Source organism: Manis pentadactyla, chromosome 3 (assembly GCF_030020395.1).
Source record: "Manis pentadactyla isolate mManPen7 chromosome 3, mManPen7.hap1, whole genome shotgun sequence".
Classification (NCBI taxonomy): Eukaryota; Metazoa; Chordata; class Mammalia; order Pholidota; family Manidae; genus Manis; species Manis pentadactyla.
This window is the reverse complement of record NC_080021.1, coordinates 113355207-113627089: the sequence shown is the minus strand read 5'-3', so window position 1 is coordinate 113627089 and position 271883 is coordinate 113355207. Positions and strand designations below refer to the sequence as shown.

At 38.6% G+C, this 271883-nt stretch overlaps 2 protein-coding genes across 16 annotated transcripts; one reads left to right on the top strand and one right to left on the bottom strand.

Moving 5' to 3' along the window:
* Positions 1 to 59683: 59683 nt before the first annotated feature.
* On the top strand, positions 59684 to 109862 carry PDSS1 (decaprenyl diphosphate synthase subunit 1). Of its 6 annotated transcripts, XM_036920260.2 has the most exons (11): positions 59685 to 59907; positions 68000 to 68064; positions 68549 to 68669; positions 71005 to 71135; positions 82895 to 83036; positions 85713 to 85824; positions 85921 to 86030; positions 94449 to 94529; positions 94631 to 94744; positions 106591 to 106671; positions 109446 to 109862. In XM_036920260.2, exons 1-11 carry the CDS (start codon positions 59779 to 59781, stop codon positions 109584 to 109586), a joined length of 1227 nt encoding a protein of 408 aa, XP_036776155.2. In that variant the 5' UTR covers positions 59685 to 59778; the 3' UTR covers positions 109587 to 109862. The 6 variants fall into 6 exon arrangements, with proteins under 6 accessions (XP_036776158.2, XP_036776159.2, XP_036776155.2 ...); XM_036920263.2 differs by lacking the exon at positions 106591 to 106671 and having other exon boundaries at positions 59684 to 59907; XM_036920264.2 differs by lacking the exons at positions 106591 to 106671; positions 109446 to 109862 and adding an exon at positions 95100 to 102308 and having other exon boundaries at positions 59684 to 59907.
* Positions 109863 to 109881: 19 nt separating this feature from the next.
* On the bottom strand, positions 109882 to 261812 carry ABI1 (abl interactor 1). 10 transcript variants are annotated; one of them, XM_057498311.1, is made up of 12 exons: positions 261557 to 261812; positions 180877 to 181044; positions 145729 to 145905; positions 140367 to 140381; positions 139544 to 139644; positions 138147 to 138287; positions 135588 to 135688; positions 134579 to 134656; positions 121230 to 121406; positions 118162 to 118248; positions 114428 to 114613; positions 109882 to 111796 (listed from the first exon to the last, which is right to left on the bottom strand). In XM_057498311.1, the coding sequence occupies exons 1-12, from the start codon at positions 261671 to 261673 to the stop codon at positions 111621 to 111623; spliced, it is 1524 nt and encodes a 507-aa protein (XP_057354294.1). In that variant the 5' UTR covers positions 261674 to 261812; the 3' UTR covers positions 109882 to 111620. The 10 variants fall into 10 exon arrangements, with proteins under 10 accessions (XP_057354294.1, XP_057354287.1, XP_057354295.1 ...); XM_057498304.1 differs by lacking the exon at positions 134579 to 134656 and having other exon boundaries at positions 121230 to 121403; XM_057498312.1 differs by lacking the exon at positions 118162 to 118248 and having other exon boundaries at positions 261557 to 261811.
* Between the last annotated feature and the right edge of the window lie 10071 nt (positions 261813 to 271883).

Sequence of the window (271883 nt, the reverse complement as noted above, 5' to 3'; positions counted from 1 at the left end):
CATTTCCCTGCAGGTCCATGGCTCCTTTATCATATATTAATTGACCATATATGTTTGGATTAATGTCTGGAGTCTCTATTCTGTTCCACTGGTCTGTGGGTCTGTTCGTGTGCCAGTACCAAATTGTCTTGATTACTGTGGCTTTGTAGTAGAGCTTGAAGTTGGGGAGTGATATCCCCCCAACTTTATTCTTCCTTCTCAAGATTACTTTGGCTATTTGGGGTCTTTGGTGTTTCCATATGAATTTTTGAACTATTTTTTCCAGTTCATTGAAGAATGTTGCTGGTAATTTGATAGGGATTGCATCAAATCTGTATATTGCTTTGGGCAGGACGACCATTTTGACGATATTAATTCTTCCTAGCCAGGGCATGGGACGAGTTTCCATTTGTTAGTGTCCTCTTTAATTTCTCTTAAGAGTGTCTTGTAGTTTTCAGGGTGTAGGTCTTTCACTTCCTTGGTTAGGTTTATTCCTAGGTATTTCATTCTTCTTGATGCAATTGTGTATGGAATTGTTTTCCTGATTTCTCTTTCTATTGGTTTATTATTAGGGTATAGGAAAGCCACAGATTTCTGTGTGTTAATTTTGTATCCTGCAACTTTGCTGTATTCCGATATCAGTTCTAGTAGTTTTGGGGTGGAGTCTTTAGGGTTTTTTTATGTACAATATCATGTCATCTGCAAATAGTGAAGGTTTAACTTGCTCTTTACTAATTTGGATTCCTTGTATTTCTTTGTTTTGTCTAATTACCATGGCTAGGACCTCCAGTACTATGTTGAATGACAGTGGGGAGAGTGGGCATCCCTGTGTTGTTCCCGAACTCAAAGGAAAAGCTTTCAGCTTCTCGCTGTTCAGTATGATGTTGGCAGTGGTTTTATTATATATGGCCTTCATTATGTTGAGGTACTTGCCCTCTATACCCATTTTGCTGAGAGTTTTTAACCATGAATGGATGTTGAATTTTGTCGAATGCTTTTTCAGCATCTATGGAGATGATCATGTGGTTTTTGCCCTTCTTTTTGTTTATGTGGTGGATTATGTTGATGGATTTTCAGATGTTGTACCATCCTTGCATCCCTGGGATGAATCCCACTTGGTCATGGTGTATGATCCTTTTGATATATTTTTGAATTCGGTTTGCTAATATTTTGTTGAGTATTTTTTTTTAAATAAAACGTTCTTTAATATGCGTATTACCTCCCGCAGAGAAAAATACAGTTTCCACCATCTCATTGAAACTGTGAAAGAAAGTGACCCAAAAAGTGCAGAGAAAATAAAGAACAGCAAACAAATTAATTCCATTCATATGTTTTCAACTTGCTTAGAATGTATTTGAGAATATATGGGAATATTTGAGATATATGTATAAAATCATATTTATTACCATAACTGTGGACATATGTACACATACATAGTATATTTCCAGAATCAACAGTGGCTACTTTTGGAGAATGAGAATGTTATATTGAAGTAGGAGACAGGAGATCTGTTACTTGCCATTTTGTAATTCTCTGGTGAGTTTGAAGCAACACTTTACTTTTTTAATATTAAAAATGCTGCAATATGCATAGATTGAAATAATACTCTATATTCTTCCTAGAATTAATTTTATCCACCATCTTTGCATATTTAGTTGCCTGCTTTCCTAGTTTCTTTTAGAAAATCCACTATACTGTTTTGCTAAAAACAATTTAACAATGCGTTAAACTAGTAAGAATAACAAAAAAAAACTACATCAAATCAAACCAAGAAAGATACACAATTAACATTAGATGCACACATATCTGCGACATATTTTTATGTATATTTGTGGGCAAATGATGGAAACATTGTATGTATGTATGTATGGGTTGGTAAATACATGGGTAGAGATAGATGTAGGCAGATAGGTTTCATTCTTTACCCTAAGATCATAGTTTAGTTAATATCTTAGTTTAATAGAGGAATCAAACTGAAGTTTTACTTTTAGAGGGAACTATTGGCCTCAAGTAAATGTTTTGTTTTTCTCTCCAGAGATGTTTTTTCTTAAAAGACCCATCTAAGGCTCAAACAAAATTAACTTAATGAAAAACATTACAGTGGGTTCATTTTTATCTTTTTTTCTTTACTTTTTTAACCTACAAAGCTCAGTTGACTCCCTGTTATGAGAGTGGTTCTGTATCATTTCATTCAGTTACTCTGCCATTTTGCCTTTGAATTCTTATTTTAATGAACTCATGTTCTCTTATTAAATGCTAGTGGAAGAAGCAATTTTGAGTACAGTTGTCAGATAAAAATGTGCCTATTCAATTTGCATTTCAGGTACAGTGAACATTTTACTTTAGTATAAACACTACTCATGTAATAGGACATTTTCATGCTAAAAGTTATACTTGTTGATATGAAATTCACATTTAACTGGGTGTCCCATATTTTTGTATTTTTATTTGCTGGATCTGTGTTTCTTTATACCCCACTTCCTTCCCTCCCTTGCTTTCTTCTCCATGCTGGTGGGTTGGCCTAGTTGGGAAGGAGTTTCTTTTCTTGCTCATTCCTGTGTGCCTCTGTGAAGACATCCTGTGAGCCCTGATTGCTGGGTGGCCTTTTGTCTCTCTTCCCTTCATATCGTTTGTTTCATTCATTCAGTATTCAGTTTGAGAACTGAATTTTCTTTCATGGGCCATCTATGTTCATGTACTCTAAGGAATGTTGGGTGAAGAAAGGGGAGAGCTCATTTGAGATACTCTGTGCTTGTTTTTTGTTTTTTTTTGTGAGGGCATCTCTCATATTTATTGATCAAATGGTTGTTAACGACAATAAAATTCTGTATAGGGGAGTCAATGCTCAATGCACAATCATTAATCCACCCCAAGCCTAATTTTCGTCAGTCTCCAATCTTCTGAGGCATAACAAACAAGTTCTTACATGTAGAACAAATTCTTACATAATGAATAAGTTACATAGTGAACAGTACAAGGGCAGTCATCACAGAAACTTTCGGTTTTGCTCATGCATTATGAACTATAAACAGTCAGTTCAAATATGAATACTCATTTGGTTTTTATACTTGATTTATATGTGGATACCACATTTCTCTCTTTATTATTATTATTTTTAATAAAATGCTGAAGTGGTAGGTACATACAAGATAAAGGTAGAAAACATAGTTTAGTGTTGTAAGAGAGCAAATGTAGATGATCAGGTGTGTGCCTGTAGACTATGTGTTAATCAAGCTAGACCAGGGCAATAAAACATCCACGTATGCAGAAGATTTCTCTCAGAACAGGGGGAGTGAGGTTCTAAGCCTCAACTCTGTTGATCCCCAATTTCTCACCTGATGGCCCCCCTGCGACTGTGCCTGTCTTAGGTTGTTCCTCCCTTGAGGAATCTTACCCGTCTCTGGCTAACCAGTCATCTTCTGGGGCCATACAGGGAAATGTGAAGTTGGTGAGAGGGAAGCCTTATTGTTTGAAAAGGTTAGCTTTTTACTTCTTTGCATATTTATGCCCTGTGGCTTCTATGCCCAGCATTTGTCTTGAGGTATCTTTACCACTTGGAGGAGTTATGATACTCGGTAAATTTGATATGAGGCACGAATTCTATTTAAGGGTTGTAATTAGGAAGGAAGAAGAAAAGCTATAGAAGTAGCAGGTGGAAGAAAACATGGGAAGATTGATTATTTCTTTGACATATCTTCTTGTAGAGTTACTTCAGCATATATAGGTTTTAAGCTACTACTTAAATTGCGCACACACATTAACATAATAGGAGTATAGTTACATAACCAAAGCATATCTGTAATTACCAGCCATCTCCAGTGAAACCAAGAAAACCATTAAGGCACCTTAGGCATTTGTGAAAACTTATCTATGATATGGTGGATATTGTCCAACTGAACTTGAACAGTCTGAGAGAAAGCAGACAAATTAAAACAACCCATTCCTGGGGACTGTTCACATGCCATATGTTCTTTTAACAGTAAATAGTCTGTAGTTGTAAGAGTTTGGAGCGCTACAATTTGCACTTCTCCAAATTCTTGGTTGAGTTCCAACAGTATAGATCCAGTCAAATTTGTTGTTTTACTGTATGCACAGGCCAGCTTAGATATCTCCTTCCTCATTCCCATGGCAAGTCCAGGAACTGGTGGGATGAGTGCATCTACAGCTGTAGCAGTGCGTGGATCTTTGTTGGGGTTTTTTGATGATCATCTTCTGGCATGAGTCTTCCAGAGAGTGCAGATGTTGGAAGTTCTTTTTCATATCGTATCTTAGTTCATTTTCGGGGTAGCCCAATTAGGCTTTGATCCTCTGTATAAACACAAACAGACCCTTTGCCTACACTTTTATATGCCCTTTATACCCTTGTGTAGAACTCGTTGGAGGTTACCACACAGGAACTGCCCTTTTTTTTTTTTTTTGCTTTGTTTTTGGTATCACTAATCTACACTTACATGACGAATATTATGTTTACTAGGCTCTCCCCTATACCAGGTCTCCCCTATAAACCCCTTTACAGTCACTGTCCATCAGCATAGCAAAATGTTGTAGAATCACTACTTGCCTTCTCTGTGTTGTACAGCCCTCCCTTTTCTCCTACCCCCCCATGCATGTTAATCTTAATACCCCCCTACTTCTCCCCCCCTTATCCCTCCCTACCCACCCATCCTCCCCAGTCCCTTTCCCTTTGGTACCTGTTAGTCCATTCTTGAGTTCTGTGATTCTGCTGTTTTGTTCCTTCAGTTTTTCCTTTGTTCTTATATTCCACAGATAAGTGAAATCATTTGGTATTTCTCTTTCTCCGCTTGGCTTGTTTCACTGAGCATAATACCCTCCAGCTCCATCCATGTTGCTGCAAATGATTGGATTTGCCCTTTTCTTATGGCTGAGTAGTATTCCATTGTGTATATGTACCACATCTTCTTTATCCATTCATCTATTGATGGACATTTAGGTTGCTTCCAATTCTTGGCTATTGTAAATAGTGCTGCAATAAACATAGGGGTGCATCTGTCTTTCTCAAACTTGATTGCTGCGTTCTTAGGGTAAATTCCTAGGAGTGCAATTCCTGGGTCAAATGGTAAGTCTGTTTTGAGCATTTTGATATACCTCCATACTGCTTTCCACAATGGTTGAACTAGTTTACATTCCCACCAGCAGTGTAGGAGGGTTCCCCTTTCTCCACAGCCTCGCCAACATTTGTTGTTGTTTGTCTTTTGGATGGCAGCCATCCTTACTGGTGTGAGGTGATACCTCATTGTAGTTTTAATTTGCATTTCTCTGATAATTAGCGATGTGGAGCATCTTTTCATGTGTCTGTTGGCCATCTGTATTTCTTTTTTGGAGAACTGTCTGTTCAGTTCCTCTGCCCATTTTTTAATTGGGTTATTTGTTTTTTGTTTGTTGAGGCGTGTGAGCTCCTTATATATTCTGGACGTCAAGCCTTTATCGGATGTGTCATTTTCAAATATATTCTCCCATACTGTAGGGATCCTTCTTGTTCTATTGATGGTGTCTTTTGCTGTACAGAAGCTTTTCAGCTTAATATAGTCCCACTTACTCATTTTTGCTGTTGTTTTCCTTGCCCGGGGAGATATGTTCAAGAAGAGGTCATTCATGTTTATGTCTAAGAGGTTTTCACCTATGTTTTCTTCCAAGAGTTTAATGGTTTCATGGCTTACATTCAGGTCTTTGATCCATTTTGAGTTTACTTTTGTATATGGGGTTAGACAATGGTCCAGTTTCATTCTCCTACATGTAGCTGTCCAGTTTTGCCAGCACCACCTGTTGAAGAGACTGTCATTTCGCCATTGTATGTCCATGGCTCCTTTATCAAATATTAATTGACCATATATGTCTGGGTTAATGTCTGGATTCTCTAGTCTGTTCCATTGGTCTGTGGCTCTGCTCTTGTGCCAGTACCAAGTTGTCTTGATTACTATGGCTTTATAGTAGAGCTTGAAGTTGGGGAGTGAGATCCCCCCTACTTTATTCTTCTTTCTCAGGATTGCTTTGGCTATTCGGGGTCTTTTGTGTTTCCATATGAATTTTTGAATTATTTGTTCCAGTTCATTGAAGAATGTTGCTGGTAGTTTCATAGGGATTGCATCAAATCTGTATATTGCTTTGGGCAGGATGGCCATTTTGACGATATTAATTCTTCCTAGCCACGAGCATGTAATGAGTTTCCATCTGTTAGTGTCCCCTTTAATTTCTCTTAAGAGTGACTTGTAGTTTTCAGAGTATAAGTCTTTCACTTCTTTGGTTAGGTTTATTCCTAGGTATTTTTTTTTTTGATGCAATTGTGAATGGAGTTGTTTTCCTGATTTCTCTTTCTGTTGGTTCATTGTTAGTATATAGGAAAGCCACAGATTTCTGTGTGTTGATTTTGTATCCTGCAACTTTGCTGTATTCCGAAATCAGTTCTAGTAGTTTTGGGGTGGAGTCTTTAGGGTTTTTTATGTACAGTATCATGTCATCTGCAAATACTGACAGTTTAACTTCTTCTTTACCAATCTGGATTCCTTGTATTTCTTTATTTTGTCTGATTGCCGTGGCTAGGACCTCCAGTACTATGTTAAATAACAGTGGAGAGAGTGGGCATCCCTGTCTAGTTCCCGATCTCAGCGGAAATGCTTTCAGCTTCTCGCTGTTCAATGTAATGTTCGCTGTGGGTTTATCATAGATGGCCTTTATTATGTTGAGGTACTTGCCCTCTATTCCCATTTTGCTGAGAGTTTTTAACATGAATGGATGTTGAACTTTGTCAAATGCTTTTTCAGCATCTATGGAGATGATCATGTGGTTTTTGTCTTTCTTTTTGTTGATGTGGTGGATGATGTTGATGGACTTTCGAATGTTGTACCATCCTTGCATCCCTGGGATGAATCCCACTTGGTCATGGTGTATGATCCTTTTGATGTATTTTTGAATTCGGTTTGCTAATATTTTGTTGAGTATTTTTGCATCTACGTTCATCAGGGATATTGGTCTGTAGTTTTCTTTTTTGGTGGGGTCTTTGCCTGGTTTTGGTATTAGGGTGATGTTAGCTTCATAGAATGAGTTTGGGAGTATCCCCTCCTCCTCTATTTTTTGGAAAACTTTAAGGAGAATGGGTATTATGTCTTCCCTGTATGTCTGATAAAATTCCGAGGTAAATCCATCTGGCCCGGGGGTTTTGTTCTTTGGTAGTTTTTGGATTACCGCTTCAATTTCGTTGCTGGTAATTGGTCTGTTTAGATTTTCTGTTTCTTCCTAGGTCAATCTTGGAAGGTTATATTTTTCTAGGAAGTTGTCCATTTCTCCTAGGTTTCCCAGCTTGTTAGCATATAGGTTTTCATAGTATTCTCCAATAATTCTTTGCATTTCCGTGGGGTCCGTCGTGATTTTTCCTTTCTCGTTTCTGATACTGTTGATTTGTGTTGACTCTCTTTTCTTCTTAATAAGTCTGGCTAGAGGCTTATCTATTTTGTTTATTTTCTCGAAGAACCAGCTCTTGGTTTCATTGATTTTTGCTATTGTTTTATTCTTCTCAATTTTATTTATTTCTTCTCTGATCTTTATTATGTCCCTCCTTCTGCTGACCTTAGGCCTCATCTGTTCTTCTTTTTCCAATTTCGATAATTGTAACATTAGACCATTCATTTGGGATTGCTCTTCCTTTTTTAAATATGCTTGGATTGCTATATGCTTTCCTCTTAAGACTGCTTTTGCTGTGTCCCACAGAAGTTGGGGCTTAGTGTTGTTGTTGTCATTTGTTTCCATATATTGCTGGATCTCCATTTTGATTTGGTCATTGATCCATTGATTATTTAGGAGCGTGTTGTTAAGCCTCCATGTGTTTGTGAGCCTCTTTGCTTTCTTTGTACAGTTTATTTCTAGTTTTATGCCTTTGTGGTCTGAAAAGTTGGTTGGTAGGATTTCAATCTTTTGGAATTTTCTGAGGCTCTTTTTGTGGCCTAGTATGTGGTCTATTCTGGAGAATGTTCCATGTGCACTTGAGAAGAATGTATATCCCGCTGCTTTTGGATGTAGAGTTCTATAGATGTCTATTAGGTCCATCTGCTCTACTGTGTTGTTCAGTGCTTCCGTGTCCTTACTTATTTTCTGCCCAGTGAATCTATCCTTTGGGGTGAGTGGTGTGTTGAAGTCTCCTAGAATGAATGCATTGCAGTCTATATCCCCCTTTAGTTCTGTTAGTATTTGTTTCACATATGCTGGTGCTCCTGTGTTGGGTGCATATATATTTAGAATATTTATATCCTCTTGTTTGACTGAGCCCTTTATCATTATGTAGTGTCCTTCTTTATCTCTTGTTACTTTCTTTGTTTTGAAGTCTATTTTGTCTGATATTAGTACTGCAACCCCTGCTTTCTTCTCACTGTTGTTTGCTTGAAATATGTTTTTCCATCACTTGACTTTTAGTCTGTACAAGTCTTTGGGTTTGAGGTGAGTTTCTTGTAAGCAGCATATAGATGGGTCTTGCTTTTTTATCCATTCTGTTACTCTGTGTCTTTTGATTGGTGCATTCAACCCATTAACATTTAGGGTGACTATTGAAAGATATGTACTTATTGCCATTGCAGACTTTAAATTCGTGGTTACCAAAGGTTCAAGGTTAGCCTCTTTAGTATCTTACTGCCTAACTTAGCTCGCTTATTGAGCTGTTATATACATTATCTGGAGATTCTTTTCTTCTCTCCCTTCTTGTTCCTCCTCCTCGATTCTTCATATGTTGGGTGTTTTGTGCTGTGCTCTTTCTAGGAGTGCTCCCATCTACAGCAGTCCCTGTAAGATGTTCTGTAGAGGTGGTTTGTGGAAAGCAAATTCCCTCAGCTTTTGTTTGTCTGGGAATTGTTTCATCCCACCGTCATATTTGAATGATAGTCGTGCTGGATACAGTATCCTTGGTTCAAGGCCCTTCTGTTTCATTGTATTAAATATATCATGCCATTCTCTTCTGGCCTGTAGGGTTTCTGTTGAGAAATCTGACGTTAGCCTGATGGGTTTCCCTTTATAGGTGACCTTTTTCTCTCTAGCTGCCTTTAACACTCTTTCCTTGTCCTTGATCTTTGCCATTTTAATTATTATGTGTCTTGGTGTTGCCCTTCTTGGATCCTTTCTGTTGGGGGTTCTGTGTATTTCCGTGGTCTGTTCGATTACTTCCTCCCCTAGTGTGGGGAAGTTTTCAGCAATTATTTCTTCTAAGATACTTTCCATCTCTTTTCCTCTCTCTTCTTCTTCTGGGACCCCTATAATACGGATATTGTTCCTTTTGGATTGGTCACACAGTTCTCTTAATATTGTTTCATTCCTGGAGATCCTTTTGTCTCTCTCTATGTCAGCTTCTATGCGTTCCTGTTCTCTGATTTCAATTCCATCAATGGCCTCTTGCATTCTATCCATTCTGCTTATAAACCCTTCCAGAGTTTGTTTCATTTCTGCGATCTCCTTTCTGGCATCTGTGATCTCCTTCCGGACTTCATCCCATTTCTGTTGTGTATTTCTCTGCATCTCTGTCAGCATGTTTATGATTCTTATTTTGAATTCTTTTTCAGGGAGACTGGTTAGGTCTGTCTCCTTCTCTGGTGTTGTCTCTGTGATCTTTGTCTGCCTGTAGCTTTGCCTTTTCATGGTGATAGGAATAGTCTGCAGAACTGGGACCAGTGACGGCTTGAAGGACTTCCTTTCTTGTTGGTTTGAGGCCCTCCTCTCCTGGGAGAACAGCGACCTCTAGTGGCTTGTGCTGCGCAGCTGCGCGCAGACAGGGTTTCTGCTTCCTGCCCGGCTGCTATGGAGTTAATCTCCGCTGTTGCTGTGGGCGTGGCCTGGCTCAGGCAGCTACTCCAAAATGGTGGAGTCCCGTTGGAGCAGGAGTGGCTGGGAGGCTATTTATCTCCGTAAGGGGCCTCCCTGCTCCCTGCAGCCCAGGGGTTAGGGTGCCCAGAGATCCCGGATTCCCTACCTCTGGATTAAGTGACCCGCCCTGCCCCTTTAAGACTTCCAAAAAGCACCCGCCAAAACAAAACAACGCCCACCAAAAAAAAAAGGAAAAAAAAATTTTTTTTAATTAAAAAAAAAAAAAAGTTTTTAATTAAAAAAAAAAAAAAAAAGGTGGTCGTTATTTTTTCTTTATTCTGCGGTGCCAGCCTCAGGCCTCTGCTCACCGGTCTACTGCCCTGTTTCCCTAGTATTGGGGTCCCTATCCCTTTAAGACTTCCAAAAAGCGCTCGCCAAAACAAAACAGCAAAAAGCAAAAAAAAAAATGGTCGCGTGCTTTTCTTATGCCCTCTGTCGCCCAGCCTCCAGTGCCTGCTCACTGTTCTTGCTGCCCTGTTTTCCTAGTATCGAGCGCCCTGCACTCTGGCTCGGATGGCTGGGGCTGGGTGTTCGGCAGTCCTGGGCTCCGTCTCCCTCCCGCTCTGCCTGCTCTTCTCCCTCCGGGAGCTGGGGGGAAGGGGCACTCGGCTCCCGCGGGGCCGGGGCTTGTATCTTACCCCCTTCGCGAGGCGCTGGGTTCTCTCAGGTGCGGATGTGGTCTGGATATTGTCTTGTGTCCTCTGGTCTTTATTCTAGGAAGGGTTGTCTTTGTTATATTTTCATAGATAAATGTTGTTTGGGGAGGAGATTTCCGCTGCTCTACTCACGCCGCCATCTTCTGCCCCTCCCCTGTTGAGTATTTTTGCACCTATGTTCATCAGGGATATTGGTCTGTAATTTTCTTTTTTAGTGGGTTTTTGCCTGGTTTTGGTATTAGGGTGATGTTGGCTTCATAGAATGAGTTTGGGAGTATTCCCTCCTCTTGTATTTTTTGGAAAACTTTAAGGAGAATGGGTAGTATGTCTTCTCTGTATGTCTGATAAAATTCCGAAGTAAATCCATCTGGCCTGGGGGTTTTGTTCTTGGGTAGTTTTTTGATTACTGCTTCAATTTCTTTGCTCATAATTGGTTTGTTTAGATTTCGTGTTTCTTCCTTGATCAGTGTTGGAAGGTTGTATTTTTCTAGGAAGCTGTACATTTCTTCTAGGTTTCCCAGCTTGTTAGCATATATGTTTTCATAGTATTCTCTAATAATTATTTGTATTTCTGTGGGGTCCATTATGATGTTTCCTTTCTCGTTTCTGATTCTGTTGATCTGTGTTGATTCTCTTTTCCTCTTAATAAGTCTGGCTAGAGGCTTATCTGTTTTGTTTATTTTCTCAAAGAACCAGCTCTTGGTTTCACTGATTTTTTTTTTGAGAGGGCATCTCTCATATTTATTGATCAAATGGTTGTTAACAACAAGAAAATTCTGTATAGGGGATGCAATGCACAGTCATTAATCAACCCCAAGCCTTTATCTCAACAGTCTCCAATCTTCTGAAGCATAACAAACAAGTTCTTACATGGTGAACAAGTTCTTACATAGTGAATAAGTTCTTACATGGTGAACAGTGCAAGGGCCATCATATCACAGAAACTTTCGGTTTTGATCACGCATCATGAACTATAAACAATCAAATCAGATATGATTATTTGTTTGATTTTTATGCTTGATTTATATGTGAATCCCACATTTCTCCCTTATTTTTATTATTATTATTTTAATAAAATGATGAAGTGGTAGGTAGATGCAAAATAAAGGTAGAAAACATAGTTTAGTGCTGTAAGAGAGCAAATGTAGATGATCAGGTGTGTGCCTGTAGACTATGTGTTAATCCAAGCTAGACAAGGGCAACAAAACATCCACGGATGCAGAAGATTTCTCTCAAAACAGGGGGGGTGAGGTTCTAAGCCTCCCCTCTGTTGATCCCCAATTTCTCACCTGATGGCCCCCCTGCAACTGTGCCTGTCTTAGGTTGTTCCTCCCTTGAGGAATCTTACCCGTCTCTGGCTAACCAGTCATCTTCCGGGGCCATACAGGGAAATGTAAAGTTGGTAAGTGACAGAGAAGCAATATTGTTTGAAAAGGTTAGCTTTTTACTTCTTTGCAGATTTATGCCCTGTGGCTTCTATGCCCAGCATTTGTCTTGAGGTATCTTTACCACTTGGAAGAATTATGATACTTGGTAATTTTCGATATGAGGCACGAATTCTACTAAAGGGTTGTAATTAGGAAGGAAGAAGAAAAGCTATAGAAGTAGCAGACGGAAGAAAACATGGGAAGATTGATTATTTCTTTGACATATCTTCTTGTAGAGTAACTTCAGCATGTATAGGTTTTAAACTACTAATTAAATTGCGCACATACATTAACATAATAGGAATACAGCTACATAACAATAGCAGAACTACAATTACCAGCCATATCCAGTGATTGGTTTCACTGATTTTTCTATTGTTTTATTCTTCTCAATTTTATTTATTTCTTCTCTGATCTTTATTATGTCCCTCCTTCTGCTGACCTTAGGCCTCATTTGTTCTTCTTTTTCCAATTATGATAATTTTTTTTTTGGTATCATTAATCTACAATTACATGGGGAACATTATGTTTACTAGGCTCCCCCCTTCACCAAGTACCCCCACATACTCCTTCACAGTCACTGTCCATCTGCGTAGTAAGATGCTGGAAAATCACTCCTTGTCTTCTCTGTGTTGGACAGCCCTCCCCATGCCCCCCACGTACTATATGTGCTAATCGTAATGCCCTCTTTCTTTTTCCCTGCCCTTATACCTCCCTTCCCACCCATCCTCCCCAGTCCCTTTCCCTTTGGTAACTGTTAGTCCATTCTTGGGTTCTGTGATTCTGCTGCTGTTTTGTTCCTCCAGTTTTCCTTTGTTCTTATACTCCACATATGAGTGAAATCATTTCTTCTTTCTCTGCCTGGCTTATTTCACTGAGCATAATACCCTCTAGCTCCATCCATGTTATTGCGAATGGTAGGATCTGTTTTTTCCTTATGGCTGAGTGATATTCCATTGTGTATATGTACCACATCTTCTTTATCCATTCACCTACTGATGGACATTTAGGTTGCTTCCATAACTTGGTTATTGTAAATAGTGCAACAATAAACATAGGGGTGCATCTGTCTTTTTCAAACTGGAGCGCAGCATTCTTAGGGTAAATTCCTAGAAGCGGAATTCCTGGGTCAAATGGTATTTCTATTTTGAGCATTTTGAGTAACCTCCATACTGCTTTCCACAATGGTTGAACTAATTTACATTCCTACCAGCAGTGTAGGAGGGTTCCCCTTTCTCCACAATCTCGCCAACATTTGTTGTTGTCTTTCTTTTCGATGATGGCAATCTTTACTGGTGTGAGGTGATATCTCATTGTGGTTTTAATTTGCATTTCTCTGATGATTAGCGATGTGAAGCATCTTTTCATGTGTCTGTTGGCCATCTGGATTTCTTCTTTAGAGAACTGTCTATTCAGCTCCTCTGCCCATTTTTTAATTGGATTATTTGCTTTTTGTTTGTTGAGGTGTGTGAGCTCTTTATATATTTTGGATGTCAATCCTTTATTGGATCTGTCATTTATGAATACATTCTCCCATACTGTAGGGTACCTTTTTGTTCTATTGATGGTGTCCTTTGCTGTACAGAAGCTTTTAGCTTGATATAGTCCCACTTGTTCATTTTTGCCTTTGTTTCCCTTGTCCAAGGAGAAATGTTCATGAAGAAGTCACTCATGTTTATGTTCATGAGATTTTTGCCTATGTTTTTTTCTAAGAGTTTTATGGTTTCATGACTTACATTCAGGTCTTTGATCCATTTAGAATTTACTTTTGTGTATGGGGTTAGACAGTGATTCAGTTTCATTCTCTTACATGTAGCTGTCCAGTTTTGTCAGCATGATCTGTTGAAGAGACTGTCATTTCCCCATTGCATGTCCATGGCACCTTTATCATATATTAATTTACCATATATGTTTGGGTTAATGTCTGGAGTCTGTATTCTGTTCCACTAGTCTGTGGCTCTGTTCCTTGTGCCAGTACCAAATTGTCTTGATTACTGTGGCTTTGTAGTAGAGCTTGAAGTTGGGGAGTGAGTTACCCCCCACTTTATTCATCCTTCTCAGGATTGCTTTGGCTATTGGGGGTCTTTGGTGTTTCCATATGAATTTTTGAACTATTTGTTCCAGTTCATTGAAGAATGCTGTTGGTAACTTGATAGGGATTGCATCAAATCTGTATATTGCTTTGGGCAGGAGGATCATTTTGATGATATTAATTCTTCCTACCCAAGAGCATGGGATGAGTTTCCATTTGTTAGTGTCCTCTTTAATTTCTCTTAAGAGTGTCTTGTAGTTTTCAGGGTATAGGTCTTTCACTTCCTTGGTTAGGTTTATTTCTAGGTATTTTATTCTTTTTGATGCTATTGTGAATGGAATTGTTTTCCTGATTTCTCTTTATATTAGTTCATTGTTAGTGTATAGGAAAGTCACAGATTTCTGTGTGTTAATTTTGTATCCTGCAACTTTGCTGAATTCCAATATTAGTTCTAGTAGTTTTGCAGTGGAGTTTTTAGGGTTTTTTATGTACAATATCATGTCATCTGCAAATAGTGACAGTTTGACTTCTTCTTTACCAATCTGGAATCCTTGTGTTTCTTTGTTTTGTCTGATTGCCATGGCTAGGACCTCCAGTACTATGTTGCATAACAGTGGGGAGAGCGCACATCCCTGTCTTGTTCCCGATCTCAGAGGAAAAGTTTTCGGCCTCTCGCTGTTCAGTATGATGTTAGCCGTGGGTTTATCATATATGGCCTTTATTATGTTGAGGTATTTGCCCTCTATGCCCATTTTATTGAGAGTTTTTATCATGAATGGATGTTGAATTTTGTTGAATGCTTTTTTAGCATCTATGGAGATGATCATGTGGTTTTTGTCCTTCTTTTTGTTTATGTGGTGGATGATGTTGATGGATTTTCGAATGTTGTACCATCTTTGCATCCCTGGGATGAATCCCACGTGGTCATGTTATATGATCCTTTTGATGTATTTTTGAAATCGGTTTGCTAATATTTTGTTGATTATTTTTGCATCTACGTTCATCAGGGATATTGGTCTGTAGTTTTCTTTTTTGTTGGGTTCTTTCTCTGGTTTTGGTATTAGGGTGATGTTGGCTTCATAGAATGAGTTTGGGAGTATTCCCTCCTCTTCTATTTTTCGGAAAACTTTAAGGAGAATGGGTAGTATGTCTTCTCTGTATGTCAGATAAAATTCCGAGGTAAATCCATCTGGCCCAGAGGTTTTGTTCTTGGGTAGTTTCTTGATTACTGATTCAATTTTGTCGCTGGTAATTGATCTGTTAAGATTTTCTGTTTCCTTCTGGGTCAGTCTTGGAAGGTTGTATTTTTCTAGGAAGTTGTCCATTTCTCCTAGGTTTTCCAGATTGTTAGCATATAGGTTTTCACAGTATTCTTTAATAATTCTTTGTATTTCTGTGGGGTCCGTCGTGATTTTTCCTTTCTCGTTTCTGATTCTGTTGATATGTGTTGATTCTCTTTTTCTCTTAATAAGTCTGGCTAGAGGCTTATCTATTTCATTTATTTTTTCAAAGAACCAGCTCTTGGTTTCATTGATTTTTTTCTATTGTTTTATTCTTCTCAATTTTATTTATTTCTCCTCTGATCTTTATTATGTCTTTCTGTCTACTGACCTTAGGCCTTATTTGTTCTTCTTTTTCCAATTTTGATAATTGTGACATTAGACTATTCATTTGGGATTGTTCTTCCTTCTTTAAATATGCCTGGATTGCTATGTACATTCCTCTTAAGACTGCTTTTGCTGCATCCCACAGAAGGTGGGGCTTTGTGTTGTTGTTGTCATTTGTTTCCATATATTGCTGGATCTCCATTTTAATTTCTTCATTGATCCATTGATTATTTAGGCTCATGTTGTTAAGCCTCCATGTGTTTGTGAGCCTTTTTGCTTTCTTGGTAAAATTTATTTCTAGTTTTATACCTTTGTGGTCTAAAAAGTTGGTTGGTAGGATTTCAATCTTTTGGAATTTACTGACGCTCTTTTTGTGGCCTAGTATGTGGTCTCTTCTGGAGAATGTTCCATGTGCACTTGAGAAAAATGTGTATCCTGTTGCTTTTGGATGTAGAGCTCTATAGATGTCTATTAGGTCCATCTGTTCTAGTGTGTTGTTCAGTGTTTCTGTGTCCTTACTTATTTTCTGTCTGGTGGATCTGTGCTTTGGAGTGAGTGGTGTGTTGAAGTCTCCTAAAATGAATGCATTGCATTCTATTTCCCCCTTTAATTCTCTTAGTATTTGTTTCACATATGATGGTGCTCCTGTATTGGGTGCACATATATTTATAATGGTCATATCCTCTTGTTGGACTGAGCCCTTTATCATTATGTAATGTCCTTCTTTATCTCTTGTTACTTTCTTTGTTTTGAAGTCTATTTTGTCTGATACTAGTACTGCAACACCTGCTTTTTTCTCCCTGTTGTTTGCATGAAATATCTTTTTCCATCCCTTGACTTTTAGTCTGTGCATGTCTTTGGGTTTGAGGTGTGTCTCTTGTAAGCAGCATATAGATGGGTCATGCTTTTTCATCCATTCTATTACTCTGTGTCTTTTGATTGGTGCATTCAGTCCATTTACATTTATGGTGATTTTTGAAAGACATTTCCTTATTGCCATTGCAGGCTTTAAATTCGTGGTTACCAAAGGTTCAAGGTTAGCTTCTTTACTATCTTACTGTCAAACTTAACTTGCTTATTCAACTATTATAAACACTGTGTGATATTTCTTTATTTCTCTCCCTTTTTATTCCTCCTCCTCCATTCTTTATATGTTATATGTTTTATTCTGTACTCTTTTGTGTTTCCTTTGACTGCTTTTGTGAGTAGTTGATTTTATTTTTTGCCTTTAGTTAATATTTGGTTGATCTGCTTTCTTTGCTGTGATTTTATTTTCTCTGTTGTCATCTATTTAGCCTTAGGGGTGCTCTCATTTAGAGCAGTCTCTCTAAAATACCCTGTAGAGGTGGTTTGTGGGAGGCAAATTCCCTTAACTTTTGCTTGTCTGGGAATTGTTTAATCCCTCCTTCATATTTAAATTATAATCGTGCTGGATACAGTATCCTTGGTTCAAGGCCATTTTGTTTCATTGTGTTAAATATATCATGCCATTCTCTTCTGGCCTGTAAGGTTTCTGTTGAGAAGTCTGATGATAGCCTGATGGGTTTTCCTTTGTAGGTGACCTTTTTCCTCTCTCTAGCTGCCTTTAATACTCTGTCCTTGACGTTGATCTTTGCCATTTTAATTATTATGTGTCTTGGTGTTGTCCTCCTTGGGTCCCTTCTGTTGGGAGTTCTGGATGCTTCCATGGTCTGAGCGACTCTTTCCTCCTCCAGTTTGGGGAAGTTTTCAGGAATTATTTCTTCACGTACACTTTCTATCCCTTTTTCTCTCTCTTCTTCTGGTACCCCTATAATGTGGATATTGTTCCTTTTGGATTGGTCACACAGTTCTCTTAATATTATTTCATTTCTGGAGATCCTTTTATCTGTCTGTGTCAGCTTCTATGCATTCCTGTTCTCTGGTTTCTATTCCATTAATGGCCTCTTGTATCTCGTCCATTCTGCTTTTAAGTCCTTCCAGAGATTGTTTTATTTATGTAGTCTCCCTCCCTACTTTGTTGGTTAGCTCTTGCATTTTTCTCTGCAGCTCCATCAGCATGGTTATGACCTTTATTTTGAATTCTTTTTCAGGAAGTTTGGTTAGGTCTATCTCCCCAGATTCCCTCTCAGAGGAGGATGTCTGTGTGATTCTGGTCTGGACAAATTCTTCTGCCTTTTCATGGTGATAGAGGTAGTTGTGGGGAGTTGGCACATGTGTCAGCTGGGAGAACATACCTTCTTGCTAGTTTGTGGCCTTCCTTTCCTGGGAGAATGGCGACCCCTAGCAGCTTGTGCTGGGCATCTGCACACAGACGGGATCTCTGATTCTTGCCTGGCCGCTGTGGAGTAAGCTCCGCGCGTGGTTGCTGTGGGTGTGGCCAGCCTCAGGCTGCTGCTCTGCTATAGCAGTGCCATGCCGTGCCAGAGGTGAATGGGTGGGGGGCTGTTTATTGCTGTGAGGGGTCTCCAAGCTGCACTGCTGCCCAGGAAGCTAGGGTGCCTGGAGTTCCCCAGGATTCCCAGCTGCTGGGCTGTGTGCACCGGGATGCTTCCAACCAGCTGTGATGCCTCTGTCCCTTTAAGACTTTCAAAAAGCACTCACTTTTCTTTTGTCCCAGGGTCGTCAGCTGTGGGAACCTGCTCGCAGGTTTTACTGTCCCGTTTCCCTAGTTTCCAGCACACCATGCACTGTATGTCTGTCTGTGCTCCTGGTGTGGATGACTAGGGCTGGGTATTTAGCAGTCCTGGGTTCCCTCTCCCTCCCTGCTCCGACTCCTCTCCTCCCACCTGGAGCTGGGGTGAGGGGCACTCGGGTCTCGCTGGGCCGCGGCTTGTATCTTACCCCCTTTGCGAGGCACTGGTTTGTCGCAGATGATGTAGATGTAGTCTGGTTGTTGTCCTGTGTCTTCTGGTATCTCTTTTAGGAATAGTTGTATTTGTTGTATTTTCAAAATATATATGGTTTTGGGAGGAGATTTCTGCTGCTCTACTCATGCTGCCATCTTGTCTCCTCCTCTCCACAATTCACTTTTGAAGCTGAAGAGTTTTTCTATTTCAAAGTCAGGTTTTCAAAATTAGGGCAGAAGCACTTTTCTAGAGATTAATTTGTTACTTTCCATAGCTACTTCTAAGAACTTTTCCCCCCTCTTTACTCTTTTGTTCTATAGTCATTATAAAAAACTTCTTTTATCTGGAAATAGAGGTAAATGTCTTGACAGGTCTTCATTAAGATTTTAGCCCTTATACTCTAAACATTAACGTTGTTCTCTGAGATGTACTATGTGCATTGCCAGCCTGGTTCAGCAGAGCATTTTAGACATTACTTAACCTTCTTCTTGGTGATTTTGGATCAGGCCTCAAATCTACAAGCATATAGTAAATCACTCATCTTTGAAATGTAATTTTAACTCTCATTCTATTAGTTTTTCTAAGACCTTATTTTAGAAGTTTGTTGCATTTCCATCTTTTCTTACCTTTAAAAAACCATAGGGTATCTCTGAAGTATCTGGGGTCGGCTGAGACATTTTGCCTTTGCTGTTGAATCCACGGTGCCACCAGGTGGGATATTTACAAATTGTAGGTTTCTTCCAAGAAGGATTGACACACATTCCCAGGCAGGTGAAGTCGTGGTGAATTGCCAGGTCTGCTCCCATGAAGCAGAAGTCTGCTATCTCCGCTGGAACTCAGCAGAGGGTGGTGGACTAATGCTTGGCCTGCAGCAGCTGCTGCTTCTACCTAGTCTCAATAATCAAGGAAATAAATGAAAATTAAACAGCAAAATATTTCCTCCCATGAAGTTGATAAAATTAACAATATTAATATTCAAATTGCAGCAGGGATAGGTAAGATAAATGGGCACTCTCATGCACAGAAGCTTGGAATATAAACTGGCACAGCCAAATTGGGGAACAGTTTAGCAAAATCTATACCAGTGTAAAATGGAATATCTACACATTTAACAATCTGTCCCACAGAAATATTTGCTCATCTGCAAATTTTTCATATGTAGTATTTTTTGCAGTGGCAAAATATTGAAATAACCTCCAGTCACCTATAGTAGCATGGTAAAATAAATCATTACACCTATACAGCAGAGGACTATGCAACCATAAAATGAATATCACATATCCATTCATAGGTCCTGACATAGAAAGATCCCAAGATATGGTGTTAAGAAAAAGAACAAGCTCATGGACAACATTTATAGTAAAATCTTCATATTTTAAAAATTGTATATGTATATGTGTATCCATATGTGGGTATGTCTACACATATGTAGGTGTTTACCCAAAAACATTTGGAAGAATACCCCAAACATAACAACATTAACAATGTTACCTCTGGAGAAAAGAGGAGTTACAAGGTTAGAGGTGATGAAGGAAGATTGCTATTTTATTATGTGTATATATACACACACACATTGTTTTTAAAATTATGAAAATGTTTTATTTTTCCAATTAAAACAATTAAAGCTTTGAAAATCCAATAGAAAATAACTTAAAAGGAAAAAGTAGATAACCACATAGAAAGGAATAATTGTGCACTGAGGTGTAGCAACTTTTGCTTTGCTCTTTAATCACTAATTAGGTGAAGAATTATAGAATGTGATGGTGGAAAAAAGAGTAACAGATCAATTCTATAATTGAAGTGTAACCAAATATCAGATTAGAGGTTGCAGTCCTCACAGCCCATGTTACACATGGAGGAGAGGTTTCTGTTTCCATAGCAACACCACCAGCACTAAAGGGAGAGCCTGAAGGGAACCTTTTTCTTTCTTTCAGGAAGAAGTACATGAAATGTGGGCTAATTTACTGAGCATCAATTTTACTTCTTAATGTTCAGCCTTAGAAAGCCTTTTTATTTTCATGTCCAATCATGAAATCCATCATGGACTTAAGAGTGCCCAAGGCCAAAATGGAATTTCTGAGTAGGTAGTCAAACACCTTGTCGTAGCTGCATCAGTCATGGTGTTTCAAGGTCACTCAGTCGGCTCTGACCTGGGAGACCGTGTTGAGGTACTAGAACAATGTCATCTTTCGCTCCATCTCTGGGCCTGTTGCAGGCTGTTTTGCTTTGCCTGTCCTCTTTTACTCTTAATATGCAGGCTTGGCTTGTGGAAAACTATCCATGGCAGATGCTGTAGTAGGTTACTTAACATTCGGTATTTTTTCTACTAAAATGTAACCCGTAGTCCTTAGTTGTACCATCAAAAACAACATTGAAAAATTACTGCCAATTCAATTGAGGTTACTTTTTTTTCCTTCTCTTTCAGACATCTCGCAATCTGGCATGTTTTATATAGTTTGAAAATGTCAACTTTTACAAAGGGATTCAGTATAAAATGAAATATAAAGCCCTCACTGACTACTGCTTGTTTTAAAGGTATGTCATAAGACGTCCTTGATTTAATTCATAAGCCACTTGAGTTAATACTCCCTTTTAAGGAAAAAATGTTAAATATTATACAGTTAATTGTTAAGTATACAACATAATAAAAATCTTTATTTTAAACCAAAACAGGAAAGGGGAAAACATTTCTACTAGTTTGGATCACTTTCCCGAAGGCCTGTTATCTGAGTCTAAAACTTCACTGAGAATCTGGGCTTCTTCATCACTTTTGAAAATGAAAGCTTTACATTTTGAAAGAATTTGGTTTACAATTTTACCTGTAAAACTGAGGACATTTTTTCAATGTACTCTTTATTTAATGGACTCTTATCCTGTAACAAGTTTTTAGAAATTAAGGATATGATAAGATTTCCTAGAATAGAGAAAATTAAAAAATTTTTTCCATAGTAGTATTACTGGGTCTTGAAACTTTTTAAGGTGTGTCTTATCAAAAGGCAGTATGGACGCTCAGGTGTATGGCAAGGTTTTCAGTAACACCATGTATCGGAAGGCTGGGCAGAAGTAACTTGCATCTGCCACATGTAACAACTGACTCCTAGAAATGGATTCAAGAAACTTACGCAGCTCTCCTGGCCGTGTGCCACTGCCTCAGACACCTCACATCCCTTGCCCTTCTCAGCCCCTCAAGCACATCTCGCCCCAGAGAGAGCAGATTATCTAGTTTCACATGGCGTGGTGCAAGGCTGCATGCAGAAATCCTTTCTGAGAGTCAGGGTTCCTCGTTTTCCATTGAGGATGGAAGTTTGTGGAGCAGGTGTTAAGGAGACCAGGTGTCTGGCAGGTTCCTTTGTAGGACAGCTGCCCACACCCTCCAGGAAGATCCCTGCCACAGTCTTTCCAAAGGCCTATGCTGCTGGACTCGGGTGTGTGTGCTCCTAAGCAAAGCCCTTTCTCCTGAGGAGGTGGTTCAAAGTCTATGCTATAGGTTTACATTATTTTCACAAGTAAAGGGAAACACTCACATTCATGTGTGTAGCAAACATTTTTTGTCAAGGACTGCATAATTGGAGATGGTCGTGAGCCCACTGTGTCATTTCAGAGACACCCACATTTGTCACACACCTGTTAGTCCAGGAGCTGAGCATTGCAGTGCCCTCCATCTGAAGCATTGCCCACATCTGTAAGTAGGGAGAAGGTTTTGGACCAGGGTTCTGAAATGCTGATCAGTGACCTGGCTGAATCAGAATCAGGTGAGACTTGCTAGAAATACAGGTTCCAGACTCCACTGAATGAAAATGTTTAAAGATGGTGTCTTGCCAATGGGTTTCAGCCCCAGACAAGTTCACTATAGATTCAGTGAGACCAAGAAATGACAATGGAACGTTCCTGGGGTGAAAGGCTTTATTACCCGGCTTGTCCTCCTGGTGATAGGTCAAGCCCTAGAACTACATCTGCATCCAACAGGCTGGAGGTCTGTAATTCTCCTCCATCTCTGCTTCTGGCCAAAGCACTGGGCAGAGCTCTTTATATAGTGACTCAGTCAAAAATAGCTAATTGCCTATGGGTGTGGAAGCAGTAGCCTAGCAGCAGGCCAGTTACATCATCAAGTAGTTTAGGGTCAGGCAAGAATCCTGGCCATAGGAAACTTCACTTTCCCCACACTCTACCCCTCCAGGATTCTTGCCTCACAATCTACATGCTCTCAGTCTTCCACAATGGTCCCTGTGTGAGAAAGCTGGAACATTGTAACCAGATTGCACAACAGCAACAGAGGATAACAATAGCACAGAGATAACAACAAAAATTAAGATATAACAAGATTTTGATACAGGTAACGAAAACTATAATAATCCTCAAGCCTGAGGAGGTTACTTCAGTTATACTCAAAATCAGTTATACTCAGATGAGTTCATGACTCACACTTAGCAGTGGTACAGATAGGGAGCTCCATGCACCCCAACGAGTAGCACTTTTTTTGCTAGGGTGTGTGCTCAATCCACAAAGACCTTAGGGGTGATAAGACACATGTTTTAATGACACCAATGTAGGCAAACCTTGTCCATCAGGGAGGATGCATGTAAGAGAGTGGTCCTGTGATAAGACTGTAGCAGGAAGGAGGTCCCATCCAGGTCTAGTATACCATACCTTTACACCTCTCTGTGTAGAGGTTACTGAGGGATCTATATAGAGGGCTACTATATATGCACACACTGGCCATAATGATAAAACAAAACTCCCCGGTAAGATTCTCCTACTTTCTGGCTATTACGATATACTACTCTGATCTTTGGGGGTCACTCTCCTGTTACTCCAGGAATACACAGGAGGCCAGCTTCCAGGCCTTGTCCCTAAGGTGCCAGGAAAGCAAGCCATCATTGGTCCATATGTCAAAAGATCCCACTCAATGGAGTCTCCAGGGTTCAGTGCAGTTCGTGCTGGCAGCAAGATAGTATTCTGGTGGTCGAACCTCAGCTTCAATGATTCTTCCTTGGTTTGTACTTGCAGTTGTATAGGGGAGGCAGCCATATGTGTTAACATGTCCACAGGGCTCAGGGCTCCCTTTCGGGGTCTCTCATTCAAACGCTGTAGCACGGTCCATAAACGGACTGACCATCCCCGCAGACTATTGGTATCTGACTTTAGTCCGGATTTTAACAAACCATTGTACCTCTCTATCATGCCTGCTGCGGTAGGATTGTATGGCACATGAAACTTCCATTTGATTCCCAGCTGTTGCACCCATTTTTGCAGTATATTTCCAGTAAAATGGGTGCCCTGATCACTCTCAATTAACTGTGGTTGGCCATAGGTAGCAAAAAGATGCCCCAGGCCTCTTTTGGTCATCTGCTGGTCTCCACAATGGGTAGGAAAAGCAACCAGAAGTCGGTAGCTGTGTCCACACAAATCATGGTATACAGATATCCTTCTGACACAGGTAGAGACCCAGTGTAGTCTACTGCCACCTGACAAGGGGTATAGGCCCCTTAGCTATTGTCCCATGTTGCTGTGGAACTCATTGTAAGTCCCTTGTAGAGCATATGAAGCACTCCTCCTAGGCTCTGCTGACTTCATCAAAAGTTAACAGCAAGCCCCACTGATGGGCTACAGCCCACATTGCCTTTTGCCCCGCATGCAACAAACACTGATGTAACCATTAGGCTACATCAGAGGCAGGCTCTCCTAGCCAACGTATCTGGGCTGATTTATCTGCTTCATCATTTCCTGGGGATGCCAGTGGCAAATGACCTGTCACATGGTGTACTGTAATTATATTGGCCTGACCACAGGCCCACAAGTCTTGCCCCCAAAGGGGTCATTGACCAGTCAGTGAGTTGGCATGATACCAGGCTGGTAGCCACAGGGTCAAGACCTGATAGACCAGCTGTCTGTGCAGATAACTATAAGGGAGGGCTCCTGGCTGATCGCAAGCCACATGGCCCACAACTCTGCCCATTGGCTGCTCTGCCCCTCACTATCTTCCATCTATATTGTCTCAGTCTTAGGATGGAAAGCTATGGCCCTCCATTTTGGGGGCTGCCAATGACTGGAGCCATCCGTGTACCATGCATCTTCGGGTATAGGGGCTCTTCCCTCCTGATAGGGACTCTCTGTTACTAATGGTTCAAAAGCAAGTTCTTCCTGCTTTTCACTAGTATATGTCACCAGCCCCAATAAGCATTGGAGTTCTTCACTCAAGGAGCTACTAGAGAGGGCACTACACTGCTGTAGGTAAGCACCCCACTTGGCCAGTGTGGGCATTTGTGCCACACCACTCCTTGGCTTTTGGGTCCAGTCTCGTACCCACCCCAAGATGGGATAGGTGGTTATTACCTTTATCGGGGCCATTCCAGTGATGGGTTCTGTAGCCAGCAAGGCATGATACACGGCAGCCAGTTGTTTTTCTATCAAAGCATGTCGTACCTCTGCCCCTTTCCAGAGTTGTGACCAGAATCCAATAGGTAGGTGAGTTCATTCAAGCCTCTGCCAGAGACCCCAGCGATAACCATCTTCAGTCACATGAACATCCAGATCACAGGGCCTTGATGGGTCTATCACACTCAAGGCCTGCATGGCCTTGACTGCCTGTTTTGCTGTAGTAAAAGCAGATGCCCATATCTCATCCCAGTCCCACCAGATGCCCTTTCATACCAACCAGTAAAGGGCTTCAGAATTTGTGCCAAGTGTAGGATAAACACTCTCCAGTAGCCTAGAAGACCCAGAAACTGCCTTAGGAATACTACGGTTGTAGGGATAGGAAAGGCCTGGACCTTGTCTATAACTGCTTCTGGTATAATTTTGGTCTTACCCAACCAGATGACCCCCAAGAATTTGACAGACAAACCAGGTCCCTGAACCTTGGTACTGTTCACAGCCCATTCTTTCTCCTGTAGATGTTACAGCAGTCCAAGTGGTGCATCTTCTAGATCTGAAAGAGAAATGGATGTGAGCATGACATTGTCAATATAATGGTATAGCCACACCATTGGCAGTTTCTCCTGTGTAGCCAAGTCCTGGGCTACAAGTCCATGACAGATGGTGGCCTGTGCAGGAATCCCTGTGGAAGGACATTGAAAGTCCATTGGTGTCCTTCCCATGTGAAGGCAAACTGTTCCTGACTTTCCTGCTCAATGTCAATGGAAAAGAAAGCATTAGCAAAGTCTACCACATAATGGTATGTTCCTAGCTCATGACTGAGAGTATCCATCAAGCCTGCAATAGAGGGGCCAGCAGCATGCATAAGGGGTATGACTTTATTCAGTTCTCTGCAATTCACAGTCATACACCAGGAGCCATTCAGCTTTTTTACTGGCCACACTGGGCAATTGAAAGGACTATGGATGGGCTTCATAATACCCACCTTTTCCAGCTCCTGGAGAGTTTCTCCAATCTCTTTATGCCCTCCAGGAAGTTTGTGTGGTTTGGTGTTAGTCACCCGCTGAGGCACAGGCAAAGCTATGGGCGGTGCCTAGCATGTCCCCTCAGAACTGCCTTCACCACCCGTACTCTCAGTCTGAACTCACCTGCAGTGGTCTGCAACCATAGACCCTGCAGGATATCAATCCCCAAAATATACTCAGGAATAGGGCATATATACACAGTATATATGCCCTATTCCCAAAGGGATTTGGGCTTTTTTCACCCTGATAGCCTTATGCCCATATCCATCTATGATACTTGGGGTCCTGGGGAACCTCTCAGGGTTACCATAAATCAGTGAGCATTCAGCCCCTGTGTCCACCAGATCCAGGACACGTTGTATGTTCCCTGGGGACCAATGGATAGCTCTTTCAACATGTGGCCTGCGGTCCACCCCTGGTCTCTCAGGGCAGATACCTTGACCTTCCCCTCAGTCAAACCGTGTTCCCCAATCACCTTCCTGTGTGGGCTCCAGTGAGGTTGGCTCACTTTCCAGCAGGAAGTCTTGCAAACACACAGGCCAGACTCATGGCTCTGTCTCTGACCTCTGCCTCTTCGGTCTTAATGGCTGGAACTGCTGCTCTGGTTTCAGCTGTTGCCATAGCTCTAGTATGATCCTATTTGACTCCCCATCTAATTTCCTTCCATCTGCTCCTGCCCGTATTTAATCAACCCACATCTGGGTCTTCGTAACCTTCATGGGGCCCTTTAAATTCTTCTTGTGAGTAGCATACCTTATTTATTTCCAGGTTCTCATTGCTTCAGCCTCTCCTAAGTCTGCTACTGTACCTGTCACCTTGCTTATGAAATGCCCTAATTGAGGGGAAAGAATGGCCACTAGAGACCCAAAGCAGGATGTGGGAGTCATTTGAAGCACAATATTTTTCATTCCAGTAGTGAAAATCTCTTCATCTAGGCCATAATTCTCTGAACTATAAATGACATTTCTTATGCCTAGCTCTCATAATACCTGTTGGAGCTCAGCATACATCTGCCATCTAACAGGAGAGGATGGTAGATCACCCTGATTGGGCCACACAGCATGAAGTGCAGCCATAAGCCAATTGAGGAGGGAGTGACTCCCTGGGGTCTGAGGTGCATTTTGTAATAACTGCCTCGATGAGGGCTGCACTGTCAGGGAAGCCAGCTTTCCCATCTCTGATCCTGGCAGAACAATTCCATCCACCCCTAAGTCCCACAGACTCATGGGGATGGGAGGTCACATGTTGAAATAGCTCTCCATTGGTCCCCAGTGAACATACAATATGTCTGGCTCTGGTGGACACAGCAGCTGAACGTTCACTATTCATGGTAACGCTGAGTGGTTTCCTGGGATCCCCGCTATTATAGATGGATACGGGGGAAGGCTATCAGAGTGAAACAAGCCAAAATCCCTTTGAGAGTAGGGCGTCTACCCACAAAGGAGCACACTGGGTATATCTCTCCCATCCCCGAGTATATTTTGGGGGTTGATATCCTGCAGGGTCTATGATTGCAGACCACTGAAGGTGAGTTCAGACTGAGAGTACGTGTGGTGAAGCAAGTTCTGAGGGGACATACTAGGCACCCGCCCGTAACTTTGCCTGTGCCTCGGTGGGTGACTAATACCAAACAATGCAAGCTGGCTGGAGGGCATAAAGAAATTGGAGAAACCTTCCAGGAACTGGAAAAAGTGGATACTATAAAACTCACCCACAGTCCTTTCAATTCCTTAGCATGGCCAGTAAAAAGCTGAATGGCTCCTGGCATATGACTGTGGATTGAAGAGAACCAAAATCATACCTCCCATGCATGCTGCTGTCCCCTCTATTGCAAACCTGATGGATACCCTCAGTCATGAACTAGGAACATACCATTATGTGGTAGACCTTGCTAATGCCTTCTTTTCCATTGACATTAAGCAGGAAAGTCAGGAACAGTTTGCCTTCACATGGGAAGGACACCAATGGATTTTCAGTGTCCTTCCACAGGGATACCTCCACAGCCCCACCATCTGTCTTGGACTTGTAGCCCAGGACTTGGCTACACAGGAGAAACTGCCAATGGTGTGGCTGTTCCATTATATTGACAATGTCATGCTCACATCCATTTCTCTTTCAGATCTAGAAGATGCACCACTTGGACTGCTGTAACATCTACAGGAGAAAGAATGGGCTGTGAACAGTACCAAGGTTCAGGGACCTGGTTTGTCTGTCAAATTCTTGGGGGTCATCTGGTTGGGTAAGACCAAAATTATACCAGAAGCAGTTATAGACAAGGTCCAGGCCTTTCCTATCCCTACAACCGTAGTATTCCTAAGGCAGTTTCTGGGTCTTCTAGGCTACTGGAGAGTGTTTATCCTACACTTGGCACAAATTCTGAAGCCCTTTACTGGTTGGTATGAAAGGGCATCTGGTGGGACTGGGATGAGATATGGGCATCTGCTTTTACTACAGCAAAACAGGCAGTCAAGGCCATGCAGGCCTTGAGTGTGATAGACCCATCAAGGCCCTGTGATCTGGATGTTCATGTGACTGAAGATGGTTATCGCTGGGGTCTCTGGCAGAGGCTTGAATGAACTCACCTACCTATTGGATTCTGGTCACAACTCTGGAAAGGGGCAGAGGTACGACATGCTTTGATAGAAAAACAACTGGCTGCCGTGTATCATGCCTTGCTGGCTACAGAACCCATCACTGGAATGGCCCCGATAAAGGTAATAACCACCTATCCCATCTTGGGGTGGGTACGAGACTGGACCCAAAAGCCAAGGAGTGGTGTGGCACAAATGCCCACACTGGCCAAGTGGGGTGCTTACCTACAGCAGTGTAGTGCCCTCTCTAGTAGCTCCTTGAGTGAAGAACTCCAATGCTTATTGGGGCTGGTGACATATACTAGTGAAAAGCAGGAAGAACTTGCTTTTGAACCATTAGTAACAGAGAGTCCCTATCAGGAGGGAAGAGCCCCTATACCCGAAGATGCATGGTACACGGATGGCTCCAGTCATTGGCAGCCCCCAAAATGGAGGGCCATAGCTTTCCATCCTAAGACTGAGACAATATAGATGGAAGATAGTGAGGGGCAGAGCAGCCAATGGGCAGAGTTGTGGGCCATGTGGCTTGCGATCAGCCAGGAGCCCTCCCTTATAGTTATCTGCACAGACAGCTGGTCTATCAGGTCTTGACCCTGTGGCTACCAGCCTGGTATCATGCCAACTCACTGACTGGTCAATGACCCCTTTGGGGGCAAGACTTGTGGGCCTGTGGTCAGGCCAATATAATTACAGTACACCATGTGACAGGTCATTTGCCACTGGCATCCCCAGGAAATGATGAAGCAGATAAATCAGCCCAGATACGTTGGCTAGGAGAGCCTGCCTCTGATGTAGCCTAATGGTTACATCAGTGTTTGTTGCATGCGGGGCAAAAGGCAATGTGGGCTGTAGCCCATCAGTGGGGCTTGCTGTTAACTTTTGATGAAGTCAGCAGAGCCTAGGAGGAGTGCTTCATATGCTCTACAAGGGACTTACAATGAGTTCCACAGCAACATGGGACAATAGCTAAGGGGCCTATACCCCTTGTCAGGTGGCAGTAGACTACACTGGGTCTCTACCTGTGTCAGAAGGATATCTGTATACCATGATTTGTGTGGACACAGCTACCGACTTCTGGTTGCTTTTCCTACCCATTGTGGAGACCAGCAGATGACCAAAAGAGGCCTGGGGCATCTTTTTGCTACCTATGGCCAACCACAGTTAATTGAGAGTGATCAGGGCACCCATTTTACTGGACATATACTGCAAAAATGGGTGCAACAGCTGGGAATCAAATGGAAGTTTCATGTGCCATACAATCCTACCGCAGCAGGCATGATAGAGAGGCACAATGACTTGTTAAAATCTGGACTAAAGTCAGATACCAATAGTCTGCGGGGATGTTCAGTCTGCTTATGGACCGTGCTACAGCGTGTGAATGAGACACCCCGAAAAGTAGTCCTGAGCCCTGTAGACATGTTAACACATATGTCTGCCTCCCCAATACAACTGCAGGTTGAAACCAAGGAATAATCAATGAAGCCGAGGTTTGGCCACCAGAATAACATCTTGCTGCCAGCACGAACTGCACTGAACCCCGGAGACTCCATTGAGTGGATGTGGCCTTGGACCTTTCAACACATGGACCAATGATGGTTGGCTCTCCTGGCACCTTGGGGACAAGGCCTGGAAGCTGGCTTTCTGTGTATTCCTGGAATAACCGCAGAGTGGCCCCCAAAGTTCACAGTAGTATTTCCTGAACAGCCAGAAGGTAGGAGCATCTTACCGGGGAGTTTTGTTTTATCATTATGGCCAGGGCATGGACCTCCAGTAGCACTATATATAGAACCTTCAGTAAACCCCACAGGGAAAGGAGTAAAGGTATGGTATACTAGACCTGGAAGGGACCCCCCTTCTGCTATAGTCCTATCACAGGACCACTCTCTTACATGCATCCTCCCTGATGGACAAGATTTGTCTATGTTAGCATCATTAAAACATGTGTCATATCACCCCTAAAGTCTTTGTAGATTGGGAACTTCCTCTAGCTTGTGGATTATTATAAATTTTGTTATTAGGAACCTCCTCTGGCTTGAGGATTATTATAATTTTTGTTACCTGTATCAAAATCTTGTTGTATCTTAATTTTCATTATTATCTCTAAGTTGTTGTTATCCTCTGTTGCTATTGTGGAATCTGGTTACAGTTCTCCAGCTTCAGGGACCATAGTGGAAGATTGAAAGCATGTAGATTGTAAGGCGAGAATCCTGGAGGGGTGGAGTGTGGGGAAGTTGGGGTTCCTATGGCCAGGATCCTCACTGAACTTAAACCACCTGATGATGTAACTGGCCTGTCACTAGGCTATTGCTTCCACACCTTTAGGTAATAAGCTATTATAGCACTATATAGAGAGCTCGGCCCAGTGCTCTGGGCGGAGGCAGAGACACTAGTGCTCGACCTACCCCTGAGAGAACAAGCCGGGTAATAAACCCTTTTATCCCATAGAACGTTTTGCTGTCAATTGCTTTGGTCACATTGAATCCATAGTGAACTTGCCCTGGGCTGAAACCCATTGGCAAGACACTCAGATTAGGACCAGAGACCAGAGCAGGAATGTCTGGCAAGAAAAAGTCAAGATCTCAGACCTAGAAGTTTCCAGGATAAGGATTTAGACACGTGAGCACATTGAGCACATCTGGAAGTCAGTTTCTCATGCTGACTCACAAGTCTGGAATCAGGTCCTAGAATTTTAAGTTACTTGACCTGGGACACTGGTTATCCTGGGCTGCACTGGATGGCAGTGCTGAGACCCATGGTATGGAATCAAACTTCTATAACTCTCTTACCCAAGGCTTGAGTCTTCAGGAGAGGGTTGGGGGCCCCCCAGTGGGCTCAGGTGGAGAAGAAAGCAGGCCTAATGGAGGAACTAACAAGGGTCAGGAGCAACCTTAGTGGAGCACTTGGCCCTTTTTCTCAGAATGTGATCACCCTGCTTTCCCTGTGGTGCTCTCTGCCTCTGCTTCCTCATCTGCAGCACGTCATTAGCTCATTGTAGAGCATCTGTAAGACCCCTGTGAACAGTAACATTCTGCAGTTGCTGTGTGACCTACAAGAGCATCTCTTCTTTTACTGTCAGGAACAATCATACCAATTGCAGGGGAGTCTGGCTAGGAACACCAAACTAGCACTTTTCTTTAAACCCCTTTGCAATTAGGTTTTCTCAGTTGAACACCCATCGATGAGGTCCCAAGACAGGACTGGAGAATAAACATGGTGACTTGCCCTGTGACATCCTGGGAGCCTAGAAGATTTCTGCATTAACAAGGGAGCCAGAAAGAACCCTTGTGCCCATCAGGTAGCTACCTGAGAACCCTAAAATGTGAGGATTGCAGCAGACCATTGAGGTCATCAGACGCTTGCTCCTCCTTTATGCATTCATAGTGGTATTAGGAAGCTGGTGAGACTCACCCCACTGATTTTGGAGGGAATGAACCAAGGTCTGTACATCTAACTCATCATCATAGAGGAGCCTTGTTCAAACTCAAGGTCAAGAATTCTTGCCTCTGCTTTATGCTCAGGAACCATTATGTTTAAGGAAATGACCCCATTGTACTCTATTTGGATGAATAACATACTTAAGAAACTGTGTATCTCTGTGTTAAAGTGGATGCCTCTGTGTAGACAGTTGCTTTGTGCATTTCACTGTGAGCAGAGTGTGATTTCTAGTCTGCTCCTGGGAACCTGGCTCTCACATGATATGCATTAAAAAGCAAACCAAAAAAAATTGTAATATACCAAGCCCAAGGTAACAATGTCAACATCTTAAATTCTCAGGAAAAGAAAAAAAATCAGTTGCTTTCTAGGAACAGTTACAGATGACATTTCTGGGGAGACCCATGTTTGCCACTCTTGCACGACAGTGAGGACGGGAGAGCTGTTGACATTTAGGGAGCTCTGTTTCTGGCTCTGAGAGACAAGGACTTCAGTTTGGCCTGTGAATTACATTGATGGGAGGCAGTGCTGTAGGAATTAAGGAATGTCACATCCCATCCAGGGAATAAGTCCTCAGCTTAGTGTACTTTTCTCCAGTATGACCTTCCAGTGATTAATGTAAAAATCATTTTTTGCTCTTGAGCCACATTATCTGAGCTGATAGTTTCCATCTTAAGGACCTCCAATGAGGATGCTTATTGGGATGACATTGCAAAAATAAAATCCAGCATTCAGAATTCAGGAGGAAGCATTGAATCCGCAAAGACAGGGCCATGGTGCAGCAACAATTCAGAAGTGTCTGCTGCCATCTGCCTGCCAAAGTGAGAAACTACAGACAACGTTCAGGAGCCTGAGGTTCCTGTCACCTTTGGGAGAGGGGAACTTGCGGTCCTTCCTGAAAAGGAACTGACTTCATGTGATGCGGACTTAAGTTCTGAGAGTTGGGGGACCTAAATAAAGGGGATGGTCTATATAAGATAAAAGTATAAAAGTAGACCTTCCTCAATCTGCTCAAAGGCCAAAAGAAGGAATTCTTTATAATTTCTGCCTCCTCCTGGAATTTTGGCTTTGTGTGTGTGAGTATTTATTTATTTATATGTTAACATTTATATATGTAATATAAATACAGATATTCTAGGTAGTGTGACGAGAGCCCAAGCTTCCAGTGGACCACGGGGTAAAATGGGTAGAAATCTCAGCCTCAGCTCTCTCATTTGTAAAGTCAAAAATTATTCACTTCTCATCAAGCTCTTGGAGGCTGCAGGGGTCTTGTCTTTGCCACAAAGACAGTAAGACCACCCGCTCTTGCTGGCTGGGTCATTAGAAAGACCAGCAGGGTGATGAGTCCAGATGCTGCTTCCCAGATTCAAACTGAAGGTCAAAGACACAATGCCCTCGGCCTACATCAACTTTGCAAATAGCCATTAACAGAAGGTCCATGATTCAGCTGAAAGCAGAAGTGAGGTGGGCAGTCTGTACGGCACCCTAAGAGGAATGGACAGCCTCGCTCCTTTCCTGCCCCACGGAAGACGGCTCCCTGCTCTCCGGGCTTCCCTTCCACTTTCAGCACTGCCGCCCATCCGTGCCCATCCTAGCGGGACTACTGAACTCCTCTGAGCAATGGAGGGAGAAGAAGAGGTCTCACACACTTGCGCGTGCACACACACACACAGTGGTTATGGTTGGTAATTATTTTTCTATGTCATCAGGCTCTTTAAAAAATTGCAAGGACCCATGAAAATTCGCGCGGCACTGGCACACAACTTAGAACCTAGATTTGGTTGCCTGTCCCTCACCTTATGGCCACAAGATTTCTGGCTGGAAAGGAAATCTTGCATTTGTTTATTTCCTTCAACCACTATTTCCATCTCTGGACTGGAATACTGACCATGCCCCGGCCATGGGCTAAGCGCTCGAGGGCCTCAGCAGTGAGTGGCAGATGTGCTTCCCACCCTCACAGAGCACAGAGTCCATCAGAGAAATGGACATAAAACAGAAATTTCAAGGGCAATGGAGATTCAGAAAGAGGACAGCATGGTGATCTGTATGATCAGGGCCCTGTGTGTCTCTTTCCCCTCCATGCCTGCCCATTTCGCTCTTCTCTTGGACTGTGAGCTCCTGGAAGGCCTGATGGCCCTTAGTGCAGCACCTCAAGCCATCGCCACTTGAGAATAGACAGAAATATTCCTTCATGGACCATGATCCAGGAACCAGAATTGCCCATTGGGTATGTTGGATATTAAGACAGCAGTTAAAGAGAAAGCTCTGAATTCCTGGTAGCAGAAAAAACCCTAGGATTGACTGGGAATCACAAAAGCATTAATACTGTGACCTTAAGAATTACATCAGGAATGTTCTCTTATCTGGAAAATGGAGAAATGACTCACATATTTTGTGGGGATGGAGACAGGATAGATGGAAAGGCTTTCAAAAGTAAAAAAAGCAGAAATGGAAATACAATATAGTATGAAATGCTTATGACATATTATGTCACAGACTTCTTAATTCCTTTCAAACTCTGGCCCACTTTTTTTATTAAGGTATTATTGATATACACTTTTATGAAGGTTTCACATGAAAAAACAATGTGGTTACTACATTTATCCATATTATAAAGTCCCCACCCATACCCCACTGCAGTCACTGTCCATCAGTGTAGTAAGATGCCACAGATTCACTATTTGAAAATTTGGCCCATTTAAAAATAGGCTTTTTAAAATACCCCTTTTCCTTAAAATTGCTGACAGTAACTTTTGCCACTGTCTCAGGAAATGGCATATGTTGTTGGGGTTTTCCAAATGTTTTGAAGGTACCAATTAGTGAAGGGTTTATAAATGGTCTTCAAATGATTTTTTTTCTAGCATCCCCAAATCCAGGAGTCACAGTATATCAAATATCTGCGCTGTGATAATGCAAGAACACTAAACCAGTGGGTCACTGGAATATGGTGAGAGAGCGTGGGGACCCACCCCTTACTGACTTTGCTAACTTGCTTCTGACCATGCTGCAGCCTCTGTGCTGCTGTGGAACAGCTAACCGCCTCCTAATGGATCAATGCCATTAAAGGGTCAGTGCCACTTTTTTTTTTTTTTGCCCTTTGGATTTTTTAAATAGGAAGAGTGGTAGAAACTTGAGCTTCTCCAGTGACTACTCTCGCATGCGACTTCTCAGGTATTTACTCATGGAGAGCTTCGCAAGTGTAGCATGTAATGAAGAAACACGAGGTGTCATCTTTGGTAGAATTGTATAAAGACTTACATGATGAGAAATCTATGGCTAAAGCTCTCCTCTAACATCTAGGTAAAAATTAACTGCCCCTGGAAAATTCTTTTCACATGAAAAACAATTTGTGTATTTTTCATTGAAATACTTACACTAAAAAAAGGGCTCCAGAAAGGAGTAAAAAGAGTGTTTAAGAGGTGCTTTTATCCCCCTCCCCAATGTGTATACTACAATTGAGTACAGAACTTGGGATAAATGGATTCCTGGGCTGCTGCTTCTGTGTTCCCTCCTCAGTATGGAAAGACTCTCTATGATAACTATCAGCGGGCTGTGGCCAGGGCTGGCCTTGCCTCCCGGTGGACAAACCTGGGCACTGTCAACACAGGTCCCCCAGCGCCACCTCCTACAGGTACTGTGACCAGAAATTCTGACACCTGTTTAAAGCTCATGTACAAACCTGTCCAACACACCGTGTAAAAACAGAACTTTGTAGACACTGTACAGAATATATTTCCCTTCTGATGGTCGGGCTCCAGACTCCCCCATATACACCTGTATCTGCTTCTTTATAAGCCAGTTTTAGCAAAGTGTTGACCCTTTTTTGTGGAATTCTGGTGGATAAGATGGTGAACTCCAGTTTCGGGTGAGCTGATAAGGAGCTGTCCCTCAGAGAACAATGTTCATTTGTCCAGAGCTCATCTGCACCCAGCAGACTGCCGGCAGCAAGGACAAGGTCACTACCAGGGCATTTTGCCTTGGTGACATCATGGCTAGAGCCTTCTGCCCAATTGTGGACCCCACGGGCTCATGTGACAGAGACACTCCGATGACTTGGGAGACACCAAGGGATTCAGGAGTTCTGGCCCAGGGACCCAGGACAAAGACCAGTCAGATGCTTGCTTTTTTCTTCCCTAATTATTTCTTTATAGACAGATGCTTTATTACACCATTCTCTTCTATCCTTTTTCTTTTCCCCAGTTCTTCAAAGCCTGAGCACCAGTCTTCCTCAGGGACTTCACAGGTGCTGCTCCCCTAGTTTGTGATGTTCACGCAGCTGATTCTTACCTGTCTTCAGGCCTCAAAGGAACTGTCTTTTGTAGGCCAGTCATACTTAATAATCTGTGTGATTATTAGCTTAGCATCTGTTCCCTCCTGAGTAAATCATGAGGTCCGGGACTATTTTTATGTGTCATGACTTCCCTAGCATGGAGCACAATACCTGGCAGCAATAGGTGTTTGGCTTTGAATTTGAGGACAGTTGGGACACAAATGAAAAAATGAATTAATACCTTGTAGGGTGTCTGAGAATGAAATAAAATAATGAATGAGAACACCCTTAATACTAAATGCTCAATAAATATAGTTCCATTTCTCTTCAATGATCTACTTAAAAGCAACTTTTTACAAACACCATTGCTGCAGTCAGATGAGATTTACATTGATTAAAAGGGGGATCTTGATAGAAACAGAAGATGGTAGCATGAGTAGTTCAGTGGAAATCTCCTCCCCAAAACATATATATGTTTATGAAAATACAATAAATACAACTATTCCTAAAAGAGACACCAGTGGATACAGTTCAACAGCCAGGATACATCTACATCTGCGAGAACTCAACATCACACGAAGGGGGTAAGATACAAGCCACGGCCAGACGGGAGCTGAATGCTCCCCAATCCCAGAACCCGGCAGGAAGAAAGGAGTCAGAATGGGGAGGGAGTGAAAGCCCAGGACTGCTAAACAACCAGCTCTAGAAATCTGCACCCAGAGCGCAGACACAAGGTGCACGGGGTGCTGGATATTAGAAAAATGGAAAAGCAAAACCTGTGGGCAGTCCCCACAACCGGCACCCCTGAGACAAAAGAAAAGCGAGTGCTTTTTGCAAGTCTTAAAGAGACAAGAACCCAACAGCTGGGCGAAGTCGTCCAGGCACACTTGGCCAGCAGCTGGGAATCCCGGGGAACTTTAGGTGCCCTAACCCCATGGGTGGCAGTGCAGCTCTGAAGCCCCTCATGGCACTAAGCAGCCTGCCAGTTGTTTCCCCAACTGGCGCAGACCCCAACACACCGGACCAGTAGTGGAAGAGTGGCAGCATGCACTGGGGGTGGCTGCGCCGGAGGGAACCAGGAGCGACTCGTGTGCACTGGTGGCGCCCGAGGGAACCAGGAGTGGCTCGTGCGAGCCCGCCACAGCGACGACCGAGCAGCCTGGGACCAGCCCACATGCGCCGGCGGCATTGGCACCAGAGGAGCCAGGGAGAGGTCCACACAAGCACGCAGTGGCAGCAACCAAGCAGCCTGGGAGTGGCCTGTGTGTGCCAGCAGAGGCAGCGCCAGAGGGGCAAAGGGGAGGCCTGTGTGCACTTGTAGTGGTCCCACAGTGAGCTGCCATGCTCTCAGCAGCCGACCAGAATCCCAGGCCAATGCACAGACGCCCGGGCGAGAACCAAAGGCCACTGCTGGTACACAGCTACCCGGCAGGGGTGCCGCTATCATGGAGGAGCACACCTGGCATGCCTGCCACTCCCCACAGGGCTCTGTGCTGCTCTGATGGAGACTCCGACCACAGCAGCTTAGGGGATTAACCTGGTGGCTGCTCCAGGAGTGCAGGTAACTGACACAGGCAGTGGAGAAGGGCAAGGTATCCAGCAAGCAGGAAAGGACTTTCTTCTCCCAGCTGACACACCCGCAACCTGCCTACAGGCACCACTATCAATATGAAAAGGCAAAAATATTTAGTCCAGTCCAAAATACTATAGACAATGCCTGAGAGAGGATCTTCAGAGACAGACCTAACCAGTCTCCCTGAAGAAGAATTCAAAATAAAAATCATAAACATGCTGACAGAGCTGCAGAGAAATAAACAAGAGGTAAGGAATAATGTCCGGAGGGAGATTACAGAAATGAAACAATCCCTGGAAGGATGTATAAGCAGAATGGATAAGATGCAAGAGGCCATTGATGGAATAGAAACCAGAGAACAGGAACACATGGTAGCTGATGCAGAGAGAGATAAAAGGATCTCCAGGAATGAAACAATATTAAGAGAACTCTGTGACCAATCCAAAAGAAACAATATCCGCATTATAGGGGTACCAGAAGAAGAAGAGGGAGAAAAAGGGATAGAAAGTGTCTTTGAAGAAATAATTGCTGAGAAGATCCCCAAACTGGGGGAGGAAATAGCCTCTCAGACCATGGAAGCACACAGAACTCCCAACAGAAGGGACCCAAAGAGGACAACACCAAGACACATAATAATTAAAATGGCAAAGATCAACGTCAAGGACAGAGTATTAAAGGCAGCCAGAGAGAGAAAAAAGGTCACCTACAAAGGAAAACTCATCAGGCTATCATCAGACTTCTCAACAGAAACCTTACAGGAACAGAAGAGAATGGCATGATATATTTAATGCAATGAAACGGAAGGGCCTTGAACCAAGGATACTGTATCCAGCATGCTTATCATTTAAATATGAAGGAGGGATTAAACAATTCCCAGACAAGCAAAAGTTGAGGGAATTTGCTTCCCACAAACCACCTCTACAGGGTATTTTATAGGGACTGCTCTAGATGGGAGCACTCCTAAAAAGAGCACAGAACAAAACACCCAACATATGAAGAATGGAGGGGGAGGAATAAGAAGGAAGAGAAATAAAGAATCATCAGACTGTGTTTATAATAGTTCAATAAGTGAGTTAAGTTAGACAGTAAGGGAGTAAAGAAGCTAACTTTGAACCTTTGGTAACAACGAATCTAAAGCCTGCAATGGCAATAGTTATATATCTCTCAATAATCACCCTAAATGTAAATGGACTGAATGCACCAATCAAAAGACACAGAGTAACAGAATGGAAAAGAAAGCAAGACCCATCTATATGCTGCTTACAAGAGACTCACCCCAAACCCAAAGACATGCAAAGAATAAAAGTCAAGGGATCGAAAAGATATTTCATGCAAACAACAGGGAGAAAAAAGCAGGTGTTGTAATACTAGTATCAGACAAAATAGACTTCAAAACAAAGAAAGTAACAAGAGATAAAGTAGGACACTACATAATGATAAAGGGCTCAGTCCAACAAGAGGATATAACCATTATAAACATATACACACCCAATAAAGGAGCACCAATATATGTGAAACAAATACTAACAGAATTAAAGGAGGAAATAGAGTGCAGTGCATTCATTTTGGGAGACTTTAACACATCACTCACTCCAAAGCACAGATCCACCAGACAGAAAATAAGTAAGGACACAGAGGCACTGAACAACACACTAGAACAGATAGACCTAATAGACATCTATAGAACCCTACATCCAAAAGCAACAGGATACACATTCTTCTCAAGTGCACATGGAACATTCTCCAGAATAGAACACAAATAGTAGGCCACAAAAAGAGCCTCAGTAAATTCCAAAAGATTGAAATCCTACCAACCAACGTTTCAGACCATAAAGGTATAAAACTAGAAATAAATTGTACAAAGAAAGCAAAAAGGCTCACAAACACATGGAGGCTTAACGCCATGCTCCTAAATAATCAATGTATCAACGAACAAATTAAAATGGAGATCCAACAATATATGGAAACAAATGACAACAACAAAACAGAGCCCCAACTTCTGTGGGATGCAGCAAAAGCAGTCTTAAGAGGAAAGTATATAGCAATCCAGGCATATTTAAAGAAGGAAGAACAATCCCAAATGAATAGTCTAATGTCACAATTATCAAAATTGGAAAAAGAAGAACAAATGAGGCCTAAGGTCAGCAGAAGGAGGGACATAATAATGATGACAGAAGAAATAAATATAATTGAGAAGAATAAAACAATAGAAAACATCAATGAAACCAAGAGCTGGTTCTTCAAGAAAATAAACAAAATAGATAAGCCTCTAGCCAGACTTATTAAGAGAAAAAGAGAATCAACACACATCAACAGAATCAGAAAAGAGAGAGGAAAAATCACGACAGACCCCCACAGGAATACAAAGAATTATTAGAGAATACTCTGAAAACCTATATGATAACAAGCTGGAAAACCTAGGAGAAATGGACAGCTCCCTAGAAAAATACAACCTTCCAAGACTGACCCAGAAAGAAACAGAAAATCTAAACAGACCAATTACCAGCAATGAAATTGAAGAGATAATCAAAAAACAACCCAAGAACAAAACCCCAGGCCAGATGGATTCACCTCGGAATTTTATCAGACATATAGAGAAGACATAATACCCATTCTAAAGTTTTCCAAAAAATAGAAGAGGAGGGAATACTCCCAAACTCATTCTATGAAGCTAACATCACCCTAATACCAAAACCAGGCAAAGACCCCACCAAAAAAGAAAATTACAGACCAATATCCCTGATGAACAGAGATGCAAAAATACTCAACAAAATATTAGCAAACCGATTTCAAAAATACATCAAAAGGATCATACACCATGACCAAGTGGGATTCATCCCAGGGATGCAAGGATGGTACAACATTTGAAAATCCATCAACATCATCCACCACATCAACAAAAAGAACAAAAACCACATGATCATCTCCATAGATGCTGAAAAAGCATTTGACAAAATTCAACATCCATTCATGGTAAAAACTCTCAACAAAATGGGCATAGAGGGCAAGTACCTCAACATAATAAAGGCCATATATGATAAACCCACAGCTAGCATCATAGTGAACAGCGAGAGGCTGAAAGCTTTTCCTCTGAGATCGGGAACAAGACAGGGATGCCCACTATCCCCACTGTTATTCAACATAGTGCTGGAGGTCCTAGCCATGGCAATTAGACAGAACAAAGAAATACAAGGAATCCAGATTGGTAAAGAAGAAGTCAAACTGTCACTATTTGCAGATAACATGATATTGTACATAAAAAACCCTAAAGACTCTGCTTCAAAACTACTAGAACTGATACCGGAATTCAACAAAGTTGCAGGATACAAAATTAACACACAGAAATCTGTGACTTTCCTATACACTAACAATGAACTAATATAAAGAGAAATCAGGAAAACAGTTCCATTCACAATAGCATCAAAAAGAATAAGATACCTAGGAATAAATCTAGCCAAGGAAGTGAAAGACCTATACCCTGAAAACCAAGACACTCTCAAAAGAAATTAAAGAGGACACTAACAAATGGAAACTCATCCCATGCTCCTGGCTAGGAAGAATTAATATAACCAAAATGGCCATCCTGCCCAAATCAATATACAGATTTGATGCAATCCCTATCAAATTACCAACAGCATTCTTCAATGAACTGGAACAAATAGTTCAAGAATTCATATGGAAACACCAAAGACCCCGAATAGCCAAAGCAATCCTGAGAAGGAAGAATAAAGTGGGGGGTAAGTCACTCCCCAACTTCAAACTCTACTACAAAGCCACAGTAATCAAGAAAATTTGGTACTGGCACAAGAACAGAGCCACAGACCAGTGGAACAGAATACAGACTCCAAACATTAACCCAAACATATATGGCCAATTGATATACGATAAAGGAGCCATGGACAAACAATGCGGAAATGACAGTCTCTTCAACAGATGGTGCTGGCAAAACTGGACAGCTACATGTAAGAGAATGAAACTGGATCACTGTCTAACCCCATACACAAAAGTAAATTCTAAATGGATCAAAGACCTGAATGTAAGTCATGAAACCATAAAACTCTTAGAAAAAAACATAGGCAAAAATCTCATGGAAATAAACATGAGTGACTTCTTCATGAACATATCACCTGGGCAAGGGAAACAAAAGGATAAATGCACAAGTGGGATTATATAAAGCTAAAAACCTTCTGTACAGCAAAGGACACCATCAGTAGAAGAAAAAGACATCCTACAGTATGGGAGAATATATTCATAAATGATATATCCAATAAATGATTGACATTCAAATTATATAAAGAGCTCACGCACCACAACAAACAGAAAGCATATAAGCCAATTAAAAAATGTGCAGAGGAGCTGAACAGACAGTTCTCCAAAGAAGAAATTCAGATGGCCAACAGACACATGAAAAGATGCTCCACATCGCTAGTCATCAGAGAAATGCAAATTAAAACCACAATGAGATATCACCTCACACCAGTAAGGATAGTAAGGATGGCCACCATCCAAAAGACAAACAACAACAAATGTTGGCAAGGATGTGGAGAAAGGGGAACCCTCCTACACTGCTGGTGGGAATGTAAATTAGTTCCACCATTCTGGAAAGCAGTATGGAGGTTCCTCAAAAAGCTCTAAATAGAAATACCATTTGACCCAGGAATTCTACTTCTAGGAATTTACCCTAAGAATGCAGCATTCCAGTTTGAAAAAGATGCACCCCTATGTTTATCGCTGCACTATTTACAATAGCCAAGGTAGGGAAGCAACCTAAATGTCCATCAGTAGATCAATGGATAAAGAAGATGTGGTACATATACACAATGGAATATTATTCAGCCATAAGAAAAAAACAGATCCTACCACTTGCAACAACATGGATGGAGCTAGAGGGTATTATGCTCAGTGAAATAAGCCAGGCGGAGAAAGAGAAGTACCAAATGATTTCACTCATATGTGGAGTATAAGAACAAAGGCAAACTGAAGGAACAAAACAGCAGCAGAATCACAGAACCCAAGAATGGAGTAACAGTTACCAAAGGGAAAGGGACTGGGGAGGATGGGTGGGAAGGGAGGGATAAGGGCGGGGAAAAAGAAAGGGGGCATTACAATTAGCATGTATAGTGTGTGTGGGGGCACGGGGAGGGCTGTGCAACACAGAAATTACAAGTATTGATTTTACAGCATGTTACTACACTGATGGACAGTGACTGTGAAGGGGTATGTGGGGGGGACTTGGTGAAGAGGAGAGCCTAGTAAACATAATGTTCTTCATATAATTGTAGATTAATGATACCAAAATAAAAAAAAAAGAGCATAGAAACATACCTTATGAAAAAAAAGGGGGGTGGGGGGATCTTGCCCACAGTGGAACATCCCTTAGCAGATGATAAATTAACCCATTTTGGTGCAAGTGTAGTCTTATTTGTCAAAAATTGTTAGGTTCTATCACAAACATCAGCTCTTCAAAGAACAAAGGTGCAGAGATTTTAAAATAAACACACCCTCACCTCCTTTTTGAAAGTGGCTTCACCTCCTTCTAAGCTCATCTTCAGATACTACCATGCTACTCATTATTGGAGCTCTGTAGAGCTGAAAATCCCACACAACACGTCCCCACGGCAGTAAATTCTAAAGCATAAACTGGAAGAAAGTGTAAGTTGAGGATTTTTTCCCCCTTTAGTTGCTCACTGAGGCATTTAATTTTTTAAGGTATTATTGATATACACTCTTATGAAGGTTTCACATGAAAAAACAATTTGGTTAATACATTTACCCATATTATAAAGTCCCCACCCATGCCCAAATGCAGTCACTGTCCATCACTGTAGTAAAATGCCACAGATTCACTATTTGCCTTCTCTGTGCTACACTGTTTTCCCCGTGATCCCCCACACCATGTTTACTAAACATAATACCCCTCAATCCCCTTCTCCCTCCCTCCCCACCTGCCCTCCCATACCCCTCCACTTTGGTAACCAGTAGTTCATTTCTGGACTCTCTGAGTCTGCTGCTATTTTGTTCCTTCAGTTTTGCTTCATTGTTATACTCCATAAATGAGGGAAATCATTTGGCACTTGTCTTTCCCCACCTGTCTTATTTCACTGAGCATATCCTCCAGCTCCATCCATGTTGTTGCACATGGTAGGATTTGTTTCTTTCTTATGGCTGAATAGTATTCTATATGTATATGTACCACATCTTCTTTATCCATTCATCTACTAATGGACACTTAGGTTGCTTCCATATCGTGGCTATAGTAAAAAGTGCTGTAATAAACATATGGGTGCATATGTTTCTTTGAACCTGAGAAGTTGTATTCTTTGGGTAAATTCCAAGGAGTAGGATTCCTGGGTCAAATGATATTTCTATGTTTAGTTTTTTGAGGAAGCTCTATACTGCTTTCCACAGTGTTTGAACTAGCTTACATTCCCACCAGCAGTGTCGGAGGGTACCCCTATCTCTGCATCCTCACCAGCATTTGTTGTTCTTAGTCTTTTCAATGCTGGCCAACCTTACTGGTGTGAGGTGATATCTCATTGTGGTTTTAATTTGCATTTTCCTGATGATTAGTGATGTGGAGCATCTTTTCATGTGTCTGTTGGCCATCTGAAATTCTTCTTCAGAGAACTGTCTCTTCATATCCTCTGGCCATTTCTAATCAGGTTATTTGGTTTTTGGCTGTTAAGGCATGTGAGTTCTTTATATACTTTGGAAGTTAACCCCTTCTTGGATATGTCATTTACAAATATATTGCCCCATATTGTAGGATGCCTTTTTGTTTTATTGATGGTGTCCTTTGCAGTACAGAAACATTTTAGTTTCATATAGTCCCATGAATTCATTTTTGCTTTTGTTTCCTTGCTCAAGGAGATGTGTTCAGGAAGAAGTTGCTCATGCTTATATTCAGGAGATGTTTGCCTATGTTGTCTTCTAAGAGTTTTATGGTTTCATGACTTACATTCAGGTCTTTGATCCATTTCGAGTTTACTTTTGTGTATGGGGTTAAACAGTAATCCAGCTTCATTCTCTTGCATGTAGCTGTCCAGTTTTGCCAACACCAGCTGTTGAAGAGGCTGTCATTTCCCCATTGTATGTTGATGGCTCCTTTATATTAATTGACCATATATGATTGGGTTTATATCTGTGCTCTCTAGTCTCTTCCATTGGTCTATGGGTCTGTTCTTGTGCCTGTACCAAATTGTCTTGATTACTGTGGCTTGGTAGTAGAGCTTGAAGTTGGGGAGCATAATCCTCCCAGCTTTATTCTTCCTTCTCAGGATTGCCTTGGCTATTTGGGGTCTTTTGTGGTTTCATATGAATTTTAGAACTATTTGCTCTAGTTCATTGAAGAATACTCTTGGTATTTTGAAAGGAATTGCATTGAATATGTAAATTGCTTTAGGCAGGATGGCTATTTTGACAACATTAATTCCTCCTATCCATGAGCAAGGGATGTGTTTCCATTTATTGGTATCTTCTTTAATTTTTCTCATAAGTGTCTTGTAGTTTTCAGAGTATAGGTCTTTCACTTCATTGGTTAGGTTTATTGCTAGGTATTTTATTCTGTTTGATGCTACTGTGAATGGAATTGTTTTCCTGAATTATCTCTCTGCTAGCTCATTTTTGGTGTATAGGAATAACACAGATTTCTGCATATTAATTTTGCATCCTGCAACTTTTTCAGATATTAGTACTAGTAGTTTTGGAGTGGATTCATAAGGATTTTTATGTACAACATCATGTCATTGGAAAACAGGGAGAGTTTAACTTCTTCCTTGCCAATCTATATTCCTTTTATTTCTTTGTGTTGTCCGATTGCCATGGCTAGGACCTGCAGCACTATGTTGAATAAAAGTGGGGAGGGGGAGGAGCCAAGATGGTGGCATGAGTAGGGCAGTGGAAATCTCCCCCTGAAACCATATATATTTCTGAAAATATGAGAAATACAACTATTCCTAAAAGAGAGACCAGAAGATACAGTACAACAGCCAGGCTACATCTACATTTGTGAGAATTCAGCACCTCATGAAGTGGGAAAGATACAAGCTGTGGCACGGTGGGACCTGAGTGCACCCCCCACACCAGCTCCCCAGCAGGAGGAAAGGAGTCAGAGCGGGGAGGGAGAGGGAGCCAAGGACTGCTAAATAAGCAACCCTAGTCATCCACACCAGGAGCACAGACACACAGTGCATGGTGTGCTGGATAATAGGGAAATGGAACAATAAAACCTGCAAGCAGGTCCCTTCAGCCAGCGCCCCTGGGACAAAAGAAAAGCAAGTGCTTTTTGAAAGTCTTAAAGGGACAGGGGCTTCACAGCTGGATGGCAGTGTCCTGGCACACAGCCCAGCAGCTGGGAATCCCGGGGAACTCCGGGAGCCCTAATCCTCTGGGAGGCAGCACAGGTCTGAGGCCCCTCATGGCAATAAACAGCCTCCCTTCCATTCCTCCTCTGGTACAGCCCCAGCATAGCAGGGGAGCAACCTGAGAGCAGCCGCACACACAGCAACTGCCCAGAGCCTCCTCTGCAGCCACCCAGGCAGGACTCAGAGGCTCCATCAGCATGCAGCTGCCCAGCACAAGCCACAAGGGGTCACTGTTCTCACAGGAGAGGTAGGTGACCAGCAAGCAAGAAGGGACTTTGTTCTCCCAGCTGACACATGTACCAAATACCCATGACTACCTCCATCACCATGAAAAGGCAGAAGAATTTGATACAGACAAGAATAACTCAGACAACCCATGAGAAGGAGCCTGAAGAGATAGATTTAACCAAACTTCCTGAAAAAGAATTCAAAATAATGGTCATAACCATGGTGATGGAGCTGCAGAAAAATATGCAAGAGCTAACAGATAAAGTTGGGAGGGAGAATACAGAAATAAAACAATCTCTGGAAGGACTTAAGATCAGACTGGATGAGATGCAAGAGGCCATTGATGGAACAGAACTCAGAGAACAGGAACACAGAGAAGCTGAGGTAGAGAGAGATAAAAGGATCTCCAGGAATGAAAGAATATTAAGGGAATTGTGTGACAAATCCAAACAGAATAATATCCACATTATAGGGGTACCAGAAGAAGAAGAGACAAAAAAAGGGATAGAAAGTGTCTTTGAAGAAATAACTGCTGAAAACTTCCACAAACTGGGGGAGGAAATAGCCTCTCAGACCACGGAAGCACACACAACTCTCAACAGAAGGGACCCAAGGAGGACAACACCAAGACACATAATAATTAAAATGGCAAATATCAAAGACAAGGACAGAGTATTAAAGGCAGCCAGAGAGAGAAAAAAAGGTCATCTACAAAGGAAAAACCATCAGACTATCATCAGACTTCTCAACAGAAACCTTACAGGCCAGAAGAGAATGGCATGATATATTTAATGCAATGAAACAGAAGGGCCTTGAACCAAGGATACTGAATCCAGCACTATTATCATTTAAATATGAAGGAGAGATTAAACAATTCCCAGACAAGCAAAAGTTAAGGGAATTTGCCTCCCACAAACCACCTCTACAGGGTATTTTATAGGGACTGCTCTAGATGGGAGCACTCCTAAGGCTAAACAGATGTCACCAGAGAAAATAAAATCACAGCAAAGAAAGCAAACCAACCAACTACTAACTGAAGGCAAAAAATAAAATCAACTACACCCAAAAGCAATCAAAGGAAACACAAAAGAGCACAGAATAAAACACCTAACATATAAAGAATGGAGGAGGAGGAATAAGAAGGGAGAGAAATAAAGAATCATCAGACTGTGTTTATAATAGCAAAATAAGTGAGTTAAGATAGACAGTTAGACAGTAAAGAAGCCAATCTTTAACCTTTGGTAACCATGAATCTAAAGCAATGGCAATAAGTACATATCCTTCAATAATCACCATAAATGTAAATGGACTGAATGCACCAATCAAAAGACACAGAGTAATAGAATGGATAAAAAAGCAAGACCCATCTATATGATGCTTACAGGAGACGCACCTCAAACCCAAAGACATAGACAGACTAAAAGTCAAGGGATGGAAAAAGATATTTCATGCAAACAACAGGGAGAAAAAAGCAGGTGTTGCAGTCCTAGCATCAGAGAAAATGGACTTCAAAACAAAGAAAGTAACAAGAGATAAAGAAAGACATTACATAATGATAAAGGGGTCAGTCCAACAAGAGGATATAACCATTATAAATATATATGCACCCAATACAGGAGACCAACAAATGTGAAAGAAATACTAACAGAATTAAAGGAGGAAATAGAATGCAATGCATTTATTTTAGGAGACTTCAACACACCATTCACTCCAAAGGACAGTTCCACCAGACTGAAAATAAGTAAGGACACAGAGGCACTGAACAACACATTAGAACAGATGGACCTAACGGTCATCTACAGAACACTCCATCCAAAAGCAATAGGATACAATTCTTCTCAAGTACACATGCAACATTTTCAAGAATAGATCATATACTAGGACACAAAAAGAACTTCAGTAAATTCAAAAAGATTGAAATTGTACCAACTAGCTTCTCAGATCACAAAGGTATCAAACTAGAAATAAATGACACAGAGAAAATGAAAAAGCCCACAAACACATGGAGGCTTAATAATATGCTCCTAAATAATCAATGGATAAATGACCAAATAAAAACAGACATCAAGAAATATATGGAGGCAAATGACAACAATAATTCAACACTGCAAAATCTGTGGGATGCAGCGAAGTCCATGCTAAGAGCGAAGTATATTGCAATATAGGCCTACCTCAGGAAAGAAGAACAATCCCAAATGAACAGTCTAAACTCACAATTAATGAAACTAGAAAAAGAAGAACAAATGAGGCCTGAAGTCAGAAGAAGGAGGGACATAAAGAAGATGAGAGAAGAAATAAATAAAATTGAGAAGAATAAAACAATAGAAAAAATCAATGAAACCAAGAGCTGGTTCTTTGAGAAAATAAACAAAATAGATAAGCCTCCAGCCAGACTTATTAAGAGAAAAAGAGAATAAACACCCATCAACAGAATAAGGAATGAGAAAGGAAAAATCACGACAGACCCCACAGGAATACAAAGAATTATTAGAGAATACTATGAAAACGTATATGCTCTATGCTGATGGACAGTGACTGTAAAGGCGTTTATAGGGGGGATCTGGTATAGGGGAGAGCCTAGTAAACATAATATTCGTCATGTAAGTGTAGATTAATGATAACAAAAAAAAAAAAAAGCAGTTCCTGTGTGGTGACCTCCAATGAGTTCTACACAATGGTACAAAGGGCATATAAAAGTGTAGGCAAAGGGTCTGTTTGTGTTTATACAGAGGATCAAAGCCTAACTTGGCTACCCCGAAAATGAACTAAGATACGATATGAAGAAGAACTTCCAACATCAGCACTCTCTGGAAGACTCATACCAGAAGATGATCATCAAAAAACCCCAACAAAGATCCACGCGCTGCTACAGCTGTAGATGCACTCATCCCACCGGTTCCTGGACTTGCCATGGGAATGAAGAAGGAGATATCTAAGCTGGCCTGTGCATACAGTAAAACAACAAATTTGACTGGATCTATACTGTTGGAACTCAACCAAGAATTAGGAGAAGTGCAAATTGTAGCGCTCCAAAATCTTACAACTACAGACTACCTACTGTTAAAAGAACATAAGGGATGTGAACATTCCCCAGGAATGGGTTGTTTTAATTTGTCTGATTTCTCTCAGACTGTTCAAGTTCAGTTGGACAATATCCACCATATCATAGATAAGTTTTCACAAATGCCTAAGGTGCCTAACTGGTTTTCTTGGTTTCACTGGAGATGGCTGGTAATTACAGGTATGCTTTGGTTATGTAACTGTACTCCTATTATGTTAATGTGTGTGTGCAATTTAAGTAGTAGCTTAAAACCTATACATGCTGAAGTTACTCTACAAGAAGATATGTCAAAGAAATAATCAATCTTCCCATGTTTTCTTCCACCTGCTACTTCTATAGCTTTTCTTCTTCCTTCCTAATTACAACCCTTAAATAGAATTTGTGCCTCATATCGAATTTACCGAGTATCATAATTCTTCCAAGTGGTAAAGATACCTCAAGACAAATGCTGGGCATAGAAGCCACAGGGCATAAATATGCAAAGAAGTAAAAAGCTAACCTTTTCAAACAATAAGGCTTCTCTCTCACTTACCAACTTTACATTTCCCTGTATGGCTCCGGAAGATGACTGGTTAGCCAGAGACGGGTAAGATTCCTCAAGGGAGGAACAACCTAAGACAGGCACAGTAGCAGGGGGGCCATCAGGTGAGAAACTGGGGATCAACAGAGGTGAGGCTTAGAACCTCACTCCCCCTGTTCTGAGAGAAATCTTCTGCATCCGTGGATGTTTTATTGCCCTTGTCTAGCTTGGATTAACACATAGTCTACAGGCACACACCTGATCATCTATATTTGCTCTCTTACAACACTAAACTATGTTTTCTACCTTTATTTTGCATCTACCTACCACTTCAGCATTTTATTAAAAATAATAATAATAAAGAGAGAAATGTGGTATCCACATATAAATCAAGTATAAAAATCAAACGAATATTCATATCTGAACTGATTGTTTACAGTTCATAATGCATGAGCAAAACCGAAAGTTTCTGTGATGACTGCCCTTGTACTGTTCATCATGTAACTTATTCATTATGTAAGAATTTGTTCTCCATGTAAGAACTTGTTTGTTATGCTTCAGAAGATTGGAGACTGACGAAAATTAGGCTTGGGGTGGATTAATGATTGTGCATTGAGCATTGACTCCCCTATACAGAATTTTATTGTTGTTAACAACCATTTGATCAATAAATATGAGAGATGCCCTCTCAAAAAAAAAAAGTACACACTTCCAATTGTGAAATAAATAAGTAACCGGGATGTAATGTATAGCATAAGGAATATAGTCAAAATATTGTAACAACTTTGTATGGTGATAGCTGGTAGCTAGAAGTATCATGTATATAAATGTTGAATCACTGTGTTGTACACCTGAAACTAATGTAATACTGTGTGTCAACTACCCTTCAATAAAAAATAATTATCTACAAAAAAAACATATATGCTAACAAGCTGGAAAACCTAGAAGAAATGGACAACTTCCTAGAAAAATACAACCTTCCAAGACTGACCAAGGAAGAAACACAAAATCTAAACAGACCAATTACCAGCAACGAAATTGAAGTGGTAATCATAAACTACCCAAGAACAAACCCCCCGAGCCAGATGGGTTTACTGCAGAATTTTATCAGACATACAGAGAAGACATAATACCCATTCTCCTTAAAGTTTTCCAAAAAATCGAAGAGGAGGGAATACTCCCAAACTCATTCTACAAAGCCAACATCACCCTAATACCAAAACCAGGGAAAGACCCCACCAAAAAAGAAAATTACAGACCAATATCCCTGATGAACATAGATGCAAAAATACTCAACAAAATATTAGCAAACAGAATTCAAAAATACATTAAAAAGATCATCCATCATTATGAAGTGGGATTCATCCCAGGGATGCAAGGATGGTAAAACATTCGAAAATCCATCAATATCATCCACTACATCAACAAAAAGGAGAAAAATCACATGATCATCTCCATAGATGCCGAAAAAGCAATCAGCAAAATTCAACATCCATTCATGATAAAAACTCTCAACAAAGTGGGTATAGAGGGCAAGTACCTCAACATAATAAAGGCCGTATATGAAAAACTCACAGCCAACATTATACTTAAAAGTGAGAAGCTTGAATATTTTCCTTTAAGATCAGGAACAATACAGGGAGGCTCACTCTCCTCACTTTTATTCAACATAGTTCTGGAGGTCCTAGCCACGGCAATCAGACAACACAAAGAAATACAACGCATCCAGACTGGCAAGGAAGAACTTAAACTCTCCATGTTTTCATATGACATGATATTGTACATAAAAAACCCTAAAGAATCCACTCCAAAACTACTAGGTCTAATATCTGAATTCAGCAAAGTTGCAGGATACAAAATTAATACACAGAAATCTGTGGCTTTCCTATACACAAAAAATGACCTAAAAGAAAGAGAAATCAGGAAAACAATTCCACTCACAATTGCATCAAAAAGAATAAAATACCTAGGAATAAACCTAACCAAGGAAGTGAAAGACCTATACCCTGAAAACTACAAGACACTCTTTAGAGAAATTAAAGAGGACACTAACAAATGGAAATTCATCCCATGCTCTTGGGTAGGAATAATTAACATTGTCAAAATGCCATCCTGCCTAAAGCAATCTACATATTCAATGCAATCCCTGTCAAAATACCAACAGCATTCTTCAACAAACTGGAAGAAATAGTCCTAAAATTCATATGGAACTACAAAAGATCCCGAATAGCCAAAGCAATTGTGAGAAAGAAGAATAAAGCAGGGGGGAATTACACTCCCTGACTTCAAGCTCTACTACGAGGCCACAGTAATCAAGACAATTTGGTACAGGCACAAGAACAGACCCAGGGACCATTGGAACAGGATAGAGAGCCCAGATACAAACCGAAGCATATATGGTTAATTAATATATGAGAAAGGAGTCATGGATATACAATGGGGAAATGACAGCCTCTTCAACAGCTGATGTTGGTAAAACTGGACAGCTATATGTAAGAGAATGAAACTGGATCATTGTCTAACCCCACACACAAAAGTAAACTCAAAATGGATCAAAGACCTGAATGTAAGTCATGAAACCATAAAACTCTTAGAAAAAAACATAGGCAAAAATCTCTTGGACATAAACATGAGCGACTTCTTCATGAACATATATCCCCGGGCAAGGGAAACAAAAGCATAAATGAACAAGTGGGACTACATCAAACTAAAAAGCCTCTGTACATAAAGGACACCATCAGGAGAACAAAAAGACATCCTACAGTATGGGAGAATATATTCATAAATGACATATCTGATAAGGTGTTGACATCCAAAATATATAAAGAGCTCATGCACCTAAACAAACAAAAAGCAAGTAAGGCAATTAAAAAATGGGCAGAGTAGCTGAACAGACACTCTTTCAAAGAATAAATTCAGATGGCCAACAAGCACATGAAAAATGCTCCACATCATTAATCATCAGACAAATGTAAATTAAAACCACAGTGAGATATCACTTCACACCAGTTAGGATGGCCAACATCCAGAAGACAAACAACAGGAAATGTTGGCGAGGATGTGGAGAAAGAGGAACCTTCCTACACTGCTGGTGGGAATGTAAATTAGTTCAACCATTGTGGAAAGCAGTATGGAAGTTCCTCAAAAAACTAAAATTAGAAATACCATTTGACCCAGGAATTCCACTCCTAGGAATTTACCCTAAGAATGCAACAGCCCAGTTTGAAAAAGACACATGCACCCCTATGTTTATCGCAGCACTATTTACAATAGCCAAGAAATGGAAGCAACCTAAGTGTCCATCAGTAGATAAATGGATAAAGAAGATGTGGTACATATACACAATGGAATATTATTCAGGCGTAAGAAGAAAGCAAATCCTACCATTTGCAACAACATGGATGGAGCTAGAGGGTATTATGCTCAGTGAAATAAGCCAGGTGGAGAAAGACAAGTACCAAATGATTTCACTTATATGTGGAGTATAAGAACAGAGAAAAAACTGAAGAAGCAAAACAGCAGCAGACTCACAGAACCCAAGAATGGACTAACAGTTACCAAAGGGAAAGGGACTGGGGAGGATGGTTGGGAAGGGAGGGAGAAGGGAAAAAGAGGCATTACGATTAGCAGACAAAATGTAGTGGAGGGAGGGACACGGGAAAGGCAATATACACACAGAAGACAAGTAAGATTCTGTAGCATCTTACTACGCTGATGGACAGTGACTATAATTGTGTATGTGGTAGGGACTTGATAATGGGGGGAGTCTAGTAACCATAATGTTGTTTCAGTAATTGTATATTAATGATACCAAAATAAAAAAATAAGAATAAAAATAAAAATAAATGAGAAAAGGGAGTTCCAACTAAGAAATCACTAGAATTTCATTTAGATAATTGCATTATGATTTTTTTTCTCAACGTTACTTAGGCTAGAAGGGAAAGTTAAACCCAGCTATTATTATACTGTTTCAGGTAAGTGTAAGAACTTTTTTTCAATGCTAAGGATTGGTAAATATTTAATTTAGCTACATTTACTTTGCCTAAAGTGATTTTCTCCATATAGTCAAGTGGTTTAGCACTCTCTGAAAATGGCACTAGTTTTAAGCCTTTGGGGTTTTTACGTATTTTTTTCTGAATAAATTAGAGCAACCAGTTAGTCAGAGCCCAAAAGTAAATGCTAAGTGGAGCCAAAACCAGACTAGCAGACTACCAACAAGGTTCTATTTAATGTTACCTGGATGATAGAGATGAAAACACATTTTAACATAATAGCCAAATTGATATAACAACATGTTTTTTTAAAGAGATTAATGATGATTCATTTAAGCTAATCTAAAAATTGTAGCTAAAAGTTGTAATTTAGTTACTAATCCAGTTGGTAACATTTCAACTGACTATACAAATTCCCTTGATTATTTCCCATGTGTGATACAAAATAATCATAAATATTTGTAACTTCAGTAATTTTTCACTTCATTTCCCCCTCCTTCATTTAGTCCATCAGCCAGTGGTAGAAACAATTAAATATTTTATTTATTAAACTTCAAAAATTTTTAACTGTTGTGTCTCTAATCCTCTTTTTAGGTTCTCAAGTCTGATAATCTTACCATGCAGTGTACTTCTAGCTATTATTTTCATGGTTTTTATAATACCATCTGAAAGGAAACATTTTTAAATGCTGAAAGGAATAAAAGGATCCCAGAATAGAAATCATTTAACCATGTATAAACACCAATTCCCAAATCACCTGCTCAGAAATGTTTTTTAAAATACATCACCAGTTAATTTAGTTTATTATGCTAAACAAATAAACTAAGTAAAACAAAAAATCATAAGACACTTCGTTAGGGAAAAAAGTTTCTAAATTTAATTTTCAGTGGTAAGAGGTTATTAAAGAAAGAAAGAAAATGAAAGCCTGATAAAATGTAAATTGCAATGATAGTTACCCTAAAACAGGGATTCAGTTTTCACTTCAGCTGCCTGAAATTCCTGGAGAGGCTGCATTACATAATATATTATTATCTATTTCACTGTTGGCAAAAGACTGTGCCTCTGTTAGCCTTTAGCCAAGTCTGGTGTTCTGGTGTCTACCAAATAGCACATGCATTCTGATTTTACTTTTCAGAATCCACTTGCACAGTTATCTCATTTGATCTCATCATAACCTTGAGACATAAAACAGGGCTTATGATATTTGTTTTATAGCTGATTAGCCAGCCAACTTTCTCAGTTAAGAAAAGCTAAATCTAAGACTACAGACCAGGTGTTCAGATTTCTGGTCCACCCACCACCTCCCTAGCAGCTGTTACACCAGAGGAATCAGAGCGTATAATTGGCTCCTCCCTGGTAGCCCACTGTCCTGGGAAAAGGCACGTTTGTTCTCAGCACGCAAGCAAGTTAACACTGACACAAGAGCAGGCAGATCAGTTCTTTGCCGAGAGAGATGCACAAAGGTTACCTGTAGCCCAGAGAGAACTGTTTCCATCTTCTTTGTCCCTTCCATCTTTTTCCTGCTAATCAAAGTAGGACATTTAATTTAAGATCTGGGGAAGGCTTTGGGAAGCTCCTTGACCGCCGCTCTGCCACTGGAGGTGTGGTATGGGAGCAAAATAATTTTACACCCATCTGCTCCTGACAAGTGAGCTTCACAACCAGCTGAACTCAGAAAAATATCATGGCTGAATATGCTCACGACCCTGGCGGCTTTGTAAGGTTTTAGGTTAGGAAAGAAAATAGAGGAGGCGTGGCTTGACAACAACACAGGCTTATTGGAGATAAATCTGCAGAGGCGACCTCCAGCAAAGAGCTGAGGCCCCCACCTGCAGAGCGAGGGGTCACTTTGGGAGGCGGGAAATTTTGCGGTTACTCTTTGCTAGGGGTTGCTAGGGAAGTAGCTTTTGTGGTTGGGCTGATAGGGGCCAAACAGGGCATTCTCATGGCTTGAGCTCAGGCGGGAAATTTCCATTCTTCTCAAAACGGAGACGGTGTTAAGACAGCGGATCTCACGCTAACAGCCTTCGCTTGGGAACCAAGGTGTTGAGTGGCAATTGCAGGAGAGCCATTTTACTTCCATTGTGAGTTGCCTTAGGATGACTGTAGGGTAAATAAAGACGGACGTGACTCGATAAGCAGCTAAATCAATCCCACGAAAGACATCAGTAACTCTGGTGTAAGGCCCTTTGGGAGGGGATACGTGTATAATCTATACATATAATAGCTATCTCCTCGAATAGGGCAGAGTCTTTCATTTATGGAGGAAGATATGTGGATAGTGCCAGGTAATAATGTTAACTAATAGTAGGAGCATTGGTAATAACGGTAAAGGCCACGCGGAGTCATTCTCCTATCCCAGAGCAGAGATGAGCTAGCTGGTCTCCCTAAAGTTTCCGGGACTGAGGGATGGAGGCTCCCCGGGGGGCAGACGCTGCCCCCACCGTCAGCTGTCACCTGTCAATGGAAATGCCATCTCCATGGTGGCCGTGTTATCAAGAGTAATACGGTTATTGCTTTGTTTAAGGACAAGAAGCCAGCCCCTGGCACCCACGACCCAGGAGCGCCCCAGGGCCATCACCTTCAAGTCCAGCCTGCCGCCATCACCCCCCGTGCGCCGGTCTTCGGACCCAGCGGCAGCCCTGTGACCCCCGCCAAAGCCAAGCCCCCCTGCGGCTTCTCGGCCCCGCCCGACGCCCTCCGGCCGCCCCCTCCGCCGCCGCCTCTGGGGCACGACCAGCTCCCTCCGCCGTCCCCCGATTTTATCGAGGCGCTGCTGGAACTCGTGCCCCCGCCTCCGCCGTCGTTTGCGGGGGATCCAGACTCCGCGTTACCGTCGCCGCCCCCTGCCCTTGCCCCGAAGCCGCGAGGTCCCCATTGCCGCCGGGAGGCCTCCGGTTCCCCCAAAGAGGCAGGAGAACATGGGACCACCCTGTGTGGGAGGGAGCGGGGAGCAGGATTTCACGTCAGATCTCATGAACGCTCTGCAGAAGAGAGGCAACTCGTCCTAAGGGAAACCTGTAAACATCTCTGTGTGATCGGTGTAATCATGTCTGACTTCAAGTGCATTTCTGCTACTTTATTTTCTTGATACCTTGTTCATTTTAGATAAAATATTTAAGAATTCAGACCAGAAGTGATGTAAACCGCCTCACTGTAGCTCAGGTACATTCATAATCATTAACCGAACACAGAATTTAGAATATCCGCCTAAATGTGCATATCTTTCCTGTGTGTTTCCACTTAAGTGGAAATTCTCTTACTTTCAAAGTTAACTAAAACATTTTATGTTCACTTATTTTGTTTGGAAGCATCAAATTAACAAAACATTTTTTTAAAGAAAGTTCCCAAAGATGGTATTTTTAGAAAGATCAGTGTCAAGATATCATTGTCACCAAATTATTTAATAAACATAATGGAAGTCCAATCAAAATTCTGGTGAGAATTTTTTTTGAAGAAACAATCTGGGAAAATAAAAAAATTTTTAAAGAAGAAAAGTGGGATTCTTTATATTAAAAATTACAAGACTACAATAAATTTTATAATAACTAGAAATTGTTATTCCAAAATAGATGCAAAAATCAATGGGACTCAATAAAATGCACAGAAACAGCCAAAGTAATGGGAGAATTCTCTACATAATGCAAGTGATCTTTTGAATCAGTGGAGAAGGTACTATCAGGGCAATTTATTTGTTCAAGTGTTTGGGATAACTCCTATTTATGCCACCCAAGCCCAGGTGAACTGTCAGAGTAAGAGCAATCTTATATCTTCCCCATTTGAGTATAAAAAAGGCAAATGTGAGCCAGAGTTAACCCTTTACACTTTCCCCTAAGTACATAGTGAATAAGGCAACATCATGGGGGAAAACATGGGTTGTCAACCCCCCAACAGGTGGTTTCAGTGTCACCACAGAACCCTGACAATTACCTTAACATCTCAGAGAAATCAGTCCTTCCAAAATTAAATTCTCTAGAATTCAATTTTGCCTAAGAATATGAAATCCACAAAACTGATATCTATTCAGTGCAACTGTTTGAACCTCTTCTCTCAATAAATGTTCATAGTTACCTTGTTAATTCATTGATTATTCATCTAGTAGTATCAGATAAAGAGGTTTTCATGTTCTAGGAACCAAAACATGGTTAATATGTATATATTATGTACGTGCCTTATGTATATAATATCTCCATTTCTGTAAACCAGCTCCTACTATAGATGTTTCAGATAGTATCATCATTATGGAACGAAACGTTTTAAAATGTAGCCAACTCTAAAACATCGAAATAACAACTTCGAAAATGCTTTCAATTACACACTTATTCCATTGTTACCAGTCAATACTGGTCACTTCTTTTGCATAAGCAGCAGTCAAAAACCCAAAGTCCTTTCCTAACACTGCACGAAAAGAGTCTGTTCTTCCTCAGTTCCTTGCACAGCTCAGTGTTTTTAGCTTCCTAGACTCATGCTTGACCTGTTGGTCCTTCATGAGTCTCATCTGCTTTCACTACTTAGCCTTGCCATTTTACATCTTTTTAAGATACAGATGTTTTGTTTTAACCCAGGGAAACAATTTCTAAATGAAAATGGCCAGATAGAATTGTGCAGAGGGCTCTGTCTGCCAGTGACGTGAATTTGGGAAAGAGGCTCAATTCCTTTATATTGGTTTCCTTATCAGCAAAAAAGGGCAAATGGTAAGGGGACATCTAGGTCATAGGATTGTTCCAAGTACAATGCAAATGTTTATTGCTACACTCTATTCTTGGCAAATTCTATGTATCAGTTATTCCTCACTATGTAAACTTCTATCAAGATAAGCCACTTTATTAATAACCTTTATTTGTAAAACACTTGAGGGTTTTTAAACATATTTCTCAAGGTTGGGAAAAAATCATAAAATTGGCTTACTCTAATAAACTTTTTTGTTCTATGATTTTATTTGGTTAGAAAAAACTTTTGAAGATAAATACAAAAATAATGTGCTCAGCTTCAACTTTTCAGTGCAACAAGCATGGTTCAGAATAAGAAAAAATATCAGAATGGCAGCTGCCTATTTACTCAGAAGCGTGAGGTTTCTGAGGACTAGGTTTCTTCTATTTCTGTATCCCTTACGCTGCACCTTTCCTCACTGGCTCTGTGTTGGACGATTAATTGTTACACGGATTTCTGTCGCAAATACGCTCCCTATCATGTGAAGCAGAACGCTGGCTATAACATTAAGTCAAGGTCCTTCTAACTCGTATCGGGTACATTCTCATGTGCCCTGGGCTGGCTACAGGTAAGTGCCACATCACCAAACACTTAAGAATTTCACACAGCTCAGTACACCCACGAGTGGGCCTCACATATCCAGATGTGAGCAAGGCTGCCCACTATGCCACATTAAGCCTACAAGATTTCAGAGGAGAAAATCCAAAAGTGCAAAGAAGAGGTTAATCTAGCCTCTGCCCTACAACAGCCCTGCTCGCGGCGTGACCTGCCACTGGAAAGCTGCAGAAGGTTGGCCCTCCTTCCAGACCGGGCCGCCATAAGCAGCAGCCGGTGCGGCCGGTCACACCCCAAGACGCAGCCGCGAAAACCGTAACCTCCGGGATCGGCAACAACCCGTTTTAGAGTCATACTACCGCTCAAATGCTCAGAACCACATAAGAGCTCGTGCCTGGAAGACGGGCGCACGGTAGCATTTCCTGCTAACAGCCAGGCCCCCAGGAGGGGTCGTGGGGCATTTCCCCCGGGCCCAGGAGCAGCCTGGCTTCCGCCGCGCCCTCTGGGCAAGGCGCCGCCCGAGCTTGGGCCCCGCAGGCCCCGCGCCGGCGGCGCAGCCCCGGAGAGGAGCGAGAGGACGCAGCCCGGGCGGGACAGAAGCTCTTCCTGTGCCAGGTTTCCGGCTCCGGGTCCCGGAGGAGGGTCCCCAGATCGCAGGGAAGCTGCAGCCCGGCCCGCCGCGTTTTTCAGACTCGGACCATGGCCTCGAGCTGGTGGCGCTGGCGGTGCTGCGGCTCCTGGAGGCCGGCGGCGCCGAGTCCTGGGCAGGGCTTCCCCCGCCGCGCCGAACCGCCCGGGCCGCGCGCCGTTACCGCCGCCCGCGCGCAGGTGAGGCCCCGAGGCTCGCCGCCCGGCGCAGAGGTCGCGGCGCCTATGACAGCGACGCGGCAGAATGAATGGAGCGAGCGGCACGTGCGCCGGCGCGCGGGGCGGAAACCCGGGCCAGCGGGGTGCGGGGGTCGCCGAGGGCTGGGTGCGGGCGGCTGCCTGAAGCAGGGGCGCCCCGCCCACCGCTGAGGAACGGCGTCCTGGGGGTCGGGGAGCTTTAGGGGCTTGGAGGGCATTGAGGGCTTGGGAAGCATTTGCAGCTTGGGGGGCTGGGAGGAACTGCGGGCCGGGGGAAATGTTGACGAGTGGTCAGACTGCTTCGGGGGGTGTGGACAAAGTACCACAAATGCTCCTTAAGCCCCCAATATCCATCCCTCCGTCCCCAGGACACTGCTCGCTGTCCCGTGCGGGGCGCCCCAGCTTCCGGCCAACCGTCCGCAGCTGTTTCAAGTTACAGCCAGGGCTTCGGGCGCGGGAGTCTGACGGAGCTGTTAGAGCAGGAGGTGCTCAGAGCGCTCAGATACGGAGGCTCTGGTGGCCTCGGAATGGGCGGAAACACTGTGGTGGAGCGTGTAGGGCGATGCTAAGGGCGCAGCGGGCTACAGCGGGCAGTGGCTGCTCGCTTGGGAGGGAGAGCGCGCCTGGTCGCGGTGGAAGGGCCCGGGAAGGAGAAAAGGCCCGAAATGTCAAAAGGTGAGACACCTTGAGTTTTAATTTGTCCGGTTACTTTTTTTTTACACAAAAGAACATTTTATTAGAACAGTAAGGTAATCACAACACATGTAACCTCTGGAAAACCTCATGGTACTCATATGAGCAAATGAGAGTGAAAATGGGAAAGAATGTACTACCATTATATGGAATAGAGTTAAACTTTCATATCTCATGAACGGATCAAAGAAGCCCAGGTATCCCCGTCCCACATTTTAAGAACTATTCCCTGCCATAATTGTTGCATATGTCTCTCCTCTGCTCAATGACTCTTGTTTCCATGCAGCATGTATTATTTAACTTTGTTTCCAGACCCCACTAAAATCACGGTTAAAATTTGGTAACTGTTAGTCCATTCTTGGGATCTGTGAATATACTGCTGTTTTGTTCCTTCAGTTTTTCTTTGTTCTTATACTCCACATATGAGTGAAATCATTTGATACTTGTCTTTCTCCACCTGGCTTATTTCACTGAGCATAATACCCTCTACCTCAATCCATGTTGTTGCAAATGGTATTCATGGTTAATGCTTGGTCAATATTTGTTCAATGAATAGAGATATTATCCATGTTAGTGTATCACATGATCATTCCACAGTTACGTCTTAGAATCATTATACATTTAGCTAAATATCCTTAATATTTTCATAGGTATGTAAGTATGTATATAGTTTTACACTACATACTAAATAATATATATGTGTAGTATATAACATATGTACATATACACATACATATACACGCATGTACACACATATGTATTTATAGTGCCCATGGAATTTAGGATTGTGTCTAAGTTTGGATGGTTATAGAGATCCCTGATTACCATTGTCTCAACAGACAGAGCTTCTTTATGTATAGTATCACTGCTGTTTCTCTGCAATGCCAGGGGAACAGTATTGTTAATGACGTTTTGATCCCTGTTCCTTGAACCTTGCTTCCATTGGCTTATCTCCCAGTAATGTCCTCTAAACACTGCCCTTTTCACAAGAACATGAAGAAAGGCAAAGCTATGCAGTCTCTTCTTCTGCTTTAACCCATGTGTTAATTGCCCATTTCTTCTCTCTCTGATTTTCTTCAGTACCTTCTTCAGTGTAAGCTGTTCTCAGACATTATCTTCAAAACTGAAAAGAAAAACAGTTGATCTGTGAGATGTAAACATGTTCTGTGTTATATCACTGTGATCTCTCAACATAAAACATATCTGACAAATTTAATAAAGGCTGTAAAGTTTCCTCTTCGGAAATATTTACCAACCTTTACTTTCTTACAATCCTGAGATCGACTATGAAATAAAACTGTAGTTGTCACTTTATTTAAATTTTTTTTTTATCACTGGCTTAATACATCACATTTTAATAAGTGAGCAATAGGATTGTGTACAACATTCCTACTAGATCTTTTTTTTTGGTGTCATTAATGTACAATTACATGAGCAACATTATGCTTACTAGACTCCCCCCATTATTAAGTCCCCCCCACATACCCAATTATAGTCACTGACCATCAGTGTAAGATGCTATAGAATCACTACTTGTCTTCTCTGTGTTGTACTATCTTCCCCATGCCCCCCTCTGCTACATTATGTGTGCTAATCGTAATACCCCTTTGTTCCCCTTACCCCTCCCTTCCCAACCATCCTCCCCAGTCCCTTTCCCTTTGGTAACTGTTAGTCCATTCTTGGGATCTGAGATTGTACTGCTGTTTTGTTCCTTCAGTTTTTCTTTGTCCTTTTACTCCACATATGAGTGAAATCATTTGGCACTTGTCTTTCTCCACCTGGCTTATTTCACTGAGCATAATACCCTCTAGCTCCATCCATGTTGTTGCAAATGGTAGGATTTGTTTTCTTATGGCTGAATAATATTCCATTGTGTATATGTACCACATCTTCTTTATCTGTTCATCTACTGATGGACACTGAGGTTGCTTCCATTTCTTGGGTATTGTAAATAGTGCTGCGATAAACATAGGGGTGCATATGTCTTTTTCAAACTGGGCCCCTCCATTCTTAGGGTAAATTCCTAGGAGTGGAATTCCTGGGTCAAATGGTATTTCTTTTGAGTTTTTTGAGGAACATCCATACTGCTTTCCACAATCATTGAACTAATTTACATTCCCACCAGCAGTGCAGGAGGGTTCCCCTTTCTCCACATCCTTGCCAACATTTGTTGTTTGTCTTTTGGATGTTGGCCATCCTTACTGGTGTGAGGTGATATCTCATTGTGGTTTTTAATTTGCATTTCCCTGATGATTAGCGATGTGAAGCATCTTCTCATGTCCCTGTTGGCCATCTGAATTTCTTCTTTGGAGAAGTGTCTGTTGAGCTCCTCTGCCCATTTTTTAATTGGATTATTTGCTTTTTGTTTGTTCAGGTACATGAGCTCTTTATATATTTTGGATGTCCTGATCGGATATGTCATTTATGAATATATTCTCCTATACTGTAGGACCTTTTTTTTGTTCTCCTGATGCTTTCCTTTGCTGTACAGAAGCTTTTTATTTTGATATAGTCCCACTTGTTCATTTTTGCTTTTGTTTCCCTTGCCTGGGGAGATATGTTCATGAAGAAGTTGCTCATGTTTATGTCCAAGAGATTTTTGCCTATGTTTTTTTCTAAGAGTTTTATGGTTTCATGACTTACATTCAGGTCTTTGATCCATTTTGAGTTTACTTTTGTGTGTGGGGTTAGACAATGATCCAGTTTCATTCCCTTACATGTAGCTGTCCAGTTTTACCAACATCAGCTGTTGAAGAGGCTGTCATTTCCCCATTGTATATCGATGGCCCCTTTTTCATATATTAATTGACCATATATGCTTGAGTTAATATCTGGGCTCTCTAGTCTGACCCACTGGGCTATGGGTCTGTTCTTGTGCCAGTACTAAATTGTCTTGATTACTGTGGCTTTGTAGTAGACCTTGAAGTTGGGAAGCGAGATCCCCCTGCTTTATTATTCTTTCTCAGGATTGCTTCGGCTATTTGAGGTCTTTTGTGGTTCCATATGAATTTTTAGAACAATTTGTTCCAGTTTGTTGAAGAATGCTATTCGTATTTTGATAGGGATTGCATGGAATCTGTAGATTGCTTTGGGCAGGATGGCTATTTTGACAATATTAATTCTTCCTACCCAAGAGCATGGGATGAATTTCCATTTATTTGTGTCCTCTTTAATTTCTCTTAAGAGTGTCTTATAGTTTTCAGGGTATAGGTCTTTCAACTTCCTATGGTTAGGTTTATTCCTAGGTATTTTATTCTTTTTGATGCAGTTGTGAATGGAATTGTTTTCCTGATTTCTCTTTCTGCTAGTTCATCGTTAGTGTATAGGAAAGCCACAGATTTCTGTGTATTAATTTTGTATCCTGCAACTTTGCTGAATTCAAACATTAGTTCTAGTAGTTTTGGGGTGGATTCTTTAGGGTTTATATACAGTATCATGTCTCTCCAAACAGTGACAGTTTGGCTTCTTCCTTACCAATCTGGATTCCTTGTATTTCTTTGTGTTGTCTGATTGCCATGGCTAGGACCTCCAGTTCTATGTTGAATAGAGGTGGGGAGAGTGGGCATCCTTGTCTTGTACCCGATCTTAGAGGAAAAGCTTTCAGCTTCTTGCTGTTAAGTATGATGTTGGCTGTGGGTTTGTCATATATGGCCTTTATTATGTTGAGGTACTTGCTCTCTATACCCATTTTGTTGAGAGTTTTTATCATGAACGGATGTTGAGTTTTGTTGAATGCTTTTTCAGCATCTATGGAGATGATCATGTGGTTTTTGTCCTTCTCGTTGTTGATGTGGTGGATGATGTTGATGATTTTCAAATGTTGTACCATCCTTGCATCCCTGAGATGAATCTCACTTGATCATGGTGTATGATGCTCTTGATGTACTTCTTGAATTTGGTTTGCTAATATTTTGTTGAGTATTTTTGCATCTATGTTCATCAGGGATATTGGTCTGTAATTTTCTTTTTTTGTGGTGTCTTTACCTGTTTTTGGCATAGGAGTGATGCTGGCTTCATAGAATGAGTTTGGGAGTATTCCCTCCTCTTCTATTTTTTGGAAAACTGTAAGGAGAATGGGTATTATGTCTTCTCTGTATGTCTGATAAAATTCCGTGGTAAATCCATCTGGCCCAGGGGTTTTGCTATTGGGTAGCTTTTGATTACCACTTCAATTTCATTGCTGCTAATTGGTCTCTTTAGATTTTCTGTTTCTTCCTTGGTCAGTCTTGGAACGTTGTATTTTTGTAGAAAGTTGTCCTTTTCTTCTCGGTTATCCAGTTTGTTAGCATATAGATTTTCGTAGTATTCTCTAATAATTCTTTGTATTTCTGTGGTGTCTGTTGTGATTTTTCCTTTCTCATTTCTGATTCTGTTTATGTCCAGTTAGTTTTGAAAGTAGAGTTAGAGTTTCAGCACTAACCTTGAGTCCCTGATGTTGCCCCATGCTGCCTTTAGATCCAATCTCCTTTCTCTCCCTTTTGGGCATTTTAGCCCCTGTAAGTTGCTGTGTTTCTGTTCCTCCTTTCTGCATATTGCAATGTTTAGTTTACACATGCCTAGGGAAGGCCATGCCATTTAGCATAATGTTTAATGTTCACATTAAATTTACTGCCTTTGTTGGGCCCATGGACTCACTGAGCCCTTTGTAGAGATTTCTGTGGTCACATAGTATTTGGGTGTGTTCACCTCTTCTCCGCAAGGCTCCTCTTCTAAAAGTGTATTTAAATTTAGTACTCTTCTGTTTCTGTCAGAGTTGGTACACTTCATATTCCTATGTACCAAGAGGAAATGTGTAGCATTTATAAAAGTCTGCCTTCTACCGGAGTGGATACATGTCACAATTTATACAAAGTTGACATTTGGAGACAGAATGGCAGCCGGGTTAGCAGACAGACTAGACGGTAAAGAGAGAATAGGGGAACAGTGCCGGGGCTTTGCCGGATCCGTCTCAGAACCATCCTACCAGGTCCAACTCTGTCTAGTGTCACAGATGAGGACATTTTTTGGAGAGACGATGTACCATGTCCGACGTGGCTGGGTGCTTCTTTGATGCACCCTTTTTGATTCCATGCCCACCAAGCAGTTTCCTCAGGCATGGGAAAGGTACTTTCCTGGAGAGGGTATGCTCAGTGACCACAAGGGGGGACTGCAGGGTGGGGCCATGCCAGCTGTTTCTGATTTGTGTCCATGGTATGGTTCACTATCGATCAGTTCATTAGTCTTCTGGTGTCTGCCTGGGACATATGTATTTTGGTTAGTTCAACTCTCTCTGGGTCTGACAGTCCTTGGGGACAAAGAGCAGCAATAATAAAACCACAACTGGCTCTCTGACACAGCTCTGCTACTTTCTGATGTACGTATATTCTCCTGATTTCTCCTTTGGTAGTGTTAACAAATCTTGTAATAGAACAAAAACCAGTGTGTTTTACCCAAAAACCAGAGGGCCAAATTACTTGTCAGTATGTCTTTGATTCTTGTTCAGCATTTTCTCTTTTATTTAACAATTAAATTCATGGAAGGCAAGGTTGGTTTTAGGGAGAAGACTTGATGGGAAGGAAGTGAACTCAATCAGAATCAGAAATCGGTTGCTGGTACTGGTGGTGGTGGCACGGCTCTTGGGTCGGCAAGTCCCTGGGAATGCTTTGCTGCCCTTCTGGGGGCCTGTAGCCTCGCTTTGGAGAACATCGCCTCAAGGTGCTCTTAAAGCAGAAAATCACTTGATTGAATAGATGCTGTATTGAATGTGCACAAGGTTTTAGGCTCTGAGCTAAGAGCTTTGCATATACTCTCTAAATTAATCTCAGCATCTCTCCATGAGTGAGTATTATCAAAAACATGTCACAGGGTAACAGCCAGGAAATGGCATTTGAACCAAGGCTTATCTTCCAAAGACCATGTTAACTTTTACACCACCTGGTAGTGAAGAGCATTCTGTATTAGCTGTGTGAGTTTAAGTATTCACCCCAGGTTAGAAGTTAGGTCTCAAACTGCCCAAGTATTATAATAAAACACTTAATTCATATGAATTAATTACCCATGAAGGTGGAAAGCAGGAGGTTTAAGTGTCGTACAATGGTAAAATCGAAAGGGGTTATCGCATGTTTTTTGTGACGTTGTAATTGCCTGGAACATCATAAATGTTTTTACTGGTTTAATGAATATAATGCAGTGGTGGAAAGAACAGAACTCAGACCATCTTCCTTGGCCACTGCCTGCCGGACAGAGTTGACCTTTATTATCATTTTAATACATCTAAAGCAATTTGGTCTCACTAAAGAAAGATCAGAAAATATAAACAAAAAAACTCTAGCAATCCTATTTATCCCAAAGTAACTGTTTTTAATACTCTGGTTTATATGGTTCCAAACCCTACTTCTGTGGGGGTGTGTGTGTGTGTGTGCAAAATTTTAGTGGAATCACATAATATTCACGGTTATGTAGGTGCTATTTTCTTTTAATATATCATAAACAGCTATATATCAATTTTTCAGACTTGACTCTCCTGAACTTCAAGTTCCCCAGCTGTATAAAATATAAAAGCAAGTGTGAGAGTTGACTAGTGTAAAAGCTTATAAGACATTATTACTAATGGAGTGCATTAATTTTATTGTTCTTGTGCTGAGCTCGTCCTTTTCGTCAAAATCCTTTCTTCAAATACTCTAAAAGAGCCCATGCCACATTAGATTAGTAAATTTATAATTTTTGAACCGTCAGTGTCCCTGAATTCTTCAAGATTGGCAGTCTGTATCTTTGGCTCCCCAGTGCCTGTCACAATTTCTGGTCCGTAGGAGTGCTCAGTAATTGTGGGAACTCTTATTTATTGTCACCACCTCTGAATCTTTTGGTCTTCTGTTGTTCTTTATCTCTGATTAGGTTAATGTTACCAAAATATGCTCCTGTTTGTTTTTTAACATTACTTTTCAAGAAGCCCCACTTCCAAGTATGTTTAGCATCAGTAACTTGAAATAGGCAGTGTTTGTAAAAATGTGGTCTTCCCTTAACATTGAAATCTTTTTTCCTTTTCACTATCTGGGATGAGGCTTTGGGATCTTGCATAGTCTTTGTTTTAAACTGACTTAAGGATTTAAAAATAAAGAATGTAAAAAATAAATACATAAAATAAAAACAAAAAAAGAATGTAAATAACACGTATCTTTATTAGTCTCTGACCAACCTATTTTATTTTCCATAATCACAAATACTGTCTTTATAAGAAAGAAACTTTAAGGTTATTTTTTCTAAAAGTTTGTGATATACCTGTAAGGGGACAGCTAAAAGATAAAGATTATATTTATTATGAATTATGGGAGTTTTTATATAATGTTATAAAAAAGCTCTACATGAATATAATTACAACTTTCTTAATACTTTTATTTTATAGATATCCTATTTTAATCGTGTGAAGAGTTTAATGTCTGCCTTTCCAAATATGTATAGTATATCACGGTAAGTTTACAATGCGTATTGTGACTACTAAAATGATTGGCCATATTGTCAGTAAATTTCTAGTGTAAATTATGGTGGGCTAGACTCAAATTGAATGTTGTTTGACTAAGTGCCACAATATCTGCTTGTGTGATCTCTGCCTTTTCCAAAAACAGGAATATAATAAAATTTAGACTCAACTCAAAACACAGTGAACATAGTTTAGTCTTTCTTTGATTTTTTCTTTGATTTTATAACCAGGACCTCAAGGACCAAATGAACTATGTATGATCTAGCAAGAATGGAATTCTGTATGTTTTTCTAAATTATAATGCCCTTTTTGGATTTATGCTCAATTTCCAACAAGTAGCTTAAATTTTCCATCATCTGACTCTACTGCATATATGTATATGCATATGTGTATATAATTCTTACTTAAAAATGAAACAATCTCACTTAACAAAACAGCACTGTCTTAACACTGCATGCGTTGTGCTGATCCCAGGTTCCCTCATGTGACATCGGCAGCGTGCTGTTGTAGTAGAACACGGAGTGGTAACAAATACATCGATCCTTTCAAACTTGGTTGGAGAGACCTGAAAGGTCTGTATGAGGACATTAGAAAGGTAAGGTATTTTTGATGATGCTGAGGCATAACATGGAATTCTTAAAATAATGAACAAACAGTGCAGGCACTCAGGTGTGTGCAATGCTATTGCACACTTGATTCCCCAGTGTCAAGTTTCAAATATTTCCTGAGCAACAACTGTGGGGCAATGTGGAGGATGCAATACACGTTACCATCCAGAAAGAGGTTATTGCCAAAGTGGGAGCTTGGAAACGTGGGGCAGGCTGCAGACTTGCCAGCAAGTTCCCCAGCCTTTCCTCTCTGACTCCTTCACCTGCTCCAGGCCAGCGGAAATACACATCAAGGCCAGACTCCACCAGGGAGGGCTTCTGTCATTCAATACTCCCAACCTCACGTAGATTCTGAAGTACTCCCCAGACATGGTCACCTGCCTCTCTTTGGCCTCCTTTCCTCCCGCTTCTGTGAAGTGAACGTCCCCCTGACTTTGCAGAGTCCCTGTCCCTCTAGCCAAGTCCCAGCCCCCAGCACCACCTCAGAGCTTTGGGAAGCCCCCCAAGTGGCCTGCTCTGCTCCTTTATTTTCGGCCACCGCCCATCCTGGCTGTGCACAGTCATGCTACCTCACCATGGGCCTCCTCTTCCAGCCTCTCTGGAGTAGTCACCAATAGCTTCCTCTCCTAAATCCAGCAGACGTGTTGGGTTTTATCTGCCTTGACCCTTGAATGTTGGACCCTTGAATGTCATCTCCTCACCCCATGAAGCTCTTCGCTGGTCTCTACGCTTCCCTTGCTCTCCTGGTCCGCAGGCCGCCCTTTAGTTTGCTCGCTGGCTTCCTCTCCACCTCCCCCCACCCCGCCCCCTTTACCTTTGCCCTTCACTGGGGTTCTGTCCCTTCCTCCGTGTCCTTGGTTTATCCATTTACAAGGATTCCAAAATAAGAAGTCTGTTCCAAATTGAGTTGTGTCTCCCATACCCACACGCCTTCCTACCCCCAACCCGGGCAGTTCCACAGAGTGTCCATGACCATCTCAAACTTAATTGTGACTCTGCTTCCCCCTACTACATGTTTTTTCTCCTGTTTTTCCTGCTCATTGGAGGCACCACCCAGGAACCCGGGAAGGCTCCTGGAATCACCCCCTGTCCTTCCCCTCCACCCCCCTGGGGCCGGCTCTGCCTGCAGTCCCCACAGCCTTCAGTCAGGCCACTCCGTTCCCATGATCCCGATGTCCTTGCGCCCTACACCCTCTCTTAGCCTGAGGCTTTGTGCTCCCAGAGTGACGGAGCTCATCTCAGGTGCCCCCTGCACATTGCAATTACTGTCTGACTTCTGCTCATCGAGACTGTGCTCCCTTGGGCAAGGGCTGTCTTGTTTCTCTTTGTGACTCTGCTTTTACCATGCTTGACACTGAGTTGGTATCTTACTGAATTAATGACCTCGCACTGTATTGTGTTCACCTGAGCCCAGCTGAGGGGTCTCTGGGCCCATTCTTGGCTCCTGCGGCTGCTGGGGGATCCGCCCTGAGCCATTCCAGTGAGTGCCTGAGCAGCAGATACATCAAAAAATTTACCTTCCTCTTCATGGCTCAGAATCCTACTAATCCTTTAATCCCAGGGCAAAGCTTGCCTCCTCCGTGAAATGTTTGTTTTTTCTAGCACACATGATCTCTGCCTTCTCTGAAATTTTAAAGCACTTTATATATGGCATAGTTTAGGTTACCACTGTACCACTGTACGATTCATACATTTAAAAAAAATTGTAACTCAATTGTAAGCTCCTCCCAGCCAGGCAAACGATGTCTCACACTTACTCTGTGAACCTTTGACTCATCTGTGGCTAAATGATGTCTGAGTCAGAATTGCTGACCTCTGTCTCTCCCCAGCTGCTGTCTTACCTTCCTGCCCCTGGGGCATAGCTTTGCACACCCCCACCCCGCCGACCTCCTGCTTCATTGGCTCTGGTAGCCAGTGTCTCTCACACTCCCTGTCTTTGACCTCTCCCCTCCTTGTCCCAAGCTGCTACCTACCCCTGTTCCTTTCTCTGTCCAGCTGTCACTGGCCCAGTGCCCCTAGGCCACCTAGTGCTTTCCTCCTCCTTGGAGTCTCTTGGAGGCACTGGAGGCAGGCGGCAGTGCCCACTCTACCACCTAGGCTCCCCAGGGCAAGCCACGCATGGCATGTCACCCAGCTGCAGGGCAGCCTGGGATGTGGCCACACTATGTTGGAACCTTTTGCAACTGAGTGTCGGAGTTCTCAGTTGAAATGAACGCACTGAAGTCAAAGTTTTGTAAAAGAAATCCTATTGACTTTCTGTGCAAGTATGATAGCATATTGACACAGAGAAATTTCAGGCTTATTTATGATACTTTATTTCAGGAACTACTCATATCCACAACAGAACTTAAGGAAATGTCTGAATACTACTTTGATGGAAAAGGAAAAGCCTTCCGACCGATTATTGTGGTGCTAATGGCCCGAGCCTGTAATACCCATCATAATAACTCCCGGTGAGTTATTTATTAACTGTCACTGCTGTGTCATTTTTAATATTTGGCATATCTTCCTTCCCAAGGTTACCATTTAATTTCCTGTTTGAGAAGCAGTGTGTATTCTAAGATGCCCTTCGTGATGAGTGGTTTCTGGCTCTAAGTTGCCACAGTCACTCTGGAATCTGGTCACTCTGGAAAGCACGGCAGCTGCCAGTAAAGATTTTAGAATGAATTTTAAAAGCCAAATTAAGTTTTCTGATTCAAAGTAAGGAACGCCCGGGCATGTGCTTACATGTGATCATTATGCACACAGGGCAGTTAGTGCAAAGGTTGTAAGGTCATGAGCTATGTGGGGATTCTGGGCACCACACCCCGTGCAGTGCCTGCCCTCCTGGGATCTTAGGAAACGTGCCAAAGAAAAATCTTAAAAGAAGGCTTTTTGACTGTCAGTCCTCAACTTCTGTGTAGTGAATATATAAACAATCTTAAAATATTGAAACACCTGCAGTGTTTGTATATGAAGGGAAATCTTAGAGGAAAAGGACTTGGCCAGGACCTCACGCCATCTGCCATTCCCCCTTCACCTTTTTCTCTTCCCTCCCCTCTTGCCTTCAGTCATGCAACGTGGATCCAATCTTGTGCTCTACTTGGTGTACTTAACATTGTTTTGTAACTCTTCACCGTATTGCTGGAGCTGTTCATCCTTGTTTTTTGTAAGTCATGTAACATATTGATGGAAATTCCAGAAGACCATAATGTACTTATACATTCCCTAGTGTGGTGTATTCATATTTTATTCCCTTTTCTCAATAGATAGTACAGCTGACCCTTGAACAACACAGTTTTGAACTGCATGGGTCTACTGATAACACAGATTTTTTTCAGTACACAGATTGGAAAACTTTTTAGGAGATTGGTGACAGTTTAAAAAAAATTCACAGATGAACTGCATAGCCTAGAAAAAAAAGTTTCAAAAGATATGTCATCATGCATAAAATATATGTTGATACTAGTCTGTTTTATCATTTCCTGCCATGAAGTCAGCAGTAGGCTATTAGTAATTAAGTTTTGGGGGAGTCAGAAGTTATTTGCTGTTTTGTACTGTGCTGGGCAGGGGGTGGTCAGTGCCCCTTAGCCCTGAGCCCATCCAGGGTCAGCCGGTCTCCTGTGGTCTAGAGCCAGGTTCCTCAGCCTTGACCCCACTGACATTTTGAACCAGCTGAGTGTTTGTTGGGGGGCTGCCCTGCTGTCCTGCCCTACTGGCTTCTACCCAGCAGATACCAGTATCCCCTAGCTCTTCCAGGTTGATGACAACCAAAAATGTTGCCAGTCACTGCCAAATGTCCCCTGGAGAGTATAGACATCCCTGGTTGAGAACCACTGGTCTCAAGAGAGTGTGTTTATATTTTTGATTTCTCAGATTAATACATACAGTCCATTGCCCTCAGAGCTAACATGGGGGAGGAAGCTCCTCTTCATTGCTTTAAACCCAATCAGCTGTCATCCCCAGAGGTGAAAGTGTTACCAGTTTGCCTTACTGAAACTGTATAAACTGCCGGTTGCAGACAACATGGGAGAGTATAACACAGAAAAGGCATTGCCAGGTTGGAAAGTAGGTTCCATCCTGTCCTCTCCAGGGGCATTTTTGCAGTGTCCCCATCCTCCCTGTCGGCGATGGGGGCAGGGCTTACTAAAGGCGCAGTGCAGAGGCAGTGGCATTCGGGCAAGTCGTGCCTGTGGCGTGCATTTGGGTAGCACAGGGTTCTGGTACAGGTACTACCCCCAAGCCCCAGCTTCCTGAGGACCCTTCTGGATCAGGCTCTTGATTGGCTAAATATCTAGCAGTTACTTCCATGCCTTGTAAAGCAAGAAGGGGACTGGAGACAGAACTTCCGGAGCCCTGGGCTATTGGTGATTTCAGTTGCTGAGGAGGACTTGAACAATGTGGGAAAAAGTGTTATGGACTTGAGGTCAGGGTCATACCCAGACTCCAAGTCTAGCAATGCCACAGAGCCATCCTCCAGCCCAGTGGCACCAGGACCCATTCCAGGATGTCACCTGCTGGCCGGTTGGTGATGGCGGAATGAGAGACCCGATCTATCATTTGACAACCAAAGCTTAACGGCACCTATGAGGCCCATCGGACATCATCTTCTTGCTTGTGGCATGTGTATCAAATAGGTGAACAGTAATCCTGTGGGGTATTATATAAAACAGAATAGAACAGATGCCTTAAATAGCGAGGGGGATTCAGCAAACTCAGTACCTTTTGATGTTTCTCATTCCCCTTTACCAAGCTTTTCAGTTGTCCACTGACCAATGTTCCATGGTAGGTCCCTTTACTGGGACTTCTTAACCTGAGGTCTGTGGGAGTCTGGGGCTCTGTGAGCCTCTTAGAATTGTATACAAAATTATGTGTATTTGCATTTTTCTGGGGAAGGGTACACATAGCTTTTACTACATTCTGAAAGGGTAATGTGACCCTGCAGAGGTTAAGACCCACTCTTTATTCTTCCTTTCTGTATCCTGGTAAGCATAGAACCTGGGCCATAAGTGGAGGGATACACACAGTCGATGACCCAGACTTGCAAGGACCAGAACACAAGAGTTGTGAATTCTGAACCACATCATCCAAATCCCCCTGCAGGGAAGGACTCTTGTGTCCACTGCTGTGCCAGCCACCGTTGCTGGAGAGCCTTCAGTTCTCAGCCTCTTCCAAGTTGCCTTGGCTGCAGAAAACCCTCTCACCTGAGGCCAAGCCCTTCTTGCACGAGGCACATCCGGGGGCTGATAGGTAAAGGACCAGGCTGGCTGCGGAGTGCCCAGCAGGTGGCTGTGGCTGTGGATGGGCCTGCATTGCAGGAGGTTCTTCTTCTACCCAGTCCTGTTTCCCCCCCTCCCTCCCTCATGGGTTGATCCCAAGGGCACTCCTGAGCGGACCCCTGTACTTGAAACTTCAGTGTCTGCCTCCCAGAGAACCCATGCTGCAGCAGAGTCCAGCAAAACTAAACGAACCGTAAGTCCAGACTTACTCTATTCAAGAATCCAGATAAAAAATGAGCTTTATAATACATGGATTGCTGTAATATCCTATGAATGCACTCATTGCACGCAGCACAGCTGTAGTGTCTAATCTTTCTCAAACAAGCCAAATCTGCCTTGGCCAGCAGCCTCGTTGAAGGGCCTGCTCTAATCATTGGTCTTGGTACCATCATGTCCATGGGGACACGCATGTCACTGCTGATGGCTGGGACATCAGGACTACTCAGGTTATATTGGGCAGAGATGTGTTAATCTGGATTGTGCAAATAGTCAAGTGGTGGTGAATCCCACTAATCCAGTTTACACAGCCAGATGTTTGAGTAGATAATACAGATTATAGGATGCAGGTTTCACATTACTTAGTAGGTGAAGAGTCCAAGTGTGATAAAAATCCCATGTTCAGGAGGTAACTTTTTTTTTTTTTTGGTATCATTAATCTACAATTACATGAGGAACATTATGTTTACTAGACTCCCCCTTTTACCAAGTCCCCCCCATATACTCCATTAGTCACTGTCCATCAGCATAGTAAGATGCTGTGAAATCACGACTTGTCTTCTCTGTGTTGCACAGCCCTCCCCGTGCCGCCTCCACACTATACATGCTAATTGTAAGGCCCTCTTTCTTCTGCCCCCCCTTCTCCCTCCCTTCCCACCCATCCTCCCCAGTCCCTTTCCCTTTGGTAACTGTAAGTCCTTTCTTGAGTTCTGTGATTCTGCTGCTGTTCTGTTCCTTCAGTTTTTCCTTTGTTCTTATACTCCACAGATGAGTGAAATCATTTGGTACTTGTCTTTCTCCACCTGGCTTATTTCACTGAGCATAATACCCTCTAGCTCCATCCATGTTGTTACAAATGGTAGGATTTGTTTTCTTCTTATGGCTGAATAATATTCCATTGTGTATATGTACCACATCTTTATCCATTCATCTGCTGATGGACACTTAAGTCGCTTCTGTATCTTGGCTATTGTAAATAGTGCTGCGATAAACATAGGGGTGCATTTGTCTTTTTCAAATTGGGCTGCTGCATTCTTAGAGTAAATTCCTAGAAGTGGAATTCCTGGGTCTGCTTTCCACAATGGTTGAACTAATTTACATTCCCACCAGCAGTGTAGGAGGGCTCCCCTTTCTCCACAACCTCGCCAACATTTGTTGTTGTTTGTCTTTTCGATGGTGGCAATCCTTACTGGTGTGAGGTGATATCTCATTGTGGTTTTAATTTGCATTTCTCTGATGACTAGCGATGTGGAGCATCTTTTCATATGTCTGTTGGCCATCTGAATTTCTTTGGAGAACTGTCTGTTCAGCTCCTCTGCCCATTTTTTAATTGGATTGTTCACTTTTTGTTTGTTGAGGTATGTAAGCTCTTTATATATTTTGGATGTCAAGCCTTAATCAGATCTATCATTTATGAATATATTCTCCCATATTGTATGATACCTTTTTGTTCTATTGATGGTGTCCTTTGCTGTACAGAAGCTTTTCAGCTTGATATAGTCCCACTCGATCGTTTTTGCTTTTGTTTCTCTTGCCTGGGGAGATATGTTCATGAAGAAGTCGCTCATGTTTATGTCCTAGAGATTTTTGCCTATGTTTTTTTCTAAGAGTTTTATGGTTTCATGGCTTACATTCAGATATTTGATCCATTTGGAGTTTACTTCTGTGTGTGGGGTTAGACAATGATCCAGTTTCATTCTCTTATATGTAGCTGTCCAGTTTTACCAACACCAACTGTTGAAGAGGCTGTCATTTGCCCATTGCATGTCCATGGCTCCTTTATCATATATTAATTGACCATATATGTTTGGGTTAATGTCTGGAGTCTCTAATCTGTTCCACTGGTCTGTGGCTCTGTTCTTGTGCCAGTACCAAATTGTCTTGATTACTGTGGCTTTGTAGTAGAGCTTGAAGTTGGGGAGAGAGATCCCCCCGCACTTTATTCTTCCTTCTCAGGATTGCTTTGGCTACTCGGGGTCTTTTGTGGCTCCATATGAAATTTTGAACTATTTTTTCCAGTTTGTTGAAGAATGCTGTTGGTAATCTGATAGGGATTGCATCCAATCTGTAGATTGCTTTGGGCAGGATGGCCATTTTGATTATATTAATTCTTCCTAGCCAAGAGCATGGGATGAGTTTCCATTTGTTAGTGTCCTCTTTAATTTCTGTTAAGAGTGTCTTGTAGTTTTCAAGGTATAGGTCTTTCACTTCCTTGGTTAGGTTTATTCCTAGGTATTTTATTCTTTTTGATGCAGTTGTGAATGGAATTGTGTTCCTGGTTTCTCTTTCTATTAGTTCATTGTTAGTGTATAGGGAAGCCTCAGATTTCTGTGTATTAATTTTGTATCCTGCAACTTTGCTGTATTCCGATATCAGTTCTAGTAGTTTTGGAGTGGAGTCTTAAGGGTTTTTTATGTACAATATCATGTCATCTGCAAATAGTGACAGTTAGACTTCTTCTTTACCAATCTGGATTCCTTGTATTTCTTTGTTCTAATTGCTGTGGCTAGGACCTCCAGTACTATGTTGAATAACAGTGGGGAGTGTGGGCAGCCCTGTCTTGTTCCCGATCTCAGAGGAAAAGCTTTCAGCTTCTCGCTGTTCAGTAAGATGTTGGCTGTGGGTTTATCATATATGGCCTTTATTATATTGAGGTACTTGCCCTCTATACCCATTTTGCTGAGAGTTTTTATCATGAATGGGTGTTAAATTTTGTTGAATGCTTTTTCAGCGTCTCTGGAGATGATCATGTGATTTTTGTCCTTTTTGTTTATGTGGTGGATAATGTTGATGGATTTTCGAATTTGTACCATCCTTGCATCCCTGGGATGAATCCCACTTGATCATGGTGTATGATGCACTTGATGTACTTTTGAATTTGGTTTGCTAATATTTTGTTGAGTATTTTTGCATCTATGTTTTTCAGGGATATTGGTCTGTAATTTTCTTTTTTGGTGGGATCTTTCCCTAGTTTTGGTATTAGGGTGATGCTGGCTTTATAGAATGTATTGGGAGTATTCCCTCTTCTTCTGTTTTTTGGAAAACTTTAAGGAGAATGGGTATTATGTATTCTTTGTATGTCTGATAAAATTCCGAGGTAAATCCATCTGGTCCAGGAGTTTTGTTCTTGGGTAGTTTTTCGATTACCGCTTCGATTTCTTTGCTCATAATTCATTTGTTCAATTTTTGTGTTTCTTCCTTGGTCAGCCTAGGAGGGTTGTATTTTTCTAGGAAGTTGTCCATTTCTTCTCGGTTTTCCAGCTTGTTAGCATATGGTTTTTTGTAGTATTCCTTTGTATTTCTGTGGGGTCCATCGAGATTTTTCCTTTCTCGTTTCTGATTCTGTTGATGTGTGTAGATTTTATTTTTCTTTTTATAAGTCTGGCTTGGGGCTTATCTATTTTGTTTATTTTCTCAAAGAACCAGCTCTTGGTTTCATTGATTTTTTTCCATTGTTTTATTGTTCTCAATTTTATTTATTTATTCTCTGATCTTTATTATGTCCCTCCTTCTGCTGACTTTAGGCCTCATTTGTTCTTCTTTTTCCAATGTCAGTAATTGTGTCTTTAGACTATTCATTTGGGATTGTTCTTCCTTCTTTAAATATGCCTGGATTGCTATATGCTTTCCTCTTAAGACTGCTTTCAGTGCATCCCCCAGAAGTTGGGGCTCTGTGTTGTTGTTGTCATTTGTTTCCATATATTGCTTGATCTGTATTTTGATTTGGTCGTTGATCCATTGATTATTTAGGAGTATGCTGTTAAACCTCCATGTGTTTGTGAGCTTTTTTGCTTTCTTTGTACAATTTATTTCTAGTTTTATACCTTTGTGGTCGAGAAGTTGGTTGGTAGAATTTCAATCTTTTTGAATTTATTGAGACTCTTTCTGTGGCTTAGTATGTGGTGTATTTTGGAGAATGTTCCATTTGCACTTGAGAAGAATGTGTATCCTGTTGCTTTTGGGTGTAGAATTCTGTAGATGTCTATTTGGTCTGTCTGTCCTAGTGTGTTGTTCAGTGATTCTGTGTCCTTACTTACTTTCTGTCTGGTGGATCTGTTCTTTGGAGTTAGTGGTGTGTTGAAGTCTCCTAAAATGAATGCATTGTATTCTATTTCCTCCTTTAATTTTGTTAGTATTTCTTTCACACGTTGGTGCTCCTGTATTGGGTGCATATATATTTGTAATGGTCATATCCTCTTGTTGGATTGACCCCTTTATCATTATGTAATATCCTTCTTTATCTCTTGTTACTTTCTTTGTTTTGAAGTCTATTTTGTCTGATACTAGTACTGCAACACCTTTTTTCTCCCTGCTGTTCGCATGACATCTTTTTCCATCCCTTGACTTTTAGTCTGTGCATGTCTTTGGGTTCGAGGTGAGTCTCTTGTAAGCAGCATATAGATGGGTCTTGCTTTTTTATCCATTCTGTTACTCTGCATCTTTTGATTGGTGCATTCAGTCCATTTACATTTACGGTGATTATTGAAAGATATGTAATTATTGCCATTGCATGCTTTAGGTTCGTGGTTACCAAAGGTTCAAGGTTAGCTTCTTTACTATCTTACTGTCTAATTTAACTCGCTTATTGAGCTATGATAAACACAGTCTGATGATTCTTTATTTCTCTCCTTTCTTATTCTTCCTCCTCCATTCTTTATATGGTAGGTGTTTTATTCTGTGTTCTTTTGTGTTTCCTTTGACTGCTTTTGTGAGTAGTTGATTTTATTTTTTGCCTTTAGTTAATATTTGGTTGGTCTGCTTTGTTTGGTGAGATTTTATTTTCTCTGGTGACATCTATTTAGCCCTAGGAGTGCTTCTGTCTGGAGCAGTCCCTCTAAAATACCCTGTAGAGGTGATTTGTGGGAGGCAAATTCCCTCAACTTTTGCTTATCTGGGAATTGTTTAATCCCTCCATATTTAAATGATAATCGTGCTGGATACAGTATCCTTGGTTCAAGGCCCTTCTCTTTCATTGCATTAAATATATCATGCCATTCTCTTCTGGCCTGTAAGGTTTCTGTTGAGAAGTTTGATGATAGCCTGATGAGTTTTCCTTTGTAGGTGACCTTTTTTCTCTCTCTGCCTGCTTTTAATACTCTGTCCTTGTCCTTGATCTTTGCCATTTTAATTATTATGTGTCTTGGTGTTGTCCTCCTTGGGTCCCTTCTGTTGGGAGTTCTGTCGGCTTCTGTGGTCTGAGACACTATTTCCTCCCCCAGTTTGGGAAAGTTTTCAGCAATTGTTTCTTCAAATACACTTTCTATCCCTTTTTCTCTGTCTCTTCTTCTGGTACCCCTATAATGCGGGTATTGTTCCGTTTGGATTGGTCGCACAGTTCTCTTTATATTCTTTTATTCCTGGAGATCCTTTTATCTCTCTCTGCGTCAGCTTCTCTGTGTTCCCGTTCTCTGATTTCTATTCCATTAACGGTGTCTTGCACCTCATCCAGTCTGCTCTTAAGTCCTTCCAGAGATTGTTTTATTTCTGTATTCTCCATCCCCGCTTAATATGTTAGCTGTTGCATATTTGTCTGCAGCTCCATCAGCATGGTTATGACCATTATTTTGAATTCTTTTTCAGGAAGATTGGTTAAATCTATCTCCCCAGGCTCCTTCTCAAGGGTTGTCTGGATCAAATTCTTCTGCCTTTTCATGGCAATAGACGTAGTCGTGGGCAGTTGGCGCATGTGTCAGCTGGGAGAACAAAGTCCCTTCTTGCTTTCTGGTAGCCTTCCTCTCCTGCGAGTACGGTGATCCCTAGTGGCTTGTGTTCGGCAGCTGCGTGCCGATGGGGGCCTCTAAGTCTCGCTTGGGCAGCTGCAGAGGAGGCTCTGGGCGGCTGCTCTCAGGCTGATCCCGTGCCATGTTGGGGCAGCACTGAAGTGGGAATGGACGGGAGGCTGTTTATTGCTGTGAGGTGCCTCAGAGCTGTGCTGCCTCCCAAGGGGTTAGGATGCCTGGAGTTCCCCAAGATTCCCCGTTGCCAAGCTGTGTGTGCTGGGACGCTTCCATCCAGCTGTGAGGCTCCTGTCCCTTTAAGACTGTCAAAAAGCACTCGCTTTTCTTTTGTCCCAGGGGAGCTGGCTGTGGGGACCCGCTCGCAGTTTACTGTTCCGTTTCCGTAATATTCAACACACCATGCAATGTGTGTCTGTGCTCCGGTGCGAATGGCTGGGGCTGGCTGTTTAGCAGTCCTGGGCTCCCTCTCCCTCCCCGCTCTGACTCCTCTCCTCCCACCAGGGAGCTGGGGTGAGGGGTGCTCGGGTCCTGCCAGGCCACGGCTTGTATCTTACTCCCTTCACAAGGTGCTGGGTTCTCGCAGATGTAGATGTAGCCTGGCTGTTGTCCTGTATCTTCTGGTCTCTCTTTTAGGAATAGTTGTATTTGTTGTATTTTCAAAAATATATATAGTTTTGGGAGGAGATTTCCGCTGCCCTGCTCATGCCGCCATCTTAGCTCCTCCCTCTCCACGTTTACTTTTAAAATGTATCTGCTTTCCTCATTTGTTGCAAACCAAGACAATCCATTGACAAAGTGTGATTTTCTTTTCAGAGACAATTTTCCAACAGGGGTTTACTTCTAATTTGTTTTAAGACCTCGTTATGTATTTCTATGAATAGGGGGGAAAGTATTTTACTTAAACTGCACATAAGCTGAGTTAAGAGTACATGGTGTAAGTGTTGGGGGGAGGGGATCATCATATTACTCCATCTGTTTTTCTCTCTGTTTGAAATTGTTTGTGATAAAAATTTTCTTTTAAGTCTAATGATGGGGGGAAGAAAAACCCAGTATATGGAGGGGCTTGCTGAATCATGAATCCTCTTGCAGGTCTGAGGTACAGAGGACACAGCCAGCTTTCTAGACTAGGACCTCCTTCCCTCCTGCTGTCTTGCCGGCTGGCTTTCCTCAGCGCCTCTTCCAGAAGCTGGGACACTGCAGCAGCCATTTCAGAGCAGAAAGTAGAAATGGTGCACAGCTTTTTGAAGGCATGACTCAGTCTGGCACTTGGGAGATTTCATCTGAAATACAGTGTGAGATTTTTCTGTAATCTCTACATTTCGGTTCCAAACCAATACACTCTGCTTTGGACAAACAGTGGCAATATCTTCCAGATAGAAGCTGACACACATTATATAATAAGTCTAATTACAGAGGAAAAGTTTATCAGGTAAACTTTGAAAGTGTCCAAATGCAGCATTTATCTGATGGAAGGAATGTCACAGTCTTCTAAACAAGAATTCTGATTTTATCAGTCAAAAATTTATCCATGCAATTTGGCATTTTTATATAATACACAGGCTGTGAAATACTTAAGAGATCTTTGTCTTTAATATTTCTAAATAATAAAAAAATTCCCATGCCTCAGTGAGTGTTGCCATTTTACTGCCACTTCCCAGCAGGAAACCTTTGTCTGCTGACTAATTCATGATATCGAAAGTGGGAAAAAAATGCATGGGAAAGGCTAGCAGCTTGAAAAGCTGTGCCAAGGTGAGGTGTACTACTGACCAGTAGGAAGTGTGCTACATTTTATTAGACCAAAATTCAGCTGAGAAACTATTCTAAAAAAATCACCTCTATGTTAAAAACTTTTAAAACTGTACATCTTTTCCTGTGCATTCAACTCGAACAAAATACAGTCCAATTAGTCTACCTGAAAATACAGTAGGAAGTCCATACTTCCTACTGTAGGGGGCTGGGCACATCTCACTGGGGAATTGTGAACAAGCTTTTAGAGGTCATCTGCACCTCCATTCTAAAATTATATTTAAAGAAGATCAGAAGATGTTCTTCATGCTGATTTAGTGTTGGTAGTTAAATTAGCACATTTTTGATGTAGTTAGGCTTCATTTTTCATTGCTTTCTGCTAAATCTGAGGAATAAGAATGAGCAGATGTTCAGATTAGAGTTTTAAAGAAAAAGCCCAATTTCAGTATCCTTCTCACTTTTCTCCCCTCTGAGTGATAATGTGAAGATACGTGTAGAGTAAGCTGTTGGAATATGTGAACCATTTGATTAGCACATGTGTAAGTCAGGTGTATGTTTTTAGTTCAGAAAATTCAGCTGATTATTTCCCTAGTTTGGTTTTCTTGAAATTCAGTTTTTTAAAATTCCCATAGGTGATGATGGAGATAATGTCAATGAATGAGAAGAAATTGGGGAACATTCTGTTTTAAGTATCAAATTCAATTCTGTGTTACATCTGGGAAATATAAGTTTAAATTTCTAACGCAAACATTAAATGCAAATTGGAAGAGAGTTTTTACAAAAATCCTATCTTGGATATTGCGATCTTACTGAATTTTATTTAAGCACTGATAAAAGCATCAAATGTAGAAACCATTGGTTCTTTAGTAACTTTTTTACAATGCTTCTCATCTCTCTTCCCTTCTACCCCTGAAATCTAATTGTAACCTAACTTTAAACTTGATCCAACTGACCAAGACTGCTGTTATAAAGATGATTCTTTAGCCTGATGGCCACACTTCTGAGATGTTTATCCTTTTTTCATTCTACTTAATATGGTGTGCATAGAGCATAATCTTGGCAGGGCATCTCATGTGTTTTGAAAATGTTCTCTAAATGGTAGAAATGGCTCTGTAGGGAAGCCAAGGTTTTTACACAGTTTCTCTTAGAGAAATAAAATTCTTTATCCTAGATCTGATGTCCAGTTTTCACAAGATGATTGCTGAGAAGGTTATAGACGGCATCTCTTAAAAAGCATTGCTTTCTGTTAACTAGAGATGTGCAAGCAAGCCAGCGCTCCATAGCCTTAATTGCAGAGATGATCCACACTGCTAGTCTGGTACACGACGACGTTATTGATGATGCCTGTTCTCGGAGAGGAAAACACACAGTTAATAAGATCTGGGGTGAACAGAAGGTAAGGTCTCTGTTTTTTTTCTTAATCCTTCCAACCACATCACACACTCTGTGGATTGCATTTATTTTTCAGATTTGTCTCACTAAAAAGCAACATATGCTTCCTCAAATGTGGTCTTCCAACTTTTGAAATAGGATTTATGTCCTCTCTGGTTACAGATATTTGATAAGACGTGACACCATAGAAAAATAAACTTAGTGTTTCTGGTTATTCATGGTTTTATATAGAATTCCTTGTGGTTATAAGGAAAGGGAGTTTGGTAGTTACACAAAAAGCATTTTTCTTGAGGCATCATACACTTCACTTTTGGCCTCAGATTAATCAAATGCTGCTTACTTGCTGAACCGTTGATTGACTGCCACATGCAAGAGTGTCAAGGCAAGTCAAACATAAAACTAGAATCTGTCTGTCTCTCAGAGGAACACTGTTCTACCACAAAAATTTTACCTTTTGAAAATACCTTTATAATTTTAAAGTATATTTCCATATTGTTTTATTAGAATATCCTGTAGGGGCGTATGTAAAATGGGGAGTTTTGGTTGAGGGAGCTTAAGTCATGGGTTGAATAAGGGGAATGATAAATAACTGAGGAGAAATGGCTTGGGAGCAGCCACTTATTGAGAGTACCTGTTCCCACCTGTTTTCTGATTGCCTTTATTAAAAGGAGAAATATATGCTACTTGTTGCTTTCACATGCTACTTCTTGCTTCAGCACACATGACCTTGTATAATCAAGTCCTGCAAGCTGTGTAAGCCTCCTATTTCACATTGTAGATTTAAAAGGTTTTATGTCTGACTGACAGAATTCCACGCATCAGAATGTCAGTAACAAAATAGTGGAGTTTGGTTTTGGAGCAGTGGCAGGTAGCTTTATGGCCTGTTCCCGTAGTCACGCATGGCTGCTGTCAGGCTGTCCCAGAGTTCCCAAGGCATTGCCGGAGTCCCGGGAAGGGAAGAGGAGCCTGAGGGCAGACTCAGACTCGCAGACTGGTCCCCTGTGTGTCGCCTCTGCCGTTGGCCTTTATCAGTGCGGGTGAAGGAGTGTGTTGACTGCTCTCATCTGCCTCTAACAGCTCAAGGCCTGTCTGCCCAAACCCACCTGCCGGTCTCCTCCCCTCTTTTGCCTCGCAACCAAAACTACTCTGTTACCCATCAAACACCAGTCCCTCGGCTCCTCCACCCCAAGCTTGTTACCCAGCCCGGGTACCACCTTTCTTTCCCCAGCCAGCCCTATTCTGGTAGCTTCGGAGCAGATGCTGGCACCTTCTGGCCTCTGGGATCCCTGGGGCCAGAGGAGGAAAGATGAGAAAACCTAAAGGTCCAGAGCCCTCATCTGCGAGTGACAGATCTGTGCATTTCTGTAGGCAGCAGAATGAGCACAGTGAGCTTATCGATGTATATTGATATCAAGACATCTTACACCATTTTGTTACACAAAATGATGATCAATTGGTAAACATACTGAAGAACATCATAGAGTTTAGACACTAGAGAACTGACACAATAAAAACTGAAAATGTGCCTATGTTGAAAATCCTATGCATTAAAATTTCTGTGAACTGTAGCATTTATAACGAATTCCTCTATAACATACCAGTCATACATCTTTTTTTAAAATTAAGGTATTATTGATATACACTCTTATGAAGGTTTCACATAAAAACGTGGTTACTACATTCACCCATATTATCGAGTCCCCCTAATACCCCATTGCAGTCACTGTCCATCAGTGTAGTAAGATGCCACAGAGTCACTATTTGCCTTCTCTGTGCTAGTCTTCCCCATGATCTCCCCCACAACATGTATCAGTCATACATATCTTTAAACATGCAAATTAGTGTGTTTCATTGCAGCATCTATTTCAATTACGTGTGATTTATAATTAGTTGCAAATGCAGCATGGACATCTACTCACAATCTGAAGAAGATTGGGAAATAGCGATTAGATTATCTGGTGTTCAGCAGAAGGAGTATTTTGTCTAGGAATGAGGGGCAGTGTGATACAGTGGAAAGAGCACTGAGCTTGGAGCCCCAGATCCCTTGGTTTAGTTTTCAAGAAAACTAAGCCAAGGAGAAAAGCATGTATCATGCCAGGCGCATAGGCACTAGGTGTGCTATGTGCTGAGATAATGCCCAGCCCGCGCTGCCAAGGAGGTGGGGGAAAAAGCAAATCACTGATGGAAGAAGTGTGTAGATGCACAGGCAGGCTGTGCTCTCATAGAAGAGCTGTGTGATCAGGCAGGGATTGGAGTGGACTTCCTGGTGCTGCTGGAGCTGATCATGCAAACCAGTCCACTAACTGAAGAAGCAACAGTAAGTGCAAAGGCACCAACAGCGTGGTTTGAGGGGAGAGTATGTGGTCTGAAGGCAGCTGCTCCCTGGTGGGCCTGCGGCATGCAGGTAGAGGGTAAGCTACCTTATGTTGCCAGGCATTCATCGCCACACTTCTGAACTGGAGAAAGAGACAGGTCACCAGTGGAAGCCAGTCCATTCTAATGATGTCCTGTGTTCATAACTGATCATAACATAATCCTGTGGAGAAAGGAAGGGAAAAACTACATCCAAGATGACCCCTCCTTCCCATTTCCCTGTGTATCCTTGAGAAGCCCACCTCACTGTTGGCTCCATTGTACTGATACTTGTCTCTGAAAGTTGTTTTTTTTTCTTCTTCTCTAGGCTGTTCTGGCTGGAGATTTAATTCTTTCTGCAGCATCTATAGCTCTGGCACGAATAGGAAATACAGCTGTTATATCTATTTTAACCCAGGTTATTGAAGATTTGGTGCGTGGTAGGTGAAGTCTAATTTTTCTTCTTTTTTTGTTTGATCTGGTATTTAGCCAGGTAATCCAACCATATCTCAAGTGACCCCTGTCCGTCTTTCTAGGTGAATTTCTTCAGCTAGGGTCAAAGGAAAATGAGAATGAAAGATTCGCCCACTACCTTGAAAAGACCTTCAAGAAGACTGCAAGTCTGATAGCCAACAGTTGTAAAGCAGTATGTACGTTCTGTCGTTTTTCAAGTTTAAAAAAAAAGCATTTCTCTTTCTTGGGAGCTAATTCTCCTAGAAAAATTTTCACTGGAGAACCTTAAAATAGCAGCCCAGATCCCAAGAGGTCACTGAGAAAAGAATGACATGTCCAAATAGCAGAGAGCTTCTGCTGTGGTTTTCTTTTCGTTTTCTGCCCTTAAGACATTAACTTTTTATCTTTCTTCCCAAGAATTGAATCAAAATAAGCTTTATTCATTCACCCAATCTCATCTCCAAACTATGTAACCTTTGTAACAACTCACTATAATTTCTCTGATTCTTGTCACACACACTATTTCTGACATTTTACCTATAAAACGTTAATAAAGTGCTATGTTCTTAAACATATTTATACAGCAGAACATATCTGTTAGATGGCACTAGACTTCTTTATCTTTTTTTGTAAGAAATAGATCCTCCCAGCATTTTTACATGAAATAAAAACAAGCCATTTTTCTACAAGGTATAAATTGTGAACCACAGCTTTTTCTTTCCCCTGCTTTCTCCCTGGCCTTCCTCCATTCTCCACATAGTTTTCTTTTTTAAAGAAAATCAGTTCATAATATCCTTAATCTGAGAATGAAAATGTGGTTTTCCGTGCTAGCCCAGGAACAAGAGACAGTTCTCTCCACAGAATCATTCATCTGAGCATGTCTCAGCCTAATAGATGTAATAGAGATGAAACCTGGGCAAGTCATAATCCCTTGTAATTAAAGCAATAAGGAAGGAAAGCCTGTATGGGGCAAATGTAAGTTGCTGCCCTGGTACACTCTCAACATGATTACAGTTAAAGAGAGCTTTTCTCAAGCCTCTCAGGTGAAAAGTCCCTTGCCCATAGTGTCTGTGTTTTGACATGTCAAGATATGTATAATTGTGAGCCTGAAAAGAAAGAGGTCCACATTTTGTTCCTAAAAAGATCTAATTGAAGCCCTAAGGAATTATGTAGAGTGTGTTGGCCACCATCTCCACCATTTTTTCCTTCTTGGAAGGGCTATTATTTTTTTAATTTCCAAGGAATTGCAAGTGAGCAACAGATGAAAATTTGAGAGACAGTTGAATGCTAAATGTTAAGAGTCAGTGACTTGAGATGTGTGCCATAAAGCTGTTAATGTTAATCCTTCATTGATGTCATACCCTTGCTGGCCAAACCTCCAGGAAGGCTGAGGGCCCCCTCGGAAGGCACAGTGGTGTGCTAAGGGAAGCCTGCTGGTGGTGTACCTCGCTTGAGGCTGCAGCTAGAAGCACTAGCAGGTAGTGGGGCATTTGGAACTGGACACAGTGAGTCACTGTCTGCACAGACTGGGTGTCCCATAGGCACAGGGTTCTAGTTACTCAGCGATCAAATCCTACAAAGGGCCCAGGAGGTGGACCCATGTCACCAGGGAAAGACTGAACTGCGGTCCTGCCCTGTGCTTAGGAAGCCAGAGACATTACAGCACATGTATGCATGTGTAAAGAGCACCTTTTTCTTCACAGATCAGCAAGTAAACAAACGATGTGTGTGTGAATGTGGCTCGACCCTTATTAAAAATGAAATGTTTTATGCCCTCCACTAGAAGGCATGCTGACATCATCCCAGAATGATCTGATTTTCATGTGATTTATTCCTAGACTCCAGAGCTGTTAGAATAGTAAAGCAGAATCACAGTGTGAACTAAATAAAGTTTCTCTGTTTAAAATACTAGGGGTAGAAGTATTACATATTCAAATATTGCTATTTTTATGTGCTCCTGTATTTATCATGCAAAGACATGTGGACTCCAAAAACTGCATGTAAGGCAAATTAGAGATGCCAAAAAAGAAGGGATGAGGAACATTTAAACATCAGAATTATTACAGAGGAACTAATGGAATTCCAAGATGTTATGGGAATTTGAAGGCAATTCATTAACTTATAATTCATTCTACCGAAGACACTGTTTCTCCCCACCCTCTGTCCACCTTTTTAGCCACTCATTTTATTTTTATGCAATGGAAGTAGGATTATAATCCAAGACAGGAGTGTCTAGATAGTTTTGTGACACTGATTGATATTAAAATAGAAATATTTTTGAAAATGATTAGCTATTTATTTACATAGAAGTCGTGCAGAATACATTCTGCAGCTTACCAACAGAGGCTCTGACTTGTTCTCCAGAAAATCTGATGGGAATGAGACCCAGGTTTGGTGGCCCACCCAGTGTTATTCAGTCAGACTGGCTGAGCTTGGATTTGAACCCAGAACTGGGTGTAGTAAACCTGCATCCATTTGTTGTTCTCTTGGTTTTTGTCTGCATTTCTGTTCTCTCCAGAGCTGCATATGGCCTGAAGTCTATGAGCTGTCTCCTATTACCTAATTTCAAAGCTACAGAGTGCCACCACAGAATTTGTTTCATGGGTCCTATTTCCAGAACACTCTATCAGTTATGATGTTCTTATCTAGTCTACAAATAGACCTTCTTCAGATTTTTCCAGTTACCATAATATTGTTACAATAAAGGGGAAAACAGTTTTTTTCTGGTCCAGGATCCAGGCTAGGATCGTGGTCCCACTGTTGTGAATCTTTAGTCTCTTTTCATCTAGAACATTTCCTGTCTTTGTTCTTAACATCACCTTGGCATTTTGAAGAGTGCAGGCCTGTTATGTCATTCAGTCTCTCAGGCTGGGTTTGTCTGATATTTCTCAGGATTAGACACAGGTTGTGAATTCCTGGCAGGGATACAGCAGAGGTGGTGTGTGAGGCCTCTTCATCCTATTACTGGTGATGTTCACTTTGATCTCCTGACTAGAGTGGTGTCGGCCAGGTTTCTGCATTTCCAAGTTACTATTTTTTCCTGTTTGGGGTAAGTATTTTGAGATCATGTAAATAATTGTGTTTCTTACCCAAACTCTAACTCTGGTTTTTGCATCCGTTTAGGATTTTCTCCTGAGAAAGTTCACTTATTACCATAATGGTGGCCAGATGACAGTGTTGTTAATTCCCTCATTCCACTTAGTCAAGCTTCTACAACCAAGCTGACACTCTATTTTAAGGATGATCTTTACTCTGTGGACTCTTGCATTATTTTATTCTGTGGGTTATAAGCCTTTGTTATTACTTATTTTAATGCTTGATTGTCACATTATTTGGCCAGTGGAAAGGACCCTGCAACCTGGCTCCTGTGTTTTTGATCAACCCCTATCACTCACTCAGCACTTTCTTAGTTTCTGGCAGGAGATATTCCAGGCTGACTTTGCCCTTCCCAGCACTGGGATCTGTCTTTTCTCCAAGGAGTCTTGGTTGTTTTTGGTGGAGAATGTTATTTACAAATCACGATCTGGGCACGAGGTGTCATTGCTTCTGGGCCCTCCCAGTGGACAGGGCTAGGGAGTTCGTGTATATATCATATCTGTATGTGGACATTCATATATCTGTCTGTGTCCACCAGTGTTTATTCTGCAGTATTCCTGATTTATTCCCATACTCTTTCCATATTTGTAACTCCCTTCCTCAACAGCAAGAAACTTGGCCCCCATTCTCCACAATATAGTTATTTGCTCAAACATAGGATATACCCTAGGATGTTTAAAAATTGGTAACTCATATCTATGTGAAAAACCTTGTAGTTTAGTATTTGTTTACAGTTCCTTCTGTCTTTAGCCTCAGGATAAAACAGTTGACCCTTGAACAACATGGGTGTTAGGGTGCTGAGCCCTCCCACCATGCAGTCAAAAATCCACATATAACTGTTGACACTCTGCCTCCACCCCACCCGCCAAAAAAACCCACCATGACTACTAATAGCCTAGTGTTGACTGGAAACCTTACCCATATCATAAAGTCAGTTAATACATATTTCACATGTTGTATTCTTACAACAATATAAGCTAGAGAAACCAAAGTGTTTTTCAAATTGTCCCAGACCTCCAAAAAATTTTCCCATATATTGAAAAAAGTCCATGTATAATATGGACCCATGCCATTCAAACCTGGGTTACTGAAGATCAACTGTACAAAATTCTGTATTCAAAAGTTACTTTACTTCCTGTTTCAGTGTGGTTACATTATAATCTGAAATTAATTGGGTTCTTTTAAATTCCACTTGAGTGGTTCCCTCCCATTCTTGCTGAATGTGGTTTTTGGTTTTGAAGTGATTGTTTTGTGTGTGAAGTGTTAGCACAGCTCAAGTAGGAACTGTGCAGAAGTACATCATGGAAATCCTCTCATGCTGATTTGTAGAATCTCCCTTAATTTTTCTTTTATTTTGGTATTATTAATCTACAGTTACATGAGGAACATTATGTTTACTAGACTCCCCCATCACCAAGTTCCCCCCATATACCCCATTACAGTCACTGTCCATCAGCATAGTAAGATGTTATAGAATCACTACTTGTCTTCCCTGTGTTGTACAGCCCTCCCTGTACCCCCTCCCACATTATACATGTTAATCATAATGCCCCTTTCTTCCCCCCCCTTATCCTTCCCTTCCTACCCCTCCTCCCCAGTCCCTTTCCCTTTGGTAACTGTTAGTCCATTCTTGGGTTCTGTGAAGTTCTGTGAATCTTCTGCTGTTGTGCTCCTTCAGTTTTTTTTTTTTTTTTTGGTATCACTAATCTACAATTACCTGAGGAACATTACGTTTACTAGACTCCCCCCTTCACAAAGTCCCCCCCAACAAACCCCATTACAGTCACTGTCCATTAGTGTAGTAAGATGCTGTAGAGTCACTGCTTGTCTTCTCTGTGTTGCACAGCCCTCCCCGTGCCTCCCCCAGTAACATGCTAATCTTAATGCTCCCTTTCTTTCACCCCCCCTTATCCCTCCCCACCCATCCTCTCCATTCCCTTTCCCTTTGGTACCTGTTAGTTCATTCTTGAGTTCTGTGATTCTGATGCTGTTTTGTTCCTTCAGTTTTTTGTTTGTTCTTATACTCCACATATGAGTGAAATCATTTGGTACTTGTCTTTCTCTGCCTGGCTTATTTCACTGAGCATAATAGCCTCTAGCTCCATCCATGTTGTTGCAAATGGTAGGATTTGTTTTCTTGTTATGGCTGAATAATATTCCATTGTGTATATGTACCACATCTTCTTTATCCATTCATCTACTGATGGACACTTAGGTTGCTTCCATTTCTTGGCTATTGTAAATATTGCTGTGATAAACATAGGGGTGAATATGTCTTTTTCAAACTGGGCTGCTGCATTCTTAGGGTAAATTCCTAGAAGTGGAATTCCTGGATCAAATGGTATTTCTATTTTGAGCTTTTTGAGGAACCTCCATACTGCTTTCCACAATGGTTGAACTAATTTACATTCCCACCAGCAGTGTAGGAGGGTTCCCCTTTCTCCACAACCTCGCCAACATTTGTTGTTGTTTGTCTTTTGGATGGTGGTGATCCTTACTGGTGTGAGGTGATATCTCATTGTGGTTTTAATTTGCATTTCTAATCTCCCTTATTTTTTAAATAGCTTCATTGTGTCCCACTGTGGGGAACATCATAGTTTACTCAGCCACTCCTCTTTACAGGCATTTGGGTTTCCAAGAGTGTTCATTTACAGGAGTACTGCAGTAACTAAGCTTATGTTTTTGTATTGTTGGAGGGGTTCCCTCATGGCCTATTTCAAGGTAACTATATGCGCTGGTTAGATAACTACCAAATTTCCCTCCGTAAGGATGTATGTGTTTCCACCGGCAGTTTATGCAAGTATCTTGCCTGTGTCATTCAGACACTAACTGAATGTGTCATAAGACTTAAATTTTTGCCAATCTGATAGATGAGAAATGACATCACAGTGGAGTTTTACTTTGCATCTCTCCTTTCTGAATGGAGTGGAACCTTTTCAGATGCTAAAGGGCCATTTTTGTATCTTTGGTTTTTATGAATTATCTGTGTATGTCTTTTGCCCATTTTTCTTGCAAGTGGGTTTTGCCTCTGTTTTAAAGAACCATTGATATATTAAGAATATTAGCTCTTTATCTGTGATGTGTTGCATGTTTTCTCCCAATATTTTCATTTGGTTTTTGACAACCCATTTTGATACTTTTTATGGAATGATGGAATTCCAGTAATCACCACATTTTAATAAATAAGACCATAGGATATGCATGTATCTAGCAGAAAATCTTTTTAACTCATAGTGGTGCAAACACCACTTCAAAGATAAAGATGCCTGGTAAGTCTCAAGTGCTATGCTCCTGCTAATGCAGACAGTGCTTCCTGATCTTTTTGAGACAAGGCACGTAAGAATACTATGAGGGGTATGGGCCTCCCCCCGAAAAGATGCACATGTGCACAGCATGACCTGGCTGGGGACCTACTTCTAACAGAACAGTCTGAAGATAGGAGGCCTCTCTCCTCGATGTGAAACCAAGAAGTGTTCATCTCATGTCAGCATTTCTCCTTTCTGGTTTTTGCATTGCATTGTTCTCATTTTCCAAGTTGTGGTAAGACAGATTATGCCAGTTCCTAGCCCTTAATGGCTGGTACCCTCGGTGCCTCAGGTCCTACCTCGTAAGTGAGCAAACGTGAGATCTTAGAATAGGGGCACATAGTGAGGGCTCAGTAATTGTTAGCTCTTATCATCGACAACCACAGAAGAAATACTATGGGTTATTGTGAGGTTGAAGACAAAGGGCTTATAATGTGAAGGGCTCATCACATCTACTCCATAAATTTTAATTTAATGAGTTTAGAAATAGAAAGGAGTTTTTAAAATTCAGGAAGAAAGGTTGTATCTACTGCCTTGTGTTGAGGAAGCGATTGCTTTCTGAGTTATTTCTCCTTGGAAAAGGGGGTTACAGAGTTCTGGGCTTGGCATGGCTGAGGCTGCCCACATCTTGCCACACTCATTTTCAGCCAAGTTGATGGATATCCTGACTTCTTTCAAAGTTCCTGAACTGTCTCTCCCTTGGTCTCCTAGATTCTTCTGTTGAGTTGAAAAGGAGTCCCTCCCTAGAGCCCATGGGTCAGTACCTGCTAGGGGAAGGTCTTTGCTGTTGACAACAGTTGTGAGTTTATTATTCCCTCAAGTAAGTGGCCACCTGACTTTTATGATGTGTCCCATTTTATCAAGGACGTGTGGCCAGACATTACACAGATTTCATCAAGGTGTCAAAAATATCATCAGGACTGAGCAAGTTCTGTAACCTGGCTTTAGTGAGCAGAGCCGCATGGACACTCCCAGGCTATCTCTCTGCATCTAGTGGCTAAGGGGGGATTCTGAACACTAATAGCAAACCCCCTGAATTATAACCAGCTGCCAGGCACTGCACTGAGGGCTTAAGGACATCATATGTACTCTTCCCAGACACCCTGTGGGGTAAAGTGCTTTGGCTCCTACATTTTACGGGTGACGAAACTGAAAAGCACAGAAAGGTGAGGTGACCGTCCTGTGTTGATTGTCCAGGGCATGGCTACACTGCTCACTGGCAGCACCATTCTGATGCCTGAGCAAAGCAGCATCACGACCAGAGGACAGAGGTGGGGGCTGAAGCCAGGGGACAAGGCTCTGAGTTCCCACCAACCCATCACAGAAGGCCCGGAGTTCCAGATGGCTTGGCTGTCAGTGTAGACATTTTCTCTCCAGTGGAGTTGGTTTCCCCTTCCCCCTTTTGGTTTTACCTGGTCTATGCTGTATACATGGCTGGGTCTGCTTAGCATATGTAGCGGAGCTGCAGGAAATGCACACAGGTGGCCAGTCCAGCTAGGCTGTTTCTTGGTTTTGAGTTTTTAAAAAAGACTTAGAAATCCTATTTCTCCACCACTGAAAGGGGGAAAAAGTCTTTGTACAGTTATATTACTTGTTGTGAGAGAACTATAGAGATAGTGAGGCCAGTGAAAATCCTTGAATAATAAAAGAATAATTGCTATGTGTGAAGCATGGGTCTTGAAGCTATTACAGGCACATCAAGAAAACTGTATTTCAGAAATAGTTGAAATCACCAAAATTATTTAAGGACAGGACTACAAAATGGGGAAATATATATATGGCAATATCATGTGTACAATTCGATCAGATTAGACAGCCCTGCCCTAAGGGGTGAATGAGTAGAAAACTAAATACAGCCAACAACTGGGCTGGGCTACTGAGTGCTGGGAGCCAGCATATTGTAGTTTGTTTCTTCTGTGTGTCAAAAAGTTATGCCAGCAGAACTGGTTTAGTTGCAGCTCTGTTTTTCCTATGCAGTGGGAAAGATCAGGTGTTCTTAGAAACTAAGGTAACAGTCTGAAGCTGAAATCCTACCATTAGAAATGCTGTTGTTTTAAAGTTCGTTCTCCCAATGGCAGTATCTACTGATCGTATGTAATGTGGCCTTGGGCCCCTACTAGTGGGAAGAGATGGATGGCTCCTTCCACGCAGGGTGGTTGCCTTGTTTCTGCCTGCCAGCAACTTATCTGGGAATTCTCCTTCCGCTTCAGGTCTCTGTGCTAGGATGCCCTGACCCAGTGGTCCATGAGATTGCCTATCAATATGGAAAAAATGTGGGAATAGCTTTTCAGGTTGGTCTTCTTCTTTATCAGCATGGGCCTGTTGGTATGGTGGGGAGGGCAGCAGTGACACTAGGATGGTGACATTCTTACTCCTTTCCTCCTGTCACTAGCTCATCGATGATGTGCTGGACTTCACCGCGTGTTCTGACCAGATGGGTAAACCAACATCAGCAGACCTGAGGCTCGGGTTAGCCACTGGCCCTGTCCTGTTTGCTTGTCAGCAGGTAGGTTTTACAAACCCACTCTGACACACTGCTGTGTGGCTCTACGTCCCAGGCACAGCTGATGGGAAAGTTTAGGAATAGATGGGAGAGCATTCAGATAAGAGAACACAGATCTGAATCTGATCCTGGCTCTAGGCCTGGGAATGTTGAAGCCTGTCACTTCACTTCTAAGCTGCATCTGTTTACTGATCTGTAAAATTGAGATGATTACAACCTTCCACCCACGGTTGTTGTGAGGCTTAACTGAAATAATATTCATGGAGATATTTTAAGTGCTGTATGCATTTAAGGTAGCACTGTATTTCGGTATATTTTGGGCACTGACTAGAGTGCAGTTTCTCCATCTCGACTATAGAACTGGACTTTGGGTGTGCCTTGGAGCCCCTGCCTGCAAGCATAAGAAATTCTGAAAAATGCTCCAGGAAATGCTTAGGAAGCTCCAGCAGCGATGCAGCAGCGTGCAAGGCAGGCGTTCCCACAGCCTGCTCGGGAACCCGGCCACATCGCTTTTGGCTGGGCCAAATGTTACTTGAAATAACTGGGATGTTGGCTGATATTTGGGCATATTTTTAACAGATTTTCATCTCAGCAATATTTAATTCATTATTTTAGCAAAGCAATATGATGTTCATCACCATGCCATGAAATTAAGAATTAGCTCTTTGGTCTAAAATTTTAGTAACTTTGTCCTTCAGAGATTTTGCCTCTCTTTCTCAAAATTTACAAAGATAAATCATGTCTTCTATAGACCTCAATGATTCCATTTGATATTACAGAAACCACTGACCTTGCTTTTGATCAGTTTCTGATCCAAGAAAGGAGAAATCATCTTTTATCCACTATCTAGCTGAGGCATAACCAGGGTAATTCTTCCCCCAAGAGGCTTGGGAGGGGCTTAGGAGGGGTTGAGCGAGGTTACCCTGGCCAACACACTAGTGGCTAGCAGTCAGTGGAGGAATGAAGGCTGTGGACAGAGACACTGGAACACGTTATGGAAATATCTGTCCATATTACTAGGCTCCATCCTGTCAAAGGATGGAGGCAGAGGTAAGAAGTGAAAGGGTAACTGACTCATCAGCCCAAAACTCAGAAAAATATTAATACATGTGCCAACAAAAAAATGTGTAAAATCCACTGTATACATTAAAGCATGACTGAGGAATATTTGCTTTTTCACTGTTAAGCCACAAAAAAGCAAAGGATTCATGAGCCACATAAATATCAAGGCAAGCCCGAGATTAGAAAGAGCAGGCACTGGCTACCGTTTATACCACTACAAACATCAGTCTGCTCCACAGAGGCTGGTTAGTGAATGTGAATAAACAAGATGGGATTCTGCCAGCTTGGGGAAGATTCCTTTAGCTAGGCCCCAAGGTTATCAAGATTATTAAGGAACCTTTCCCTAAAGAAGTTGTCCACTCAAAAGCTTTGGGAGCTCTATTTTTAGAAAGATTAACAATTATAAATAATTGTCATGAGTCTCATGATACTAATTAACAGCTGAGTCCTACTTAAACCGTAAGATAACTGAGAATGGGGCCCTGTCTCATTGTTCTACTATGAATCTCATTTCAAAAGAAACTCGTCCTGAGGAGGCAAAAATATGGCAGAGTAGGAAGGTAAGGTGAAATCTCCTCCCACACATGCTCCAAGGAAGCAACTACAGCAAATACATCTAAGCCTGAAAATGACCTGAGGACTGCAGAGCAGACCACCTGCACCTAGGAAAGAGAAGACCACACAGAGAAGAGTAAAGTGGCAGAGCTGTGAATAAGCAGGACCCAAGCCCTTCCCCCATCCCAGCCCTCAGGTGGGAGGAAGAACAGAGTGGGGAGAGAGCAGGCACCCAGAACTCTGCACACCTGGCCCCGGAGATCTGCTCTGAGAGCATAAGTCCACATTGCATTGGGTTCTGGTGATTAACAAGGCTGGACACCAGGAAGAGTTGGAGCAGTCTGGGAGGCTGAGACTCCAGCCACTTGTGGAGGATGGGCACACTCCCAAGTCCTGCTGACACCTGACAGAGGCAACAGTTTGAAAGATTTGCCAGAAGCAGCAGGAGGAGTGCCAGAGGGGCAAGGGTTGGATGGAACTCTCCCCAGAGAAAGGGTAGGTGGGCAACACTTCTGCAGCCCTCCCTTAGCCCAACAGGTCAGGTAACTCTCAGGAGCCACACATGCTCCACTGCCCTCACTGGTGGCTCAGCCCCAAGGCACTACTCCCCTGTGTGCAGCTGGCACCCCACCCACTTGGCCCAGCAATGTCAGATTTTGCTGCCTGGCAGGCAGAGGGAGGCTTTCCCAGCTGTCTCAATCCTGTCTCAGCTCATTAGGCACCTTCAGGTGCCAGCTTCAAGCACTCCTTTGTGGGCAGCTAAGCCCAGGGTCTTGCCACCACCCCGTGCCCTCCCTTGCACCCTGCCACCATGCTACTTGCCACCACCATGCGTCCTGCCACTGCTTCACTTGCCTTGCTGGGTGCCTGACCCAGAGCGACATGACTTCCCTGCCCACCCCAATAACTCTGCAGCTCTGCCATTGCTGCAGGGCAGGCAGAAGGCAGCCCTACCCATAATGATCCCAGCAGAGACAAACTGCCAACCTCAGCAGACTGAGATAGACTACTGCCAGCAGACGGAGCGGTAGCCCTACCCACTGCCCATCAACAGCAACTGGGGCTCCACTGCAAAGGAGAACCAGACATTGGAGAGTAAAGAGTCTTGAGCTGGGCACCACAGGATGCTTTCTTCATAAAATCATTACCAGGTAGCAAAGCAGATTCATCTAATGAAAAGAGAAACCCTAACAAATGAGGAGGCAGAGGAGTAGCTTCCAAACAAAGCTACAGGATAAGACATCTGAAAGAGGGCTAAATGAAAGGAGATTACCAACCTTCTTGATAAAGATTTCAAAGTAACAGTCATAAATATGTTCATTGATCTGTGGAAAAGTATTGAAGATTTCAGGAAGGACTTCAACAAAGAGATGGAAAAGCTAAAGAGCTCCTCAGAGCTGAAGAATACAGCAACTGAAATGAAATATACAGTGGAGGGAATAAATATTTCTGCAGTAGAGGAGACAATCAGTGAGACTGTTGGATATTAGAGAACAGGAATGCAATGAACCTGAGAAACAGAGAAAAAAGAATTTCTGGTAATGAAAGAATGCTAAGAGCTGTGTAACAACTCCAAATAAAACAACATTCACATAATAGGATACCAGAAGGAGAAGAGAGAGACAAAGAGATAGAAAGTCTCTTTGAGGAAATAACTGTTGAAAACTTCCCCAGTCTAGGGAAGGAAGTAGACACTTAGGTCTTAGAAGCACAGAGCCCCTAACAAAAGGAACCCCAGGAAGACAACACCAAAACATATAATAATTAAAATGACAAAGACAAGGATAAGGGGAGGGTATTGGAAACAGCCAGAGAGAGAAAAAGGGTTATTGATAAGGGAAACCCAATAGGACTATTAGCAGACTCTCAGCAAAAATTTTACAGGCCAGAAGGGAGGGGCATAAAATAATGTATTGAAACAGAAGTACTTTTAACCCAGAATCCTCTACCCAGAAAGATTATCATTCAAATTTGAAGGAGATAAAACACTTCTCAGGGAAATGAAGGCTGAAGGAATTTACAATCACTAAACTGGCATTACAGGATATGTTAAAGGAACTTCTGTAGACAGAAATGTTCCTGAGCCTAAATAGTTTTCAGAAACAAAAATAAACCCAAATGAAGATAGTAGACCATGTACTTACCAAGTAAGGATGAAATTAAAACAAAAGTAGTAAAACCAACTATACACAAAATCAGTCAAGGGATACACAAAAAGTGAAGATTATGACATCTAATACATAAAGTGTGGAGGAGGAAGAGGATAAAAAGTACTTTCAGATTGTGTTTGAAATAGAGCAATCATCAACTTAATGTAGACTGTTAGTTAGGACACTATCACTGAACCTTTTGGTAACCACAAACCTAAAAACCTATAATAGATACACAAAAAAATTTAAAAATCCAAACACAACACTAAAGAAAACCATCAATTAACAAGAGAAGAATATGAGAGAGGAAGAAACAAAGAGAGGAACTAGAAAAACAACCAGAAAACAATTAATAAAATGGCAGTAAGTACATGCCTATCAATAATTACCTTAAATGTAAATGAACTGAATGCACCAATCAAGACACAGAATGTCAGAATGGAGAAAGAAACAAGACCCATCTGTAATACTGCCTAAAAGAGACTCATTTCAGAGCCAAAGATGCACACAGACTGAACGTGAAGGGATGGAAAAAGGTATTTCATGCAAATAATAGGGAGAAAAAAGAAGGAATAGCAGGTACTTGTATCAGACAAAACAGACTTCAAAACAGAGAAAGATATAAAGAAGGACATTACATAATGTTAAAGGGTCAGTCCAACAAGAGGCTATAATCATAAATATGTATGCACCCAACACAGGAGTACCTGAATATGTAAAACAAATACAGAATTAAAGGGGAAATAGATTGCAACTCATTCATTTTAGGAGACTTTAGAACACCATTCACATCAGTAGATAGAGCAACCAGACAGAAAATAAGGAAACCGAGGCACTGAACAGTACATCCTATCAGATGGACTTAACAGATATCTACAGAACATTCACCCAAAACCAGCAGGATACACATTTTTCTCAAGTGTACATGGAATGTTCTCCAGAACAGATCACATACTAGGGCACAAAAAGAGCCTCAGTAAATTCAAAAAGGTTGAAATTGTATCAAGCAGCTTCTCAGACCACAATGGTGTGAAACTGGAAATAAATTACATGAAGAAAACAAAAACAAAAACCCACAAACACATGAAGGCTAAACAATGTTCTAAATAATCAATGGATTGATGAGCAAATTAAAACAAAAATCAAGCACTATGTGGAGACGAATGAAAATAAAAATTCAACTGTCCAAAATTTGTGGGACACTGCAAAAGTTGTTCTAAGAGGGAAGTATACAGCAATCCAATCCTCCCTCAAGAAACAAGAACAATCCCAAATAAACAATCTAAACTAAATCTAAACTCATAATTAAAGAAACTAGAAAAAGAAGAACAAATGAAACCCAAAGTTAGTAGAAGGATGGATATAATAAAGATCAGAGCACAAAAAGAGAAGAAGAAAACATTAGAAAAAAACAATGAAACCAGTATCTGGTTCTTTGAGGAAATAAACAAAATAGACAAACCCCTAGCCAGGCTTATCAAGAAAAAAAGGAGAGTACATACATAAGCAAAATCATAAACAAAGACAGAATAGTCACAACAGATACCAGAGAAATATAAACAATTATTAGAGAATACTATGAAAATTACATGTCAATAAATTGGACAACCTAGAAGAAATGTCCAAATTCCTAGAAAAATACAACCTTCCAAGACTGACCAAGAAAGAAACAAAATCTGAGCAGACTAATTACCAAGAATGAAATTGAACTAGTAGTAAAAAAACTCCCAATAAACAAAAGTCCAGAACAAGATGCCTTCACAGTTGAATGTACCAAACATTTAAAGAAGAGCTAATACCCGTCCTTATTAAAGTTTTACAAAAAGTAGAAGAGGCAATACTTCCAAACACATTCTATGAGACCAGCATCACTCTAATACCAAACCCAGACAAGGACACTACAAAAAGAAAATTATAGACCAATATCCCTGATGAACATAGATGCAAAAATATTCAACAGTAATTAGCAAACCAAACTCAAAAGTACATCAAAAGATTATCCATCATGACCAAGTGGGATTTACTCCAGGGATACAGGAATGGTATAATACTCATATCCTGCAACACATTAACAAAAAGAGGGATAAAAACCACATGATCATCCAATAGATGCTGAAAAGCATTTGAAAAAATTCAACATCCATTCATAATTCTCAAGAAAATGGGTATAGAGGGTACATATCTCAGCATAATAAAGGCCATATACAACAAACCCATAGCCAGTGAGAGAGAAAAGCTGAAAGCTTTTCCTCTTAAGATGGGGAATAAGACAAGGATGCCCATTCTACCCACTTTTATTCAACATATTACTGGAGGGCTTAGCCATGGTAATCAGACAAGACAGATAAAAAGCATCCAAATTGGTAAGGAAGAAGTTTAACTGTTTCTGTTTGCAGATGACATGATACTGTACGTAGAAAACCCTAAAGAATCCACCAAAAAACTACTAGAACTAATAAGTGAATTCAGCAAAGTTGCAGGATGCAAAATTAACACACAGAAATCTGTTGCACTAATGATGAACTAGCAGAAAGAAGAGAAATCAGGAAAACAATTCCATTCACAATTGCATCAAAAAAAATAAAATACCTAGGAATAAACCTAACCAAGGAGGTGAAAGACCTATACCCTGAAAACTACACAACACTCATGAGAGAAATTAAAGAAGATACCAATAAATGGAAATACATCCTGTGCTCATGGATGGGAAGAATTAATACTGTCAAAATGGCCATACTGCCCAAAGCAATTTACAGATTCAATGCAATCCCTATCAAAATTCCAACAGCATTTTTCAGTGAACTAGAAGAGTTCTAAAATTCATATGGAAATACAAAAGACCCCAAACAGGCAAAGAAATCCTGAAAAAGAACAAAGCTGGGGGGGATTATGCTCCCTGACTTCAAACTGTACTACAAAGCCTCAGTAATCAAAACAGTATGGTACTAGCACAAGAATAGACCCATATATCAATGAAACAGAATAGAGACCCCAAATATAAAACCACACATATATGGTCAATTAATATGCAATAAAGGAGCCATGAATATACAATGGAGAAAATACTACCTCTTCAGTAACTGGTGTTGGGAAAACTGGACAGCTCTACCTGCAAGAGAATGAAACTGGATTACTGTCTTAACTCCATACATAAAAGTAAACTCAAAATGGATGGAAGACCTGAATTAAGACATGAAACCATAAAACTCTTAGAAGAAAACATAGGTAAAATCTCTTGAACATAAGTATAAGCAATTTTTTCCTGGACACATCTCCTCAGGCAAGGGAAACAAAATTAAAAAATTAACACATGGGACCACATCAAACTAAAAAGCTTCTGTACAGCAAAGGACACTCTCAGAACAAAAAGGCAACTTACAATATGGGAGAATATATTCACAAATTATTTATCTGATAAGGGGTTAACATCCAAAATATATAAAGAACTCACATGACTCAACACCAAAAAAACATTAACTCGATTAAAAAAACGGGAAGAGGACCTGAATAGACACTTTTCCAAGGAAGAAGTGCAGTTGGCCAATAGGCACATGAAAAGATCCTCCACATTGTTAATCATTAGGGAAATGCAAATAAAATTCACAATGAGATAGCACCTCACACTGATTAGAATGGCCACTATCCAAAAAACAAGAAATAGTAAGTATGGCAAGGATGTGGAGAAATGTGAACCCTCCTACACTGTTCATGGGAATGTAAACTGGTGTAGTTGCTATAGAAAGCAGTATGGAGGTTCCTAAAAAAAAAAAAAAATACTATTTGACCCAGTAATTCCACTTCTAGGTATTTACCCAAAGAAAAAATCCCAGAGTTGAAAAGATACATGCATCCCTGTTTATTGCTGCATTATATATAATGGCCAAGATATGGAAGCAATCTAAGTGTCCATCAATAGATTAATGGTTAAAGATGTGGTGTATATATACACACAATGGAATAGTATTCAGCAATAAAAAAGGAATCCTGCCATTTGCAACAACATGGTTGGAGCTAGGCTGAGAAATAGCCAGGCTGAGAAAGACAAAAACCTATGATTTCACTTATTTGTGGAAAACAAAGCAAAACATGAATTAGCAGTAGACCCATAAACACTGAGAAGTGACTAGTGGTTACCACAGAGAGGGGTTGGGATGGCTGGGTGGGAAAACTGAGGGGGATAAAGGAGCATAAAAATTTCAATCATAAGTTGGTCATGGGGATAGTACAGCATGGAGAATATAGCCAATGATTCTGTAACATCTTCCTACGTTGACAGATAGTTACTTCAGTAGTGGCGGTGAGGATTTAATAATATAGTTAACTGTTGAACCACAGTGTGCTGTATATTTGAAACCAATGTAAGATTGTGTATCAATGATACTTCAATTAAAAAAAAACACTCCTAAAAATAGAAAGCAAATAAAAAAATCCTCATTGGCTTTCCTCTACATGAAGGAGTAATGAATAATTCTACCTTCAAATTTAGTGGGACAAAGTCAGGGGAAAAAAGGACCACTCCTGCATATTCATTTGTCAGTTATCTACAAAAGATTGGACAATTACAAAAAAAGAAAAAAACACAGAAAAGGAACAAGTTTCCAGTGCCTCACACCACAGTTGTGTATTTCACTGGGAAACTCCAGTGTCACAAGGCACACACACACCCTCACCGGGCAGCACTTTTCCCATCTGCACATAAGGCAGCAGGAAAAGGAGCTACAGAGGCACACTGCAGCCCCAGAAAAGGGAACACTGAATGAGGCTGAGCAGGAAGTGACGCTGGTCAGGACTTGTTTCCTAAGTCAGACTGATTATTCTGTCTTGTGGCACAGAGGCCAAAAGTTAGTTAAATTTTTATAAGTTGTTTTCAAATAAAACATCAAGTTTATGTTAGACTCTACTACAAAGTAAAACTGTTTAAAAAGTGATTCTTTGCCAGAAATCTCTCAAAGATTTATGGGGCTAAAACTGACTTTGTGTAGAACAAGTTCCAGAAATAACAGAGCAGTATCTCCTTCTAATGCAAGAGGCATTGTTTTTATAGTCTGCAAAGGATTTTCTTATGCATTATCTCTAATCTGACAACAACTCTGTAGTAGGGATTGTGTCCATCTACAAATAAGAAAGTGATGCTCAAACCTGACCAAAATTAAACGTCTGGTAAACAGCATAAGAGGCAGTTAAATGCTCTAAGTCTTTCAAGACCAGAATTCATCTTTCTACACAGTATTGTGTGATTTGATTCCCAGTGCTAATGTTAAGCACTGGTACCCAGTGATCTTGCCTGAACCGCAGTAGATCTTCACACAGAACACACTGGTGTGCCCCGGCACTGAACATGCACCGTGGACACTCAGTCTGTGTCGGCTTTCATCATTTGTAATTAACCTACCCACTGAATGGAGCTGTAAGATGTTTATCGTCTTTTTCCTTAGGTGGGTGAATTTTGTTTGCAGATTAGATTAGTCTTTGAACTTTTCCATTTGGGAAATGGGAACACTGGCTGAGTCTCACTGGACCGATACAAGCAACCTTGGGAAACTGCTTTTCCAACATTGCACAGTGGGTTGCCTTGAAATTGGAATTTGGTGGACCCAGCAACTTGACAGAAACTCCCTCTTTTGGGAATTCACTATTTTTGACATATTTCTGAAGGGTTTTCTTGATAACATTTGGTATAGGGATTTAAGCAAAGTTTCAGGATTTCTAGAGAGGTCCTGGTGATGGCAGTGTCCTTCCATGTATATATATGTGTGTACATGTTTTCTGTAAGAACAAAAACTTCATGTTAAATCTTTAAAGAGTATATAGGTTGGATTTTAAAGTCTTCAGAAACAAAATGGGAGATATCTTTTTCTTTCTTTGTGTGAAATTATATTAGTTCTCAAATATCCTTTAAAAGATCTTTTCCTTTCCTCTGCTTCTCTTTCTTATTTTTATTTGTAAGTCACCAGACCCTACATGTCAGCCTGTAGCTGTGCTATTGCTGTGACTAGCTGATGCACAGTCACCCGAGTTCTGTCTCCATAAGCTCACTACAGTTTATTGGTCACCTTTGTACGTTAGCTTATAGACAGATTTCATAGGATTTCATTCATTCACAAGTGGTTTTCCTAGTATTAAAAAAAGCCCCTGGGCAAACAAAAATTTTTTTATTTCTCACTAAATCTGCCAGCAGGCAACTCTTCTGTTGTTTCTCATTTCTTCTCCACATAAGGGGACATGGCCCTAATTTGATAAGTCACATTAAGGGGACATGTGCCTAGGGGAAGAGTTTGATACTTGCATATTAAAACTGCATACACTACATGTTTCAAAGGAAGGATGTAGTCACACTGAAGGGCAAATTTTTTTTTTTCAAACTTTGCTTCTCAATGCTTTTTATAGTAAAAGGAATCAGAGAAACCACCCTATCAGCACATTTTACCACACTTGGTGTTGTAGAAAAAGCTCCTATACCATAAATAAGGTAATTTTACCAGATATCCAGGGCCCGAATCCATCAGCTTTGAGGATACAGCCTTTCAGAAGTCCAATTTTGGAATGTGGTGTTAAGAAACTTAAATTCCTACTTGATTTGACTTTTCATCTCTAAAATTGATTCCTTTGAGCTTTTCTAATTTATTTCCTATAAAACTTCAATTATTTTATTCTTAAAAGACTGAAACAAATGACTGCTTTTAAGAACTAACCAGTTGCTGGCTCTTCAGATCTTAATAAGCATGTTAGCAACCTCAACATGTGTAGGACTTTGTTCTGACACATATTTTTCCCTGAAAAGAACATTGATAATTCCTCATCTGCTGTCATCTGGTTGAGGTCGTTCTATGTGTGCCCTGTTTCTCCTTTTGGGGTGACTAATACTGTGACGGTGGGTACAGGACAACTTCAGGCTCCCTGCCAGGGAAAAACTGGCGACTGCTGTAGATGCTGACATGTCAAAGACCAAACATACCATCCTACCTCTTATTGCATGGAACCATGGCCTGTTAGAGCTCATGGATTCACTTCATGTAGTCCAGCTCCCTCAAGATAATGATGAGGTGGCTAGGACCCAAGGGGTTAAGGGACTCACTCAGCAGCAGCAGCACCAGACTAGAGATCGGGTCTAGAAAATGAAGTAATTTGGTGTCCTAGCTTCCTCGGTCTGTTAACAGAGACAGTTCTCCTCAGTTGTAGCTAAGTATTGTATAGATTGTTATCTTCAGTGCATTTTGTATCTGTTTTCTTCTAAGCCCCCAGCTTAACTCTGATCTTTTTTCATTTACTCCAGTAGCCTGACTGGTATCTCTATCTCTTGTTTCCTCTAATTCACTAGTTCTCAACCTTGGCTGCATATTAAAAGCATCTGGAGAGCTTTTAAAATGCTGATGCCCAGGCCAAACCCCAAGATAATATAATCAGTCTTTGGGCACAGATCCAGGCAGCTGTTCAGTGAGCCTTTCCTAGTGATGCCAGTATTCAGTAACCATTGGGTACCACTGCTCTATCCGCCCTACCAGCTGCTGAGGCAGCACTCTGCTCCTAGTGCTCTCTGCTTGGAAACCGCAGTAGCTTTCCAATGTCACTCAATGTAGTACTAAAAGGAGAATGCCTAATTCCCATGCTCATCCTAGGCCAGTGACTCTTGGAAGTGTGGGCAGAGACCAGCAGATTCAGTATCACCAGGGGCCCTGTTAGATATGCAAACTCAGGCCCCACCCCTACTGAATTAGCAGCTTTGGGAGAGGTCCAACAGGCCTCTGGTGGTTCTGCTGCAATTTGAGAAGATTGAGAGCTGAAAAGCCAATGAGGGTTTTTAAAGAGGTGTACTCTGTTCCTTTCCTCTTTCTTAGTCAGTGCTGGACCAACGATAAAAACAAAACATCAGAATGGATAAGGATCAACAGCTGCCTCTCCTGTGTACCAGCTCAGTCCCTGGCATGGAAACTGGGCATCTCTTAGCTCTGCTTCTCTAACTGCTACAATTTACTGTTCCCCCACATCATCTAAACATTTAATAACCTTTTTGCTTTTCCCTATTGTTATAAATTAGTGTTAAAATATTTGATTCTCCCAAGAGCAATAAACAGATTTTGTTAGTTTCCAGAAATGAATGCTATGATAATGAGACGGTTCAGTCTGCCAGGAGATGTGGACAGAGCTCGACAATATGTATTACAGGTAAGATTATTTTAAAAAGAAAAAGGGCAACAGCAGGTACAGTGTGGAAAAATTCTTCACACAAATAATGTGACATTAAGTTTTAGATACAAGACCAAGTTTGGTCAATTCTAGATTTGAAAAAACAGAAAAAAAATTTCATTTTTCTTCTACAATTCTTCCCAGGGATTCTAATTTAAAAGGTCTTGGGTAGAGCTTGGACATTAATATTTTTTTGAAAACCACCCAAGTGATCCTAATGTGTAGTCAGGGCCGAGACCCATGGGTTTGGAACCAGTCTTCTCCACACCCATCAGTAACATCATTGTTCTCCCAGGCACCCAGCCTTGCCTCCTCATCCTGGCCACAGCTCGACTATTAGAATAGCCTACTCAAAATTGGTCTTTCCTAGTCCATATATAACTGCTATGTGACTAAAGAAAAGGTAACTTAAAAAACTTTTAAACCAACATAGGCCTACTAAACTGTTTTACCTTCAGAGGCTATGCACCTATATTCAGCTATATTGCCATGTATCCTCACTTTTCTTTTGAAGCCAGATCTTTTTGTGTTTTTCCAGTTTTCATGACTATTGAGAATAACCTGTTCCCAAGATCCAAATCCAAAGTCATTTGGAGCCAACAGACCTAATGAATGAGATGCAGCGAGCAATTTTTAGTATGCAAATGTTCAAACTTCAAAGAATCCTAAATAATTATCTTCCAGATTTCCAAAAAGCAAAACCCCTTCAAAGGAAGTATTTTATCCCATGCTCTATGCTATTAGTCAGTAATCTGATATGGGGTACCACCTTTTTGGAGAGTAGTTTGGCAGTACTATTAAAAGCTCAGTCTGAGAGAGGACTGTAGCTGGTAAAGAAGCTGGTATGCCTGGGAGAAGTTCTGGTGTCAGAAATGTTACTACTGAAGGCTCCAGTGGGACTGAAAAGAGAGAAATTGTCGCTTTTACACAAAACAGTGAGGTTCCATCAGGTCTAGACGGAAATGCACTTAGGAAAAACATGCACAGGAATGTTTTCTAAACAAATTTTCCAAAGATGTGAACGTTCTGGCCTCCCCTTCACCCACAGAGTTCCTAATCCCTAATCCCTCATTAAACAGAAATATGGACAGCTAGGATTTACTTACTTAGTAGGATTACTAAATATATGATTAAACGTGCTGAATGAAAAAGAGTAAGACCAAAATAAACAAATAGGAAAGATACAAATAGGATTAAAAAATAGTGCATTCATAAAACAAGAACAGGAAGGACAGTATTTTTTTTTAAACAGTAAGAATGAAAATTAAGAAATTTTAAACAATTGTGAAAAACTAACTCCAAAAGAAGGACTGGAATGTGAAATTGAGGAAATATTGTAAAATGTAAACAGCAAGGGAAGAAAAAAGCTCATAAGAGGATCAGTATAATCATGTAACAAATATCTGAGAAAGAGAATCAAAAAACAAAATCAAAGGAAAAAACCGGTCACCTAGAGAAGGAAGAGATAAAAACTGGCTCACTGTAAACACTGGATGCTAGAAGGCAGTAAGCACAGACTTCAAAATGATAAGGATATATTTTAAATCTAAAATTCCATATCTAATCAAACCACCCATTAAATATGAAGGCAAAGGTCATTATCACACTTAAGAACTAAAAAATTAATTTTTAAACACATTTTCTGGGTAAGGTTTGGATGTTTGGCAAAAATGTGGAAACACCAAGAAAGAGAAAGATGTAGGTACTAAAACCAGTGGAAAGGACCAAAGAGTTGACTGAGAAATCACGCCGGGACTGCAGTCATACATTAGAGCTAGAAAGCAGTGAGTCTGTACCGAATAACGATTACGGCACTGGACTGTCAGGAAATAGAAGCTCCTTTCCCAAAGAGGAGGAGAAGCAGTTACATTCAGAAGAGGGCTCCTATACAATAAGGCATAACAAACAAAAGTGTGTCATATTTTGTGTCAATTGCTAAAGTATAGAAAGTCAGCAGCCTTTCAACCTATTAGGAATATTGAGACAAAGGGATCATTAACTTGAACCATGGAGAAGGCTATCAAATTACACTATATGACTTGATTCTGCTATAAATATTTTTACATCATGGAAATAGTATTAGCGTTCAGCTTTTACAAAGAGCCAACATAAAAACATGGGTACAGAATAGGATGCAAATCTCTACAGTGCAAAGGTAGAGTGAGAGGGAAGAACAGAAGCACTGTTATCCTCTACACATACCAGATAAACTCAGAAGTTGGTGCTACATCATGACAGAGGTCATCATCAACAGAAGAACAAATATGATAATCAAATTAGGAAGCATTAAGTGGACCAAATCCTCATCTTTCTTAGCAAAAAAGCAATAGATAGTAACTAAAATCGATACAGTAAAACCAACAAAAATAGCTGGTGCCTTTGGAGGAAGGAAACATCATTATAACCTCGTCTGTACCTTCATTATGTATATGTTGTTTTTAAGCTTTCACTTCAGATTTTTCACTTATGAATTTTTATATATATATAAACTTAAAAAAAAAACTAAAAGGGAAATTAGCACTTGATACTGAGTTAGGTGCTTTGTATGCTAACAGAATAAAAATTTGCTTCCGTCTGAGAAAAGGACCTCAAAAGAAGTGGGCCACAGAAGCCAGAACTATGAGTTGGAGCGAGAACATCAGAAACACAGTTTGGCCATTTACTAACCTGATCTAGAAGTATGTTCTAATTCATCACAGTAGGAATTTCAGAGCTGATCCAGCAGGTGACGTGCATCTGTTCTGTACCCACAGAGTGATGGTGTGCAGCAAACAGCCTACCTCGCCCAGCGGCACTGCCACGAAGCAGTGAGAGAGATCAGCAAGCTTCGACCATCCCCAGAAAGAGATGCCCTCATTCAACTTTCAGAAATTGTGCTCACAAGAGATAAATGACAATTCTTTCTCTTGTTTCTGGCAGCTATTTTACCAGACTGTGCCTAAAGTATTTTGCGGAATATACTATGCTTCATGTGCAGATAACCAAAAATTTTAAAAAATCATTTCAACCTTACTGGTGGGCAAATTTTTTTTTTTATTGGCAAAGTTTTTCAGAAAACTTTTTAAATGTAATTAAAGCATCTGTATCTGTCATTCTAGTTCTGTAAATTCTAGTTGAGGTATCTTGATGGTTTTATGTGGTATTGTTTACACTGTTAATATCCACATGTAAAGCCATTACAGAAATAAATAATGTTAAAATTCAAATGGTTTATCTTGTTTCACCATAGGAGTAAAGGTCACAAAACCGTGAAGTCTACATTTTAGTCCACATTAGGTTTTAACAGTATCCAAAATTTCATATAGGAGAATGGTTTATTATAAAAGACTATACATAAAATTTAGACAACAGGTTATATACACAAAACTAAGAGAACATTCCACTTGGAAAAATGAAAGTTGCTAACTGGTCACTGGTGGTACTGAAATCATGTTTAAAATTAACAGGGAGAATGCATATGCAACAGTCACATTGAGTTGGTAGCAATAATGGTCTTTAATTTTCAGAAATAAATGTTTTGCACTAGTCTTACCATTTACTATGCTGTTTAAAGTCTAACGGCCAATACATAACTGATGTGAAATCCAAACAAATCTTCAATACACAAAAACCCACATTCGAGTGCTCTATAATATTCTAGGCAATATAGAACTATACACAAGAGAACAATATCCCTCAAACCCTCAGATTAAAAGGAGACAAAGTGCATGTATTGCATTTCAATTATGTCAAAAGATAATACAAATCTATTGTCAGATATATCCCTGCTCACCAATTACTATATGACCCATCTTTTTTCCCAATTTTGTAATTTTTAAAATCCTTTTATGTTGTTAGTGCCAGGTAATGGGTTAAATAGTGCCTATTCAAAAATCAGCTGCACCCACTTCTACAAAAAAAATATGTAAAAGATAATTTCCTTTCATTGAACCAGTATACAACAGTCCACTGGAAAACAGACTCAGCAATCCTTGGGAATTTTACTTACAGAATGTGCACACTCTGGACACATTTTCTCAGCATTGAAAAGTTACTTTAGAAAAGGATTTAGTCTACTGACTTGTAAATGACCATCTCAGGTCTTAAATCTGCAAAAATCAGCCATTGCTGTTGGGACAGGTTGAGATAAGGCTAAAATTTTTTCCCAGGATAATATATTGAGAAAACAGAACCAAATTAGCAATAAATCAGTGTCTTTTATTTATTTTTTAAAGCAAACAAGTGAAGGAAAGGACAAAAACCTTTTGTTCACTTATTTATGAATGGAAAAAATTTATAATGCAAATTCACTCATTAAAAAACCTAGGTACAAATAACCCACATTACAGATAACCCCTTTTTTGTTAGTTTTGTTTCACAAAGAGACCCTCAGAGACTCAATTCATTTCAACAGATTTAAGTATGAGTACTCCAAGTAAATATTACACAAACTGGAAGCATCTTGGATTTTTAAAGTATATTTCAATACATAAATTTGTATGCATGCTTTAAACAAATAGTATATTTCAAGAATGAGAGTCTAAAAAGCATGACCAGCACCAGCATTTAAGTTTTCTGATTTTAATATTAGTCTGACATAGCATTAGTAACCATGCTGCACTGAAACATGTAATGGCACAATTGGAATCATTTGTTAAATATTATACCCTACACCCCCACAATATTTAGGCTGGTCATAAAGTTAACAATGTAAGTAAGTATATAAAGCATAATCAGTTGTGGACAGCCTCTTGTATAAATTGCTGTTTAGCAATACACAAACTGCCTCAAAGATGTATGCTTATAGGTAGACATTCAATTATACTAATAAAAGAGCATGTCCTAAAAATATGGGAACATTTGAAGACAATTTTGTTAACCGTAATAGTCCCACAGTATGACTGAGTAATAATAACCTACTTTAAAAGCAAAAAAAAAAAAAAAAAAAATTAATCAGTATAGTGCATGATTGATTCAACATAGTTCCCAGGGAACAGACCAGTCACTCGATTGCAGACTCCTTCATACCAGCCATCATCATTCTTCTTTATTACGTAAATGATTGCACCCTCCATAAACGATAGCTCATCATCCTTGTCTTTTGTATAATCATATATTGCCACAACTATGGAGAAAAGAGTTGAAGTATCACGTGAGTGCACTATATCCAACATTTTAAGTTTTTAAATGTAATGTCAATTAAAATCTATAGTATAACAAACCAACTATTTCTATGAATATTTTAAATTCTTACACTGATAAACATAGGTAGGGCAGTGGCCAACCATGTGCCTAAATCATTGCTTGGTCTTAGGGCTAACTTGACAATCTGATTAGACTAGATAAGTCAGTAGAGTCTACCAATCTATTTAAGAAGGATCTCTGAATTTTAGGATTTACTAGATGTTTCATTTGTTCAAATATCAACTAAGTAGTAACCATATGAAAAACAACATTTTTGAAAATGACTATTGGGCTAAGCTACACAGCCAGTCAGTAAACCAAAAAACAACACAAGATACCTAATATGAAAATACACTTAATACTGCTGGTTAATATATTCAACTGAAATCCTATTAAACCAGGTTTTATTCATCATGTGATTCATAAAGAAGATTATTAAAAGCTTTTAACATAATCCTAAATCTCAACTCACTGATTTAGACTAAGTGGTCAGCAAACAATGGCCCATGGCCAAATCTAAAACATTACCTGTTTTGTAAATAAAGTTTTATTGGAACCTGGTCACATCCACTCATTTGTGTATTGTCTATGGCTGCTTTTCAACTACAATAGTTGTGACAAGAGACTGTATGGCCAGCGAAGTTAACACTGTACACCTGAAACTAATGTTAGGTCAATTATACCTCAATTTTATAAAGGTTAAAAATACTTAATCTGGCCAAAGACAAATACCAAATGATTTCACTCATTTGTGGAGTATAACAACAAAGCAAAACTGAAGGAACAAAACAGCAACAGACTCACAGACTCCAAGAAGGGACTAGCAGTTACCAAAGGGAAGGGGGTGGGGATGGCGGGTGGGGAGGGAGGGAGTAGGGGATTAAGGAGCATTATAATTAGCACACATAATGTAGGGGGATCACAGGGAAGGCAGTATAGCACAGAGAAGACAAGTAGTGACTGTAGCATATTACTATACTGATGGACAGTGATTGTGATATGGTGTGTGGGGGGGACTTGATAATATGGTGAATGTTGAAACCACAATGTTGCTCATGTGAAACCTTCATAAGATTGTGTATCAATGGTACCTTAATTAAAAAAAAAAAAAAACTTAAGCTGGTCTTTCACAAAAAAATATGTGATGACCCCAGGTTTAAGACTCATTATTTCAACTTGTGAAGATAAATTTCTTAATCCTGCCTTGTTGCCAAGTGTATATAAAGCTAGTAGAAAGTCTCACTGTATCATTCCCAAATTTGTCAACTTATATATAAATAGTCCCACTTCACTAGTTACTTAAATTTGCTTTTTCAAGCCAGAAAATACAGGGAAAAGCAATTCAAGAAGTCTCAAGTTTATCACGCTTATAATAATTACAACATACCTCTATCTGAAGGTACATGAGAATCTAAATGTAAAATATTCAAGACTTTCTGAACAATATGTCTAATATTTACTGCTTAAAACATGAAAAAGGAAAGTAGTCAATTTACTTGTAGCCATGTATTCAACACAAAGGCAGGAGAATATGCCACACATCTCAAGAGCTATAGCTACTTGCTTAAAATCCATTAATCCAATAAAGCCAACTGAAGGGAGTACATTTCAAAGGCAATCAAATGTGACCAAACAGATTACAAGCATTTTTCAGAATGCCACACAAATACAGATTTTAAAATAGCACAGAATTGGAGGGGAAAAAGCAAATTAACTCTAAAAACAGGATTTGTTTCTTTCCCACCATTTCTTAATAGATAATTATAGTAAATGTCAGGCAATTTAGGTAAATTTGTACGTTGGAGTTATACATAATTTTATGAAATGAAATCATGTGATTATCTTTTCTTTTACAAGATCATGTACATCAAAAACCTTAATCAAGCTTTTTCTCATGATGTCCCAATACATTTTTTTTACTTATTTTTATTAAGGTATGATTGATATACACTCTTATGAAGGTTTCACATGAAAAACAATGTGGTTACTACATTTACCCATATTATCAAGTCCCCACCCATACCCCAATGCAGTCACTGTTCATCAGTGTAGTAAGATGCCACAGATCCACTATGTGCCTTCTCTGTGCTACACTGTTCTCCGTGTGATCCCCTACACCACGTGTACTAAACATAATACCCCTCAATCCCCTTCTCCCTCCCTCCCCACCCCAATACATTTTTAAACATTTAAATATGAAAGGTTTCTAATTTTATTGTAAGAGCTTAGAAATTTTGTTTTAAATCTTTACTAATTATGTGACATCAGTAAGTCATCTGACTTCTTTCTGTGCCTTAGTTGTTTCATCTACAAAATGCAGACAGACAAGTAAATCTCCTACAGGAAGCGTATCATTTGAAAACAGCTCATCTAACATTATAATATACTTTTAATTAAAAAAATAAAGAATCCTCTCTTTATATTGGGAACATATAGGGATTAATGCTTAACTAAATCATCTTAGCTGGTAAAGCTATTCAAAAGGTTCAGAAACGGGACTAGATTTTTTTATTGCTCTAAAATTCTATAATTAGGTTATCTGACTTACACCAATTCAATGACTGTATCTTACCTTTCTCAATGTAATTCTTGGGGGCCCAAGCAGGATCTCCATCTGCATATGGATCATTATACTGAACTACTGCAGCCTCCTCATCTTCATAATCCACTGGAGGTGGTGGAGGTGGAGGTGGAGAGTCATCAAACATGGGAATGTCATCTGGTGGAGGTGGGGGTGGTGGAGTTGGACTATCAGCAACTAAAGAAATTCAGATATTTAATTTGAATCAGAAATTAAACTAAAGAAAATTCCTGAGTTAACAGAATTCAAGAAAGCTCTAAGTCATATATAGCATGCACTATAGTAAAACATGCAATGATTAGAAATAAAAGCTTTGAGTGTTAAAGCTTCTACAAATCTTAATAATTTTGTAATAATAAAATAAGCACAATAAGGGTATTAGGAAGTACTACAAATTAATGAATGCAGGGAGTTAGGAGACAACGTCTCTTTTTGCAAGGACTATAGGAGTAAATAAATTTCCTTATTCTAAGGAGCAGGTCAGAACAAATATCACTCTTTAATTAGCCGACCCCCCAAATAAGCCTTATCACGTTTGTCATTTGGACTACAGTCAATGCTATTAATAAAATTACATTAATGGTTTGATAACCATTCACAGTGCATATTCACGTCGTGATATGGTGTTTTAGTTATCTTTAGGTCCCCTGAGACAAGTCTCTGGTGCGTATATATTTGTTTATTTTTATTTGTTTTAATTGGGAAAAAAGAAAAGTTTGTGGTATTAGGTGTGCTCCTATGTGTAGGTTTTCTATTTAAATTTTAAGGTAAAATAAATAATTCTAAGCTAGCAGAAAGATTTTTTGAAGTGTATGCATTCATAATGTTTTTAATATAGAAAGCAAGCTAAGATTTTTGCATTAATGACAATAAAACATAAGCATGGGATAAGGGAAAGCCTAATCCAAAAGATCCAATTTTCTTAGAATACACCCACAACAAACATTTTAAAAATAAACTATTGCAGGAAGATGAAATTTTTTTAAAAAAAGGAACTTATACCATGCAAGACAGTAAAAATGACTCCTACCTCAAATTCTAGATGGCTGTTATGTAATTTAATATGTATGTAAACATATAAAGAGTGAAATGAGAAAATGTCAGTGCTCACTTAACTATTATAAAACCAGATAACAAATGCTCCAAATATTAAGGAATTCAAGGCTGGAACACAACTAATAATTAAATTTCTGATCCACAAATTCCTTAAAGAACTAAAGACCCCTGATAAGAGGAATTATATAGTATCTTCAGGGGAGAAATTCTTAATACCAACATCTAACTCAAATGCCAATTTCTGGGACTACTTAATATGATCAAAGAAAGCAGGCATAATCTATTTGTAATACAGGTTTTAAAGTTTACTCCACCCTATTTGGAATAAGGTGCTGAGAATACAACCAAGGGATCCAGATTTAAAGCATATGCAAATAAAAGCCCTACTTCTATAACCACTTCAATTCTGTCATTTCTATTTTATCCTGTTGAGGGATGAAAAAGACTATTAGAAAACAAATCCTGCATGGTTATGTTCATTCTGATAGCTATCAAACAGGTCTATAACTTACTTTTCCATTGAATGGCTGAACCCATTTTATTTTTGCCCGTACCTTCTCATAAAGCTTTCTTTTATTATTGAGAGAATAAACTGGGTATGAATCGATCCTGACATCTAAGAACCATTGCTCATATCCTAAATCAAGTTATGTATACTTGATTTATATATAACTTACTGGCTTATTGTTTTCACTCAATTGTTTTTATGTCCAACTGCTGTCTGTGAATCTACACTGACTTATCTTCAAATTATACACACAGGGACGGCAGTCCGGTCAATATAATTCTCTGTGCATAATACATTGTCTAACACCATGTGTAGGTTGAAAAATGCTTTCTGATGTTAATCATAAACGGATGTAAACACACTGCTGACTTTTAAATTTAAAGAGGCTCATGTCTTAAACTGAAACACATTATAACTAACAGGTTAACTGCTACATGCATTCATTATCATCAACTGAGGGCCATTAGAAACTATTTAAGAGAAAAAAGAACACAGAAAATTTGTACTTAATTAAACATATAAGATATTAGTATGTAGTTTATCACCAATCTTCCTAAGATGCTTTCAAAGAAAACATATACCAAATAAAGTTGGGCATTCTGCAGCACAAGGAGAATAAATGACTCAAGTTGATATGTTTGGGGGAAAAGAACTAAAAAATGTACCATGGGCTTCTTTAGCAAAGACCATGCATGCCTAAAATTATGTACATTATTGAAAATAATGAGTGTTTTAAAAATTACCAAAATAGTCAATGAGCTTTAGACCCATTAAATGGATGTTTATAGTGGCTAAAAATATTTCCTAAACATTTTTGGCTCTAAGGCAGTTCAAAAGGTTGAACTGGCTAAGTTTTTAAACTCTTGCAGGCTTAATTTTTAAGTTCTTACAGCATTAAGGACCAGCAATTTACGCACATTTACTTATTTTTAAAATTAAGACTCTTATTTCTGTATGTTTAAACATAGTTTTCAAACAAATGTTAAAAGGATAATTTACACTCAGAAACTTCAACATTCTGAAAACTACAGTGTTTTATAAAAAGCCCATGAAATCATACATTTCTCAACGGGAGGGACTTTAATCAGACTATTTATATTCTTCCCAGAGCCTAGCACATGACACTGAATAAACAAGTATTTGACTGAAGGAAGCAAGGAAATGTGGGGAGTAACACAACAGGGTCAGTAAAAGCTGAACAATGGAATCTGCCACAATGTATTTTCCTGAAAAATGGGCTATTCAAAAGGGTTAAATTTATTCAGGCCATTCTGAGATTTATTTGCATGGTGCTGGTCCCAAATGAAGTAAATTACTAGACCACTTACCATGTTAATCTCAACAACTGCTTTGGCATAATATAATTCAGTAATAGTGGTATTTTTCATTTCGCCAAATAACATTCATTATGATCATGCAGTTAGGATTTTACATTTTCCAGAACCTCAAAATAATCAGGTAGTAATATAAACTACTCTATCCAAATTAAATCCATACATTCAAAAGAATTTCCAAAAATCACTGAGCCTGACCTTCCTTCAGAGAAGACCTAAGACTGACAGATGAGCACATTCAAGAACCATCCTCAGGGGGCTACATGCAGCCAAAACATGAAGAGGTCCCTACATCAATTATCATCTTAAAATGGACATATAGCATGGATGCAGTTTACTTCTTCTTGCTGATTCATTTTTATCCTAACAATGAATCTTTACAGAGGTTCAAAATTACTAAAGTTTAAAAATCTGAGGCTACAGAGCTTTTTCCAAATACTCTTTTCTAACTGATTGGGAAAAAAAAAACTGTCCCAATTGAGTAAGAGGACAATAGAAAACAAAACGTTTTCTAATTCTCCTAATAACACAGCATCTGAACTTTTGTGTTTGATTATGCTTTCCTTAAGAATCTATGAAGATCAGATTTCATGTTTTAGAGATCATGTAAATATGTAAGAAAATGCAGTTTTCAAATTTATATGGGTCAGTAATCATGCATACGAGAAAAAACTGAAGACCGTGCTCTTCAGTTTCAGTAACATATCTGCACCTATTTTTCAAGATCAGATTAGCTTCTCAATAAAAGGAAAATGATGACTCATCAGCCATGCATGCTATAAGAAGGCAGCCTCTACCCTTTGATAGCTCAGCTTTTCCAAACTTACTGTTTTCCTGCACCCTGGCCACGAAGCCTGTGAGAGGTATCTGTGGAGTCAACTGAGGCATAGGGGGAGGGGGTGGAGCAATGGAAACTGGTAGCAATGGAAACAACACAGTATGGGGGAAGTAAAACAGATAAAGGAAAGGAAAGGAAACAAACAAAAAGCAGAAGTCAGTTACAAGGACCACAAACGTAAGTATGCAAAGAACAGTTTGCAAATGAAACAAAACAAAACAAAAACCTGCAGAACCTTCTCTAAGTTCATTGCTCAAGAGCAAACCTAAAGCTGAGTTGTGCTTAGCCAACTGGTTAATTTTATTTACAAAAACCCAAGTACACTTAGTTTAATCGTGCAGTTATATTGCTTGGGGAAGATTTAAATTTACTATCACATTCACTTTAATGCAATGAAATTTTCAAATTCTAAGGAGAGACTTTTAAAAAGTAGATTAACTGAAATACCAAGGAGGTCCTGGATATTTTATCTTTGCTGTTGTCTATCTTAATGGTAATTACCTTTAAGGTAATGTTGTCAAGTGGAACTGAAATAAAACAAATGTGGAATAACTGTGTGTTCCACATATAAATATTATTCACAGGTTTCCTTTAAAAAAGTTATTATATATCTAAATTTGCACAGCTCTCCAGGAAAACCCTTGTTTGTGAAACAAGGTTATTATTATTTTTTGAAGTTGACAATTTTACTTTTAAAAACATCACTCCTAAATTTACAAGGAATAAGAGTGTTCCACATACCATGTTAATTGTGCACTGAGTTTCATGGGATAAGCTTTTTCAAAAGTGACCTTCTTTGATTACTGTTCTGAAATAGAAATTACTGTATGCAAGTAAGTGCATAATCTATTAACCGATTGTTAGATCAAGTATCCTAACAAATCATCAGGTAGCTGGACACATACTCCAACTTCTTTCTGGAAAGGACACAATTTATAGGAAATTGATACCAAATGCTCATGTGGGCAACAATGTATTAAAAATTGTTAAACTAGAAGTGAACATTAATATGTTTACCACTCTATCTCATTTGAATGAGATGTAATGGCCAAACAGTACTCAGAAAAAGTCAATAAGAATAGATCACAAAATTCAGTTTACTGGTAGTCTTCTATTAACATTAAGTTGACAGAGGAAAATAATTTATTAATAAAAGGGTCATTTAACCAAAAGGTTGTTTCAATTCATCCAATCTACAATCTACAATTACCAAGATAAAAATATGAAAGGGGTTCACTGTTTAAAGAAGCAATAACTTAAAGCAATATATGTGTATTAATACTCATTGTAATGCTAAAAATAACTCACTTCACTATGAAAGTTGTCCTCATTCACTGATACTCTGTATATAGAAGGCTCTTAAATAAAATGTTGTAGGTTTTGGTTAAAAAAAAAACAAAAAACTCTCACAAACCTAAAAAAATTATTTAAGAAACAACCCTTAGTAACTAGACATGCTGGTTAGTACATAAAGAAAAAAAAAAGCTATGCTGAGACAATACTAATCATTACCACCACATTTAGACAGAAGGGTAAATATGCACATCAAAACACTAAAAACATTTACATAGTACTACTGCTACAACACCAACAGTAACTCAGATTGAAGGATAATTAATTTGACAACACATATTAACATATTTAAAATCTGAGGCCAAATTTACTTTACAACAGCCAAAATATATTGACATTCAGTAATGAAAACGTCTTGAGAATATGCTACCCTTCCAAGACTGTTAAAATAAAACTACACAAACATGTATTAGGTGAAGAATCACCAAAAATCCTGTATGCAGAGTAAACTAAAAGTCCTAGGGAAAGAAAAAGAACGTAAAGATGGGATCTAAAAACACAGAATATGAAAAAAAAATTAAAAGTTCACGAAACTAGCAAGGTTAATAACCAGATAATCTGTGGAATATTTAGATGCTCACTATCCTTCAAAATCAAAAGGAGACCAGGGGAAATGTGAGGTGAAGTTCTAACTGGCAACGTTTCTTAGTAGCTTGGATAAAATTTTACTGTGGAAAAGGGCTGTATAAATTTAGGGATTACCTGTGAATTCTGACATTCATTTCTGCTGAAATATTTCTCAATTCTTAAGAGTTATTTTTGCTAGAACCACAAATAATCTCTAACTATAAAATTTAAAAAAAGAGAACGTTCTCCTTAGCTCTGCTTTAAAATACATGTTCAGAACATGCATTATAAATAACTTAAAATTAAACCCAGCTTCCTTTGTAAACATGGAGTATTCAGTGTTTTTAGGTAAGCAAATATAACATGTATCTTTAGAAAGTTGCTACAAAAGCCACATGGGACAGTATTTCAGTCTGCCCAGTGATCACTGTGTCAATAATACAGGACAATAGGGTCATTTTCAGATTTATCTTTTTTTCCTTTTTGAATTAAGCATCTTAATATATAAAGTGAATTAATGACCACCCTAAGCAATTCAAACTTCCTGACTTTTTAATGCCAAAACTTCTTTCTAATCTTCTCAGCCTTTAAACATTGATTGCAGTTAGTGTTGAGATGTGCAATTTGAGGTGAACAGAATGAAAACAAAAGAAAATCCTCCCATGTTACAATTATTAGAGACAGAATAAGCAGGCTCACAAGTGTTTTTTAATGATTTTGAACTCATTTCAGTACAGGTTAACAAGCTTAAAAGTGATAGCCAGCAATTTTGTATAGGAAAAATTTTCACAACTGTTTTAGTTTTACCATTATTGAACTTTCTCAAACATACCAATAAACAAATTCATCCATATTAAATTAATGTTTTTTTCCTCCAGTTCTACTTACAGTAACAAAAATATTACTAAATTATCAGTTAAATTTTAATATGTAAATAGACTTGGCAAGTCTGCAATTTTGAGGGAGAAAGTACTATTTTTAAAATGGTATGATTCAAGGACTAACTTCCTAAAGCAAAAATAAACATGAAACAGCATGTTTTCAATTGTTGTCTATCACTGGCAAGAGTAATGGTTTCAAATAATTTCCTTCAAAAGGAGCTCCACTGTTGCTGTATGCCTGCAAAGCACAGCTTACTTGAATTCTGAGAATAAAGTGGGCCTCCATTAACATGAGGCTGAGCAGAAAACTGAGCAGTCACAGAGGGAGTTCGTCTGTATCCACCAGAAGATGTCGAGGAAGTGGTAGAGTTGTGTCGAGAAATCTGCCTGGTCATTGTGCCATACTGGGAACCAGGAGCTGAGCCCGGGGCTGCTAAAAGAATTAGTTAAAGGCAACCAAAAAAGAACTTGAGCATTTTTATGTCACTTCCAATGGCAGAACAAAAACGGGGGTACTCTCTGTAAGAAATATTTATTACTTTTCAAAGCCCAAAGAACAAAATAAAGAGAAAAGTAAAGATAAAATACAAATAGCTCTATCTCTGAAGTCACAAAACATAAGGAAAACTGTGTGGAATGCTGAAGTAATTATTATTCTTCATATAATAATACTTAAAATACTCAAAATATAATACAAATACTTAAAATACTCAAAATAAAATACAAAAAATATAAAAATACTCAAAAAACAATACTTAAAATTGAAGTAATTAAGTACCATTCTGAAACCTTCTAATTTATCATAATCCCAAATGGTATTTTGCTAGTATAATTTTTTTCTGTATCATTTTACAATGCATAGCTTTTATATGTAAACTGTGTCTCTCCAACAAAATGAGTTCCCAAAGATCTGAGGTGGAAAGCATCAGTTTTTAGATGTGAATATATTAGTATCTGGTTTAAAACTTCTTCCTTTCTGTTGCCAAATCTTCAGAAGGACAGTATAAGAATCTATCCAACCAAATCCAAGTTAAATTATAAAATTTAAACAGTTAAACATATTTCTACATATACTACATTTATTTGAATGTTTTATTAGTTATTACCAACGCATATTATAGTAGAATTATTTTTCTGAGACACAATTTCTAGTTTCAAAGCACTTACATGTTATGTGAGATTTGTTATGTATCTCCAAACTTTTAAGAATATCATCTTTCCTTATCATTTAAAATTTTGTAACTGACAAAAAATTTTAGAATGTAGAGTTATGAACATTTTAAGGCAACTTTGTGTAGAAAATCCATTATATTTCTCTATACTTGGAGGGTTTTTCTCCATACTACACCCAAAGCAACTTTTTTTAAAACTATCATGCTTATCTAAACTGACTAAAGTATTAATAATACTTCAAATTTTATTTAATGTCATCTTTATAAACATTTCAGAAGTTTAATATTTAAAAGGTTAATAAAGTTCAAAGCCTCTAAAGTTACATATACTTTCCAAAGGTAACTTCAGGATTAATATTATCTTCTTTGCCCACCCAAACATCTAACCATGACTAAGTAAAAAGACAGCATTCTAGATTATTTTCATTCAGGTGTCTAACCTCTCCTAGAGGTCATACAAGTCAGTAGACATACCTATACAGCAGAGGTTGCTCATTAAAATACATGCTAATATTTAACATTTTGGAGCTCCCAAGCCATAGGTTATCACTAATAATTTCAGTCATCTACATGCTCATTTTCTAAATAGACACACATTTAAAAAATAGTAGTCTATTCAAGATACTTTGTAAATAAGAAATTTTGGGCAACTAGACTTTCCGCAGGTTTAGAAATAACCTTTCCGCAGGTTTAGAAATAACCGCAGGTTTAGAAATAACTCTTTAACCATTTTTAATGGAAATCTCTAAAAAAAAATTTTTATATTTCACTGATTTGTATAAAAGGTAAATGATATCTGAGTTATTATTCTTGGCAGTCTAAAAGTGAACACCAACTATTTAGCACTTCCAACTATGATTATACTTTAGTATTTTATTATGAAATAAAAAATGCCAATGGGTATATGATTAACATATAATTACATGTTATATATAAACAAACATATATACATGTTACATATATACAGATACATAATTGTATGAAATGGCTACACACACACACACAAAAACCAACTCATGAACAACTCAGGAGTTAAGGGGCATGAACCCCCCCCCATAACTTCTGATTCCCCAAAAACTTTACTAATAAATAGCCTGCTGTTGATAACCTTATTGGAAACACAATTAACATGTTTTGAATGTTACATATATTATATACTATATTCATACAATAAAGTAAGCTAAAGAAAATGCTTTCTCGAATTGTTGCAAACCTCAAAGAAAAACTTTCCAATAAATTTATTGAAAAAACATCTGCCTATAAGGAAACCTGTGCAGTTCAAATGGATGTTGATCAAGGGCCAACTGTAATTTATTTGCACACAAAAATATTTTTTTATATATAATAAAAACAGGATAAAGACCCAGCTCCAAGAAATCGAATATTACCAGTGTCACAGGCTTTCTGCTTATCTTTCTAGATCTCAAACTCCAAAAGGTTATTTGTTAAATATTCTTTCTTTACTCTTGTTTTTTTAAATTAAAAACATATATAACCTTAAACAGTACACACAGAGATTTTGCAAATTCACCAACTTTAATAATGGAATGATTATGTATTCTGTTGGCTTACTCTTTTCCTTTGGTATTATTTTTGAAGGATCATTTATGTTGGTAAGTGTAACAACATATCGCTTATTTTTGCTTTACTTTCATGTAAGCATGCCACAATTTATTATCCATTCTCTTGTTATTGGACATCAGAGTTGCATCTACATTTTTGATATTACTACTACTACTACTACTACTACTACTACTACTGCTACTACTACTACTACTATTAACACTAACATTCCTAAATATGGTTCCTGAGTTTCCCTAGAAGACTGGTTCTCACTGTTGATGAGAATTTCACCAGGAGGGCTTGCTATAATTGGTGGGCCCCAGTCCTCACAGTTCCTGTTAGAGTAAGTTTGAAATGGGACCTGATAATTTACATTTCTAACTAGTTCCCCCATGATGATAATGCTGTTGGTCTGGGGATTACACTATGAAAGTCAGTGGTCTAAGGCAGTGGTTTCAGCTCTTTAAAATTAGAGAACCTCAAAAAGCTTTTGTTGAGGTAGATTATAGCTATAAGTAATTACAATAATAGAAACTAAAACTGATATATCTTTTCAAATACATGTTGCATCAGCTATCACAGCAATGATTTTATCATACAGTGGAAAATTCCACTATAAACTTGTGTGACTTGTACAGTTGCACCAGCACTATATGATATGTATGTAGTTTGGACTGAAAAACTCCACAGAAAAATTTCGACAACCCCTGGGTATCCTGTAACCATATTTGGAAAACCAGTACTCAGGGTAAATATCTAGAAATGAGAGTGATAAATCTGAAGTAGAAACCTGTTAAAGTTGACAAGATAACAAATTACTTTCCACAATGAGTGTATCAACTAATAAACTCCAACCAGCAATGTATTTTCTTATTGCTGCACATCCTCACCAATGTTTCGTACTAGTGGATTTCTACATTTTTACCTACCTAATGGATATAAAACAGTATCTCACTGCATTTTAATTTTCATCTTCCTGACATATTAATTACATAAAGGGCATTTTTTTACATGGATTTTCTGCCAACAATTTCTATTATTATGGTCTTTTAATTTAAAAGTTATTTCCTTTTTGCTTCCCTTTTCCTTGTGTACAGTGCCAATGTTTTAAAAACATATGCCTGGTATGGCTTCATTTCACCTAAACTGAAACTTGACTCCCATTATTTGAAACATCTCATTATCTATTTCCATCTAGATCAATATTTTTGTATATTCCTAGGCTGAATGGTTTTATCCTGAGTTATATTTGGAATTCCTTATATACGCAATCCACTCACCCCCAACTTGGAAAAAATCTAAATATATTTTACTGAAAAAAAATGTTTCAGGGCATATGCCCTACATACTGGGCTACATCAGAGTTTTTCAAACTGTGATCCAGAGGAAAGCCTCAGAACACTCCACACCACACATTTTTTTTCTTTCCATTTTTCTTCCTCCTGTCCCCCACCTTCATCCCAATACTTTCACTGTTGTATATACCAGGGAGTTCCAAACAAAGTTTCACTTAAAAAAAAAAAGACATTACTAATAGAAAAAGTTTTCAATAATCATTGATATAATTTTCCAAGAAAAATCTAAGCAAACACAAACCACAATTAATTGGTTATAAATAAACATACAAACATTTCACATTTCCAAAAAAGTTATTTTGTATTTGTTTTCTGTTTAACTTCAGAGGCCATTCTCCAGAAGAAATTGGTATAGATTAGATTAAATATTTTAACCTTTGTATTACCACCTACAAACTAATGAGTATAAAAACTAGCAATCTAGAGATAAGAAGGTAACCAGGGGAAGAGATTAAAGATGGCAGTATGAGAGGTGAGAAAGAGGCCTCCTCCCCAAACCATATATAATATGAAAATATAATTAATACAACTAATCCTGAAAGAGCAACAGGAAAGAAAGCTTCGCCAGACTGTATAAACCTGGAGAAGAGAACAGACTTCATGGAACAGGGTAATGTACCACAGCCATCATTCGGTGGGACCCAAGCATTTCCACAACCCCAGCTCAGTGGTGGGAGGTAGAGAAACAGGGCAGGAAGGGAGTGGAGGCCTAGGACTGCTGAACACCCAACCCTGGAGACCTGCTTTGGGAGTACGAACCTACATTGCATGGTTCTCTGGAGATTAGGGGGGTTGGAACACTAAGACAGGCAGAATACCTGGAGAGACTGAGATTCCAGCTGCTTGTGGAACACAGGGATCCACATCCGGCCGCTCTGGGACAAAAGAAAGCAGGAAGCGTGAGAGACTTTCTAACAGCGAGACAGCTCCTAAAAGGGCAAGGACTGCACAGAGCGTACTGCTCAAGAGAAAGGAGAAGTGGACAAAATTCTCTGGGCACACTTTGCACAGCAGGTTGGGAACTTTCAGGAGCTTCAGGTGCTCCATCCACCAGGCTGGATACACAGCTCCAACGCCCCACACCATGATACGCAGCTTGATGCGCCTTCATCCTGACCAGCCTGCACCAGCTTGCAACCCGGCAGCCCCTGCGCTGACATCATGCCAGTCAGAGGGAAGCCCCGCCTACAGCAGCTACAAACCCAAAGCATAGAGGCATACACTTCTGTGCTAAGCCCACTGGTTCTGGCAGTGGAGACAGGCATATCAGCCAGGAGGCAGGAAACAGCTCTTTCCACCACCCAAGCACCAGCAACGCTCCCCCAAGACCCCCAACATCACTCCAAGGGCTGAGCTGCTCAAGAGAGTAAAGCTTCTGGGCACTAGAGGGCACCATATAAAAATATGAAACATCAAAGGAACCTGGTTTAAACTACAATCCAACAAACACCAGGAAAAGGGTAAAGTGAAAGTGAACTCATCATTCTTCCTGAAAGAGATTTGAAAATAAAAATCATAAACATGCTTGGGGAGGTACAGAAAAATATTCAAGAACTCAGGGAAGAATTCTGGACAGAGATCCAATCTTTACAGAATATACTATCAGAAATGAAACATACAATGGATGGACTTAAAAGCAGATTAGATAGAGTAGAGGAGACAGTAAAAGGAATACAAATCAGAAGAGGAATACAAAGAAGCTGAGGGGCAGAGAGAAAAAATGATCTCTAAGAAGGAAAGAATATCAAAAGAACCATGCGACCAATCCAAATGGAAAAATATTTGCATTATAAGGGTACCAGAAGAAGAAGAGAGAGAAAAAGGGATAGAAAGTGTCTTTGAGGAGGTAATTCCTGAAAACTCCCCTATCTGGGGAAGGAGATAGTCTCCCAGGCCATGGAGGTGCACAGATCTCCCAACAGAAGGAACCCAAGGAAGACAACACCAAGACATATAGTAATTAAAATGGCAAAGCTCAAGGATAAGGACAGACTAATAAAAGACTCCAGACAGAGAACAAAGATCACATTAAAAGAAAAATCCATTAGTCTATCAACAGCTTTCTCAACAGAAACCTTACAGGCCAGAAGGGAGTAGCACGACATTTAATGCAATGAAGCAGAAGGGTCTCAAACCAAGAATACGCTACCGGGCAAGATTATCATTTAAATTTGAAGGAAGGATTAAACAATTTCCAGATAAGCAAAGGCTGAGAGAATTTACCTCCCACAAACTGTCTCTACAGTGTATTTTGGAGAAACTGCTATAGAGGGAATTGTTCCAAGGCCTACTAGCTGTCAGCAGAGGAAACAAAAGCACAGTAAAGAAATCAAAACAATTAATTAATAAGCAGATGCAAAATGAAATCAACTATCCCCGAAGTCAGTCAAGGGATAGACAAAGAGTACAGAATATGACACTAATATAAAAAGAACAGGGGATAACGAAAAAGGAGTGGAAAAAAAAAGAATCTTTAGATTGTGTTTCTAATAGCATACTAAGTGAGTTAAGTTAGACTGATAGATAGTAAGGAAGTTACCCTTGAAACTTTGGTAACCATGAATCTGAAGCCTGCAATGGCAATAACTACACACCTATCAATAATCGCCCTAAATGTAAATGGTCTGAATGCCCCCTATCAAAAAACATGGAGTCACTGAATGAATAAAAAAACAAGACATGTCTATATGCTGCCTACAAGAGACTCACTTCAAACCCAAACACATACACAGACTAAAAGTGAAGGGACAGAAAAAGATATTTCATGCAACTAATGGGGAGAAAAAAGCAGTACTTGTTATCAGATAAAATAGACTTCAAAACAGAGAAAGTCACAAGAGACAAAGAAGGACATTACACAATGATAAAGGGGTCACTCCAACAAGAGGATATAACCATTATAAATATGCACCGAACACAGAGGCACCTACATATGTGAAACAAATACTAATATAATTGAAGGGGGATACAGAATGCAATGCATTCATTTTAGGAGACTTCAACATTCCACTCACTCTAAAGGGCAGATCAACCAGACAGAAAATAAGTAAGGAGACAGAGGCACTGAACAACACATCAGAACAGATGGACCTAACAGACATAAACAGAACACTCCACTCAAAAAGCAACATGATACACATTCTTCTCAAGTGCACATGGAACATTTTCAAGAATAGATCATATATATACCAGGCCACAAAAAGAGCCTAAGTAAATACAAAAAGATTGAAATTCTACCAACCAGCTTCTTAGACTACAAAGCTATGAAAGTAGAAAAAATTACGCAAATAAAACAAAAAAGCCCACAAACAGATGAAGGCTTAACAACATGCTCCTAAATAACCAATGGATCAACGACCAAATAAAAACAGAGATCAAGCAATATATAGAGACAAATAACAATAATTCAACACCTCAAAAATCCGTGGGATGCAGTGAAGGCTGTGCTAAGAAGGAGGTACCTTCTTATATACAGGCCTACCTCAGGAAAGAAGAACAATCCCATATGAACAGTCTTAACACAGAAGTAATGAAACTAGAAAAAGAAAGCAAATGAAGCCCAAAGTCAGTAGAAGGAGGGACATAATAAAGATTAGAGCAGAAATAAATAAAATCGAGAAGAATAAAACAACAGAAAGAATCAATGAAAACAGGAGCTGGTTCTTAGAGAAAATAAACAAAAAAGATAAACCCCTAGCAAGACTTATCAAGAAAAAAAGGGTCTACACACATAAAAAGAATCAAGAATGAGAAATGAGAAAGGAAAAATCACTACAGACACCACAGAAATACAAGGAATTACTGGAGAATACTATGAAAAATTATATGCCAACAAACTGGACAACCCAGAAGAAATGGACAACTTTGTAAAAAAATACAACCTTCCAAGACTAACCCAGGAAGAAACAGAAAATCTGAACAAACCAATTACCAGCAACAAAACTGAATTGGTTATCAATAACTACCCAAGAACAAAACCCCCCTGGACCAGATGGCTTCACCACTTAATTTCATCAGACACTCAGAAGACATAATACCCACTCAAAGTCCTTTAAGTTTTCAAAAACAGAAAAGAGGGAATACTTTGAGACTCATTCTATGAAGCCAGCATGACTCCAATACCAAAACCAGGCAAAGACACCACAAAGAAAGAAAATTACACACCAATATCCCTGATGAACATAGATGTAAAAATACTCAACAAAATATTAGCAAACCAAATTTAAAAATTCATCAAAAAGATCATCTATCATGACCAAGTAGTATTTATTCCACGGGTGCAAGGATGGTACAATATTTGAAACTCCATCAACATCATCCATCACATCAGCAAAAAGAAGGACAAAAATCACATGATTATCTCCATAGATGCTGAAAAAGCATTTGACAAAATTCAACATCCATTCATGATAAAACTCTCAATGAAATGGGTACTGAGGGCAAGTACCTCAACATAATAAAGGCCATATATGACAAAGCCATAGCCAACATCACACTTTACAGCAAGAAGCTGAAATCTTTTCCAAGATCAGGAACACATTTATTCAACATAGTTCTGGAGGTCCTTGCCTTGGCAATCAGACAACACAAAGAAATAAAAGGCATTCAGACTGGTAAAGAAGAAGCCAAACTGTCACTGTTTGCAGATGACATGATATGGTACATAAAAAAAACCTTAAAAGAATTCACTGCAAAACTACTAGATCTAATATTTGAATTCAGCATAGTTGCGGGATACAAAATTAATACACAGCAATCTGTTGCATTCCTATACACTAACAATGAACTAGCAGAAAATCAGGCAAAGAATTCCATTCACAATTACATCAAAAATAATAAAATACCTAGGAATAATCCTAACCAAGGAGGTGAAAGACCTATACCCTGAAAACTACAAGTCACTCATGCGAGAAATTAAGAAGACACCAATAAATGGAAACACACCCCCGTGCTCATGGATAGGAAGAATTAATATTGTCAAAATGGCCATCCTGCCTAAAGCAATCTGCAGATTCAATTCAATCCCTTATCAAAATACCAACAGCATTCTTCAACAACTAGAGCAAATCATTCTAAAATTCATATGGAACCACAAAAGACTCTGAACAGTCAACGCAATCTTGAGGAGGAAGCATAAAACTGGGGGGATTAAGCTCCCTGACTTCAAGCTCTCCTACAAAGCCACAGTAATCAAGACAATTTGGTACTGGCACAGGAACAGACCCATAGACCAGTGGAACAAAGTAGAGAGTCCAGATATTAACCCAAGCATATATGATCAATTAATATATAACAAAACAGCGATGGACATACAATGGGGAAATGACAGCCCCTTCAGCAACTTGTGGTGGCAAAACTGGACAGCTACATGGAAGAGAATGAAACTGAATTATTGTCTATCCCCCTACAAAAAGTAAACTTGAAATGGATTAAAGACCTGAATATAAGTCATGAAACCATAAAACTCTTAGGAAAAAACATAGGCGATTCTGGGAAGATGGAGGACTGAGTAGGGCAGCAGAAACCTCCTCCCAAAACCATACGTATTTTTGAAAATACAACAAATAAAACTACACCTAACAGACAGACCAGAGGATACAGTACAACAGCCAGGCTACATCTACATCTGTGAGAACTTGGCATCTCACAAAGGGGGTAAGATATAGGCCACAGCCCAGTGGTACCCGAGCACTCCACCCACCCCAGCTCCCCAGCAGGAGGAGAGGAGTTGGAGAGGGGAGGGAGTGGAAGCAGAGGACTGCTGAATACCCAGCCCTAGTAATCCGCACTGGGAGCGCAGACACACATTGCATGGTGCACTGGATATCGGGGAAATGGAAAAGTAAAACCTGCGAGCAGGTCCCTAAAGCAATCTACAGATTCAATGCAATTGCTATCAAAATACCAACAGCATTCTTCAACGAACTGGAACAAATAGTTTCAAAATTCACATGGAATCACAAAAGATCCCGAATAGCCAAAGCAATCCTGAGAAGGCAAAATAAAATGGGGGTCTTGCTTCCCATCTTCAAACTCTACCACAAAGCCACGGTAATCAAGACAATTTGGTACTGCCACAAATACAGACCCACAGACTAGTGGAACAGGATAGAAGGTCCAGATATTAACCCAAACATATATGGTCAATTAATATATGAAAAAGGGGCTGTGGACATACAATGGGAAAATGACAGCCTCTTCAACAGTTGGTGTTTGCAAAACTGGACAGCTACATATAAGAGAATGAAACTAGATCACTGTCTAACCCCATACACAAAAGTAAATCCAAAATGGATCAAAGACCTGAATGTAAGTCATGAAACCATAAAACTCTTAGAAAAAAACATAGGCAAAAATCTCTTGGACATAAACATGAGTTACTTCTTCATGAACACATCTCCCCGGGCAAGGGAAACAAAAGCAAAAATGAACAAGTGGGACTATATCAAGCTGAAAAGCTTCTGTACAGCAAAGGACACCATCAGTAGAACAAAAAGGTATCCTACAATATGGGAGAATATATTCATAAATGACAGATCCAATTAAGGATTGACATCCAAAATATATAAAGAGCTCACGTACCTCAACAAACAAACAGGAAATAATCCAATAAAAAAATGTCAGAGGAGCTGAATAGACAGTTCTCCAAAGAAGAAATTCAGATGGCCAACAGACACATGAAAAGCTCCTCCACATCGCTAGTCATCAGAGAAATGCAAATTAAAACCACAATGAGATATCACCTCACACCAGTAAGGATCACCACCATCCAAAAGACACACAACAACAAATGTTGGCAAGGTTGTGGAGAAAGGGGAACCCTCCTACACTGGTGGTGGGAATGTAAATTAGTTCAACTATTGTGGAAAGCAGTATGGAGGTTCCTCAAAAAGCTCAAAATAGAAATACCATTTGACCCAGGAATCCCACTTCTAGTAATTTACCTTAGGAATGCAGCAGCGCAATTTGAAAAAGACATATGCACCCCTATGTTTATCGCAGCACTATTTACAATAGCCAAGAACTGGGAGCAACCTAAGCATCCATCAGTAGACGAATGGATAAAGAAGATGTGGTACATATACACAATGGAATATTATTCAGCCATAAGAAGAAAACAAATCCTACCATTTGCAACAACATGGATGGAGCTAGAGGGTATTATACTCAGTGAAATAAGCCAGGTGGAGAAAGACAAGTATCAAATGATTTCACTCATCTGTGGAGTATAAGAACAAAGAAAAAACTGAAGGAGTAAAACAGCAGCAGACTCACAGCACCCAAGAATTTACTAACAGTTACCAAAGGGAAAGGGACTGGGGAGGATGGGTGGAAAGGGAGGGATAAGGGGGTGAGGGGGGAAGGGGGCATTATGATTAGCATGTGTAATGGTGGAGCACGGGGAGGGCTGTACGACACAGAGAAGACAAGTAGTAACTCTATAGCATCTTACTAAGCTGATGGACTGAGATTGTAATGGGGTATGTCGGGGGGACTTCTTGATGGGGGGAGTCTAGTAAACATAATGTTCCTCATGTAATTGTGGGTTAATGATACCAAAATAAAAAAAAAACATAGGCAAAAACCTCTTGGACATAAATATGAGCAACTTTTTCCTGAGTACATCACCTCAGGCAAGGGAAACAAAAGCACAAATTAGCAAATGGGACTACACCAAGCTAAAAAACTTGTATACAGCAAAGGACACCATCACACAATAAGAAAGCATCCTACAGTATGGGAGAATATATTTGTAAATGACGTATCTGACAAGGGGCTAACATCAAAAACATACAAAGAACTCACACACCTCAACACCCAAAAAACAAATAACCTGATTGAAAAATGGGTGGAGGATATAAGCAGACTACTCCCCAAAGAGGAATTTCAGATGGCCAACAGGCACATGAAAAGATGCTCCACATCACTAATTATCAGGGAAATGCAAATTAAAAACACAATGAGATATCACCTCACATCAGTAGGATGGCCTGCATCCAAAAGATGACAACAAATGCTGGTGAGGATGCAAAGAAAGGGGAACCCTCCTACACTGCTGGTGGGAATGTAAACTAGTTCAACCATTGTGGAAAGCACTATGGAGGTTCCTCAAAAAACTAAAAATACAAGTACCATTTGACCCTGGTTTTCCACTCCTAGGAATTTACCCAAAAAATACACATTCTCAGATTAAAAGAGACATATGCACCCCTTATTTATTGCAGCACTATTTACAAGAGTGAAGATATGGAGGCAGCTAAGTGTCCATCAGTAGATGAATGGATAAAGAAGAGGTGGTACATATATACACGGTGGAATACTATTCAGCCATAAGAAGAAAACAAATCCTACCATTTGCAACAACATGGATGGAGCTGGAGGGTATTATGCTCAGTGAAATAAGCCAGGCAGAGAAAGACAAGGACCAAATGATTTCCCTCATTTATGGAGTATAACAGCAAAGCAAAACTGAAGGAACAAAACAGCAGCAGGCTCACATACTCCAAGAAGGGACTAGTAGTTACCAAAGGGTTAGTGGTGGGGAGGGAGGGAGAAAGGGTTTGACGGGTATTATGATGGACACACATGGTGTAGGGGGGATCATGGGGAAGACAGTGTAGCACAGAGACAACAAGTAATGAGTCTGTGGCATCTTACTACACTGATCAACACTGTCTGCAATGGGGTATGGTGGGGGGGATTCAATAATATGGGTGACTGTAGTAACCACATTGTTTTTCATGTGAAACCTTCATAAGAGTGTATATCAATACCTTAACAAAAAAATTTATGAAAAGAAAGTAACCAGGGGGATGGTGCAGCCACTTACTGAAGCAGAGAAAGTTAGAAAAAGTTGGGACCCAGTACACAAGAGGAAGATGGGTTCTGGGGTAAGATCAGGGATAGAGGGAAAGTGAACTCATATGGGAAAGGGAGTAGCAACACTGAGTGTCACCTGAGTTTCTGGGTCATTAATTGGGATTCTTAGTGAGTTCTTAACAAATAGCACATAATTTCACTGTATTGAAAATGTCTTTTTCGTATAAGTGGATTTTTCCCTTATCTTTTAAATTATATAAATAATAGTTTTATATAAATATACAAATACTATTTGATACTATGAAAATAAATATAACACACCTGTAAGTTATAAAGCATAATAATTTAATGCACCTCCGTGAACTCTCCACTCTACCCAAATCGGACCTTTGCTAATAATTTACAGTTACTATTGTTCTCCTTCCAAACCCCATCTTCTGGCCTCTCCCCTCCCATACCAACCCATACTCTGAATTTTGTGCTTGCCTGTCTCTTATCTTAAAATCACGTAAGTATTTTTTGGTCTAAACAATTTTTGGTTTTTCTTGTATTTGAACTTTATGAAATAGCATCTGAGACTGGGCTTTATTAAACTCATCATGTTTCCAAAATAAAACTGGCAGTCTAGCAAAGCAGTTTGTTATGCAATATGCAAATGAAGTCAAATCACTCCAATGGTTATTATGCAATCTCACCTAGCACAGTGTTCACTGGGAGAAGTGGTGGAGGAGGTGGGGCTGATAGGGCTCCAGAAAGAGAGACAGAAATGTTTTCTAATAAAATATTTTATAATTCAGGTCAGAGTACACGAAAGAAAACTAAACATTCTCAAGCAGTAAGAAAGTACAATGATTTGGATAGAAGAGTCAAAAAACAAAAAAGGAGACAGCCATATGTAAAGCTTATTCACATGAATATGAATTTTACTAGGTAAAAAGGCCATTAAGTTCATACCTGCATTACCTATAAGATACGCCTGTTCTTGTAAGTAGCTTTTTCTCCTTTTTTGACAAAATCCCAGAGAAGCAAACAATTTTTCCCTAACAGTTTTCATTATCATACTTACTATTAAAATGTCTATTTTAAACACTATTAAGTCTTCATTTCATTTACTAAAAAAAAAAAAAAAAATCAAGGGACTGATTTAATGCTCTGGAAGGATTTCTTACATTTGTACATAAATGTAAAAGAGTAACAGAACTTTTCCTACTTGGATTCCATTTTAAATTCATGGCATTTTACTGAAATATGTATTGAATATCATATATATAATGAAGTCACAGAACAAGCTAAAACCAGAGTTGAGATACTAGCCTACAAGGCAACAACAAAACTCACTGATACATAATTCACATTACAGACACTAATCCTTTGGCTGGAGTAGCACAATATTGATTTTCTCTTGAAATAATAAATACCATTCCTGACTAGTATCCCACACAAGTATTTCTAAAGGAAAATGGTCAGAAAGTTATTTAATAAAGCTATTTAATATGCTTTATGTGTAAGGAGAAACAGCTGGTAAAACCCTAAGACTATGTGAAAACCAATCTAAAAATATTTTTAAATTTGTTGTTAGCACTGATTCCAGCAAATAATCATGTGAATTTAATAAATAACTTAATATAACTAAAGTAGTTCAGAACTCTATAATAAAGCTCCTAAGTACTGCCACATATTTAAATAAATCACTCAGTAACATGCCTGGTCCAATGGTTGGTGGTGAAGGTGTAGGGACAGCAATTGGAATGCCAATACTGCTGCTTCCGCTGTTTTCTCGACTTCCACTTCCTCCACTACTCCCACTGCAAAGAAAAAATTGTGAAAAAAACAGCTATAGAGATTTATCCAGAAACATATATATATGAAACAAGAGGTTTTAAAAACTGTTTCATACAAAGTTTAACCCTAATACTTGAAGTGGTTCTTCTGTTTCATTTTATTTCTGAATCCACTGGAAACCAATATAATAGTATGACAGTAATCAGAGAACTACCAAAAGAGATCATCCTATTGAGAAATGAATGACCAATAAAATCTTATAGTACAATCAGTCAACAGAATTTTATTTAAAATCTACCATGAACAACAGTGAACAGACATGAACTACATTGCCGTGGAGCTCCTATCTGAGAATGGGAAAACATTAAAAAATGGTGTGATGGATGTCACAAAAAAGAATATACAAGATGCTATGGAAATTAATAAAGAAGGTAAGCAGTTTTAGTCTGGATTAGTATGAAAATCTCCATTTCAATGGAAAATTTCTGGAAAATCAGCAAAATGACAGAAACAGTAACAAACTTTCTGCATGGGGTATTCTAGAATAGTCAGTACTGTTAAACTTTAGCCAATTCCCTATTCTAATTCCTATGGCTTTAGTGTCCTTTAAGGTACACAACCTCACACTATCCAGTTCTTTTCTGAATCTACATGTGTGCCCATGTATATGTATGCACACATACAGACTCAGGCTCCACATTATGTTTTAAAATCAACATCATGGGCTAAACAGGCAAGAAACTCAGCGATACAAAGAGATGTGCTCTGCCTAGATAAACTTTTTATTTTTTTTCCAGTATAATCATTGTATAATTACATTATCACATTTTAATGGAAGAAAAAGGTGTTTATGTAACAAAAATTGCTTTGATGTGAAAGCTTCTACTCCCTCAAGCCAGGCAAGCAATGCCCTCCTTTGCACCACCACTGCATCACAGACATATGCATATTTTGCACTTATGCTCTTTGACAATCTTGGGTTACGTGCCCCTTTTCTAACATGGGGGTTGGCAAATTACAGCCCATGGGCCAAATGTGGCCCATGGTACATCCAATTTTTAAGAATGCTTTCTACATTTTAAATATTTGGGTTAAAAACTGAGAGGCATAATATTTTATGACAATATTAAAATCATATGAAATTCAAATTTCTGTGCAATATGTAACATTTTACTGGAATACAACCATGCTCTTTCATTTATATGTTCATGTCCATGGCTGCTTTCATGCCATAATGACAGAGCTAAGTAACTGCAACAGAGATGATATGGTCCACAAATCCTAAAATACTGACAGTCTGGCCTTTTATTAAAAGATCTGTGGATCCCTGTTCTAACAGAATGAGTTTCTGTAAAAAAAGAACTATACTGTATTGGTATATCCCAAGTACCTAACAAAGTAACTCTTAATAACTGCTTGTTGAGTATGACTAAACTACTTCTACCACAGAGAAAAACAGATATAATTCAAAAAACAAACAACTTTTATCCTCATTGAACTTGACCTGATGCAGTAACTGCAGATATCAATACAACAATTTATTATTTACTAACACTAGCAATAAAAAGTTATCAATTAAATAGAGAATCAAGACTTTGATGTACCTTATTTCATTGTATCCCCAAAAATGATTTTGCTAAGTTGTATCTCTAATATGCCAACTTAAAAGTGAAAGTAAAGAGAGGTTCTTTACTCAAGTTATTAAATAAGTCAGAGGTAAAACTCAAGATAAAACAACACATTTGTCTGGCTTTATAAAATTACCCAAATACAGAGTGGCTACTTCTGGAGGGGGAAGAAGGTTGAGGCAATAATTAGGAAAGGACCAAAGAGGGACTTCTGGGCTGCTGGTAATATTCCATTTTCTGATCTGGGTGATGGTTAGTTACATTAGTATGTTCAATTTGTGCTAATCTATTAAATGTATACTTAATAAAGTATATACTTTTTCTAAATGTGTGTTATCCTCCATAACCAAGTTTTTAAAAATCCACTGGGTAGTTGCTAAACCTTTTTAAAAGACAATTTATACAATAACACATTCCAGCATATCAACTCTCTCAAGAATTCTTCCTCACATTTAAGCTGTCTTTCCTCTAACCGCTTAAAGTTTAAATCTTGTTCTGTAATTTCAAATTAAATTTTTAAATTTTGTGATATTAACCTTTTATACAAAAATATTCTGGATTTTGATGTTTTTAAAAAAGACTTTCAAAAAAATTTTCTTTAGGCTTTATCCAAATACAAATGTGCCCATCAAAGAAATAACTAACAATCTGCTAATAGCATAATCACCTATTAAAAAATCTAAAAAACAGAAGTTATGACACAAACTTCCAGGAACATACATGGTATTATTCCCCTTGGCAATTACATTCTATACTAGTATTAGGGTAGAATTGCATTCAGCAGCTTCACATAAGACTCTCCCCAGTCAGAACACCCCTTTCCGACGCTCAAAGGCTTAATCTCCAGGCTTACCTGTGTGTCCTCGGTCTCTGATTTAAAGAAGCTGTCCTGCCTGGACTATGCTGACTTCCAAGCCTAGCAGGACTTGTCATGTAGTCATTAGGAACTGTTGGGGGTTTAACAGGTTCCAGGGTTTTGTAAGGAGTATTCCGTCTAAACAAGTTTAGTAAGAGAAGAAAGAAAAAGTAAGAATAATTAAATAATATTTCCCCACAAATTTGTGATTGTCTCTTTGTAACCAAGTATAACACAAGTTTTTAAAAGAAAAGTTTTAAAAATAAAAATTTTTAAATATTCTTAATTGGGGTATATAATTTTTGTTACTATAACACAATAACTAAAATTCATTAGCCTTTTCTTAGAAAAACCATAGGAAAGGGTAATTTTAAAGTTCTAACCTTATTTCTAAAAATAGGTTATAGTTTTTTAAATGCTTGATACTACCAAACTTTGAAATACACATTATTCCTATAACTCAATCACCCATAAGCCTCTGTCTTTGTAAGTCATGGAATCTAAGTGTCTCCTCTGCAATTTATTCCTACTTCAATATGGAAATAAATGGACAAGTATATACTGATCCTAGATGTAATGCCTTTAGTTTCTCAATAAATGATTTTAACTTTTTAACTTTCTATTTAATAACTTCATAGGTTTTTTTTCAGGGGCAAGGGTTTTACAGAATGAAAATGGAAACTAAGATTCTCTAAAAATGTTGTGTTGATCCCTGTTACTATAGAATATGATTTGCTACCCCTCCACCAAAAATAAGGTATGTATGATTTCCTATGTTAAGGTGAGCAATCTTCCAGAAATGCCTTACCCCATTATTCAGTATTTTTTACTGCACTGAGAAGTGAGAAGGAAGAAGCCAACAACTTATCTTTTCTATTTCTTTAACTAGCCTTTCCACAAAGCTCAAGCATGAAGGGTCCTAAGGTTTCAGTAGAAGCACAGTTACAAGTAGTCTAGATGAAGAGTTCCAAAGTCTCAAGCACCAAGTAACATGGCTACCACGCTGAACTACACAAAACAGACCACTTACTCGAAGTTCTGTATTATAAATATGATAAATACATATGAAGGCACTATATGGGATCCTCTGGTCATTTCATTTGAAATAAACTTAGATTTACATATTTTCTTAAATGGATTTGAAGATTTTAAAAAGGCTCATTTACACATATATGAAAGAACTTTTCCAGTAAAGACTTCTAGAGAAAATAATATAAAATAGGCATATTCATTTTCGATTCTATTCAAGGAATTAAGAACCAAAATGGATTTGTAAGAGGTAGATTAGATCATATTAAAAGTGTCCCAAGAAGGGTCCATACATTTACTGAAGTCACAGAAACAGCTTTGCTTTAGCACAGGAATTTTCCTGTACAATGTAGTTGAATTCTTACCCTAACGTTCCCCGGCCTGACATGGGAGGACTTGGTGGTTTCTGAGTAGGAGGATTTGTTCTCGACAGTGTGCCAGTTCTTGCAGGCTGGTTATTTCCATGCTAAAATGTGGAAAGAAAAGCTTTTATTTTTGTATCAATTTGTTCTCTCTGTGTTTTGACACCCTGTATTATTTTTTTAAATATCAGAATGTGAAGTAAGGATTCCCAGACAGTTTTAATAACAGACTTTGGTACTACATTTGAAAAAGTCAAGAAACCATTGTACTTGGCTTTCCTAGTTTGTGCTATTCATACCAAATTATAGTGAAAAACAGGTGAGATTATTGGATTTTATACATTATTTTATTGTTAAACATATTTACCAAAATCGAACTTATCTGCATTCAAATATGGGGTTTCCCCCAAATTTTTTAATGTGTACATGAATATAAACTACAGATCTCAGTGTCAATTTGCTAAGATATTCAACTGAAAAATTGCCTTTATCCTAGTAATTCAGTAACAAAGTCATGTATGATGTCTGGAAAACCTAATTATAAGTCAATAAAAGCAAGGCAACTATCAAAAGATAAGCGAAGCAATAAATGTTAGCAAAATTAATGTTCCTATATAAATGCAGATGTCAATATATCTTTGATATATTAACATATTCAAGCTAAATGTTGCTGATTTGAACTGAGTTTGAGTATATTTAATCTACATAAATCCTATGGGGGAAAAGCAGACAGACAGAGGAAAAGTTTTCAATATTTTAGTGGCTCTGCAGCCTCTATCAATATAGAGGGAATACTGTGGATCAAATGATAAGTAACATCTCTTACCTTGGCTTTTAGCCACTTTACGATGGCAAAAAAAGGGGGGAAAAAGTAGAAATTAATTCTAAATTAAGTTACATCTGATAGGACAGGTTTATATTTACAGTTATTCAATTCATGTTAATAAGCTTCTTACCCAGCCATATTTCAAATATTTTGTAAAGAAAAAGATATCCATAACAGTAGGGAAATATTCATGTGCTATCACATATTTTTTAAAGTATTTTTTTAAAACTATGTTATCACATATTTTTACGAATATATCCATAAAGAGACCACCACTTAATTATGCTAACCTTATGCAGGTCCAAAAATTACTTAGGTCAGTACTTTATCCTATGGAACTAATCTCACAGATGATAAACAAACTTTGATTTAAACATAAGGCTACTTTAATATATCAGTATACAAGACCTAATGCTTTACTGAAGTAAGAGCATTCCCTAATGAATGGTAGTATATAGTATTTCAAAAAGTGATAAACTGCAAATGCTAAAATTAAAAATCACAGGTTGCTACCAAATTCAGAAAATGACCTAGCACCTCAGTGTCTGACAACAAAATCACAATGAACAGTAATAGCTTAGCCAGATTGTAAATAAGGAAAAAACAAGCAGGGTCTGGAAACCTACTTGTAACTTAATGAATTCAAATCTGAGCAGGCCAAGACTACTATGAAGGTACAGGTTGCTTTATTGCTAAGTTTTCTTCTAAAGCAGTCCACCAAAATGCAAAACTGAGAAAGCTGTTTCAATCCTAAAGGCTACTTCTGTGAAAGGTAACATCCTATATATGAAATATGTACATAGGAAATAATATGAACATTTGTACATATGAAAAATGTGAAATAATGTGTACAATCCTAATGCATCACTACTTATATAAGAAAAAATATCTTCAGGCTGTACAATCTGCTTTTGTATAGATTTTTGGGAGATTTCAAGTTCTTTTCATAAAATCTATATTTCTAAATATATATTGTCAGGTGACCATAAAGGCAAAATTATGACATCCAGAGGATGAATGTACAGTTGGCCCTTGAACAACATGATTGAACACTTAAACGCATTTTTTCAATAAATATATCAGAAAACTTTTTAGAGATTTATGACATTTTGAAAAAAACATTCTGTTCTCCATCTTACTTTACTGTAAGAATATAATAATATAATACATACATACACACAAAATATGTGTTAAACTACTGTTTATGTCATCAGTAGGGCTTCCTTCTGGTCCACAGTAGGCTATCAGGAGTTACGTTTTTGGGGAGCCAAGTTATATGCAGATTTTTAACTGCATAGGGGACTGGCACCCCTAACCCCTATATTGTTCAAGGGTCAACTGGACTTGGTCTTAGATATATTCTCATTTCTAGAACCTGTGCCAGTATTTTAGTATTCTTTAATGTTTGTTTAGAATGATACTGCTCATGTTTGCCTGGAAACAACTTCTGGAATTTTACTAGCTGCTACATTTCACACCTGAATTAAGAAATTAAACTCTAATAACATTATTACCCTTGAAGATGTACTGATGTAGTAACAGCATTACAACGCACAAAATACTAACTTAGAAATATTCTAAACAGGCCCATACATCTTCGCTCATTTGTTGATTCAAGTGAACAAATGAAAAAATTACTTCCTTATTTATAATCTAGCATTCAAGTATAAACTGGTTTTAAATGAAAGAATGAAAAGAGAATCTGATAATGAAAATTTTGGCCGAACTCCGCCATTATGCAATGGTACATAAACTCAGCCTCCTCTATTAAGTGTGTATGCGTATACATATTAGGGTTGAGGAGTGTTAGAAGGAAATAATCCCTATTATTTTACAGCTTAAAATAGTACAATTGTTAGCAACATATAAAATTTTTCCACTTATGTCCCCAAAATTACACTTTTTATTTCCTTAAGATGTCACTTCATTTCCTTGACATTCATATTTATGGACAAGCCACTTTACCATTTCCTTGGAATTTTAGGTTGAAAACAACAGAATTCTCTTTTATTCCTTGCTATCTTCTGGCCCTCAATAAATCATAAGCTTTGCATACCACAGATTCTACCAGTCCATAAGCCAATCCTTTCTTTGATATGACTGATTAGCTTACTCCTCTGTTTAATAAAATTGGAACCTTTAAAAATATCATTCCTTTGTACATATTTTGAAGCTTCAGTGTGTCCACTAACATAATGTAAAGACTCGTAAATCACATGGCCTTTTCAAGGCTTAAAAACAAACACCTATATGGATAATCCTTGGAAAATTATAAACCAGGCTATAAGGCTGTTAGTTTTTATTACTGTTTATCAAAAAATAAATTTAAATGTCTCTGGTAAGTATTCAGGCCTTCTCTACTCTAGCTTACTTACACACCTTGTGCTCCCTTATAAGGTTCATTCTCCTTTATGCATATATACTCTAGTAGTTTATCTATGCTAGGATTCCATTATCTATACCTTACACATTGTTTCCAAAAGTCAAATCAGATCTACCTTTAGATTTTTGTTCCATATTTTTAATTCCTAAACTTATGTGTGCCATCTATTTCACAGCATAAAAGGCATTAACATTGTAAACATTATTTAAATTAAACAGTACAAATGCCAAGTGCCAAAACAGTAAAATTTGTATCACAAAAGAAGAAAACATGATGGAATATTAATCTAAGTGTAGAAACCTTAACATAAAACTTAGTAAATATAAGAAGAAATATTAATATATTTAGATACAATTTTTTTAATCTGTCTTTTTAAAATACCAAAACACCAAAGTCAAAGCCTAACACCCATATGAATATTTGCCAATATATAAAGAGCTAATTTCTTTAACAAAAAAGGAATTCTTATAAATTAGTCAGAAAACAAACTTCTAAATACAAAAGTAGTCAAAAGATAAAATAATTCTAGAACTGTAAATAAGTATAGTGTCTCCCTATATGTAAAACACTGATTTTAAAATAAATTAAAATTTTTCCTTCTCATAATTGTGGCCCTGGCATTTGTTCTTTAACTGGTAACCCAATTCTAACCTTCACAGATCTCTACAGTCCTGTAGAAATTTTAATTAAGTCAGCAATTATCTTTTTTAGAGAAATGAGAAAACTAGAGAAATAAAGCAGCAATAAGACTACTGGGTAAAAAATGTGCATATTTGTGTACGACAGAAATAAAATAAGAACAAATATGCCACATATCAGCTTGTGAGATATTGTTCTCACAGACCACCCATCCTCCTACCCCTACTCACAAATATATTTTAAAATAGCCTGTACAACAACATGAATGGTCTTAATGCCACAGACTGTACTTTAAAAAGGTTAAATGGTAAATTTTACCTTAAGCATATTTTACCACAAAATAAGTTTAAATACCTATGTCTAAAATAACCATATTACAAAAAGCACATTGCCAAAATTTACATCTGTGTACTTCTCATGTGTATTATGCTACCTGTACATCTTGCATGTGTGTGTGTATATATATATATATATATGATGAAACGGTTGAATTTTCTCATTCAAAATTTCCTTTAAATTTAGTTTCATTATATTCTGCTAAGTACTATGTAAGTGTTATACTAAGTACTATGTGTTTGAACTGCTAAGTACTATTATTAGTGGAGGAACAATACAGGATATTCACTTAGAAGATAGTAATTTTTTTATGAGAGTGTTTTTGCTTTGGAAGGAAGATAAATCAAGATTAGGTAAAAGGGGAAGAAGTGAGTGTGAGTGAGCCTGAGTATGTGTGTGCATATATATATATATATGTATATGTATATGTACAGTTCTGTGGCACTAAGACCATTCATGTTGTTGTACATATATATATATTTTATCCCCAATGAGGTAATAATATAAAAGTAGTTCTTCCAGACTCTTAGGATTCAAATCCTGTATATCAATCTAGTCTAAAATATCTTAAATTAAAATGGAATTTAAGCTCTTATACAAGCCTAGCCTCATCCTTGGGCAAGTAACAAGAAATAAACAAATGACCTCTTCTACATTTGCAAAGTGTCACAACTTTACATATAACTTCCAAGTGAAGGGGACAACATAACAGTGAAGGGGAGATTCCAATAGTCCCACAGAAGAGTAGAATAAAGATGAGTGTTGCCTGCTATATTCTCTTCTTGAATAAGAACCCCAGATAATTCAGAATGCAACATATCCAGCAATAGCTCCAGTCAGACGAACCAATTAGGAAAAGCTTCAAGACTCTGACTCCTAAAAAATTTTTATGAATATTCTGAAGAACAGAAACAAAAACAAATAATGGTCCTCTAGGAAAGGGACTACCAAATTTCAGAGTAACAGTTTATCCTGAGTAGAGACAAAGAAAGAATTCAGGTCATTCCAGATGTTTGCAAAATAACCCACAGGTACCTAAAAAGTTGACAGGCTACAGGTACCATAAAGAGCAGCTAATTCTGCCATGCTAAGAAACAGACATAGGCAACAGATAATCTTTTTCTTAAAAGTCTGTTGGAGTGGTAGTGGTACACACAACAAAATTACGCACAATTTTTATTTTTTACAGATTGCTGGGATTACATCCACATCCACACAGATGCAGTACTGTGTATACACATTTAGGAATAAGAGGTTTAAAGTAATTGGGTAGGGGTGCAGGTACAGGGAAGTTGGCCATGACTGGCTGACAGTGGGTGATGGGTGATGAGGGCTCAACAGAATACTCTCAGCTTTTGTGTATGTAGTCGAGGCTTCCCATAATAAAGTTATTTTTAGCTCAAAAAAAAAAAGATTTAAAGTATTTATAAATTACTTTCTAAATCAAACCTGGAAAGCATATAGTTTTTATTTTTAAATATTCATTCAGTACTATAATGTAGGGGGGGTGCACAGGGAAGGTAGTATAGCACAGACAAGACAAGTAGTAGTAACTCTATAGCATCTTACTATGCTGATGGACAGTGACTATAATGGGGTATGTGGTGGGGACTTGATAATGGGGGGACTCTAGTAACCACAATCTTGCTCATGTGATTGTATATTAAGAATACCAAAATAAAAATAAAAAAATCATTCAGTGCTGAAAAGCAAGACCTGGTATTCATAATACACATTTGTGTTAGTCCAGTACTCAAATGGCTAAATGAATAGATATTTTAAGTTTCATTATCTTCTAGAATATATCCTATTCCACTGGTAAAATTCTGCCCCAAGCTTACTATAATACATAACTGATATTAATAAATATTCTCTGAAAATTGTAATGCTAATTACTAGCTGAGAATCTAATTCTTTTCAAAAATTATCTTTACCACCATATATCCTATCCAAAATATTTACTGGATAAATTATTTCAAGTTAATATAATAAAAAAATGCTTACCTTGACACCATGGCCCACATCATCCAGAACTGTATAGTCAATAGGTTTCCGAATATACCTTACAGGGCGCTCCATATTTGCAGGTGCTATTATTTTGTGAGTTCTTGATGTATTCTTATTTGTTGTCAAAATACCAATCTCTCTTCGAGCCACTTTCTCTTTATGAATGTCCACGGTCTACATTTCAAATTTGAACAAAGCAAGAAAGTATTATTAGGCATAGTAAGTAATATATATATTATATTGTTTCCAAGTATACATATTAGACCTTATATAGGTTGGACCATAAGGCTGGATTACATGTCTTTTTTCCAGTAGATATGCCTTTCTCTTCAAAATTCAGCATATTAATATCCTCAAGGCTTAAAACAGGGAATATCTAAAGGTGATTAAGAGCACCAAATAACTTCAATGGATATGATTCTAAAACCATTCTCAGGAAAGCAATTTTCTTTCCTGAAGATTGGTATGTGTGGAAAGGAAAGGAGTTCCTGTTCTAAGTAGCTTACAGTTTATTTAGTGGAGATGCAGACCAGAAAAAATTACAACACAATGAGGTTTAAGTGCTGTTGTGACACATGCACAGTTTATATGAAATTACTCTAAAGGTGTTCAGATCAAGAGGTTGAGACGGGTTCATTTTAAGTCTTTACAGAGTAGGTAGCTTTTTAAGGATAAGTAGAAGAGGCAAATAGTGAAATGATTCAAGGCAGAAAGAACGGCATGTTGCAGACAAAGTTATATAAGAAAAGGTGATAAAGCACAGGCTACAAACTGGCAGCATGCAGCCTACCTAATGTGGCCTTTATGGCTTAAAAAAAATTTTTTTTGTTCGTTTAATTGACAACATTTAAAAACTAGATTGTAGTCAGCACATGAGAAATAATTATACAACTGCTGAACAATTTAAACTTTGTCCTAATGGTAATGGGGAACGAGTAACAAATTTACACTGAGTGATATCATCAGATCTGCATTTTAATAGTTCTCTCTCCCAGAGGTGTTGAGGACAGAACAAAACCACTGGCAATAAGAGCAGTTAGGAAGCAGTTATGGTAGTCTAAGTGAAGAAAGTAAGAATGTGAACTGAACTTAAGCGAGGTGGGTTGTCAAGAAAAAAGAACAAAATTAGTGTTATATTTAAAACTATCTTTCACCAGAATTGTAAAAACTGACTGGGAAGGAACCTGTAATCAAGTATGTCCTCCCAACTTCAAAACAAGGTAAAGGAAGACAACTGTCCTGGGTGTCTAGAATTTTGGGCACATCTTGCAACAAAAAGCACTGACTCCCTTTATTCTCGATATTTATATTATGGTAAATGGCCTTAGAACATATAGTGTCTTTTTGGAGAGCAAAAGGCAGGTTTGTTTACTGCCCAGTATAATAGTCATAATGTCAGACCCAGGGCAAAGGTTGGGAAGGCTTATTACTCATTATAGAAGATCTGGTATCCTCAGCAGGGAGTTCATTTCCTGTAATGTACCCAACTCTGTGTACAGGCATCACCTGGCTCTCTTTGCAGTATCTTGTGGAAATGGGGGTAGTCATCTGGCACAAATGCTTACACTCTGGTTAGTGCTCTTGCCATATATAATGATATCCTTTTCTGATCCAAGAATCTCATGTCTTCTAATTTTATCGATGAAATTATGGCAGGCTAGCTTATTAGCCTGCATGAAGGGTAAAATCTCAAACATTTCAAAATGTTTGACAACTTTGGCAATGAGGATGGAATGGTGACAGAAACAAAGCTTTCCAGAAATGGAATGAAAGTCCAGTTGATTGGAACTGAGAGAAATCCATGGATTTCATGAATGAACATGTTGACGAAACTGTATGGTCGACTGGACAATGAATGGGTCCTCCACTTTAGTGCCTTGTTAATGAAGCTGAACTGAGGAGGTCACTTCAGGCTAAGTAGGTTCAAAGATAGTAGCATGAATGGTGCCCCAGTACTGTCAACTATTCACCAAGCTGTCAGCTTCAGTACAATTGGTACTAAGATTTGTCTGGTAGAGTGAAGGGCAAGAACACGAGGTTCTGTCCAAGGTTACAGAGAAAAATGTCTACAATGGGAAAAAAAAACCCTAAACCACTGTGGTCAGAATGAGGAGACTCTTAAGAACTTTGGTTGGTGTGCTCAGATGTGGGGGTGGAGCACATAATACTTGTTACAGCTGGTGCAACCCTCCAGCAGTCTGTCTGGCAACATTCAATCTACTGGAGATAAGTAAAAGGCCTCAGCATTTTTTGGCTTTGGATACTCCCTGCTATAAGAGACCTTTGGCACCCTTGGGGAAACCACACTTAGACAAACTCCCCCAGCACTGACTAGTCTTCAGGCTCTTACTGTACTGTTAGCCCTGCCAGCCTTGGAGAGCTCTCCTAGTCCTTATTTTGAAATCTTGACAATGTAGCCTGCATTAGGTAGACTCCTAAAAACAATGATGCTGCTATGCAGATCATTAAAGAGTATAAACCCATGGCCCCCACCATGGCTGTAGCTGCTGAATCAAAGTGTTCCCAAATAAAGATGGCATCAGTAATGACAATCTAGCCACAGAATAGAGAGTTTGGAGGTAAACCCAAAATACCACAGATTTATCTGGTTGATCAATGGCAACAGCACTGAAAACTGAAAGTAAATGTACCTTGTTTACTCATCCCCAAGGGGGAATCAAAGACTAAATATACCTGGGGGTATGCTAGCTCACGCTTGGTTAAGAGGATGCAAAAAGTGTATGCCTCAGTTAGATACAGAGCCCATGTCACCTTCACACACATCTGTGGAGGCAGAGGGTACCTCCTTTCAATTACAGAAATTTGGGTAGCATTCACAGTGGGGAAGGGAAACTACCATGTCCTTTGAGACGGGGCTCTCTGCACTGCTTCAATTTTTATTACTGTTGTGGCTTCCACCACTGAATGTAAAATTGGCACTGACACTTTACATGTCTGTACTGTGGATGCTCCTAAATGCCAGGGTGGATTATTCTAACTTGGAGGAGCCCATGCAAAAAAGGACTGGTAGCTTCAGCACTCCACAATCCTTATTACCCCTTTGAGTACAAGTCTCTGTGCAAGGATAATTTCATTGTCTGTAGCCTCCGGCAAGAAGAGCAGCCTCACTAGAGGCATCCCTAGCGTATGGATTCAATGCCTTCCTGACACAGCCATCATGTTACCCACCTTTTGAAAAGTTTCCCATTTGGGAATGGGTCGACTCAAACTCAGTAACTAACAGAGTAGAAGGGACCTAACAAGCCTCTCTTCTTACCACATGGAAATGGTTTATCCAAAAATGCAGCCAGACTGGTCCTTATGGCACCCCAGCCTTACATGAAAGAGTGGCAGCTACCCCTTTGAGAAATTTTATCCTCCATTCTATCACCCAAACCAAAGCTGCTGACTCAATGAAGCCCTGGATTCACAGAGGATCCCCTAAATGTCTGAGCCTGGTTCAATAATAATTCAACTAGGCTGAAACCCTATGGCATCCAGTGGGCTGCCAAGCTGTTCCACCTCAGTGCCAGCTGAACAGGATTGCAAGTGGGTGTGGTTGTTTTGTTCTGTGGGCAGAACTCAAGGATGAATTATCCCCTTAATAAGCCTTTTTATATTTTTACTGATGGGGGCTGTTACTGATGACCTAGGTGTTTGGTCTGTCACTTGAAAAACTACAGACTAACATTAAAGGCTGTCCACACACTGTGGAGACAAATGCAGTTGTTGATCGTAACATCTAGGTCATTAGTGTAATGGCCCACTGCCTAATGGGACCAATTGGAATCAAGCTGTTGCTGAAGCCCGCACTGTCCAGACTGCCATCACTGCCGCTGGATTCATCATCATACCAGCCATGTCAACATTTGTACCGTCATGGGACAGATACAAAGTAAAGGATCCTATGCTGCTGATGCAGAGGCAAACACTGCATCCCTCACTTGAAACTCCCACTTATCTCACAGTAAGAAAAAGATCCATTTACCTCACAGCGAGCAAGGCCATATTACCCGCTACTGGCAAATTGGCTACATCGGGCCTGTGACCCTCAACCCCTGGCCTCTTCAGATTATCAGTGGTGCCTTATTGCTGATGGCCCTTTCAGGTTATGGTATTGCTATTCACTAGTCCAATCAGCTGACAACAGCCACACCACTGTTACCCTTGACAGTAATCTGTATCACGGTTTTCACTTTCCAAACCATTTGCAGTCTGATGATGGTAAGCTTTTATCCCGAAAGGCATTAACAACGGGCTGCAGTTAGTCAAGGTGCTTGATGACCTCCCACACTCCCTACCATCCACAAGGATCTTGCATTGCTGAGTACTGCAAATGCCTCCTCAAAAATCAACTCAAAAAATTCAAAAACAAAAAACAACCAGGGTCAAAAAAGGACAAAAGTTCTGAAAATCAAAACCACAATGAGATATCACACCCATTAGGATGGCTACTACTAAAAAAAAAAAAAATCACCAGAAAATAATAAATGTTGGCAAGGATGTGGAGAAATTGGAACACTTATAAATTACTGGTGGTAATATAAAATGGTACAGTCGCTGAAGAAAACAGTATAGTGGTTCCTCACAAAATTAAAAAGAGAATTAGCATATAACTGCAATTCCACTGCTCGGTATGTACCCAAAAGAACTGAAAGCACGACCACCAAGAGATACCTGTACACTCATGTTGATGGCAGCAATATGCCCAAGAGCCAAAAGGAGGAACTTACCCAAGTGCCTACCCATGGAAGAACACATAAACAAAATATGGCACATACATACAATGGGATATTATTCAGACACACTGAAATGACTGCCTTCAGGTAATCCCACCAAAAACAAGCACTAGACTCAATTATTTGTACTGAACTGAGAGCCCTAAGGCCTGCCAGCTGTCCAGGAGGTAGTACTGAAGAAACTGTCTGCCTGTACTCCCTGACTTAATCAAATCGGTGCTACCTGGGAAGAGGTGGACAAGAACTGTAAACACCACATTCTTCATAGGAGTACTTGTGCAGCATTAGCTTACCTCCCTCCAGAAAATGTGGTGAATTACACCTAAGGAGTGGTCGGTCACAACGGACCTTCTTAAGCAAGCACAAGCAGATCATGTAGCACACAGACAACTGTAATCTCTTCTAAGTAAGATTATTCATCCCACATCGTCCCCAGTCTTCATGGGAAAATGAAATTCTAAATAGCTGAAGTTCTTTCTGTATTTTTCTTAAACATCATGGTGTCCCAACTCTCCTTAAAAATCATGTTTTTTCACCCATCCTATTTTCTGACACAATACAGGACTACCCAGGACACTGTTTCAAATTACCTGAAAAATTTTTCTCTTATTCTACTCCCTTCGCAGTCTCCCAATTAGGAATCATGAAAGTCCAAATCATAACCCATCTGGCAATACACAACCTTCCAGACGGCAGTGTGATTAAGGCAGGAGGAGGGGAACAGGCTTGGAATATTTGTGTAACAGCACATGTTATGTTCACCAAGCCAAAGTTAGCTTTTTCAGGGAGACTAAGTCCTTAATCTACTTCCTTCTTGAATTTCCTTACTTTCAACACTTCTTTCTTCACTGTTTGATAGCAAAAGAAGCAGTTTGATATGAGGAAAATTAGTTTTCAATTCTAATATACTAGAGGATAACATAAAAATATTCTGGAGTTACCCTAGTTGAGCAGGACTAGAAGGTCCAGGTGATCACCCTACAGCAATTCCTAGTCCTACTAAGACTGGCTGAAAACTACTGCTTTAAAAAAAGCACGCAAATGTGAAATCAGAAAACCTAGGTTTGAATACCAAACAAGTTGTAAAATTTTATAGAAGCTTTTAAACTAAGATTCCAGTTTGCCTATATAAAATGGAGATGGAATATTATTAGAACCTGTACTACTATTTGATACAAAAAAAACTAAAATATTTTAACCATATCTGAATCTTTTTCTCAAACTATATAATCCAAAACCCTGCAATTAAAGTATTTCTAAAATACATATGAAACACAGACTTATCACATTGTGCATGAGAAACAATGAATGTTGAACCTGGAAGATATTATGCTAAATGAACTAATAAGCCAGGCCCAGAAAGAAAGCTGCATGATCTCACTTACATGTAGAATCTAAAACAGTCAAACACACAGAAGGAAAGCAGAAGGTGGCTCCAGGGGTGGAGAAGTAGGGAAACCAGGGTATCCTAAAAAAGTCTGAACACACAGAAGCAGAGTAGAAGGTGGTTTCCAGAGTCCAGGGTGGAAAATGAGATGTTGGCCAAAGGCTACAGTTACAGTTATACAGGTTGAGAAAGTGTAGAGATTTAATATACAGCATGATGAATACAGTTAATAATACTGTACTGAATGCTGGAAATTTACTGAGAGTAAACTTCAGGGGCTTTAATTGTGTGTACACACACAAAAGTAACTGTGAGAAGATATATTAATAGCTTGACTATAGTAATCATTTCACTATATGTATATGTTTACCACATAATGTACAACTTAAATATATACAATTTTTATTTTAAAAAGTAAAAGAAGAAAGATGATTAATGTGAATTCTGTTCAAATCTTCAGTTTTGCAACTAGCTAGGAGATTTTGGAGGACTCCTCAGAGCCAGTCTAATGACCACTAAGGTTCTAGAAGCTTGAAACTCAAAGATTCCAAGAAAACAAGCCCAAAAGGCTAGAGTTCATTTGAAATAAGAAAGCAGATCTTACAGATGTAGACATCAGTAGAACAAACTAGAGAAAAGACTGAAGTCCAAAGATAAGTTCTGATAAATGAAGATCATGCTTGATGATTTAGCATCTTAAGGAGAAGTAATAAAGTCAAAAGATAATGTGTATAAGATAAATTTGAAAGTAATGGATAGAATTAACATGTTTAGGGGATCAACCTTTTAAAGCAGAAATAATTATTGAAGATCATATATATATAATTAAAAGTTTACAAAATCCAAGAGCTAAGTTTAACACAGAACAGTGTTTCTTCTGTTTACTGCCTAAACATCAAATAACAGTAAAATAGCTTAACAACCCCTGTCCAATTTTGAGATTACGCAATGGTTCATAAAATGTCTTAATTTGAAGGAAGTCTTCACATTTTAAAAATAATTTTTTGAATTTTAGTATTTTATATTGCACTTTCAGCACATAAAATGAAATTGTACTGCAATGGGCTGGTAACCAAGACATGACTGCAGTAGTTTAACACAAAGCAAACAAGGCCTTTGAATTTGGATAATATAAAAGGCATAAATAATTGAGCTAATCCAACACAACTAGAAAATCCTTGACACTTAATATAAGTACAAATAATATAATGAGTTGTTTGTAAGAGAGAATAATGGCAATAGAGAACATAAGATCATCAACAGAAATTTTCTACCCTCACCAAAATGGTAACACCCAATAAAACTGCAAGAAACTCTCTCCCCACCATCCCGTTAAAAATAAAGGAAGAAATAAGTTAACAGTGAAATGTGAGTTTGACAGTTAACTGGCGAAAATGTATGTTTCCTTCAAAGCCATGTACAGCACACCCCCACCTATTCATAAAAATACATCTCTCTCCCCCTACTCCCATTCAAAGCAGTATTGACACTAAATCCTCCCCAAATCGATCTACAGTTTGTCTTCCAGTAAAAACCCTAAAAGGATTTTTTCATAGTTTCAAAATATATATTGAAGTCAAAGGGGAAAAAATAACCAAGAAATGTTTAAGAAAAAATGAGAAAGGCAGACCTGCCCATTGAGATCTATTATAAAGTCATAGTAAATAAGACGGTATGGATGAATTCAACAAAAAAGAGAACTCAGGATTAAATTCATAAGAAAACTTGACATCTTACAGTGTGACAGCACAGTGGGAAAGAACTCATTATTCAAATAGGGCAACTAGTTTGCCATATGAAAGAAAACACTAAAAATGGATCCCTATTTTACACTATGGGGAGCAAAACCAATTCCAGATGCATTAAATAAGTGGCATATTTATACTTGAAATACACATTAATGAGAATGACTAACTATATATGTAATACAGATAAACTGCAGAAACCTAATGCCAAATTAAAAATACAAGCGACGCTAGGCTACTAACAACATGAATCTATTTTTATTAGACCTAAATGCAAATAAAATTAAACTGTTCAGGGATACATATACAACTCATAAATCTTTTTAAGGGGCAAGGAAATAATAAACATCTCCTCTGGGTTATGCATTGAAGCATACAGGTAGAAGATGCAGAACTGCTCATGTTCTAGTTAACTTTGGTGGTGAATTCACAGATGCTTGTTTTATTATTACAAATGTTGTAACATACACTACACTTATTCTTCTGAATGTATTAAGTATAATTTTTCAAAAGTCTTTGTTCACACAAAACAGCAGCAGAAGCACAGAACCCAAGAATGGACTAATAGTTACCAAAGGGAAAGGGACTGGGGAGGACGGGTGGGAAGGGAGGGATAAGTGCGGGAAGAAAAGAAAGGGTGCATTACGATTAGCATGTATAGTGTTGGTGGGGGGCATGGGAAGGGCTGTGCAACACAGAGAAGACAAGTAGTGATTCTACAGCATCTTACTATGTTGATGGACAGTGACTGTGAATGGGGATGTGGGGAGGACTTGGTGAAGGGGGGAGCCTAGTAAACATAATGTCCTTCATGTAACTGTAGATTAATGATAACAAAAAAAAGAAAAAAAAAAGTATTTGTTCACACACAAAGTGCAAATGGAGAACAAAAAAATTATTATTCCTGGAGCAGTATCAGAAGAGTCCATAAAAGAAATCTCATTTTAGCCAGCCATACTTGGCAGGCCAAAATGAAGAAAGGAGGATGGGCACAGAGGAAAAGCCAAGCAGAAGGAACAGCATAAGCAAAGGCAAAGAGGCATGAAAATATAACACCTACTTAGACATTAAAGAAAATTTAAAATAGCATGAAAAAAATTAAACTCTACTTTCATTGAGTTATTAAAGAAGTTAGAAAAGCAAATTTGATAATTTCTTTTTAAATGGTGAGGAAGCCATTATAATATGAGATTAGGAACTGAATAGGTAAAATAAATTTTATGGGAAGCAAAAGTTCTCAAGGAGTGATTAAAATATTCCAAAAGTGATTCTATTTAGAAAGGAAAATATTTCTTAAAGCAAATGTTAAAATAAAACAAGTAGACAAATTTCTTTTTTATATTTTAAGATACAATTATTTAAAACCACTGTATAATAATAATGTTGTTTTAATTATGTTCTCTTTCCTTTCCTTACCAATATGGGGCTTAAAAAAAGAAAGGAAGAAAAGAAAACATGCTTCTTTTAAAGATCCTCCAGAAAAAAACCTTTTAATTATCAAAAGACAGAAAGGCAGGCAGGAAGGAAGTATGACACAGCAAAACTACTTTATATTTCACTTATTTTCTACAATAATTTATTAGAAGGCCTGCCACTGCCAATACAGGGAGGGCATTACAGGTTTCAAGCAAAGAACCTTATGTGTAAGTAAAACCACAGTAAATGTTTGCTGAAAGAGTAACTACAGAATGAAAACTGAAACACTTTTTCCCTGAATAGAAAAAGGACATAAGTCTGAAAGGGATAGAAAAGTGTAAGTCCTGAGAAAAGCCACACAGAGAAAGTCTTCAGCCAAGAGAGAGACAATCTTTGTCTTTTACTGCTTATTTGGACCGGACTCTGGAAATGGCCCTATGCCCAAAATTCTGTGTTACAGATCTTTGTTCAGTAAGCTTGAAACAAGGTCCCAATCAACTGTGAAGCTAACTTGATTCAGAATGACCTATATACACACTATAATCTATTTAGAACAGATGAGCTGCAAAATAAGACTGATGGAAAAACATAACATAAAATCTTGGATCAGAACTATTCCAAAGTATTTTATCCTGGGAAAAACTGGATCTGTCACTAACATAGTGGCCCAAAGTGAATTTTTTAGTACCACCCAATGACATTTTTCTGTCTCTTCCCCTCCTGCTTAAGAATTTAAGACACGCTAGAGAACATTCCATATGGTAATTACACATCCACCTCATAAAAACGACTTGTACCCTATTTATTCATAACTATTTTTGAAACTGGATCTAAGGTAAATATGAACTTTTAAGAGATCATTCAGATCAGTTTATCTTCTAAATATCAGGTCATGAATTTGTACCTAATCCCCAAACTAGTACTACTATTAAAAAAATTAACATTTGTTTTAATGAATCATGAGTGTTTCTCTCTTCTTAAAAGATAACATATTTAAGCAGCAGACTCCAAGACTCCAAGAAGGGACTAGTGGTTACCAAAGTGGAGGGGTGGGGGAAGGGGAGTGGGGAGGGAGGGAGATGGGGATTGAGGGGTATCACTGATTGGTTCACATGGTGTGTGTGGGGTCATGGGGAAGACAGTGTAGCACAGAGAAGACAAGTAGGGACTCTGTGGCATCTTACTATACTGATGGACAGTGACTGCAATGGGGTATGAGGGGGACTTGATAATAAGGGTGAATGTAGTAGCCACATTGTTTTTCTTGCGAAACCATCATAAGAGTGTCTATCAATGATACCTTAATAAAAACAAATAATAATAAAAATAAAAATAAAAAAAGATAACATATTTAAAAGTCTGTAAAAATGTCAGGCATTATAGCCTAATAACTAAGAGCACAAGTTCAAGACCCAGATTGCAGACTTAGAAGTAGACTCTAACATATACTAGCTGCATGACTTTGGTAAATTACTTAACCAATCTAATCCCTTTGTTTTCTTATCAAGAAGATGAGACTTAAAAACAAATTATTATCAACCTCACACGGTTATTATGAGGATTGAATGAGTTAATGTATGTAAAGGATTTTCAACAGTGTCTGCATATAAGAACTAAATAAACATTAGCTTTTATTATTATTGTCTGTTCCTGTTCCCCAATTCATATCCAAGTGTTTAACTCCTGAGTTTATTAGATTAAACCAATTAAAGCTTACAGACAGTAATAAATACAACTCATAAACAATTTTAGGAATTAAGAATTATCACTTAGTTCATTTAAGATACACCAGCTATATTAAACATAACAAGAAGTGCAAATCACTGTCACCAGAAGAGTCAAATACAACAATTTGTAAGGATTTGGATTATACTCAGTAGTAACCCTTTCTGAGCCTCATTTCTTTCCCATTCATCTTTGGAGTATTTCTGGCCCTGTAATTTCTGCAGTAACAGTCACATTTGGGGATATTTACACAGAGAGGATATTTAAAGGTACTAATTACTACTTCAGATTAAATTTAGAGCATTGAGTACCAATGTTTCTCCCTCCTGAGACTTCACCATAATTACTGCCAAAAATTAATTTTGTATATATAAATTACTATATATATTTATAGAGACATATATAATTTTTTCCTCCCCAGAAGGATAAGGGGAAAAAAAAGAAGAAAAATCAGTGGATAAGAACTTCCAATAAATCTTTGAATATCAGAAAGCAAGTGGAGGTAAGGTAACTGATGAAAATAGAGCGCCGCAGCTAGAACCCAAAATACCTATGCACAGCAACACAATTTATCCTAAAAGAATAAAAAAAAAGAACCTTGAGAAGCTCCAAATTTGGAAGGGACAGGTTCTATAGACTACAAAAGTGAGGAACAGAATCAAAACCACTGTTAAGATACCACTTAACATCCACTGGCATGGCTATAATAAAAATAAATAGACAATTTCAGTGTTTGCAGGTGTCTTGCCAATGGGTTTCAGCCCTGGGCAAGTTCGCTATGGATTCAATGCGACCAAAGAAACTGACAACAAAACGTTCTTTGGGGTGAAAGGGTTTATTACCCAGCTTGTTCTCCCCGCGGTAGGTCGAACACTAACGTCTCCGCCTCCGCCCAGAGTACTGGGCCAGCTCTCTATATAGTGCAATAATAGCTTATTGCCTAAAGGTGTGGAAGCGGTAGCCTAGCAACAGGCCAGTTACATCAGGTGGTTTAAGTTAAGTGAGGATCCTAGCCATAGGAACCCCACCTTCCCCACAGCAGGGATATAGAGAAACTGAAACCCTCACGTACTGCTGGTAGGAATACAAAGTGGTGCAGCTGGTTTGGATAACAAACAGCTGGTGGTTCCTTGCATAGAGTTACCATATGATTCTGCAATTCCACTCCCAGCCGATTTAGCTGAAAACATATGTCCACACAGGAACTTGTACAGAGAGGTTCACAGCAGCAGTATTCATAATAGCCAAACACTAGAAACAATCCAAACATCCATTAACTGATAAATGGATAAAGTGTGATACACCCATAATTAGACTATTATTTGGCAATAAAAGGGACTAACTACTGACACATGTTACAACATGGATGAACCTTAAAAACATCATGCTAAGTGAAAGAAGCCATCACAAAGGGAAAGCCACATATTACTATATGATTCCACGTATATGAAATATCCAGAATACACAAATCTATAGAGATAAAAACTAGCCTACTAGTTGCTTAAGGCTGGGTGGAAAGAGGAAGCAGGGTTTGGGGAGTGACAGCTAAGGAGTATGGAAGTTTCTTTTGGGGCACGGACAATGTCCTAAAACTGCTTGTGGTGATGGATGCATAACTACGAATATATCAAAAGCCACTGAATTGTACACTTGAAGAGGGTGTTATATATGAATCATATCTCAGTAAAATTACTGTTTTTAAAAAGTGAGGAACAGAGCTAAAAGCTGTAGAATTAGGTATCTATATACTGAACGGTAGTGTTCCTGGTCCTTCTACTCACCATGTTCCCAGAATGCCAGCATTCCCTCATGAAAAACTCTCATGAAGAAATTAGAAAATTCTCCACTGTAGAAATAGGATGGTGTGGACAAAATGAGAGTTCCTGTGGCCAGGATTCTCACCTGGCCTTGGTGGACTAGCTCACTGCACACCTGTGGGGAATACATGGCTGTTGACTCTATATAAAGAGCTCCACCCAGGGCTCTGGGTGCAACATGGTGGCACGGCTGCAAGGCTGAAGGAGAGCAGAGCAGAGGCTGGAGTGGTGGCAGCGCCAAGGACAGAGGCCCAGAGGACAGCTGTGTGGGACGACTGTGCAGAGAGGCCCAGAGGATGGCTGTGCAGGACAGCTGTGCAGGCAGAGAGGCCCAGAGGACGGCTGTGTGGGACGGCTGGCAGAGAGGCAGAGACCGGCTTGCTGCATGCAGACTTACTCTGAGTGGACAAGATTCTAGTGTTGGACCTGCCACCCTGGAATAACCCTTTCACCCCAAGAACGTTCTATTGTCATTTATGTGGTCACACTGAATCCATAGTGAACTTGTCCAGGGCTGAAACCCATTGGCAAGACATCATCATACTAGTTCTGTACTATTGCATATGCACAAGTTACAAATTTCCTAACATACAAAGCTGAAAGAGTAGACAAAGAAAAGCTAGAGAAGTAACCATTTTACCTGCCAAATTTATGAAATGAAAATGAAGAATTTGTAGCTTCCTGTGTGTGATTACACGACTCTTTTTCTGAAATCTCCATTCTAATTGCCCTGTCCTTGTAAGAAACTAATTGGATTTGTACAAATTGGCAAAGCAGCATTCAGTTCAGAAAAGCCTCAACAGTTCTAGGAATTAAAGCCTGACATTGTAACAGACCTGTGTTTTATTCTAAATACTTCAACACTTTCTCTCTTTCACTCATGTCCCTACTTCGTTCCCCTGGCTTTTCATCAACACCCCATTAAAACTAACACCTGCATTTTCTCTGCTCATTTCAGTGTGCCCATTAACTTTCTCTATCCCAGACCTCTCTCCAAAGATAATTAATGTGAAAATCTTAAACCATAATCATATAATTATATTTTCAATACTTTAAACCCTTATGTGACATGAAAAGGTTTTTATGTGTTTTATAATAGAGAACTGTCAATATTCCTCTTCTGCAGAAATCTGGCAGAGTTTCAAGAAATAAGAGCAGTAGAATCAAGATGACTGGCTTCACTTCTTTTAAAAAGGGCAAAGAAAGTTTATATTCAAATGACAGTATTATTCATGTAAGAGAATCACACATTTTGGTGATTCAGACCCCACTTCAAAGTGCTTCTGCTGCTTAAATGTGCAGGTGCAGTACTACCTGCAGTCACTTGATTGCACCAGTGGGGATTGCACCAGTGGGGATGCACCAGTGCGGTCTCTCAGGTTTAATGGGGCAGCTGCTCAAAGGTCAGGCCAAGCTAACCAAACATTCTGGTCCTCCTATCTCTGCCATAGCAGAGGTGTAAGCAAAGGAAACAAGGATGGGAGCACAGAGTCATGATTCAACTACATGAAACAATAATTATTCAGCGAGTCCTTCAATTCTTGTCAGCTTTCCATTATTTGGAGCTACTAGGAATTGGACCACTTTGACCTTTTTTTTCAGCAGTATTCAGTGTTGAGATAAACTCTGATATAGGAATGGTAGAAGCCCCTCTTTGAGTACTGAGCAGCTTTTGCAGGCTGCTTCCTGCCCCAAGAAGGTTCGAGACCCAAGATCACTGTTAAGTCTGGGTCAGTCATGGGTTTTTTTTTTTTTCTTTTTGTTAGTCATGGGCTTTTTTAACCAAGCATATAGTTCCTTTGCCAGATTAAGCCCATATACAGGTCTCTTGTTTTCTGATTCCTATCAGTTCTACATCCCTAATTTTATTTTTCAGACAGAGTTCTCAGAATCACAACATTGCTTTCTTGCCCTCAAGACTTTACAGGAATATTTTTAAGGAAGGATTTATATGAAGAATCACCAATGATCCATTAATAATAAGAATTCAGATTGGAGAGAGGGAAGAAGAAAATCCTTGAAAATTATAAAGAACAGTAAAAATTAAAATAATAGATATACTAGAATTTGTAGTAGAGGCAGTCTCTCAAAGAGGTGGACATGAGGAAGGAAAATGGCACCAAAGTATTAAGTATGAAAGGCCTAATATATGAATAGAACATACAGAACAGAGAATATAGTGAAAAAGAAATTATCAAAGAAATGACACTATATCCCCAAAATATAGCAGCATATCTCCAGACTGAAAGGGCCCACCAAGTGCCAGCACAATATACAAATCTCCCTTGACTTAAGATGTGGTTGCATCCCAGTTAAACCCACTGTAAACTGAAAAAATTGTAAGTCAAATGCATTTAACAGACCTGAGCCACTGAACATCATAGCTTAGCCTAGCCTATCTTAAATGTACTCAGAACACTTAAATTGGCCTACTGTTGAGCAAATTCATGCAGCACAAAGTCTATCTTATAAAGAAGTGTTGAATACCTCATGTAATTGACTGAATACTACACTGAAAGTGAAAAAACAGTGATTGTGTACAGAATGGTTTTAAGTGTGTTGGTTGCTGACTCTCGTGATCACATGGTTGACTGAGAGCTGTGGCTGCCCAGCATCACTAAAGAGGATCGTAAACCATAGCGCTAGCCTGGGAACGGATCAATATCCAAACTGCAAAGTACAGTTTGTACTGAATGCATATTGCTTTCACACCAAGACAAAGTGAAAAATTTTAAGTCAAACCATCACAAACTGGGAACCATCTGTATTTTCCAAAGACCAATACCAAGCTATAACCCTGTGAAATTTCAGAATATTGCAGTTAAAACAGAATATTCCAGAAGTTTCCAGAGAGATAAAGAAAAGTTACATAGAAAGGATATGTAGTCAGAGATACATAAGACTTCTCAATGTCTGGAATCTCAAAGAAATGTACTGCCTTTATAATTGAGGGAAAGGACAGGATTAAAGATGGCGGTGTGAGAGATGAGACAGAGGCTTCCTCTTAAAGCCACATATAATATGAAAATATAATTAATACAACTAATCCTGAAAGAGCAACAAGAAAGAGGGCTACGCCAAACTGCATACACCTGGAGAAAAGAATAAACCTCACGGAACAGGCTAATGTACCAAAGCCGTGGTCCGGCGGGAGCCAAGCCCTTCCCCTACCCCAGCTCACTGGCAGGAGGAAGAGAAGTGGCGGCCTGGGACTGCTCAATACCTTGATCTGGAGATCTGCTCTGGGAGCACAAACATACATTTCATGGTGCTTTCGTGATCAGGGGGGTTAGAAAGCAAAGACAGGCAGAATACTTGGAGAGACTGAAACTCCAGCTGCTTGTGGAAAGCAGGGATCCATATCTGGCTGCTCTGGGACAAAAGAAAGGCAGGCAGTCTGAGAGACTTCATAATAGTGAGAGCACTGAGCTTACTGCTCAGGAGAAAGGACAGGTAGACAAAATTGTCTGGGTCCACTCTGCCCAGCAGGTTGGGAGCTTTCACGATCTTCAGCTGCTCCAGCTCCCTGGCTGGCTACACAGCTCCAAGGAGGCCCTCCGTGACATGCAGCCTACTGCGCCTTTCTTCCGGCCAGCCCCACCTGGCTCCCAAACCGGCAAACTCTACCCTGGCGTTAGGCCAGCCAGAGGGAAGATCTGTCTACAGTAGCTACAACGCAAAACGCAAAGCACAGAGGCTTATACCTGTGTGCTCAGCTCACTGGTTCTGGCAGTGGAGACAGGCATAGCAACCAGGAAGCAGGAGACAGCTCTTTCCTCCCCCCAGGCACCAACACTGCTCCCCTACAACCCCCAACATTGCTCCACGGCTAAGCAGCTCTACAGAGTAGAGCTTCTGGGCACGAGAGGGTGACACATTCAAATATGAAATGTCAAAGGAACCTAGTTCAAACCAAAATTATGAATACACCAGTGAAAGATACAAATGAAATCAACCTCCTGAATATTCCTGAAAGGGATTTCAAAATAAAAATCATTAACATGCTCATTGAGGTACAGAAAAATGTTCAGGAACTCACAAATGAATTCTGGGCAGAGATCCAATCATGACAAAACACAGTATCAGAAATGAAACATACAATGGAAGGTTTCAAAAGCAGATTCGATTAAAGTGGAGGAGACGATAAATGAAATAGAAATTAGAGAAAAGGAATACAAAGAAGCTGAGGCACAGAGAGAAAAAAGGATCTCTAAAAATGAAAGAATATTGAGAGAACTGTGTGACCAATCCAAATGGAACAATATTTGCATTATAGGGGTACCAGAAGAAGAAGAGAGAGAAAAAGGGATAGAAAGTGACTTTCAGGAGATAATTGCTGAAAACTTGCCAAATTTGGGGAAGGAGATAGTCTCTCAGGCCATGCAGGTGCACAGATGTCCCAACACAAGAGAACCAAAGAAGACAACACAAAGATATATAGCAATTAAAATGGCAAAGATCAAGGATAAAGACAGACTATTAAAAGCAGCCAGAGAGAGAAATAAGACCACATACAAAGGAAAGCCCATCAGGCTATATCATCAGACTTCTCAGCAGAAACCTAACAGGCCAGAAACAAGTGGCATGAGGTATTTAATGCAATGAAGCAGAAGGGTCTTGAACCAAGAATACTTTATCTGGCAAGATTATCATTTAAGTTGGAAGGAAGGATTAAGCAATTTCCAGATAAGCCAAAGCTGAGAGTATTTACCTCCCACAAACCATCTCTACAGTGTATTTTTGAGGGACTGATATAGATGGAGTGCTCCTAAGGTTTAATAGCTGTCACCAGAGGTAATAAAACCACAGTAAAGAAAGTAGAACAGTTAATTACTAAGCAAATGCAAAATTAAATCAACTACCCCCAAAGTCAATCAAGGGATAGACAAAGAGTACAGAATATGATACCTAATATATAAAGAATGGAGGAAGAAGAAAAAGAAGGAGAAAAAAAGACCTTTAGATTGTGTTTGTAACAGCATACTAAGTGAGTTTAAATTAGACTCTTAAATAGTAAGGAAGTTAACCCTGAATCTCTGGTAACCATGAATGTAGAGCCAGCAATGGGAGTAAGTACCTACCTATTGATAATCACCCTAAATGTAAATGATCTTAATGTACCAAGCAAAAGACATAGAGTCAATGAATGGATAAAAAACAAGACCCATCTATATGCTGCCTACAAGAGACTAACTCTAAACCCACACACATACACAGACTAAAAATGAAGGGATGGAAAAATATATTTCATGCAACTAAAAGGGAGAAAAAAGCAGGTGTTACAGTAGTTTTATCAGACAAAATTGACTTCAAAACAAAGAAAGTCACAAGAGACGATGAAAGATATTACATAATGAAAGGGGGTCAATCCAACAAGAAGATATAACCATTATAAATATCTCTGCACCCAACACAGGAGCATCTACATATGAGAAACAAATACTAACAGAATTAAAAAGGAAAACAGAATGTAATGCACTCATCCTAGGAAACTTCAACCCTCCACTCACTCCAAAGGACAGATCAACCAGACAGAAAGTAAGGACACAGAGGGACTGAACAACACATTAGAACAGATGGCCCTAACAGACATCTACAGGACTCTACACCCAAAAGTAGAAGAATACACATTCTTCTCAAGTGCACATGGAACATTTTCAAGAAAAAATCATACACTAGGCCCCAAAAAGAGCCTCAGTAAATTCAAAAATACTGAAATTGAACCAACCAGTTACTCCAGACCTCAAAGGTATGAAGCTAGAAATAAATTATGCAAAGAAAATGAAATTCCCACAAACACAAGGAGGCTGCACAACATGCTCCAAAATAACCAATATATCAATGAACAAATAAAAACAGAGATCAAGCAATATATGGAGACAAATGACAATAACTCAACACTGCAAAATCTGTGGGACGCAGTGAAGGCCGTGCTAAGAGGGAAGTATACTGCAATACAGGCCTACCTCAGGAAAGCACAATAATCCCATATGAACAGTCTAAACTCAGAATTAACGAAACAAGAAAAAGAAGAATAAATGAGGTCCAAAGACAGTAGAAGGAGGGACATAATGAAGATCAGATCAGAAACAAATAAAATCAAGAAGAATAAAACAATAGAAAGAATCAACGAAAGTAACAGCTGGTTCTTCAAGAAAATTAACAAAATACATAAAAACCCCTAGCCAGACTTATCAAGAAAAAAAGAGAGTTTACAGACATAAACAGTATCAGAAATGAGAAAGGAAAAATCACAAGGGACAGCACAGAAATACAAAGAATTATGAGAGAATACTACGAAAAATTATATGCTAACAAACTAGAAATCCTGGAAGAAATGGACAACTTTCTAGAAAAATACAACCTTCCAGGGCTGACCCAGGAAGAAACAGAAAATCTGAACACACCAATTACTAGCAACGAAATTGAACTAGTAATTAAAAATCTACCTAAGAACAAAACCCCTGGACCAGACGGCTTCACCACTGAATGTTATCAAACATTTAGTGAAGACCTAATACCCATACTCCTTAAAGTTTTATAAAAAGTAGAAAAAGAGGGAATACTCCTAAACTCATTCTATGAGGCCAGCATCACTCTAATACCAAAACCAGGCAAAGACACCACAAAAAAAGAAAATTACAGACCAATATCCCTGATGAACATAGATGCAAAAATACTCAACAAAATATTAGCAAACTGAATTCAAAAATACGTCAAAAAGATCATCCATCATGATCAAGTAGGATTTATTTCAGAGATGGAAGGATGGTACAACATTTGAAAATTGACCAACATCATCCACTCCACCACAGCAACAAAAAGAAGGACAAAAACCATGTGCTCATTTCCATAGATGCTGAAAAAGCATTTGACAAAATTCCACATCCATTCATGATAAAAACTCTCAACAAAATGGGTATAGAGGGCAAGGACCTTAACATAATAAAGATCATATATGATAAACCCACAGCCAACATTATACTCAACAGCGAGAAGCTAAAAACTTTTCCTTTAAGATAAGGAACAAGACAAGGATGCCCACTCTCCCCACTTTTATTCAACATAGTACTGGAGGTCCTAGCCATGGCAATTAGACAAAACAAAGAAATACAAGGATTCCAGATTGGTAAAGAAGAAGTTAAACTGTCACTGTTTGCAGATGACATGATACTGTACATAGTAAAACCCTAAAGAATCCATTCCAAAACTACTAGACCTAATATCTGAATTCAGCAAAGTTGCGAGATACAAAATTAATATGCAGAAATCTGTTGCATTCCTATACGCTAATGATAAACTAACAGGAAGAGAAATCAGGAAAACAATTCCATTCAAAACTGCATCAAAAAGAATAAAATACCTAGGAATAAACCTAATGAAAGAAGCTAAAGACCGATACTGTGAAAATTACAAGACACTCATGAGAGAAATTAAAGAAGATACCAATAAATGGAAACACATTCCGTGCTCATGGATAGGAAGACTTAATATTGTCAAAATGGCCATCCTGCCTAAAGCAATCTACAGATCCAATGCAATCCCTATCAAAACACCAAAAGCATTCTTCTATGAACTAGAGAAAATTGTTCTAAAATTCATATGGAACCACAAAAAAACCCAAATAGCCAAAGCAATCCTGAGAAGGAAGAATAAAGCTGGGAGGATTACGCTCCCAGACTTCAAGCTCTACTACAAAGCCACAGTAATCAATACAATTTGGTACTGGCACAAGAACAGAACCATAGACCAATGGAACAGACCAGGGAGCCCAAATATAAACCCAACCATATATGGTCCATTAATATACGATAAAGGAGCCATGAACATACATGGGGAGATGACAGCCTCTTCAACAGCTGGTGTTGACAAAACTGGACAGCTACATGCAAAAGAATGAAACTGGATTATTGTCTAACCCCATACACAAAATTAAACTCGAAGTGGATCAAAGATCTGACTGTAAGTCATGAAACCATAAAACTCTTAGAAGAAAAGATAGGAGAAAATCTCCTGAATGTAAACATGAGCAACTTCTTTCTGAACCATCTCCTCAAGCAAGGAAAACAAAAGCAAAAATGAGCAAATGGGACTACATCAATCAAAAAAGCTCTGTGCAGCAAAGGACGCCATCGGTAGAACAAAAAGGCATTCTACAGTATGGGAGAATATATTTGTCAACGACATATATCCAACAATGGGTTAACATCCAAAATATATAAAGAACTCATGCCTCAACACCCAAAATGCAAAAAACCCAATTAAAAAATGGGCAGAGGATATGAAGAGACAACTCTCCAAAGAAGAAATTCAGATGGCCAATAGGCACATGAAAAGATGCTCCACATCACTCATCATCATGGAACTACAAATTAAAACTACAGTGAGATATCACCTCACACAAGTAAGGATGGTCAGCATCGAAAAGACTAAGAACAACAAATGCTGGCGAGGTTGTGGAGAAAGGGGAACCCTCCTACACTGCTGGTGGGAATGTAAGCTAGTTCAACCACTGTGAAAAGCAATATGGAGGTGCCTCAAAAAACTAAAAATAGAAATACTAAATGTCCCGGGGATTCCACTATTTGGAATTTATCCAAAGAATACAAGTTCTCAGATTCAAAAAGACACATGCACTCCTGTTTATCACAGCACTATTTACAATAGCCAAGATATGAAAGCAACCTAAGTGTCCATCAGTAGATGAAAGGATAAAGAAGATGTGGTACATATACACAATGGAATACTATTCACCCATAGGAAACAAACAAATCCTAGCATTTGCAACAACATGGATGAAGCTGGAGGATATTATGCTCAGTGAAATAAGACAGGCAGAGAAAGACAAGTTATCAAATGATTTCCCTCATTTGTGGAGTATAACAAGAAAGCAAAACTGAAAGAACAAAACAGCAGGGGACTCACAGACTCCAAGAAGGGACTAGTGGTTGCCAAAGGGGAGGGGGGCAGGTCGGGAGGGAGGGAGGTGGAGATTGTGGGGTACTTAGTACACATGGTGTGAGAGGTCACAGGGAAAACTAGCACAGAGAAGGCAAATAGTGAATCTGTGGCATCTTAATACACTGATGGATAGTGACTGCAAAGGGGTATGGTTGGGGACTTGATAATATGGGTAAATGTAGTAACCACATTGTTTTTTCATGTGAAACCTTCATAAGAGTGTATATCAATAATACCTTAATAAAAAATAAAAAATAAAAAAAAACAGGCAGTGGACAACATTAAGCTCACAGACTATAGTTGGCCAGTCCCTGGCCTAGAAAGGTCCTGACACCTTAATGATCTTAACTAGTGCTCTTCTATGCAGTCAGTGAAATTGTAGGCATGATATTAGGAAGAAATGACCATCCTCTAAGGATGAACTGTGTGCACTATGATAGCCACTAACCACATTTGGCTTTAAGCGCTAGAATATGGCTATTCCAGAGTGAGATGTGCTTTAAGCAAAAAATATACACTTGGATTTTGAAGATTTTGTGTGAAGTAAAGAATGTATAATATATCATTAAAATTATACTGGTGACAATGTATTTGATGTATTGGGTTAAATAAAATACATTATTAAAATTGAAAAAATAAAATAAAATTGAGGGAAATAATATTCAGTCTAAAACTAAGGCAGTATAGTACAGTGGTAACAAGCAGACTGCCTTGTTCAAATAATGCCATTTAATAGCTGCATGGTCCTGAACAAAGCATGTAACTTCTTTGGGTATCAGTTTCTTCATCTGTAAAATGGGTTGTTGTACGACAAATTAATCCATAGGTGTTCATGTGTATAGAAGCCTGATAGTGTGCTCTAGTGAGGAAGACTGGATATAGAAAGGGGTGATAAAGAACTTGGCTTTTCATCATAGTCTCTTAGGCAGTATTTGACTAGCTTGTAACCACATTTGCATACTGTTGAAGGAAAGAAGGAAACTGAAATGAAGCCCAATTATAAGTCAAGTACAGATTAATATCTATATGCCTTTAGCTCAAATGACGAAAGCCAGAAAAACAGAAAATAAAAATTTTTACTGAAAGAGAACCACCTGGCCAGACAGTCAGGAAGGGAGGCAGGTCATGTTAAGAGCTTCTTGGTCTGGCTGAGCAGCAGAGTAAAACCAGGACAGGCTGGGTCAGATTAAAGAAAGAAGACAATTTGTTGATTAGAGCAAAATAGAGTGTTCCAATAGAAAAACTGATTTTCAATCAGTTAACTGACAAGCTTTTTAATATATCAGATTCACTGAGATTTGATGCATTTTAAATTTAAAAATAGAGAAATAAAAGTGACAGACTTTACTATTAAAATTCATTAATACCTTGTTAACATAAGGAATGCCAACTGCGGCAATATGGCAGAATAGATAACCTGAAAACTCTCCCATTACAAAACTACATAAACATGCTTCTTAGACTGTGACAGAATCTTTTAAAAATGCATAGTCCAATGCTAAAGAACATGAAGAAAGGCCAAGGCAAGTAAGAAGGGAAGACTAAAACCCAGGGCAGAAAACATGAAAGAAGCTACTCTATAGGGGCCTGCTGGTCACTAACAAAGAGGCTTGGACTATTATGTTAAATGGAAACAAAAACATGGCCTCAGCTTGCTGAAGGTGGGAAGTTAGAACTGATAGGGCAAAAGGGACTTTGCAGGTGTGATTAAATTAATAAGGATCTTGAGATAGAAGACTGAGATTATTGAGTTGGGCTCATGTAATCAGCAGGGTCTTTATAAAGTAAAGAAGAAGGCAGGAGAGTTAGTGCGGATCAGAATGATGCCATATGAAAATGACTTAACTGGCTATTACTGGCTTGAAGATGGGGGAAGAGGCCATCAAGTAAGAAATGAAGGAGACTGAGAGAAACTGACAAAAGGCGAGAATATATTCTCCTGTAGAACATACAGAAAGAACACAGCTCTGCCCGTATCTTCATTTTGGCCTAGAGAAACCCATTTCAGACTTCTGACCTTCAGAATGTGAAGACAGTAAAGTGTTGTTTTAATCAGTTAGGTTTATGGTAATTTGTTAAAGCAGCTATAGTAAACTAATAAACACACAACACAGGAGGAAGGGGGAAGCTGTCCAAGATAGTTCCCATGAAGTTTTCAAATTCAAGACTTCAGATAGTTCTGGATTGAGGGTATCCCTATTACACCTGGCAGAACAAAACTGTCTGGGAATATGCCTTCAATATAGTCTATCAAGGGTATTCCCCTTAAAGTGGACACAGATATCAAAGATGAGAAGTTAAGATAGGCTCACAATCAAAATTAATAGAACACGTAAGGAAATAACTCACCATAAGAGGCAGTATACATACACATGTATACACATATACTCGAGTGCACACACATTAAGGCCTCCAAAGAATGTTAAACCAAAAGAGAATGGTAATTCAGAAGACAGGTAAGAAAAGAAACCAAACATAAGACATGAATAAAAAGTACAAAATAATGGTGGTTTGTTTGAATCCAAATATATCAATAACTACATTAAGTGTAAATGCAATAAATGCCTGAGTTAAAAGAAATATCACACTGGTTTGGTTTTATTTTTTTTAACTCAGTATGCTTAGAAGAAACAAATCTTTAAAAACAGGAAAAGCTGAAATAAAATAATGAAAAGATAATTCTAAAGTTAATATGTAGTATATTAATATTGAGCCCAAATAAACTATAATAAAGGATTCCTAGAGGTAGAGAGTTTTCTATTCCATAATAATGATGTATTTTATAAAAATTATTTTCAGATGACTTTAAATACTCAATGAAGGTTTTAAAATTTATACTATGTGCTTTTCAAAGAAAACAACCTAAAAGCATTGGAGAAGCTGTTTACATGCCAGGCTGGGTGGGGGGACAACTTGAGAAAAATGAACACATGCAAACACACATAAAACTGTAGATGCCTAGAAAGGAAACCAGCTAAAAGGAAAAAAAGAAAACACTAAAAATAGGCTTATAACAGCAATTCTTCCTGCCTCTACTTGGATTTTCAATTATTTCAGAGCTAAAACTGAGAACTAAAATGTGTACAATTCATTTCCAACAGAGAGGATTATTTTAGAAATAAGCTCTGCCATAATTAAATATACTTATTTATGTCTTAGTTCTCAAGTACCACTTTCAGTTCAGAATCCAAAGATTTTAAAAAGGAAGTGATCTTAATGACAAAATACAGCAAAATAAATTATTCCCGATTGGTGAAGAAAATATTCCTATGACAGTTAATTCTGATGGTCTCTTACAAAACATTTTTAAGGATGTTATGCTTTGACATACATATGCCAGATTTTTTTTACAATTTCTTCTATCTTTAAATACTATTATGGATTCACAGTCCCAAAACTAAAAAAAAAAACAACAATAGGAAGACTTAAAATGTAAACAATAAGTTCTTTTTTAAAAAATTATGACAGTGGGGGTAGTTTTTAAATAAGAAGCTATTGCATCCAAAAAAAGAATCACCTCTTAGCACCTGAATCTAATCGTGAGGAAACATCAAACATACCCATAATGACATTCTAGAAATTGAATAATTTTCAAAAGTATCAAGGTCAGGTAAAGTCAAAGAAAGACTAAGGAATTGTTCCAGACTGAAGAAGGCTAAGGAGGAGACATGATAACTAAATGTTTCTGAACTGGATTCTTCTACAAAGCTATTGAAACAACTGGAAAACTTAAATAGAAGTTGAGAATTAGATGGCTGCAATATATTATTGTTAATCAACTGATTTTGATGATTGTGTTGTGGTTATACAGAATGTATTTGTATCTAAAATATATTCTCCAAAGAATTCCAGGGTGATGGGTGCATCATAGCAGCGAGTAATTCTCAAAAGTTGCAAATAAAAAGTTCTTTGTCCTGTACTTGTAACTTTTCTGTTTCAAATTGTTCCCCCCAAAATGTCTTAAGTCATCTTTACTACTTAGTCATAAAAATAAAAACAGATTTCTCAAGTTCACTGATTCAGAGATATTTAGTGATCAGTGTTCCATTAATTTATGGAGGAACACAACCAGACATGATTTCTCTAAAAAGAGAATACAGTGATTTGGTTTTTCTTTTTTCAATCAACTGAAATTAAAAGCGTATGGTCCCATTCTAAACTGTGACAAATTCTCTGCATCATGTTCCTCTACAGAAAATCTGACTTATTTCCCCTTTTATTTGTTGAGTAAATAGACACATACATACTAGGCACTAAGAATATGGCAACGATCATAAAAGATCTCTATGCAAGGCAAATACTGAACAATAGGACAAATAACTATACAATTCTAGTAATAAATGCTACAAAGGGAAGCCATAGGATGCTATAAAAACAGCCAACAAAGAACCCTAATAATATGTACACAGGTGGAAAGCAGAAATAAAGGACCATTAGGGGAAAACCACCCTTTAACAAAAATTAGGGTTAAGAGCTCAAGGATGACTAAGAGTTAGCCAGGTGAAACAGGTCTGTAACAATACATGCCAGGATACCAACACGGCAGAGAGCATTTATTATCCCTGCAACTTATAAAGTCCAAGAAGAGTTAGTAGTAAGGAATAAGGCAGAAAATGAAAGACAAGTGCCAGGCCTTTAAAGAGCCTTAAATGCCATTACAATGATTTTAAGACTTGTTTCCTTGTAGTCACTAGTTTTCAAACTTTGTTGTTCAATCCTAACTTGAAATGGACTCTTACATAGGATCTCAATATATAATATAAAAAAAAGTAGCACTGTACTTACATCCTGTGCTGATGGATAGGAAGAATTAATATTGTCAAAATGGCCATCCTGCCTAAAGCAATCTACAGATTCAATGCAATCCCCATCAAAATACCAACAGGATTCTTCAACGAACTGGAACAAATAGTTCTAAAATTCGTATGGAACCGCAAAAGACACCAAATAGCCAAAGCAATTCTGAGGTGGAGGAATTAAGCTGCGGGGATCTCGCTTCCCAACTTCAACCTCTACTACAAAGCCACAGTAATCAAGACAATTTGGTACTGGCACAAGAACAGACCCACAGACCAGTGGAACAGAACAGAGACTCCAGATTTTAACCCTAACATATACAGTCAATTAGTATACAATAAAAGAGCCATGGACATACAATAGGGAAATGACAGTCTCTTCAACAGCTGGTGTTGTCAAAACTGGACAGCTACATGTAAGAGAATGAAACTGGACCATTGTCTAACCCCATATACAAAAGTAAATTCAAAATGGATCAAAGACCTGAATGTAAGTCATGAAACCATAAAACTCTTAGAAAAAAACATAGGCAAAAATCTCTTGGACAAAAACATGAGGGACTTCTTCATGAACATATCCCTCCGGGCAAGGGAAACAAAAGCAAAGATGAACAAGTGAGACTATATCAAGCTAAAAAGCTTCTGTACAGCAAAGGACATCATCAATAGAACAAAAAGGCATCCTCCAGTATAGGGGAATATATTTATAAATGACATATCAAATAATGGATTGACATCCAAAATACATAAAGAGCTCATGCACCTCAACAAGCAAAAAGCAAATAATCCAATTAAAAAATGGGCAGAGGATCTGAACAGACACTTCTCCAAAGAAGAAATTCAGATGGCCAACAGGCACATGAAAAGATGCTGCACATCGCTAACCATCAGAGAAATGCAAGTTAAAACCAATGAGATATCACCTCACACCAGTAAGGATCACTGCCATCCAAAAGACAAACAACAAATGTTGGCTAGGTTGTGGAGAAAGGGGAACCCTCCTACACTGCTGGGTGGGAATGTAAACTAGTTCAACCATTGTGGAAAGCGATATGGAGGTTCCTCAAAAAGCTCAAAATAGAAATTCCATTTGATCCAGGAATTCCACTTCTAGGAATTTACCCTAAGAATGCAGGGGCCCAGTTTGAAAAAGACATATTCACCCCTATGTTTATCGCAGCACTATTTACAATAGCCAAGAAATGGAAGCAACCTAAGTGTCCATCAGTGGATGAATGGATAAAGAAGAAGTGGTACATATACACAATGGAATATTATTCAGCTGTAAGAAGAAAACAAATCCTACCATTTGTAACAACATGGATGGAGCTAGAGGGTATTATGCTCAGTGAAATAAGCCAGGCAGAAAAAGACAAGTATCAAATGACTTCACTCATATGTGAAGTATAAGAACAAAGAAAAAAACTGAAGAAACAAAACAGCAGCAGACTCACTGAACCCAAGAACTGACTAACCATTACCAAAGGAAAGGGACAGGGGAGGATGGGTGGGAAGGAAGGGACAAGGGGAAAAGGGGGCATTTGGATTAGCATACATAATGTAGGGGTGTGGGGGGCATGGGGAATGCAGTACAACACAGAGAAGACAAGTAGTGATTCTATAGCATCTTACTTCACTGATGGACAGTGACTGTAATGGGGTATTTGGTGGGGACTTGATTATGGGAGGAGTCTAGTAACCACAATGTCGCTCATGTAATTTTAGATTTAACGATACCAAAAGAAAAAAAAAAAAAAAGAAACACCCTATACAACTTTAGTAGTGGAAATTAGAGATACTTTGAATGAAGGGAAAGATTATCATAAAAAGACCTAATATTGTAAAATGTCAACTTTTTACTAAAATTAATCTATAAAGCTATTTTTCAAATACAAAAAAAATGGGGGATAGGACTGGGTGTATCCCACACGGATCATAGTTTAAATAATCTAGTCCACTGATTAGTATTAAGTAAACATAAAATATTTAAGACATCTGATGGCAAAACAGCCTGAGAGACAAAGATTCATGTATTTTTTTAAATAAAAAACTGAACGTGAATATACACACACATATATAATTTGATGATACAAATGTCAACTACTATATATATTTCAATGATACAAATCATATACTAGCCAATGTATGTATTCTAATGATACAAATCACACATTCACACAGTTTTTATTTATTTAATTATTTTTAATAATGGGAAGGTAAGGTAAGTGAAGGAGAGAGGATCAAAGCTATACCAGAAATCTTCAAGGTTTAGTCCCTGGACTCCCCCAAACAATTCATGCTTTGAAGTATGTTCTTATATTCAGAGAAGAATCTGTATTCTGTATTAGTACACCTTTACTGTAACTTGTTCTATAAATTTACCTTGTTAATAATAACCATAACTAAAGCAAGAATACTTCATTTATCTGAATAAAATGTATCCTTCCTCCAAAAACAGGTGTGGAAACTTGCCCTGAATCATTTGATTGCTGGGCCTTATTATTTTCAAGAAAAATGGGAAAGTTAGCAACTGGTTAGGTCATATCAGTCTTAAAATAACGAAGTTGAAGATTAAAAATACCATTTCCTAGTAGGACCTTGGCAACTTAAGGAATTTTTCATGTTTTACTCATGATTTTAAGGACATTATATAATTTTATAATATTCTCTTTAAAATACAGTTTTAATCCATATAATGAAGATGAAAAGAACCAATCTCATCTAAAGATTTACACAAATATAAAGTCATACCACACTCAGAACTGATTTGTGTATGTATTAATCTCCTCATGGTGTAACAAGTTACTATAAACTTGGTGGCTTAAAACAGAAATTTATTCTGTTACAATTCTGAGGGCCCAGAAATTCAAACTGAGGTTTACAAGACTAAACCAAGATGCTTTTGTCATATACAGTAATATTCACATTTCCAGGGATTAGGTCTTGGATATCTTTGGGGGCATTACTCAGCATATATGGTTTATCTTAGAAATATTAGATATGTATATAAATCCATTAGAATATTAAATAGGGCAGTTAAAATATTTCCCTCATGGCATACCAGCAAATCAAGTGAGTGCTACCAAATGCTCCTAGCCGGTGGGTACTAACTCAACACAGCATGCTTTCTAATTCTAAATGGCACTCAACAACCTGCATTACATCCTCTTGCCATTATTTCAAGTTTTGATAAACGCCTTATGTCTGTAATAGCCGACAAAAAAATATAAAAGCAATAGTGTTAAAGTGATATACCTGCTGCATTGGTTTGATAGGGCTGTGTATTTTTTATTAAAATATCATTGATATACAATTTTATGAAGGTTTCACATGAGCAACACTGTGGTTACTACATTCACCCATATTATCAAGTCCCCCCAACAGACCCCATTTCAGTCACTGTCCATCAATGTAGTAAAATGCTGTAGTCACTATTTGTCTTCTCTGTTCTATACTGTCTTCCCCATGACCCCCAAAACACACCATGTGTACAAATCATAATATCCCTCAATCCCCTTCTCCCTCCCACCCCACCCACCCTCCACCATTCCTCCCCTTTCATAACCACTAATTCCTTCTTAGAGTCTGTGAGTCTGCTGCTGTTTCGTTCCTTTAGTTTTGCTTGTTATACTCCACAAATGAGTGAAATCATTTGGTACTTGTTTTTCTCTGCCTGGCTTATTTCACTGAGCATAATTCCCTCTACCTCCATCCATGTTGTTGCAAATGGTAGGATTTGTTTTCTTCTTATGGCTGAACAATATTCCATTGTGTATATGTACCACGTCTTCTTTATTCATTCATCTACTGATGGATGCTTAGGTTGCTTCCATATCTTGACTATTGTAAATGGTGCTGCAATAAACATAGGGGGTGCATATATCTTTTTGAATCTGAGATCTTGTTTTCTTTGGGTAAATTCCTAGGAGTGGATTTCCTGGGTCAAATGGTGTTTCTATTTTTAGTTTTTTGAGTAACCTCCATACTGCTTTCCACAATGGTTGAACTAATTTACATTCCCACAAACAGTGTAAGAGGATTCCCCTTTCTCTGCATCCTCACCAGCATCTGTTGTTTCTAGGGCTGTGTATTTTTAAGGGCATGACATATTAAGCTTTTGATTTCAGAGGTATCTATTCCAAAGACCGATCTCAAAGATTGGGTCTACTGTCAGCTGTATTACATAGCTACTAGCAAAACAACCAGATAAGGACCCAGGTTGCTCCCAATCATGAAATTCCCCTTTTAGAAAGCTCTAGGTAACTTAGATAACTGGCTGCTTGAGTGACCCCACTTTTCCTTATTTTTTTCTACACCCTAATTTCTGCTCTTATGCTTTAAATTCACCAATAAGGACTGACCCAGCAAAACCCTAGGCTCTCTGCTCTTAGACCCTAATAAAGGCAGAGTTACTGGTCCACACTCTCTCCCTTTTTCTCTGTCTTCCAGCTTTTGGTGTGGCCCTCATGTAGCCCTTTGGCAATCTATGTACACTCCATGCTATGTACTCATTTTTGTGAGTAACAAATCTTATTCTTTAAAATTCCCTTTGAAGTTCCCTGATGGTTTTGCAGAGGTTTCCCCTAAATCCTAAGAACCACAGGCCTAGTCCAGTAACAACATTGGCCCAAGTAATTGAGGGAATGTCTGTGGGGCTCCTGTGAGTAAATTCAGGCCAGGTGAGTGCAGGAGGCACTCCGCCAAGGACATCACAATAGGCTTCCGTAAGAGTATACAGATTGGGTCGTTTAAAGAAACAAATTTTATTTTCTCATGATGTTGAAGGCTAAGAAGTCCAAGATCAAGGTGCCAGCAGGGTTGGCTTCTTCTGAGAAACTCTCTCCTTAGCTTCTAAAAAGCTCTCTTCTCTCTGTGTCTTCTTCACATGGTCTTCTTTGTATGTGTGTCCATTTATTTTCCTCTTATAAGGACACCAATAATATTGGATTAGGGCCCATCTGGTGATCTCACTCTAACTTAATTACTTCTTGAAAGACCCTATCTCCAAATATAGTCACACTTCATGGCACTGGATGTTAGGACTTCAACATATAAATTCTGGAGTAACACAACTCAATCCATTACATGTGCCAAAGAAAAGTGGATACTTAATCTTAAAACTCATGAAATATCCTTAAGAAACTGGTTGAAGAAACCTAAAATAAATATCAACATGCCATCAAGGATTAGCAGAAGTCCCTTGACACTATGGATAAGAACACCAAAAATATCAATAAAGCCAGTAAGGATAGACCAAGAATTGTACAACAAGGGCCAGAAGAAACTGTATGTGTTTGTATTTTCCAAATACAAAGAAACTTGAATTTTCCAAACAAATTTGGAAAAAAATTTTTAAATGGAAGCATGATGGCCAGTGCACAATATTGGGAATGCATACTTTAGAAACTAAACTAATAACTCCATAACACAATGGTTCTCCAACTACCATCCAAAGACCCACAGGTTCCCCCAGATCCTGTCTTTTCTATGTATCTGTGTGAACCAGACTTTCTTCATATATTTCAACAAAAACAAATCACACAGACTAAATGGAAAAACAGGTATGAGACTCCAGCTCATCTTTCATTAAAGACATTAAAAACATTTTCAGAAATGTAAAACAGTGCCACTGTTCTCACAAATTTTTGTTTATGTTAATAGTTATTTTTCAATGTAATTTGTATTAACATGCAATGGATTATTTTACTGTTAAGTGGGTTAATTAAATATTTTCTCATTTATCAGCTTTAATTTCTGATATGATTAATATTGGAAGATCTGCCCACAAAGACGAAAACCCTTTAGATCCTTAATAATTTAAGATGTTAAGGGAGCCTGAGAACAAGACATCTGAGAACCCAGAGTATTGATTCGGTTAGAATGTCCATTGCAGAAACCCATTCTATCTCCCAGTGCATATTCTAACTAGCTTTGCCTAGCTATACAAGCCTAGTTATACAAACCTAGTTCACCATGATAAATGAGGTAATTTGTCAATAGAACATTAAAGCCTAAGCATTTATGCACCTAATAACATTGCTTCAAATTAAAACATAAAATAAAAAATGTTGAGAAAGCAAAGAGAAAGAGACTAGTCCTAAAATATAGCTGGAGATTACAACATACTTTCCTCAATAATTAACAGCGCAAGTAGACAGAAAATCAGTAAGGATTCAGAAGTATTGAAAAATACTACCAACTTGACCTAATGAGATTTATAGAACATTCCACCCAGCTACAACAAAATACACATTCTTCTCAAATGCTCACAAAACATTTACCAAGATAGACTATATTCTGGGTGACAAAACAATTTCTAATAAATTTGAAAGGCCAGTTTAACACTGAAATATAGACATTGAAAGAATACTTTCTGATTACATAATTATATTAGAAATGAACAGAGGACAGAACCTTTGAAAATCTCAAAATGTGCGGTAACATTCCAAATAGCCCCTGGCCTAGGGAAGACTAGAAAAGCAGAATTTGAGTGAAAATAAAGCACAAGATATCCAATTTATAAGATAGAGATAACACTATTTCAAGAGAAATTTACAGACCTACAATACACCTATATTAGAAAAGAAAAAGGCTCTCAATGACCTCAGCTTTTACCTTAAGTGAAAATAAGGGTAGATTAAGCCCAAGGTTAAATTAATCCCAAAATAAATATGCACCTAAAAGCCTTCCTAGTGAGAAAAATACCAGGTCCAGGTGGCTTCATCAGTGAATTCTACCAAACATTTAAAGGAGAACAAGTATCAATTCTACACACACTTTTCCACAAAATTGAAGAGGAAGGAATACTGTCCAACATATTCTTTAAGACCAACATTACAGTGATATGAAAAACCAGATAAAGACCAATGGCAGTACAATACTTACACACCAGGCATTCTAAGGAGCATAGAAGCAAAAGTTCTTTAAAAAATATAGCTAATTAAGTCTAACAATCAATGAAATGGACAATATATCATCACAGTTAAGTGGAGTTTATCCTATGAAAACAAGGCTGGCTTAACGTTTTTTAAAAAATGCAATTCACCACATTAACAAACCCAAAGAATTTATGATGTCACCAAACACAGAAAGAGCATGACAAAATCCATTCCTGACAAGAACTCTCAGCAAATCAGCAAGCACCTTAAGGGAACTTGCTAAACCTCATAAAGTATATTTCTGGAAAACTTACAGGATATAATCATACATAGTGGTAAAAAAACTGAATGCTTCCTACTAAGATAGTGAGATGACAACAATATCTAATTTATAACTACTCCTACTCAATAGTGTTTTGAAGCTTCAAACTAGTACACTAAGGGAAATACAGAAAAAGGCAAACATAAAAGGAAAGCAAAACTATTTACAGACAATAAGATCTTCTATGTAGAACATCCGATGGAATCCATACAATAAGTACTCTATTAAGTGACTTTAACAAGGATACAAAATAAGTACATTATATTTCTGTACAGACAAAAATGATCAAGATGAGATTATAAATATAATATCATTTACAATAGCATCAAAAATTTGATAAACTTTGGAATAAATCTGAAAAATGATGTGTAAGTCTTAAATACTGACATCTACAGAAACCACATGAAACTATGCTAAACAGCAATAATCACTAGGGAAGTGGAAATTAATACCACAATAAGATACTACTTCACACCTATTAGAATGGTTAACATTAAAGAGACTGACCACAGCAACTGTTGGTAAGAATGTGAAACAACTAGAACCCTCATATAGTGCTTGGTAGGAAGGTAAAATGATGCCATCTTTTTGGAAAAGGATTTGGCTATAAATTTGGTTGTATAAGTAAACAGGCATCTAATGTGACCTATCTATTCTACTCAGAAGTATTTAATTTATTCAAGAAAAAAAATAACATATGAAGATTAGTGCACAAATGTTCATAGTAGTTCTATTTCTAATAGGCAAAATCTGAAAATAATCTGATGCTTATCAACATGTGAAAGGTTACACAAAATGTGACCAATGTAGCAGTACTCAACAATAAAAAGTGAACTATTTTTACATATAACATGGATGAATCTCAAAATAATTATGGTGAGTAAAAGAAGCCAGACAAAAAAAATAGTATATACCATATGATTCCATTTATATAAAAGTTTAGAAAATGTAAACAAATCCATACTGAAGAAAGCCTAAGGACAGGGATGGAAAGGAGGGGATAACAAAGGAGTATTAAGAAATCTGGGGGTTTGTTCATTATCATGAATATGTTGATGGTCTCATGGGTAATATGTGTATCAAAATTTATAAAACTGCTTTAATTATGTGCAATTTATTTTACCTCAAAAAAGTTCTTAAAAAAAAGACCAGAATAAATGATGGTTGTACAACATGAATAACCATGAACAACAATACTTAAAAATAGTAAACTCTGACACAAAAAAGAAGAGGTTTACTGAACTCAAAGGTAACAGACAGTACGAATATGAGTAAAGAATCCCTATTTCCAGGCTATCTACTTTTTGTCATGTTGACTGTTCAATATATGATAATTTAAAGCCTTTTACAAGCTGTTACCTGTGAGATATGATTGATGGAAGACTCCATTCTCCGGAGCTGAGAGGCTTGGATATCCAGCAGTTGGAGAACATTGTTGGCCAATGCATTTATTTGATAAGCAACACTAGCTAGGGACTGGGTTGTGTAGGCTTTGGTCTCTTCTAAAGCTTTTCTCTTGTCTGTAGCCTGAAATAAGAATAAAAACAACCAATTTAGGTTAACATTCATTAAATATATATTTTATAGAAAGGCAGGCAGAGTTAAAATTGCATTTTCTAACAGAGAAACCTAATGAAATAAAAAAGAAAACTTCATCAGACCACTCTGGTGACAGTTATCAGGACACTGGTGAAACCATGACAGAAATCCCCATATGCCAAGTGGGAACTACTTCCTCCTAAGTAGCCCAACGATTGATGTCCAGTAAAGGAGCTACCAATCAACTGTCATCAGAGGCATACAGTAATGGTTGGTTCTAAGTCACCTAAGTCATCTCTCAACCACCAATTTATCACATTATATCTTTAAAATCTTATGTCAGCCACAAGCTCCCAATCCACTGTTGAGAGTTTAACTAAATTACTCCATAATATTGCTGCCCTGGCATTGGTTTTGCACAGCTCGGTGGCTGGCAGAGGCCTTGAACTGACACCAGTTTATTCCCTTAGTACATGCCTTATATAACAGCCTTCTGGGTCACAAACAAATGTTAAGACCCTATCATGACTCCCCCAGTGAATATTTTGATAGTCTCTCCTGCCTCCCAACTCCTTCCCCTTTTGGGCCCCTTAGAAAAGACCCCCTTGGAACTTATCAAAACCCTATTCTTTTTGGTTTGAGTTAATCAATTCAGCCTTAACCTGGGAACCCCAAAGCATTCCACTTGGGGACCCTAACGAAGTCACGTGCCCCAGGTCTTGCTGCTTACTCTCTGCCTGGACCCTGCATTAAACTCCTTGTACATCCCCTGGAGGCATGCTGTGTACCTCCTCCAGGACTTGTGAGTAACAAACTTCTTTATTTCATTTTCCCTTGTCATCTCTTGTTGAACCTTGGCTCACCATACAATGACACCCATTGTTACTTAACAAATGTTAGTTTGAGCACCCCCCGCCAAAAAATCACAATATCCACTAACAATGAAATAGGCTAAATCCACTCCACCTTTCTCATGTTTACATTAATCACCATCTGATACCAACCTTCCTGTTATCCATTATAGCCAAGCCTCTCATTACAACAGAAACTGTAAAACCTTATCAACCAAATTTCTATACATAACTCAGTCAGGTGGTGAGAAAAGTTCTGAGACAAAGTTGCAAAGTTAAAAAAATAAGTGATAAACTCTGCTTAAAGGGGGTGGGGGGGCAGATGGGCCAGCAACTTGGATCACAAAGGGTAAATATCATTAACATATGATCTAATGAAGAAAAGGGCCAAGAATTGGTAGAAGAAAATAGAATAGATATCTGACAGTTCACAAAAAAAGCAATGAAACCACTCTTAACCATTTGAAAAGACCTTCACTATAGAAAAGAAATGCAAATGCAAACTAATAATACATATAGTTCTCATCTATCCATCTGGCAAATACCCAAAAGTCTAACATGGTACTTTACAAAGTTATGGAGAAAAAAACTCTGATACACTGTTGGTGATATCAAGCAAAACTATACGTGGATTTATTTTTAGTCCCAGTAATTTCACCTATAGGAATCTCAAAGAATCAATGGCAAAAATATATATGCAGTTATTCATTATGACACTATTTGTAATAATAAAAGACTGGAAAGAACCCATATAACCATCAATCAGGAACTGGTTAAATAAGCAATGGGATCTTCAAACAATGGAGTAATAAGGAATACTGTTGTAATAAGGAATATTGAGGAATGTCGCTATTACCTCTGTACCATGACCTCCAGAACACTAAGGTGAGAAAACAACATGGGAAAAAATATTTAATATAATACTACTATTAATTACATATGGGGGGAAGGGCTAAGTATATTGGAGGGATTATGGATAGAATTCTTTAAACATACCTTATTTTGTACAATTTGTTTTGGGAACTATGCAAATAATTTACACAATTATGAAACAAAATTAAATTTTATAAAGGAATTTCCAAAAATTTTATACAAAAATCGATCAAATGAGCCTGTGCATCCAATTAGCTGCTTAACAAGAGGTAATATTCTAAAAGTGACTTCCACACACAATTTGATTCCATATTCAATTGAATAATGAAGTTAAAAAACCTGTAGTTCTGGATTTAAACTAAAAGCATCAATTTGAACCTAATTCTTATTTTTTCTTATCATATCAATATCCTAGCTTTATCCAGTGAAAAGGCCTAAATGCAAACTATGGCAACTACGTATCATGACAGTATTGTGCACATGAAATTTGTTAAGAGTAGAAGTTAAATGTCCTCACCACAAAAAAAAAAAAGATAAATGGATGTGTTTACTACATGAGAGCAACTGTTTCACAACATATACATATACCAAATCATCATGACGTACATTTTAAATGTCTTACAATTTTACTTGTCAATTCCACCTTAATAAAGCTGGTAGGAAAAAAGAAAAGGCATAAAAATAGTGTCGAGAACCATGAAGCACCAGTTATTATCCAGATTGTGACCACTAATACTGCTCTCCACTGCAAGAAACCTACACTCCTAGCTGGCTATAGATCTAGGACAGGAAATGGACAGAATGCACTTTTAACACATGTATCACAAAGCATGTGGAAGTCACCAAGGACTACTCTACAGTCTGCCAAAAGGACTCAGGAATCAACTGGACTAAACTGCCACAGGCCAAAGATGGCACAATATACATATCAATGAGGGTAGTAACTATAGGAATGAAATACATAAAATGGTTAAAGCTAAGAGTTCATAACAATACTAAAAAAATTAAAAACAAACCAAAGAAGTCATTGGCCAGTTTTGGAGGATGCCAGGGACCATCTCTTGGGGGTGGGTGCAGTGGGGTGTTAGCTTTATTAAAATAAGAAATACATACAATTTTAAAAATTTCCTTTCTGTCACTACGGTTTTGCTTTTTTCTAGAGTTTCATAGAAATGAAATCAAAAATATATAGGCTTCTATGCTGATGGACAGTGACTGTAATGGAGTATGTGGGGGGGGGGTTCTTGATAATAGGGGGAGTCTAGTAACCATAATGTTGTTCATGTAATTGTACATTAACGATACCAAAAAAAAAAAGTATATAGTCTTCTGTGTCTGGCTTCTTTCACTTAGTATATTGCTCTTGAAATTCATCCTTGTTATTGTGAAGTAGTATTCCACTGTATGGATTTACCACCATTTACTTATACACTTACCAGCTGGTGGACTTTTGGACCATTTCTAGTTTGGGGCTACTATGAATAAAGCTGCTATGAGTATTTGAGTCCAAGTCTTTGTGTGGATCAAAGTTTTCATTTCTCTTATACCTAGGTAAATACTAGGAGTAGAACTGCTAAATCTATGGTAAGTGTATGTTTAACAGTATAAGTAACTGCCAAACTATTTGCAAGAATAGCAGCACTATTTGGCATTCCCACAAGTTCTAGTTTCTCCATATTCTTGATAACATTTGGTATGGCCAGTCTTTTTAATTTCAACTATCCTAGTAGTTACATAGCTAGTTTTAATTTCCATTTCCCTATCAAATCATAATGTTGAGCATCTTTTCAAGTGTTTATTATGTATCATCCATTTTTTTATAGTGGTCAATTATTTTGCCTATTTAACTAGGTTGTTTGCCTTACTGAGGGTTCCTTATATAATCTGAATACAAGTCTTCTGTCAAATTAGTTTCACAAAGTCAGACTTAGAAATTTTTTCTTTTACATCCCATGACAGTGTGCCCTATTTAAAATCTTTGCCAAACCCAAGGTCACTAAGATTTTTCTCCCATGTTTTTTCTTCTAGAAGTTTTTCTAATTTTTGCTCATACATTTAGATCTAGTCTAGTTCCTACTAACTTTTGCATATGGTGTGAGTTAGAGTAATGGTTAAAATTTTTTCTTGCATATAGATATACAATTATGCTAGCATCATCGGACTACCCCTCCTTGAATGAACTGTCTTGGTATTTTACTCAAAAAATCAATTAACTGCAAAGGTGTGGGTCTATTTCTGAGCTCTCTTTTGGGTTCCATTGATAAAATCTGTTAATCTGCATTTACTATTACACTGTATTGATTGCTCTAGCTTTAATAAGACTTGTGGTCAGGTACTAAAGTCCCCCAAACTTGTTTTCCAAAATTGTTTTGGATACACTAAGTATTTTACACTTTCATGTAAATTTTACAATCAGCTTATTAATTTCTACACAGGAGCCTGCTGAAATTTTGACTGGGATTGTACTGAATTTATAGATCATTTTGGAAAAGACTGCCATCTACTGAATCTTCCAATCTATGAACAGTTACTCTCTCCTATTACTTAGGTCTTCTTTAAATTCTCTCAAAGTTTTTTGCATTTGTGTACCACTTGCAGACTTATTAAACTTACTCTTTACCCACTTGTTAAACTTACCCTTATTTACTTCACACTTCTTGATGCAATCATGAAGGCTACTGTTTTTAAATTTTCATTTGTCAATCATTCATTCATTGCCAGCTTATAGAAACACAATTTAATATTAACCTTGTAACTCTGCAACACTGCTGAATTCACTTATTAGTTATAGTTACTTTTTTGTAGATAACCTTAGGATATTCTACATAGGCAATCATATTTTTGAATAAAGACAATTTCACTTCATACTTTCCAATCTGTATGTCTTCTGATTCTCCTTCTTAGAGCTCAACATATTGCACTGGCTAGACACTCTGATTCAATGCTGAATAGAAGTAGCTGTTCCCAACACTAGAGGGAAAACATTCAGTTTTCTATCATTGAAACATTGAATGTAGGTTCTTCTGCAGATGCCCTTTATGAGGCTGAGAAAGTACCTTCTTTCTCAATTTGTTTACCAAATAAGGCATATTCAACACTGAGTGAGATTTGGTTCTTTTTAGTCATCCATTGTATTCTAGAGTTTGATCTGCCTGTTTTTTTGTTTGTTTGTCTTCAGTGTAAGGTTGAACACTTTTTTTTCTTTCACAAAAATAAGAGACTGCAAGCTTTGCACTAAAATATGTTCTCCCTTCCTCAACGCTCATAGAATTATTTCCCAGCTTCCCTAATTTCATGATCATATAACTAAATAATGTCAATGGAGTAATATCAGAAATGGGTGCCACTTCCAGGCCTAAACACAGTAACTTCCCATGCATGTTTCAATGCAATGGTTAAAGTAAAATGTGGTCTTACCCAAACAATAAAGTTATGTTTAACAGAAAGTATTTTACACTGCTCCCATTTTAAGTTTAAATTTAGAATTAAAAAAAAATTTTTTTAATTCATTTTCTCATGCAAACTAGCCACATTTTAAAGTACCCAATAGCCTTATTTGGATTGTGACTACCTCACTGGAGAGAACAGTTCTAATCACAGTTAATTTCTTCTATAGATCATGGATTTTTAAATTAAATCTGCACAAGAATCATTGCTGTCACTTATTCCAGGTTTTAAGTTTAGTATACAATTGTTAGTCTCCCTCATTCTTTGATGCTTTTATTGAGTAATTACCAGGCAGCCTCACTATGTTCCAAGGATCATATAAAATGGATTATAAACTACAGGACAAACAGCCAGCATTTCTCCAGTAAGTTAAAAGAGACATTCTTATCAAAGTCCTCCCTGCAAAGTCTACGTATTCTTAACTAATCACTCTAAAAGTTGACATGTAATGTGAAACCCATTTGCCATCCCTGTATTATGCCATCGATGAAGTCTACTTAAAAATAAACAGATTTCCCTTCAAAAGAGAAAGTTATTTAAAAGAGCTAAGATTAGAATAAACAATGTAGCCAAGCACTAAACAGGAAATTCTTTGGATAACTGATTTTATGAACAGCCCATACAAAAAACTAACTCTCTTCTTGCTTTATCCACCTATGGAAACCAAGCTTTACTGAGTCAGGATCTGCTTGCTGGAGTAAAGAATCTTTCCAGGTAATATCTACTCGTGTAAGTCCTTTCCTTCCTTCAAGAAGACTACACAAGCAATCTCTTCTTTTTTACAGCCTAAAGTAGAAATTACTAGCTATAAGCAATCTCCCTCAAGCTTACATATTTACCTTTAACCACATTTCCTCTCCATAGAAGCTACAGTTATCACCACAGGAAAAATCTTCCTCCTTCTCTTAATTCCATGCAAATACTTGAACTAAAAGAGAAAGAACACCTTATCATGACTGCTTTAAAAGAAGTCATGCAATAGGGGGGAATATAGTAACCATGATGCTGCTCATGTGAAACCTGAGCATAAGACTGTATATCAATGATACCTTAATAATAACAAAAAAAGGACTTCCCTTCAAGAAATTTATTTAGTTAAAAAAAAAAAAAAGTAATGCATTATAAATGAAAAAAATACTATGTGGTGTTTAAGTTTTTAGAAAATACAAGTGAAGAATGAAAAAAGTATATCATGGTCCTACCATTCAAACAGACCATGTTAACATTTCAGTGTTTTTTTTTCAAGCCTCTCCAGTACATGTATGTATACAAGAATGAAAGAACTGACATAATACCCTACAGTTACATATCCTGCTTTATTCATATAATTATGCACCAAAAGCATTTCCCCATGTACTGTTCTTCCCTAGCATCTTCTTAAAAAAATAACTTTCAATAACTTCATGATTATGGTAGTAAACTGTTAGTTGCCTACTCTCCTCATTTTAATCCCTCTGATATTAGGGCATCAGTGCATTAATCCTGTTTAAAAAAAAAACATAAACAAATGAAACAACTTCAAATCCAACTTCCTCTAAATGACCAAAAAAGAGACATCATTTAGGCGTTTAAGGAATTCAGCAGAACACATGTATAGTTAATTAATGTACCTCCTACTGCTCTCCTGATTAGTAGTCTAATACATGAAAGTAGAAAAAATAATACAACCCTTTACCTATCCTTCAACTTTAACAAGTATCATATTTAATTTTATAAATTCACATTTGGTATTTACAATGCTTGCAAAGTTCTGTACCTGAAAAACACTAAAGTTTCACCTTCATAAGATTGTGTATCAGTGATACTTAAAAAAAGAGATTAACGTTAAGAAAAAAATTTAAATACAAGGAATTTCTATGGAGCAAAGGGCAAAATAAAGACCTACAAATTCACAGAAAAAAGATAAAGTTTCACTTATTTTTTCCATGAATTCAGAATCCTTTCCTTAGAAAACATCTTAAAAATACCCATTTCAATATAGATATTTTTATATCATATGAAATGCCAAACCACAACACTGTTCATTTTGCTCTAACTCTACATTAAATCTGTTTTCCTCAAACACTAGCACTGTTTTGTTTTTGTAAGAAAGATTTAAAAAACTTATAATAAAAGTACTTATCCATTTTACAAGTTTAATGAAACTAATTCTTTTCTTCCAACTCTTCACTCTAACATTTTGTGCAATATAATTAAGTTTTAAACACCAACCTACAAGCTAATTTTAAGAATATCATTTCTAAGTAAGGGCCCTTCTTTATTGAAAGATACCCTAAAATAGAAAGCAGAGTCTATACCTAGCATATGCCCTACAGTACTGACTTGTCTAAAAACAGTTGAGAATAATAGCTTGACTTGAATTAAAATGTCCTCTTTCTTACTCACTTCAAACATTTCCTTAAAGTCTATCAAGAAGACCTGAAAATAACTGCTTTTTTGAGGAACAATAATCTCTGTCCTAATTGCAAATGGTTTAATGACCCTGCTTAGGTAACAAAATAGGGGTCTCATGCATTTAAAAAGTTTTGTCATTTTTACCTTTCCTGCCATTCTTTCTAGAAACGCCACATCATATCTTTTTAATAACTTTGAACTTACCTCTAATCCAAATCTTCCAGAAACTTTTCCAAAGTCAGTATTTTTCCAGAGTATTTTAAATGATTAGATAAGGTTTTTCCAATTATGTAATGAAAGCAACTTCATAAAAATGCATTAAAAAAGTCAGCTAAATCTAAAAACCACATTTCAATGACTCCAATAAACCAGTTACCATTAGAAGCACCATTTCTGTTTCACTTAGAAAAAACCTGCTAGCTCTAATTAAACTTTAAGAATTTTGCATTTATAGAAAACACTATTTTCATATTTATATAGATGGTGAAATTTATACGTCACTCCTTTTTTTCCTCCCCTTCACTTATTTCATCCATTCCCACACCCACCTCGTCTGGGCAACTACCTGTCTGTTTTGTGACTATAGGCCTATTTTTGTTCATTCATTTGTTTTGTTTTTTATATTCCACATATAAAAAACTGTCTCTCCCTGTCTGACTTCACTTAACATAATACCCTCTGGAGGTCCACCAATGTTGTTGCAAATACAAAAACTTCATTATTTTTTATGGCTGAGTACTATTCCATCGTGTATATGTACCACCTCTCTTTTTATCCACTCATCTATCAATGGGCATTTTGGTTGCTTATCTATTTTGGCTATTGTAAATAATACTGTGATAAACATAGAAGTGCATATATCTTTAACGTCACTCTTAATCATAAACAGAATAAATACCTCCTAAAGAGTTCATAATCAAATTTATCCAACCAAAAAAACTTGGTATCTTTTGTTCTGTATGGTCTGATGCAAAGATTGTTCACAGCTGTAACAGATGTGTCCAGCTTCTTAAATCCAGAACACCTCCCCCAACCTGACATTTTTTCTTTAAAAACAGACATTATCTTAAAAAATCCAGGCCAGCTGTCTTACAGAATGTCCTACAATATGGACTTGTATGTTCGCTCATGTTTAGATTCAGATTAAACAGAGTAGCAAGAATAGTACATAGGTGATACTGTGAACTTCCCACTGTAGACAGTAACATCTTTCAAAATAAGGCTCCACCATTATTTCTATGACTTTCTTCCAAGCTCTGACACCATTTCTACAAACTTTGATAAGCTGGTGCTATCTTAGCATAAGTTGTCCAGAAAAAGAAATGTTTTTAAAGATAAAATTCAGAACTCCATTTTTTCCTCAAATCGTCCTTAAATGGCTTGTTGACAAGATGCAATAATCCAGTTAAGCTACAAGCCAAAACAATCAAGTTCACACAAGTGCAAACAGGAACTGCTACCTGGCTGACAGCTTAAGGACATCATATATTATGAAATGCGACCCAGGAGATTCAAGACGGCAGCATGACAGGTGACAAAGAGAACTCCTCCTAAAACCACAAATACTACAAAAATATAGTTAATACAACAATCCCTAAAACAGCAACAGGAAGGAAGGCTGAACCAGACTGCATACAGACCTCAGGAACAGAGCAGACCTCACGAAACAGGGTAACGTAGTACAAAAGCCTTAATCCAGCGGGACCGAAGCCATTCCCCAACCCCAGCTCACTGGTCGGAGAAAGAGAAACGGAGAGGGGACAGGGTGGAAGTCTGGGACTGCTGAACACCCAGCCCTGGAGGTCTGCTTTGCAAGCAGAAACCTACATTGTGTGGTGCTCTGGAGAGTGGGGAGCTGGGACAGGCGGAGTGGTTGAGAGACTGAGATTCTGGCCGTTTGTGGAGGAGGGGATCCACATCCCGCCGCTCTGGAACAGAGGAAAGATGGGTGGTCTGAGAGACTTCCTGGCACTGAGAGGGCTGCTGAAGGGACGGGGCTTGCACGGAACTTGCTGCGGCGGGAGAAGGGAGAGCTGGACAAGTTTGTCTGGGTACTCAGCCCAGCAGGTTGGGAACTTTGAGTAGCTTCAGGCACTCCATCCCCCTGGATGCCTACTAAGCTCCGAGCCCCGCCCCCTCCACTGTGACCTGCAGCCAGCCGAAGCTTCCTCCTGGCCTGACAGTACTGGCTCACAAACCGGCAATCACTGTGCTGGCGTTAGGCCAGCCAGAGGGAGGCCCAGCCTACAAAAGCTAGAGAAGCAAACCACAGAGGCTTACACCTGTGTGCTCAGCCAATTAGCTCCGATACTAGAGACAGGCACTGCATACGGGAATCAGGAAACAGACCTTTCCTCCCCCCAGGCACCAGTGCAGCTCCCCAAAGTCCCCCAACCTCACTCTAGGGGCTGTGCAGTTCCAGAGACTGGAGCTTCTGGGCACTAGAGGGCACCACATAGAAATATGAAACATAAAAAGAACCTGGTCCACACCAAAATCTCACAAACCCCAGAAAAAGGGCCAAATGAAACTGAACTCACCAATCTTCCTGAGAGTTCAAAATAAAAATCATAAACATGCTTATGAAGGTACAGAAAAATATTCAAGAACTCAGGAACGAATTTAAGACAGAGATTCAATCATTAAGAAATTTCAGAGAGAGATCGGAAGATGGCGGCGTGAGTACAGCAGTGGAAATCTCCTCCCAAAACCACATATATCTATGAAAATATAACAAAGACAACTCTTCCTAGAATAAAGACCAGAGAACACAGGACAATATCCAGACCACATCCGCACCTGAGAGAACCCAGTGCCTCGTAAAGGGGGTAAGATACAAGCCCCGGCCCGGCGGGAGTCGAGCGCCCATCCCCCCAACTCCAAGCGGGAGAAGAATAGGGAGAGCAGGAGGGAGACGGAACCCAGGACTGCCGAACACCCAGCCCCAGCCATCCAGACTAGAGTGCAGACACAGTGCGTGCGCAGGGGGCCCTGGATACTAGGAAAACAGGGCAGCAAGAACAGTGAGCGGGCACCGGAGGCCAGGCGCCGGAGGACATTAGAAAAGCAAGCGACAAATTTTTTATTTTTTATTTATTTATTTACTTTGCTGTTTTGTTTTGGTGAGGGCTTTTTGGAGGTCTTAAAGGGATCGGGACCCCAATACTAGGGAAACAGGGCAGCAAGAACAGTGAGCGGGCACCGGAGGCCTGGCGCTGGAGGACACCAGAAAAGCGAGTGACTATTTTTTTTCTTTTTTTCTTGCTGTTTTGTTTTGGCGAGCGCTTTTTCGAAGTCTTAAAGGGATAGGGACACCAATACTAGGGAAACAGGGCAGCAAGACTGGTGAGCAGATGCCTGAGGCTGGCGCTGGAGAATAAAGAAAAACGAGGGGCCACGTTTTTTTTTTGCTTTTGTTTTGGTTTTTTGTGTGTGTGGTCATTGTTTTGTTTCGGCGGGTGCTTTTTGGAAGTCTTAAAGGGGCAGGGCGGGACACTTAATACAGAGGTAGGGGATCTGGGGATCTCTGGGCACTCTAAACCCCTGAGCAGAAGGGAGCAGGGAGGACCCTTACCGAGATAAATAGCCTCCCAGCCGTTCCCCCTCCAACACGACTCCACCAGTTTGGAGCAGCTGCCCAAGCCAGGCCACGCCCACAGCAACAGCGGAGATTAACTCCATAGCAGCCGGGCAGGAAGCAGAAAACCGGCCTGCGCGCAGCTGCCCAGCACAAGCCACTAGAGGTCGCTGTTCTCCCAGGAGAGGAGGGCCACAAACCAACAAGAAGGGAAGTTCTTCCAGCCGTCACTCGTCCCAGCTCTGCAAACTATTCCTATCACCATGAAAAGGCAAAGCTACAGGCAGACAAAGATCACAGTGACAACACCAGAGAAGGAGACAGACGTAACCAATCTTCCTGAAAAGAATTCAAAATAAGAATCATAAACATACTGACAGACATGCAGAGAAATATGCAAGAGAAATGGGAAGAAGTCCGGAGGGACATCACAGATGCCAGAAAGGAGATCGCAGAAATGAAACAAACTCTGGAAGGGTTTATAAGCAGAATGGATAGGATGCAAGAGGCCATTGATGGAACTGAAACCAGAGAACAGGAACGCATAGAAGCTGACAGAGAGAGAGACAAAAGGATCTCCAGGAATGAAACAACATTAAGAGAACTGTGTGACCAATCCAAAAGGAACAATATCCGTATCATAGGGGTTCCAGAAGAAGAAGAGAGAGGAAAAGAGATGAAAAGTATCTTAGAAGAAATAATTGCTGAAAACTTCCCCAAACTGGGGGAAGAAATAATTGAACAGACCACGGAAATACACAGAACCCCCAACAGAAAGGATCCAAGAAGGACAACACCAAGACACATAATAATTAAAATGGCAAAGATCAAGGACAAGGAAAGAGTGTTAAAGGCAGCTAGAGAGAAAAAGGTCACCTATAAAGGAAAACCCATCAGGCTAACATTAGATTTCTCAACAGAAACCCTACAGGCCAGAAGAGAATGGCATGATATATTTAATACAATGAAACAGAAGGGCCTTGAACCAAGGATACTGTATCCAGCACGACTATCATTCAAATATGATGGTGGGATTAAACAATTCCCAGACAAACAAAAGCTGAGGGAATCTGTTTTCCACAAACCACCTCTACAGAACATCTTACAGGGACTGCTCTAGATGGGAGCACTCCTAGAAGGAGCACAGCACAAAACACCCAACATATGAAGAATCGAGGAGGAGGAACAAGAAGGGAGAGAAGAAAAGAATCTCCAGACAGTGTATATAACAGCTCAATAAACGAGCTAAGTTAGGCAGTAAGATACTAAAGAGGCTAACCTTCAACCTTTGGTAACCACGAATTTAAAGCCTGCAATGGCAATAAGTACGTAACTTTCAATACTCACCCTAAATGTTAATGGGCTCAATGCACCAATCAAAAGACACAGAGTAATAGAATGGATAAAAAAGCAAGACCCATCTATATGCTGCTTACAAGAAACTCACCTCAAACCCAAAGACATGTACAGACTAAAAGTCAACGGATGGAAAAACATATTTCAAGCAAACAACAGCGAGAAGAAAGCAGGGGTTGCAGTACTAATATCAGACAAAACGACTTCAAAACAAAGAAAGTAACAAGAGATAAAGAAGGACACTACATAATGATAAAGGACTCAGTCCAACAAGAGGATATGACCATTCTAAATATATATGCACCCAAAACAGGAGCACCAGCATATGTGAAACAAATACTAACAGAACTAAAGGGGAAATAGACTGCAATGCATTCATTCTAGGAGACTTCAACACACCACTCACCCCAAAGGATAGATCCACCGGGCAGAAAATAAGTAAGGACACGGAAGCACTGAACAACACAGTAGAGCAGATGGACCTAATAGACATCTATAGAACTCTACATCCAAAAGCAAAAGAATATACATTCTTCTCAAGTGCACATGGAACATTCTCCAGAATAGACCACATACTAGGCCACAAAAAGAGCCTCAGAAAATTCCAAAATATTGAAATCCTACCAACCAACTTTTCAGAACACAAAGGCATAAAACTAGAAATAAACTGTACAAAGAAAGCAAAGAGGCTCACAAACACATGGAGGCTTAAAAACATGCTCCTAAATAATCAATGGATCAATGACCAAATCAAAATGTAGATCCAGCAATATATGGAAACAAATGACAACAACACTAAGCCCCAACTTCTGTGGGACACAGCAAAATCAGTCTTAAGAGGAAAGTATATAGCAATCCAAGCATATTTTAAAAAGGAAGAACAATCCCAAATGAATGGTCTAATGTCACAAATATCGAAATTGGAAAAAGAAGAACAAATGAGGCCCAAGGTCAGCAGAAGGAGGGACATAATAAAGATCAGAGAAGAAATAAATAAAATTGAGGAGAATAAAACAACAGCAAAAATCAATGAAACCAAGAGCTGGTTCTTCGAGAAAATAAACAAAATAGATAAGCCTCTACCCAGAATTATTAAGAAGAAAAGAGAGTCAGCACAAATCAACACTATAAGAAACAAGAAAAGAAAAATCACGATGGACCTACAGAAATACAAAGAATTATTAGAGAATACTATGAAAACCTATATGCTAACAGGCGGGGAAACCTAGGAGAAATGGACAACTTCCTAGAAAAATACAACCTTCCAAGACTGACCCAGAAAGAAACAGAAAATATAAACAGACCAATCACCAGCAACGAAATTGAAGCGGTAATCAAAAAACTACCAAAGAACAAAACCCCTGGGCCAAATGGATTCACCTCGGAATTTTATCAGACATACAGGGAAGACATAATACCCATTCTCCTTAAACTTTTCCAAAAAATAGAGGAGGAGGGAATACTCCCAAACTCATTCTATGAAGTTAACATCACACTAATACCAAAACCAGGCAAAGACCCCACCAAAAAAGAAAACTACAGACCAATATCCCTGATGAACGTAGATGCAAAAATACTCTACAAAATATTAGCAAACCAAATTCAAAAATACATCAAAAGGATCATACACCATGACCAAGTGGGATTCATCCCAGGGATGCAAGGTTGGTACAACATTCGAAAGTCCATCAACATCATCCACCACATCAACAAAAAGAAAGACAAAAACCACATGATCATCTCCATAGATGCTGAAAAAGCATTTGACAAAGTGCAACATCCATTCATGATAAAAACTCTCAGCAAAATGGGAACAGAGGGCAAGTACCTCAACATAATAAAGGCCATCTATGATAAACCCAAAGCCAACATTATATTGAACAGCGAGAAGCTGAAAGCTTTCCCTCTGAGATCGGGAACAAGACAGGGATGCCCACTCTCCCCACTGTTATTTAACATACTACTGGAGGTGCTAGCCACGGCAATCAGACAAAACAAAAAAATACAAGGAATCCGGATTGGTAAAGAAGTTAAACTATCACTATTTGCAGATGACATGATACTGTACATAAAAAACTCTAAAGACTCCACCCCAAAACTACTAGAACTGATATCGGAATACAGCAAAGTTGCAGGATACAAAATCAACACACAGAAATCTGTGGCTTTCCTATACACTAACAATGAACCAACAGAAAGAGAAATCAGGAAAACAACTCCATTCACAATTGTATCAAAAAAAAATAAAATACCTAGGAATAAACCTAACCAAGAAGTGAAAGACTTATACTCTGAAAACTATAAGTCACTCTTAAGAGAAATTAAAGGGGACACTAACAGATGGAAACTCATCCCATGCTCGTGGCTAGGAAGAATTAATATCATCAAAATGGCCATCCTGCCCAAAGCAATATACAGATTTGATGCAATCCCTATGAAACTACCAGCAACATTCTTCAATGAACTGGAACAAATAATTCAAAAATTCATATGGAAACAACAAAGACCCCGAATAGCCAAAGCAATCCTGAGAAAGAAGAATAAAGTAGGGGGGATCTCACTCCCCAACTTCAAGCTCTACTATAAAGCCATAGTAATCAAGACAATTTGGTACTGGCACAAGAGCAGAGCCACAGACCAATGGAACAGACTAGAGAATCCAGACATTAACCCAACATATATGGTCAATTAATATTTGATAAAGGAGCCATGGACATACAATGGCGAAATGACAGTCTCTTCAACAGGTGGTGCTGGCAAAACTGGATAGCTACATGTAGGAGAATGAAACTGGACCATTGTCTAACCCCATATACAAAAGTAAACTCAAAATGGATCAAAGACCTGAATGTAAGCCATGAAACCATTAAACTCTTGGAAGAAAACATAGGCAAAAACCTCTTAGACATAAACATGAATGACCTCTTCTTGAACATATCTCCCCGGGCAAGGAAAACAACAGCAAAAATGAGTAAGTGGGACTATATTAAGCTGAAAAGCTTCTGTACAGCAAAAGACACCAACAACAGAACAAAAAGGAACCCTACAGTATGGGAGAATATATTTGAAAATGACACATACAAAAAAGGCTTGACATCCAGAATATATAAAGAGCTCACACACCTCAACAAACAAAAAACAAATAACCCAATTAAAAAATGGGCAGAGGAACTGAACAGACAGTTCTCCAAAAAAGAAATACAGATGGCCAACAGACACACGAAAAGATGCTCCACATCGCTAATTATCAGAGAAATGCAAATTAAAACTACAATGAGGTATCACCTCACACCAGTAAGGATGGCTGCCATCCAAAAGACAGAGAACAACAAATGTTAGCGAGGCTGTGGAGAAAGGGGAACCCTCCTACACTGCTGGTGGGAATGTAAGTTAGTTCAACCATTGTAGAAAGCAGTATGGAGGTACATCAAAGTGCTCAAAACAGACTTACCATTTGACCCAGGAATTGCACTCCTAGGAATTTACCCTAAGAATGCAGCAATCAAGTATGAGAAAGATCAGTGCACCCCTATGTTTATCGCAGCACTATTTACAACAGCCAAGAATTGGAAGCAACCTAAATGTCCATCGATAGATGAATGGATAAAGAAGATGTGGTACATATACACAATGGAATACTACTCAGCCATAAGAAAAGGGCAAATCCTACCATTTGCAGCAACATGGATGGAGCTGGAGGGTATTATGCTCAGTGAAACAAGCCAAGCGGAGAAAGAGAAATACCAAATGATTTCACTTATCTGTGGAATATAAGAACAAAGGAAAAACTGAAGGAACAAAACAGCAGCAGAATCACAGAACTCAAGAATGGACTAACAGGTACTAAAGGGAAAGGGAGTGGGGAGGATGGGTGGGTAGGGAGGGGTAAGGGGGGGAGAAGTAGGGGGGTATTAAGATTAGCATGCATGGGGGGGTAGGAGAAAAGGGAGGGTTGTACAACACAGAGAAGGCAAGTAGTGATTCCACAACATTTTGCTATGCTGACGGACAGTGCCTGTAAAGGGTTTTGTGGGGGGGACCTGGTATAGCGGAGAGCCTGGTGAACATAATGTTCATCATGTAAGTGTAGATTAGTGATACCAAAAAAAAAAAAAAAAGGCAGTTCCTGTGTGGTAACCTCCAATGAGCTCTACACAAGGGTATAAAGGGCATATAAAAGTGTAGGCAAAGGGTCTGTTTGTGTTTATACAGAGGATCAAAGCCTAATTGGGCTAACCCAAAAATGAACTAAGATACGATATGAAAAAGAACTTCCAACATCAGCACTCTCTGGAAGACTCATGCCAGAAGATGATCATCAAAAAACCCCAACAAAGATCCACGCACTGCTACAGCTGTAGATGCACTCATCCCACCAGTTTCTGGACTTGCCATGGGAATGAGGAAGGATATATCTAAGCTGGCCTGTGCATACAGTAAAACAACAAATTTGACTGGATCTATACTATTGGAACTCAACGAAGAATTAGGAGAAGTGCAAATTGTAGCGCTCCAAAATCTTACAACTACAGACTATTTACTGTTAAAAGAACATAAGGGATGTGAACATTCCCAGGAATGGGTTGTTTTAATTTGTCTGATTTCTCGCAGACTGTTCAAGTTCAGTTGGACAATATCCACCATATCATAGATAAGTTTTCACAAATGCCTAAGGTGCCTAACTGGTTTTCTTGGTTTCACTGGAGATGGCTGGTAATTACAGGTATGCTTTGGTTATATAACTATACTCCTATTATGTTAATGTGTGTGCGCAATTTAAGTAGTAGCTTAAAACCTATACATGCTGAAGTTACTCTACAAGAAGATATGTCAAAGAAATAATCAATCTTCCCATGTTTTTTTCCGCCTGCTACTTCTATAGCTTTTCTTCTTCCTTCCTAATTACAACCCTTAAATAGAATTTGTGCCTCATATCAAATTTACCGAGTATCATAATTCTTCCAAGTGGTAAAGATACCTCAAGACAAATGCTGGGCATAGAAGCCACAGGGCATAAATATGCAAAGAAGTAAAAAGCTAACCTTTTGAAATAAGTCTTCTCTCTCACTTACCAACTTTACATTTCCCTGTATGGCCCCAGAAGATGACTGGTTAGCCAGAGACGGGTAAGATTCCTCAAGGGAGGAACAACCTAAGACAGGCACAGTCGCAGTGGGGTCATCAGGTGAGAAATTGGGGATCAACAGAGGTGAGGCTTAGAACCTCACCCCCCCTGTTCTGAGAGAAATCTTCTGCATACGTGGATGTTTTATTGCCCTGGTCTAGCTTGGATTAACACATAGTCTACAGGCACACACCTGATCATCTACATTTGCTCTCTTACAACACTAAACTATGTTTTCTACCTTTATCTTGTATCTACCTACCACTTCAGCATTTTAGTAAAAATAATAATAATAAAGAGAGAAATGCAGTATTCACATATAAATCAAGTATAAAAACCAAATGAGTATTCATATTTGAACTGACTGTTTATAGTTCATAACGCATGAGCAAAACCGAAAGTTTCTGTGATGACTGCCCTTGTACTGTTCACCATGTAACTTATTCACTATGTAAGAATTTGTTCTCCATGTAAGAACTTGTTTGTTATGCCTCAGAAGATTGGAGACTGACGAAAATTAGGCTTGGGGTGGATTAATGATTGTGCATTGAGCACTGACTCCCCTATACAGAATTTTATTGTTGTTAACAACCATTTGATCAATAAATATGAGAGATGCCCTCACAAAAAAAAAAAAAAAAAAGTACACTTCCAATTGTAAAATAAGTAAGTAACCAGGATGTAATGTATAGCATAAGGAATACAGTCAAAATATTGTAACAACTTGGTATGGTGATAGCTGGTACCTAGAATTATCATGTATATAAATGTTGAATCACTATGTTGTACACCTGAAACTAATGTAATGTAATATTGTGTGTCAACTACCCTTCAATAAAAAATAATTATCTATAGAAATAAATAATAAAAAAATAAAAATAAATAAATAATTAAAAAAGAAATTCCATATTTGAAATGAAACATACAACGGAGGGATTTAAAACCAGATTAGATGTAGTAGAAGAGACAGTAAATGGACTAGAAATTAAAGAAGAGGAATACAAAGAAGCTGAGGTACAGAGAGAAAAAAAATCTCTAAGAAAGAAAGAATATTGAGAAAGATGTGTGACCAATCCAAACGGAATGATATTCACATTTGTAGGGATACCAGAAGAAGAAGAGAGAGGAAAAGGCATAGAAAGTGTCATTGAGAAGGTATTTGTTGAAAACTTCCCCGATCTGGGGAAGGAGATAGATTCTCAAGCCATGGAGGTGCACAGATCTCCCTAAACAAGGGACCCAAGAAACACAACATCAAGACATATAATAATTAAAATGGAAAAGATTAAGAATAAAGACAGACTTTCAAAAGCACCTACAGAGAAAAAAAAAGATCACATAGAAACGAAAACCCATCACGCTATCATTAGATTTCTCAACAGAAACCTTACAGGCCAGAAGGTAGTGGTATGATATATTTAATGCACTGAGGCAAAAGGGCCTTGAACCAAGAATACTATACCCGGCAAGGTTATCATATAAGTCTGAAGGGGGATAACACAATTTTTAGATAAGCAAAAGCTGAGAGAATTTACCTCCCACAGATCATTATGGAGTGCATTATGGAGGGACTGCTATAGAGGGAAGTATTCCTAAGGCTAAATAGATGTTACCCAAGGGATAGACAAGGAGTACAGAATATGATTCATAACATACAAAGAATGGAGGAGGAGAAAAAAAACAAAGAACCTTTAGGTTGTGTTTGTAATAGCATATGAAGAGAGTTAAATTAGACTGTTAGATAGTAAGGGAATTACCCTTGAACCTTTGGTAACCAAAAAATCTAAAGCCTACTATGACAATAAGTACATACCTATCGATAATCACCCTACCTGTAAATGGTCTGAATGCACCAATCAAAAGACATAGAGTCACTGAATGGATAAAAAAACAAGACCCATCTATATGCTGCCCACAAGAGACTCACTTCAAACCCAAAGACATACACAAACTGATAGTGAAGGGATGGAAAAAGATATTTCATGCAACAAATAGGGAGAAAAAAGCAGGAGTTGCAGTACTTCTTTCAGACAAAATAGACTTCAAAATAAAGTCACAAGAGATAAAGAAGGACATTACATAATGATAAAGGGGTCAGTCCAACAAGAGGATATAACTGTTATAAATATCTATGCACCCAACATAGGACCACCTACATATGTGAAAGAAATACTAACAGAATTAAAGGGGGAAATAGAATGCAATGCATTCATTCTTGGAGACTTCTACACACCACTCACTCCAAAGGACAGATCAACCAGACAGAAAGTAAGTAGAGAGACAGAGGCACTGGACAACGTATTAGAAAAGATGGACCTAACGGTCATCTACAGAACACTCCATCCAAAAGCAATAGGATATAATTCTTCTCAAGTGCACATGGAACATTTTCAAGAATAGATCATACACTAGACCACAAAAAGAAAACTTCAGTAAATTCAAAAAGATTGAAGTTGTACCAACCAGCTTCTCAGATCACAAAGGTATCAAACTAGAAATAAATGATAAAAAGAAAACGAAAAAGCCCAATACACATGCTCCTAAAGAATCAATGGATCAACGACCAAATAAAAACAGAGATCAAGCAATATATGGAGACAAATAACAACAATGACTCAACACTGCAAAATCTGTGGGACCCAGTGAAGCCCATGCTAAGAGGGAAGTATACTGCAACACAGGCCTGCCTCAGGAAAGAAGAACAATCCCATAAGAACAGTCTAACCTCACAAATAATGAAACTAGAAAAGGAAGAACAAATGAGGCCTGAAGCCAGAAGAAGGAGGGACATAATGAAGAATAGAGCAAAAATAAATACAATTGAGAAGAATAAAACAATAGAAAGAATCAATGAAAACAGGAGCTCATTCTTGGAGAAAATAAACAAAATAGATAACCCCCTAGCCAGACTTATCAAGAAAAAAAGAGAATCTGCACACATAAACAGCATCAGAAATGAGAAAGGAAATATCACTATGGACACCACAGAAATGCAAAGAATTATGAGAGAATACTATGAAAAATTATATGGTAAGAAACTGGATAACCTAGAAGGAATTGACAACTTTCTAGAAAAATACAACCTTCCAAGGCTGACCCAGGAAGAAAGAGAAAATCTGAGTAGACCAATTACCAGCAAAGAAATCCAATTGGTAATCAAAAAACTACCTAAGAACAAAACACCTGGACCAGATGGTTTCACTGCTGACATTTATCAAACAATTACTGAAGACCTAACACCCATCCTCCTTAAAGTTTTCCAAAAAGTAGAAGAGAATACTCCCAAATTCATTCTATAAGGCCAACATCACTCTAAAAAAGAAAATTACAGACCAATAAACCTGATGAAGATAGATGCAAAAACACTCAACAAAATATTAGCAAAGAAAATTCAAAATACATCAAAAAGATCATCCATCATTATCAAGGAGGATTCGTTCCAGGGATGCAAGGATGGAACAACATTTGAAAATCCATCAACATCATCTACCACATTAACAAAAAGGACAAAAACCACATGATCATCTCCATAGACGCTGAAAAAGCATTCAACAGAATTCAACATCCATTCATGATAAAAAAAACTCTAAACAAAATGGGTATAGAGAGCAAGTACCTCTACATAATAAAGGCCATATATCACAAACCCACAGCCAACATCAAATTTAACAGTGAGAAGCTGTAAGCTTTTCACTTAAGATCGGGAACAAGACAAGGATGCCCACTCTCAACACTTTTATTCCACATAGTACTGGAGGTCCAAGACACGGCAAACAGACAGTACAAAGAAATAAAAGGCATCCAGATTGGCAAGTAAGAAGTTGAACTGTTCCTGTTTGCAGATGACATGATATTGTATACAAAAAACCCTAAAGAATCCACTCTAAAACTAATACATCCACTACCTGAATTCAGCAAAGTTCTGGGATACAAAATTAATACCCAGAAATCTGTTGCATTCCTATACACTAATGATGAACTAGCAGAAAGAGAAATTAGGAAAACAATTCCATTCACAATTCCATCAAAAATAATAAAATACCTAGAAATAAACCTAACCAAGGAGGTGAAAGTTGTATACTCTGAAAACTACAAGACACTCATGAGAGAAATTAAAGAAGAAATTAATAAATGGAAACACATCCCATGCTCATGGATAGGAAGAATTAATATTGTCTAAATGGCCATCCTGCCTAAAATAATCTACAGATTCAGTGCAATCCCTATCAAAATACCAACAGTATTCTTCCATGAAGTAGAGCAAATCATTCTAAAATTCATATGGAACCACAAAAGACCCCAAATAGCCAAAGCAGTCCTGAGAAAGAAGAATAAAGCAGAAAGAAATTATGTTCCCTGACTTGACGCTCTACTAACAAAGCCACAGTAATCAAGACAGTTTGGTCCTGGCACAAGAACAGACCCACAGACCAATGGAACAGAACAGAGAGCCCAGACATAAACCCAAGCATGTATAGTCAATTAATATACAATAAAGGAGCCATGGATATACAATGGGGAAATGACAGCCTCTTCAACAACTGGTGTTGACAAAACTGGACAGCTTCATGTAAGAGAATAAAACTGGATTATTGTCTAACTCCATAAACAAAAGTAAACTCAAAATGTATCAAATACCTGAATGTAAGTCATGAAACCATAAAACACTTAGAAAAAACATAGGCAAAAATCTCTTTGACATAAACCTGAGCAACTTCTTCATGAACATATCTCCCAGGCAAGGAAAACAAAAGGATAAATGCACAAGTGGGACTATATAAAGCTAAAAACCTTCTGTACAGCAAAGGACACCATCAGTAGAAGAAAAAGACATCCTACAGTATGGGAGAATATATTCATAAATGACATATCCAATAAATGATTGACATTCAAATTATATAAAGAGCTCATGCACCACAACAAACAAAAAGCATATAAGCCAATTAAAAAATGTGCAGAGGAGCTGAACAGACACTTCTCCAAAGAAGAAATTCAGATGGCCAAGAGGCACATGAAAAGATGCTCCACATCGCTAATCATCAGAGAAATGCAAATTAAAACCACAATGAGTTATCACCTCACACCAATTAGGATGGCCAACATTCAAAAGACAAACAACAACAAATGTTGGTGAGGATGTGGAGAAAGGGGAACCCTCCTACACTGCTGGTGGGAATGTAAATTAGCTCAATCATTGTGGAAAGCAGTATGGAGGTTCCTCAAAAAGCTCAAAATAGAAATACGATTTGACCCAAGAATTCCACTCCTAGGAATTTTTCCTAAGAATGCAGCAGCCCAGTTTGAAAAAGACATAGTCACCCCTATGTTTATCATGGCAATATTTACAATAGCCAAGAAATGGAAGCAACCTAAGTGTGCATCAGTAGATGAACGGATATAGAAGATGTGGTACATATACACAACGGAATATTATTCATCCGTAAGAAGAAAACAAATCATACCATTTGCAACAACATGGATGGAGCTAGAAGGTATTATGCTTAGTGAAATAAGCCAGGCAGAAAAAGACAAGTATCAAATGATTTCACTCATCTGTGAAGTATAAGAACAAAGAAAAAACTGAAGGAACAAAACAGCAGCAGACTCACAGAACCCAAGAATGGACTAACAGTTACCAAAGGGAAAGGGACTGGGGAGGATTGGTGGGAAGGAAGGGATAAGGGGGTAACGGGGGCATTACAATTAGCACAGATAATGTAGCTGGGTGGGGGACATGAGAAAGGCAGTATAACACATAAAAGACAAGTAATGATTCTATGGCATCTTACTATGCTGATAGACAGTGACTGTAATGGGGTATTGTGGGGGGTCTTGATAACAGGGGGAGTCTAGTAACCATAATGTTTTTCAAGTAATTGTACATTAATAAGACCAAAAGAAAAAAAAAAAAGAAAAGAAAATACATCCCAAATGTTAAATGTGAGGGTGAGTAGGAAATTCTTTAGAATTGGTTAAATACAGTACATAAAGAACACTTCCTGGTTTAAGGGCCTTTTCAAGAAAAGATGTCATTGGTAATGGTAAGGATTTAAAATGTCAAGTTTTAATAATACCTGTAACAGGAACAGTTTATATACCATAACTTACGCAAAACAAAATGCCTACTTAGAAAGCCAATCTAAGAGTTGATTGCTTTGAGACCTAAGAAATTTTCCAGGAATAATCCACAATCATTTTGTGGAATGGGATGAGAATAAAAGGGAAAAGATGGCACACAGGACAAATTCTGTTTCAGTATTGACAAGTAAACCAAATAAGCATAGAGTCTTGGGGATTAGTGTATGCATATAGTCAATACTCAGCTAACATGAAAGAATCTAATTTTCTTCAAGGTAACTTCTAATCCAGGAAGAGTAAAAACTAAATGAAAAGAAATACTACCAGGTTATGACAAATATCCAGCAAAAATAATACATTTTTTGTATAATAATTCATGTTGAAACCTATATGCTTTAGCACAGTTCCTCCCTACTGCCTCCCACCATAACTAACTACTATCAGGCATTGAGCCCTTTTGTTCCAGCAAAACCCCAGGGAAATCTCTGCTGCCTGTTGAGTCACACATGATTTTAACGGACAGGAATAGGAGTCGTGGCACACTGTCTTTAATTGAAGAGCTAACACAAATCAATCAACAGCTAGTATACACATTAAAATTCCAAGTTCAACACTAATGTACAATCTTTTTAAACCTTCACAAGTCAAATTATATCTCCATTTCCAATAAGTAGATAATTAGACTAAAATGTTAAGGTTTGCCATAATTACACAACAAGTCAATGACACATCCCTGATTAATTCCTTTACCATCCTGTACCTTACTGCAAGACTTATGCTTTAAAAAACAGGCTTAACGCAGAACCTATAAAAACACCAGTTTTAGAAAGAACTACATTTAAATACAAAGTTCATTACATGTTTAAGTATTACTGATAGATTTCATACTTAGTCTAAGACACTCACTTTCTTCCATTAACTCCTTCAATGTAAACTAATTATCTTCTCATAAAATCTTATTTCTTCTTAAAAGGAATTACACTGAAAGAGGCATGATGATCAAGAGGGCAGCTTGGGCAAGCACTTTTACATACTGCTGGGAAGTGCAATTAAACAACATGTATCACATTTCTTTAAAAAGCATCTATTCTTCACTGCTAGAAATCTACCCAAAAGAAATGAAAGGCCAAGTGGAAAGAAACTGTATGTTCAAGGATGTGCATACCACCTATAACAGCAAAAAAATTAGAAACAATCTAAATGGCCAACGACAGGTGATAACCAATATTCATATATTGGAAAACATGTAGTCAATAAAAGTCATACAGATACTCACCAACAAGGGACGTGTATTAAGTCAGGACTCAAAGTGGCAATCAGAGCCACTGTGAGTTATGGAAAAAGAAATTATAGAATTTTACCTTTTGCAATTATAGGAATAGCTTGGAAAGTTCGAAAGGTCCAAGAGGAAAGTGGAAGGATCAGAAAGTCATCAATCAGTCAATTTGAGAAGCCACACACATTCAGCTGCAGAAATGAGACTGTAAAGGAAAGGCTCATGATGAGATCTGGGGAGAAGCTGTACCTCTGCAGGTCTCCTGACAGATGATGGGCCCATCTATGCTACTGTTGATGAAACTGTCAGCAACCAGGAAAAAGAACTGCATGTAGAGCAAAGGAGACCAGGGCTCTGCTGGACCCCAGCAACACCTCTGCATCTCTCACTCTGTGGTATCTGACCACAAAAACTTTCAGCGGTTATGAGTGTTGTTTATGCAAATTCTCTTTTGGCCAATTCTTATATACAACTATATAGGGAAAGAATCATACTATGGAACTATGAGATGCACGGAGCAAAGCACTACACTAACTTCTGTCAAAACAGTCTATATACTCACCTCTCTAATTATAGGCAGCTCCTGAATAGAGACAAAAGCAAAACGTTTCAGTCTAACATAATACAACCCCCTCATACAACCAAAAAAGTGCTATCTCCCCACAGGAGAATTCAAAGTCTACTTCCTCTTTGAGTAATGTTCATTCTTTTTCTGGCTGGCTCAGTCTACGTCCCCCTTGATATCTGTAACTTCAATACTGAAATACAAGGTTAAGGATTACTAACACATTTTAAATATAGGAAAATTGGGGTGGGACAAACTGGCTAACATATACATAAATATTAAAGTATAGAGGAACTATTCAAAATATTCATAACTATCAGTTTTCACTCAGTAAATGTCCATGAGGTCACAACTAGTATTTATACTTTTCTGCTACAATCCATTACATATTCCATTCACCAATTGTCTCATCTCATTGTTCTTTGTCTGGTAGGCTGACTCAAACCTTCTCTGCCATTAGCAGCCCTACCTCACCAGGTTGTCCTAGCTCTCCACTAACTTTTTTTTTTGGTACCATTAATCTACAATTACATGAGGAACACTATGTTCACTAGACTCCCCGAATCACCAAATCCCCCCCCACAAACCCCATTACAGTCACAGTCCATCAGCAGAGTAACATGCTGCAGAATCACTACTTCTCCTCTCTGTGTTGGTTAGTTTATTCTTGGCTTCTGTGACTCTGCTGCAGTTTTCTTCCTTCAGTTTTTTCTTTGTTGTTCTACTCCACATATGAGTGAAATGATTTGGTACTTGTCTTTCTCCACCTGGCTTATTTCACTGAGCATAATACCCTCTAGCTCCATCCATGTTGTTACAAATGGTTGGATTTGTTTTCTTCTTATGGCTGAATAATATTCCATTGTGTATATGTACCACTTCTTCTTTATCCATTCATCTACTGATGGACACTTAGGTTGCTTCCATGTCACGGCCATTGTACATAGTGCTGCGATAAATATAGGGGTGCATATGTCTTTTTCAAACTGGGCTGCTGCATTCTTAGGGTAAATTCCTAGAAGTGGAATTCCTGAGTCAAATGGTATTCCTATTTTGAGCTTTTTGAGGAACCTCCATACTGCTTTCCATAATGGTTGAACTAATTTACATTCCCACCAGCAGTGCAGGAGTGTTCCCCTTTCTCTACAACCTTGCCAACATTTGTTGTTGTTTATCTTTTGGATGGTGGCGATCCTTACTGGTGTGAGGTGATATCTCATTGTGGTTTTAATTTGCATTTCTCTCATGATTAGCAATGTGGAGCATCTTTTCATGTGTCTGTATGACATCTGAATTTCTTCTTTGGAGAAGTGTCTGTTCAGCTCCTGTGACCATTTTTTAATTGGATTATTTGCTTTTTGTTTGTTGAGGTGCATGAGCTCTTTATATATTTTGGATGTCAATCCTTTATTGGATCTGTCATTTACGAATATATTCTCCCATACTGTAGAATACCTTTTTGTTCTACTGATGGTGTCCTTTGCTGTACAGAAGCTTTTCAGCTTGATATAGTCCCACTTGTTCATTTTTGCTTTTGTTTCCCTTGCCTGGGAAGATAGGTTCATGAAGAAGTCGCTCATGTTTATGTCCAAGGATTTTTGCCTGTTTTTTTCTAAGAGTTTTATGATTTCATGACTTACATTCAGGTCTTTGATCCATTTCGAATTTACTTTTGTGTATGTGGTTAGACAATGATCCAGTTTCATTCCCTTACATGTAGCTGTCCAGTTTTGCCAACACCAGCTGTCGAAGAGGCTGTCATTTCCCCACTGTATGTCCACGGCTCCTTTATCGTATATTGACCATAGATGTTTGGGTTAATGTCTGGAGACTCTTTCCTGTACCACTGTTCTGTGGCTCTGTTCTTGTGCCAGCACCAAATTGTCTTGATTACTGTGGCTTTGTAGTAGAGCTTTAAGTTGGGGAGCGAGATCCCTCTCACTTTATTCTTCCTTCTCAGGATTGCTTTGGCTATTTGGGGTCTTTGGTGATTCCATATGAATTTTTGAACTATTTGTTCCAGTTCGTTGAAAGAAAGCTGTTGGTAATTGAATAGGGATTGCAATAAATCTGTAGATTGCTTTGGGCAGGATGGCCATTTTGACAATACTAATTCTTTCTAGTCAAGAGCATCTGATGAGTTTCCATTTGTTAGTGCCCTCTTTAACTTCTCTTAAGAATGTGTTGTAGTTTTCAGGGTATAGGTCTTTTACTTCCTTGTTTAGGTTTATTCCTAGGTTGTTTTTTTCTTTTTTTGATGCATTCAATTGTGAATGGAATTGTTTTCCTGGTTTCTCTTTCTTTTAGTTCATTGTTAGTGTATAGGAAAGCCCCAGATTTCTGTGTATTAAGGTTGTATCCTGCAGCTTTGCTGTATTCCGATATCAGTTCTAGTAGTTTTGGAGTGGAGACTCTAGGGTTTTTTACGTAAAATACCATGTCTCCTGCAAATAGTGACAGCTTCACTTCTTCTTAACTGATCTGGATTCCTTGTATTTCTTTGTTGTGTGTAGTTGCCATGGCTAGAACCTCCAGTACTATGTGAATAACAGTGGGGAGAGTGGGCATCCCAGTCCTGTTCTTGATCTCAGAGGAAATGCTTTCAGCTTCTCACTGTTAAGTATGATGTTGGCTGTGGGTTTTTCATATATGGCCTTTATTATGTTGAGGTACCTGCCCTCTATACCCATTTTGCTGAGAGTTTTTATCATGAATAGGTGTTGAATTTTGTCGAATGCTTTTTCAGCGTCTATCAAGATCATCATGCAATTTTTGTCCTTGTTTTTGTTTATGTGGTGGATGATGCTGATGGATTTTCAAATGTTGTACCATCCTTGCATCCCCTGGGATGAATCCCACTTGATAATGATGGATGATCTTTTTATAATGTATTTTTGAATTCTGTTTGCTAATATTTTGTTGAGTATTTTTGCATCTATGTTCATCAGGGATATTGGTCTCTAATTTTCTTTTTTGGTGGAGTCTTTGCCTTGTTTTGGTATTAGGATGATGCTGACTTCATAGAATAAGTCTGGAAGTATTCCCTCTTATTCTATTTTTTGGAAAACTGTAAGGAGAATGGATATTATGTCTTCTCTGTATGTTGGATAAAATTCTGCAGTAAATCCATCTGGCCCGGCAATTTTGCTCTTGGATAGTTTTTTGATTACCAATTCAATTTCTTTGCTGGTAATTGGTCTGTTTAGATTTTCTGTTTCTTTCTGGGTCAGTCTTGGAAGGTTGTAGTTTTCTAGAAAGTTGTCCATTTCTTCTAGGTTTTCCAGCTTGTTAGCATATAGTTTTTTATAGCATTCTCTAATAATTCTTTGTATTTCTGTGGGGTCCGTCGTGATGTTTCCTTTCTCATTTCTGACTGTTGATGTGTGTAGATTTCCTTTTTCTTTTTATAAGTCTGCTAGGGGCTTATCTATTTTGTTTATTTTCTCAAAGAACCAGCTCTTGCTTTCTTGATTTTTTCTATTGTTTTATTCTTCTCAACTTTGTTTATTTCTCCTCTGGTCTTTATTATGTCCCTCCATTTGCTGACTTTCGGCCTCATTTGTTCTTCTTTTTCTAATTTCAATAATTGTGTCTTTAGACTATTCACTTGGGAATGTTCTTCCTTCTTTAAATATGCCTGGATCGCTATATAATTTCCCCTTAAGACTGCCTTCACTGCGTCCCACAGAAGTTGGGGCTTTCTGTTGTTGTTGTCGTTTATTTCCATATATTGTTGGATCTCCATTTTAATTTGGTCATTGATTCATTGATTATTTAAGAGCATCTTGTTAAGCCTTGATATGTTTATGAGCCTTTTTGCTTTCTTTGTACAATACCTTCTAGTTTTATACTTTTGAGGTCTGAGAGGTTGTTTGGTAGAATTTCAATCTTTTTTAATTTACTGAGGCTCTTTTCTGGAAAATGTTCCATGTGCACTTGACAAGAATGTGTATCCTGCTGCTTTTGGGTGTACACTTCTGTAGATGTCAATTAGGTCCATCTGTTCTAGTGTGCTGTTCAGTGCCTCTGTATCCTTATTTTCTGTCTGGTGGATCTGTCCTTTGAAGTGAGTGGTGTGTTGAAGTTTCCTAAAATGAATGCACTGCATTCTATTTCCTCCTTTAATTCTGTTGGTATTTGTTTCACATATATTGGTGCTCCTGTATTGGGTGCATATATATTTATAATGGTTATATCCTCTTGTTGGACTGACCCCTTTATCATCATGTAATGTCCTTCTTTATCTGGTTACTTTCTTTGTTTTGAAGTCTATTTTGTTTGATACCAGTACTGCAACACCTGCTTTTTTCTCCCTATTGTTTGCATGAAATATCTTTTTCCATCCCTTGACTTTTAGTCTGTGTATGTCTTTGGGTTTGAGGTGCATCTCTTGTAAGCAGCATATAGATGGGTCTTGCTTTTTTTATTCATTCTATTACTCTGTGTCTTTTGATTGGTGCACTCAGCCAATTTACATTTAGGGTGATTATTGAAAGATATGTACTTATTGCCATTGCAGGCTTTAGATTTGTGGTTACCAAATGTTCAAGGTTAGTTTCTTTACTATCTGTCTAACTTAACTCCTTTATTGAACTACTATAAACACAGTCTGATGATCCTTTATTTCTCTCCCTTCTTATTCCTCCTCTTCCATTCTTTATATGTTAGGTATTTTATTCTGTATTCTTTTGTGTTTCCCCAACTGCTTTTGTGAATAGTTGATTTTATTTTTTGCCATTAGTTAGTATTCGGTTGGTCTGCTTTCTTTGGTGTGATTTTATTTTCCCTGGTTACATCTATTTAGCCTTAGGAGTGCTTCCATCTAGAGCAGTTTCTCTAAAATACCCTGTAGAGGTGGTTTGTGGGAGGCAAATTCCCTCAACTTTTGCTTGTCTGGGAATTGTTTTATCCCTCCTTCATATTTAAATGATAACCGTGCTGGATACAGTATCCTTGGTTCAAGGCCTTTCTGTTTCATTGCGTTAAATATATCATGCCATTCTCTTCTGGCCTGTAAAGTTTCTGCTGAGAAGTCTGATGATAGCCTAATAGGTTTTCCTTTGTAGGTCACCATTTTTCTCTCTCTGGATGCCTTTAATACTCTGTCCTTGTCCTTGATTTTCGCCATTTTAATTATAATGTGTCTTGATATTGTCCTCCTTGGGTCCCTTCTGTTAGGAGTTCTGTGGGCTTCCGTGGTCTAAGAGACTATTTCCTCCTCCAGTTTGGGGAATTTTTCAGCAATTATTTCTTCAAATACACTTTCTCTCTCTTTTTCTCTCTCTTCTTCTTCTGGTACCTCTATAATGCAGATATTGTTCCATTTGGATTGGTCACACAGTTCTCTTAATATTCTTTTATTCCTGGAGATCCTTTTATCTCTCTCTGCCTCAGCTTCTCTGTGTTTCTGTTCTCTGATTTCTACTCCATAAGTCTCTTGCACCTCATCCAGTCTGCTCTTAAGTCCTTCCAGAGACTGTTTTATTTCTGTATTCTCCCTCCCAACTTTATCCATTAGCTCTTGCATATTTCTCTGCAGTTCCATCAGCATGGTTATGACCTTTATTTTGAATTCTTTTTCAGGAATACTGGTTAAGTCTATCTCCCCAGGCTCCTTTTCGGGGGTTGTCCGTGTGATTCTGGTCTGGATCAAATTCTTCTGCCTTTTCATGGCGATAGAGGTAGTCGTGGTTAGTTGGCGCACATGTCAGCTGGGAGAACAAATTTCCTTCTTCTTTGCTGATTGCCTTCCTCTCCTGGAAGAACGGCGACCCCTAGCAGCTTGGGCTGGGCAGCTGCATGCCGACGGGTCCTCTCAGTCTGGCCTGGATGGCTGCGGCAGAGGCTCTGGGCAGTTGCTATGGGTGCGGCCACTGTCAGGCTGCTCCCCTGCTATGGCAGGGAAGCGCAGGAGGGGGAATGGACGGGAGGCTGTTTATCACCGTGAGGGGCCTCAGAGCTACGCTGCCTCCCAGAGGGTTAGGGCACCCGGAGTTCCCCGGAATTCCCAGCTGCTGAGCTGAGTGTGCCGGGATGCTTCCATCCAGCTGTGGGGCCCCTGTCCCTTTAAAACTTTCAAAAAGCACTCGCTTTTCTTTTGTCCCAGGGGAGCTGGCTGCGGGGACCCGCTTGCAGATTTTACTGTTCCTTTTCCCTAATATCCAGCACACCACACACTATGTGTCTGTGTTCCTGGTGTGGATGACTAGGGCTGGGTATTTGGCAGTCCTGGGCTCCTTCTCCCTCCCCGCTCCAACTCCTTTCCTCCTGCTGGGGTGCTGGGGTGCAGGGGGCGCTCAGGTCCCTCCGGGCTGCGACTTATATCTTACCCCCTTTGTGAAGTGCTGAGTTCTCGCAGATGTAGATGTAGCCTGGCTGTTGTGCTGTATGTTCTGGTCTCTCTTTTAGGGACAGTTGTATTTGTTATACTTTCAGAAATATACATGGTTTTGGGAGATTTCCGCTGCCCTACTCACACCACCATCTTGGCTCCTCCCCTCTATTAACTTTTATCAGAGGACATGGGAATGCTAAACGGCACTCCAGAGTATCTCCTTCATTCCACACACACCCCTCTTTACCCCTTTCATGTAGCAGCAACCCTATTTCCACTTGAGAATAAGGATAACTCACCCTAGCCAATACAGTACTCTCCTGCTTGGCCTGTTAGTTTACTAACATGAGGAACCCAAAACAGCCATGTGCTCAACTTTCAGGTTAATGGAACCAATGCTACATTCCCCAGTAAAACCACTCATCTCTTTGGAACTAAGAACTCTAAAACTAGCATACCCCAAAGCTGTGGAGAAAAGCAGCAAAAAAGCATATCTACATATCTATTCCCCATACTCCCAATTATGTTACTTCCAAGTCCAAAGATTTACCTACCACCATCAATCAGAATGGATCCACATCTCTAACCATTTCTCTTTACAGGCAAAATGAACAACTAAAGGCGCATCGCTCAAAGTTCTACCCACTGGGGGAAATTCCCTTAACCACTGACCTTGGTCACCCCTCAGTGTGACTGTAGTGCTATAGATACCTATCCTCAGATGTTACGAGCATTTTATGTAGAACTATCTGTAGACTATGACTAAGTTGTTTCTTCTTCATTTAGCTGCTCCTCTTGAAGTCATAGGAGTGGGTTGAGAGTAAAGAAGGAGTATGAACCACAAAAGGTGTATAAAATATTCAGCTAAAAGAAGCTAGACTTTTTTTTTTTAGAGAGAAAAGTATAAACATACACACAAAAAGGTCTAAAAGGAAACAGCAACATATTAGTGGTTAAATCTGGATGGTGAGATATGGGTGGTCTCTAATATTTTATCCAAAATTTTCAATGATCATTACTTTATAACCAGAAAAAGATTTTTATTGAAAATTTTTTTGATATAATCTTAATATGTATGTGTTCATAGTGTAACCTAATCTTATATGGCATAATTAAATATCTATATAAATTAACTCACTGATAGTAAGAGATACATCAGCATGCTAACAGTTGGATTATGAATGATTAGTGTTTTCATTGTCATCCTCTCGTGTCATTTCCAAATGTTCTACAATAACCATGTAACACCTTGATTGCAACCACTGACACGAGAAGAGTAAGAATAAGGCTAGTATCATCTTACTACTACCTCAGCAAGTACAAGGGGGCAAACAGACTGAATCTTTCATAACACTGGTTAAACAATTAACCAACCCTGGAATAATCCAACCTTGGAATTTCCTGTGATATAACATAATAAATGTTCCTTACTGTTTAAGCCTGAGGTGCATTTTAATACCTATAAGCAAAACCAACCTAAATGACTTAACTTTTACATGGGAAAAAGAAAGAGTAAATTTCAAAAACAGTGCTGGTTAAACTTGAAACTAACAATTTATACTAGTATTCCTAGTCATAAGATTTAAAAATTCATTAGGGTAACACCCAAACCAAGGTTATTTCCTAAACTACTCTACAAATTTAAAGCTGATTATGTTTTAATCTTGTCCTATGCACTTAAAGGATAGGAATTTTATTTCACCTAATGTTCTAAACAACAGAACAGCGTGAGAGTCAGATGGGGAAGGGCAATGCGCAAAAGACTGGGCTAAAAACAGAGTGAAATGAACAGGAACAGTGGCCTGTAAGTGAGTGAGCTTAGTAGTCAGCAGGCCCAAAGGGGAAATGAACCACAAGCTGGGAAATCATACAGACTCTTCAGGAATTTGGACTACATCTTGAGACTAAACGGGAGCCACTGAAAGATTTTCAGGAAGAAAAGATGTATGGCATTAGAACACTTAAGCTGCAGGCAAGATTAAAGACATCGTGAGAGGTGAGACAGAAGGCTCCTTCCAAAACTATACAAATTATAAATATACAAAAATAGAACAAATACAACAAATCCTGAAAGATAAATAGGAAAGAAGGCTGCGACAGACTGCCTACAGATGGGGAAACCAGTAAAACTCAAGGAAAAGGGTAAAGTACAAAAGCCGTGATCTGGAGGAAACCAAGCTCCTCCCCCACCCCAGCTCACCAGAGGGAGGAAGAGAAACGGAGCAGGAAGGGAGTGGGAGCCTAGGACTGCTGAACATCCAGCCCTCGATACCTGCTTTAGGAGCACAAACACACATTACATGGTGATCTGGAAATTAGTGGGGTTGGGAAGTTAAGACAGGTGGAATACTTGGAGAAACTCAGATTCCAGCCCCATGTGGAAAAAACAGGGATCCACATCCGGCTACTCTGGGACAAAATAAAGGCAGGCAGTCTGAGAGAGTGACTAACAGCGAAAGGGCTGCTAAAGGAGCACAGATTGCACAGAGCTTGCTTTTCAGAAGAAAGCACTGGTGGACAAAATTGTCTGGGCACACCCTGCCCAGCAAGTTGGGAACTTTCAAGAGCTTCAAGCAATACATCCACCACACAATAATAGGAAGCCTGCTGCGCCTTCCTCCCAGCCGGCAGCAAATCGCAAACCAGCTGCCCCGCCATTGATCCAGGCTAGCCAGAGGGCACCCAGCCTATGGCAGCTCAAGGACAAAGAACAGAGGCTTCTCTCTGTGCACCTGGCCCAACAGCCGTGGCATTGGAGGCAGGCACTGCAGCTGGAAATCAAGAAAGGTAACTTTCCTTCCGACAGGCACCAGCACCACTCCCCTGATACTCCAGCCATCACTCCACTGGCTGAACAGCTCCAGAGAGTAGAGTTTCTGGGCACTAGAGGGCGCCACATACAAATATAAACCATCAAAGGAATCTGGTTCAAACCAAAACTGCACAAACACCAGAAAAAGGAAAAGTGAAACTGAACTCATCAATCTTCCTGAAGGAGATTTCAAAATAAAAATCATAAATATACTTAAGAGCTACAAAAAAATTCAAGAACTCAGGGAAGAATTCAGGAATGAGATAAAAATGTTCAAGAATACAGTATCTGAAATGAAACGTATTATGGAGGGAATTGAAGTACAGAAGACATTAAATGAAACAGAAATTAGAGAACAGGAATACAAAGAAGCTGAGACACAGAAAAAAGGATCTCTAAAATGAAAGAATATTGAGAGAATTGTGTAACCAATCCAAAGCGAACAATATTCACATTATAAGGGTACCAGAAGAAGAAGAGGGAGAAAAAGGGATAGAAAGTCTTTGACGAGGAAATTGCTGAGAACTTCCACAATCTGGGGAAGCAGATAGTCTCTCAGGCCATGGAGGTGCCCAGATCTCCCAACACAAGGGACCCAAGGAGAACTACACCAAGAAATGTAAGAACTAGAATGGTAAAGATCAAGGGTAAACACAGATGATTAAAAGCAGCCACAGGGAGAAAAAAGATTGCATACAAAGGAAACCCCATTAGACTCTCATCACACTTCTCAACAGAAAACTTACAGGTCAGAAGGGAGTAGCATGATATATATAATGCAATGAAGCAGAAGGGCCTCAAACCAAGAAAACTCTACCCAGCAACATTATGATTTAAATTTGAAGGAAGGACTCTGCCCAGCAGTTTGGGAGCCTTCACAATCTTCAAGAGCTCCAGCTCCCTTGCTGGCTACACAGCTCCAAGGAACCCTTCTGTGATATACAGCTTACTGCGCCTTTCTCCTGGCCAGCCCCACCTAGCTTGCAAACCAGCAAACCCTACCCTGGCATTAGGCCAGCCAGAAGGAAGACTTGTCTACAACAATTACAAACGCAAAGCACAGAGGCTTATACATGTGTGCTCGGCCCTCCAGTTCAGGCAGTGGAGACAGGCATAGCAGCCGGGAAGCAGGAAACAGCTCTTTCCTTCCCCCAGGCACCAGTACCACTCCCCTGCAACCCTCGATATTGCTTCAGGGGCTGAGCAGCTCCAGGGAGTAGAGCGTTTGGGCACTACAGGGTGCCATATACAAATAGAAAATGCGAAAGGAAACTGGTACAAAGAAAAATTATTAGTACAACTCCCGAGAAACATTTAAATGACATTGACCTCATGAATCTTTCTGAAAGGGATTTCAAAATAAAAATCATTAACATACTCATGGAGGTATGGAAAGATATTCAAGAACTCAGGAATGGGAGGAGGAGCCAAGATGGCAGCGTGAGTAGGGCGCCATAAATCTCCCAAAATCATATATATTTTTGAAAATACAACAAATACAACTATTACTAAAAGAGAGACCAGAGGATACAGTACAACAGCCAGGCTACATCTACATCTGTGAGAACTCAGCACCTCATGAAGGAGGTAAGATACAAGCCACGGCCTGGAGGGACCCGAACACTACCCCAACCCCAACTCACGGGCAGGAGGAAAGGAGTCCGAGCGTGCAGGGATGCTAAATGACCAGCCCTAGTAATCCACACAGGGAAAGCAGACACACATTGCATGCTGTGCTGGATATTAGGGAAACGGAAAAGTAAAACCTGCAAGTGGGTCCCCACAGCCAGTTCCCCTGGGACAAAAGAAAAGTGAGTGCTTTTTGAAAGTCTTAAAGGGACAGGGGCCTCAGGCAGGAAGGATTCGTCCCAGCACACTCAGACCAGCAGGCAGAGAATTCAGAGGAGTTTTGGGCAGCCCAGCCCCCTAGGAGGCACTGCAGCTCTGAAACCCCTCACGGCGATAAACAGCTGGCTGTCCATTCCCCCTCCTGCACGGGCCCGCTACAGCGGCTGAGCAGCCTGAGAGAAGCCCCACCCACAGAAGCCGCCCAGAGTCTCCTCCCAGCACGCAGCCAGCAAGGCCAGACCCAGGGTTGCCGTCGGCACACAGCTACCCGGCACAAGCAGAGGAAGCTGGAGCAGGGCGCAAAGGGGCGCCGTTCTTGCAGGAGAGCACACCCAGCGTGCCTGCCACTCTCCACAGGGCTCTGGGCGGCCCCGCCCACAGCGGCTCGGGGAATTAACCCAGACGCAGCTACCAGTGTGAGGGTGACCAACACAGGCAGTGGAGAGGGACAGGGCGACCAGCAAGCAGGAAGGGACTTTGTTCTCCCAGCTGACACATGCACCACCTGCCTATGACTACCTCTATCACCATGAAAAGGCAGAAGAATTTGGTCCAGGCCAGAATTACCCAGGCAACCCCTGAGAGAGGACCTGGAGAGAAAGATATAACCAATCTTTATGAAAAAGAATTCAAAATAATGGTCATAACCATGCTGATGGACCTGCAGAGAAATATGCAAGAGCTAAAGAATCAAGTTAGGAGGGAGAATACAGAAATAAAATAATCTCTGGAAGGACTTAAGAGCAGACTGGATGAGGTGCAAGAGGCCGTTAATGGAATAGAAATCAGAGAACAGGAATACACAGAAGCTGAGGCAGAGAGAGAGATAAAAGGATCTCCAGGACTGAAAGAATATTAAGAGAACTGTGTGACCAATCCAAACGGAGCAATATATCGACTACAGGGGTACCAGGAGAAGAAGAGAAAGAAAAAGGGATAGAAAGTGTCTTTGAGGAGGTGATTGCTGAAAACTTCCCCAATCCGGGGAAGGAGATAGTCTCTGAGGCCATGGAGGTGTGCAGATCTCCCAACACAAGGGAATTAAGGAAGACAGCACCAAGACATACAGTGATTAAAATTGCAAAGATTAAGGATAAAGACAGACTATTAAAAGCAGCCAGAGACCGCATACAAAGGTAGGCCCATCAGGCTATCATCAGACTTCTCAGCAGAAACCTTACAGGCCAGAAGGCAGTGGCATGATGTATTTAATGCAATGAAGCAGTAGCAATCGAACCAAGATTACTTTATCTGGCAAGGTTATCATTTAAATTTGAAGGAGGGATTAAACAATTTCCAGATAACTAAAAGCTGAGAGAATTGAACTCCCACAATCTCTACAGTGCATTTTTGAGGGACTGCTATAGACGGAAGTGTCCCTAAGGTTTAATAGCCATCACCAGAGGTAATAAAACCACACTAAAGAAAGTAGAACAGCTAATTACTAAGCAAAGGCAAAATTAATTCAACTACCCCAAAGTCAATCAAGGGATAAAAAAGAGTACAAAATATGATGCCGAATATATAAAGAATGGAGAAGGAAGAAAAAGGAGGAGAAAAAAAAGAAACATTAGATGGTGTTTGTAATAGCATATTAAGTGAGTTAAGTGAGACTCTTAGCTAGTAAGGAAGTTGAACCTTGAACCTTTGGTAAACACAAATCTAAAGCCTGCAATGGCAATAACTACGTACCTCTCGATAATCACACTAAATGTAAATGGATTGAATGCACCAATCAAAGGGCACAGAGTCACTGAATGGATAAAAAAAGCAAGACCCTTCTATATGCTGCCTATAAGAGACTCACCTCAAACCCCAAAATATACACAAACTAAAAGTGAAGGGATGGGAAAAGATATTTCATGCAACTAATAGGGAGAAAAAAGCAGGAGTTGTAGTATAAGACTTCAAAACAAAGAAAGTCACAAGAGACAAAGACAGATATTACATAATGATAAAGATGTCAATCCAACAAGAAGATATAACTGTTATAAATATCTATGTGCCCAACACAGGAACACCTACATATGTGAAACAAATACTAAGAGAATTAAAAGGACAAATAGAATGCAATGCATTCAACCTAGGAGACTTTAACACTCCAGCCACTCTGAAGGACAGATCAACCAGACAGAAAATAACTGAGGACACAGAGGCACTGATCAACACATTAGAAGAGATGGACCTAACAGACATCTACAAAACTCTACATAAGCAGAACACATATTCTTCTCAAGTGCACATGGAACATTTTCAAGAACAGATCATATACTATGCCACAAAAAGAGTCTGGGAAATGCAAAAAAGATTAAAAATGTACCAACTAGTTTTTCAGACCACAAAGGTATGAAGCTAGAAATAAAGTACGCAAAGAAAATGAAAAAGCCCACAAATACGTGGAGACTTTACAACATGCTCATAAATAACCAATGGATCAATGACCAAATAAAAACAGAGATCAAGCAATATATGGAGACAAATAGCAATAATTCAACACAGCAAAATCTGTGGGACGCAGTGCAGTCTGTGCTAAGAGGGAAGTATATTGCAACACAAGCCTACCTCAGGAAAGAGGAACAATCCCATATAAGCAGTCTAAACTCACAATTAACAAAACTAGAAAAAGAAGAACAAATGAGGCCCAAGGTGAGCAGGAGGGACATAGATTAGAACAGAGATAACTACAATTGAGAGAATAAAACAATAGAAATAATCAATGAAGTCAAGAGCTAGCTCTTCAAAAAAACTAACAAAATACATAAACCCCTATCAGACTTATCAAGAAAAAAAGAGAGTCTACTCACATAAACAGATTCAGAAATGAGACAGGAAAAATCACTACGGACACCACAGAAATACAATGAATTATTAGGGAATACTATGAAAAGTTATATGCTAACAAACTGGATAACCAAGAAGAAATTGACAACTTTCTAGAAAAATACAACCTTCAAGGCCGACCCAGGAAGAAATAGAAAATCTGAACACACCAATCACTAGGAACGAAATTGAACTGCTAATGAAAAAACTACCTAAGAACAAAAGTCCTGGGCCAGATGGCTTCACCGCTGAATATTACCGCACATTTAGTGAAGACCTAATACCCAATCCTCCTTTAAGTTTTCTAAACAGTAGAAGAGGGAATACTTCCAAACCCATTCTATGATGCCAGAATCACTCTAATACCAAAACCAGGCAAAGACACCACAAAAAAAGAAAATTATACACCAATATCCCTGATGAACATAGATGCAAAAATACTCAACAAAATACAAGCAAATGGAATACAAAAATACATCAAAAAGATCATCCATCATGATCAAGTAGGATTTATTTCAGGGATGTGAAGATGGTACAACATTCGAAAAGCCATCAACATCATCCACCACATCAACAAAAAGAAGGACAAAAACCATATGATCATCTCCATAGATGCAGAAAAAGCATTTGACAAAATTCAACATCCATTCATGATAAAAAATCTCAGCAAAATGGGTATAGAGGGCAAGTACCTCAACATAATATTCACAAACACACAGCCAACATTATACTTAACAGCGAGAAGCTGAAAGCTTTTCCTTTAAGATCGAGAACAAGGCAAGGATGCCCACTCTCCCCACTTCTATTCAACATAGTACTGGAGGTCTAAGCCACGGCAATCAGACAACACAAAGAAATAAAAGGCATACAGACTGGCAAGGACGAAGTCAAACTGTCCCTGCTTGCAGATGACATGATAGTGTACATAAAAAAGCCTAAAGTACATAAAAAAAACTACCAGACCTAATATCTGAGTTCAGCAAAGTTGCTGGATACAAAATTAACACACAGAAATCTGTGGCATTCCTATACACTTAACAATGAACTAGCACAAAGAGAAGTCAGGAAAATAATTCCATTCACAGTTGCATCAAAAAGAATAAAATACCTAGGAATAAACCTAACCAAGGAAGTGAAAGACCTATAACCTGAAAACTACAAGACACTCATGAAAGAAATTAAAGAAGATACCAATAAATGGAAACACATCCCATACTCAAGGATAGGAAGAATTAATATTGTCAAAATGGCCATCCTGACTAAAGCAATGTACAGATTCGATGCAATCCCTATCAAAATACCAACAGCATTCTTCAGCGAACTGGAACAAATAGTTCTAAAATTCATATGGAACCACAAAAGACCCCAAATAACCGAAGCAATCCTGAGAAGGAAGAAGAAAGCTGGGGGGATTATGCTCCTCAACTTCAAGCTCTACTACAAAGCCACAGTAATCAAATCACACAATTTGGTATGGCACAAGAACAGACCCATAGACCAATGGAACAGAACAGAGAGCCCTGATAAAATCCCAACCATTATGGTCAACTAATACATGATAAAGGAGCCATGGACATAGAATGCGGAAATGACAGCCTCTTCAACAGCTGGTGTTGGAAAAACTGGACAGCTACATGTAAGAGAATGAAACTTGATCACTGTCTAACCCCATACACAAAAGTAAACTCAAAATGGATCAAAGACCTGAATGTAAGTCATACATCCACAAAACTCTTAGAAGACAACATAGGCAAAAATCTCCTGAATATAAGCATGAGCAACTTCTTCCTGAACACATCTCCTCAAGCAAGGGAAACAAAAGCAAAGATGAACTCATGGAACAACATCAAACTAAAAAGTTTCTGTATGGCAAAGGACACCATCACCAAAACAAAAAGGCATCCAACAGCATGGGAGAATATATTTACAAATGACATATCCAACAAGGGGTTAACATCCAAAATATATAAAGAACTCACACGCCTCAACACCCAAACGGCAAATAACCCGATTAAAAAATCGGCAGAGGATATGAAGAGACAGTTCTCCAAAGAAGAAATTCAGATGGCCAACAGACACATGGAAAGATGCTACACGTCACTAATCATCAGGGAAATGCTAATTTCAACCACAACTGGATATCACCTCATACCAATAAGGATGGCCAGCATCAAAAAGACTAAGAACAACAAATGCTGGTGAGGATGCAGAGGAGGGGAACCCTCCTACACTATTGGGGGAATGTAAGCTAGTTCAACTATTGTGGAAAGCAATATGGAGCTTCCTCAAAAAACTAAAAATAGAAACACCATTTGACCTGGGTATCACACACCTTGGAATTTACCCAAAGAATACAACTTCTCAGATTCAAAAAGACATATGCACCCCTATGTTTACTGCAGCACTTTTTACAATAGCCAAGATATGGAAGCAACCTAAGTGTCCATCAGTAGATGAATGGATAAAGAAGATGTGGTACATATACACAATGAAATACTATTCAGCCACAAGAAAGAAACAAATCCTACCATTTGCAACACCATGGACAGAACTGGAGGATATTATGCTCAGTGAAATAAGCCAGGTGGAGAAAGACAAGTGCCACATGATTTCCCTCATTTGTGGAGTATAACAAAGAAGCAAAACTGAAGGAACAAAACAGCAGCAGACTCAGAGTCTCCAAGAAGGAACCAGTGGTTATCAAAGGGGAGGGGTGTGGGAGGGCAGGTGGAGAGGAAGGAGAAAGGGATTGAGGGGTATTATGTTTAGTACACATGGTGTGGGGGATCATGGGGAAAACCATGTAGCACAGAGAAGGCAAATAGTGAAACTGTGGCATCTTCCTACACTGACGGACTGTGACTGCACTGGAAAATGGGTAAGGACTTGATAATAGGGGTAAACGTAGTAACCACATTGTTTTTTCATGTGGAACCTTCATAAGAGTGTATATCACTAATAACTTAATAAAAAAATTTTTTTTAATTTTAAGGAAGAATTAAACAGTTTCTAAATAAGCAAAAGCTGAGAGAATTTACCTCACACAAACCATGTTTACAGTGTATTTTGGAGGGACTGCTATAGATGGAAGTGTTCCTAAGACTAAATAGCTGTCACCAGAAGAAATGAAACTACAGTAAAGAAAGTAGACAAATTAATTACTAAGCAGATGTCAAATCAAATCAACCAACCCCAAAGTCAGTCAAGGGATAGACAAACGGGACAGAATATGATGCCTAATATATAAAGAATGGAGGAGGAACAAAGAAGAGGAGGAAAAAAATGAACCTTTAGACTGTTTTTGTAACAGCATACTAAGTGAGTTAAGTTAGATAGTTAGATAGAAAGGAAGTTACCCCTGAACCTCCAGTAGACACAAATGGCAGTAAGTACACACCTATCAATAATCACCCTAAATGTAAATGGTCTGAATGCACCAATCAAAAGACGTAGAGTCACTGAATGGATTAAAAAACAAGACTGTATACATGCTGCCTACAAGAGACTCACTTGAAACCCAAAGACATACACAGACTAAAAGTGAAGGGATGGAAAATGCTATTTCATGCAACTAATAGGGAGAAAAAAGCAAGAGTTGCAGTACCTGTATCAGACAAAAGAGACTTCAAAACAAAGAAAGTAACAAGAGAGAAAGAAGTACATTACATAATGATAAAGGGAGCAGTCTAACAAAAGGATATAACCATTATAAGTACGCACCCAACACAGGCGCACCTATGTATGTCAAACAAATACTAACAGAATTAAAGGGAGAAACAGAATGTAATGCATTCATTTTAGGAGACTTCAACACAACACTCACTCCAAAGGACAGATCAACCAGACAGAAAATATGTACAGAGACAAAGGCACTGAACAACACATCAGAACAGATGGACCTCATGGACATCTACAGAACACTCCACCCAAAAGCAACAGGATACACATTCTTCTCAAGGGAACGTGTAACATTTTCAAGAATAGATCATATAGTAGGCCACAGAATGAGCCTCAGTAAATTGAAAAAGACTGAAATTTTACCAACCTGCTTCTCAGAACACAAAGGTATGAAATTAGAAATCAATTCTGCAAAAAAAAACATAAAAAAGCCCACAAACACATGGGGGCAGAACAACATGCACCTAAATAACCAATGGGTCAATGAACAAATAAAAACAGAGATCAAGCAAGATATGGAGACAAATGACAACAATAATTCAACACCGTAAAATCTGTGGGATGCAGCAAAGGCTGTGCTAAAAGGAAAGTATACTGCAATACAGGCTTACCTCAGGAAAGTAGAACAATACCATATGAGCAGCCTAGAATCACAATTAATGAAACTAGAAAAGAAGAACAAATGAGGCCCAAAGTAAGGAGAAGGAGGGACATAATAAAGATTAGAGCATAAATAAATAAAATCGAGAAGAATAAAATAACAGAAAGAATGAATGAAAGCAGGACCTGATTCTTTGAGAGACTAAACAAAATAGATAAACCCCTAGCCAGACTTATCAAGAAAAAAAGAGTCTACACACATAAACAGAACCAGAAATGACAAAGGAAAAATCACTACGGACACCACAGAAATACAAAGTATTATTAGAGAATACTATGAGAAACTATATGCTAACTGAATAACCTAGAAGAAATAGACAACTTTCTAGAAAAATACAACCTTTCAAGGCTGACCCAGGAAGAAACAGAAAATGTGAACAATTACCAGCAACGAAATTGAACTATTAATCAAAAACCTACCTAAGAACAAAACTCCTGGACAGATGGCTTCACCACTGAATTTTATCAAATATTTAGTGAAAACCTAATACCCATCCTCCTTAAAGTTTTCCAAAAAGTAGAAGAGGAGGGAATACTTCCAATCTCATTCTATGAGGCAAGCATCACTCTAATACAAACACGAAAGACATCACAGAGAAATAAATTACAGACCAATATCCCTGATGAACAAAGATGCGAAAATACTCACCAAAATATTAGCAAACCAAATTCAGAAATATATCAAAAATATCTATATTTGCTCTCTTACAGCACTAAATTATGTTTTCTACCTTTATCTTGTATCTACCTACCACTTCAGCATTTTATTAAAAAAATAAAGGGAGAAATGTGGGATTCACATATAAATCAAGTATAAAAATCAAATGAATAATCATATCTGACTTGATTGTTTATAGTTTATTATGCATGATCAAAACCGAAAGTTTCTGTGATATGACTGCCCTTGCACTGTTCATCATGTAAGAACTTATTACTATGTAAGAACTTGTTCACCATGTAAGAACTTGTTCGTTATGCTTCAGAAGATTGGAGACTGTTGAGAAATAGGCTTGGGGTTGGTTAATGATTGTGCATTGAGTCCCCTGAACAAAATTTTATTGTTGTTAACAACCATTTGATCAATAAATATGAGAGATGCCCTCTCAAAAAAAAAAAAAGAATATCATCCATCTTCATCAAGTAGGATTTACTTCAGGGATGCAAGAATGGTACAATATTCGAAAATCCATCAACATCATATATCACATCAACAAAAAGGACAAAACCACATGATCATCTCCATAGATGTTGAAAAAGCATTCATAAATATTCAATACACACTCATGATGAAAACTCCCAATAAAATGGGTATAGATGGCAAATACCTCAACATAATAAAGCCTATATATGACAAACCTGCAGCCAACATGTTACTTAACAGCGAGAAGCTGAAAGTCTGTCCTTTAAGATTGGGAACAAGACAAGGATGCCCACTCTACCCACGTTTATTCAACATCATTCTGGAGTCCAAGCCACAGCAATCAGACAACACAAAGAAATATAAGGCATCCAGATTGGTAAGGAAGAAATCAAACTATCAACTGTTTGCAGATGACATGATATTGTACGTAAAAAACCCTAAAGACTCCACCACCAAAGTACTAGAACTAAAAACTGAATTCAGCAAAGTTGCAGGATACAAAATTAATACCCAGAAATCTGTCACATTCCTGTAAGCTAACACTGAAATAGCAGAAAGAGAAATCGAGAAAACAATACCATTCTCAATTGCATCAGAAATAATAAAATACCTAGGAATAAACCTAACCAAGGAAGTGAAAGACCTATACCCTGAAAACTACAAGACACTCAAGAGGGAAATTAAAGAAGATACCAATAAATGGAAATACATCCCATGCTCATGGATAGGAAGAATTAATACTGTTAAAATGGCCATCCTGCCTAAAGCAATCCACAGATTCACTGCAATCCCTATCAGAATACTAACAGCATTCTTCAATGAACCAGAGCAAAGTGTTCTAAAATTCATATGGAATCACAAAAGACCCCAAATAGCCAAAGCAATCCTGAGAAGAAAGAATAAAGCTGGGGAGATTATACTCCCTGACTTCAAGTTCTACTACAAAGCCACAGTAATCAAGACAATTAAGTCCTGTCACAAGAACAAACCCATTCATCAATGGAATAGAACAGAGAGCCCAGATATAAACCCAACCATATATGGTCAATTAATATACAATAAAGGAGCCATGATATACAGTGGGGAAATGACAGCCTCTTCAACAACTGGTGTTGGCAAAATTGGACAGCTACATGTAATACAATGAAACTGGATTACTGTCTAACCCCATACACAAAAATAAATTCGAAATGGATCAAAGACCTGAATGTAAGTCATGAAACAGTAAAATTCTTAAAAGAAAACATAGGCAAAAATCTCTTGAATATAAAAATGAGCAACTTTTTCCTGAACGCATCTCCTTGGTCAGGGTAACAAAAACAGAACTGAACAAATGGGACAACATCAAACTAAAAACCTTCTGTACAGCAAAGGATACCATCAGTAGAATAGAAAGGCATCCTACAGGATGGAAGAATATATTTGTAAATGACATATCTGATAAGGGGTTGACATCCAAAATACATAGACCTCAAACATCAAAGCAAATAATCCGATTAATAAATGGGTGGAGGATATGAACAGACAACTCCCCAAAGAAGAAATTCAGATGGCCAACAGAACATGAAAAGATACTCCACATCACTAATTATCAGAGAAATGCAAATTAAAACCACAATGAGATATCACCTCACACCAGTTAGGATGGCCAACATCCAAAAGACAAACAAATGTTGGTGAGGATGTGGAGAGAGGGGAACCCTCTTACACTGCTGATGGCAATGTAAATTAATTCAACCATTGTGGAAAGCAATATGGAGGTTCCTCAAAAAACTAAAAACAGAAATACCATTTGACCCAGATTCCACTCCTAGGAATTTATCCTAAGAATGCAGCAGCCCAGTTTGAAAAAGACATATGCACCCCTATGTTTATCACAGCATTGTTTACAATAGCCAAGAAATGGAAGTAACCTAAGTGTCCATCAGTAGATGAACAGATATAGAAGATGTGGTACATATACATAATGGAATATTATTCAGCCATATGAAGAAAACAAATCCTACCATTTGCAACAATAAGGATGGAGCTAGAGGCTATTATGCTCAGTGAAATAAGCCAGGTGGAGAAAGACAAGTACCAAATGATTTCACTCATTTGTAGAGTGTAACAAAAAAGGGGAGCGTGATGGGGATGGAGGGAGAAGGGGATTGAGGGGTATTTATGCCTGGTACACATGGTGTGTGTTGGGTTCACAGGGAAGATACTGTAACACAGAGAAGACAAGTAGTGACTCTGTGGCATCTTACTACACTGACTGACAGTGACTTTCAATGGGGTATGGAGGGAACTTGATAATATGGGTGAATGTGGTAACCATAATATTTTTCATGTGAAACCTTCCTAAGAGTGTATATCAATGATACCTTAATAATAAAAAAAAAGAAAAAAGAAGGAAAATAACTAAATCCATAAGGTAAGCAGTCCCCAAGTTAAAGCAGTTCATACAAAAGGGATTTATTCAGACCTATAATTCATTTCTCCTGCATTTACTCACTTATTCAACAGTTTCTGGTCATTATGCCAAATATATCTAGGCAAAGGAACAGAATGTGTATCAGGGCATAGCAAAAGCACAATTTCATCTTACCAGTGTTAAATCTGCAACGTATTTTCTCTGTTTTCAAATGCGAGAAACACAACTGGTTTTCTAGCTTGATGACAGCAGTTGCAGTATGTTTTTGACAATGCTGTCATCTCCTCCACTATCCTGCCCTGCATCTGACAGGATCAAAAGCAAACTACCCACAAATCTCTCAAACATGCCTATGTGTATGTGTTTGTTGTTTCTAACTACCTGTAACACTATAATCTATCACCTCAATCTCTCCTTCCCCTTATCTCTTTAAACTGAGTCAGCTAAACTCAGTCTTTATGAGAAGCCTTCCCTGAAGCTCCCAAACACTGCCCTGTTTCTTAGAATTCTAAAAGTATCTTCTTTAAAGGGACAGTTCTCAGTCCACATGTAAGTCACACATACTGTCAAAAGTATTATAAAGACTCAATAATATGGAGACAGTCTATAATACAGAATAAACAATATCAAAATGAACATTAGGAGAAACTGTACCTCAACCTCATGCCAGACCTTGGAGTCCCTTTCCTCTTTCATCTCTCTCCCTGCTTCTGCCCACACAGTCAGCTAATAGTCAACCTTATTCCTATTTTCCAACCCACTGCTCTGCCAATCAATTCAATTGTGGAGGAGTTAAAGCTGGAAAGTGTCAAAACCAACTGTGTACTAACGGCTGAAAAAGAGGGTCTTACAGATTCACTTTTGTGACTGCAAATTACCTTCTGTAAGCATATTAGCTTTATGCTGGCAGAGAATGGCTACAGGTAAAGTAAGTCATCTCTGAGTTCTCTCTTTCTCTATGCACCCCTATCTCCCCATTCACTAAGGCTTCCTGATTCTTACATGCATTTAGTCCGTCCTCTTCAATCTTAACTGCAGCTTCCTCAATTCAAGAAATACTCTTTATATCTGCACAAATTAAACAGACCTCTGGCCAAAGTCCAGGTTGTCCTTTCACTAATCTATCCCCCACTAATGCCAGATGAATCTTCCTGGACCACCTCAAACTTTGTGAGAAAGGTGGAAGGATAGAAAATAAACTTGACAACAGTTTGGAGGAGGGGATGAGTAGGAATATGGGGGAAAGAATTTTAGGTTTTGCTTTTTAGTAAGACTGAGTCTTTTACAGGAATGTATCAATTACCTAGATGCTCTTTAAAACAAAATGCTGCTTGACATTTTTTCTTTCCATAAACAAAATTCTACTGACTGCCAAAACTAAAATTAAAAACCTTTCAAATATAACATTTCCTTCTGTATAGAACATTTCTTCATTTAAATGTAAGAACTACAGGTCAATTTTCTCTTCCCTAAATTTAAGGCTTTATAATCTTCTATAATTTAATGATTTTTACATCATTATCTATATTACATTTAATATAGACATCACAACACCACACCACATCACAGTAGCTCGCATAGAGTCTTTCACAGAGTTGGCAATTAATAACTATTTGTTGAATATCAAATAACTACTTGTTGACTACTTCTAACAAACACTCTTCTTCTAGGTAGTCACAACTTACCACAATGATTCCAGGCACTAGTTTTAGATAATTCACCACCACTAATACCATCAACTCTAACCTAGCCTCCCCCAAATCACTTCTTGAGTTCCTTCCAATCCATACTCAAGCCTCCAATGTGTTCTCCACTCTAAACATGACTAGTCTTTACAAAAAGTAAAAACGATGTCATCCCACTGCTTAAAATTTTCAGTATCTTCTCATCAACCTCAGAAGATGATGAATAAGCCTATAAAGCCTTATCTGATCAGGTCCCTGCCTAGGTCCTCACAGATTGCTCTCCCCTCTTTGCACACTATACTCTAAAGCATACAGATCTTTAACTTGTTCAAAGTCACTCTGTTCTCACTCACTTTTGGGCCTGTACAAATGTTTCTATTTCCTCTGGAAGGGACACTGTTTTTCCTCCCCTCAAAATTTCTTGGCTTAATATATTTGTCCTTTAGATCTAAACCCCAATATTACTTGTTGGACAAACTAGATTAGCTGGGTACACCTCACACATACTCTCTTGTCAACAAGTGCTTCCCTAGATATGTTTATTATATAGTTTGTGATTTTTTTGATTAGTTGGGGAGATAGAGATTGTATCTTAAGGGCAGAGATCATCTCTGATTCATAAAACACACTCTGGCACATAAAATGGCAGTAGGAAGTTGCTGAATAACTGAATAGGTGACAATCTATTATCATACCATACTGTAAAGTGTATTACATACATAGTTTACAGAGCATTTCTCTTGAAACTCCTATGGTTCCAACTTGGGGTCCTGTAAAATTTTGCGAGTTTTTTCCTTTGATCTTCATGGTATTCTGATTATTCTGAAAGTCTTCCCACTATTCAAAGAAAAATTTGATTAATTATTAATTGACTATAAATTTTAATGGAACATGGAATTGAAAAAGAAAAAATTTCTGAACCTTTTGGAACACAAATGTTTCAAAAGAGAAATGGATTAATTCACAGCATTTTGTCATGAAAAGCATAAAAATATACAATAGAAAGGGGAAAATGCCACAGAAACAGCTAAAACAAAAGCATACCCTCCATTTTTTGTCCTTTTCTCCCATTTTGAGTTTTTATTTTTTAAGACATAACATTAGTACAGAAAAGGAAGGTATGTATCATAACAGATTTCTTCAAATCTAAACTGGAACATACTCACATTTGAAATTAAGTGATTACTACCATAGGTTTAAATTTCACATAGCTTTGTAAAAGTCCTAATTTGAATAATTTATATGATTAACAAGAAGGTATTCAAACAAATTACTAAATTTTTGTCATGGGTGAGGTCTGGAGAAAACATATATGAAGCTTTTCCAACTATTTCAAAATTGGTGCTACCAAGAGGTAAAATATACTGAGCAATACCAGAACCAGAATATACAGAACTACCCAAAATAATGAACACAGTATATGCTATGCTAAGAGAATTCCTACACAAGTGAACTTCAAAATTTTTATGAGGTTGTACTGTAGCTACGTTAGAGATGTCCAATACACATGGTGCTCTACAATGGTATTTAAAATTCAGACTTCGATCGTTACCACAAAAGGAAGATATTCCTTTTAGGCAATTAGGAAGACAGAGCCTACTAACCAATCATCTATATCAAGTTTCTCAAAATGTGGCCTGCAGGCCCCTAAGGATCCCTAAGGACCATTTAGGAGGCTCACAAGGTAAGAACTATTTTTATGATAATACTAATGTTATTCTTTTCTGTGTTGACATTTGCACTGATGGTGTAAAAAGCAAAGGTGAGCAAACTACAAGCCTCTTGACATCAAGGCAGTGTCACTAATGCCTGTACTAACAGGCATTATGTTCTTTACTGCCAACTGCTCAGAAGAAAAAAAATTTTTTAAGCCAGCTTGACTTTAAAATGCTCTTGATGAGGCAGAAAAAAATACTTACTTTATTAAATCTTGACCCTTAAGATGCCTTTAAATATTCCATGTGACAAAATGGGAAGTACCCATAAAGTACTTCTGCCGCATTCTAAATACGATGGTTGCCTTTAGGGAAAACCACTTGTGCAATTTATTTGCAAGCTGATATCAAGCCACTTTCCATGGAACTTCAAAAAACAACTTCAAAGATGACTTCACTGTTACTTCAAAAAAAACTGACCAAAGACAAGTATCAAATGATTTCACTCATCTGTGGAGTATAAGAACAAAGAAAAAACTGAAGGAGCAAAACAGCAGCAGACTCACAGAACCCAAGAATGGACTAACAGTTACCAAAAGGAAAGGGACTGGGGAGGATGGGTGGGAAGAGAGGGATAAGGGGTAAAAAAAGGGGGCATTATGATTAGCATGTATAATGTCGGGGGGGGCACGGGAAGGGGTGTACAACACAAAGAAGACTAGTGATTCTACAGCATCTTACTATACTGATGGACAGTGACTGCAGTAGGGTATGTGGGGGGAACTTGATGATGGGGGAGTCTAGTAAACATAATGTTCCTCATGTAATTGTAGATTAATGATATCAAAATAATTTTTTAATTAAAAAAACAAACTGACCAACTATAGTTATTCAAATTGTGTATCTTGCACACATTTTCCTAAAAATGAACCAGTGAACCTCACTGCAAAGCAAATAACTGGCAATATTTGCTGCCAATAGTAAAATGTAACCTTTCCAGCAAAAATCAGAATTTTGGGAAACATATCCATCAATGTAAGCTTGAAACCATTTCAATACTTCAAGGACTTCTGGTAAGATCTGTGGTGATATTAATGAATGTGATTTTTTTCATATCATAAAAGAAATTTTTCAACATTCAGCTCTGCACAACTCAGTGGACAAATACTTTCCAAATGACCCAAACAATGATTTTTAATGTAATGAAGTATAAAATGTTCACTGCTATGGTTTTACAATGCAGTACTCATCTTGCTTCTACAATGCAGCCAACCAACCTTCAAGAAACTACTATCTGCTGAATTTTGATGTATTATCAAAAAAATTATTAATAAGAACATGCACAGGCTATTAAAATACTCTTCCCTTTCCAACTACATAACTTTATGAAGCCAGATTTTCCCATACCACAACCAAAATAAAATATCACAACAGGTTGAATGTAAAAGCAGACACGAGAATTTAGCTGTCTTCTGTTAGCCATTCACTAAGAGATTTGCAGTAATGTAAAACATGATGCTCTTGTTAAAGTTTAGTCTTGTAAAACTGTGGTTATTTTTCAAAAAATATATTATTTATGTTAGTAATAATAAACCTATCACATGTTATTTTAAGTGAATTAGTAAATGTTTCAAACTTCTCCATTTTAATTTTTGGTATAATAAATATTGATAGATATAACTCACCTAAATTTTTCTTAAGTTCCCAGTACTTTTTAAGAGTATAAAGGAGTCACATTTTTATAATAAACATACACTGCATAAATTTATTTAAAAAATTTTTTAAGTATAAAGGAGTCCTGAGACTAAGTTTCAGTACAATTGCTCTATACTGCAGAAAATTACTCAAGGGATAAAGATATTCTAATTTAACACATCCTCACCCATAATTTCTCTCTTCAGTACAACATAAAAAATTGATTTCAATAAAAGGAATTTATGAATATTTAGGAGAAATCATAGGTTGTAATAATTTGAATTAAGTCATTTCCTGAACAACCTATTTATTCTGTCTTGATATTACAAGAAAACAAAGTAAACATTTAAATATAACATATGCTAACAAAAGAGAAGGAATAGGTATAGTCAGTTTTCTGTTTTATTGTGTGTTTTTTTTAAAGATGCAACTGGAGAACTCAGAAACAAAGTAATGAAAAACAGAACTGTAGGCCTAGAAGTCACAGAAACAAACTTTACTAAAAACTATCAGAATTGTCACTTTGGACATAATCTAGTTTAAACTCCTCCTTTTATATAAGAGTTCAAGGCTAGTTAAAATACAAATTGTAAGAGTTTATGTGCCAGGCATTGGGCAGGCACCGGAAATATGGGAATAAGCAAGACTGGTCCTGCTTTCTTGGAAAACCTACATCAAGTGTCAAGCAGGTATAATGAATGCTACAGAGGAAACACATAGAATTCTTATGGGAGCATTTAATAAGGTACAACCTGACATGTTGGTACTGGGAAGAGGTCTCTAAGGAGGTAAACTCCTTATGACTGTCATTTACCAACATCCTCAACACTCCCCTCCTTTGCCAAGGACTCAACCACAAGCTCCTCACTATTCCTATCATTATTCTTAATGATGTCAACAGTCACTCAACTGACTAAAACCTCTCAGTCACCTGACCAGAACTGACACAATTTTTTCTTCCATTTTGTCTTCACCACAGTCAAAAATTCCCACAGTGGTAACAAGTATACATCAGTTCTACAAAATCTAGATTTCAAAAACCCCACTTTCTAAACCTACAACTTCTATCTCTGTAGTTTACTTACTCTAGTCCCTCAAGTCCAACTAGCCTTTGATATCACAGGACTTCTAATCATTAATTCTCCCAGTTTTTCCACTATCCATGCCCCAACCAAGATGTGCTCTAAGTACAAAATACACATCAGATTCCAAAGACTTATCACAAAAAGGGAATGTAAAATAACTCATTAATAAACTATGTTGCTTACAAAATAATTGTATTTTGCATGCACTGGGTTAAATGTTATTAAAATTAATTTCAACTGGTTTATTCATGCTGTTTTAAAGAGTACTGTTGCAAATGTGTTAAAAGATAGAAATTAGACAACAAAACAGGTATGACAGACAGTCATACTGTAACTTAAGGAAGAGTCAGACTTGACAATTAACATTTAGGAGTCATCACAGAATAGATTAGTGTCATTTAATAGAAAAACCAAGTAAGCCACATACATAAGTTAAAATTTTTCCAATAGCCACACTAACATCCTCCCACCCATGCACTACCATCCACTAACATTATGTAGGAAAAATATTTAAATTAGGAGTTGCCCTTAGATTACTCTCTTTCCCTCATTCCCTATCATCCAATCCATTATTAAGTCCTGTTCATCTCCTTAAAAATAACCAACCTCTCCCCTCAATTCCTCACCCCACCACTAGCATACAAGCAATTCTCATTTCCTGCCTGGAATATGACAATACCCTCCCTGTTGGTTGATCTGCTCTTGCCTTCCCTTCAAATATGTATTCCACTCAGTAGCCTGAATGATTACTTTAAAAAGTAAACCAAGTACTCTAATGATATTGTCATCACCTTTAGAATCCATCCAACCTCTCTTAAAGGCCTTTGACGCCCTACATAATCTGGCCCCTGATAATATCTGTGACCTCTCTTCTACCAGTCTCCCTCTCACTAACTACCCCTAGCCACATAACCCTTAGAAAAGACTTTCCCCATCTGAGAGCCTTTGCATCTGCCTTTTCCTCAGATCTTCATATAGATGCCGTTATCTACCCTCCAGGTGTCAGCTCCACAGAGCACCACTTCCTAACTTACTGGGCTAAGAAGTCCTCCTTCCCAATTCCAATTTTCTGTATCCTGTCACCCCGTTTAATATTCTGAATGGCACTTCCACACACCTGATGTTTACTTCTCTGTCCCCTCCTCTCTATAATGGAAACTTCCTAAGGGTAGGGACTTTGACTCACTATAGTCTCTCTGGGACATAGGAGAGTACCTGACACATATTAGGTACTCAAAGGGTTTTTATCAAATGAAGGATCAATAAATATAGTAATTTTTCATCTGAACTACAAGACCTGACAAATGACTAATATTAAGACCAAGAAGAAGAAGTTTTCTAGTCAAAGAGAGCAATATTTGTAAAGGCAGAAGAAAAAGGAATTCAAAAACTGAAGCCAATATGAAAGGTAAGTAAGGGCAATGGGATGCATGCAGCAAGACTGTAAGGACAGGAGCTATGCTATACAGAGCCTCTTGGGCCTCACTGTGAGATTCTGAATCACTAAAGGATTTTTAAGCAGGGAAGTGACATGGCCAGATTTCTATTCTGAAAGTACCACTTGAGCCACAGTATGGATAATGGGGATGTGATCAGAGGAGAATATGTGATGATGTAAACATGGCAATTAGAAGCTACAGCAGTTGTCTGAGCTTTACACTAGGGTAGTACAGTGAAGATGAAATAGACAAATTTAAGAGATATTTAAGAAGAATCAACAGGACCCATTACAGATCAATTCACTGTGGAGTTGGATATTGGATACAGATCCATTCACTGTGGGGATGGATATTGGAGATACAAGGAGAAATAACGGAGAAGCCGATGGCCAGGTTTCTAGTGAGTACATGGATAGTAATAAAAGAGAATGCCGAACAGTGATGAGTTCAGTTTTTAGCATCTTAACTCTGAGCCATCTGTGATTCAAACAAGCAGAGGTGTCCAGCAGGCAACTGGATCTAAGCTTCATTCTGAAAAGAGATCATTCAATGGAAATAAATGAAACAGCCTGAGGTGGTATGCATAGGAAGGTACTCACACAAAGCCACTTTAATACTTACAGGTAAAAGAGAACAAGAGGCCAGAGAATAACAGGAAAAGTAGGAAAGAAGTCATCCCAGAAGCTGAAGGATTAGTTTTAAAAAAGGGGCAATGGTCACTTGTGTGAAATGAGTAGATAAGCAAGATGAGCATTGAACAGTGTTCAATGAACTCTGCAGCAAGGAGGTCACTTAGCACAATTTCAGTGCAGCAGTAGAGATGACAGACAACAGAACAAGTTGAAGAGTGACTATAAGGTAAAGGATGGAGGAGGGTGTAGACAGTACTTTTAATAAAATTGAGCAATACAGGAGAAAGAGGTCAGTTATTTAATGGGTATATGAAGTCAAAGGAGAATTTTCTAATATGAGAGAGACTTGAGATGTCTCAATTCTGACTGCAAAAATTCAGTAAAGAGAGAGGGAGTACTATCTCGGAAGCTAAGCAGGGTCAGGCCTGGTTAGTACTTGGATGGGAGACAAGGAGTAAAAAAGGTTAAGTGTAAGGTTTCTGAAAGGCAAGAGAGGATAAGACCCAGAACAAAGGTAAGGCCACCTCTCCTCTGTTACAGCAAGGAGAAAGTAGAAAAGGATGAACCAGGATAGGATGCCAGTAGGCTTGGCGATTTAGTGGTAAAAAAATTTATGTCTGATACAATGAGATCTATTTTCTTTAGGAAATAAATATGAGAAAGGAAAGACACTATAATAAGGGAAGAAAACATTTAAAGTGGAAGAATAAACATCTGTGTAAAATATAGTAGAATTACTGGGTTATGTTGAGGGCCCACTTTTGGTAATCAAGTGTTTAAGACGGCACTCATGAATCCTTTCCACCATACGAAGTCTTAAAATAAATCTTAGACTGTCAATATTTGAACTAAGACATATCTTTCCCCACAAGATGCATTATATATATTTCTGGTGTTACAGCGTAGGGCATTAATTCCTCATGACCTAACTAGAAAGGGTTCTCAAAAAGTACATTTTTTTGTGCTTTTTCCACAAAATGGAAAAGCGGAAATTGCCACATGCAGTTTTCTCACAGCATGCAGAAATTACTAATAGGAAATAAACATAAAGCATTCAGAAAACAAGCAACTTAAAGAAACTGAAGTTTTCAATAATATTTTTTAATTATCATAGTATTTCTTGTTCCCTTTATGATTCGAGGAGATAAAAATTTGCTGCAATTAAAAGCAGCTCAGGGGATTCTGGGATGATGGTGGTGTGTGAAGGGCACTGGAAATCTCGTCTCAAAACCATCTATTTTTGAAAATACAACAAATAAAACTACACCTAACAGAGAGACCAGAGGGTATAGTACAATAGCCAGGCAACATCTACATCTGCGAGAAAGCGGTTTCTCACAAAGGAGGTAAGATACAAGCCACGGCCTGGTGGGACCCAAGCACTCCCCCCACCCTAGCTCCCCAGCAGGAGAAGGGGAGTCAGAGCAGGGAGGGAGTAGAAGCCCAGGACTGCTAAATACCCAGCCCTAGTCATCCGCACCAGGAGCGCAGACAGACATTGCGTGGTGCACTGGATATTAGGGAAATGGAAAAGTAAAATCTGTGAGCAGGTCACCGCAGCCGGCAACCCTGGAACAAAAGAAAAGCGAGTGCTTTTTGAAAGTCATAAAGGGACAGGGACCTCACAGGTGGATGGAATCATCCTGGCACACTCAGCCTAGCAGCTGGGAATCCCGGGAAACTCCGGGCGCCCTAACCCCCTGGGTGGCAATGCAGCTCTGAAGCCCCTCACGGCGATAAACAGCCAGTCATTCACTCCCATTCAGGCACGGCCCTGGCAGACCAGCCTGGGAGTGGCAGCGCCCACAACAGCTGCCCAGAGTCTCCTCCCAGCACACAGCCAATTGGGCCAGACCTGGGGCTAAGAGCATAGGCAGAGGAACTGGGGACAGGGCACGGAGTAGCGCCATTCTCGCAGGAGAACACACCGGGCACACCTGCCTACACCCACAGGGCTCTAGGCTGCCACAAGGGCTGTTCCTGGTGTGCGGGGAACGACACAGGCAGCGGAAAGGGGCAAGGTGAACAGCAAGCACGAAGGGACTTTGTTCTCCCAGCTGACACATGTGCTACCTACCTACAACGGCCTCGATAGCCATGAAAAGGTAGAAGAATTTGGTCCAGTCCAGAATAACCCAGACAAGCCCTGAGAGGGGGCCTGCAGAGGTAGATTTAACCAATCTTCATGAAAAATTATTCAAAATAAAAGTCATAACCATGCTGATAGACCTGCAGAGAAATATGCAAGAGCTTAAGGATCAAGTTAAGAGTGAGAATACAGAAATGAAACAATCTCTGGAAGGACTTAAGAGCAGACTGGATGAGGTGGTAGAGGCTGTTAATGGAATAGAAATCAAAGAACAGGAATACACAGAAGCTGAGGCAGAGAGAGATAAAAGGATCCCCAGAAATAAAAGAATATTAAGAGAACTGTGTGACCAATCCAAAAGGAACAATATCCGCATTATAGGGATACGAGAAGAAGAAGAGACAGAAAAAGGGATAGAAAGTGTCTTTGAAGAAATAATTGCTGAAAACTTCTCCAAACTGGGGGAGGAAATAGTCTCTCAGACCATGGAAGCCCACAGATAACCCAACACAAGAGACCCAAGGAGGACAACACCAGGACATATAATAATTAAAATGGCAAAGATTAAAGACAAGGAGAGAGTATCAAAGGCAGCCAGAGAGAGAAAAAAGGTCACATACAAAGGAAAATCCATCAGGCTATAATCAAACTTCTCAACAGAAACCCTACAGTCCAGAAGAGAATGGGATGATGTATTTAATGTAATGAAACAGAAGGGCCATGAATGAAGAATACTGTATCCAGCTAGATTATCATTTAAATATGAAGGAGGGATTAAACAATTCCCAGACAAGCAAAAGATGAGGGAATTTGTCTCCCACAGACCACCTCTACAGGATATTTCAGAGGGACTGCTCTAACTCCAAGAATGAAATAGTGGTTACCAAAGGAGACCGGTGTGGGAGGGCAGGTGGGGAAGAAGGGAGAAGGGGACTGAGGGGTATTATCTTTAGTACACACGGTGTGGGTGATCATGGGGAGAACAGTGTGTCACAGAAAAGGGACACAGTGGATCTCTGGCAACTTCCTGCACTGATGGACAGTGACTGCATTGGAGTATGGGTGGGGACTTGATAATAGGGGTAAATGTAGTAAACACATTGTTTTTTCATGTGAAACATTAATAAGAGTGTATATCAATCATAACTTAATAAAAAACTTTAAATATTAAAAAATAAAAAATAAAGGGACTGCTCTAGATGGAAGCACTCCTAAGGCTAAAGAGATGTCACCAAAGAAAATTAAATCACAGCAAAGACAGCAGACCAACCAAATACTAACTCAAGGCAAAGAATAAAATCAACTATGCACAAAAGGAGTCAAAGGAAACACATAAGAGTACAGATTAAAACACCTAACATATAAATAATAGAGGAGGAGGAAAAAGAAGGGAGAGAAATAAAGAATCAGACTATGTTTATAAAAGCTTAATAAGAGAGTTAAGTTAGATGATTAGATAGTAAAGAAGCTCCCCTGAACCTTTGGTAACCATGAATCCAAAGCCTGCAATGTCAATAAGTACGTATTGTTCAATAATCACCCGAAATGTAAATGGACTGAATACATGAATAAAAAGACACAGGGTAACAGAATGGATAAAAAAGCAACACCCATCTATATGCTGCTTACAAGAGACTCACCTCAAATCCAAAGATACACACAGACTGAAAGTCAAGGGATGTAAAAAGACATTTCATGCAAACAATCAGGGAGAAAAAAGCAGGTGTTGAAATACTTGTATCAGACAAAATAGACTTCAAAACAAAGAAAGTAACAAAAGATAAAGAAAGACATTACATAATCATAAAGGAGTCAGTCCAACAAGAGAATCTAGGCATTATAAATATATATGTACCCAATACAGGAGCATAAACATATGTGAAACAAATACTAACAGAATTAAAGGACGAAATAGAATGCATTGCATTCGTTCCAGGAGACATCAACACACCACTCACTTCAAAGGACAGAACCACAAAACAGAAAATAAGTAAGGAAACAGAGGCACTGAACAACACACTAGAACAGACGGACATAATAGAAATCTACAGAACTCTACACCCAAAAGCAGCAGGATACACATTCCTCTCAAGTGCACATGCAACATTTTCCAGAATAGGCCACATACTAGGCCACACAAAGAGCCCCAGTAAATTCAAAAAGTTTGATATTCTACCAACCAACTTCTCAGACTACAAAAGTATAAAACTAGAAATAAATTGTACAAAGAAAACAAAAGGCTCACATACACATGGAGGCTTAACAACATGATCCTAAATAATCAATGGATCAATAACCAAATCAAAATAGAGATCAAGCAATATACAGAAACAAATGACAACAACACAAAGCCCCAACTTCTGTGGGACGCAGCGAAAGCAGTCTTAAGAGGAAAGTATATAGCAATCCAGGCATATTTAAAGAAGGAAGAACAATCCCAAGTGAATAGTCTAAAGTCACCATTATTGAAATTGGAAAAAGAAGAACAAATGAGGCCTAAAGTCAGCAGAAGGAGGGACATAATAAAGACCACAGGAGAAACAAACAAAATTGAGAAGTATAAAACAATAGAAAACATCTATGAAACCAAAGACTGGTTCTTTGAGAAAATAAACAAAATAGATAAACCCCTTGCCTGACTTATTAAGAGGAAAAGAGAATCAACACACATCAACAGAATAAGAAACGAGAAAGGAAAAATCACGATGGACCCCACAGAAATACAAACAATTATTAGAGAATACTACGAAAATCTATATGCTAACAAGCTGGAAAACCTAGAAGAAATGGACAACTTCCTAGAAAAATATAACCTTCGAAGACTGACCAAGGAAGAAACACAAAATCTAAACAGACCAATTACCAGCAACAAAATTGAAGTGGTAATCATAAAACTACCCAAGAACAAAACCCCCGGCCAGATGGATTTACCTCTGAATTTTATCAGACATACAAGGAACACATAATACCCATTCTCCTTAAAGTTTTCCAAAAAGAGAAGAGGAGGGAATACTCCCAAACTCATTCTATGAAGCTAAAATCACCCTAATACCAAAACCAGGCAAAGACCCCACTAAAAAAGAAAATTACAGACCAATATCCCTGATGAACACAGATGGAAAAATACTCGACAAAATATTAGCAAACCAAATTCAAAAATACATCAAAACGATCATACACCATGACCAAGTGGGATTCATCTCAGGGATGCAAGGATGGTACAACATTCGAAAATCCATCAACATCATCCACCACATAAACAAAACGAAGGACAAAAACCACATGATCATCACCATATATGCTGAAAAAGCATTCGACAAAATTCAACATCCATTCAAGATAAAAACTCTCAGCAAAATGGGTACAGAGGGCAAGTACCTCAACATAATAGAGGCCATATATGATAAACCCACAGCCAACATCATACTGAACAGCGAGAAGCTGAAAGCTTTTCCTCTGAGATCGAGAACAAGACAGATGCCCATTCTCCACAGTGTTATTCAACATAGTACTGGAGGTCCTAGCCATGGCAATTAGACAAAACAAAGAAATATAAGGAATCCAGATTAATAAAGAACAAGTTAAACTGTCACTATTTGCAGATGACATGATATTGTACATAAAAAACCCTAAAGACTCCACTTCAAAATTACTAGAACTATATCGGAATTCAGCAAAGTTCCAGGATACAAAATTAATACACAGAAATCTGAGGCTTTCCTACACACTAACAATAAGCTAGCACAAAGAGAAGTCAGGAAAACAATTCCATTCACAATTGCATCAAAAAGAATAAAATACCTAGGAATAAACTTAACCAATGAAGTGAAAGACCTATACCCCGAAAACTACAGGACACTCTTAAGAGAAATTAAAGAAGACACTAACAAATGGAAACTCATCCCATGCTCTTGGCTAGGAAGGATTAACATAGTCAAAATGGCCATCCTGCCCAAAGCAATATACAGATTCAATGCAATCCCTATCAAATTACCAACAGCATTCTTTGATGAACTGGAACAAATAGTTCAAAAATTCATATGGAACCACAAAAGACCCTGAAGAGGTGAAGCTATCCTGAGAAGGATGAATAAAGTGGGGGGGGGAATCTCGCTCCCGAACTTCAAGCTCTACTACACAGCAACAGTAATCAAGACAATTTGGTGCTGGCACAAGAACAGAGCCACAGACCAGTGGAACAGAATAGAGACTCCAGACATTCACCGAAACATATACAGTCAATTAATATACGATAAAGGAGCCATAGACATACAATGGGGAAAAGATAGCCTCTTCAACAGTTGGTGCTGGCAAAACTGGACAGCTACATGTAAGAGAATGGAACTGGAACACTGTCAAACCCCATACACAAAAGTAAATTCGAAATGGACCAAAGACCTGAATGTAAGTCATAAAACAATAAAACGCTTAGAAAAAACATAGGCAAAAATCTCTTGGACATGAACATGAGCAACTTCTTCATGAACATATCTCCCTGGGCAAGGGAAAAAATACAAAAAATGAACAAGTGGGAAGCTGAAAAGCTTCTGTACAGCAAAGGACACCATCAATAGAACAAAAAGGTATCCTACAGTATGGGAGAATATATTCATAAATGACAAATCTGATAAAGGGTTGACATCCAAAATATATAAAGAGCTCACGCACCTCAACAAATAGCAAATAATAAAATTAAAAAATAGGCAGAGGAGCTGAACAGTCACTTCTCCAAAGAAGAAATTCAGATGGCTGACAGACACATGAAAAGATGCTCCACATGGCTTGTCATCAGAGAAACGCAAATTAAACCACAATGAGATATCACCTCACACCAGTAAGGATCACCACCATCCAAAAGAGAAACAACATATAATATTGGAGAGGTTGTGGAGAGACGGGGACCCTCCTACACTGCTGGTGTGAATGTAAATTGGTTCAACTATTGTGGAAAGCAATATGGAGGTTCCTCAAAAAGCTCAAAATAGAAATACCATTTGACCCAGGAATCCCACTTCTAGGAATTTACCCTAAGAATACAGCAGCCCAGTTTGAAAAAGACAGATGTAAAAAATAAATCATTAAGATAGAAAAAAAAAAAGACAGATACACCCCTATGTTTATCACTGCACTATTTACAATAGCCAAGAAATGGAAGCAACCTAAGTGTCCATCAGTAGATGAATGGATAAAGATGTGGTACATATACACAATGGAATATTATTCAGCCGTAAGAAAAACAAATCCTACTATTTGCAACAACATGGACGGATCTAAAGGGTATTATGCTCAGTGAAATTACGCCAGGCGGAGAAAAACAAGTACCAAATGATTTCACGCATATGTGGAGTATAAGAACTAAGAAAAAAACTGAAGGAACAAAACAGCAGCAGAATCACAGAACCCACGAATGGACTAACAGTTACCAAAGGTAAAGGGACTGGGGAGGATGGGTGGGAAGGGACGGATAAGTTGGGGGGAATGAAAGGGGGCATTAGGATTAGCATGTATAATGTGGGGGGAGGCATGGGGAGGGCTGTGCAACACAGAGAAGACCAGTAGTGACTCTACAGCATCTTACTACACTGATGGACAGTGACTGTAATGGGGTTTGTCGGGGGGACTTGGGGATGCGGGGAGTCTAGTAAACATAATGTTCCTCATGTAACTGTAGATTAATGATACAAAAAAAAAATACAACTATGATCTGCTCCTCAATGTATATATGCAAAAGTACTGAAAAAGGTAAACAAATTCCATACATGAACATTCATAGCTTTACCATTCACAATAGCCAAAAGGTAATAATGATCCAAATGTCCATCAATGCATAAAATGTGTACGTACACACATACAGAATATTACTCAGCCATAAAAAGGAATTTAGTATTACTATATCCTACAAAGTGCATGAACCTCGAACACATGCTCAGTGTAAGTGAAAGAAGCCAGACACAGAAGGCCATATTGTGTAATTTTCTTCCATTAATATGAAATATACAGAATATGTAAATTCATAGAGACAGAAAGCAAAGTGGAAGATTCTGAGTGCTGCCAGATATGGACAGGGATGAACTGTTTACCAGGTACAGGATTGTTTTGAGGGGTGATGAAAATGAGCTGGAACTAAGATCAAGGTAGTGGTTGCATGACACTAAACGTACTAAATACCACTAAACTGTGCATGTTAAAATGGTTGATTTTCTATTATATCCATTACACCTCAAATAAATTCCATTATGAAGCAAAAAATATAGGAATATTCTAGTCAACCTGTGGCAGAAATTGCAAACAAAATTAGCTGTAAATTAAAAAATACATTCACTAGTTTAAAGTGCTCTGCTCTTCTGTCAAAAATAAATTATATAGTGACATTACCTTTTTCTCCCATATATACAAGATATGCAATGGATTTAATAAGCGTCAATTTTTTTTGAGATACATACTATAGTACTTATGGATAAAATGATACATCAGCAAAGGGCTTTACAATAATACCAAGGAGATATAAGATGACTAGAAATGAAATGAGACTGGCCACAAGATGATAATTATTAAAGCTGGGTGATGAACATACAGGGGTTCATTATACTATTCTTTTCATTTCTGAATGTTTGAAATTTTCCATAATTTCCATAGTCTTAAATTACTGTGCTAATCACCCAAAAAGTAAATAACCCTATTAAAAAAATGGGCAGTGCACATGAACACATGCTTCTCCAAAGAAGTTCAGATGATCAACAGGCACATGAAAAGATGCTCCACATCACAAATCATCAGGGAAATGTAAATTAAAATCACAATAGAAGGGGCAGAAGATGGCGGCGTGAGTAGAGCAGCGGAAATCTCCTCCCAAAACAACATATATCTATGAAAATATAACAAAGACAACCCTTCCTAGAATAAAGACCAGAGGACACAGAACAATATCCAGACCACATCCGCACCTGAGAGAACTCAGCGCCTCGCGAAGGGGGTAAGATACAAGCCCCGGCCGAAAATGACACATCCGATAAAGGCTTGACATCCATAATATATAAAGAGTTCACACGCCTCAACAAACAAAAAACAAATAACCCAATTAAAAAATGGGCAGAGGAACTGAACAGACAGTTTTCCAAAGAAGAAATACAGATGGCCAACAGACACATGAAAAGATGCTCCACATCACTAATTATCAGAGAAATGCAAATTAAAACTACAATGAGGTATCACCTCAAACCAGTAAGGATGGCTGCCATCCAAAAGACAAACAACAACAAATGTTGGCGAGGCTGTGGAGAAAGGGGAACCCTCCTACACTGCTGGTGGGAATGTTAAGTTAGTTAACCATTCTGGAAAGCAGTATGGAGGTACATCAAAATGCTCAAAACAGACTTACCATTTGACCCAGGAATTGCACTCCTAGGAATTTACCCTAAGAATGCAGCAATCAAGTATGAGAAAGATCAGTGCACCCCTATGTTTAACACAACACTATTTACAATAGCCAAGAATTGGAAGCAACCTAAATGTCCATCGATAGATGAATGGCTAAAGAAGATGTGGTACATATACACAATGGAATACTACTCAGCCATAAGAAAAGGGCAAATCCTACCATTTGCAGCAACATGGATGGAGCTGGAGGGTATTATGCTCAGTGAAACAAGCCAAGCGGAGAAAGAGAAATACCAAATGATTTCACTTATCTGTGGAATATAAGAACAAAGGAAAAACTGAAGGAACAAAACAGCAGCAGAATCACAGAACTCAAGAATGGACTAACAGGTACCAAAGGGAAAGGGACTGGGGAGGATGTGTGGATAGCGAGGGATAAGGGGGGGGAGAAGTAGGGGGGTATTAAGATTAGCATGCATGGGGGGGGTAGAAGAAAAGGGAGGGCTGTACAACACAGAGAAGGCAAGTAGTGATTCTACAACATTTTGCTCTACTGATGGACAGTGACTGTAAAGGGGTTTATAGGGGAGACCTGGTATAGGGGAGAGCCTAGTAAACATAATATTCGTCATGTAAGTGTAGATTAGTGATACCAAAAACAAAACAAAACAAAACAAAACAAAACAGGGCAGTTCCTGTGTGGTAACCTCCAATGAGTTCTACACAAGGGTATAAAGGGCATATAAAAGTGTAGGCAAAGGGTCTGTTTGCGTTTATACAGAAGATCAAAGCCTAATTGGGCTACCCCAGAAATGAACTAAGATATGATACGAAAGAGAACTTCCAACATCAGCACTCTCTGGAAGACTCATGCCAGAAGATGATCATCAAAAAACCCCAACAAAGATCCATGCACTGCTACAGCTGTATATGCACTCATCCCACCAGCTCCTGGACTTGCCATGGGAATGAAGGAGATATCTAAGCTGGCCTGTGCATACAGTAAAACAACAAATTTGACTGGATCTATACTATTGGAACTCAACCAAGAATTAGGAGAAGTGCAAATTGTAGCGCTCCAAAATCTTACAACTACAGACTATTTACTGTTAAAAGAACATAAGGGATGTGAACATTCCCAGGAATGGGTTGTTTTAATTTGTCTGATTTCTCGCAGACTGTTCAAGTTCAGTTGGACAATATCCACCATATCATAGATAAGTTTTCACAAATGCCTAAGGTGCCTAACTGGTTTTCTTGGTTTCACTGGAGATGGCTGGTAATTACAGGTATGCTTTGGTTATATAACTATACTCCTATTATGTTAATGTGTGTGCGCAATTTAAGTAGTAGCTTAAAACCTATACATGCTGAAGTTACTCTACAAGATATGTCAAAGAAATAATCAATCTTCCCATGTTTTCTTCCGCCTGCTACTTCTATAACTTTTCTTCTTCCTTCCTAATTACAACCCTTAAATAGAATTCGTGCCTCATATCAAATTTACCGAGTATCATAATTCTTCCAAGTGGTAAAGATACCTCAAGACAAATGCTGGGCATAGAAGCTACAGGGCATAAATATGCAAAGAAATAAAAAGCTAACCATTTCAAACAATAAGGCTTCTCTCTCACTTACCAACTTTACATTTCCCTGTATGGCCCTGGAAGATGACTGGTTAGCCAGAGACGGGTAAGATTCCTCAAGGGAGGAACAACCTAAGACAGGCACAGTCGCAGGGGGGTCATCAGGTGAGAAATTGGGGATCAACAGAGGTGAGGCTTAGAACCTCACCCCCCCGTTCTGAGAGAAATCTTCTGCATACGTGGATGTTTTATTGCCCTTGTCTAGCTTGGATTAACACATAGTCTACAGGCACACACCTGATCATCTACATTTGCTCTCTTACAACACTAAACTATGTTCTCTACCTTTATCTTGTATCTACCTACCACTTCAGCATTTTATTAAAAATAATAATAATAGAGAAATGTGGTATCCACATATAAATCAAGTTTAAAAATCAAATGAATATTCATATTTGAACTGACTGTGTATAGTTCATAATGCATGAACAAAACCGAAAGCTTCTGTGATGACTGCCCTTGCACTGTTCACCATGTAACTTATTCACTATGTAAGAATTTGTACTCCATGTTAGAATTTGTTCGTTATGCATCAGAAGATTGGAGACTGACGAAAATTAGGCTTGGGGTGGATTAATGATTGTGCATTGAGTATTGACCCCCCTATACAGAAATTTATTGTGGTTAACGACTATTTGATCAATAAATATGAGAGATGCCCTCACAAAATATATATATATAAACACACTTCCAATTGTAAAATATATAAGTAACCGGGATGTAATGTATAGCATAAGGAATATAGTCAAAATATTGTAACAACTTGGTATGGTGATACCTGGTACCTAGAATTATCATGTATATAAATGTTGAATCACTGTGTTGTACACCTGAAACTAATGTAATGCAATACTGTTGTCAACTACCCTTCAATAAAAAAAAATAAAAAATAAAAAAAAATAGTAATAATAATAAAGAGAGAAATGTGGTATCCACATATAAAACAAGTATAAAAACCAAATGAGTATTCATATTTGAACTGACTGTTTATAGTTCATAACGCATGAGCAAAACCGAAAGTTTCTGTGATGACTGCCCTTGTACTGTTCACTATGTAACTTATTCATTATGTAAGAATTTGTTCTCCATGTAAGAACTTGTTTGTTATACCTCAGAAGATTGGAGACTGACGAAAATTAGGCTTGGGGTGGATTAATGACTGTGTATTGAGCATTGACTCCCCTATACAGAATTTTATTGTTGTTAACAACCATTTGATCAATAAATATGAGAGATGCCCTCACAAAAAAAAAAAAAGGACAGACGTCCAATGGTAAAATAAATAAGTAACCGGGATGTAATGTATAGCATAAGGAATATAGTCAAGACATTGTAATAGCTTGGTAGGGTGATAGCTGGAACCTAGAATTATGTATATAAATGTTTTATGACTGTGTTGTACACTTGAAACTAATGTAATGTAATACTGTGCGTCAACTACCCTTCAATAAAATATAATTATCAAAAAAAAAAAAAGCAACCATTATTACAAATTAAATTATATAAACTTACAACTGAATCAATTATATGAAAAACAAATTTAGTAAATACTCAAAATAAAAAAAATAAATAAATAATTTAAAAAATCCCTCCTAGACAAAATAAAAAAAATTTAAAAAATCACAATAAGGTATCACCTCACACCAGTTAGGATGGCCAACATAGAAAAGACTAGGAATAACAAATGCTGGTGAGGATGCGGAGAAAGGTGAGCCCTCCTACACTGCTGGTGGGAATGTAAATTAGTTCAACCATTGTGGAAAGCAGTATGGAGGTTCCTCAAAAAACTCAAAATAGAAATACCATTTGACCCAGGAATTCCACTCCTAGGAATTTACCCTAAGAATGCAGCAACCCAGTTTGAAAAAGACATATGCACCCCTATGTGCATCGCAGCACTATGTACAATAGCCAAGAAATGGAAGCAACCTAAGTTTCCATGAGTAGATGAATGGATAAAGAAGACGTGGTACATATATACAATGGAATATTATTTAGCCATAAGAAGAAAACAAATCCTACATTTGCAACAACATGGATGGAGCTAGAAGGTATTATGCTCAGTGAAATACGCCAGGTACCAAATGATTTCACTCATCTGTGGAGTATAAGAACAAAGCAAAAACTGAAGGAACAGAACAGTAGCAGACTCACGGAACCCAAGAATAGACTAACAGTTACCAAAGGTACAGGGACTGAGGAGGATGGGTGGGAAGGGAGGGAGAAGGGGAATAAGGGGCATTACGATTAGCACACATAACGTAGGGTGGGGCACGGGGAACGCAGTATAGCAGATAGAAGACAAGTAGTGACTCTACAGCATCTTACTACGCTGATGGACAGTGACTGTAACAGGGTATGTGCTGGGGACTCGATAATGGGGGAATCTAGTAACCACAATGTTGCTCATGTGATTTTATATTAATGACACCAAAAAAAAAAACTAGGAAAAAAAGTACTATGCTAAATTAGTAGAATAAGACTTAAAGTTCCTTTTCTTATACTTTAAGCTACATTTGAGATGATCCTACCAATATTACTTAAAGACATAAACCACAATTTCACAAAACATTTGCTGAACCTGCAAGCACAGATGCACATCAAAATCAGAGTCTATTTGATAACAAATACACATTATCTTCCCGAAGATGCTTTGTTTTGCTTTCAGATTTTCTTCACAAGCTTTATTTAGTTCACCTACCAAATATTTCTGAGAAAATTTTCATTTTGTAAATAGAGAAAATCAACAGATCCAAGATTAATTACACTTATTTTGAGTGACATAGTGGTAATATTAAAAGAAGTCTTCCTTAATGGTTATTGTTAGAATTATCAAGTAAGCTATTTCCCTTAAAAACAAAATCCAGTAATTGTCATTTTCCAAGTATCTTATCTTTTCAATGTTACTATACCTAAAAAGAAATACCCTACCTTTTTAGCATAGTATCTTTATAAATAATGAGGTCTAAAAAGTTTGTAGTTCTGGGATTTGACTATCATTTCTTCTAAAATCGAATTATTAATTTCTATAAAAATTACAATCAACAGAAGGTATTAGAAAAAATAACCCACAGCTCCCCCTGAAATCAAACTTTTTAAGTGCTCCGATATTAGTATTTTTACCTTACTATTCATACCAATACTATTTTCACAGAATTATATCTGTATAATCTCTTAATGTGTGATTCAACCTCTTCTCTCAATATTAGCACTATTTCACTCTGGCTAATATACTCTTGTCTGTAATTCACAAATGTCTTATTCCGAGGACATAACTGCATCCAAGATAATAGGGTTAATTTTAAATGCCCACAGATGAGACCCCAAATACCCTAATACCTCTTTTCCACTCTAAGGAGTATTATTAGCATTCTTTTGCTACCAGAGCCAACTGGAGAAAGCAAAAGCACATAGGAATTAGGAAAGTGTCCTTAACCGAAAAGATTATTTTAGTAATTCTCTAAAGAAAACTCTCCAAGACACAAACATGCTACAACAGAGGTTCTAAACAGACCAGGACTAGATTCAAGTACCACATGTAAAGCACTCATTAGTATTCAAGTTACAAAAGAAAAAAAAAGAGAGGACATTAGTTTTAACACAAACTTTCAACTGACAAACAGCACTAAAAAACATTCAGTATTCTCAAGTATTATTAGTAGGAACTGATACAATATTCCATCCTTACAAATGGGCACTAAAATCAGATCCTGCCTGCTTCACAACAGCATTAACAAACATTGTGACATGGTATTTAACAGTTAACTGAGGCTCTTCTATAAAGTTAACACTGTTTTATTCTGTTTTTACTGATATGACATATAATGTTGTTTAAGGTATACAACATAATGATCTGGTAAGTGTATATATTGTAAAACGATCACCATAGTAACTCTGGTTAACATCCATCACCAGAGTTGTATTTTCTTTTTTCTTCTGGTAAGAACTTTTTAAGATTTATTCCCTTAGCAACTTTCAAATATACGATACAGTATTAACTATAGTCACCATGCTGTACATTACTGAAACCCAGTTTAAATTCACTTAAACCTTTATCTCTAATTTTTCTAGCCACTGTTTTACTCAAACTGAATTCAAAGTGCAATTCTAAACATTCTATTTCCAATTTGTCCTGAGCTCCTCAATCCTTTTGACCATCTTAACCTGAAACTAGTTAGTATGGAAATCAGAAGTACCCAAAACACTAAGACATTTGTTTTGTTAACTTCTAATTCTGCAGGTTTCCTTATTATAATTGCAAAGCTAAATCAAAATAGAAAAAAACAGGCAAGGATGCATAAAAAGGAAAAGAACCCACTGACTTCAGTGAACAACTAGCCTATAATCCAACACCTCAAGCACCAAAGCTACCATGTTTTGGTGATTCAGCCAAGTCCTAAAGTTACAAAAATACCTCTTTTCTTATATTTGCAGCTTGGAACTCACAAGATACAATGGTAAAATACTTGTTAGGTTCTCAGATGTACCCAACAACAGTCTATTTATTCTCTGACACTTCTGAACAATTCTGAGTTCTAGACTCTTTCCATATTACACTGCCTCCAGATTGAATAAGCATAGCTTGTGAAGCTTGTCAGAGTTAGGCAAAAATCCTGACTGCCAATTAATAACTGTATGAGTAATCAAAATTCATGTAGCTTTTCTCAGTTCTAATTTTCTCATCTTTAAGAGAATGCTGCCTATCATGGAGAGTTATCAAAGATTAAAGATAGTACAAATCAACCAGCAGAGAGACACAGAAAGAGTAGGTACTCAATAAATAAAAGCAATTATATTAACTTCCCCAATCTGGGGAAGGAATGAGTCTCTCTGAACATGGAAGTCTACAGATCTCCCAACACAAGGGACCCAAGGAGGACAACACCAAGACATATAATAATTAAAATGGCAAAAATCAAACACAAGGACAGGGTATTAAAAGCAGCCACAGAGAGAAAAAAGATCACCTACAAAGGAAAACCCATCAGGCTATCATCAGACTTCTCAACAGAAACCTTACATGCCAAAAGAGAATGGCATGATATGTTTAATGAATGAAACAGAAGGGCCTCAAATCACAAATACTGTATCCAGCAAGGTTATCATTTAAATTTGAAGGAGGGATTAAACAATTCCCAGATAAGCAAAAGTTGAGGGAATTTACTTCCCATAAACCACCTCTACAGTGTATTTAAAAGGGACTGCTCAAGAGGCTAAACAGATGTCACCAGAGAAAATAAAGTCACAGCAAAGAAAACAGACCAACCAAATACTAATTAAAGGCAAAATAAAATCAGCTATTCACAAAATCAGTCAAGAGAAACACAAAAGAGTACACGATAAAACACCTAACATATAGAGGGCAGGAGGAAGAAAAAGAAGTGAGAGAAAGAATCATCAGACTGTGTTTATAACAGCATAAGTGAGTTAAAGTTAAATGGTTAGATAGTAAAGAAGCTACCCAGAAACCTTTCTTAACAACAAATCCAAAGTCTGCAATGGCAATAAGTACATATTTATTTATAATCACCCTAAATGTAAATGGACTGAATGCACCAATCAAAGACACAGAGTAACAGAATTGATAAAAAAGCAAGACCCATCTATAAGTTGCCTACAAGAGACTCACCTCTAACCCAAAAACATACACAAACTAAAAGTGAAAGGATGGAAAAAGATACTTCATGCAAACAAAAGGGAGAAAAGAGCAGGTGTTGCAGTACTAGTATCAGACAAAATAGACTTCAAAACAAAGAAAGTAACAAGAGATAAAGAGGACATTACATAATGATAAAGGGCTCAGTCCAACAAGAGGATATAACCATTATAAATATATATGCATCCAACACAGGAGCACCAGCTTATGTGAAACAAATACCAACAGAATTAAAGGAGGAAATAGAATGCAATGCATTCATTTTAGGAGACTTCAACATGCCACTCACTCCAAAGGATAGATCCACTGGACAGAAAATAAGTAAGGACACAGAGGCACTGAACAACACACTAGAACAGATGGACCTAATAGAACGTCTATAGAACTCTACATCCAAAAGCAGCACGATACACATTCCTCTCAAGTGCACATGCAACATTTTCCAGAATAGACCACATACTACACCACAAAAAGAGCCTCAGTAAATTCAAGACTGAAATTCTACCAACCTACTTCTCAGATCACAAAGGTATAAAACTAGAAATAAATTGTACAAAGAAAACAAAAAGGCTCACAAACACATGGAGGCTTAACAACAACCTCCTAAATAATCAATGGATCAATGAACAAATTAAAACACAGATCAAGCAATATATGGAGACAAATGAAAACAACAGCACAAACCCCCAACTTCTGTGGGACGCAGCAAAGGCCATTCTAAGAGGAAAGTATATGGCAGTCCAGGCCTATTTAAAGAAGGAAGAACTATCCCAAATGAAGAGTTTAAAGTCACAATTATTGAAACTGGAAAAAGAAGAACAAATGAGGCCCAAAGTCAGCAGAATGGGGGACATAGTAAAGATCAGACAATAAATAAATAAAATTGAGAAGAATAAAACAACAGAAAAAAATCAATGAAACCAAGAGCTGGTTCTTTGAGAAAATAAACAAAATATAAACCCCTAGCAAGACTTCTTAAGAGAAAAGGAGACTCTAGATGTATAAACAGAATCAGAAATGAGAAAGGAAAAATATTGACGGACCACACAGAAATACAAAGAATTATTAGAGAATACTATGGAAATCTATATGCTAATGAACTGGATGACCTAGAAGAAATGGACAACTTTCTAGAAAAATGCAACCTTCCAAGACTGATCAAGGAAGAAACAGAATATCTAAACAGACCAATTACCAGCAACGAATTGAATCAGTAATCAAAAAACTACCCACAAACAAAATCCCTGGGTCAGATGGATCCACCACTGAATTTTATCAGACATTTAGAGATGACTTAATACCCATTCTCCTTAAAGTTTTACAAAAAACAGAAGAGGAGGGAATAATTCCAAACTCATTCTATGAAGCCAGCATCACTCCAATACCAAAACCAGGCAAAGACACCACAAAAAAAGAAAATTACAGACCAATATCCATGATGAACATACATGCAAAAATACTCAACAAAATATTAGCAAACCGAATTCAAAAACACATCAAGAGAATCATACACCATGATCAACTGGGATTCATCTCAGGGATCCAAGGATGGTACAACACTTGAAATTCCATCAACAGCACCCACCATATCAACAAAAAGGACAAAAACCACATGATCATCTCCATAGATGCTGAAAAGGCTTTAGACAAAATTAAACATCCATTCATGATAAAAACTCTCAACAAAATGGGTATAGAGGGCACATACCTCAACATAATAAAGACCATATATGAGAAACCCACAGCCAACATCATACTTAAAAATGAGAAGCTGTTCCCCTAACATCGGGAACAAGACAAGGATGTCCACTCTCCCCACTTCTATTCAACATAATACTGGAGGTCCTAGCCACAGCAATCAGACAAAACAAAGAAATACAAGGCATCCAGATTGGTAAGGAAGAAGTAAAACTATCACTGTTTGCAGATGACATGATACTGTATATACAAAAACCTAAAGAATCCACTCCAAAACTACTAGAATATCTGAATTCAGCAAAGTTGCAGGATACAAATTAATACACAGAAATCTGTTGCATTCCTACATACTACTGATGAACTAGTAGAAAGAGAAATCAAGAAAACAATTCCATTCACAATTGCGTCAAAAAGAATAAAATACCTAGGAATAAACCTAATCAAGGAAGTGAATGACCTATATCCTGAAAACTACAAGACACTCTTAACAGAAATTAAAGAGGACACTAACAAATGGAAATTCATCCCATGCTCTTGGCTAGGAAGAATTAATATTGTCAAAATGGCCAACCTGCCTAAAGCAATCTACAGATTCAATGCAATCCCTATCAAAATACCAACAGCATTCTTCAAAAAACTGGAACAAATAGTTCTAAAATTCATATGGAACCACAAAAGACACCGAATAGCCAAAGCAATCCTGAGAAGGTAGAAGAACGCAGGGGAGATCTCATTTTCCAATTTTAAGCTCTACCATAAAGCCACAGTAATGAAGACAATTTGGTACTGGCACAAGAACAGACCCATAGACCAGTGGACAGAAGACAGTCCAGATATTAACCCAAACATGTATGGTCAATTAATATACACTAAAGGAGCCACGGATATACAATGGGGAAATTACAGCCTCTTCAACAGCAGGTCTTGGCAAAACTGGACAGCTACATGTAAGAGAATGAAACTGGATCACTGTCTAATCCCATACACAAAAGTAAATTTGATATGGATCAAAGACCTGAATGTAAGTCATGAAAGCATAAAAGTCTTAGAAAAAAACATAGGCAAAAATCTCTTGGCCATAAACATGAGCAACTTTTTCATGAACATATCTCCCTGGGCAAGGGAAACAAACGCAAAAATGAACAAGTGGGACTATATCAAGCTGAAAAGCTTCTGTACAGCAAAGGACATCAACAACAGAACAAAAAGGCAACCTACAGTATGGGAGTATATATTCATAAATGACATATCCGATAAAGGGCTGATATACAAAATATATAAAGAACTCACACACTTCAGCAAACAGAAAGCAAATAAGCCAATTAAAAATGGGCAGAGGAGCTGAACAGACACTTCTCCAAAGAAGAAATTCAGATGGCCAACAGGCACATCAAAAGATGCTGCACATCACTAATCATCAGAGAAATGCAAATTAAAACCACAGTGAGATATCACCTCACACCAGTTAGGATGGCCAACATCCAAAAGACAAACAACAACAGATGTTAGCGAGGATGTGGAGAAAGGGGAACCCTCCTACACTGCTCGTGGGAATGTAAACTAGTTCATCCATTGTGGAAAGCAGTATGGAGGTTCCTCAAAAAGCTCAAAATAGAAATACCATTTGACCCAGAATTCCACTCCTAGGAATTTACCCTAAGAATGCAGGAGCCCTGTATGAAAAAGATATGCACCCCTTTGTTTATTGCAGCACTGTTTACAATAGCCAAGAAATGGAAGCAACCTAAGTGTCCATCAGTAGATGAATGGATAAAGAAGATGTGGTACACATACACAATGGAATATTATTCAGCCTTAAGAAGAAAACAAATCCTACCATTTGCAACAACAGGGATGGAGCTAGAGGATATTATGCTCAGTGAATTAAGCCAGGCAGAGAAAGACAAGTACCAAATGATTTCACTCATCTGTGGAGTACAGGAACAAAGGAAAAACTGAAGGAACAAAACAGCAGCAGAATCACAGAACCCAAGAATGGACTAACAGTTACCAAAGGGAAAGGGACTGGAGAGGATGGGTGGGTTGGGAGGGATAAGGAGGAAAAAGGGACATTACGATTAGCACACATAATGTAGGGGGGGTCACAGGGAATGCAGTACAACACAGAAAAGACAAGTAATGATTCTTTAGCATCTTACTACGCTGATGGAGAGTGGCTATAATGGGGTATGTGGTGTGGACTTGATAATGGGGGGAGTCTCATAACTGTAATGTTGCTCATGTATTGTACATTAATGATACCAAAATAAAAAAAACAAACTTTGGGAAAAAAAGCAGCTATATTATCTTCTTCCTTCTCTATTACCCTCTTCACATAATCTTTATCCCCTGTGCTGCAGTAAGCACCCCATTCCATATTCATTAAAAGGAACTTAGGATATTGAATCAGAAAATCTCTGTTTGATTCCAGGCACTATTCTCATACACTATAATGGAACTTCAGGCTAGGTATGTAAGATATCTGAGCCTCAGATTTCTCACCTGTTTAAAAAAAGAAAGAGAAAAGAAAAAAATTATTGTAATAATTCAGTGACAACTGTTTACAAACTGTACAGTACTAGAAATGGTAGCTCTTACCTACTCCGAAGTATTCTTCTGCTCAGAAATTACCTGCCTCCAAGTTCAAACGTGTGTAATGAGCAATGAGCATAAGGTAATCATTAGCGGAAGACAACAAGCTAAACTAAGCAGCTCGTGGAAGATGTCCCCTTCACATTCCCGGACTTTAGAATATACTTACTAACCTAAGTGAAGCTCTTGTTGGGGCAATACCAGGCAGAAATAGTAAATTAAAAAGTTATAAACACAAACAAACAAAGTTAAGCTGTATTGTATAGAAGACTTTTCTGTCATTACCTTACCTAGCAATCTGCATGGTGAGAAATCTTTCTTCTTAGTTTCCCTAAATAAGCTACTTCACTTAGCTCCCCTTCCTATTCCTTAAAGTACTCCCCATGAAAAAGGCAACATGGACCCTAAAGTAGAGCAAAAAGAACTAGCCAGATGAGTAAGTGTGTTTAAGTTGAAGAGAGACTATCCTTAACATAATCCATTGGGAAAATTCAAATTAAAGACAGAGGCAAAATTTTTCTTTACATCTATATAAATGTCCATATAAACAATACTTTCTATTTTGAGTATAATTTCCCCACAGAAATTTCAAAAGCCTTGTCCTTTTCAATTTAGTGGGCTCATTTAAGAATTTTCGCTATTAATTTAATACTTAAAAATCAACAGGACCCAAAAAGCTAATAAGAAAGCCTTCAGAGACTTAAACTGCACTACGGCCAAAAAACATGTCAGATAAAAACCTCACCTGAAATGGACTGTACTTCCAAACTGTAGGAAAACCATAAAATGAAAACAATTCTCAGGATGTAAAATCACCCAGGTAACTAACCCACTTTAATTATAAAAAATTCGCAATAGTGGGAAGGTTGGAAGAAGGGGAATAATGGGCATTACAATTAGCACACATAACGTTGGGGGGCAGCATGGGGAAGGCAGTAGAGCACAGAGACGACAAGTAATGACTCTACAGCATCTTACTACGCTGATGGACAGTTACTGTAATGGGGTATGTGGTGGGGACTTGATAATGGGGTGAATGTAGTAACCACAATGTTGCTCATGTGATTTTATATTAATGATACCAAAAAAAATCGCAATACACAAGTGACCACGTTACTTTTCTCTGAGTTTATGTAGTGTTGGTTATAATACAGTCAGGGTCACAGAAGAGATACTAAAAAATCTCATAAGACATCTAAATGGGTATTTCTAGTACTATTTGTTACTTTTTGACTGCACCAAAGTTAGCAGCACAGCATTTCACAAAGTCAGCTACCACATCAACTTCACAAAGTCTTCATCATCTCCTGAGGAAGGCAGCTAGTGGTCTGCATCATGCAGCCCAAAGATTAAAGCCTACTTAGATAAACATGGCTATGTGTGAATTTCATGCCCCCACCCCAGTAAGATCAGAATACCTCACCGGGTGTCAAGTTTAGGACCACCAAAAATCTTGGGGCTACTAACAAGGGCTCTTGGCCCCACCACACAAACATGTTTAAAAGTAAGGGACATGAGAAATAACATGACTTATCCAAGTTACCTGATAGGAGGGGAAAAGGAAAGGGGTGAAATATGGGGTGAGGGGCTTTATAGTACACAATATCCTGAAAAAGAAATAGTCAACAGGCCAAGTTAAAACACACGTGCATTTGCCAACAGGTAGCAGTTACCACACAACGTATCTGTGAGCTTTCTCAACACACAAAACAAAAAGCCACCCCTACACACATACACGGAAACACATAATGCAACTGAGTGGAATATCTAATTCTTGGCTTAGTATTACTAATGGGCAGAACTGCATACTAAGAATTATCAGACTGTTCCCTCTATTGGACCTGTGCTATCTAAATTACTGAGTAAAACTGTTAATCCATTAATCAATCTTTATGACTGATCATTTATGATAAAAATTATCAACACATTTTTTTTGGCATTAACTGAAAACTGTTGCGTGAAATCTGTCTACTCAAGGACGTGTCGCCCTATAAATATTATCAAATAATTAAACTAGAATCTTCTTAGGCATCAAATTATATGTCAAGAATTTAAAGTGAATTTAAGATGAAAAGAAAAGCATATTTTCCAAGCAACAAAGACTTAATATGAAATTTTTTTATTTTTTAGGAGTTGGAAGTTTGAGATTTTTTGTTCCTACGAATTATCTTCATACATCATGTGATGCACTGTTTGACAATTACAAAATACAAATATTTTTAATGCTTTAAAAAAAAAGCCACCCTTTTATGAAGTACTTGTGTGGGATCTCTACAAATAAATGACATTTCTGGAATGGGGGCAAATTAAACTCCTTGTGCTCTCTCTTCGACATTAAGAGTCCTTAAAACCTTCAGCAAATTAAGATCCACTTCATTTTTAAGGCTTTTCACGTTAAATTGAAGTATAATTTTAGTATCGATAAACTACACTATCACTTCTATTCGAAAAGTATATCCACATTTTACTAGATTTTAGATTTTTTTTTAACTCTAACCAAAACAAGTTAAACAGTAGACATGGCAGGCATTCAACAAGTTAATTTATCAGTAGAATTCCTGAAGTAAAAGCTTGAAAAAAGCTGAGATAAATTCCTGGTAGTGCTACTGAAGATACAATGCTGCTAACATGAAAACTGAAAAATACTCAGAATATTCTGAAAACAGCATCTCCTTCTAAAAATAAAGAAAACCACTTGCCAACACAGGAACTATGGATTCTTAAAAACGATAATCACTGGGGAGGCATTTCTATAAATACTTTAGTCTGAATTGCAATAACACTCACCTTTCAAAGCACTTTTCAGTCATGCCTTACCACTAACAAGTGAATTTTTTGGTGCCATTATACTGATAAAAGGACTCTGCTACTTCATTTGCTTCTAATGCAAACTATTCGTTTATGCAGTTAAATAACTACAAACTACCACAACATAAAACACTTCCAATCAGCAAAATTAAAACAAACAAGCAGAGCATCTATCATAGATAAGGCTCCAAGAATTTTCTAACAAATTTACATTTTACTTTATGGTACTAAGACTAAATGTGTTTGGTGGTAGATTTGGGTTTATATTCTACACATTTTTTTAGGTTGGAAGAGAAAAACCTCAGAAAATAAGCAACAGTGGATCACACCATTCTATTTTAAGTGAAGCCAAAAGTTCAAGAACTTCTGGGGAAGAGAGAATATTTAAGACTTTTTTCCTTTTTCTTAAGTATACTTAAGTAGTCAGGAATAATTTGTGTTCTATAACGCCATAGCCCTAACAACCAGTCTAGAGTGTAGCCTCTAGACTACATTACGGTGGGGCGGAAGTGAAAACCATCAGAGGGAGAAAATGGCCCGGCAGGCCAATTTACAAACCTTCAATTAAAAGAATTTTGAGATTAACTTCTTGTCTGCCCTCTCTCACCCCCCACCCGCTTCCTCCTCTCCTCGGGGAGGTCTGTTATGTGACTCATGACAAAATTTTTAAAATAAATAAATAAAGACACACCCTCTGGGTTGAACTGACACAATCGCCCGCACCCCACCCTCCGCCGACACGCACCCCGTTTCTTCTCTCCTGTCTGCCGCTCCTGCCCCGGCCTCTCCCCTCTCCCGCTCCTTAGACCCTCTCGGGGTGAAGAAGCAGCAGGGCAGCAGCTGGCTCCGCGTACGGGAGCCCGGCGAAGGGAAGGCTGCCCGGGAGCCGTGCGACTCTGGGGACCCAAGCCGGAGGGGGCCGACCGCGGGGGGCCCTGAGCTGCGGCGGCCGCGGGCTCCCTCGCCCATTTTCTCTCTCCCCGTCTCTGGGTTTCGGCCACCACAGCTACTTCCTGTATCGCAGCCCGACTGCCACAGCCCGGCCACTAGCTCTCTCCCCGGCTGGGGGCTGGGGCAGCCGCTGAGGTTAGGGCAATCCCCACCCCACCCCGTGGGCTGGTCACTCGGGCGCCGACGGCGGCTCCTCGCCCGGCCGGCCGACGCCCGCCCGCGCGCGCGCCTTGCTCCTCACCTGTATGTAGTTGTTTTCACAGTAGTCCGCCACCCGGGTCAGGTTCTGGTAACTCTCTATCAGCGCCCTCTTGCCAGACGGGATCTCCTCCTCTAGTAACATCTGCAGCTCTGCCATTTTTCACCCTTCTGCATCGCTTCCTCTCTTTTTAGAGACAGAGGTAACACGGTCTGGGGAGGGCCCGGGCACCTCACAGCCCGGATACAAACCGCCCACCGCCCTCCCGCCTGGTATTGTGGGACAGCACCTCCTCCCCTTCCTCCTCACTCTCTCCGCCCACCTCCACCCACTCCTCGCAGCTGCCTCAAACCCCTTATCTCGCGAGTCTTCATGCCTCTCCCTTCCCCCCCGCAACCACGGGATTTTTTTTTAACTTCAGCTTCCTCTTCTGGGAATTGTAGTCTCTCACGGACCGGGCTATCCGCCAAAAGCGCATGCGTCCAAGGAGCTCCAAAAAAGAACCCGGACTAGTGTAAAGTACCACCACCGATAGTGGAAGTTTAAGCCCGGAGTTTCCCGACCGCCCCGTGAGATGGCGCCCCCGAGCAGGCCGTGAAACTTGGCCGAGCTAGGTCAGTGAATCAGAGATATAAATTCTGGTAAGGACTAAAAAGCGCTAGAACATGGAAAACTCCAAATCTTGACTTCCTCTCTGTTCTCAAACATAACAAGACTCAGGCTTTACTTTCTAAACTTCCACCGCCCTCAATTCGTTTAACGTTTAGCAAACATTACCAGCTCTGTGCCAAGCTATGTACTAAACATTGGGGGTGCAAGTTGAGTAAAGGTACTCTGTACCATTACAGACTCACAATTTTAAAATAAACATACATAATTTCTAGTGCTATGCCGTCCTCATTTCTTTTTCTTTGACTCTTCTTTGCATGCATCTCCTTACACTTTTGAAGTTACATTGTTTCTCTACGTTGTGTAAAATCTTTTTTTTTTTTTTTACATCAACTAACTCTTTGGAATAACCTAAAATGCCCTGTAGTATAAAAAGTCTAAAAGCTTTTCATTTCAACAGGAACATTGAATGTGTTTGACATACTGGGCTATGAAAAGTGGTATCCAAAGGCCAAAAAGTAAACTAAAGGTCATTCAAAAATACATACTTTCATCTTTCCATGAAGTCATTTAGAATCACAGTAACTACAGGAATGATAACATGACTTAGCCAGATTTTTTAAAATTGACCCTTCAATAGGTATATAGATATTGCAAATTGCCTTTAAGGGGCCATAAAATGTTCAGCCTCTACAAGGAAAACTTAAGCCTCCTAACTTGTAAGGGTAACTATGCCCAGCCACCAGATTCCCAATCAAGGATTGAAGGTCCACAAACCAATAAATGGTTTACTCTCCATAATTAAATGCAATAAACTTGATAGTCTTTAATACTTACTATAGTTCCAAACATTATTTAACTCAAGTTATGGAAATGTGAAAATATTTTTGAGCTTGGTCTTTACATGAGCTGGATATTACTGTGAAAATCACTAAGCTTGCTTTTACCTAAACATTGCTTCCTTTCAACAACATATCCAGAGTGGTTAGAAAGGTTAGAAAGTGGTTAGAAAATCTGCTTTACCATTTTAAAGTACTATCAGATTTATTTAATGCTCACAACTCAGAGATACATGACCATGATTCTTTCCTATCTTTACCAAATAAGGCAATTTAAGCTTAGGCAGGTTAAATTTAGCTTAAGTCACTGAAAATAGTAATCAAATGCTCTGACTTCTAGATCACTGGTCTTTCCAGTATTCAGTTAAAACTGTTAAAATACTTGTGATTCATCTAAAATCCATCCAAGAAGTTATCCTTCATACCCTTAATGTGATTGAGTCGAATACACTACCCTTTGTATTTTTATTTTAAAAAAAAGGTAGTTTCCTTGATAATGATAGTTGGTAATCAGACAGTATTTCTTCATTAAAGCCAAGTGGTTTTAACAGGTGCAGGGGATAAAGAGGTACAAACTTCCAATGACACAATAAATTAGTCACAAGGATTAGAGTACAACATAGAGAATATAGACAATAACATTGAAATAACATTTGTAGGTTGACAGATGGTAACTACCCTTATTATGGTGAACATTTAGTAATGTATGTAACTATCAAATCACTATGTTATACAATTTTATGTCAGTTTCAGGTGTACAACTATAAAAAAAAACTTTAAAAAATGGGATTTGTGGGGAATGAACCATAAAACACAGCATCATACTATTTAGACATGGGCAGTCAACAATTTTTTTTACACAGTTCAAAATTAGAAATAACATTATACAACATGACCAGGGACATAGATATCTGTGCTGGTGTAAAAGTTTCATAAATAATATACTCTAATATTTCCCAATTTATGTTATTTCATTTAATACTTGTAAGGACCATTAAGTTTAATTCATGACCCACAGTTTGAAAACCGTTTTTCCTGTCCACTAAATCAAGTAAATATGACTCTATACAATAAGCATATATCATAAATTTGTTGTCATAAACCTTTAAAAAATCAGTCATTAATAAACCAGAAAAAATATATATTCAAAGATTGAATAGGATAAAATTTAGCTGAAGAACCTAATTTTGGTATCAAAACAGCTTACCTTGTGCAATCCTAATAGTTTTTTTGTAAAAATTGACAAGGTTATTCTAAAACTTATCTGGAAATGCAAAGGCCCTATTACAGCCAAGACAGTATCAAAGTCGAAGAATGAAGCTACAGGATATACATTATCAAATTTCAAGATTTAGTACAAAGCAACAGGAATTAAGCCAATGTGGAACTAGGTATAAGAACAAATAGTTCTTTGGAACAGACACAAATATATGAAGAAACCTGATTTATGACAAGAGCACCAATGCAATTCAATGGGAACAGAATTCTTCTTTTCTAAGTGAATGTGCTGGAGCCACTGGGGTTTTTTTGTGTGTTTTTTTTTTATTTTCGTGAACACAGTACCTTCCTCACTCCATAATACAAAATTTATTTAGGATATATCATACGTCCAAATGTAAAAGGTAAAGCAACAAAGCTTCTGCAAAAAGACATAATAACTTCACAAGCTTGGGGTGGGCTATAATTTCTTAACCAAGTTATCATAAGCACTAACAAAAAACATGATAATTGCGTTTTGATAAAAAGAAAAAGTAAGCAATTGTATTCATTTCCTATTGCTGCTGTAACAAATTTAGCAACTTAAAAAGGACTAATTTATTACACAAAGAAAACAAGATCCCTGATTCAAAATATGCACCCATATGTTTATTGCAGCACTATTTACAATAGCCAAGATATGGAAGCAACCTAAATGTTCATCAGTAGATGAATGGATAAAGAAGTGGTACATATACACAATGGAATATTATTCAGCCATAAAAAGAAAACAAATTCTACCATTTACAACAAAATGGATGGAGCTAGAGGGTATTATGCTCAGTGAAGTAAGCCAGGTGCAGAAAGACAAGTACCACATGACTTCACTGATTTGTGGAATATAACAACAAAGCAAAACTGAAGGAACAAAACAGCAACAGACTCACAGACTCCAAGATGGGAGTAGTGGTTACCAAAAGGAAGAGGTTGGGGAAGGTGTGGGGGGAGGGAGGGAGAAGGGGATTAAAGAGCATTATGATTAGCACACATACTGTTGGGGGTCACGGGGAAGGAAGTATAGCACAGAGAAAACAAGTAGTGACTACATCATCTTACTATGGTGATGGACAGTGACGACAATGTAGTGTGGGGGAGGACATGATGATATGGGTGAATGTAGTAACCACAATGTTGCTCATGTGAAACCTTCATAAGATTGTATATAAATGGTACCTTAAAAAATAATGAAAAGAAAATTAAAACGCAAACCACAGACTGGAGAAAATATTTGCAAACAAATATCTAATACAGGACTTATATGTATAGCATATAAAGAACTCTTACAACTCAATAATAGGATGAAAAATAAATTTTTTCCAGTTTTTTTAAAGATCAAAAGATTTGAAGAGATAGTTCACCAAAGGAGATACATGGTGGAAAAATAAATCAATGCCATTAGTAATTAAGTAAATGAAAACTTAAACCACGGTAAGATACCACTACACAAATAGGATGGCTAAAATGTAAAAGATTGATAATTACCTGACTCTATAGCATCTTAACTATCCTGATAGACAGTGACTGCAATGGGGGTGTGTGTGAATACTTGATAATATGGGTGAATATTGAAACCACAATGTTGTTCATGTGAAAACTTCATAAGATTGTACATCAATGATACTTTAATTAAAAAAAAGATTGATAATTACCAGTATTGTCAAGGATGTGAAGCAACTGTAACTCTCATACATTACTGATGAGAATGCAGAATGAAAGGCTACTTTGGAAAATAGTCATGTAGTGTCTCATGAAGGTAAAACCTGCTTATCTTATACTGCAATTCCACTCCCAGGTATTTATCCAAGAAAAATGAAAACATGTGCCCACACAAAGACTTATAAGCAAATGTTCAAAACAGTCAAAACCTGACAAGAACTGTATGTCCTAATTATAATATATACATACAATGGAATATTACTGAGCATTAAATAGGAACAAACAGACAACATGCAACATCATGGATGAATCAGTATATAGTAAATTATATAAAGTGAAAGAAGATTGTATTGAGTGAAAGAAAACAGACACACAGGAAGACCACAACCTGTACAATTTTGTTTATATGAAACTTTATAAAAGGCATAACTACAGTGATAGAAATCAGATCAGACTTTGCCAGAGGCCAGAAGCTGGTGGGGAGGGGTATGACTCTGAAGAGACACAAATAAACTTTTAGAGGTAATAGAGATGTTCTAGATCATGATTGTAATGGGGGTTACATGACTGAATTCATTTCTCAAAACAGTGACTTGCACACTTAAAATCTGTGAGGTTTTTTTAATCGGTGAGTTTTATCATAACTAAATTATTTCTAACTGAAGCTGACCCAAAAAAAGTATAGGCAGAAGAAAAAACCATTGTTTCAAATATTAAAGAACAGGAAAAAGTTATGTATTTTTGTTACCATTGACATATGATTAAAAGTCATACAATTCAAAAAGATAGAAGACAACTTGGTTTTCCAGCTAATAAAACAGATGGTCAAAACTTAGCATTAAAAATTGTGACCTAAATTATGAAGATTATGCTAACTGTTCAGAGTTCAACTTCTCACCCAGATTGTTCACCTTTATACTATTTTTTGATTGATTATTTTTCTGTGGGGTTTGTTCAAATAAATTTTAATGAAATGCCTTTCAAAGAAACCCCAACAGAAAAAAGAATAAATGTATTAAACTAAATAATGTACCCCTTGGGCTCAAGTTGAAAATTAGACCTCATACATTTCATTTCATGGTTATCTAGTCAAGCTAATTGATTTGTTCATGAAAAATCATCTGCAACTGCAGATTCTGCACACGTGTGTGGCAAGAAATTGAAATTTCATAATCATAAAGACTTTACTTCAGAGGGATTAAGAAGTGAGCCAACCAAAGTTATAATTTGGACTCTTGGTGTATAATTGCTTATCTTGTTAACTTGTTATCTGGTACACAAGGAGTAACACTGCATACCTAGCGAACCTCAGATTTCTGCAAAGTTAATTCAGAAGACTGTATTCCAGGATATAGGCATACTTTGGACATATTGTAGGTTTGGTCCCAAACCACTACAATTAAGCAAACCAAATGAATTTTTTTATTTCCCAATGCATATAAAAGTTTATACTACTGTAGTCTATTAAGTGTGCATAACATTTTGTCTAAAAAAAAATGTACATGTTGTTCATCTGGTTTTAATGCTGCAAAAATGTGCATTGTCTCATTCCTGTTTGCTTTGGATGCTGTGTGCTGAACTATAATAAGATGTTGCTTCTTTTTTTCTGTATACAGCTGCTTGCTTTAAATTATGAGATTCTGAAATAGCTTTCCTTGCATGTCTAAAATAAAAATATTGCATTTAAAAAGTTCACATACCTTAATTTAAAATAGTTTATTGCTAAAAAATGCTAACTATCATGTGCTTTCAGTGAATAGTAATCTTTTTGCTGGTGTAGTGTCCCATCTCAATGTTTATGGTGGCTGCTCACTAATCAGGGTGGTGGCTGCTGAAGGTTGGGGTGGCTGTGACAATTTCTTAAAATAACACAATGAAATCTGCCACATAGATCGGACTCTTCCTTTCACAAATGATTTCTCTGAAGTATGTGTAGTGTGTTTGACAGCATTTTACCACAAACTTCTGTCCAAATTGGAGTCGATCCTCTCATACCCTAATACTGGTTTATCAACTAAGTTTATGTAATACTCTAAATCCTATGCTGTCATTTCAACAATCTCAAAAGCATTTTCACCAGGAGTAGATTCCATCTCAAAAAAACACTTCTTTGTTCATGCATAAGAAGCAACTCCTCATCTGTTAAAGTTTTCTCATTATATTGCAGCAGTTCAGTCACACCTTCAGGCTCCACTTCTAATTCTAGTTCTTATGCCATTTCCACCACCTCTGCAGTTACTTACCCCACGAAAGTATTGAAGCCCTCATCCAGAAGGGTTGGAATCAACTTGTTCGAAACTCCTTTTAGCATTCATATTTTGACCTCTTCCCATGAATCTCAAATGCTCTTAGTGGTCTAGAATGCTGAATTATTTCCAGAAGGTTTTCAACTTACTTTGCCCAGATCCATCAGAGACATCACTATTTATGGCAACTATAGCCTTATGAAATGTATTTCTTTAACAAAAAGGCTAGAAACTTGAAATTACTCCCTGATCCATGGGCTGCAGAATGAAATGTTGTGTTAGCAGACATGAAAACAACATTAATCTTGTTGTTCATCTCCATCAGAGCTTTTGGATGACAGGTGCATTGCCAATGAGCAGTCATATTTAGAAAGAAATCTTTTTCTGAGCAATAGGGTCTTAACAGTGGGCATATGATATTCACTAACCCATGTTGTATAGAGATGTGCTGTGTTCCAGGCTTTCTTGTCCCATGCAGAGCACAGGCTGAGTAGATTTAGCAAAATTCTTAAAGGCCCTAGGGTTTTCAGAATTGTAAATGTGCACTGGTTAAAGTCACTAGCTGCATTAGCTGCTACTACAAGAGAGTCAGCCTGTCTTTTGAAGCTTTGAAACCTGACATTGACTTCTCTCTAGTTGTGAAAGTCCTGGATAACATCTTCCATTATGAAGGTAAAAGGCAAAGGCCAAAAGGGGTAAAGGGGTGTGCCAGCTAAATCTTTACCTAAAAAAACCTTTGCTGAAGCATTATGCAGCAACTTCCATTATATACTTAAGCCACAACAGTGACACATGACTACAGTTAGTTGTAAGAGAATCTAGGATATTGAATTTTTAGCTTTTTATAACCTCCATAGAGAAAAGGGAGCAGGGAATTGGATTTGGAGACTGTATCACTCTACACATGTGTTTAAAGTATTTTCTCCGAATCTGGCATGTTTATTTAATTTTACTTAATATCAAAGTTTCTAATTTGGATGTAACCAAATGTATTGTGAGGTACTGAATGTTTGTGTCTACCCCAAATTCTATCCTGAAACTCTAACCCCCAATGTGATGCTATTTGGAGGTAGGGCCTTTGGGAGGTAATTCAGTTTAGATTAAATCATGAAGGTGGGGCTCTCATGAAGGGATTAATGCCCTGTGAGAAGATGAAGAGAAAAGAGCTCTTGCTCTCTCTCAATGAGCACACTTCTCAATGAGTCAGGGAACAGACGTGAGGATACAGCAGAGAGGCAGCCACCTACGAGACGAGGAGGAGGCCCTTACTTTAACCTGACCATTCTGGCACCCTGATCTTGGACTTCCCAGCCTGCAGAAATGGTGAAACATAAATGTCTGTTGTTTAGCCACCCAGTCTATGGCATTTAATTATTGCAGCTTAAGCTAAGACATGTATTCTATTTTTGCAATTCTGTTTGGAGTTTCAGTAAACCTTTCCTTAACACTTAATCATAAACAAGATCACTATGTTGACATCATGGGACACCAACTAATATGGAGTACATGAATAATGGCCCCTACAGTTGTTTCATATTTCATACAATTGCACCACCTGTTTCATATTTCTTCTAATAATTTCAAAGATGTATTTTACACATTAGATCCTTAATCTGTATGAAACTATATTTATTCATTTTTTATGGTATGGAATTTTTTATGTCTGTGTCTGAGGTAGGGATCTGTGCTTCCTATATTGTTTCATTGCTGTTTATTAAATAGTTCTTTCTTTCTCCACTAATTTTTAATTTCTGTCTATCTGTGGGTTCTTTATTCTGTCCCATTAAACTAAGCACTTTTCTTCAGTCAGCATCACACTTTTATAACTACTAATGATTCTTAAGTATACTACTTGAAAGAGCCAATCCTTTGTGAGAGTGATGACTATTTGTTCACTAAGTCCAGTTTTCTTTTCCTCTAGAAATTTAGCTAAACTAACATTTTTCAGTCTTGCTTGGATTTAGGTGGAACCAGTGAAATCTTAGTGGAAATGAATATTTGCCGCTTCCAGACCTGGCTCCTAAAAATCTCCTTTGAATTTCTCTATGCCTTCTCTCTAACCTCTTCTGGCTGGATGCCACAAAGCCAGTGGAAGACTTGGAGGTCTTGTGGGATGATGGAGACAATGAACAGAAGGATCCTGCACTCCTGGATGACTAATGAAACAGAGTCCACCCTCCCACTTGTTCTTCCTCCAATGACTAGTATTGGACTGTGATACGTGTGAGATAACATTATGTTAAGTCTCTGAAATACTTCTGGGTGATTGTGGCATTAGTCCACTCTGACAAACACAATTTTTCATCATGTTCTTTTTGAAATCACCTTGCTTGTTCTGGGCCTTTCTGTAGTATTTTAGAGTCAGTGTATGAAGTTCTTCAGAGTCCTGTGGGAATTATAATTAGACTTATGTTGTATTTATGAATTAATTTGGGAATAATTTTCATATTTGCAATTTTGGATTTAACTATTATTCTGTCCATTTATTCAGGTCTTTCATGCCCATTGGTAAAAATTTTATAATCTGTTTTAAAGGATCATTATTGATGATCTTATGTTCAACAACCTTGCTGAGCCCTTTTATAGGTAATAATTGTGGCTTCCCTTAAAATTTCTGTTGACAACATATCATTTGCAAATAACAAAAGTTCTTCCCTTTCCTGATTCTTATATTTCACTCATATTTTGTCTTGCTGTATTAGCTAAGATTGTCTTATGCTCTAAAAGCTTGTGGTTTTGCTCTTTATGTTTAAAGTCTCTAATCTACCTGAGCTTGATTTTTGGATTCCAATATTCTAATAGGAAACTGCAGATTTTGTATGTTTATCTTAAATTATTCATCGTCTTGTACTCATGTTATTTCAATAGTATTTTAGTTTATTTGATGTTATTTTTCTAGATAGACATTTCTGTTATCTAGAAATATTAAATTTGTCTCTTCCTTTCTTATATTTATGCCTCATTTCTTTTTCCTGTTTTATTGTATTGGCTATGGCTTTCAGAAGTATGGCTGGTGTTTTTGTTCAGGTTGCCACAACAAAATACCATAGACTGGTAACTTAAACAACAGAAATTTATTTCTCACAGTTCTGGAGGTTGGGAAGTCCAAGAAAAGGTGCCAGCTAATTTGGTTTCTGGGAGAGCTCTCTTCCTGGCATGTGAATGGCTGCCCTCACACAGTGGATTGGAAGAGCTCTAATGTCTCTTCCTTTTCTTAAAAGAGCCCTATTGGACTAGAGTCCCACCATTATGACTTCCTTTAACCTTTACCACAGGCCCTGTCTCCAAATAGAGTCACATTGGGGGTTAGGGCTTCAACATATAAATTTGTGTTCATGAATAATCAATCCATAACAGATTGCATTTATGAAAAACTGCAAGATTTGTGTGTTTTTTGTTCTTCTCTATTTTCTATTAATCTGTTAGATTTTTTAATGTTTAATTTCTGTCTATTTTTGAAATAAACTTTTGTTTGGCCCTCTAAAAGTAACGATTAGAATAATCGTGGTAAATTTGTATTGGGTCATCATTCTTAGAGATGCTAAAACTTCATCTCTCAGAATTCCCTTCCCTGTTTTATTGTTCTAACTTAGTGTTGGCCATAAGAATTTACGTAAGATTTGGCAAATAGAAGTAAATAGTCTGAAGGGTAGCAGGCATAGAATACCAGCCTGACCCACAGCTTCTCTGAGTCTTAGGCCAGGCATGAGTTCAGCTGTATAGAGATTGGCACCATTTTGTTCTGAAGTCATCCATGTTATT

What these genes read in the sequence shown, in the direction of transcription:
- PDSS1 (XM_036920260.2), top strand. Translation starts at nt 59,779, where the DNA reads ATGGCCTCGAGCTGGTGGCGCTGGCGGTGCTGCGGCTCCTGGAGGCCG. An exon ending in TGTATGAGGACATTAGAAAG is followed by an intron (nt 68,670 to 71,004) that starts GTAAGGTATTTT and finishes ACTTTATTTCAG; the next exon opens with GAACTACTCATATCCACAAC. An exon ending in ACCCATCATAATAACTCCCG is followed by an intron (nt 71,136 to 82,894) that starts GTGAGTTATTTA and finishes TCTGTTAACTAG; the next exon opens with AGATGTGCAAGCAAGCCAGC.
- ABI1 (XM_057498311.1), bottom strand. Translation starts at nt 261,673, where the DNA reads ATGGCAGAGCTGCAGATGTTACTAGAGGAGGAGATCCCGTCTGGCAAG. An exon ending in GTGAAAACAACTACATACAG is followed by an intron (nt 181,045 to 261,556) that starts GTGAGGAGCAAG and finishes TTCTTATTTCAG; the next exon opens with GCTACAGACAAGAGAAAAGC. An exon ending in GGCCAGGGTGCAGGAAAACA is followed by an intron (nt 114,614 to 118,161) that starts GTAAGTTTGGAA and finishes GAATTTCTTTAG; the next exon opens with TTGCTGATAGTCCAACTCCA.